We start from the raw sequence: 243,793 nt of genomic DNA, 5'->3' as shown, positions 1-243,793 counted from the left end.
TATTCCTAAATTAACATAAGTGGTTAAGTTAATTAAGTGTTAACATGTGTTTGTCGGAGCAGGATTTTTTGGCGCCATTTTGTTGGCGCCTCCGTTTTGGCGCCACCTTTTTGGCACCGGATTTTTTGGCGCCCATATATATTTTGGCGATTCCAAATTTATTTTTTTTAACACCATTAATAATTTGATATCACGAAATCAGTTATTAACGATAGAAAACATTCACAAAAAAAAATGCACACACACATTGCCCACGCACACACACACGAACACGCACATTGCATTCGGCGCATCCTCATGACTTTTATTTTTCAGCACCAAAATTTCAATGGGCGCCCAAAAAATCAACGCGAAAAAAATCGGCGCTAAAAAGTCGCGTACTGTGGGTTTGTTTGCTTAAGGGAGGATATTTGATAGGGAACAATAGTTATAGAAAAAAGAACCTATAAGTGATGAGTGTTTGATAAGGGGGCGGGAGGGGAAGGGCAGGGAGTATGTTGTCTTATCTTGACCACCATGATTTTTTGTTGATGTCTATACTATGAAGATCAGTGTTTGGATGGTTTTTGAGACTGAGTCGAAAGTTTTCGTTTAAGGAAGCTATGTAATCATAGATGGGATTTATGTTTAGAGTTTCATGAATGGTGAAGATACGAGTTTTGTAAGGGAAGTTTCCGATAATTCTTAGGAATTTGTTTTGGGTAGTTTGTCGTTGTGTTAAGTGTGTGTGTGCTGCATTATGCCAGATTGGGCAGCTATAGGAAATGGTCGGTCTGATGAGCGCTTTGTATAAGGTGAATTTTAATTTTACACTAAGAGAGTTAGTTTTGAATAGCCAGTATCATCTGGGTAGCAGTCTTTTAGCGTTGGCGTTTAGTTTGCTGATATTTTGGTTCCATAATAGTTCGGAATCTATCGATACACCTAAGTATTTAACGCAATGCTTTGGAGTAATTGCTTTTCTCCTAATTTTTATCGTGGTTTTTGGGGGTTTACCACGTGCGAATATCGTCGCTTCCGTCTTAGTTTCATTAACAGTAATTTTCCATTTATTTAGTTCATTTATGATTATGGATGAAGCATTTCCTAGTCGGGACACTGCCTCATTCAACGAAATACTGGAGGTGTATATAGCTAGATCATCCGCAAAGCCTGCTCTGTTTACGTTTTTGGGGCAGACCTCAAAAACAGATGTAATATAAATGTTGAAAAGAGTGGGCGATAATATTGAGCCCTGTGGAACTCCAGCGACGATTTTCAAGGGTAAGGATAAGGTTGAGTCCACCCTTACCTGGATGTATCTATCTTGTAAGAAGGACTGTATAAGTTTACAAAGGAATTTTGGTAACTTTAGGGTAATGAGCTTTTGGACCAGTCCACATGGCTATACCGAATCAAAAGCTTTTTCACTGTTCAGAAATAGAGTCACCGAGAATTCTTTAGCATCACCTGCCTTTGTAATAAAATTAGTAAAACTTGCGAGTTGATGAGTGGTGGAGTGGAAAGCCCTGAAACCAAACTGCTCTTTTAGTAGGATTTTTAATTGGTGGATAGATTTGGTTAGCCTAAGATGATTTTTTCAAGGATTTTTCCAAGATTTGGAAGGAGGCTGACTGGTCTATAACTTACTGGTTGGAAGGCAGTTTTACCCGGCTTGAGACTGCGAATGACCACAGTTTTTTTCCACTTTTCAGGGAAATATTGTAGGAGAAGGCAGGACTTTATGATTTTAGTAAGGAAAACTACGGCTTTTTTAGAGATATTTTTGATAACTATATTAGGTATTTCATCGATGCCAGGGGCTGATTTGGTTTTCAATTTCCTTATTATATTGTATACTTCCTTGGGCTTACACAGGGATCCGATAGGGGTATCAATTTTGTTGGCATAGAGATTTTTGTTTATGGTAGAATTTATTTGTTGCTCAGAGGAAGGATTTTCTCTTTCTGAGGCGATTTGGTGAATATTTGCATAATGGGAGTAAAGTGTACCTGCCTTTTCGGCATTGTCACTGATTATTTTGTTATTTATGATGAAGTTAGGTATTTTTTGTTTCGGGGTATCATTAAAGCTTTTTGCAATTTTACAGATGGAGTGATCTTTAGGAGATATGTATGCAAGTTTATTGTCCCATTCATTTTGTTTCCATTCTAGAATTTTAATGTGGACTTCCTTAGCTAATTTGTTGAACCAGGACTTCAGCAAGGAGTTATCGTTGTTTTTTTGCCAGTAATTTCTGAGCTTGTTTTTGGTTTAATTAATTTCCTTAAGTAATCTGGTAGGGGAGTATGTGTTAAGAAGGTAGGGAAAGTTGGGGTGTTTGATTTGTATGCCTCTATGATTTTTTTGATAAATAAATTAATGTTTTGATCCGTAAGTTCTGTCGAAACACAGGAAGGGTTTGAGGTATCTAATGCGTTGTCTAGTTGTTCCCTGAAGTTATTCCAGTGCGATTTTTTGAAATTATATCTTTTTACAGGACTCACGACAGCGGTCCTTCCATAAATTGAGAAGAATAAGGGCATGTGGTCTGATAGAGATTCGTGGAGAACTTGAAAATTTGAAATCAATTGGTGGTTGTTTGTTAGAAGGAAATCAATAGTAGATGGGGACTTTGAGTTAGCAGGATAGTGAGTCGGTTCATTTGGAGCAAAAAGAAATAGGTTTGAGGCTGAGGACAGCTTTAAAAAGATTTTGCCGGAAGTATTAGGAACAACGGAAGTCCAACCATTATCTTTAGCATTGAAGTCTCCCGCTGCTATAGTAGAGCAGCCTGGTTTGAGTAAGTTTTTTAATAGTTCGGCGTCTAGTGTTGTATCAGGAGGGTTGTAAATTGAATATAAGGGAATGGGTTTATTGTTAATGAAAATTTCTATTCCCACGTAGTCCGTGTTGGAGTTGATGTTGTGGGGGAGAGTATTGTGCTTAATTGAAGAGTGAATAGCTATAACCACGCCACCACCTAACTTGTGTGATCTATCCTCTCTGATAAATGTGAAGTTTGGTAAATGAAGTTTTTTAACATTAGGATTTAATTTTGTTTCCGAAAAGAGAATAATTTTAGCTTTTTGCTCAGTAATTAAGAGTGATAACTCGGATAGCTTCGATTTCAGTGAATTTATGTTCATTGCCATAATATTAATTGAATTTAACAGCGCCATGTTACAGATTTTCGTCGAAAATGTCTGAGTAAGAGGCTATTATCGTGAGGCGATCAATAGGCGATTTAGTGGATTTTAAGGTTTTTATCATTTCTCTCAGTTTGTCGATCAATTGGAATATGTTTAGTTGCAATAATGCGTCCATAAGGGTACTATCATTGTCTATACACATTTCTAGGTTACTTAAGTCTTTGGTGGCTGAAGGGAGAAGAGGTACCTGGTGATTGTTGTGGCTCCTCAAGATTCGGTGAGGCTGGAAGTTTTGCTGCTGATGAGCCAGATGACAGTTAGTTTGTGAGTCCAGCATGGCTTCGTATGGTGTGGAGAGAGATGTTTCGGTCTGATTGAGATGGTGGGCGGTACTTGGTGGAACTACATTCGTCAGAACGTTTGGTGGAGGTTGGTTGGAGACGACGTGTGCGTAAGGTCGCAATGGAGTAGTTGGGCCGAGGAGTGTGTGCTTGGGTGTTTGAGAAGGCGCAGCAGGGTATGCTCCTCTATTACTTTTCCTCATGGTGGAGATTTCGGTGAATTTTACCCTGGCCAGACATTTTCTGTAACTGGCCACATGTTTTTCACCACAGTTGGTGCATTTGATGGTCTCGTTCGTGCAGCTTTTTGCATCATGTCCATCACCACATTTAACGCACTTTGGGCTACGGCTGCAGTGTGAGCTCGCGTGTCCAAATGCCTGGCATTTGAAGCACTGCGTTGGTTGACCATTTGATTTGAATTTTTCAACTGAGAAGGTATGTCATTGTATTGTCTTAACTTTGGCAAAGCTGGCGAGAGTTGTTTCAGGGCTCACTGTGACTGAGACGATTGGTAATTTTGTGTCCGAGGCTTGTTCTTTAACCTTCTTGATGAATTTTCTCACTGAGATCACTTCAGTGCCTTGCGATTTAAGTTCGTTCTTGATGTCTTCCTCTAAGAATGAGGTTGGCAGTCCTTTTATAATGAACTTCTTAAGTCTATCCTGTTTATATCCCTAGGTAGAACTTAAAATTAGATTCTGAGAAAAGTTTGACAATCTTAGCGTGGTCAGCCTTTGACTTGAGGTTTATAGATGAGCACAATCCCTGGTATTTAATTTTGAATTCTTTGTTGGTAACATTGCACTTAATTAGTATGATTAGCTCAGTTACCTCAATGATGATCGGTGGTGCATGTTCCTCCAGGATCAAATTAGAGTTGGAAGCTTCGTTGTCGTTCATTTCAGGAACACTTGGTGAGGCAGATGGAGTGGGCTGTGATCCAGCCGATTTGTCTCATTTCTTATCCGATTTTAGTGGACTCATGTTGATTTTCCGTTTGTTGGAGCTCAAAAGGGTTTCGTTTGTTGGAGGGCACAGCCTCCGGTATAGCTAATTCACTGATTAGATTGCCGTAAGTGGAAATGTTATCCAAAAACACTGGATAAATATAGGTTAGAGTGACGCTGAAGCGCAACTAAGAGGCACGTTCGTACCTCAGCAGCGCTCAACAGAGAACGCGCGCCAAGATATCAATTGAAGAATTTTATCTAGCTCTTGGTACATGCTTAACTGATTGGCCAGGTGAAAATATTTCTCTCAGAACCGGGAAGAATAGATCTTTTAAATGAATTTTTGTAAACCTAAAAACGACATATTATGGCTGAAAAACCATAAAGAAACCTTTCAAAGGCGAGAAAACTATATCTCCATTCTCAACTTGTCCCCATGGCAGCGGGACTATACTAAAGTCAGCAGAAATTTTAACATCGAGTATAACCCGAAGTCTACCCCCTCCCTTCTTCGCGCATGCGTAATTTCAGGATATTACTGCGTTACCCACATGAAGGGAGAAGGGAGGGGAGACTTCGGGTTATACCCGATGTTTAAACTTATGCTGACTTTAGAATACTACTGAGGCGTTACCGGCTTGGCCGATATGCAGATACTCCAGTCGTTCTCGTGGCGCCCCGTTTCCGCTGGGGTGAAATCACGTCGATAACGTGGAGTGCCTGGCGTCATTCAAACCCCTAGAACTGAGCCTCTACTTCAGTCTATCCTCTTTGATTTGAATGATGCAAACATGATTATTGCCTATACAAAAAAGGTGAGGGAAATGAGTCGATTTATATTATATTGTTTGTGGATGATCTATTAATATGCAGTAGATATTGGTCAAAAATAAAAGAAGTAAAATCAAGTTTGTCAAAAAGATTTAGTATGAAGGACTTGGGAAAGGTGACAAGTTACATTGGAATTGATATTAATTATGATTACGATAATAATGTGTTGACCTTAAGTCAAGAGCAATATATCGAGTCACTGGCGAGAAAATATAATTTAGAAAATGCAAAACATTACCAGACCCCTATGGAAATAAATCTTAAACTACAACCAGCAGATGAAATTAAAGAGTTTGTGAAGTATCAAGCCATTATCGGTGAACCGTTATATGTCAGTACAGGTACCAGACCAGATATTGCATTTAGTACTAATTATTTAAGCAGAATTCAAAATTGTTATAAAACACACTTCAAATCCGCCTTAAGAGTCTTGAAATATTTAACGAAGAATTTAAAACTAATCTTCAAAAGATCAGGATACTTTGAAATACTTGATTGTATAGTAGATTCTGATTGGGCAGGTGATATAGTTGATCATAAATCAACTACTGGATATTTAATAAGAATGTATGGAAATTTTATCTATTGGAAATCACGAAAACAACAATCTGTCACCAAATCCTCTGCTTTCACTCAAATTAATTGAATGAATTACTTTCTCTGGTAATTGAAATAAATCACATAACACAGTTTTTAGTTCGACAAATGCTCACATATATTTTAAAACACTTCAGGTAAAATAACACCTTTAATCTCTTAAACTATGGAATTGAGGGACTGGCTGTCCTGTGGGATACTAACTCGAAAAAGGGGTGTGAAAATTATATCTATGTGTCGATTGACACGGTAAGGACAATACTGAAGATGTCTTCCCTTCCAATCCTCCTCGTTTCGTCTTGGTGTCCGAAGTTTTCTTGAGGGAAATTGGAAGGGGTCTTCAATCTGCTGCTTATTGGCTGTCCCTTTTTTTTGAAGGGTCAGTCCGCGAGGACTGAGCCCCCTTTTTTTATAATGCACATGGCACCACTTCAGACGACAACGAGAGAGTTTTTTGGGGTCATTCCAGTTTTATTAGCGGAAAAGGGTCATAAATCAAGAATTGTCTAGAATTCTAAGATTTCTAGACAGGGAAAGGGCATAAATTAGAGGATTATTGCAGAAAGGTAAATGTTGTGCGTGTTCAATTTGAGTTCCCCCAAATTCTCTCTCGCTGGCGCGTGAAATGCCCCCACGTGCACGAAACCTTTACAGCCATGACTACATGAAATATTATTAAAATATTAATGTTGCTTATGTGCTAAATTAAAATCATTAAATTATGTTAAAAGATAAGCCAAACGATCATCTGGTCGTAACATACTCCCGCCGTTGAACACTGGGGTTCAACCGACTTATGCATCAACATCAATTGGCAATGGAGCCAGTTTGCGTACATTTCTTTTTAAATTACCATTATCTGTTTTCACAGTTACAACTCTGATTACATTAGCGTCTCCCGGATGTGTTTCGACAATTCTTCCCAATTTCCATCGCAGACTTGGAAGATTGTCATCTCTCAGAAGGACGAGTGATCCTGGCTTCAACTGGTGATCCCCCTTTGTCCATTTATTTTGAACATGTAAATAGTTTAAATATTCGTGATGCCATCTTTTCCACAAATCTTGTCGAATCTTTTGAACAAGAGCCCAGTTCGGAAGTCGGTTGGAAAGAGTGGTGGTCAGATCTCGTTCAGGTATAGTAGTGAGAGGTCGTCCCATAATTAGGTCCCCAGGGGTCAGTGGTCGTAAATCGTTTCGATCAGATGAACAAGGAGCTAAGGGTCTGGAATTTAAAATTGCTTCTATTTCAATAATTAAAGTATTAAATTCTTCAAAAGTAAATAAATGATTCCCTGTGATTTGAGTTAAATGATATTTGAATGATTTTACGGCCGCTTCCCAGAGTCCACCGAAATTGGGACTTAAGGGCGGCGAAAAGTGCCAATCAATACCTTGGTCTCCCAAGTATTGACTGACTTGATCGTGGAAATTCTGCTGATGGAGTTCTTTAATTATTTGTTTCAACTCTCGATTTGCACCCACAAAGTTTGTCCCGTTATCAGAATAAATATGTCTTGGTCTCCCTCTGCGTGAGACAAAACGTCTAAGTGCTCCGATGAATCCAATGCTGGTCAAATCGCTCACCAATTCCAGATGAACAGCCTTTGAGGCCATACAAACGAAAATTGCTACGTAAGCCTTCACCTGTTTTCTGTTTTGATGTTTTCTTTCCTTGATGGTCATCGGTCCAGCATAATCCACTCCTACATGTTGGAATACTCCTGATGGACTACTTGTCACTCTTGATGTTGGAAGATTTCCCATTGTGTAATTGACCTGGATTGGTCTGGCCCTGTTGCATTCAACGCATCGCCAAATTATTTTCCGAATCTGTGCTTTCCCACCCAAAGGCCAGTATCGTTGTCTCAAGGCATATAACGTAGTTTGGGTTCCGGAATGGAGATGAGACAAGTGATGTTCTCTGATGATGAGGTCAGTAACATGGTTATGTTGAGGTAATATGATTGGGTGTTTCTGATCATATAATATATTCACGTGCTGTAGTCTTCCTCCCACTCGCCACAATCCTTAATCGTCGATGAATGCGTTTAATTGAGACATGTATTTTTGCTTGGTTTTCTTGAGATCAGACGGCCTTTGCTTCAAGTCGTTGGGAAGGGAAAGTACTTGAGCCATCTTTATCATTTTCAATCTAGCCTCATTCCGCTCGTCAACAGAGAGTGGCCCCTTGGGAGTGTTGGTCTTTTTGCGACATGATTTCATGAACCGTAGACAGAGGGCAATAATTCTTTCAGCCTTATGAATGCAGGAGAATTTATTGAGGATGCCCTCATCGATGGTGATGTTGAGGCAGGTTTTAAATTCTTCTTCGGTCCCTGGAAAAATATCTAAGTTCTTCGGCCATTCTTCTTCTGGACCGTTCAACCACGTGGGTCCTACCTGCCACAGCGCATTGTTAGTGAAGTCTGCAGGTAGCTGACCTCGGGAGAGTGCGTCTGCTGGGTTATCGGCTGACCCAATGTGCCTCCATTCACAATTTTTGGTCCCCTTCTGGATATCGGTGACTCTGTTAGCCACGAAGGTTTGTAACAGGTGTGGTGATTTACTGATCCAGTGTAGGGTAATCATTGAGTCTGACCATAGAACGACTCGTGAAGGATCGAACCTTATGGCCTTCTGCACTGAATTGTATAGCTCCACGAGTGTTAGAGCCGCACAAAGGTCCAGCCTTGGTATACTGATAGTTTTCAGTGGAGCCACTCGAGATCTCGAACAAAGTAGTTGCGTTTTAATTTGGCCATGCACATTGGTTGACCTAACATAAAGGCAGGCTCCGTAAGCAATACTGCTAGCGTCGGCGAATCCATGAATCTCTAAATTGCTCATATCATGTATTACTACGTGACGTTTGAAATGTATATTATTTAGAAGAGGTAGTTGTTGGTAATACTTGACCCATTGCGTGTAAATATTTGTGGGTACCGATTCATCCCATTCTATACCTGCTGCCCAGAGTTGCTGCATCACGTGTTTCGCAGTTAAGGTGGTTGGGCCTAGTAAACCTAGTGGATCAAATATGGATGCAATGTCGGAGAGTATTTCTCTCTTTGTGACTGGTTTTTTCTCGCTTGAAATCTTGTGGGAATAGTTAATGGTGTCGGTTTCTGAATTCCAAAATACTCCAAGAGTTTTCAGAGTTTTGTTGTCATTGATGAACAATTTCTGATTAATTGATTCCTTCGGTAGATGTCTGAGCAGCTCAGGATCATTAGATGCCCACTGACGGATATTAAGACCGCCTCGTTTTAAGCATTCAATGAGTTCTCTTTGGATTGATTGAGCGTCGGCTAAAGAATCGAAACCAGTCAAAAGGTCATCTACGTACATGTCTCGCAACAAGATTCGAGCAGCTTGTGGATACTGTTCTTCGTGATCTCGTGCGAGCTGATGCAGACTTCGGATGGCTAAAAATGGAGCTGCAGATAGCCCAAAGGTAACGGTATTCAACTGAAATCTGGTTATTTTATCGGTTTCGTCACGCCATAAAATTTGTTGATATTTTCGATCTTCTTCTCGTACCCAAAATTGACGGTACATTTTCTCGATGTCGCCGGTTAATACATATTTATGAAATCGAAATCTGAGTACGAGAGAAAAAAGATCGTCTTGAATTGTTGGACCAATCATCAATGCCTCGTTGAGTGAGACTCCAGATGACGTTTTCGCAGAGCCATCGAAAACAACTCGTAATTAGTTGTAATACTGGTCTCTTTTATGACTGCGTGATGGGGCAGAAAAAGGCCCTCAGGATTTTCTTCTGACGCTTTCGTCATGTGTCCTAATGTTATGTACTCATTGATTACCTCTTCATAAGCTCGCCGAATACTAGGATTCTTTTTGAATTTGTTTTCTAGGCTATTTAGTCTTTTTTGCGCAATCTCTATGGACTGACCCAGTTTGACCTTTTTTTCATTGAATGGCAGAGCTACAATATATTTCCCTGACTGGTCTCTACTCACGTATTTTCGAAAATGCTCTTCTGCTGCGATCTCTTCTGGGGATGGATATGTCCTTTTTGGGCCTTCCTCTATCTCCCAGAATTTCGACAGCATGTTGTGAAGCTGTACGTGGTGGACCTGTCGGGGAATTTCTTCATTGCATGCACTGCTATCGCCTCCAATCACCCAACCTAATTGAGTCTTTTGTAAATATAAATTCGACCTACCCTGATTGTGCATTTTAATCTGTCCAATACATAATAGTGACAGCGTTGGACCGGATCCAAGAAGGATATCAATTGGTGCAGGTTTATAAAATTCAGGATCTGACAACTTTATATTTTTTGGTATCTCTATTAGGTTTTTCGGAATCGGTCTGACCGGGACGAATTGTGAAATTGAAGGGATCGTTAAACAATCGAATTTGCCCTGATATTTACCGTCCCGAGATTGTACAGAAATCTTCAATTTCCACTTTGTGTAAGTAGTAAGTCCATTGAGCGTACCTACCGGAATGGAGCATCTTTCCCTTGGAATGTTTAATTTCTCAGCAAAGCTGTTGGTGATGAAGTTTGATGTTGAGCCTGTATCCAGAAGTATTCGTCCTGCAACTGGGCTGCGACGATTGTTAGATACATTGGCCACGGCTGTAAGCAGAATCTGATTGCTGGGATGAGCTCCAATGAGAGTTATCTGTTGATCCATTCCGGTGGTTAGTTGTCAATTTTCATTATTTTTTAGATTCTCGCTGGTACCGTCAGAGTGATCGACATGGATCAGTGTGTTGTGGTTTCCGTCACAGAGTAGACGTCCTCGTTTTATGTTGCAATCAGTCGTTTTGTGGTTATTGCGAAGGCAATTTTTGCAGAAACCTCCTGTCTCCACTGTACTCACCCGGGCAACGATTTTCATACATTTAAATGTATTGCATTTGTATAAGGGATGAAGTCTCTCATCACATAACGTGCACTTTTTATCACTGTTGGCGAAGAATGCTTGAGCGTGATTCCTCTTGAATGGTTTTTTAGCTTCATGAGATTTTAATTCTTCGATTTTGTTATTTTGTGATGATGTTCCGGTGCTACGATTGGTCAAACGTGTTGCTCGTTGTGAAAGAAATTTCAATAATTTCTTGGATTTTGGATAAACACCTTGAACGAGTTTTTCGTCCCATGCTTCGGCTGTAGTTCTGTGCAATTTCATTTCTTTCTTTCTGTAGTTCTGTGCAATTTCATCTCTCAATTGGTAGTATCAACCAATTGAGAGATTCCAGATGCTGTTTCTTTATCTTGTGCGGGTAACGCCAAAAGCAATTTTAAGTGCCTTCCAATTAGGATACGCACATCGGAATAGGTATCAATCAAGAGGTTCCAAGCACGGTCATAGTTGTCTGTGGAGATGCTCATCATTTTGATTTTCTCATAGGCTGCTCCGGTTAATGATGAACGAAGATACGACATTTTATCCACCTTGCTTATGTCTTCACGATTGTGTATGAGCGCTTCGAATTCAGCTTTAAAACACAACCAATTTTCGAATTCTCCATTGAATTTTGGTGGTTTAGCATCAGGAAGTTTAACCTTACGCATTTTTATCTTGTTTTCTTCACTGCTTGCTTCCGAGATGTTTGAACGATCATTTTTGGCAGTGGCTACCTGAGACTCGTACTCTGCAACATTGAGGTTGAAATCACTCTCGAGATTATACTTCAAATCGGCTGGATGATGATCATTGTCAGGGTCAAGTTCTTCGAGTCTTTTTATTGTTTCTTCGATTTCTGCGTATTTTTCTTTGTATTTAGTAATGCGTTCTTCTAATTTCCCGTCCAAGGGATCGCGATTCTTGTATAATTTGAGGAACGAGTGTACCGATGTAGTCTGACCTTTGAAGGCTTGGATTTTTCTCAAAATGCCTTCAATTTCTTTTCCTGTTGCACTTGCCATTGTAAGGCTTTTTCACTTCACTTCACAAATTATTGAGGAGTGTTCACTTGATAATTAATTGTTCGCCGTCTATCCGGCTCGAAGGACCATATGTTTTCACTCAAATTAATTGAATGAATTACTTTCTCTGGTAATTGAAATAAATCACATAACACAGTTTTTAGTTCTACAAATGCTCACATATATTTTAAAACACTTCAGGTAAAATAACACCTTTAATCTCTTAAACTATGGAATTGAGGGACTGGCTGTCCTGTGGGATACTAACTCGAAAAAGGGGTGTGAAAATTATATCTATGTGTCGATTGACACGGTAAGGACAATACTGAAGATGTCTTCCCTTCCAATCCTCCTCGTTTCGTCTTGGTGTCCGAAGTTTTCTTGAGGGAAATTGGAAGGGGTCTTCAATCTGCTGCTTATTGGCTGTCCCTTTTTTCGAAGGGTCAGTCCGCGAGGACTGAGCCCCCTTTTTTTATAATGCACGTGGCACCACTTCAGACGACAACGAGAGAGTTTTTTGGGGTCATTCCAGTTTTATTAGCGGAAAAGGGTCATAAATCAAGAATTGTCTAGAATTCTAAGATTTCTAGACAGGGAAAGGGCATAAATTAGAGGATTATTGCAGAAAGGTAAATGTTGTGCGTGTTCAATTTGAGTTCCCCCAAATTCTCTCTCGCTGGCGCGTGAAATGCCCCACGTGCACGAAACCTTTACAGCCATGACTACATGAAATATTATTAAAATATTAATGTTGCTTATGTGCTAAATTAAAATTATTAAATTATGTTAAAGATAAGCCAAACGATCATCTGGTCGTAACATCCTCCACAGCTGCAGAATATACTGCATTCTCGGAATCTCTGACTGAACTTAAATTTGTTAAAGGACTAATTGATGAAATGTTTAAAATCAAAATTGCAAAGGCTATTAAAATACATGAGGACAATTCCGCTGCAGTGTCAATTGCACAATGTAGTAATTTATCAAAGAAATCAAAACACATTGAGATACAATACCACCACGTTCATGATAGTATGAAAAAGGGAGTAATAGATGTAGTAAAGATTGATACTGAAAATAATTTAGCTGACATTCTCACTAAACCATTGAGCAAAGATCGATTCGAAAAATTAAGAACACTAACCAATATTAAATCATAATAATAAAAATGACAAACAAAAATAAAATTAAGGGAAGGTACAAATGTAAAGAGGCGTGTTGAGAATGAGACATGAGTGAGGTTACATGTGTACTCTTCTTTATGGGCGCGCATGGGAGATCACGTGGACTACAGGGAAGTTAGTTGTACGCTTGTACGGGTCTATGTTCTCTGAGTAGAGTAGTAATAGTGATAGCGTTATATGTGAATAATTTTGGTTACAATAAACAGTTATACACAAATCGTTCCCGGCCTAGCTTTCGTTATTTAACAGTTACTAAGATTAGGATGGATGTGGAATAGAAAACTCAGAGAAGGATAGAATATGACTAGCCAGTGGAAAATATTAATTTACATTGGACAATGGTTGAGGTACTATGATCTTTAAAATCTTATTGGAGGCCACGTGCCACCAAAGTCTAATAACCATAACTGGTTCACTATAAATGTTGATTATAAAGTAGTATAAGGAGATATCGTCTTTATACACACTAAGGCATTGGTCGCTTGTCGCTGGTCATCTTTCACCGATTGCCATTAATAATTCACGTTCCAAAGACATACCTTCATTAATTTCCATTGCATTTTTATTATAAGCAATACACAGAATATAATTAAAAGTGTTCTTCTAACCACAGTTATTACGAAGATTGCTTTTATACTACCCTAATATGCGGTCATTTGAATAGCCAGCAATCAGCCGGTGATATGCCATCAATATTGGGGCATATCGGTGCGGTTGAACGACACGAGTTTACACTCCAATGATCGGCGAATGATTGGCCGGTTATCGGTGTCAACTGTTGACTGACTTGATGCCCACTTCGGCTCAATGAGTGGCTGTTCATCAATTTTTTGATCTATTTTTTTCCTTGTCTAAACTTTGTTTGATTTTTTGTATAATTTCATTTCATGAACATATGTCGTTTTGGAGAGCCTGTAAAAGATGCCTGTTGCAGAAATAAAGTGGAAAGTCATATGTTGAGGACATCCTTTAAAAATATGGAAACAGACTGGAAGTTTTCTCTTCGACACATAGGACATATGTTTTCATTTCTGGAATCAAATTACTACCAATCCATAAGGAACCATACTACCATTAAAATTGGTGGAACTGAAGGAAAAAATCATTAAGTACGCGTAAAGGATCGGTCATATCACCTCTGTCAGATCGTGTCGGTTTATCTGATTAAATTGCCTATTGAAAAGGCTATCGGACTGCATTATCGCTGCTTATTTCTTCCATTTGCCTTTTTATGCGAAAAAAAATTTGAAAATTTTCTAAAGCCTTTAATTCCTGAGCTTAAACAGTCATTCATTTTTTTTTCGCAGCAGATGTTCGAATGTTTTTCTAAGTTTGAGTGAAATGCTAATGAAATGTATACACAGAGATACTAAAATCACGGGGTTAATTCATTATAATAACATTCCCACCAGGAGTTCACAATGAACAATCTTCTGCAGAATCATGGAGCCAAATTTATCTGTAAGGTTCCGGATGGCCTGCCAGAATTGTGCACAGATATTTCTCGCGAGGTAGGTTGAAATCGTCAAACGTTCTGTATTCTTCATAAATAAATACCATAAAAACGTCCACTTTCCCCAGGTTCTTCGCAATCAACCGTTCCACACATACAACTTTATTGCAGAATACGTAGAGGATTTAGGATTAACTAGAGAAAATGCAAAAATAGCAGTGAAATTTGTTGACCACATTATGACTGAAATCCAGGATATTGTTAATCATCTCAATCGTTGTGGATTAGATTTGAACAGAACTGATGGTATTAGGCCAGTCCATCCACCGCCATCGCGTATTGAAAAACTTATCACAAAAACTTGACTAATTCCTTACAATATGGGTTAGTGATTTTGATAACCTTTTATTTTTTGGCACTAATTCCGTAGAAGATTTGACAGGACAATGAAATTGATTCACATTTTTACTGTACAAACATCAAGGAGAACCTAGAATATTAAAAGATTTTATATTATATTTGTATAATATTAGAATGGATTAACTGCTTATATTCATTTCGACTTGACTATACTGACCCAAATTCAAATTACTATGAGAATTAAAATCTATATACATATGTGTAATGATTAATGTGATATTTGATTTGACGATTCAGAATTTGTATATTTGAATTTTGTTCACTATTTAGAAAATTCAAGTTTATATTATTAATCGAGGACTACTAACTTGTACCTACTTACGATTGATGAATGTGATGATGTTCGATAACTATTCTCTCGGAACTAAAACAGTAACACACTAAATACTAAAGTGTGAATTTCCTAATTTATGTCCCATGGAGACTATAGTCTAAAACCGAATCAAATACAGTGGTAAAATCTGACAAAACTTTTTTCATTATATTTTCTATGGCTTTGGAGTGAATACCTTTTGAGAGACAAATTCTCAGGACATAATGGTGTCTCATGTTCCAAAAGCCTTTCTTCAACATTATAAAAAAAGCACGTATTGTAAATTCATGGCTCTTGGGAACTATCTATAATGAGTATGCTTAATATATCGTGAAACAAGGGTCTATCAGAATCAGCAGTTGTGAAAATTGGGCGATCGGTACAGATAAGACACGTTGACTTCTATGTGAAATCGACAATTCATATTTACGAAACTAACCTTTTAAGTTTCTCGTGTTCGGAATTCACTCTCCGGGACCACTCCAAGCTCGACCCCCGATACCTCCTCAGCAGGGAATGTTTTGAAGCTAATTCTCATTCATACCTCTAACCAGGACAGGGTTACCTACAGAAGATGAACAGGTTTCTGCTCCAAGACCCCCGTCTGCGACAACGGAGATAGATCGGTCCCATTCATACTCCAAGTCGTGGTCGAGGTGCCCATTTGGGTAATTGTCACGATGGCCATTTAGACCGATATACACTTCAGCCACATGTACTTTCTATGCATAAAATTCTGCGAACGCGGCAAAAGGCTTCCGAGATCACAGAGGAAATTCTCTTTCTCGAGAAATGATTGATATGCTTCCTGTTAATACACCTTATTTAGTCCCTTTTCACTATTCTACAATTTATTATAAAGACTATTGCTATTACCATTATTACTGTTATGCCCCAAAATGCCATAACATTTCAGTTTCGTAATCCGGAGAATACGAGGACACGAAAGTGGCATTTATTATTCGGAATGCAAAACATATGAAGAACGAAAAATAAAAGACAATGAATGTATGTGGTGTAACGTGGTATTTTACCACGTTACTGGTTCTCGACCGTGTCGCGATTCTGGAGATTTCCACCAGACGGGAAGTCACCTTCAGTGGCGAGAGTTTTGAGCAGAGAGGAAGAATATGTCTGATTTATTTTATTTGTGTTATTTTTTTAAATCAAATCACGCGCCACCGCGTTCCTGCTGAGGACGTCATCAAGGATCCTGGGGAAGCCGAAAGATGTCATTAGTCTTCGTGATAATTTGGATGATAACTGAGCGTTTGATTTGGCCGACATTGGAGCCACCATCCAGGAATCATGTACCCGGCAGTGACGCAGTTTTGTCGTGCACGTGGCTATTACCGATCATCAGATATTCATTCGATGTTGATGTGAGAGAATTATTTCTCTCAGACAACGGAGGACGGAGGGTGTATTTAGAGTTAATAAGGATGCGTTTATGGTGTGTTAACCTGGATCAACTACGATTGATTAACCGATTTAAGCATCGCTGAAATTAATAGCGCATGCGTTATGATTAATTGTTCTGTTGCGCATGTCTGGTTGAGTGGGATTGGTGAATGATGACGTTGTCACCTCCGCCATTACCTAATATCACCGCGTTACCGGTCTGTTGCGAATTGTCACGTGTCTATGGAAATCACTTCCTGTTTGGTGGAGATCGAGGGCGGACTTGCTGTCAATTTTTGCTGTGCAAAGGACGCCAGAAATTTATCGGAGGACGCCATTTCACCTGATTATTTATTCTGAGGCTGTGGAGCATTTTGGACGGATTTGAGGAAGTTGTGGAGGTTTCGGGTGAGCGTGGTGGCCATTTCTTTTATGTTTTGAAGAATTTGTTAAGGACTGTGTGCAGAGATTCTATTTTTTTCGTGTTGGTGTTACGTACACCTGTGTCCTGTGGACCATTGGTCGGATTGTTCTGTGAGTAAATCTCTGGCCACTTCTTTCAGTGATTTTGATTCTCTCTCTCTCGTTCTGCTGATTGTTTTAAATTTAGGTTGTATAAAGATTTGTTAGCTAGCTTTCTATGAGTCGTCTTGCGACTTTTGTTCGATAATTTGTGTCGCAGACTCATTAGTTTCTCGCCATTGAATTTGATCTCGATTTTCATAGTTTCAAGGTCTCGTGACCTCCGGATTATTCTGTCTCGGGTTTGGTATTTATTTCCTGTATTTTTGTTTGTTCGGGGTCACGCAGACTTATCGATTTTCGCGTTACCGTTCCGAGTCACTGGATTATTTTGACAAAATTATAACCATTCAATTCTGATTAATTTCTCTGACTATTCCGACAGCAATTGAGTTTCGTAACTCCGTTGTTTGATTTAATTTATTACTTTCTGTTGACAAGAGCAACTTGCGCCTTGGAACGCAGTTGTTCATTAAGTATTTATTTCTGACTCCGTTGACTGTTGTACCCTTATTATCTGTTTTTCCTTTTTGGTTGGTTGACTTCAGAAAGTCTGTGCTCAGTTCTTAACTGGACAACAGTGATGTTATTTTACAAATTAAACTCGTGTTTTGTAACGCTTGGTCGATTTTAGGGGATTTATTTATCTATTCTTTTCTTATTGTATCGATATTATTTATTTTATTAAACATTGTTCTCCCCGACAATTCTGATAATTTCGTTACCCTTTTCGAAATCCCAGTTGCATCCCCTTCTAGCTTCCGATCACCTGACTCTCTACGAAACGAGCTACTGGAGTTATTGAAGCTGAGAGCGGAGAAGGGTTTTGCTTACGATAGTCATTCCGTTTTTAATGACCTGGCGCCTGACTGATTTTTATGATTTTTTTATTTTGGGGTGTTATGGTGCCAGAGGGCGGTCTAATGGACGAAGGGTCTCGTGAACCTTCGAAAATTAGGTCACAGTGGATAAATCCACGTATATTCAAGTTATGTAGATAACTGGGGCGCTGCGTCAGCGCTTTACGCCTCGAAACTGGCCTCCAGCGCGTCACCGTGCACGGTGTAATACGAATCCACGGGACAATAAATACTCGTAGATTCGTGTTCTCTGGGCCTGTGATCCGAATACTTTCCATTAACAATTACCCCTTTTGTATTTATACTCGCCTGATACTTTTTGTCTCAGAGCGAGTCTGTCATTATCAACGATTGATTAAATCAATGATTGATTAAAGATATTTGTTCCTATTCTCTATCCGCGTGTGTTAGTCCCGAAATTCGAACCCAACCGCTCGGGCCCATTACATTATTATTATTATTATTATTATTATAAATGCTGTTCTTGTTATTATTGTTATGATTATTATACCGCGGTTCCGTCTAAACTTGAAGAGTACTTCCTCTGAAGCTTGCGTGGATGAACGTCCGCTCAAAACAGTGGCTCGAAATGAACTGTGCCCTAAGTCATCTGCGTTCCTCCGTGAGTCCCAAAAAATTCCCCTTAACCTCCCCGCCATTGCCAACAGCACCACTCAACCCTAATGGCCATCTCTTAATTTTCAGGAATTCCCAAAACTCGATGGGCGTGCGTCAGGCAAGGGTCCAATATTTTCTCCTGCTCTCAATAAAACAATAAAACGATCTGGCGCCTCAGCCTTCAGAAATTATTCAATCCTAAATAAGACTCCTAACATTTTCCGATACTACAATATCAAAGTATAGATTTTCATGTATTCCAACAGCAAAAATGAAGGAACTGGGAAAAATTAATTCCTTCGGATCTACAAAAATATTCAAGCTGTCGCTTGATTGCATAAGATTTATGACTCCGGGATTGATTAAGCCTTAGCGCTCCGTTGGCTCCGCTACGGAGCCAACCGTCATTTGTTCCGTAACTCCGTGGGCTCCGCTGCGGAGCCCAATGTTTTTCACATGTTAATGTGCCGGAGTTGCCGGTAGGCAGTGGTACAAAAACGTGCGGAGCGTTAAGGGTTCAGACCAAGCCGATCAAGCTGCAACAACTATTCAAGTAGTGAATACATTCAAGTAGCGACGAACTTGACTTTGATCCATCGTGGAATACTAGTTCGCTAGTTAGAACATGGAGTTTCAGTACATTGATGGAGATTTCATCATTTCTATCCCATTAACGGTATACCTGTCCAGTGGATTTTTAAAAGGTGCAGTGGTCAAGGGGTTAAAAAAAGGCGATTCTTAGAAATCTGCAACAACTGCAACTTTGAGCGGTCCCTACTTCACAGCCGTTGTTGAAATTATTCCAGAGATGTAATACTTCCTTATGCCTTTGTATTTATATACCGCCTAGTGTTGTTTGATCTAGAATGAGATATCGATATATTGTGTTATATCAAATTATCTGATTTCAGATTAATATGGTAATGTATTGCCGTAACATTCATTGATGGACACAATAGATCGGTACTTTATGTGGCTATTCATTCATATATTATAAGCTGCAATGAAATTAGAGAGCATATGGTTCAAAAATATTGTGTAACATCCGTCGAAAATACACATTTTAAACATTTGTCCCGTTATCAACATTTAGAAATCGTGTTTCCTACGTTAGATTATTGGTCTTAAGATTTATAATAGTCAGCTGCATACGAGTGTACTATATACACGAAGTCACCTTGTGGAATTTATCTCGTTATCAAAACCTAGGAATCATGCTCTCCAGGTTGCATTGTTTACTCTGGGATACATAAGGACCTACTGCATATGAGCAAACTAACTAATCATTTTTCCGTTGAAATATCAGAGGAAATTCGTTGGCAGACTGTGGACTCGAATAGGGTCCTTATCACGTTAAATATACATCCATCCACGCTCTATATTTTCTTTTGGTTCCTTGATAATAAGTTTCGCCTAAAATAAATGGGAAGATTCAGTTTCTTTTCTTCCCAAGCTCTTGGTAGAATTTACCTTGTAACAGGAAGCGATAACAACCTTCTTGATAAAATTCCTTTATTTTAGTTTCTTTTACAATGTTCTATTTGGTATTTAAAATTGTGGAAGGAGAAAATGGGACCTCCCGAAACAATTCTCATTGGTACAATGGGGTAGGAAAAGTCCGCCCACATTTTCAATGTCTGATGTGGAGGGATTGGAGTTAACCCTGAAGCATCGAGACTAGAGTAGGAAGTAATACAAATCGGGTTCCAAGGTTGGTAACGATTGGGCCCGTAATTTTCTTTATATCTAAGGGCACGCCCTCAGAGCGAAGTTATAAAACCACATCCCCGTGTTTTCCCTCCTCAGCTAAGTAAGAGCAATTAAGCATAGTTAAACCCAGTCGAGGTCAGTTTTGTATTCCGTGGCAAGTCCACATTTATCCCTTAACTCCTCAAGAAATAACTGAAATTTGAGTATTAAACAATTATCAGTGTGGTAAATTCTTGTGTGTGTGTGAAAATCTTTTTGTACACTGTCTTTAAGTGACAGTTTTATACTTCAACATCCAGCGTTAAATCCGAACAACTGTAACGGATTTCAACCAAACCTGTAAGTGAAAAACCTTTGATTTCTTCAAATATAGACTCTCTAGAGTCATTTTGTTAACAACATTTTGTTTTGCGTTTTTATTATATTTTCCACATTTCTCCTACGGTTCTTACCAAGAACCTCGATAAAAATTTCCTCCCTTTAAACTCTCTTTTTGGGATTTAAATTCTTGTTCAAATATATTCTCTTGTTCCCTCTCTATTAACTTGAAGTGACTCTTCAAGTACTTACAAGTTATTAGGAGGAAGAGTTACGTCATTGATTCGAGTCATTGTTTCCCTGGTATTTTTGACGTAACAATTGGACACTCTGAGAATTCCAAACGTTAAGTTCCAAACTATAATAAAAAAAGCACGACTGTTTCATGGGGCAAAGTCTACATCGCGAAAATCTATCTCGATCGTCCCACTAAGTGCTACGCTCTAATGGTAAAGGCCTTTAAATACAGTGTCAGTGAGAGGTGATCTGCAGAAAGATGATTGTCGATGGAAAAACCCCTATACCGCGAAGAGAAGGCGAAACGAGAGGGATACCAAGAGGGTGGGATGGATTCAAACAGTTGCGAAAGAGATTAGAGAAAGTATTTGCCAGTTTAGAGAGTTCACTGCACTTAACTTTTGATGAGATGTCTGGATGATTTGATCGACAGATGCACTCCGAAATATGAAGGTTAAAATGATGCATTTGGCCAAGTGGTAGTTAATTTTCGAACATGTGCATAAGTAGAGAAACATGGTTGGAAATAATGAAGATCCTTTATTGATGGGGGGGGGGGGACCGAGCATTGTCAGCTGGCTCACTTTTTTAATTTTGTCAACTGGCCACAACAGTGAAATGTAGATAATATGTCGTGGTTTATCAGACATGAATGGGTCGATGTCAAGGGCCTACGTATTTTCATCAATCAACAAATTCCATAGCGGTGGGGCATGTTCTAAACCTGATGCATTACTATCCGTGAAAGAGGTAGCCAACATATGTCCGATTATGAAGTTCTCAATCGTCATTCTATTGGAAGTGGTGGAAGGCACATAAGGGAACGAAACGGAGAGCTGAGCAAGCGCTGATTGATATCGAAACAGCGTTAAAGGGACTTTGCCAGGTGAAGCACTGATTGAGTTGGCAAATTTGCCATTAATGTAAACATCATCATTTGCCCGTTTAATTGAGGTGAAGAAATGAAACCAATGCCATTTGATTGACCATGTAACAGGTCTATAGAAATTCGCTAACGTCAGCCTCAAAACTTGGCAACCGAAAATTATTAACAAAGCGAAGCCAGTATGACGAAATTGATGTCACGTCATCACTGGCCAATTAGGAGGACCAGCCCTTACTTTCGTTAACGGAGCGGCACGTGAATGGCCAGAACGAGATTAACGTTTTTCAATACGCTGCATACTTGTTGAACGTAGTCGTGTCGGATAATCGATATTCACGTGCAAGGAACCCTTCATACGGATAATATATCATTGCGGTGATTAACATCTTTGTTAAGTAATAGTTGTCGTAGTTAATGTACCTTTCGAGCACTCTATGTAGCATCGTGTCATAAATTGTATGGAAAACATACGTTTTGACAATTTAAACGCTGTAAATAAGTATCTACTGTCGTGCACCACGCCAGGAGAGGCAGTCTCGAGGAAACGTTGTATGTAGTACTCTGTCCTCGTTCTGCTCTCTCTCTCTCTCTCCTTCTTTCTTTTTGGCATTTACTGGGTCTCCAAAGTCGAGTCCATCCCCATATCTCAAGTTTCGTGTTTTTCCATAAAATATTTATTCATCTATGCAAGTTCTCGTAATTCATAAAGTGACCGGCGCCGGGCAATTGCATTTGCATCAATTGGTCATCTTGAGCCCCGACAGGTCCTGACCCAAGCCGCGTCGGGTGGGATCTTTTATTAAACCAACGAATTGACATATGAATAGACAAGGTTAAAAACAGATTCTGTCTGAAGCATTAAGGTCTTCATAAATGACAGGAATTTCTTTTATTTATCACAATTAGGAGAACGTTTCACTCGCCCAAGTAACACTCATGACACTGATGATGTAGGGATGTTTCATTCCTTCCCTCGATAGACGAGATGGAACAGTCAAGAAAAAAAAAAGATTTTTATCATCCCGTATTCAATAACTTAGAAAGAGCATAGCTAACTCCCACTCGTCTTATAAAATTTCAATAGCCAATAAAAGGATTTCCTCAATATTTCCCAACCTGGTGCCATGGAGCATGCCCGAAGACCAGATGTGTAAATTTGTCCCAAATTTTAAGTGGTGTCATCTTGTATATTTTCCAGTTCAAAACTTTTCTTTTCAAGATCCCGCAAGTCATTTTACGTCATTATCCCTTGCAGCTGCCTTTCTTCTACTATGAAGACGTGCAGGTCTAGCAAAGCGGTTCAGTTAGAATTTCAGTATCTTCCCGACAACAGTAGAGGCAATTTCTAAGTTTTTGAGTCAGTTATACTCAGGAAAATACAAGACCCAACTTTTGTAAACAAGACCACCCTTTGATAAGTAATAAAAAATAATAGTGAACTACATATATTGTGTGTACAGAAATTAAAGCCATCAGTGAGAATTCATAGACAATTGCATTAATTGTGTATTGCAAAAGAAAGGTGAAAGTGAATTTAGTCATATATTCATCCGAGTGAAATCAATTTTATTAGCTCGGAAGTGTCCACGATCAATACGTGATTACGGGCACAATAAGGGACACACCCCTCACTGCCGATTGTTGCGGTTAGCCAACTTCCTCGTGCTGCTCCTGTCATATAACCATCCTCCTACTAACGTTTGACTCTTGCCCAAGGAACTCTCATGACACTTGTGATGTGAGATCTAATTGCTAGTGACCCTTTCGAGGCCTGAGCATCTCCTTTTTGATGCACATGAAGTTTCACTCGCTCTCTTTCTCAAGTTATCCTGGTGACGCTTGATCGATCAACGTTATGCTTTTCGGAAACCTTTCATAACGTATTAATCTACTCTACTTACATGACATCAAGTACTTAGACCATTACCCACTGCCATGGGAGGGGGGAGGATTGGGAAAAATTCATACTGTCGGCTAATTCAGATCGCTGAAGGACACTTAGCAACCATGAGGGCGTCGGGCCACAAGTGACTGACCCAGGCATGGCTCCCGCGGGGCACCTCCGGGTGGTGGTCCTTGGTTTTAGCCTGACACCCAGCATGTGGAAGACGGGTAAGGGTATTTGGGATTAAAAGAAATAGAGAAGACGAAGAGGAAGAAAAGAGACCAGGAGACTCTAATTCCCATTCATATCTCCAACCGGGCCAGGGGTACCCGCAGAAGATTACCGGGTTCCTGCCGCAAGACTCTCGCCTCCGACTACGAGAGCTGGTTGGTCTCATTCATTCATTCTCTCATCGTCGTCACCGTTTCTGATTTCCGCGTACGCATCGACGCATTTCAGCCACATACACTCGCTGCAAAAATCCGCGAACCCGGCAAATAACTCCCTCGACGACACTAGCGCTGGTGCCGCCTTGCACCATGGGAAATTCCCGATTATATCCGGGATGCACTCCCGCTGTAGGGCATATATCGGGCAGTCCATCACCAAATGCTGGACTATGTCTTCAGTCTGCTCGCCCTCGCAGTTGCCTGACTGGGCAAAGCGCCGGTCTTGAAAATAGGACCGGAATTGCCTATGTCCTATCAAGACCTGCGAGATCCAGTGGTGCACTCGACCCACTTAGCGTCCAGGCCTGCCGCAGTATCGGGGAAGAACGCAAAGCCGTTCCTCCCGGTTGTATCCCGCTCAAACCTACTCTTCCAGAGATTTCGGATCTCTGCCGTTATATACTCAATGGCCTCGAGCGGGCGTCCATTGTTATCAACGCGAGGATTCGCGGGGTCAATGTCTACTGTACCTATTCTAACCGGAATGCCTTTCTGGGCTTGGTAGCGCGCTGCTCTTTCCCTCAATAAAAGGTCCACAGGAAGAACTCCCGTCGCTGCGCAGAGTCCTTCGTGTGAAGCCGTCCTATACGAGCCATTCACTATGAGCAGCGCGCTCTTCTGTGCGGTACGGAGCTTCCTCCAATCGTATGGTGTGCGCCGGTCCACCCACCTTTGAGCTGCATACGGCACGACAGCCTAACAACGGTTTCAACGCCGCGGTATCGGAATCTCCAATGTTTGCGGATTAGGACCGATAGCCAATTGAAGAGTACCCTACCGTTGCGCGATATATAATACGTACAGGTCCGGACCCGCATGTTCCTAATAAAATATACCCCGAAGTACCTCACGCTCTCCCTGAACTGAATCTTTGGCCCGGTGATCTTAATTTTGGGTGGGTAGCTCTCTAATGCCGGAATTACGCAACAGGGTCGCGTTCGCGCCCTATCCCACCTAAACTGCGCCAGCGGCGCTCTCTTCTGCAAATTGCATGACAGGACAATTGCCTCTGTCTTGCTCTTTGACAGTTCGAGCTTCGCTGATGCGCACCACGAAGAGATGTGGTCGACGACAGCTTGGCCTATCCACTGTAACTCCCGGCGCGAGTCGGCCGATACGGCTGCGATAAGATTATCCACGTACGCGAGGTCGATTTCGCCAAAGTTCTGCTTGATGTTCTGGAGGAGGGCATCGAACATGAGATCCCAGCAGGCAGGGCCGAGAACTGATCCTTGCAGACAGCCCCGAGTGGCTGGCTTGGAAACCTGTTCGTCGCTCCAGGCGATCTTGACGGTCCGATTGTCAAAGTAGCTCTGGAGCACTTTAAAGACATTCTTGAGGCAGTCTCGATCCGCCAATGATTGGAAGACTAAGGGCCACCACACGTTGTCAAAGGCTCCCGAGATATCCAATAGGAGTTCGGTGAGATACCTCTTGTCGTTACCGCGCTTTACCAATTCACGCAACTCTACTATCCCGTCTTCCGTGGAGCGTCCAGGCAAAAAGCCGCATTGACGTCCTGATATCTTGTCCTCGGTAAGGAATTTCGCTGAGCAGTATCCTATTAGCCGCAAAAAAACGATTTTTGAACAAAAAAACTTATAGAATCGTTTGTACTTCGTTAGCAGGTGATTGTACCTTCGTTTTTAACGTTTAAGAGTTGATTATTCTTCTTTAATTCATTAATCAAGATAATGCGTGAATTTAGCCGACGAAATTTGGAAAAATCAATTATTTTGATTTTTTTTTCATTCGATTCTAAATCGTTTGTACAATCCGCCTCTATAATTATTATCGTTTAAGAGTCCATATTTTTTTATGAATCATATATTTTTCTCAATACCATTTGACATAGGCTGCCCCCCCCTGTACTATATTAGCCGACAAAGGTCAGAAAAATACAGTATCACAATATTCTCTTCCTGTCATCACTAAGAAATCGTTTGTAGAATCTAAATCTAATTCATTTATTGTTTAAGAGTAGATATTTTTCTTATATTGTAGCGCATGTGCTCATCCGCATGCGCACTCGTCCGTCAGAATAATATTCTTTAATTAATTAATAGCCCATAAATGATGATTGATAGACTAATGACAATGGACTATATATGACCTACAAACAATTTTCAACCCAATGACGAGGTTACTTTTCACCTTCAATCGAAAAATAAAAAATGGGGTGCTAACTTTTGCTTGAAAAAGTTTTTAATTAATAAAAAAATAGATATTGACTATCAAAGCAAATTGATCGAATATCAATGGTCTTCCATGATAAGTCCAATGTACTGTCCAGCGTTTCGTTTTGGACTGACTCAACTGACAATTTCTTCAGGAGCAACGACCATAAACCCGCTTTATTTTGACGCTTTTTATTTTGTTTCAGTTTATTGTACCAATTATGATGGGACCAAGCATTGTCTTTCTCTTTTTCAAGATCTTTCCACATCTTATGTGAGTAGATCGGAATCTCTCCTGATCGGAAATAAATTTCGTACTTCATCAGAATCGCGAGTGCTTCTTCATCGGAAATTTTACACGTTGGTGGCATTTTTATTGTTTTAATGTTAACTTGTTGCACAGTATTTGAGACACAGTGAAAATACTTTTTAGAATAGTCTTTATTACCACAAGGAAGACACGTCTTAGGTAGAGGACCGTTGTCCAGAGACTGAAAACTATATCAAAGGGAAAACGCTATCAGGGAATAGAAAAACAGTTTTATGACGCAAAATGAACGCGGTCCATTGTTGAAATTTCAGCACATGTTTAGGATTAAACCGTCTCGAAAGCCGAGTTTGTTTCAAGTAGGAGATATCAAGACAAGTATTGTGAAAAAGAAAAATAATAGGGAACTTGCATGATTTTTTATTATTTTTTTACATAGTCAATGGTAACAATTAATTATCGATTTTCAAAAAATGTGATTTTCAAATGTTCCAAAAGCTCTCATGACGTCATCGGCGGGTTCTATACTTCCTCATGTGCCGCCATCCACCGGATCACACACTCCTACCGTCGGTATATAAAATTGAACGTATAATTACATTTTTAGTATTTTTAGCAATGAGCTATTTAATCCTGAACTGCTATTTATTTATATTTAATAAGATAAGCTCTGCTGTATGTTGACACCGGCTGACGTTTAGAAAAACATCAGTGCTGTCATCTAGCGACTGCGATAAGAACCCGGAGTCACGAGCGTTAAAACGGGGTTCAAAATTATGCAATTTTCGATTGATTGTTAAAAAAAAACTGCAATGAATTAGAATGCATTTTTCATTGGAGAGTATTGCATAGACGTTAAACTATTTACTAATACATTTATTTCTCAAATCTGGGCCGCATGCACGTTCCCTTGAAAGGTTTTTTTGAAATGAGGAGAAAATTCGCTCTTAAACGATAAAAAACTGATATATACATTCTACAAACGATTTGCCATTAATAGTAAGAAGAAAATCGAGATACTCTATTTTTCTAACCTTTCTCAGCTAATATAGTTCAAGGGGCGAGGGGGAGCCTATGTCAAATGGTATTGATAAAAATATATGATTCATAAAAAAATATGGACTCTTAAACGATAATAATTATAGAGGCGGATTGTACAAACGATTTACAATCGAATGAAAAAAAAAAACTCAAAATAATTGATTTTTCAAAATTTCGTCGGCTAACTTCACGCATTATTTTGATTAATGAATTAAAGAAGAATAATCAACTCTTAAACGTTAAAAGCGAAGGTACAATCACCTGCTAACGAAGTACAAACGATTCTATAAGTTTTTTTGTTCAAAAATCGTTTTTTTGCGGCTAATAGGATACTGCTATTTCGCTGTCAGGATCCCGTGAAGGACCTTCTCGCAGAATTTTCCGACAACCGACAAGAGGCAAATCGGGCGGTACGATTTAGGGTCGGATACATCCTCGTGAACTGCTTTGAGGAGTGCACGAAGGGCGCCAACTTTCCAAACTGTGCGGAAAATGCCATCCGTAAGGCAGGCGTTGAAAATTCTAGTGAAGATGTTAGGCATCTTCATTACGGCGGTTTTCAAGACCCTAACTTCTACTAAATCGCATCCTGGGGCTTTGTCATACTCAAGGGTATTTACGAAACCCTTATGTTGATTGTCCGTCACGTCTGGTGCGTCACCTGTCTGAACCCTTAGGTTCCTCGCGCGTTCGCGGATGTCTGTCTGTTCGGGTGTGTCTTCGTTGGGGTCATCGTCGGGTACGCGTGTGACCAACAGTACCTCAGCAGTCTGATGCATTGTGAGTGTCGTGGTATTCGCGGTTCTAAGTGTGTTGACTACCGTGCCTACACGCAATTTATCCGCCGCGTATTTATAATAAAAGCCCCAGGGATTCGCGTTGCTTTCTGTTGTAATGGATCCCCTCCAGCTATTTTCGTTGCACGTCCTAAGTAGCCTAGTATAGGACCGTAGGACTGCCCGATACCTGTTCTGCTTAATTCTACGCGTGTCAGGGTTAGTCCCCCTTCGGGAGCCGTTTCGGACACGACTGACCAACTTGCGTTTGCTGGTCAGCTCCTCGGTCCACCACGGATTCGCGCGACGGTAATGTTTCCTGTGCTGCATAAAATCTTAGCAGGCTTCGGTGAGTAGGTCACCCAGTACTTCTGCCATTCTCTCAACATCCGCTGGAAGATCCAGTGGGCATAGAATAGCTCCTCGTAGCCTCCAGATACGCCTTCAACAGAGCCCCCGTGATACCAGGGTTCCTGTATAAGGCATACATCTGTGTGCTCCACCACAACACTGCGACTCAGCAGGGCATTCGCAGACTTACAGTGATGAAAGTTAATCTGGGGAGATGGGACTATCGGTGAGACTAAGCCGTCTCCCCGCAACGCGTCCTCTGCTCCTCCGTGCCTCGCCAGCCGGGCCATTGGAGTGCCTTTAGGCAGGGTCACCTGTTGACCCCCTACCTGCCCCTGGCGAGACGAATCCGGCAGGGTCCAGTGGAGGGCCCCTTGAGACACCGTCCCGGTTCCCGCCGAGCCCCCCCTTACCAGAAGAGGCCTTGCCCTGCGTCCCCTTGCGCGTCCGCGCTGCGGAGGCCGCGCGACGGCAAGGGAGTCCCTCTGTAAGAGTGAGCAGTCTGGAGGCCTCCCTCCGGACCGTCTGTTTTGGTTGGCGCTCCCTTCCCCTTCTTCTTTTCTGCTGCGGCCCTTGACCCACTTTGGTCAGGGCCTGCGTTCCCGGGGTGCCGATGGGCCCGAAGTGCTCCTCTTCCCGCTCTCCGCTGGATCTCGTAGAAAGGAGTCCGGCCGAGGCAATAGAAGGGGGCCTTTTCCAAACCCTTCAGGACCTCCAGGGACTTCGGGTCCACTCCCAACTCAGCTCCCCGTCTCCGCTTCTGCTGTCCCAGACACTCCACTTCCCAGCGGTGAAGATCTGCTTCTCCTTTCCTAGTCTCTCCAGGGCCACTACTGCTGCCACGTGTGTCCCCGAAAAAAAGGCGTCACCCTGGTCAACCTAGGGAGCGCTTCCTTATTCAATAGGATACGTGAGGCGCCTAGCCTGGCGGGCCCTACTCTTCTCCGCGCTCGTCCAACCTTTCCTCCTCCTCCCTTGGATGGGGTCAGCGACGGCGAGCCCTACCATGGTTGGCTCCTCCTCCACTTCCATGATCGCTTGTTCCCCGTCTGGGGGCCCAGCGTCGACCATCTCCTCTCTTACGCTTAATGCCTCTGCCGTTCCCTCAGGGAGAGCACCGTCACCGGCGTTAAAATTTACATTAATATTGGGCTTCATAAATGTCCCATGAGTCTCCTACGAAACAAAGGTCCACCCCCGCAGAGCCTGAATACGGGGTAAGTATAAATACAATGGAGTGCTGCCTCATTCTCCAAGGGGATTGTCAGAGGCACTGTTCCCCAGTGCCATTCAGCCCTCGGCACAATAACTTCTACCTTGGCTTGGAGAGTCTGGTCCGCGGCGATGGGTTGGGTTTTCTTGACGGGTCCTTACTCCCATAGGTCGTCCTTATAGCTATCGCTAGCCTGGTTCCGAAGTGGGCCCCAGGATCCAAGATTTATGTGCGGTTACACAGCCTCCTGTCTCCGTCCCCGTGGTACCATTCATTCTCTGGCGTTTCCCTTATTCGCCACCTGGGGACGCACTGAGTCGATGACTCACCCGTCCCCCTCGTCTCGTATATAGAGCGCGTTAGGGGTGAGATTTAGTAGCTGACAGGTCGTATTTTCCACAACACAAGAGAATTATGGATTCTGATCAGGATTTCTAATTAAAAACGTAAGTGCTGATGATGGCAATGGCAAATGAACGATGAACGATGAAATGAATGAATGATGATGTGTGAATGAAATAATGAATAATTAACAATCTGTTAAAGACAAAGGAAAACTTGATTAATTGTGTTTGTGAATGCAGAAAATATTCTGCAGTTGCGATATTTGCATTTCGATTCAATTGTAATATGGCACCGCCATGATACCCCTTCCCTGTCATATTCGAGGGGGACCGAGCGTAATAGAAAAATACAATTTTTCTGCACAACAATTCGACGGAATTCAACGACGACAGTAATCGGAGCAGTCTCGTTTGAGCCTTTGAAGTGAACAGACATGATTGTACACAGAGAAGTTTGGATGAATAGTATACCGGTTTATTGGTACTTAAGCCAGGAGTCTTTACTCCAGCTAGAACATTTATCAACGGGGCAAGCGAACGCAGTTCATCCCTGGTTAAAAAAAAACAAGCCAAAACCCTCGCGAGGGTTCAAGTGGCGTAATCCGTGAATTCTTGGAGGCAACAATTCTACGGCGGATAACATGGCCCACACCACCGAGGTACTAAAATGCCCAAAGTTGCAGAAAAGCTCAGACATACTCTGGTATTACAAACACCGAACGAACAAAAGACGACGCAATTGCTATGGATTATTTACCGGAATCTCAAATCGAAGCCTACATGATGATGTACAGGAATCTCCGATCTAAGACTACATGTGTGCCTTAAAAGGCATATTAGTAGATGAAAAGAAAATGCGTTATATCTCAAGAATTTTCAACAATAGAGTGTGTTGCAATTCACAAAGCAGACAACAAGTCACAGATTTACTCAACACTTGCGATACAATTGAAATCAAAGTGAAAGTTATTCGCATCAGACCACCTGTTTCCGAAAGTCAAAAAATTAGTATCTGTAATGCCAGGCCGGAAATTTTTAATGACGTCTTAGAAGAGGACCTAATTAAGGCATCAATACGACGAACTTCCATGATGACTGAACTAAGAGCCAGCTCCTCTGATTCAATTTTGTCACACAGCAGTAGCTTTCGAAGACTATGATGTATTGAACCAAATGATGTTGGAAACGTTCCGAATGTGGTCCCCATTAAATATGAAGGATCGCAATATTACGTTTACTCTTCCTCACAGAAAATTTCATGCTTCCTCTGCCATGGAGAGGGACATTGCGAAAAATTGTTAGAAGCAGGTAGTAATTAATGGAAAAAAAAACACGATCGATGAAGCAATAATAGATTTGGAGAAAAAATTACCGGTTCCGCCCCCTTTGATATTAACTATCGTCGATGAAAATACTAGTCCTGAAAGCGGAATAAGCACCCAGTCTTTCCCTGTACCACAAACACGTATTGGTAAACAAACTCAAAAAGTCAACCCAGAAAAAGAAAAAGGTAGACAAACAATAAAACAATACGCTGTGACCTTGGCCATGAGGAATTGGTTAACAATTGATTCCTCTCTGCCGAGTTACCAATAATTTACGAGTTTTTTCCCTTCACTATTGTAATTTCGTAAATGAAGGCCTGCAAAACAAGTTATCTTTTATAGGGACAAAAAATAATAGATATTAGTTTAGATTTTTAATTATAAGTCATCATTCAATTCGGATCCGTTTCCTTTTACAATTCCCCTTTTTTAACAATAATTTCAGGCCTTGTTTCAATCATTTCGAGGGAGGGCGGGTAAGGCCAACCGCCTCTGCGACAAACGTTGCATTTTATATAAAATAAAAAGAGGGAGATTCTTATTTTATATGTTAAAATATCAGAGAAGAAGTTAGGGGAATTAATCAAGGGGAGTTAATTATGAATAAAAGGCTTACCGTTGGTGGGAGGTTATATTCTGGGGTATTCGGGGTTAATGTTTTTGAATAGCGATTTGGGGCGGGAAGAGAATAAAAAGGGGGCTCTCACAGTATCAGGGGGAATTCTCCAACGTTCGGATGATCCCACGGGGTATTATAGGATGATGAGGGTATAATGGCCGATGTCTGCAGCTCCCTCCACCAATTTTCTCCTCTTGGTTTCTTCTGCTCTTTTCTCGACTTCCTCTTATCTCCTTCTTCTTCCTCTCTTCCTCAATTTCCTCTTCTTAACTTTTCGCTCTCTCAGGTCCACTTCTTAACTTTCCGTTAGCACTGTTCTCTTGGCTTGTATTTTCACTTAAATCATCTATTTTATTTGCACTTCAACTTTGACGTCCTCAATGGCTGTCCCAATGCGATGTGTCGTCAGACGCACTCGTCACCACGTCCTCTGGGATCCTCTTGATGGAGGGGGGATCCATGACCCAGTAATCGAATGGCGGGCTGCACGTGGGCTCGTCTCTTCTTGATATCCGGGAGGGGGGTAACAATATCGCACTGTGAGTGCTGGTGTGAAGGGTTAGGGGGGAGGCGGAGGAATCTACCTGCTAATGTAGGCGCCAACGGCAGCAAAAGAAAACCTAATTTGCCGTACAGTGGCATATTTTTAGGGGGTGGGGGAAGGGCGAAAAATCTCTGCCTCGTCTCAATCCTTAGTCAACCGATCAATTAGGAGCAGACAGAAAGACTCATCGCTCATCGTTGTAACAGGAGATATGATTTTCCCTTCGCATCGGAGAAATTTTTATACCCTCGGAAATCCCATCAAGCTGCCGTAGGCTAAGTTTCCGTAATATCTAGATAACCCATCCTTATGTCGAACACCGGGGAATCTAGTCATCACCAAGGGCGCATGCGCCGAATTATTGACCCATTACTACGAAACAGGTTACTCAGCAACGTTCATATCACTCTTGTCCCGCTGGTACATACGTGCGCTATTAGTTATTAATTGTGTCTCTGAGATTATTCATTTTATTGTCTTGTGTTTAAAGTAGACATGAAAAAACGCCCCCCACCTCAACGACAAGTGATCGATGAATTTCGGACACTTCCGGAGTTCATCGGGTCACTGGTCATCCGCCTCTGTAACGAACTTGGGACCCCCCCCAAGTTAGTTACTCACCGTATACACAACGTATCAGTCAACTTTTGGATCTTTTCGCTTCCTTCAACGACTCTCAACGTTATTTTTGCAACTCAACTATCAACGAATTCACACGGGTTAATTTCAACGAATTTTGTACAATTTTGTATAGTATTTTACAACTGGTGACGAATAAATCGCGAAGGCTTTACAACCCATTGCTTTGTGTCTTCACCTCACCCTCACTTCACCTATGCCAATTTTCCGACGCCCGACCACCCACAAATCAATGTTCCTCAACTAAACATTGGTCCTTCGAGCCGGATGGTGCGCGAAAAAACAGTGAAAATTGTGAAAGTGTAGTGAAAATTCAACGAAAAACTCAAAAGGACGCCAAGTCCTATAGTAAAATCAACGACCCGTGGAATATTCTAGAACATTCCAACGATAATCCCAACAACATTCCAACGACAAACCCAACGTGAGAACAATAAGAATTTATTGCCCTCGACCCTTTGTATTGACTTTGTTTACATTCCATCGGGTCTCAAATTTCTCTGACCGCGCGTGTGACCATTCGGGAGTGCTCGGCCCACTTCGCTCAACGTCGTCAGTAGTTCCCAACTTATTGGGACTGTACTCAACGAGTGAGGTCGCACTCAACTCAACGCCAACTCAACGGTCGATAGTACTCAACGGTCGGTAAAGTAGTTATATCAGTTACCAACATGGCAGATGATGGAGAGTACGAGTCAACTGAACATATTGAAGTCAACGTCGAGGTCAACCCGGTACCTCCAATCATCATCAACGCTCCAGAAACGCAAGCTTCAAAATCACAGGAGCATGAAGACTGGGCAAATGCTGTGGAAACTCTTCCTCTAATCAACCCCTCAACAATTAAAACGAGGAAATCAGAAATTGATTCGATGCCATCAACCATAAGCACACCAACGCAGCTCTCAACAGGAACAAACAACCAATTAGAGTTTCTACAGGACAGAATTAGAGAATTCAGCGCAATCAACGAAGAACTGAGTGAATTAAGAGCCTCAGATACAACGCTGGAAGAACTCAACGGCCAAGAGGAGTATTTAAAGGACGCCTGGATCGAATTTGCTGATCGATCGGAGGCACTGATTGCAACACTACCTGCAGATCACAGTTATATGACGGGAAAAGTATTTCTCAAAACAGGAGAATTGAAACGTCAGACGCTGAAGAGGATTTGGAAACTCAAAGGGCAAATATCAACTAAGGAGAAATTATCTGCTGGGAGAACAACCAATAGTCAACCAATAGATTTTCTCAATGGAAAGAATTTTCTGATCTTTTCCAGAATCTGGTTGGAAGAAAGCCAGACGTGTCGCCTGCGGAAAAGCTGGTGAGGCTGAAGGAGGCTCTTAAGGGACCTCCAGCTGAGCTCATCTCATCCTTTACTGCTACGGACGTCAACTACGAGAAGGCATGGGACAAACTTCAACGACATTACGAAAATCCACGTCTCATCGCCGGACACTTATTCAATAGGGTGCTCAACTTGCGACCAATGGCTAAGGGAGATGCCAAGGCTATAATCGACAACGCTCATATTGCTCGTGAGACGGTGGATCAGCTGATAAGCACCGCCGGGATTCCCAAAGAAGATTTGGGCGAGCAATTTGTATTTCACTTGCTCAAACGTTCCATGGAGGCTGACACACGCACCACATGGGAACAGAAGTTGGGAACGTCAACAAATTTCGTACCTCTGCAGGAGCTCGTCAACTTCCTGGAGTCAACAGCAAGAGGCATGACTCCAGATGATCAACACGACTCAACGATCCCTCAACGGCCTAAAGAAAAACCTCAACGTGGAAAATCACCAACTAGAGCACGTGCTTATCATGCCGCCGAAGCAACAATTCAACGAAAGGAACCTCAGCATATTACGCCTGCTGATTGCTGTGGGTACTGTAAAGCCAAGCACTTCATTGGAAAGTGTCCAGTATTCCTCAACCTCCCAACGCAGAAAAAACTGGAGCTTCTCTCAACAACACGGCTATGCTACAACTGCTTCGGTACACACCTGGTGTCAAAATGCAAGTGCACTAAATCTTGCATGAAATGTCACCACAGGCATCACACGTTGTTGCACATGGATCCAACAGACAGAGAGAGACCATCGACATCAACAATCAACAGCGGTCCAGAGCAACAATCAACGAGGGAGGAATCAGGTTTGAGTGTTTGATTTATTATAATTTTCATTCATCACTCAGATCATTGATCCTCACTCGTTCTCAACAGGTCGTTCAACATCAACTCAATCAACTAAATCCAAGGAGAATTCAACAGATTCAACGGCTAACAAGAGGATTTACGCCCCCCTGAGTCAAGTCGAAGAATCGACTCAACGGAATTCGAGCAACGTAGAGGACACTAAGTTCTCTCAAAAATCAACGGATCAACGATTAGTGCTCTTGGCTACGGCTAAAGCCAGGGCATTCTCCAAAAGCGGATTCTACACCATCGCAAGAATCCTCATCGACCAAGGCTCAGAGCTTTCATTTATTTCGGAAAGCCTGGTTCATCAACTTCAACTACAACGACGACATTCAACGATCGAACTCATCGGAATTGGTGGAAAACACGCATGTTCAACGAGAGGGATTGTGGCAATCACGCTCCAATCAACGAAACAGCCATTTCAACAAGTTGAGATCAACGCCTACATCCTACAAAAGCTAAGTTCACGGTTACCGGCGTTCTCATGCTCATCTGCATCAATCGGATCACTGCAGCAGCTTCAACTGGCAGATGAGAACTACTCAACACCTGGACCTATCAACGTAATTATCGGAGCTGACAACTACGGGAAAATCATCGGCAACGGGATTAAAAAATCCAACGATGATCAATTAGTTGGCCAACTAACAACATTCGGATGGATAATATCGGGTCCACTATGCAACACAAAGTATTCAACGAGGACTTCCTTATCCGCGGTAAGGGGATCTTCAAACGAACAATTAACGGAGCTTCTACAAAGATTTTGGGTCCAGGAAGAACCACCAATCTCAACAAATGCAACCAACGAGCTCACACCAGACGAATTAGAGTGTGAAGAACACTTTCAACGCACGCATCAACGAGACAAGTCTGGGCGCTACATTGTGCGATTGCCACTTCGCACATCAACAGCAGCGCTCGGAGAATCGAAAAGTAAAGCGCTTCGTCAACTCCAGTCGGTGAAACGAAGATTAAGCGCTAATCCTGACTACAGCAAACTCTACTATGACTTTATCAACGAATACGAAGCACAGTATACAACAAACATCAGAACCAGCAACAAATTACTACCTGCCACATCATGGGGTTCTGAGAGAAGATTCACTAACTACGAAGCTTCGAGTAGTCTTCAACGGCTCCAACAATACATCAACGGGTATCTCACTCAACGACATCCTCCACGCGGGCGGAAAGCTCCAAGTGGATGCAATGGATGTACTCACATGGTTAAGACGACATCGAATCGTCTTCGGCACCGACATCGTGAAGATGTTTCGACAAATCAACGTACACCATGACGATTGGAATCTTCAACGCATTCTTTGGATAGACAAAAATCAACAACTTGTGACATATCAACTAACAACGGTCACATATGGACAGAAATGTTCTCCATGGCTCTCTTTGAGAGTTCTTCAACAACTCGTCAACGATGAAGGTCAACGATTTCCTGCAGCAGTGCTACCGCTAACTAAAGGCCGTTATGTCGACGATATTTACGGTGGAGCGGACTCTGAGGAAGAATTCAAAGAAATAGTAACGCAACTCCAACAAATCTGCCAGGCAGGCGGATTTCCACTTCAAAAGTGGACCAGCAATCACCCAGAGATACTCAATCAACTCAACTTGTCAACGGGACCGGCAGGTACAGTGCAATTCGAGGAAGCAGTCATCAAAACGCTCGGATTGTGCTGGCATCCAGCAACAGATTTATTCCAATATAAATCGAGAACATTCAACTCAACGAGCTTCACCAAGAGGGTACTGCTATCGGAAATAGCTCAAATTTTCGATCCTCTTGGATTCATCGCACCAGTCATTGTTCGAGGAAAAATACTCATCCAAGAACTATGGCTGCTTAAACTTAATTGGGATGACCAACTTCCACTCGACTACGTTCGAAGATGGAAAGAGTTCAGGGAGGAACTCACGCAACTAAATCAACTTTCCATCCCAAGATGGCTAAATCTATCGCCAACTATCATCAACGTACAAATATATGGATTTGCCGACGCATCAACAGCTGCCATAGGAGCAGTCGTTTATCTACGAGTTCAACGAGTCAACGAAACACCAACAATCAGCTTGGTGTGTGCAAAAACAAGAGTTGCACCACTGAAAAAGCTGACGATTCCACGCCTAGAGCTAACCGCGGCCCTTCTGCTAACAAAAATTGTGAGCTGGGCACAACAAACATTGGAAGTCAACGCAGAAACATACCTCTGGTCTGATTCGTCTGTAGCTTTGGCATGGATCAACAGCCATCCATCGAGATGGAAGGAATTCGTTTACAATAGAGTAACGAAAATCCAAGAAGCGCTACCAACAGCCGTATGGAGACATGTTGGTGGGATTTACAACCCTGCTGACTGCGCTTCACGTGGCATCTCACCGAGCCAACTCAACGAACATCACCTTTGGTGGAAAGGTCCTGACTGGCTAGCAAAACCGCCGTCAGCCTGGCCACAAAATACAACCAGTTCTCCAACGGAGGTGTCTCTTGAAGAGAGACCAGCAACAGCTCACCCAGTAGCTGCTGAACCTAGGCAGCATCCACTGGCAGAGTTCCTCAACAGATATTCTACTTTATCCAAAGTATTACAAGTCACCGCAACGATGAATAGAGCCATACAACGCCTTCAAGACCATTCCTGCATACTGGAGTAGACTATGCAGGGCCATTTCCAATCTTGAAGTGGAGACCAACAAGATGACAACTAGAGACTACCATCAACAGAGAATTCATCATGCTTGATGAATGCGGGCGGGATGTTTAAAGTAGACATGAAAAAACGCCCCCCACCTCAACGACAAGTGATCGATGAATTTCGCACACTTCCGGAGTTCATCGGGTCACTGGTCATCCACCTCTGTAACGAACTTGGGACCCCCCCCCCAAGTTAGTTACTCACCGTATACCCAACGTATCAGTCAACTTTTGGATCTTTTCGCTTCCTTCAACGACTCTCAACGTTATTTTTGCAACTCAACTATCAACGAATTCACACGGGTAAATTTCAACGAATTTTGTACAATTTTGTATAGTATTTTACAACTGGTGACGAATAAATCGCGAAGGCTTTACAACCCATTGCTTTGTGTCTTCACCTCACCCTCACTTCACCTATTCCAATTTTCCGACGCCCGACCACCCACAAATCAACGTTCCTCAACTAAACATCTTGTATTAATCTTTTGTAATATTGTGTGGAAAGAGTCATTTTCGAGGAGTATTGGGTGAAATATAAGTACCGTGAATTGTCGACATTAAAAGGAAGTGGTTAATTCTTGTATTATTCCCACCTCATTTCCTCTTTTCTCTCTTGACCGACTTAACCTTTCTCTGGGTCTTCCAACCTCCACTCTCCGAGATTGCTGGGAAAACGTTGTTAATTCTCGTTAAATTACCTGGCCCCCAATTAATCAATGTTATTGTAACTATTTGCTGTTCCTTAAGAGGAATGCCTTGGAGCCCTGACAGCTCTTGATTCAAGCCGCGTCAGGTGAGTCTCATCGTAAAGAAAGACTCATCGCTCGTAAAGAAAGACCTCAAAAATGTTCTTTGAAATGGCAGGTCTATAAGGCGAATCAAAGAAAAAATTCCTAAACTTTTAGAAGAAGCCGACATTTTCATTTGTCTAAAAATTCGCATGGAGTCTTTGACAGTTGCTGCATGTGAATTTGAATATCCCGAATTTCTCGTGTATAGGAAAAATAGGAACTCGTTAGGAGGCGGAATAGCCATCCTGATCAGACAATACTTAGCATACATGCAAAATCAAACTTTAGAAATTTCAGGTAACAGAATAGAAATGTGTGCCTTGCAATTGACGAATATCCAGGCCAGTCTTCCCCTATTTGTATGCTGTCGACTACGAGGTTTCACGCTCTAGCAAACAAGCTGGGACGAGCTAATATCGAACATGCACAACTATAATAATTTTTTGTTGATGGGAGATTTTAATGCCCATCCCACGATCTGCAATTACCGTCAAACTTCTACCAATGGAGCTAGATTTTATAAAGCCATAGAAGCTGGAGGCCTTTACATAGACAATACTGATACTCACTCACATCTGGACGTTCGTACTCTATTTCGTTCAAACATTGATCTTATCATTTCCAATCTAGAAATATCAGAAAAAATAAACTATAAAATAGGAGACAAGCTAATGGAATTTGACCATTTCCCCGTGCATATTAATGTACAGTTGGAAAAGCACCACTATAAGAAAAAAACATTCAAGTTAGGAAAGGGAGGGAATCCCTTACAGTATATAACTTGAATGCACCGTTACACCGCGGGATCTAATAAAAAACTACCTTTTTATTGTTTTGATCGTGAGTATGCAGAGAGAATGAGCCAGTCGAATCAAGGTTGTGCAAAAATTTGAAAAGGGATTTATTTAATTGTCTTTTGGGGAAATTCGACTCTAATAGTTATTTTGTCTACGTTTTCGCGTTTTGCGTTTATTAAGGTTAATTAAGGGTTAGAGAACTTAATTGTGTTTAATGATTTATGTTTAATTAAGTTTTGCGGATATCTGACGCGCCTCGCGGTTTTCTTTTTTGGTGTATTTAGGCTATGGGGTTCGGAGAAAATTATCGCGTTTTTAGGGCAAAATATTATCATCGAGCGACGTGATTTATTGTATTTGAAACCCTTTTTTGTCATCGTGGAAATGCGTAGGTGTAGTTGTGATACCGCCGCTCAAATAGTGGATTTACGGGATACGATAGGTCTGTTTTAGGTTTTGGGTGGAAGGTCACGCGATCAATTACGACCGTTGCTCTCGCGTGAATTGCCAAAGGTTGAATTACGTGTAAGATATCATTAATATCAAGTCGATCAAAATATTGTATAATCGCAAGAATATTATTTTGTTTTTCACTATTCGTTTACGTTTCTCCTAACCCCGGGGATCCCGAAAATACGATCGCGAACAGTGAAAATCGAGTCATGCGAAGATTTCAACTGTTCGCGCCGAAATCCGACATTACTGGCTGTAGGCTAAAACGGCGTTATCATAGCGCATGAAGCGCTACGTTCCCGTCTGTTGCCGTGCGGCAAGCCATCACTTAGCAACAGTGTCTGCGCATGCTTCGACAGGACAAACACGTGCTGCTTCAGTATGAATTAGATTAAGTGTTATAATAGTGAAGAATCGTAATCTATCGCGGGAGTTAAAATCGAGAGGTCACCGAGGGATCAACTGATTATGCGGACACTCCGTTGAGGACCCATCGAAGACGAATTCCAACGGTTCTCGAAATACAGTTAATACTGTCTCTAAGTGCGTATACGCCACAACCGTGTATTTCCCATTGTGTAATAATGGTCACGAAAAATTAGAATAACTAGCCCTGAATTCTCATCTCAGGGTAATAATTATTGTTTGCTTTCATTTATGGAGATTATTCTCTGTGCGGTAGAGCTTAAATAACGCCAAAACTATGCATTTTTGCCTTTTGTGGTTTTACGCCTTTTATTGTTTGGGAATTATTAGCCTTCCCATGTCATGCTAGGGTTACGTAATACTCGTGGCCTTGAGGATATTATATATTTCGTGCGTTTGGATTCCGAATTTGCAAATTTAGAAAATATTTTGCGCTAGTCGCCTACCTATTTGGTTTTGCGTATATCGCCGTCTCGACTTTTTCGAGTTTCGTGCCTTTGGGCTTTTGGTTTATTTTATATACCAAAAATAAGTTTTATTACGGATTATCCGTGTATTCCAAACTAATTTGGAATTATCTGCAAATTTCGCCTTTTTACCTGTATTCCTATGGAATATTGTGTCTGCGTTTATCGCCTAGGGATTTATTCCATTTTTGTGCCTTTAGCCATTGCGACTACAAAGTGTAGTCGCAATGGCTAAAGGCACAAACGTACCGTTTAGTTCAAGTTTCCTACGTTTATATTTAAGTTCCAATTTTGGTTCGTTGTCGTGAGTCATCCGTTTCGATGACGTTTGTCGGTTTGTTGTTTCCGTCGAGAAAAAGAACAACTGGCGCCCTTCCGAGCATTCGTTCCGTTTTCGGACTATCAAGGGAAAAGGGCGGGTTAACTGGTCCATTTTTATGTTTGTAAAAATCTACCACGTTACATTACCATCAAAACGGACTGGGATGAATTTGAAAAATTTCTTCAACAAAAATATGAATAATTTCTAAATACAGAGTACGACAAGAAGTACCCAGCTCAAAAATACCTAACATTCGGTGAGACTTTTTGTTAATTAATTGAGGTTCCGGGGGATGAATTGGGCCGGATGGGATGGTGGGTGAGGAAGTTCCGGGGAGGTTAATAATTATGCACTGGTTGTTGGTTGATGAGCCGGGTTTATTTAAAAACGTAATACACAATTATGCACTCCGGTGATTAAAACTTCTTTGGTATAAATGGACTGTAATTTCCCGATATATAAATTCCCGATTCTAACGCCGTTGGTTATCCCGTGAATTGCCGATAATTCCCCGTTGGAATCCCCAAAACGTGACGACGTGTCTTGACCGGTTGATATTTGATGGTGTACTGACCACTGTAACGATCCCGAGATCGATCGTGACCTCTCGTTACAGTGGTCAGAGGTGATTGGTCGTGGTCACCCTGGCGATTGACCGCGAGATTTTGAACACTATTAGAGACGGCATCACTCAGGTCACCCGTAGGAAGTTACGACGGAGCAAGAATGAGAAAAAAAGGAATACACACGTCAATAATCATGAGACGCGAAATGAAATCGAAAAAAAGGAAAACCGCTAAAAAATCCTATAGCTTGGTGGGATGCGCAGTGTAACAAAACTAAACGACTAAGGAGAGGAGCTTCCGAAAAATGGAATTACACGTACAATCTGTGCGATCTTATTGAATATCAAAAACTAGTGGCTGTTACTAAAAAATTATTCCAGAAAAAAAGGACTCTATTTCATTCCTAGACTGACTAGAGAGCAGAACTAACATGAACTACATCTGGAATAAATGCCGAATTTTCAATAATACATGAGTAAAAATAGGGAATAACAATACATCTGAAAATGGCCAGTGGGTCGACAAAATTGAAGCAGCGTTGAACCACGGATCCCGATTGGATGCCTCCTTCTGGAGAAAATGTATTTTTATCAGAAAGCTTCTACTACACAGAACTCAATGTTGCCGTAGAGTCAAGTAATCAGGAAAGCTCTCCAGGTGGTGATCGAATCGATTACTAGGTGCTGAAAAAACTATCCGGCAAAAATAGATTAATATTATTAGACATCTTTAACGAGCTCTATGCCATTGGAGATTTTTCTGAGGAATGGACATAATACTTTACCCACTTCATACCCAAACAAGATAGTGTCAGTGAGACCCATTTCATTGTCATCTTGTGGCTGTAAATTGCTTGAAACGATGATTCAAAACAGACTCGATTGATGGATGGAGCATAAAAGAATTCTACAAAATACATAGACAAGTTTCCGAAAAAATGTATCATGTCTGAAAAACCTAACAAATATTACCCTAAAAATTAGTCAAGGCTTATCTGCTGTAACGTGGTAGAGTTTTCTCATCTAAAAATTCACCAGTTAACCCGCCCTTTTCCCTTGACGTTCTAAAAACAGAACAAATGCTCTGAAGGGCGCCAGTTGTTTTTTTGTCTCGACGGAAAACAACAAACCGAAAACCTAACCAAAGCGGATAATTCACGACGACGGACTAAAAACTCTAACTAAAACGTAAACTCTATAACTTAAAACTAAAGGGTCAAGGGAAAGGTGGTAGTTGCTCACGCTGCTCAGGATGTAGGTTGAGGAGAGAGGGGTGGTTCGGGGTATGCTGGTCATAGGGTTATTAATTCAATAAATTCAAAACCCAACACATTCTTAATATTTCTCTATGAAACTATATTCTTCAGTTTCCGACAATAATAACTCAAAATACACATTTCTACAATATTCCAAATCTTGGTAATAATAACGCAAGTATAATCCCAATTTTAATAAGAAACGCAAAACTAAATACCTCAATAATTTTTATGAGAGAGAGATAGATCCTATAAATTATTCATTATTCTATTTATTTTAAAGAACGTAGGCGTATCGTACGCAGAGAGAGACCCAAACTGCTTTTATCCGTTTACTCTAATTCATTAATCATAAAAAAAAAACCGCATAAAATAACTAAAGAAATATAATGATCCTAACGTTGGGTTAAATACTATTCATTTACCCGAAAATACTCTAACAGTCTATAATTCCGAACTCATTACTGATACTCGATACATTCTATAAATTCGAATTACAAATTTCAAGGCGTCATAAAGGCAATTAATAACGAAAAATTCTAATGCAATATAATTTATAAAACATACGGGCTCCGAGAGCATAACACATTGCAGCTAAAACGACGGACGCGGGATATACACTTGCCCGCATAACTCTGCGTACAGCGCTAAAAAATTCGAAAACTTAACTTTAAACGCGAATTTCTCACGAACTAGGATATGTATTCAGAAACTTTTGAATTTGTTTTATATAAAAAATATATATATATTGCATAAACATACCTTTTTAGAACCATAATACATACATCTCCATTTTAACGGGAATTATTCGTCGACATCATGAAAATTCATGCACGCAAAACTCTGCGTACAGCAGCACAAGAATAGCAATTTGCGACTACCGTTAGTTTAGCTTTTTTCTCAGTCACTTGTGCGACTTTAGAATAACTATTTTATTGTGTTTCAAGTGATTGCAGAAGTAAGATCATTTTAAAACAGCCATGGAAAAAAAAGGCAAGGAAATTGGCACTGATGAAAGAAGAATTATCGTAAAACTACATGTTGAGGGCAAAACATTAAGGGAAATTGGAAAAATAGTAGGCCGAACTCATTCATCGGTACATAAGGTGGTAACTAATTACATTTCAACTGGATCCATCTTATCAAAACCACGTGCTGGTCGTCCAACTCTTTTAACAAACCGCGAAAACAAGCGTGTCGTACAACTAGTTCAGCAAAATCCAAGGATGACTGCTCATCAACTGAAATTAGAGGTGGAGCAAAGGTATTCGAAAGTTGTTTCTGACGATACAATCCGTAGAATTTAAAAAAAAGCTGGATATGATAGCCGAGTAGCCCGTAAGAAGCCATATATTTCGGAGATAAATAGGCAGAAGCGCATGGATTTTGCAAATGAATACGTTTCAAAACCCCCAGAATTTTGGAATAGTATTATTTTTACGGATGAGAGCAAGTTTTGCATCTTTGGGATAAAAGGTAAGAAACTGGTATGGAGAAAGACGGAAAAGGCGTATGAAAAAGAGAATATGGTACCAAGTGTAAAACATGCTATAAGGAAATAGCCAACGGTGTTGGAAAACTTACATTTATTGACTCCATAATGGACCAGAGACTATATATACAAATTTTGAAAGATAATCTTCTGCAAAGTGTTCGGCAACTGGGGATGGAACAAGATTTTCGGTTCCAACAAGATAATGACCCCAAACATACCGCGCAAAATGTCAAGCTCTGGCTTTTGTACAATGTAAAAAACCAGTTGCGAATGCCTCCTCAATCTCCGGACCTAAATCCCATTGAACATTTGTGAGACTTGTTTGAGCGTAGAATCCGAAAACACGCCATAACATCAAAAAAAATGCTTAAGGATATTATAATGCAGGAATGGGGAAAAATTGCGCCAGAAGATACAGCGAAACTTGTGGATTCAATGCCCAGGCGTCTTATTGAAGTACTAAAGAGAAAAGGATATCCCACTAGATATTAGAGAGTCGTAGGACATTAATTTCTTTAAAAATACCTTTCTGTACGCAGACTTTTGCAGTTGCTTTTTTTGATATGGTTTTCAAAAAAAATGAATTTAAACTATAATTATCTGAATAAAATAAAATTTATATTTTTATTTACTTACTGAAATCAATAAATAATGAATTGAAATCAAGCTTGGTTAGATACGTGTCAAATTTCCTGAGAAATTTGCGTTTAAAGTTAGTTTTTCGAATTTTTTAGCGCTGTACGCAGAGTTATGCATGCAAGTGTACACTATACGGAGGCGCGACTTTGGCGAGAGAAAAAACGCGGGAGATTCTCGCGAAGGCGCGTAACGTGGATGAACTTAAATTCGTACGGAAAACGACGAATCGTTTGACACTTTTTGTCAGCGAAGTGTAGTCGCAAGGGCCTAAGGCACAAAAATAGAATAAATCCATAGGCGATGGCGCAAACACGATATTCCAGAAGAATATTGATAAAAGGCAATAATTTGCAGGTAATTCCAAATTAATTTGGAATATACGGATAATCCGTAATGAAACTTATTTTTTGGAATATAAATAGACCAAAAGACAAAGGCACAAAAACTCGGAAATTCGGGAAGGCAGTAAACGCAAAATCGAATATATAGGCGACTAGCGCAAACTATTTCATCCATACGTGAATACTCAACCCAAATTCACAAAAAATGCGTAACATCCTCAAGGTCACGAGTATTGCGTAACCCTGGCATGGCATGGGGGTTAATAATTCCCAAGCAATAAGAAAAGCGTAAAAACGCAAAAGGCGTAAATGCATGAGTTAGGCTCTACCGCACAGAGCAAAATGTCAATAAACGAAACGAAACGCAAAATATTACCCTGAGATAAAAATCCAGGGTGAATTATTCTAATATCTAATAATCATTATGAACAATGAAAAAGACTCACAATTACGGCGTACATGCCCCCTGAGACAGTCTTAACTGTATTTCGAGAGGAATGTGGACTCGGCCTCGATGGGTCCTCAATGGTGTCCTGATGATCGGAAGTTCGCTTGATGACGACTCGATCACAACTCTTCAATTAATTATCACTATTCACTATTAAACTAATAACTTTAGATTCGCCCAGAAGCAACACGCGATTGTCCTGTCGAAGTCTGCGCAGCTACTATTGCTAGGGGGGGGGCTCCGTTTGTACTTGTTCAACTGTACAAATGATCAACTGTACAAAGAATTTTCAAACGGTTCAAACCGCAAACAAAAAGCTAAGCTGAACATGTGGCGCTGGGTCCACATGTACAGCCTAGCTTCTTCTTTCAACAGTTGAATCCCTGCACAGTGGTGCTCTCACCGTTTGAAAATTCTCTGTACAGTTGATCATTTGTACAGTTGAACAAGTACAAACGGAGCCCCCCCTTGCTAGGTGACGGTTTAGCGCATGGCGACATGCGCTAAACCGTACACCTAGCAAGGGGGGGCACAAGGGGGGTACAAGCGCTATGGTAACGCAGATTTGGCCTACGGCCGGTAATAACCGATTTCGGCGCGAACATTTGAAGTTCCGCAAGACTCACTTTTTATCTCCGCGACCGTATTCTCGGGATCTCCGGGGTTAGGAGAAACGTAACTAAATAACTAAGAAAAAAAATAATATTTTCGCGATTCATATACTATTTCGATCGCCCAAATATTAACTATAACTTAAACGTAAATCGACCATTGGCAATTCACGCGAAAGCAACGGTCTTAGTTGGTCGCGTGACCTTCCACCCAATTCCTAAAACAAACCCATCCTACCCCGTAAATCCACTTATTTGAGCGGCAGTATCTCAACTGCACCTACACGTTTCCGCGAAAACAAAAGAAGAGTCTCAAATAAACAAAATCACATAGCTCGGTAATGTTTCGACCCAAAACGCGATAATGTTCCTTGAATCCAATAACCTAATTAAGCCAAAATTATAAAACCCCGAGGCGCGTCCAATACCCGCAAAACTTAATAAATATAAATTCTCCATCCTGTTGGATCTTCTAATTCTCAAAAAAAAACGTAAAACTTAGTCAAAACTAATACTCTTATTACTTTCGGAACCGACCTAAACTTAAAACGTAAAAATATAGATAACTATTATTAATATCGGATTCCCCAAAAAATAGTTAATTAAATCTTTCTCTCTAAATGTTCCCAAACTCCGACTCGGTCGGTCTCTCTGCTAACTCACAAAAAATTAGTGTTTTTCCCAGACCTTAAAGGGATTTCTTCAGAATTCCTTACACTGCACAGCAAGATACACTGGCGGCATTTTGAGATGTAAAAGACGCTTCTGACAATGTGAACTGTGACATATTACTAAAAAAACTAACTCGCTTGAGGTGTCCACCTAATCTACTTCGATCCATTAGATTCATTATGAATCATTCGAAAATGTACGTATCGCAATTACAAGAAATGAGGTACTTGTCCCAAGGAGTCCCACAAGGAGGGATATTGACCCCGCTTCTGTAGTCAATTTATGTGTTAGATATATGCAGAAATGCTCCTCGACATGTAATCATTTCTCAGTTTGCTGATGACACGGCTGTCTACTTTCGAGGTCACAATATAAATCAGAGTTTCATCAAACTTGAGGACGCCCTCGAAGCACTCAACGAAAACTTAGATGGCATAGGCCTTGAACTATGCCCTGAAAAAACAAAGGTAATTCATTTTACTTATAAGAGGACCGTAAAAACTGGAGGCACAAAAAAACTTTACTAGACTCTCTCTCTTTCTCTCCTTCTACTCACAAATCCACCGATTTTTGGGACGTCGCAGGGTTTTGTTGTCCTGGCGGAGCGTCGCTCGAACGGATGTCCTCAAATGTTCGTTACAAGTATATTGATTTTCTAGATCCATGTAGAGAAAGCAAATAAAATAAATAAAATAAATTCAATAAACTGGAGTTGACTTTTATTGCCGCTAGACGGTCCTCATTGGCCCAGAAGTTTAATCAGCTTTCTGGCCATTTTACACTCTGCTCTAGGCAGCCGTCTAGTCAATGGTATCGACTATCTGCGCCCTACGCGCGAATTCCTAGCGCCCCTTGATACCGTCCCTATCAACATGTATATCGGTGCATGCGGACAGGAAAACCTCCCATCTAACTTTCGCTTTCCGCCGCATCTTATGCATAGGTGAAGAGCATGGAAGAGGCTGGCTGCCCATCTTCGTCTGCATGACCACCTCGGCGGTTCATCTCGAGGTCGTGTCGGACTATTCGGCTGACGGATTCATCGCGGCGTACATGCGCTTCTCAAGTCGGCGTGAGACCGCTCACTCCTTGTTCAGCGACTGCGGTACCACCTTCATCGGCGCGGACATGGTACTCAGGAAACTCTTCTCAGCAGGGTCATCTCAGTCTCGACAGCTCGCTCAGCTCCTCATCAACGATGGGACCCAATGGACAAATGAGAGGCGGCGGTAAATTCGGTGAAGTTCCATCTCACCCGGACAATCGGCGAGGATCTGTTCACCTTCGAGGAGCTCACCACGTTATTCGCCCAAGTTGAGGCAGTTCTCAACTCACGGCGACCTGGAACCGCTCACGGACGATCCTGACGACTGCTCAGCCTTGACCCCAGGACACTTCGTCATCGGTCAGGCTCCCACGACTCTTCCAGAACCATCGCTGGAGAATCTCAACGTCTCGAGACTCTCCCGATAACAGCTCATTCAGCAGAAACTCCAAGGGTTCTGGAAGAAATGGTCCACGGGATACCTCCAACGTCTTCAGGCGATATCCAAGTGGTGCCATCCGACTCATGACATGAAGGTCGGCTCCTTGGTCCTACTCACGGAGGAGAGGTTCCTTCCATCGAAGTGGCCTCTCGCCCGAGTGACCACTCTACACCCTGGCAAGGATGGGCTTACGCGAGTAGTCACGCTCCGGACCGCTCAGGCAACGTTAACGCGCCCCATCGCGAAGCTCCTGCTCTTGCTAGTAACAACATCGGGGACCTAGGACCACGTCGACTCTACGGCTCGTCAGCCCCTTGGCTCTTCACCTGGACTTCGTCAACCCTGATGGATTTACGACCCGGATTGAACGGTGACGTTTACCGTGGAGATGGAGACAACCGGACCGGACGGGATTTACGACCCCGAACGTCTCGGATGTTTCCAGGCTTGGCCAGCAGATCAAGGATGGGCTCTTCGGACAGCTACAGGGTGATAAACTCAACGTGCACTCCGCGAACGTTTTGATCCCTTTGCTTGTCGTTACAGCTCATGAAGGTTCTCGACAGCAACTCCTGAGTTGCTGACCGCCGGGGAGAATGTTGGAATTTCTGCCTTTCGGCAGGTGTGCACTCACACACTTACATACCGCTCACCGTTAGACAACCATGAAAACAAATCGATCGTCACCTTGGGACTAATTCGTATACCTTTGGTTTCAGAGCACCACTTCCTGGACACAGCTCGCTATTAGCCTGCATAGGATAATAGCCCCACCAAAGATCACGTGGCATTGGAATTCGGAGCAATTCCATCGATCGGGCTAATCGTTCGGTCATTCGTTTTCGGGGAGTGTAAATTGCAACACGTATTTCCAGTATACCGTTCAGCTGTGCATTCGAACTTTCTGGAACATTCGACCCGCTCATTACCAGTTTTTTCGGTATTGCTCATATCGGGCCAGTTAATTATTCTCGACCGCTCAACTATTGTCTATTGTCCGCAGAACCGCTCAGTTGCTTTCTTATAACCATGTTTGAGTGACGAGTTTTTTGTGACAAAATGAAAAGTGACCTGTGGTGACAGGTGATGAATGTATTTTTTTCTGGACCTGCTCGCCCCCCCGCACGATCCCCACCATTCCAGGTCCCCCATTAAACAATGCATTTAGCTAAGATAAGCACTTAATTTTAATTTTTATAATATACTAAATTGAAACAAATTATCGTTTTTTCTTTATTTTTTCTGCTAATACGCACAATGACTCTGGCGCTTATTCAAATCTACATACTATCAAGTGGGACTGAGCTTGCTGCTATCAGCGCTACCTAGGATGTGACGGTATCTGGGGAGCTATCGGACAGTAGTTTCAAGGAGCTGAATATGTGTGAGGAGGAAAAAAAAGGAAGAATGCGCAACCTCTGCGAGACGTGACATCGGCCAAAGAACTTGGAGATCACCATAAGGGAGTGTTGGACGCGGTGAAGCGTGAGTGAGGCTTTTCGGTGGATTGTTCACGGTCGTCGCCGGTCGACTTACGAGCACGTGGCTAATCAGCCACAGGTGAGTGTTTGGGACCGGTGGGTAAGAGGTAGTGGTTTAGAAATAATTATTTTCTCATTTCAGTGCCGTAAGGGAACGTAATTAATTTCTAGTGTGTGGGTTCTTGTGTATAGAGTTATCATGCCGTCGCCCTGGGCAAGGGGCGGCGGAGAGGGGTTCGCCAAAACAGTGGTGTCGGACGGCACAGTTTTTGGGACCATTTCATTTAGTTTTCGAGGTTAGAAAACTCGCTGAAGGCATTCCATGGGCGAATTCGGTCAGTCGAGTATCGGGACTAAGTGAGGACAGTCGAGCCCGGTGAGTGATTGGTGTCGGTCGAGTGTAGGGCGATGAACCGGTAAGAAGATCACGATTCGTGAGTGGGATCCACAGGGAACCACCACGACCCCTTGAGTAATTTTTTATCAATTACTGTTGGTTTTATAGCCCTGGTCCTTAGGGAAGCTTCCTAGTCCAATGTTTGAATTATGGTATCAACAAATAGAGGGTGCTCGGCAGGTTAAGGTAGCTGGTGAACAGGCATGTTTTGGGGGTGATTCTGAGCAGAAAAGTCCTTTTCCACTTTTCGCTCGGACGCACCCCCGCAGAGATATGGGGGTGCAAAGAACGGCCAATGGGGCGCGAGCATTGCGCGGCTCTCCGTCCGTGTGCCGCGGGTCAGTAGTGTGCGTGCTTCTCCTTCTCCTCGGGCGGACGTTCCATTCCGCTAGTGAGTGAGAGTGAGAGAGAGAGAGGGGAAAGATATTTCAAGACAATGCTTTCGGGGGGGGGGGCTGGGGTGATTACAAACCGTTTATTATTTACATTAGTATTATTTATTAAAATACAAGATTCTGAAAACCGCGGGCGTCCCCCTTGGCATTCCGGGGATAATTGTTTAAATGTTAATTATCTTATGATGCAGTAGGGCTACACTATTTTGTCAAGAGAGCTTTTTTATTGTAAATTTAATTTACAACAAGAAAGGTCTGTTTGAAACGTGAAGGTTTAGCGCCAAATCGTAATTAGGTCCCCCGGTCAGGCCAAAAGGTCAGCAGCGACACCTCGGGTCACTAGACCCCCGAGCTGACCCCGGAAGTACGAAAACTCACCCCAGTCTATCGTAGATCCTCATCGAGAGCGGTAACGCTAATCAACCTTAGAAAATCTCCCTTCGTGATCGAGTACATCACCGAGTACATCGACAAGTACATCTCCTTCAGAGATAAACGGCATATTTAGCTAAGTTTATAAGTTATTCAACAGTGATTATTAATTGTGATTCGGACATTCATTGAACTATTATTTTGTACATCACCGGTTCAATTATGAAAATCAGTGTAAAACCCTCGACTTTGGTGGCACGTGGCCCCAATAAACTTTTATAGAAACCTCAACATTTAATAGACTTTTTCCACCCGGTTCATCCTCAATCATTGGATCCTTCACCTCAATTTCCTCCCACATCCACCCTAAACTCAGCAACTCCCCAAACATTGGTCCAAAGAGGATAGACCAAAGTAGAGGCTCAGTTCTGGGGGTTTGACTGACGCCAGTTTCTCCACGTTACCGACACGATTTCACCCCCGAGGAGACGGGGCGCCACGAGTCCTACTGGGGTATCTGCATATCGGCCAAGCGTGGGGGGCTCCGTTGGTACTTGTTCAACTGTACAAATGATCAACTGTACACAGAATTCTCAAACGGTGAGAGCACCGTTTGAAAATTCTAAAATTCTAAAAAGCTAGGCTGTACATGTGGCGCTGGGTCCACATGTACAGCCTAGCTTTTTCTCTCGACAGTTGAATCCCTACACAGTGGTGCTCTCACCGTCTGAAAATTCTGTGTACAGTTGATCATTTGTACAGTTGAACAAGTACGAACGGAACCCCCCCGCTTGGCCGATATGCAGATACCCCAGTAGGACTCGTGGCGCCCCGTCTCCTCGGGGGTGAAATCGTGTCGGTAACGTGGAGAAACTGGCGTCAGTCAAACCCCCAGAACTGAGCCTCTACTTTGGTCTATCCTCTTTGCATTGGTCCTTCGAGCCGGATCGTGGGTGTGAAATTTTAAGTGAAGTGCGCGTGTGAAAAATTAGACGCCTCGTGTTCTAGAAGATTCGAGGGTCACACGAGTGGCAACAAGGACTCCAACGTAGGATAAACAACGAGGGATTAGCCGTCGAGCACTTTTACCTTACAAACAAAGGACAAGGTCAGTGGTAGATCAACACACAAATTCCTCAAGTGTTCGGAACTAATCGGGAGTGTTCGAGTGCCTTCGCGGAGACCCAATACTTGGGCCACGCAGCTCCAGCAACAGGTGGCGATCGTAGCGCTGTCGATAACAAACCGACGTCAGATTGTCAACGGTCGGTAACCACAGACACTTATCAACGGATCGGTAAGGCAGGCCTTCAACATGAGCGACATCAATGAACCCACTGACAGCCCAACCATCTCACCAAAGGATACTCAACAAGAGTCGTGCTCATGGGCAGATGCGACTGAGGAGATTAAATTGGCAGGACCACATGACTCTCTCAATGTGGAAGTCACCATGAGAGAGATACCTGTCCCCACAGGATCAATTAAGACCAGACAATCAGACGTCGGAGCAGCCAACCAGGAAATCACAGCATCTCAACGCAGCAAAATAAGGATGCTTAAATCAAAGGCTCACATCATTAGAGAAGTGGTCTGAGAAGTAGTCTGAGTGGGCAGAGCTCAATAAAATTAACGATCAACTAATAGATTCTTTGCCAGAAGAGCACGAGTACCATGAGAGCTAGGAATACGATGAAGCATCCCGCTTTAAACGAGGCTGCTTAACTTTAATGTGTCAAATCAGAGGCCAAATTATCAACGTTCGGGATGCATCCAGAGCTCAAGATTCAACGTACGCCCATCAACTAGGGACTCTGAAAATCAAGCCTTTTGACGGGAAGAAAGAGGAGTGGAGGGAATTTAGCGAGTCTTTCCTGACGATGGTAGGAAATGACGACACCATTCCCCCCGTCAAAAAACTCATGTGGCTAAAGACCTTCTTGAAAGGACTACCAGCAGAGCTCTTAGCTACCTTTAACACTCAACCAGCGAGCTACGAGAAAGCGTGGCAATAACTAGTCAGGAGATACGAGGATCCAAGGTTAGTGGCTCAGACATTGTTTAACAAAGTGTTAGATTTGCAGCACATCAGCAAGGCCACCGCAGAAAGCCTCGGATCCAGAGCCTCAGCAGTGGTCGAGACCCTCGACCAACTGAAGGATGTTCCAGGATTAGAAGCAGAGAACATCACCGAGCAATTCTTCGCCCACATTCTGAGACGATCACTGGATGTGGACACTCTCAAGCAGTGGGAAGTTAAACTGGGAACTTCCAAGGACTTTCCTAGTCTACAAGAGTTTGTAGACTTCCTCGAGGCTTATGGGAGAGCCCTCAACGCAGGGGCTAGCCTCAAGGATCATCAGGAGAGCGGTCCAGCAACTAAGAAGCTCATCAACAACATCAAGAGTGGATAGACGACGACTCAACAACCAGAGAGCCACTCAACGGAGAAATTGCTCCCCAAGACGAACTGTGCATACTGTAATGGCAGGCACTTTATCGCATTGTGTCCCCTGTTCAAGACGCTCATCCCAGTGAAGAGGAATGAGTTCGTCGTCAACAAGGAATTGTGCTTCAGGTGTTTGGGTCCTCATCGTAAGCCGAAGTGCAAATCAACGAAGACGTGCCACGAGTGTAACAGAGACCATCACATACTCATCCACAAAGGCAGCTCATGGACAACGGCGCCAGCGGTTGGAGCTGGAGTCAGATCAACGGAGACAAATGATGAGAGACCAAAGCCAGGCACCTCAACCAGTGAGTGAATGATTTAATATACTAAACAGAATCATTCACTCTCTCATTGGTCCTCTACATTCACAGGACTCAGTACATCATCAGCATCATCAGAGATCAGCACTCAGAGGATCAATGAGAGGTCAACAGAAATCTACACAGTACATCATCCAGAAGAAGATCAGCAAGCGGTATTACTCGCCACCGCTAGACTCAGAGCACATTCACCTAGAGGATTCATGGTGAAAGCAAGAGCGCTAATTGATCAAGGACCAGAGCTATCCTTCATCACTGATCAATTAGCACAGCAACTGCAACTCAAGAGAAGGCCATCATCAACAGAATTAGTAGCAATTGGCGGAATCAATTCAGGTATCACTCAGGGTGTAGTGAGTGTCATTCTTCAATCAATTCAGGGGCAGAGGCACATCACAATCAGCGCCCACGTACTGAAGAAATTGACGACTACATTGCCATCATTCTCATGTACACTAGCAGACATCGGCTCACTAGAGAATCTTCAACTAGCCGATCCTCAATATCTCAGACCTGGACCGATCGACATCATCATAGGAGCAGATTATTATGGGCGGATCATCGAGAGTCAAATCATCAAGTCTAGACGAACAGCAGTAGTTGGTCAACGCACAGCATTTGGTTGGATATTATCTGGGCCAGTCAAATGCACAAGTTGTTCAACGAAGATTTTTTTATCGGCCGTAAAGGAATCCACCAATGAACAACTATTAGAGCTTCATGTACGTACGGGTAACTTACGCAGAGTTTGACAGACCAATCGCCAAACTCTGTCTTCTACCAAAAGACCTACTACCAGCAGAAGAACCTCCAGAGGAACAACAAGGGGACCTCCAGGAATCACAGGACAGAGAGCTAAGTATCATGTTGCTTAATTATTCAAATTACTTGACAAATGAGACGTCTCTCACCCTGCCCTTCCCCTTACAGACAACAAACAACCATCAACAAAGAAGAAGTCACAGCTCGAAGGAATTTACGCCTCCCTCAAGCAATTAGCAGTCCAACAGCAGAAACAACAACACCCAGCACTACAACTAGATGACATCCAACAACTCCCAGAGGATCAGCTGACTTCGAATAATTCAACATTCCTTACGTTGAATTGCCCCCGGGATGTTTGAAACGTAAAGATTTAGCGCCATATTGTAATTAAGTCCCCGGTCAGGCCAAAAGGTCAGCAGCGACACCTCGGGTCTCTAGACCCCCAAGCTGACCTCGGAAGTACGACAAATCCACCCAGTCTATCGTAGATCCTCATCGAGAGCGGTAACGTTAATCAACCTTCAGAAAATCTCCACTTTTGATACTAAGTGGTCACATCACCAAGTACATCTCCTTCAGAGATAAACGGCCTAATTAGCCACATCTAGTTATTCAACAGTGCTTATTAATTGTGTGTTAAACATTTATCTAAATATCATTTGTATATCAACGGTTTTAGGTGTGAAATTCAGTGTAAACCCTCGACTTTGGTGGCACATGACCCCAATAAACTTTTAGAGAAAATTCAACATTTAGTGACTTTTTCCACCCGGTTCAATGCTAAAGGATCCTCCACCTCAAATTCCACCTACATCCACCCTAAATTAGACAATCCCCAAACAAGATCTCTTGACAAAATAGTGTAGGCCTACTGCATCATGAGATAATTAATATTTAAACAATTATCTCCAGAATGTCAAGGGGGATGCCCGCGGTTTTCAGAATCTTGTATTTTCCTATTTATTAAAGGAGAAGCACATAAATTAAGTTAGCTACGTAAGACATTGGCTAACTTCATGCGTAAGACTTTTTCCTTATTGGTCGTTCGAGTTCATAGTGGACGAGATCGCCAGCGCGCCGAATTTGAATTTATTCCGAAGTAGAACATGTAATATTTTCGATGGTGACTTAAACAATCAATTAGTAGAATTTATGGAATTGTTCATGTTGCCCGAAAATGAGGTAGTTTCGTTTCATCGTTATGATAAGTCACCATCGAAAATATTACATGTTATACTTCGAAATAAATTCAAATTCGGCGCGCGAAGCGCACTGGCGGTCTCGTAATAAATAATACTGATGTAAATAATAATCGGTTTTTAATCACCCCAGCGCCCCCCTCGCCACTCCTCCGAAAGGATTCTCTTGAAATATCTTTCGCCCTCTCTCTCTCTCACTCTCACTCACTAGCGGAATGGAACGTCCGCCCGAGGAGAAGAGCAAGCACGCACACTGCTTACCGGCGGCACACAGACGGAGAGCCGCGCAATGCTCGCGCCCCATTGGCCGTTCTTTGCACCCCCATATCTCTGCAGGGGTGCGTCCGAGCGAAAGTGGAAAAGGACTTTTCTGCTCAGAATCACCCCCAAAACATGCCTGTTCACCAGCTACCTTAACCTGCCGAGCACCCTGTATATTTGCTTTGTCATCTACATTAGGAATGCCATTTTCAGACGAAGTTTTGTGTTGTGTAAGGAATTCTGAAGGAATCCCTTTGAGGTCTAGGCTAACCTTAATTTTTGTGAGTAAAAAAAAGAGAGAGAGAGAGAGACTAACCGATTCAAAATTAGGAATAAGGAATTTAATGAAATTAATTATTTTTAGGGAATCCGATATACAGGGTGTCCCAGAATTGCACGTCCAAACTTTAAACTTAACTTGGGGGTGAAATTCTGGATCGAAAAGTCTTGAGCGACTTTTTGATTAGACGCACCCTCTTCAACTTATTCGGGGTTGAAGTTGGACGAATCAGGGGCGTGGGATAACCGGTCGCACGATGGTGAGGAACACGTTCGAGTGTGGTGGTGTCCCCACCATACGGTACTACTCCCCTGCGGCGGCAAAAAGATATGACTGGCGGCGGCGGGTAAGAGAAAGGGGAGGGAATTGAAAAAAATTAACACCCGCCGCTGCATAAAAATTATTTACTCCTCCCGTAATTAATGCCAAGGCATGAAACCAAGGGCATTCGATGGAGGAATAAATCATCAGCGATTGATCATTGTTTTTATCCTTCGCTGAAAGAGAAAATGAAAATCGCTGAAAGAGAAAACGAAAACAGTCGCAATCGTCTAGACGATTGCGACTGTTTTCTCCGCGACTGTTCGATGAGATTCTATTTCGGTTTTTTGATGGGGGGGGGGGGGCGAAGCCTCCGGCTCGCCTCGACTTCGACTTGTCTCGCCTCGTGCTGCAAACTTCACACTTCTCACAATCCTCGACCTATCGTCCTCATGCCATAATCTACTATTATGTAGCGGGCGGGTGTTCATTTTTTTAATTTCCCTCCCCTTCCTCTTACCCACCGGCGCCAGTCATCTCTTTCTGCCGCCGCAGGGGAGTAGTACCGTATGGTGGGGACACCACCGCACTCGCATGTTTTTCTCATCGTCATGCGAGCGGTTATCCCACGCCCCTGATTCGTCCAACTTCAACCCTGAATAAGTTGAAGAGGGTGCGTCTGATCAAAAAGTCGCTCAGGACTTTTCGATCCAGAATTTCACCCCCAACTTAAGTTTAAAGTTTGGACGTGCAATTCTGGGACACCCTGTATATATTTTTGCGCTTTGAGTTGATTAGATTTTGGAAAACATTAGTTATGTGAACTTAGGTTGCGTTTTCGAGAATTAAAATTAGGAATTATGCTTATTAAATTTTGCGGATAATTGACGCGCCTCGCGGTTTTACGATTTTGGCTATTGGGTTCAAGGAGAATTATTACTTTTTTTTTTGGCCAAAATATTACCGAGCCACGTCATTTATTTGAATTGAAACCCTTCTTTTGTCTTCGCGAGAATGTGTAGGAGCAGTTGAAACACTGCCCCTCAAATAGTGGATTTACGGGGTAGGATGGGTTTTGTGTTGAGTTTTAGGGTGGAAGGTCACGCGAGCAATCACGACCGTTGATCTCGCGTGAATTGCCAAAGGTCGTTTACGTTTAAGTTAAAAATTAGGGCGATAGAAAAATAAAGTAAAATCGCGAAAATATTATTTTGGTTTAGTTATTTAGTTACGTTTCTCCTAACTCCGGAAATCCCGTGAATACGACCGCGGAGATAAAATTGAAGTTACGCGGACATTCAAACTTTCGCGCCGAGACCTGTCAGGCCAACTCTGCGTTGCCATAACGCCTGGAGCGCTACGCTCCCGTCGGTCGCCATGCGCCGACCTGTCGCGTAGCAACAGTTTCTACGCAGACGTCGCCGACATAACTACGTGTTGCATCAGCGTAAATTAAATTAATAGTTACAATAGTGAAGAAAGGTATTCATAGAGGAAATCGAAATCGAGAAGTCACCGAGTGAACAACTAATCATCAGGACACTCCGTTGAGGACCCTTCGAGGACGAATTTCAACTGTTCTCAGAAATACAGTGGATACTGTTTGAGGGTGTGTGTAACCCGTAACCGTGAGTTTTTCCATTGTCTAATAATGGTAATTAAAGATTAGAATAACTAGTCCTGAATTCTCATCTCAGGGTAATAGTCATTGTTCTGGTTAATTTATTGAGATTATTGCTTTGTGCGGTAGAGCCTAAATAACGCCAAAATCATGCAGTTACGTCTTTTTACTTTTAACGTTTTCCTATTGCTTAGCAATTGCAAGCCATGCCAGAGTGACGCAATACTCGTGACCTTGATGATGTCACGTATGTTTTGGGAATTTGGGAGAATATTCACGTATCAAGGAAATACTTTGCGCTAGTCGCCTATATATTTAATTTTACGTTACTGCCTTCTTGAAATTTCGAGTTCTTTTGTACATTTGTGGCTTTTGGTTTATTTATATTCCAAAATTTAAAACTTATGAAGGATTATCCGTATAATCCAAATAAATCGGAATTATTTGCGAATTATCGCCTTTTATCGATATTATTCTGGAATGTTGTATCTGCGTTTATCGCCTACGGGTTTATTCTATTTTTTTGTGTGCCTTAGGCCATTGCGGTTACACACCGCTGTCAAAAGTGTCAAAGAATTTGTTGTCATTTCCGTATGAATTTCAATTTGTTTATGTTACGCGCCTCCGCGAGAATCTCCCGCGTATTTTCTCTCGCCAAGGTCGCGCCTCCATATAGAGTATATCCCGCGTCCGTCGTTTTAGCTGTTACGTATTAAGCTCTCGGAGCCCGTATGTTTTATGGCTTTTTTTACGTTATTAATTGCGTTTATGACGCTTCAGAATTTATTTAATGTATCAATTAATTATGGGTTAAGAATTATGGACTGTAAGATGAATTTTCGGGAACATTAATATTATTTAGCCCGACATTAAGACTCGTATATTTTCTTTTGTTTTTTTGATGAATTTATTGTATTACATTAGATAGTGTTATATCCAGCGGAGAATAAAGACGACACAGGTTGATAAATATTTGGGGCGGTTTATTAGTTACAAAGAGTATTACGATGTGACACGTCAGAGCTCCGAAGAGAGACACAAAAGACTAATGTTATATCCAAAAGACAGTCGTGATTCTCCCGAAGTTCAGATCATAGACAAATGAATAAGTCTTCGAAGGGGGATACGTAACACTACTCCCCTCCGCAAAAAGATTGCCGCCCCGGCAATCACACCAGGGACTATTTGAGGTATTACAACCCTAGGATTTGTTGCTTTAATTTATGACAAACTGAAAAATTTAAGCGTTGCAAGATCTCACATAGGGAGGGCCCCAGTCTGTTCTTTAGCTAAAACCTCCCAGAAATCAACGCTAAAGAACAGCCGATTAATATTTGTTTGATTCTATACAATCATAATTTATCGAAAGTGTTTGTTACAATTTTCAATGGGTTATGTTGAGCAAGAGGAATAAAGTGTTCTTAATTGACTTATTCATTAAGGGTGTGAATGTCAGTATTTGACTCGAACTTTCATTGTTCATTTTCTGAAACAGCAGAATGGTTCACTTGAAAATTTCCGTTATGGGTACAGTATCTGAAAACAACTCAACACAGAGATTTCCTCAAATTAGAAAAGAGAAGAAAAACATTTAAATGAGAATGTCATTCAATGAAAATAACAAGCAACTACTTTTTCAAATTACTTGTCTGCAGACAACTACTAGCAACTAGTTTAAAAGCAACTACCAAAAATTCAAACTTCACAAGATTGCAGTTTTTCGAAAGCTTTCGAAATTATTACATGCATTATGCAAAAATAAGCGTATATAATTCATTTTGACACATACACACATTCATTCATCCTGAAATAACTCAAAGGTGATAGAGTAAAGTGAAACAGGTAAAAATAAATAATCAGGCCAGTCTGCTTCAACAGACACAAGTAATCAGGCCCGTCTGCTACAACAGACACAAGTAATGGGGCCCGTCTGCTACAACAGACACAAGTAATGAGGCCCGTCTGCTACAACAGACACAAGTAATGAGGTCCGTCTGCTACAACAGACACAAGTAATGGGGCCCGTCTGCTACAACAGACACAAGTAATGAGGCCCGTCTGCTACAACAGACACAAGTAATGAGGCCCGTCTGCTACAACAGACATAAGTAATCAGGCCAGTCTGCTACAACAGACACAAGTAATGAGGCCCGTCTGCTACAACAGACACAAGTAATGAGGCCCGTCTGCTACAACAGACATAAGTAATCAGGCCAGTCTGCTACAACAGACACAAGTAATCAGGCCCGTCTGCTACAACAGACACAAGTAATGGGGCCCGTCTGCTACAACAGACACAAGTAGTGAGGCCCGTCTGCTACAACAGACATAAGTGATGGGGCCCGTCTGCTACAACAGACATAAGTGATGGGGCCCGTCTGCTACAACAGACATAAGTGATGGGGCCCGTCTGCTACAACAGACATAAGTGATGGGGCCCGTCTGCTACAACAGACATAAGTGATGGGGCCCGTCTGCTACAACAGACATAAGTGATGAGGCCCGTCTGCTACAACAGACATAAGTAATCAGGCCAGTCTGCTACAACAGACACAAGTGATGGGGCCAGTCTGCTACAACAGACACAAGTGATGGGGCCCGTCTGCTACAACAGACATAAGTGATGGGGCCCGTCTGCTACAACAGACATAAGTGATGGGGCACTGAAGGATAATAATCATTCTAGATCATCATGTTCCACTGGCCACAGACGGTTGACATGTACTATTTTGAATTTTCCTTTAGGGAATTTCTGAATTTGATACACAACATCATTTAGTTTGGATCGGATCACATATGTTTTCTCCCAACTTTTTTGAATTTTTGGACATCGACCTTTGACTCTCTTGGGGGCAAAGAGCCAAACTCTCTGACCAGGTGTAAAGTATATCATGTGAGCTTTTAAATCGAATTTAGATTTCATTTTGTCGCTTTTGATTTTCCAATTTTCTCTGACTTGATTATGGGTGTTCACCAATTGCTCTTGCAACTGATCTATGTAATCAGGTAAATTTCCGAGATTGTTAGAGTTATTGAATGATGGGTTACCATGAAGCAAATCTAGAGGAAGTCGCAATTCTCTACCGAATATTAACTTTGCTGGAGTGAATTGGGTGGTTTGATGCTTGGAGGAACGATATGCGAGAAGGAATAATGGAAGCCACTTGTCCCATGAATTCTGATTGTCATTGATAAATTTAGCGAGGTAGTTAAGGATAGTTCTGTTTAAACGCTCAACCATACCATTGGATTGTGGATGCAATGGGGTGGTACGCGTTTTATGAATACCTAATAGCTTCATAAGTGAGGAGAAAATTCCGGATTCAAAATCTCTTCCTTGATCGGAGTGGATTTCTAGAGGTATTCCAAAACGTGAAACAACATGGACTACCAAAGCTTCAGCGATAGTAGCTGCCCGATGATTTGGAAGCGGGATTGCTTCAGGCCAACGAGAAAAATAGTCAGTGACTACAAGGACGAACCGATTGTTACTAATAGTTCTTGGTAAAGGACCTAAAATGTCAACTGCTATTCTCTCAAAAGGAAAGCCGACATTATAAAGCTGTAATTCCCCTCTGGCTCGTTGTGCTGGGCCATCTCGACTGAAACAAACAGAACATCTGCGGCACCAATTCTCAACATCAATTTTACAAGAAGTACAATAGAAACGTTTCCGAATATTATCTAGCATTTTGTTGACTTTGAAATGGCCACCAAGGGGAGAAGAGTGTGCGGTCTTGAGTATTTCTTTTCTCGAAGAATTAGGAACAATAATTTGAAGAGTAATTTTGGATTTGTCGTTGGATTCCCATCGACGGTAGAGAGTATCACCTATCAATTCGAGAGAATCCCAATAGAGGAGGTAGAGCTTCACATCTGAGCCAAGGTGAGAGATTTCATGTCAGTCAGGACGTTGATTCCGTTTTTTTTTGAATCGATCACCATGCGGAGGATTGGATCTTGAGCCTGTTGTTCTTTCATTTCCTCAAGGAGATCAAAAACTTTGTCGCGGTAATGGAATGGGACTCTGCGATGATTTTGTTTGATTGGATTCGAGTTCCCAGAGTCAATTACGTGTTTAGCTCCTGGATATCTCCCTAAGTCAGTAGAACTGGAGGAAAAGCGCTTTTGATAAGTTAGAAGAAAGCTTTTGAATACTCTCTGTTCTTTCGGATTTAATAACTCACATGAATTTTCAAATAGTTGAAGCAAAAATTTATGAATATTTGGGGAAAATCCAGAGATTCCTTTCGAAATCGTTCGTTTGATAAAAAACAGTTTTCTTAGGGTTATCAATGTCAAATTTTCTCTTAACAATCGACTGGAAGTCTTGTAAGAGGCCAGATTTGTAGAGAAAATCTAAGCCAAGAATACAATCTTCTTTTATAATTGCGAAGCCCGCGTTAAGTACAATAGAAAAATTTCCGATGGAAATTTCAATTTCTTTGATAGCTTGATAAGGGAAATGTTCGCTAGAAACAGTGATAATACTGATCCTTCTGGTAGAGTTTGTTAGACCAGTCAGATTGTTGTTCAAAAGTTTAGGGTTAATTAATGTAATGTCACTAGCTGTGTCAATTGTCATAAAGCAAGAATGATCATTAATTTTTCCTTTCAATTCCAAAGCAAGAATTGGATCTTGAGTTTCATTTTTCACCTGAAAACATCTAGAAATATTGAAATTTGGTTGAGTTAATTCGTCAATGAAGCAAATTTTGTCTTGCTTGATTGAGTCTAAATTATTGATGTGAGGAAAAGGATTAGCGTTAGCATGTGCAGCATCATTACAATTAGCAAAAGCAAAAGAGTGAGAAGAGAAATAATTTAGAATGTTATCTGTTGTATTCCTCGGAGGAGGGTATGGTGGCACTTGGTTCCCTGGAGGGTACTGGGATTGACCAGGGGTAAACTGGGGAGGACCAGGAGGAATCGGCGCTTCCGTTCCATGTTGAAGAGTCATGTCTAGGACTGCTGGAACTGATTGTGACGTGTTTGGTTCCCTCGAAGTACCCGGTTGCAGAGCCGACGAAAACATTGTAGGGCATTGAAGTATCACTGCAGGTTGAACTACATTTGAAAGTGGACTTGCATTAATTCCTGGAATGTTTGGATGAGGGAGTTCCCCAGAAAGATGTTGTTCAGGATTGACAGGAACAGTTTGATTGTTATCGGCTGTAAAATTTCCTGGGATCTCTGGAGTAGGGTTCTGGTGGACATCGAGAACGATAGGAATTGCCTGATTTCCTGGTATACAGTTTTGAAAGGTTCCATGGATATTATGAGTCATTGCGACAAGTTCGGCGTTCTTCCTCTCTCTCTTGTCGAATAACTTCTCTGATACTATTTACAGCGTCCCGTAATTGATTTTGGAATTCATTGCGAAGTTGATTGCCCAAATCTTCAATTTCTCGACAAGTCGGATTATGGTGGAGTATTTCGTCATCCAGTGGTGAATGAGGGTGATAGGGGGGGAACCAAAGGAGCATGACGCTCTTCCAAGGTGGCTCGTCTCCGCCTTCCTCTCCCCGACATAATTATTTAAATGAAGTGACTCACCAATAAAGGAGAAAAATAATTTTCCACCGCTTGACGTCACATTTAATAATTCCAAAAATTTGTTAACAGAAATCCAAAAGTAAATAGTCCAATTAATAGTGCCGGAAGGATAGAGCGATTTTAAAAGATTAATTTTTTTCTGACAGTTGTACACTTCACTCCCTTTTTTTTTTAGGCTCGTAGGTTTTAATTAAAACCACTTCTGACACCAATGTTATATCCAGCGGAGAATAAAGACGACACAGGTTGATAAATATTTGGGGCGGTTTATTAGTTACAAAGAGTATTACGATGTGACACGTCAGAGCTCCGAAGAGAGACACAAAAGACTAATGTTATATCCAAAAGACAGTCGTGATTCTCCCGAAGTTCAGATCATAGACAAATGAATAAGTCTTCGAAGGGGGATACGTAACAATAGATTAAAGTTTGGATCTCTCTCTCTCTCTCTCTCACACAAAAATATAGGGATTATGTTTACATTTTAATTGAGATTTGCCATATTAGATAAAATGGTATTTTTGTTATTATGAACGGAAACTGAAAAATATAGTTCCGTAGAGAAATATTAAATATGTGTTGAGTTTTGAATTTATAGAATTGAACGACCAGTGACCAGCACACCCCGAACCACCCCTCTCTCCACAACCTACATCCTGAGCAGCGTGAGCAAATACCACCTTTCCCTTGACCTTTTAGTTTTAAGTTATTAAGTTTACGTTATAGTTAGAATTTTTAGTTCGTTGTCGTGAGTTATCCGCTTCGATTATGTTTCTCGGTTTGTTGTTCCCGTCGAGACAAAGAACAACTGGCGCCCTTCAGAGCATTTGTTCCGTTTTTGGACTGTCAAGGGAAAAGGGCGGATTAACTAGTCCATTTTTATGTTAGTAAAAATCCACCACGTTATAGTTGTAAATTCATCTTCAAATTTTCTTTAAAAATGTTATCGTTGGCATTTTTAAAGTCTCGGCTTTTTCTTCTGCTTATCGTATGATCGATCGTAATCATTCCAAGGCTAAATTCGATCATTGCATGATCCGTTATTTTTGGGTTGTGTATTACACTAGCATTGACCTCAGTATTATACTAAATAATAGATCAATTGTCGTTGCACTATTTACATCAATTCTCGTTGGCTCCTTTATCAATTGCTTCATTCCCAGTCCTGCGAGGACATTGTTCAATTTTCTCGAATAATATCGATCGGTGTTTAAATCGATATTAAAATCCCCAACACAAATACAATTTTGCTGTCTCTCAACAGATTCACAAATGTCTTCTATATAGGTAATAAAATATGGGTCACTCGCACTTGAGGAGTGATATGTCACTATTAGTACTCGATTAAATATGTCACTTACAATTTTTATTCCAATGGACCAACAATTACTTTTAATCTTACTATTCACAATTTTCACAAGTTTGATTTTGGTTTTTATATATAACACAACTCCTCGTGTTGTTCTCTTTTCTGAGTTACATCTGATAATAGCATATACTGGTATTGAAATTTCATCATCCTCTATTTCATCAGTAACTCTAACCTCACTAAAAGCCAAAATTGCTGGCTTCTTCTCTTTTATTATTAATTGGTCAATCTCGTCTTTATTTTCGATTAAACTACGGACATTCATATAAATTATCAACAGTTGTCTATTTCTATGAAAATAATGTTTTTTTACTTTATGATTGAGTTCATTTGTCTGTGTTTCTCTAAAAAAAATTTGTACGATGGGCAGTTTTTATCCTTACCGGAGTGCTGCATGTGATTCAGTGAGATTCAAACCGTTTTTATCGTTCTTACATGTTAGACATTTTAAGTTATCATTAGTACAGCCTTGAGTTGAGTGACGATCAGCGCATTTTCCACAAATTTCATTTTTTCTATAATGTTTAGTGTTTATTTTATTATGAGTTTCCGGGATGATTTGGGCCGGATGGGATGGTGGGTGAGGAAGTTCCGGGAAAGGCGAATAATTGGCACGTGGTGTGATAATGTTCCGATTTATTGGTTAAAATAAATATACACTGTGTGCACTCCGTGATGGTAAAAAACTATTCGCCTTTTCTAATTAATAGTGGACTGTAATTCCGCCGTGTTTAATTTGCCGATCTAACCCCGTTGGTTATCCGTTGGTAGCCAAAATTCCCCGGTGGAATTACCCGTAAGACACACCGTATGTCCTGTCCGAATGATAGATGATGGCGTACTGACCATCGTAACGATCCCGAATTCGATCGTGACCTCTCGTTACGATGGTCAAGGGTGATTGGCCGAGGTCGTCCGGTTGGTCATCCTGAATTGACCGCGGGATTTTGAACATACCGCCCGCCCTGCGTCACCCCCCTGGGTGACGATGTAGACTGTCCGTTTAATTTTGACCTTCCAGTAGGTCGCCGTTGATTGGTAGTGGTACCAATCGATGGATTGCCCGCTGCGTTTCCTTGTTGCCCTTCCAAAGTGTGACAACCCTGGTCAAGTTGTCCCGTCCCGGGTGGATCCTGATGACTCGAGCCAGGGGCCATCTGGTTGGCGGTTCCTGCTCATTTGATATGAGAACCAACGTCCCAATTTTAATGTCGTCCGTTGGTTTCCTCCACCGATAGATTTGTTGATATCGATGCACGCACTCGCGTGCCCAATGGTCCCAGAAGTTCTGCACCTTCTGCGTGATAAGTTGCCACCTGTTTAGCCGATCCGTGTTGATGTGTTCCAGACTTGGTTCTGGAATCGCTGTCAGCGATCCGCCGATGATGAAGTGCCCTGGTGTCAATGCCGTGGTGTCTTGCGGGTCGTTATTTATCGGGCAGAGTGGCCGCGAGTTCAGGATGGCTTCAACCTGAGTCAGAAGAGTCGTAAATTCCTCGTACGTCAGAGTTGAAGTTCCTATCACTCTCCGTAGGTGATGTTTCGTGGATTTAACCGCGGCCTCCCACTTGCCTCCCATGTGTGGCGAGTAGGGCGGGTTAAATCTCCATTCCGTTCCGTTTGTTGCTAGCCAGTTCCTGATGGTTGCCGATTCGCTAGATGCCTGGTGGATGATTTGCCGTAATTCCTTTTCTGCCCCGATGAAGTTTAATCCCCTGTCACTGGTCAGGGTCGCGCAAATTCCCCGTCTTGCCGTAAATCGCTTGTACGCTGCGATGAATCCGTCCGCCGTGAGGTCTGTGACCAGTTCCAAATGTGTGGCGGATGTGGCGAAGCAGACAAATAAGCAAATGTACGCCTTGTACATCGTTTTGCCTGCCCCGGAGCCTCTCCACCTCAGGATGTTGATTGGGCCGGCGAAGTCTACTCCTGAGTGAAGGAAGACTCGTGATGGTGTCACTCGTCGCGATGGCAGCTGTCCCATCAGCTGTTGAGCTCGCACAGCTCGATGACGTGCGCAGATGACGCACTTTAATATGTGTGAGCGTACTGGTGCCCGTCCTCCGATGATCCAGTACCTCTGCCGGATGTGTGCCAACGTGAGTTGCGTTCCCCCGTGGAAGCTCCTCTGATGAGCTTCCGCAATGATAAGTGATGAGAGCGGTGAGTGACGTGGGAGAATAATTGGATTCTTCTCCTCCGGGTCCAATGTTGAATTCCGAAGACGTCCGCCCATGCGCATGACGTCGTTCTCCAGGTATGGCGTCAGCGTCGCCATACGATGCTTGGCTGCCAGTGATCTTCCAGCCTTCAATGTGGTGATTTCCCGTCCGAAGTATCGCTGTTGGGTGTACTTAACCCAGAACAGTCTTCCGTCCTCTATTTCCGTAGTTCCGAGTTGTGGAGAATCCGGTGTTGGTTGTCCCTTGAATTTGTTTATTGCTCGATTCACCCAGGCTGTGATTCGAGCTAGCTTGTTCCATGACGAAATCCGATTGATCAGTGCATCTTCGTCGACAATGTGCACTGGGTATGAGCTGATGGTGGGTGGTTTCGCCTCCATTGCCACCACTGATGCTAATTCCGAGGTTGATGCTAATTCCGTTGATGCTGCTACCCATTGTTCTGGTGGTTGGACAAGCCATGATGGTCCAGTCCACCAGAGATGATGCTCCCGCAATTCCGTTGGTGATATTCCTCTTGATGCGCAGTCCGCTGGATTCTCCTTGCCGTTGATGTGATTCCATTTGGCAGTAGGCAGGGTTTCTTGGATCTTGAGAACCCTGTTCTGCACAAAGTCCTTCCACCGTGATGGATCTCCGTTGATCCATGCGATGGCTACTGATGAGTCGCTCCATGAGTAGAGCTCCGCATCGTCAAGTTCCAGAGCTCGCTGTACATAGGCCATTAGATTTGTGACCATGACAGCTGCCGTGAGCTCCAGCCGTGGAATGGTCATCTTCTTGAGGGGAGCCACCTTGGTTTTGGCACAAACCAAGTTGACGTTGACTCCCGATGATGCTGACCAGGATCGAAGATAGACCGATGCACCCATTGCCAGGGTCGATGCGTCCGCAAATCCGTGAAGTTGTATTTTCTTTCCCGATGAAAGATGTAGCCATCGTGGTATTGATAGGCTGCTCAGCCGTTGAAGTTCCTCCCTGAAACTTCTCCACCGTTTAGTGTGTGGCATTGGTATTTGCTCGTCCCAGTCGAGCTTGAGCAGCCACAATTCTTGTATAAATATCTTTGCCGTGATGGTGACCGGTGCTATTAGTCCCAAAGGATCATAAATTTGCGTAATCTCGGACAGGATTACGCGTTTGGTGATGGTGTCTCCGCTGAAGTTTCTTGCCTTGAAGTGAAAAGTGTCTGTCTGAGGCTGCCAGCAGAGGCCCAGCACTTTCACTGATGATTCCCCGAATTCGATAGTTGGAGCTGATTCCGCCGATATTCCGAGTTGTCCGAGTGTCCGTGGCGCGTTGCTGCACCATTTCTGCAATGGCATGCCGCCCGCCATGCAGAGTCCGATTAGATCCTTGATTATTTTTTCCAATTCCTCTTCGGTTTCTGCACCTCCGTAGATATCGTCAACGTATCGCCCCCGTGCGAACGTTGGTAAAGCCAAAGGAAATCGATGAGCTTCATCGATTGCCAGCTGCTTCAGCACCCGAAGAGACAGCCATGGTGCACAGCTGGTCCCGTAAGTGACCGTTGTTAACCGATATTCGATGATCTGGCCGTCGTCGTCCTTCCAGAAGATTCGTTGATAGTCCCAATCATCCTGATGGACGCGAATCTGGCGGAACATTTTCTCGATGTCCGCTCCGAAGACTAATCGATGCCGACGAAGCCAGATGAGGACGTCAGAGCACTCCGTTTGAAGTTTTGGTCCTGAATGAAGGATATCATTCAGTGACACTCCCGTAGAGCTTCGATGTGAAGCGTCGAATACGACCCTTAGTTTGGTCGTCGTGCTATCCGGTCTCAGCACTCCGTGATGAGGCAAGTAGTATGCCAACCGTGTCTCTGACGTCGATGGTGCCCGTTGCATGTGATCCAAGGCCTCATACTCCTTAATGAATTTCCGGTATAGTGTATGAGCCTGTGGATCTGCCGCCAATCGCCTGTTGAGCTTCTGTAAGCGAATCCGAGCCGTCGATGCTGTATCCCCTAGGACGGCAGGCGATGATTTAAACGGTAGACGTACTGTATACCGTCCCGTTGCGTCTCTTCTATGAGTTTCCACAAAATGCTGCTCGCATTCTGCATCAGCCTTACTCATCACCGTTGATGGGTTGTCCGGTATTTCTTCCTGCGTCCAGAACTTCTTTAAGCAGTCCAATAATTGTTGGTTGATGGTCCGTGTGGTCACCCTCAGTGACCGCTTCTTAGCGCAGCCTGTACAGCAGACTGGCCCCGACACTACCCAGCCAAAAGATGTCTGCTGGGCTATGAGACCTGTTCCGTTGTATCTCATAATTCCGTCCGTGATAATTTTTCCGTAGTAATCAGCTCCGATGATTATGTCGATAGCCCCAGGTTGCATGAATGTCCGATCCGCCAAATTGAGTTCCCAAAGTTCCTGGGGAGTCCGTGTGTCACAGGCAAATGGTGGGATCTTTGCCGTGAGCTTGCTCATGATGTGAGCCTCCAAGTTGAGCAACGCAGTAGAATTGTGTCTCGGTTGTAAGTCGAATGACACAACCCCACGCGTGCTTCCCGAGGAAGTCTCTCCGATGCCGACAATTGATAGTGATGAGGACCTCCTTTTCAATTGTAGTTGATTGACCAAGCGCTCAGATACCAATGACACTTCTGAGCCTTGGTCGATGAGGATCCTTGCTGGTCTTGAATATCCGTTGTGATTCAGGGCAATAACCCTTGCCGTTGCCAGGACGACCAGTTGATTTCCCTGCTGACAGCTCTGTTGAGCTTCCAGTACGTTGCGCGTGTCCACCTGATTGACCGACTGCGGTTCCGATTGATATTGATCCCCGTGGTGATTGTCCGGTTGCTTCTCCGAGTGTGGTTCCTCTTCACGAGGCATGGCTTCTTCATGGGATTTCTGTCCGAATTGATTTTCCGCCGAATGTTGATGATCACCCGAATATTGCTGTTTTTCCGGTAGATTTTCCGAGTGGTGGTACACTTCCGAGTTATAAGATTCCCCGAGATGAATCTGAGAGGTCGTCGACCTCTTCCCCGATGGTGATGCGCCGTGTTGTTGGTCCTGGCGTGATGCTGGTCCCGGTTGTTCGTTGACAGGAACCGCCTTGATGCTCGCTCCGGTTCCGGTTCCCGTGATGTTTCCTGTCAACGTACACAGCGGTTAAGGTAGCCGATATTTATTATAGTGTATAATAAAGAGCTACTTAACCGCTCGTGCTAGGCTCCGAAGATGTGCTGGCCTTTGTTGAGTTTTCCGGCGTATCGTGCCTCCTCTCGTGGATGAGAGTGTGATGCAACCCGTTGCAATGGCGACACCTCCTGGTGCTCTTGCATTTTGTTGCCCGATGAGGTCCCAAGCAGTTGTAACACAGTCCCTCGTCTACGAGGAACTGCCTCTTTTGAACGGCATTCATGCCGAAGAACTTGGCACACTCCGGTCCAATCCAGTGTGGCCCTCCGCAGGCCACACATGCCGTCCTTTTGTTCGAGGTTCCCTTAACCTCTGATGATGGTCCCGATGATGTTCCGTGATGGACCTTTGCTGACTGTTTCGGCCGTTCCGATGTCAGCTTTTCCCCTTCCCTCTCGATATTTTCCCAGGCCCTTGCTCGGGCCCTGAGAAACTCGAGGAAGGTCTCCAGCTGCGGGGGATCTGTGGAGTCTCCCAGCTTCAGCTCCCAGTCCTGGCTGGAGTTCCGATCAAGAGACCTCCTAATTAGGTGACAGATCATTATGTCCCACCATTCTGTCGGTGCCCCGAGGTTCTTGAGAGCCGTGAGCGATTCCGTAACCGCGTCGATTACTTGAAGGAGACTCTTCGACGATAGCTCCTTCACGTCCTTTAATTTCAACAGCCGATTTAGATGAGCTGCCATTATCAGCCGTGGGTTCTCGTACCGGGCTACGAGCTTCTTCCAGGTTGTCTCATAGTGGGCAGCTCCCGTCCCGATGTTGGTGATGAGCTCTGCCGCCGATCCCTTTAGCGCCTTCCTTAGCCGTATCATCTTGTCCATATCCGAATAGCCGGCCTGGCTGTGGACAAGTGATACGTAGGCGTCGTGGAAGTTTCTCCACTCCGAGTAGGTGCCGTGGAACTCCGGCACCTGTAATCGTTCCAAATGGCTGGTTGAGGATCCCTGTTGAGTTCCCGATCCGCGTTGTGGGAGACTAGCCGCTCTACGGCCTAGCTCGTCCATCGCCTTCCTATAAATTCTGTCCGCCTGGGCGAACATATCTTCGGCGAAGTAAGGGTGGTCCATTACTTCTTCGCCTGATTCCTCAATCAGCTTCTCGTGGTAGGCCGAGAATTTGGACCACGTGTCCCCTACCACGATCCGATTTGATTGGAGCTCATCATAGCGAAGGGCTCCTGCCTCTTCGCTCCGCAGCCTTTCCGTGATCTCCCGTAGAGATCTCATCCGAGTTAGTTGGATCCGGATCCGGTTTTCCACACTACTGGGCCAAGGTGTGATAGACCTCCTAGTCTTGGTAACCGGCTCCGATACCAGTTCCTTGGAGGAGGCCTCCTCCGATGCGTTGCCGGGAATTTCCGTTGTGGGATCCTCCGAAATTCCCATCGATGCGAGAATCCGGTCATTCTCTTCCATCATCGTGGTCCATAGTTCGGAGGGATCTCGTTCCATTGTTACTGATGAAGGTCCCTTTAAATTGTAATTTAAATTTAATAAATTTGGACCCAACTAACTGTGTATCCCTTATTTGATGATTGTCGCATGCGTTGACACGGGATGTATAAGCGCTGATGGTTGACTTACCGATTGGTTGGTAAGTATTTACCGACTGTTGTTAGTAACCGCCGATGTGTTACCGACCGCTCGTCGATCGATAACGCGCTCGATGCCGAGTTGAGCGCCCGATGTGTTCGACCTTGATACCTCTCGGGTAATCCGATGTAAACAAAGCCCGTTGCTATTGTCCCGTGCGTAATCCCTTGAGGAATTTGGCCGATGTCCTCGCCGAGTCCGTGGGTTCTATGAAGTGGGCCCCGTAGATTACCGCGTGGCCGGCGTCCTTTATCCGACGTAGAATTCCCACGATGAGTTTTCCGATGCACTTCACACACTTCACTCCCGAATCCGGCTCGAAGGACCAATGTTTATTTTATTATGAGTTTCCGGGATGATTTGGGCCGGATGGGATGGTGGGTGAGGAAGTTCCGGGAAAGGCGAATAATTGGCACGTGGTGTGATAATGTTCCGATTTATTGGTTAAAATAAATATACACTGTGTGCACTCCGTGATGGTAAAAAACTATTCGCCTTTTCTAATTAATAGTGGACTGTAATTCCGCCGTGTTTAATTTGCCGATCTAACCCCGTTGGTTATCCGTTGGTAGCCAAAATTCCCCGGTGGAATTACCCGTAAGACACACCGTATGTCCTGTCCGAATGATAGATGATGGCGTACTGACCATCGTAACGATCCCGAATTCGATCGTGACCTCTCGTTACGATGGTCAAGGGTGATTGGCCGAGGTCGTCCGGTTGGTCATCCTGAATTGACCGCGGGATTTTGAACATTTAGCAATATGGAAAAAACCCCAGCATCCAAAACAGCGTGTAATTTTTATATAATCAAGAGCTTGGCACTTATTCCATCCAATATATAAGATACCTGTACTGAGTATTTTCTGGTGTGATCATTCATTGACTTCTATAATGATTGACATATTATTGTACTTTTCTAGGCCATTTACTCAATAACTTGATGTCATTCGGAATATCAAGGCAATCCAGCTTATTTTGTTTTAGAATAATCTGGACCAATTCCTCGTTGGATTTTTCTTGATGACATAAATCAATATTTATCATTTTTACTTTCAAATTGCAACTTTTCCAAACAACAACAGAATAATCAGTTCCCTAGCCTGCTTCTAACGGATCTGTTATCTGTTATCTATCTTCTTCGTTACTACATCCTACGACACCTTTCCCATTGTCAGATTTCTTCATAGAGCATTCCCGAATATTCAATTAAGTTACATCGATTTTCTTTTTTGTAACTTTCTCGATTACGTTCACATCAGATGAGTTTTTCGATTTCATTACAATAACGGGTTCACGGGCTTGTCTAGTTGTTGATCTTACGTCCTTTGATAATGTTGACGCATAGGTATCAGTCATAAACTCACTTGATGATTTATCACATGGATGGTTGATACGATTTTGCACTGTAGTTGTTCCCTCTTTTTGTTGCATTCTAAGGCATGTTCTAATGATGGCTTTCAAGATACTAACCTAAGTTGATGTCACGAGATTTCAATCATTTTTCCAAACCAGGAGAAGTAAACTTCTAGTATCTTGTTATGCCCCAAAATGCCATAACATTTCACTTTCGTAATCCGGAGAATACGAGGACACGAAAGTGGCACGTATTATTCGGAATGCAAAACATATGAAGAAAGGAAAATAAAAGGTAATGAATATATGTGGATAAATCCACGTATATTCAACTTATGTAGATAACTGGGGCGCAGCGTCAGCGCTTTACGCCTCGAACTGGCCTCTAGCGCGGCACCGTGCGATGTAATACGAATCCACGAGACAATAAATACTCGAGGACTCGTATTCTCTGGGCCAGTTATCCGAATACCATTCATAAGGAGTTACTTCTTTTGTACTTATACTCGCCTGATACTCTGTGTCTCAGAGCGAGTCTTTAATTGTTAATAAATTTGGGAAATAACCAATAAAGATAGTTAATCAATTGAAGATATCTGCTCCTATCCTCTATCCGCGAGTGTGAACCCCGGAACCCGAACCCAACCGCTCGGGTCCATTACAATCTACTCTACCAGATTGAGTTACGTATCACACGACTCGTGTCATAAAAAAAGACTCCAGACAATATCACACCTTATTTGAATTTACTTTGCTCTAGAAACAAAAGATAAATGTCCTGCGAGTGTCTTGGCCATCGTATTTTGTCAATGGTCAAATCATCAACATGTATCCACTCACTCTTGTGACCTTTCAAAACACCACTATAATGGTCTTTCCCTTGGACTTCATCATGTAAAACAGCTCTATTGACGTAGTACGACTTCTTACAAACTGTCGGGTAGAAAACTATTTTTCCACACGAGCAGTAAAAGGGCGAAACGTCAATGCGAATAATTAATTAACACAACACTGATATTAAAAGTAAACTATATTCTTCTCAATATAGAGATGTACAAATTAATAGAAAATGAATAGAATAGGAACGCGCAAGTAGAAAAAATGGCTGGGTCCACGGTGAAATCGTAGTCGGAACTGACTGTGTGGAAGGTAAGGAGTTTTGAAAAAGGAAATTCTGCAAGGGGTGGGAATGAATAAAAGGAGACGTGATTGGTCACTTGCAGATTGGAAAGGCCATTTTATTGGAGGAATTTTCTCGGAGGAAAATGAAGATAGGAAGTACTTAGAGTATGCGGGGAATGAGGCCCAAAGGGTCCGAGGGTCAGGAGAGGCGTCATAAATGGCAGACTGAGGAAAGTTGGTGTGAGGATTGACCCAGCCATAAAGGCATCCAAGGCATAAATACAAGAAAGTGGAAAAATAGTAAAATGTATATATTTGGTCACCAAATGTGAACCATAAAAGCAAATCTTAATTTAGCCTGTCTTCACCTTTATGGCTAGACTGATAAAGGTGTTGGGGGCGAATGTGGGAATTTGGAAAAAGGAGAGGACAGAGAATTTTTAATGGGGGACAGACCCAAAAGGGGAATTCCCTAAGGCTGTAAGATTAGCCTATTTTCATTTTGCACACATTCGCGTCGGAACACAAACATTAAGTGTAGTTGTTGGACTGGCTTTCAGCTTCCATTTGCTAGTCTTCTGTCTAAACTTCTTACTATTGAATGAAAAAATATTCAATTTGATAATCAATACTTCATTTGTACTAGTAATCTTCGTTTTTCGCCAAATTTCTGTAATTTTACCATAATTATCACAATATTCAAGGATGTCATGCCATTTCGCCAACGATTTTTCCATTAATTCATTTAAAGATACAGGTTCCTTCACGCCATGCAAACATAAACTTATCACCACATGAGTCTCTTTATACCTTTTCGTATAATCACATACTTTACATCGATTGAGATGCGTCACTGCGTGTTGCATATACTTCTGAAATTGGGTTATTTTTGGACGTAGATTCTCCAGGAATATCATTGGATCCTCCTCTGAATTCTCCGAATTCTGACGAAATTGACTACCAGCTAATCCTATGATGGTAACAGCACACAATGCTTTCGACCCGTCTTTATATTCTCGATGAAGTTCATTCATCACTGCACGTTCATCATCAGGTGTCAGTAACAATGCTTGTCATAATATTGAGGAGTGAAATATGCATTGCCTGATTGCATTTGCGTAAGTAGACCCGCCACTATAATTGCATAGGCCGCGAACAGATGGAATACTACTCCACGTTGTTTTCGGGAGTTGTGTTTCGTCTATGGATCCACTTTCGAAAGCCGCTTGGATATCACATACCTCGTGACATTCGTACCGTGACATTCGTACAAATTCAGGTCTTTATTGCGTTCTAAGTCTATTATATTCATCAATCGCTGAGATCGATGCCTTGGCAGAAGATGGATCAAAGTTGATCCATCTTCTGCCAAGCAACGTCAGTTTGACCACAAGGAAATATTGTTTGTCCTATATCCATGATAGCATTGCGTAAATTCAAACCCTGGCTTTTATGCATTGTAATTCCATAGCTCAGACAAATTGGAAACTGTCGTCTCGAAATAAATGCTCCGTTCATGATTTCAAATTTCACCTCTCAACGTTCAATTGCATATTCTTGCCCAGATTCCAATTTTATGGTGATAGAGTTGATGTATTCTTTTGCTTTCACAATGGATTGGGTGATAGATGTTACAGCACCAATTGTTCCATCGACTAAACCGATGGTCACATCAATGTTTCGTCTTAATATGATTCGGGCTCCAATTTTGATAGTTATGATTTTCGCTAATCCAGCAGATGAACGGTCATCCTCTTCTGCCTTGTCCATAATTTTCATTGCTTTCTTCCTCAGAAAGTCGACCGTCGCGAGTTCCGTCTGAACTCTATCTCTTCTGTATGAATTTCTTCCAACATTATGGTATTCAAACATTCGCATTGTTAACCTGTTGCTCGTAAACACACCGCGTCTGGTGGCAAATTTCCTCTGTACAGAGCTAGAAGATGGATGTGATTTGAAGTTTTTGATGAGCTGATGTCAAGTTTCTGCGTTTCCAATAATGCGACGTCTTCAGCTGTCATACTACCAACCCTCAAACGTAATAAAAGATTTCCGTAGACTTCATCTTTTTGCTGACGCATATTAATTGTCAGTTCGTCATAGCTGAAAAAATCGACCCAAAGATTGACGCTACACATAAATCCTAACCGTTTTTCGACTTCATTTAATGGGATTTTCATATATGGTGGATCTTGACGAACAGGGGGTAGTATACACTGTGACGTATTTCGGGAGGTTCACGGAACCCTCCGTCCGTCCGCCCGCCCTCTGGCACCTTAACACCTCAGAACCAAATCAACAACCATAGGTTGGGCGCCAGGTCATTATGCGGAATGACCACCGTTAAAATCCTTCTCCCTTAGGCAGCCTCGGATTCCTCCCGGCGCTCAGTGCGGAGAGTTTTAAACCACCGAAACTGGAAAAGGGGATGCGACTGGGGTTGCTCGGAACAATAAATAAATAAAAGAAAACACAGAAACACACTCGAGAAATTTGCGGGGGGCACAATGTTTAATAATCAGTCATCAGTAGTCTCGATACAAAAAAAAACAGTCATCGGTCAATTGAAAATAAAATCCCCTTAGATCAGACACCGGAGATCGTGACTCGAGTCAAGATTATAACACAAAACAACCAGAAACTATAATTCGGGACAAGTGGGCTAGCAAACCCACTTGCCGTTCATCAAATATTAAATTAGAAATAGTCGAAATGCTGACCATCAGCGTGTCGGAATTTAGATAACAATTGGTCGAGACGGCCGTAGCCCAAATCTGTCTTAAATACCTGATGACTTGAATAATCGGGTATGGTAGATATTAAAACTCCCAGGCCAAGGAATGTGATTACAAGGAGCGAAATGACCCAAAACATTAGCGAGGTCACGCGACCTTCACATTCCTTAGCCGACCCCCATGGCTCGAGATAAATTAACTTTACACACACTGTCGATATGTCACATCGATTAAAACTCCCAAAATCACAATCTTATAACAAATACGAATGTTCTCTTTTTTTTTGTGAAGAAAGAAAATATAACACCGGAGAGAGAGATGTTCGAGCTTAACACTGATCGGAGTGGAGAGAGATGCGGTGAGGGAATACTCACTGAAAGTCCTTCAGGACTCGGACGTACGGGACGTCCCCAAAATAAATTGATTCCCAACGAATCTCTGCCCACGAGAGATCCCCCAAAAAAATATAATATCAAATCTTAAAACGATAAATGCCTGAGGTAATGATGAGACGCCACCACGCTCAATCAACGGTCCGGGACTCCAGAAAGTTCCCTCACAATCAGAACGAAATAACTCACGTGCCTACACACAGGCCCACCAAACGGGAAGTGATCGTACGGCACATATATATTTTTTTTTATTTTTTAACCAAGTTTTTATTCGTAATACAACAGTTATTATTTACAATATTTACAAACCTTAAAAACTAGTATAAAAAAAAATGGTTTCTTTTATAATAAAAAAAAGATATATAAACTTTGGCCTGTAGAGACTCTCTAGCTTATTTCGTAACGGTAATACTCTATGGTATTTATATAAAATAATCAGAAACAGGGTATATCCTATGGTGAGGTTTATACAATATATAATGTATCAAGTAAGTTGTTTTATAATAAAGTGCTTAAAAAAAAAAAAAAAAGGTATGTATATAAAGATTGCCTGGGTGTATAAAAAAAAAAGCACAACAGTATTTGCAATTTGATTAGAGTTAAACGAACGAGATTTTTTTCTTTTTTTTTCCCTTTCCTTATCAATAAACAAAAATAAAAAATAAAAAAAAAAAAAAATCACTAATTGTGAATACAATTCTTTTGGTTCACTTAAGTATGTATGAATCATTGATCATGAGTCATTGTTGCGATGAATTATTGAGCTGATATATATGTTAATCCGACTCTAACTTAAAAAGAAAGAATTTTAAGGAGGACGATAATTGTGACGGTGAAATCGATTTCGACGTCTATCTTTATTTTTATTTTTATTCAATTGTTTGAAGAGTTCTTCGCGAATTTTCAATTCCCTCATGTGCCTGTCGCCCGGGTTCAGCCACCAAAATTGCTTATTTATTCTAGAGAAATCTTCAAAATCCACTTTTGGGATGTCTCTCGAATATACAAATTCTTTATTTTCAAAATCGTCTATGGGGATTTTTTTGTTATTTTTATGTCTGCTAATGTGGAATAAGACTGGTCTGTTCAGTTCGTCCTGAAACAAACCAATTCTATCATAATACGTGAAGTATTGGGGTTTTATACACCCACAGCGAGCTCTTCCCACAGCCTCGTCTGCTGGGAACTCCGCAAGTGCATTAATAGTTTCGTTTTTGATGATTTTAAGTTTATTATAGTAATTTCGACTTAATCTGAGAATAAAATTATCGATTCTTGGAATTTCAGCTCTGCTGTAGAGAATTTTATTACTGACATTATGATAGTAATTAGAATGTTCGGAGCGATGTAAAAAAAGAGAAGTTCTCAGACTTTTCCTTTCAAAAACTCGTAATCGTTCGATCTGATGAGCGCCCATATTCCAAAGAATCTCAGAACCGTATGTCAAAAGGGGTCTGATGAGTAACAAATAGCATATTACTCTGGCCTTTTTATTAATAAATTTATTGTGAAATAGAAATCCCAGAGACTTGAATCTACTCCGAGCTTTTTCTATTTGGATATCAAAATGCTTGGAACCACGGATTAGGTAATCCAAATGGATTACCAAGTATTTAACTGTATTATTGTAAGGAACAATAGACTCTACGCCCGTGGACTGCTCTACGATTTTTATCTCATATTGTTTAATGCTTGCAATTTGTTTTTTAGACATATTTTTGTGCAGATTTCGAAACAGGATTGTCTCACTTTTGGAAGGGTTAACCTTAAGGTTCCATGTAGAGTATAATTTACATACTTTATCAATTAGATTATTTAATTTACGTGAGATAACATTTGCGTCACGACCAGCGGCGTAGACAATCCTGTCATCCGCATATGCAATCGAGTAAGTCTCGTTGCCAGAATTCAGATCAAAGGAATCGATCATGTTAGCCGTAAAGATGGAAAATAAACAGGGAGAGTTGATTGTTCCTTGCTGTAAGCCCTCTGTTATTTTGAAGATTGAGCTCAACGAGTTATTATGATTTATCACTCTAAATTCTTTACCATGGATCATATCCCAGACTGTTCGAATGAGATGTAAGGGAAATTTTTTCTTGATAAGGATAAAAATAAGGCCGTTCAGCCAAACACTGTCAAAAGCCTTTTCGAGATCCAGGAGGACAGCACCAACCATTTTATTCTCAAATAAATGATTGTTTAAGTCTGTAAGTAATTTATTAACTGCATGTAGTGTTGAATGTTGATTCCTGAAACCATATTGATTGTTTGGGATCAGGTTATTTTTATTTACGTGAGACATCATCGAGTTGTTGATGACTGCTTCAAATATCTTACTAAGTGCGGGAGTCATACTGATCGGTCGGTAACTAGCGGGGTCGGTGTGACTTTTCCCTTTTTTGTGAATAGGGATAACAATGGCAGTTTTCCAAATTTTGGGGTAATAATAATTATTCTAAGCGTTGTCCATTATTATAGTTAGGTGTGTTATCATTATTTGGGGTAAATGTTTAATAATTATCGGAGGGATTCTGTCTATTCCACTCGAGATTTTGTTCGGAAGATATTTGAGGATTAATTTAACTGTTGATTCATCGGTAAAATATTTTTCTGCATCCGTTACGTTACTGGGCTTCGTAGCTATATTTTGGTTGTTGAAAGTGGTGAAGGTAACTCCATTTTTCAAATCTGAATTTAAATTAGTGCGAAATTCTTGAATTTTAAAATCGATCAAAGTTTTAAGGCGGGAACCTTCATTAAGATAACGGGGTGAATTAACTCGTTGATAATGTGCTCCCATTATGTTAATCAAGTCAGTATCATTGTTAATGATGAATTCGTTATTTAGAATCGGGATATTGTCAGTGTTACAGTTGGTTTCATGAATTAGTGAGTCATTATTTGAATCAATTCTGAGTTCTTTAATTTCTTGTTTTAATTTGGGTCTAAAAATGTTATTGATAGTTGGCATGAATTTTTTTGAGTCTCTGAAGTCAATCTTTTTATAAATGTTTTGCCAGTATTTTTCAACTGCGGATGAGAAAGCCGATTTTAGCTTTTTTTTACATGCAGTTAGTAAATCGTGGACTCGTAAGGTTTGTGTGCAGTTCCTTCCTGGATCTGATTTTATACATCTGTGATATAATGTTAAAAGCTTCGACTTCAATTTTTGTAATTTTAGAATTTTTTTATTAGAATATTTGTATATGTTGCCCCAGGGAGTTCCTTTGGGGACTTGGGAATCAATGGATGTGACGATAAAATTAGTGAATTCTTGAATATATTCGTCGATTTCAGCGTTAGATAAGTTACGATTGTTTGGGATGATTATGGGATAATTATTTTTGAGATATTCAGAGAAAGTATTCCAGTTTGTATTTTTGTAAAGGTGAAATTGTTTCTCATTAGAATTTGATAAATTAATACTCATCGAGTGATTCAACTCGATTTGAATTGCTAAGGCTTTATGGTCGCTATCATAGCTGAACGTGGGAATTTTGTTATTTGTTAGATTTTTGATATAGAGTCTGGTATCGATTAGAGCGAGGTCAAGAAACGATTGCGCCTGAATATAAGTAAAACCATTCGGGGAAATGAGATTTAACTTCAACTCATGCTCCCGTGCGAGTTCCCAGTTCCGGAGCTGTCGGCCTCTGTAATTATTATAAAAATCCCCGTAGGCATGGTGTCTTGCATTAAGATCTCCCATAATTATGTAATAATTGTTTAAGTCTCAGAGTCTGAGTTCCTCAAATAAGAAGTTCAGTTCTCTCAGAAAGACGTCTTTCCTATTTATAGCGTTCGTGGCATAAACACTGACGACAAACAGCGATTTGGAATTTGAAGTTTCTATTTTTATAATAGAATATTCTAAAATGAGATTATCCCTTGAATTTGGGTAATTTATTATTTTGAAATTAATATCTTTGCGGATAATTATCGCCGAACCTCCTGAAAACTTTGAATTAGATCTGTCACTTCTGATCATGGTATAATTGTCAAATCTAACCTTATGCTTAATGTTTAGTTTGGTTTCACCAATTAAAGCGATATCGACATTGTTGTTATCAATGAAAGTCTGCAGAAAGAAACGTCTTTGTTGTGAGACGATAGAGTTGACATTTATGGAAATAATATTTAATCCATTTATGAGTATCGGATTATCTATATTGTCAAGATGTGACTGATGATTATTGATTCTCGACGCCATTTAGATTGAGGTGTTTTAGGATTTTATCAATATTTTGTTTATTTGCCTTGACCTGATCAGAGATGGGTTTCAAGGACGCAGTTATTGCTGCAATAATATCATTCTTCATGGGGTCTGCCCATTTTGGAATGATCTCTGTATCAGTATTATTATCTTCGTTAATATTATGATTGTTGTGATTGGGCTGTCGGAGATTGATTTGAGAGGGTGCTCTCTGATTTCTATTAACTTGAGATGTTTTTGTATTCTTTGGTTTGGTCATATCGGCGAATGAAATACCGGGGGTGACTTTGTTGCTGTACGCTTTGATTTTATCAATTCTGTTCTGATCTGAAGTTTTTTTATTAGAGTTGACAATTTTCAAAGCTTCTTTGAAATAAATGCAGCCCCTGTAATTCGCAGGGTGTCCTGATTGACCACAGTTGGCGCATTTCAAAAGTTCTATGGGAGAATCTTTGTTCAAATGACATTTACCCGGCTCATGATTGCCGCTACATTTAACAAATCGGTAAGGAAGAGCGCAACTTCCCGCCGCGTGAGTCAGCTTCTGGCATCGTTTACATTGGAAAATTTTGGTTTTACGCAAAGGTTCCCATTTGATTTTTTGAAAGAGGAATTTTTTAATCTTAGTGATTTCAGCTATGTTGGAGTTACTTGATAATTGGACTAAGTAACCGAAGTGGTTTGATTTCCTGTTGAAAATTAATTTGCTCGCTTTTAATATTTCAACGTTTTCTATTTTCAATTTTTTTAATTCGTCAAAGATTTCTTCGTCAGAGTAATCACCGTATAAGTCCTTCATAACTATAGATTTTAATTTATCTGGTTTAGGGGTGTAAGTGTAAAATTCAATTTGTTTGTTTTTCAGTAATTCTTTAAAAATATTGAAAGATAATATGTCGCTTGGGAAAATTGAGACATAGCTAGAATCTTTTGCTTGTTTTAGACTGAATTTGTTTTCAACTTCACCGGTCGATGAAACGGTCGATGAAACCAGTAGCTCGGCGATTTCCTTCAGTGTCTTCCCTGTGGTGTGGAGAGGGGGAGGCCTTTGGGCAGTTGTTTTCTGCGATTTGAATTGCTGGCGCTGTGATGGACTGGGGAGAATTACCTCTTCTGTCTCACTTTCGCTGTTCTCGATGTCGATCAGATTGTCGTAAATATTATTGTCCTCGATTTGTTTTGGGACCTCGAAAATGCTTTTGTTTCGGCGCTTTGGTGAGGTTTTCTTCTTTTTCGGAGAGATCCATTGGCTTTTCTCCGTAATTTCAGGTATTTTCTCATGATTATCCGGAGAGTTCTGAGAAATAATGGAGCTGGTGGTTCCCACTTTTTTTGGGTATAGGGGAGTGTTTGGTCTTGTAGATGCAGTTGAAGCTCGTGTACCTGGTATGCCGTATAGTGACTTCAACTCTTTAATATCCTTGGTGATCATCTTATCTAGCAGATCAGTTGTAATATTTGGTTTTTTGACCTTGCTGGCTTTAACTGGAGCATCGGAAGTACCATCAGAAGCTTTCCTTTTGCTCAGGGTTGTCGTTTTAATATATCCACGACCTCTGCCACGGTTTTGACTCATTGTGACAGTGTCGATTAGGTGAATATGGAGTGGAAAATTCACTAAGTCGTTTATTGACTTGAAACTGGTTCACTTGATGTTAGAACAACGCACTTCGTGACCGATGCACTTGGGGAAACGAAGTAGACATTCCCGCCACATCAGTGGGGGATATTAATGGTTTTTGGGCTGTATTAAGACCGATAAACTTTTCGAAGCTGTTTAAGTGACAAGCATCCGCTCTCGGTCACTGCTCAAGGCAGTCTGTAGTCTCATGCTCTACCGACATCGTACGGCACACGTACCGTACGCAACAGGTCCCTCACGCCGGTGATAAGGGACAGGAAGGGGTAGTGGCATCATCATCCGCCAATCTAAAATTTCCAGGACTGCGCGACAGGTGCCCTGCGTCGCCTCGCATGCGCCCGTGGTGCGTAAGGCATGCGCCATTAGCCCGGCACGCATGCGCCCTTTGCTCCTGGCCATAACCCGGTGGCTAGTGCCGGGCGATCTTTCCGGAACATTCTGCCACATCCGGTGTCCTCTCCTCGGAGAGACTTTCCCCTTCTCCTCTGATACCGCCATCTCGGCCAACTGGACGCTCCCCACCATGGATCCTGGCTATCTATCCTGAAGAGCCTGAGGACATCTCTCGGCTAGTCCTTGGATCTGACGCCGATGCTCTCTGGGTCAAACAGGATCCCTCGTCGGAGCGTAGCGGTGCGGATATCGGGTTGCTCGCCAGGCACCGAGAAAAAAAATAACATCTCCCCCTATAATATAATTCTTCTCTCTCCGGACTCTCGCCACTGGAGGTGACTTCCCGTCTGGTGGAAGTCTTCAGAAACCCGCGAAACGGTCGAGGACCCGTGACGTCTCAAAAATACCACGTCACAACACCAGTAAAAGATCCGTGATCATCGCTTAGCTTTCTACTTCGTTTTATGTTTCTCAACTGATCTCCCTGTTGCAAGAACCATATTGTTTTGTACTCACTGGAAAGCTTATTAAATGAGCTTCAAATTGACTTCTGACTCATCCAATTCTGATCATTTTTCATTCACTTCCGACAGTTTTAAGCGAAAAATGAATTTGTATAGTTTAAGCGAGAAATTGATTTTAATTGGATTTTTGGGTGCCCCAAATTAGACTAGACCAGGGTATATATATATCATTGTTAAGGACATTTATCACTCTTCACAATGGCATGTAATAAATCCCTTCTCGAAGAAATTTCATGAAGTTATTGGACGTTATTTCCATTTTTCTCGTTATGTCACACTCGAAAAATAGATTTTTTTGGCATTTATCGACCCTTTAAACTTGACCAACGGGGATTTGTCTTATGTCGATCGATAGATTTCATCGAGGTCTTCAAATTGATACCTTATAGTATCCACTCCATGCACGAGATGAATCGCTATGAGCTATAATGTGCTGATTTTAGCATGTCACGTTTTGAAAATTTCCAGGTTTTTCTTCCAAAACAACAAGATTTGATGGGTTTAGGCTTCAATATGTAGGAATATTTCATATTCTACTCGGAATGCATTACATTAACTTGAAATTGACACCTGAGTTATTTGATTCTGGCAAATTATCATCGACTTATGAGCATTTTTATCCAAAATTGAATTTTAAGATATTTATTCAAAAATTCAGATTGGTTTGGATTTTTCTATCACTAATTGTTCATTGAATGGAACCATTCATGTTTCATTGTGAAGGGTATTTAATATGCTTCAAAATGGTGTATGGTAATTTGCAATAGATTAGTTTTTGGTTAAGTTATTAAAGATTTTTTCCAGTTTTTTCGTTATGTCATTCTCAAACAATTAAACTTTTTGCCATTTTTGGGTACTTTAAACTTGACCAACGAGGACATGTCATGTGTCAATTTGTAGGTCACATCGAGATCTTTAAATTGATACCCCATATTACCCATTCTATGCCCAGATCAATTGCCATGAGCGATTATGCGCTGATTTTAGCCTGTCACGTTTTGAAAATTTTCAGGTCTTTCTTAACAAACAATGAGATTTGATGAGTGTAGGCTCGAATATGTAGAAATATTTCATGCTTCAGTCAAAATATAGGAAATTACCACAAAATTGACACCTGAAGTATTTGATTCTAACGCTTTTTCAGCAACTTATGACCGTTTTTGGCCAACATTGCAGGATCTGATGTTTTTGTTATTTGAAAATTTGAAAAAAATCCAGTTGAGTTTGAGTTTTCTACAACTACTGTCAATTTAATAAAAAAACCATATATATCATTTTGTCGGCTATATCAAAAGCCGCTGTAGCTGCTTGCGCCATGTGTATGCGCAAAAACGTCAGCGCACAGCTACGGCTTTATATACATTTAGTTTTCAACGATATCGCGCATTTTTTTTTATATTTCTCTTATATTCCCGGAAACAAAATTATGGAGTATAGATTTTGAAATTCTCTTTCCATTTTTAACCCAAAAACGCTGAAATCTTCATTTTCCTTTGTAAAAAAAATATATTATGCAAGACCACGCCCCTTTTCGAAGATTGTTCTAAAAAAAAATCAACCCGGACATTTCTTTATTATGTTGTCCCCCCTAACATTCCGTCGTCCGGGAATTCGGTTGGTAATAGTTCTTGGCTGTGGATTCAGAGATTATAGGGGAGATTGCCAATGCCTATGTAAAGCGTGCCAAGAAAGGGGGGGGGGCTCCATTTGTACTTGTTCAACTGTACAAATGACCAACTGTACAGAGAATTTTCAAACGGTGAGAGCACCACTGTGCAGGGATTCAACTGTCGAAACAAAAAGCTAAGCTGTACATGTGGCGCTGGGTCCACATCATCAACAATCATCAACGAAACGTGAAAAAGCTAATGAGAGGCAGAGAGAGTTTCGAAAACGCAAGTTGAACAAAGTTACTACCGAACAGAACGTTGAAGTTAACCAGAATGCAAGTAGCGTGGAAAATAGAAAAATAAAATCGATTAGAAACCAAAGAGTTTACCGGATGAGAAGAAAATACTGCTTTAAGGTGAATGAGGGAAGCTTTAATCATGGGGTGATGGAAAATTATCTTGGGGCGATGAATGTATTACGTCGACATTGTGATGCTAAGCATTTCGCCGGTGAACGTGTATCTACCAAAGAAAAGGATTCATTCAATGATTGCTGTAGTCATGGTTGCGCAATAGCGACGTCGTTCGCGGATTATCCGGTAGAAATTCGCGAACTATTCAATATCCAAAGTGGTAATTCACAGAATTTTCGCATATAATACCACAAGAGCTCCAAAATTATCGGATATTTCCCGATAGGTTCGTTGCAAACAAATGAACGTGTCAAGTTTTCCAGAATGATTTTTTGACTGGAAAACTTGACAAGCTTATTTGTTTGTAGGGAACCTTGAGGGAAATATCAGATAATTTCGAAGTTCCAGTGGTATTCGGGGGATTATTTTTTGCATCCAAATCTTGGCCGATAGAATTGCACCATGAGATATAATTTTCAACGAATTGCTATTTAATCTGTTGTGATATCCAAAACCCATTATCAATAACTTCTCCCGCATTCCCCATAAATACTAACCGCCAGGAAATACATTCCTCAAATAATAAACACCACGTCAACCAAAAATCGGTTTCGCCATTTCGGCAAGTGCATTCACCCCAACAAAAAGTATGACACATACCAGAGCATTGAACTCCACCGCGGAAATCATGCACTGTCAAAACTGCTGACTGCCAAAACCGCTGACTTGACAGGTCGATCCCCTCTAAGAATTGGTAGTGGGAAAACCACGCCATAATTTCCACCAATTAGAAATCAATTCGTGTAACCACCACGAACCGATCCGCTCCCCAAAATCAAAAATCGAAACCAGTCTAGAAGCAACCGTCGGAGCGATAGTTTGACTTGGTGGAAATTACTTTCCGGAATCGATCTGTCATTTTCGGGCCTCCCATACTATAATTCGCAACAGAGTCGATATAGTGCGCGGTAACCTATGGGATCATAGTAAATAGCTAAACGGTCGGAAGTATACAGGGATACTGCATCCTTCAATCGAAAGTAGGAGTGTTTCTTACATTTTAAGAGGACTAATTAATCAGTTTCCGTGGTTGTGGACATTCTCAAAAACTTATCCAAAAACATTGTGCATTAATTATAAGCGAGTGGGTGAACGTGGGATGAATAAGAAGTATTCATGATAGGATCAGAGGCCATTCTGATTCTGGTGAAGAAAGACGATTGTGTCACCGAAGGATCCACACATCGCCAATACATAAGGGATAGTATACATTTACACATTTGAACTGTGAGTCTCATAAAAATAATTATATTCTTCTTCAATTCCAAATTAATTGGCTAATCAACTCTCTAAGAACCTATTCGGGGATAAATATTTTACCGTTAATACTTTCTTGTCAAATAAAATTTACATAAAATTCTAGATAAAAATAAATTATTGTTAATTGTAATTCAAAAAGGTTCGTAATAGAGAATATCATTTTTGAGAATAAAATCTACTCGGAATCATTTGATTATTCCTAATTCCTTTATTCCCCTTTTCATTTAGATTAACAACATAATTAAGGTAAGAGCGAAAAAACTAAACCTAGCGTCGTCCAAACAAAATCTCAAATATAAAAATACTTAGCTTCATTCCATATTTTCAATTTAGCTATTCCATATTTTTATATCAAAATTTCTAGTTCTTGTTTTCCGCAAATAACCCAATTACATAACAGTTGTCCTCCGACGCTGACAACGTCTCCGGACATAACACTGTCAGATACAATTGAGGGTTACTTCATCATTTGTTTTTTTTTATATAGGCAACATGCAAAATTTCCAATGAAATTTCCAAGAATTTCCGCTGAAATACCGTGTTGGCTATACAAAATAACGTCGAATGGTGCAATCCTATTGGCCAAGATTTGGATGGGAAAAATAATCGAAAAAATATTAGAAGTTATAATAATGCTTTATCATTTGCTTCGTTCAATGCCAATTTGATTAATTTTGAAGGGACAAGGCCAGGTCCTTATTGCTTTATGGTTCAAGGACAAACATATTAGAAATGATAGTATACCAAAATATGAGCAGTTATTCATGCTAGATGCTGATACGGCGAATGACTACAGAATGTCTGCTATGAAGGATTTAGACATGTCTGTATTAGACATACTTGATGGAGTTATGCGTCGCGACAACAGATTTGTGCACGCGTATTATATGATGAGGGAAGTAATAGAGATGGAAGAACAGAAATGTGATGAATTCAGGATGGATATGCCTGAAATCAAAATCATTTTCAACAGTAGGAAAAAAAGTATGGATAAACATCGATACAACCCCCAAAGAACAAATGAAGTAGGTGCAGTATTGACCACTACTGCAGATGGAGAAATCCCTGAATCTTATGTAACTATTGTAGGTAGAGAAGATAAAAGCCTAAAATCAGTTAGTAGTTTGCACAAATCTATTGAACCATGGAATTATCCATTATTTTATCCTTCTGGATTAGGAGGATATGATAGTGAAGGTACACGTTACAATTCAGATAAACGAATTTCACGATTAGCCTACAAGAAAGATATGATTGCAATTAGAAACAGCTTCAATCCTATTTTACATGCTCGGAAACTATTTCAACAATCGATAGTGGATAATTACATCAAGGTAGAAAGGGATCGTACAACTTATATAAAAAATAATCAAAAGAAACTCAGATGTGAAACATATCAGGGTCTGATAGATCATTTAGAGAGAATCGGCGGGGAAAATAATATGAGAGTAGGTAAAATTGTGATATTACCATCAACGTTCATAGGTTCACCTCGAAATATGGCGCAAAACTACCAGGACGCCATGGCCATTGTAAGGAAATACGGTAAACCTGATTTCTTTATCACTATGACATGCAATCCTCGATGGGGAGAAATAGTAGAGAATCATGACCCTGGAGAACAACCCTGCGACAGACCAGATATGGTTGCACGAGTTTTCGATCTGAAAAAACATTATTTGTTAGATCTGGTGCTAATTGAAGAGATATTTGGACCAGTTCTAGCGTATGTTTACGTTATAGAATTCCAAAAGCGTGGATTGCCACATGTCCACATGTTAGTCAATTTGGGTAGAAATTATAGATTGACAACGCCAAGTATAGTAGATTAATTCATTAGTGCAGAAATTCCTGACAGGGATGGACAACCACATTTATATAACATAGTGATGAAGAATATGATTCATGGCCCTTATGGTGATTGGTGTTTGGTAGATAATAAATGTTCCAAACATTTTCCAAAAGCATTTCAGGAAAGAACAACTCTGGATGACAATGGTTATCCCTGTTATAGAAGAAGGGCGACAGATGAATATCATGAAAAACAAGATGGGGATGTAGTAGACAACAGATTTGTTGTACCTTACTGTGCACAAATTTCATTACAACTGAATTGTCATTGCAATGTAGAAGTTGTATCTAATATTAGAGCTGTGAAATATTTTTACAATATACAGAAGTCACATGATGCAGCAAATGTTCTGATAGGAAATGCGAACACAAATCAGACAATTGAACATGATGAAGTAAAACAGCATATTGAAAGCCGTTATATGGGTCCTGTTGAAGCAGCTTGGCGACTCTTGCAGAAAAAACTGCACAATAAAAGTCATGCTATTATACGTTTGCCCATACATCTTCCCAATCAACAGAGTATAACAATTAATCCTGGGGGAAAAGACTGTGATTTGGAAGGTGTTTTGGAACAGCAGAATATGTTATTGGATTATTTTGCATTGAACACAAGAGATGCGAATCCCCGTAATTATTTATACATGGACATTCCCGAGCACTATACATTCGATAAAAAAAAAAAGTAATCATCAAATGATTGGTCGGAAGCTCAGGAAATCCAATTTCAAAACCATTGGAAGAATGTATTCTATCAATCCATCTCAAATAGAATGATTCCATCTGCGACTTTTATTATGTAATGTCAAAGAAGGTCGAAGTTTCAATGATTTGAGAACTGTCAATGGGAAATTATTGTCAACTTTGACAGAGGCCTGTTTGGAGAGGGGGCTGATACAAGATGACCATGAATGGCGAAGAGCAATAGAAGAAGGAGAGGTGTGGATGATGCCTTAAGCATTGAGACAATTATTTGCTTGTATTTTAATCCATTGTCAACCGTTGTATCCAGAAAAATTGTGGGATGAATTTAAAGTCTCTCTGTCGGAAGAGATGAGAAAGAACATGACGCCTGCTGTTGCAGAAAACCGTGCTTTAATTGAAATTGCAAGAATATTACAAGGAGAGGATAAAGACCTTTCCAGTTACAACACCATGCCTGAGATCTTCGATACAACTGAACAGGATGAAGAAATTGACCTTCAAAGTATTCTGGCAAGAGGGCATGAACAATATGAAAAGTTGAATGAAGAGCAGAAAAATATCATGGATGGAATATTAACAAATATTAGAACCATAGAGGGAGAAGAACGTTGTGCATGCTTTTATATCAATGGACCAGGAGGATCGGGAAAAACTTTTATTTATGATACACTATGGCACTTGATAACAGGGGAAGGAAAGAAAGTGAAGACAATGACATTCACTGGAATTGCAGCAACATTATTGCCAGAAGGAAAAACTGTTCATAAAACGGTCGGCTTACGCGTACCGCTTTATCAAGATTCCACGTCAAGTATAAAATTAAATTCGAAAAAAGCTACACAACTGAAAGAAACCGACGTTTTCATATGGGATAAAGCGCCGATGTCTCCAAAATATTGTTTGAGTGTGATTGATCGGTTATTAAAAGATATAATGGATAATGATATCGTTTTTGGGGGGAAAATGGTTATCATGGGAGGAGATTTTCATCAGCTACTTCCAGTACTCGAAGGGGGAACACGTGGTGAAACCGTGAGTCTGTCGATAAAATATAGTCCTCTGTGGAACTCCTTCAAGAAGTTCACATTGAGAGAAAATATAAGAGCATTATCAACGGAAAAAGAATTATCTAATTATTTAATTGAAATGGGAAATGGAACTTTGAATGATGAAAATGATCAAATAGACCTGCCAACAGAATGCCTAGCAGAAAGCAATGAAGATATTGTTTTGGAAACGTACGGAGAGCTCTAGAAACAGAAAAGATATAAAGCTGCTTCAAAATTCACAATTCTGTCGGCACGGAATGAAGACGTCGATGAAATCAATCAACGAGTAGTAGACCTATTAGATATTGATACAGAGAGAATGTATACGAGCGTAGATAGTACAGAGAACTGCAATGAAGGTAATGAAGAAATTAATCAACATCTTTTGCCGGAATATTTGAATACGTTGATGCCTAAATCACTCCTGCCTCAACAATTACGATTGAGAAAATTTAGTATTGTGATGCTGATTCGAAATTTGAATATCCAACAGGGTCTTTGCAATGGAACGCGATTATTGATATTGGGAATGAAGAATAACGTATTGAAATGTGAAATACTGACAGGAGACAAAAAAAATGAAATTGTATTCATTCACAGAATTATTTTCATTTGTGAAAATGAGTATCCCTTTGCTTTCACACGAAGACAATTCCCAATCAAATTGGTTTTTGCTATGACCATTGATAAACCTCCAGGTCAAACATTTGATCGTATCGCTATAGATTTGAGGAAGAAAGTCTTCATTCAGGGACAATTATATGTAGCTATGTCTGGGGTACGATCATGGGCAACTCTGAAAATTTATCTAAACGAGCATGCAGAGGATTCAATTGTTGACAATCCAGTCTTCAAAGAATTATATAACGATTAAGGCCTCACTAGTGTACTGTAACCTTGGCCGGGGAATTAAATATATCAATTCCCGGTGAAGATACGATGTTGAGGGAATAAACGGGTAATTTATGAATTAAATAATTTACTGGGGGAGCGACCTGAAATGATAAAGGGGGGAGGTGAATAATTACTCGGGTGGGATCAGATAGCTAAATCTTATATATAAAATTCTCGTGTCACAGTGTTAGGTTCGATACTCCTCCGAAACGGCTTGACCGATTTTGATGAAATTTTTTGTGCTTATCCGGTATCTATGAGAATCGGCCAACATCTATTTTTCATCCCCCTAAATGTTAGGGGTAGTCCACCCCTAAATTTTTTTTTTCTATTTTTTAGACAAAATTTTTAATTTATATTTTTTTATGATACAATATACAAAAATACGTACAACCCTCAATTTTCACCTTTCTACGATCAACCCTTATTTTTTAATAGCCATTTTAGTAGTTTAATCATTTTTCCTCTCCGGTCGATAACTGATCAATCGTCATTTAATTAGTTATATCCCCGCCAGATGTCTACAGGTGTCACTTCTGAACAGGGTTGGGTAAATCGGTGGGATCTAGGGTTTTTTTCTTTATACGTATAATACGCGTAAATTATGAAAAAAATGTATGAAATGTATATTACGGTTTATTACATTCGACCGGATTCTGAATGCACGTATTTTACGTAAAATACGTTAAAAAAGTATAAAATGTAAAAAATATCTAAATGGTTGTGGAGGTCGAATGTCATGAGGGTGATAAGTAAATGGGTAAATTTCATGAGATTCACTAGGGAGTTATTAAATGTTACTAGAGGCGAGCATTAAAAGAATCACAACAATGTACGCCACTATTTTTCCATTCAATTTTTGACGCCCGAATGCGCCATTCTCCCACAAATTGTGGAGTCGTCGTCCACCTTTTTTCATCATTCAATTGGATGGATGAATTGACTACAACGAAATGATGTTCTAACTAAATTACAGGACATGGTTTCTTTAATCGGCATTCACATGTCTGAGGGGGAAATGAACGACTGATTTGGGGGTTATGATGTCTCGCCGGGTTACTAGGTTCAGGCATGGCGCTTAACAGTGTGCGGAACGGGGAAATGCAATACCTAACATGTCGCGAAAAATATGAAATTGACTTTTCATCGAATATTTTAACTCTCATCAGTGCAAAAACATATCAATTCCATGCGACACGGCGTGACGCATAATACGTATTTTACGTTGCTGTATGAAGTGTATATTACGTTTTATACGTTTGAAAAAGGTGACGTAAAATACATGGTATAATACGTATAAAATACTATGGATTTTACGTAACGTATTTTACATGCCCAACCCTGCTTCTGACCCAGTAAACAGCACGGAGTAGGGATTTTTTGTCTACACTAGAAATTACTAGGAAATTCTTTATATGGCAAAACAACGTTTGCCGGGTCAGCTAGTACCATATATATTTTAATAAATGATTGGATGTTTAAAGGTAACAGTTCTCATAATATAATTCCAGGCCTTTTCTTAAAAATTAATCAAGGGTGGGGGGTAAGGCCAGCCAGCGTGCGACACACCGGTAAATAATAATACTCAGGAAAAGAATATAAAGAAAAGAAACAAAAGAAAGGGGGGAAGTTAAATAATCGAAAAGAGGGGAGAAGTTACGGGAACGATTGAAAAATCACTTAAAAAATAGGGGGATTATCATTGCACTTAACAATATTCCTGCACAATTAAACTGATAATTATTACATTTAGAGGCTCACCGTTGGGGGGGGGGGAAATATCATTACAGGGGTTTCGGGGATATTTGTTGGGGCGGGAAAGGTACTGAAGGGTACTCACTGGAATAACGGCTACTCCAATCCTCCCAAGAAAACACGGGGAACTCCTCCGGCAATTGCTCCACCAGAACCGTTCCTCCCTGGTCGTCACTCCCGGGTCCTCCTCCGCAATCAACTCTCCAAAATCGCTCCAACGATCTCCTCAAATTTTCTCCTCAGAATATTCTCCAAGTATTTTCCAGACACAGTCTCTTCCGCACGGGGCAGCTGTATATCGAGTGATGGCTTCTCCATCCTCGTTGTTCTTCTTCCCCGATTATTGGTGATAATCGGGGTCAATCGGGGACACTCGTTATCGGGTGTCTTCGTCCTAGTTGTTCGTTGTTCCGGGATTTCGTTCTCTTCCGGGGTCACGTGGTGAGTGACGTCTGGGGGGGGGGGGTTTCTTCTCTTCTGCAGCGATGGTGTTTCGGCAGGCGTGAGTGTGTAGGGAGGGGGGGGGGGGCAAGGGGAAGGAATGTTTTGGGAGTGGGAACCAACGATGACAGGTTTGATAACCTCGTCTATTCCTTTGCTTATGCTACTTAGATCTAATAAAAGTTATTATTAGGGGGCAGGGGGGGCTAACAAAAAAGGGCCCCGTTACAGTACACATATGGATATGAACCGATGAAAATTTGATCCACTCCCATAATATAATGATAAGAATGGAACAAAATGAATGTATTGGTTTCTGCAGTTGATTGTTGTTATACAAATTTCGGTTGTCTTTGAAGGTAATATATTTAGTGGTTGCTGTAGAAAATAGGTAAATATCTTTTGATATAAAGAAATAGGATCTGTTATTAAATTTATTTATTTTTTGGTTGAATTGTTTGAGATAGATGCAGTTGTAGTCTAAAATGTTACAGAAAAGCGAAGATGGATGTATTGGTTAAAGACCCTTTGAATTTATATTCCTCTTTATTTCTATTACTCTGTATTTCAGTTGAAAATGATCAAAGTTGATCTCCTATAATCACATCATACGAGAAATTTGTTGCGATATGAACACTTTTATTATTACTGAGAGAACATAACCTCTCTCCGGGTGTCTACCTTACCGACTGTGCGATAGTTTTTCTCATAACCTACAACTTCATATATCCTTTTTCTGTCTGTAATTTAAAATCACTCAAACAATATATTACTAATAGTAATCCGAGTACGTTTCTTTCATCCTGGAACCCTGCAAATAAACAACAGGTTATGGGCCCAGGGAAAAGCCTCTAAGATAATCAAATAGAAAGAGTTTTGGGATTTCTTCATGAAAATCCAGTGAAAAGTAAAGAAACGTAAGAGTCTACATTTGAGGTTAGCCGGCCGTGTGCGACAGTGCGAAAGTACCCAGAATGGAAGACGAACGAGGTGATAAGCTAAAATATATAAAACTGCGAGGAGCAGAGAATTGGGCAGTTTGGAAATTCCAACTGCGAATTCACCTCATGGCAATAGAAGCCTACGGAATTATTACGGGGGATGACACAGCCCCAGAAGCCCCAGGAACCGAGGCTAATTCAACAACTATTGCTAGCTATCATACCGCGTTGAAGCAGTGGCAAAAGCTTGAGGGTAAAGCTCAAAAATTGATCGTCAGCTGCCTGACAGAGGAAACAATGCTGCACATAATGAACTGCACCTCAGCGAGGGACATGTGGACCACCCTCGATGGAATTTATGCCAGTAAGACTGAAGCAGCTGTCCACATGCTACACCAGAAGTGGTTTATGTTGAGCAAGGACCCCAAGGACACCATCGCTGACCATATCTCCAAAGTGCAGGACATCGCTCATCGACTCAAGGCTCTGGGTGAGACAGTTTCAGACAATATGATTATTACAAAAATTCTATTGACACTGCCACCCACCCTTAACCATTTCTGCACAGCCTGGGAGTCAACCACGTCAACAGATCGAACCTTGGCGAACCTGTCAGCAAGACTGATCGCAGAGGAAATGAGACAGACACACCAAGAGTCTCAGGTGAATTCCATTGGGCTGATAAGTAACACTGAGGTTGCCAAAGGAGGAGCACTGGCAGCAAACAATGACAAAGGCACTGACAAGAAGAAACATCGGGGCAAGAGAGACTCAGGTCGATCGAAACGATCTGGAAAATGTAACTACTGCCGTGCAGAAGGACACTGGGAATTCGAGTGTCGAGAAAAACTCAAGGACCTGTCAAAACGGTACGCAGAAGACAATAAAAGGTCCAAGGCTCATGGTGGAGCACTACTGACCCATGTGCTGTCAACGATACCAACATCGGAGAGTTCTGGCAAGAACTGGTATCTTGATTCAGCAGCCTCGAGTCACATGTCACCGAGAAGGGACTGGTTCATTGACATGGAGACTCTGAAACGACCAGAGAGAATTGTCATCGGAAATGGTGAAGTAATCGAGGGAGTTGGTCGAGGCACGATCAACATCCTGGCTCACAATGGATCAGAGTGGGCACCTAAGCACATACAAAGCGTGCTATACGTGCCAAAGCTGAAATTCAACCTATTCTCAACAGCAGCAGCAGCAGACAGGGGCCTCGTGCATGGGGCAACGAGACAACATGCTTGGTTCGAGAAGGATGGGGAAAAGGTGGCCATTGGAGAACGTGAGGGCATGTCGTGGAAAATGAAGTTTAAGGTAGTACTCCCACAAATAGCCATGACAGCACAGAACGAACACAGCAAAGAGCAAGCCCTGCTAACATCCCTCAAGATCTGGCACGAGAGACTGGCTCACCAAAACTATCAGCACGTCAGCAAGCTTCTCAAGGAAAAGGGCATAAAGACAGTGGGAGTCAAGGAATTCTGCCAACCCTGTGCAGAAGGGAAAATTCACCGCTTATCTCACGTAACCAGTGGGAATCGAGCGACGAGAGTAGGCGAAATAATACATGCTGATGTCTGTGGAAAGGTGGAAACGAAATCCCTGGGAAAGGCCGAGTATTTTCTCCTGCTCAAGGACGATTTCTCTCACTACAGAGCAGTATACTTCATGTCTGCTAAGAGTGAGGTACCTCAGCACTTCAGACATTTTCTGGTGAGAATGGAGAAAGAAACAGGAAAGACCGTGAACATACTGCGAACTGACAATGGACTGGAGTTCATGAATAAAAACATGAAGAGCATCACAGATGAAAATGGGATCAAGCATCAGAAATCAGTCGCCTACGTCCCAGAACAAAATGGGAAGATTGAGAGAGAAAACAGGACCGTTGTCGAGGCAGCGAGAACCATGATGGCGGCCACAAAGCTCCCAAAATACCTCTGGGCAGAGGCAGTTAACGCAGCAGTCTTTATCATCAACAGGACAGGCACCAGCAGCCAACCGGGGAGCACCCCGTACGAACTGTGGCATAATAGGGAGCCTGATCTAAAGATATTCCGAAAATTCGGCAGTGAAGTCTTCGTACACATTCCCAAGCAAAAGAGGCGTGGGAAGTTTGGGTCCAGAGCATCCAAGGGAGTTCTGGTGGGCTACGATGAGGACATGAAGGGCTACAGGATCTGGATGCTGGAAACGAGACAAGTTGAGGTACACTGCCACGTCATATTTAATGAGGACAAACCCATAGAGCCAGGCCTTGGGAAACCAATTAGTTGGGGATGGCCAGGGGACGATAGTTCTGAGGACAGTGATGCCACTGAGGACACTGAGGAAGCTGAAGAGCATAAGGAGCATCCACCAAGTGAGGATGAGTCAGACACTTCAGATGAATTTGTAGAGGTGCATGACAACACTCGATACTCCATCCTGCAGGAATTACAGAGATACGAAGTCATTCCAGATGAAGGGCAGAGCCCAGGAGCAAGCAACGAGGCTAGGAGAAATCTCCTCATCGAGTGCCCAATTCCTGCTGAGGACCAGATCCCGGAGGATCTGGGACAGTCTACATCCGACCACCTGCTGATGGCCTTGATGACTCAACATGAAGAACCACTGACCTACCAAGATGTTCAACAAAGCCCTGAAGGAAACAATTGGAAGGAGGCCATGCGAGAGGAAATCGACGCCCTAGACAAGAATGCCACCTGGACTCTGGTAAACAAACCCAAAGGAGCCAACATCCTCAGAAATCGATGGGTTTACAAGCTGAAATACACCCCAGATGGCTCAGTAGACAGGTACAAAGCCAGACTGGTAGTGAAAGGGTGTCAGCAGAAACCAGGACTTGATTTCGGTGAAACGTACAGTCCCGTAGCAAGGATGGGATCTATGAGGATGTGCCTGGCACTCATGGCAGCGACGAATATGCACGCAAGGCAGTTCGACGTGAGGACAGCGTTCCTCTATGGGAGCCTCAAGGAAGATGTCTACATGCAGCAACCTGAAGGGTTTGCTGATGGAACAAACCGAGTCTGCAAACTGCAACGAAGTCTCTATGGGCTGAAGCAGGCCCCCAGGTGCTGGAATGAAAAATTTAGCGACTGTCTCAGCAAATTCGACCTTAAGGCCACAAAGACTGACCCTTGTGTATTCACCAGTAGCAGCAAGGATTTAATTCTGGCTATTCATGTAGATGATGGGCTGGTTATTGCTCGTGATCCAGATAAAATCGATAAACTGATGAAAAATCTCAGAAAAGAGCTGGAGATCAAGGTGGATTCCCTAAACATGTTCCTGGGCATCCAATTCGACAGGATGAAGGATGGAGGGATCCTGGCACATCAGAAACTCTACATCAAAAAGCTGTTTGAGAGGTTCCAGGTCGGAAACGCAAACCCAGTCTCTATACCAGCAGATAACCATCAGGATTTGAGCCAATTTGTGGCTGAAAAGGGACAGGGTGAGCCAATTAATGCGCCCTACAGAGAGGCAGTTGGCAGCCTGCTGTTTCTGGCACTCATGACGAGACCCGACATCAGTCACGCCGTAAATATGGTGAGTCAATATTGTGAAAATCCTCAAAAGACGCACTGGAATGCCGTAAAACGAATTTTGAAGTACCTCAAGGGCACAGCTGGACATGGACTGAAAATAGCAGGCAGCGGAGATGCAACCCAGATCACAGCCTTCAGTGATGCTGATTATGCTGGAGAAAGCAAAACTAGGAGATCAACAACAGGCTTTCTTGTGAAGCTGGGAAATACCCCTGTTATCTGGGGCTCTAGGAAGCAAAAGGCGATCGTGCTGTCCACGACAGAAGCTGAGTTCACAGCAGCCTGTGACACCACAGTTGAAATAGTCTGGTGCAGGAAACTGCTGATGGAGTTATTGGAGACCGAAGTCAAGCAGTCATTACTACGTATTGACAACCAAGCTGCAATCTGTTGGATTAAAAACGGACTCTACGACTCCAGAGCCAAGCACGTGGACGTCAAGCTGAAGTATATCTGCGAAAGATATCGAGAGGGGTTATTGAATGTCAAATACATCAAGACTGAGGACCAGGAGGCAGACATCTTCACCAAACCATTGCCAAGGGAAAAATTTATCGCACTCCGAGAGAGGATACCAGTCTGTACGAGGGCGTAAATGAAGAAAAGTGTTAGTGGGACTGTTGCGATATGAACACTTTTATTATTACTGAGAGAACATAACCTCTCTCCGGGTGTCTACCTTACCGACTGTGTGATAGTTTTTCTCATAACCTACAACTTCATATATCCTTTTTCTGTCTGTAATTTAAAATCACTCAAACAATATATTACTAATAGTAATCCGAGTACGTTTCTTTCATCCTGGAACCCTGCAAATAAACAACAAAATTGATATACATAAATACCAGAATTAATAAATACAATATTAACATAGTTTAATTCACACCAATTCTAAACCAAATTGTAAAAAAACAAAAATCAAAAGATGAGTTCATTTTCAGATGCAAACGTCTTTTTTTCAGTTCCTTCGGACGAGGTCTGACAGTTCTTCTTCCTCTTTTAAATTGTTTGTAATGAAAAAAAAAGAAGGAAGTAGATATCAAAAGACAATTCGAGGAGAGCAGAGAAAACCAGAAAAATGGAAGACAAGATAGTTTATCGTGCTCAGATCGTCGATACAGATCATAATTTTGAGGAGGAAATCTGGTTTTGGAGTCGTTTGCCGAATGGGAATAATCGCTTGGTTTGTGAGCGGAGGATTATGGATAGAGAGAGACCTGTGAACAGAAATATTGCATTGCAAATGCATCGAATAGAATAGGAAATGGTTCTCATGACAATGCCGCGAAAAAAACAAAAAGAAACAGGTAAATGAAACAATAAATTGGTCAATTATGGAAAATTGGTGGACTGTAAATCTAAATGATATAAAACTCTGAAAATGATTTAAATGCATAAAAAAAAGTTTAATGTCACTCTTCAAAAGAAGTTATAGAAAAAGACAAGAATGATTTTTGATTGAAATCATATGAAAATAGCAATTGAAAATTTTGGATACTTATTCTTGCATATAATTTTGTAATTTTCAGACGAAAGGGGAGAGTTGGCGTACGCAGACGAAGATCCAAGCGAATAATCATGAGAACAAAATATTATTAGTCTTCTACGACAGATGGGAATTCTGAATTGCAAACGACATACTGAAAGGGTCAAAGGGTTGGAAAAAAAAATCAAATGTATAATTAAAAATAAGAAATAAAGAATTATGAAAATGAAAGATTGATGAGATGTCATTGATTGGAATAACAATTTAGTAAATCAATAACTTGGGTAACGAAATATCAAGAAGATCGATAAGTAATTGTACCAGCGGGAGGAGTTATAAAAATTCAAATTCCATGGAGATTTGAGAGGATATCCTTTGCAAAGTTATTGTTGGATTTATTTAGGTCAGTTGATGAAAAAACAATGATAATTTTGGTGTACATTAAACCCAATTAACATTCAGAATCCATAACTGTAGAAAATGTGATGAAAAATTGAATTGGGTTGAATCCAGAATTCATCTCATTTCTAGCTGTGCGTGTTGACAATAATCTTAGATTTTTGCTAGACAAGAAAATTAATGAAAGCTCAAGCGGAGTCTCGAGTCGGCAGTCAGACGGGACAGACGTGTTTTGTTGATGCTCCGGCTCTCTACCCCGTCTGCGCCAGTCAACAGACCTCTAATCAACAAACGTCCTCGTTAGTCGACACATTATCCACACAAAACTAAAATCCAGCTCGGCCTTGTATACCAGTGTTTTAAGTGCATTTAACAATTATTTAGTAACTTTATCATGCCTTCAGTGAAGTCCAACCTGGATGACATTGCTAAAGCCTTGGCAGATCTGAAAGGGGATGTCAAAGACATCAAAAGTAATCAAGCAGTGATGATTGCAGAAGTGAGAACGTTGAAAAAAGACCAGAAAGCTCTGGAGTCCGATCAATCGACAACGAATAAACGCTCAAAAGCCAACGCTTCGAAACTGGCTAAACTCGAACGAGATAATCGTGCTTGCAACATTATCCTGTACAAAGTGCCTGAAAATAGTGAGAACAAGTCAAACTGTCTTGAGTTAGCGACTGGAATAATCAATAATGCCGGGGTCAATGTACCCGAGGTATGCATTGTGTCAGCGTTTCGTCTCGGCAAACCCTTCCAAAACATATGCAGGCCTATTCTTGTGAAGCTACTGGCTCCACGCTGGAAAAAAGAATGTTTCAAATGTACAGATAAACTGAGAGAATTGAATTTTGCCATTGATAATGACTTAACCATGGATGAAAGACAATTCAACAAATAACTGTTAAAAATTCGGTTTGAGTTGAGGAAAATGGGCACACAAACGAAAATCAAGAGCAATGAACTTTTAATCGGCGAAAAATCCGCGAGTGCCAAACAGCTAGCCTCTCTTCTGGAAGATTGTGATGACCCTGAAATACGTCAATATATACAAATTGTCACGAGAGGAACAGACACTGTGTCTGCTGGTTCACCATCTGATCCTAGCACACCAACACATGCAAACTCTAGCGTAGTATCTTCGCCCATTATAAACAAAGCAAAGCTCGCTAAGGCAAAACCCTCACGTAGAGGTAAACCAGCCTCTATGTCAACCTCTCTCACTCAACAGACGTCACGGAGCCAACAAAACTGGGTGATTCCTCGCACTCGTAGCACTGTAAATTCATCGAAATCAGGGTCTCTGCGGAAATAGCAACGAAAAGAGAGGGGAATTGAATCAGAGCTCATGTACTCTCTACAGCAGGAGCCTGGTCCTTCGCACACACAGGTGAACGTGAACACTGATATCCGCATTATTGCCTGGAATATTCATGGATTCAAAAACAATATTTGGGAGCTGCCTCCACACATAAAAAACTCAGATATACTGGGTCTCAGCGAAACCTGGCTGAAAACTCCGCTGAACCATCCGCCTGCTTGGCTGTCCGATTATCAACTTATCTACCATCTTGCGAGAGAAAACAACAAAATGGGTCACCCCTCCGGAAGACTTCTCCTGGCGCTGAACAAAAACTATTATAAGTATCAAATCTTGTACAACGAATTTGAAATTCTTGCGGTGGAAGTAATCAGTCCTAATCTTGTATTTAATGTCCTTTTATGCTATTTCTCCCACGAAAATAAAATTGAAACGTCCGTGTCATCCCTGAAAAGTGCCTTGGAGCTTGCACAATCACGGAGTCCTCTCTCTCCCTCTTTTATCATGGTTGATCTGAATTCTAGGGACGACAATTCTAACTGCCTCGAGAGGAGTTTGTTTACCGAAGCAGACGATATTCCTCACGACCGTGATATGTTAGATCAGACTCAGGATACGAGAGGTAGGAGGCTATTCGAATTTACAATAGAATCCAATCTGATCATTGTAAATGGGAGATTCCCAGGGGACATGCCGGGTAATTTCATTTATCATAGGAAAAATAAAAATAAGAAAGAAAAGTTATCCCTCAGTACGATCGATTATGGTTTATGTAATGGTTTTTTTCTCAATGTTATCAAAGGCTTTCAAGTAATGGACTTCCCGACTCGCTCAGACCATTTCCCGATTATGCTACAATTAAATACGATATAGCTACATATAGATACGATAAATACAAGTGGAATGCCTCCTTGAAACACAGCTACTTCGAGCAAATATTATATAGCCCGGGCTTAAACCATTTTGAGACGGCAGACGTTGATGAATTGAATCAAAACCTAATAGCCTCTGTAAAAAACGTCGCAAAAGAGATCGATATGTGTAAAAATGGCCGATCGAATGAAGTAAAATTCAAAAAACCTTACTGACTAGGTGGGCTGAGAAGAATAAGAAAATCCCGGGATTCCAAAATGGGTTCAGGAAGGAGAGAGGTTGTCTTAACAATATATTTGTTCTTACTTCCTTAAGCCAGATCCACCTGAACCACCCTGGTACGAAAGTTTTTGCTGTATTAATTGATTTTCAACGAGCTTTTGATTCGGTGTCTCATGACCTATTATGGAATAAGCTCAGGGAAACTGGCCTAAGTAATAAATTTACCAACATTTGTAAAAGCCTCTACGAACGCGCTAAACTTTCTGTTCGTACCAAATTCGGGCTTTCCCGGCCAGTTGACGTTACGGAAGGCGTTCTTCAAGGAGAGATCCTTAGTCCCCTCCTTTTCTCCCTCTTCATTGCCGACTTTGAGCAGTATATGCGAGATAATAACACCCGAGGTCTCTCAATCGACCACAAAAACGAAGTTATCTGCGTTGCCTATGCAGATGACCTGGTTATTTTCGCTGACAACCCCCGGGACTTGAGAAAAAAGATAAGAATCACATCTTCTTATCAGTGGCGTAGCTAAGTAACCAAGGGCCCCGGGGCAAATTAAAAAATGGGGCCCCCTGCTATGTAAACTGATTAGGTTTTATCAAATAAAAATATGAAATATACAAATACTTTAAATATCCTAAGCTACTTAAGCTCTTTTTTGTGCACTGCAGGGCAGGTAATAAAAATATTAAACAGTAACAACATAAATTACAATTAATACTTGGTGTAGGTTTGGCTAATAAAACGAAATAGAGAAGATTCAAGGGTTTATTACATAAACCCTTATATTGGTCGGGCATACCAATTGACTAAATAACAATTATATTTACAATTTTTTCCTAGCTTTAGTTTTCGAAAAAGTATCAATGACTTCGTTCAAATCCAGGCTTGATGCGGTTTTGTTTTGAATTGCTATTAGTGATAAATGTCGGAGTCGAGTTTGGCCCATATTATTTCTTAAATAATTTTTTATTATTTTTAATTTGCTAAATGACCTTTCAGCTGCTGCAGAAGTGACAGGAATTGTAAAAAATAATAACAGTGCTGTAAATACTTCCGTTAGGTCACATTCTAGCACTCCATATTTGCTCATTATTTCCTTACATAATTGGTGAACAGTCCATGCTTGAGTTAGTTTAGGTAAAACTAGGTGGTGAATATTAATAAATTGAAGTGAAAAACTAGGGCCTATTATATCTGAATATTTTCTTTGGAATTCGTCACACTTTTGTAATAAAGTTGCTTCATCAACATGTGATAAAAATGTTGGTGTTAGAAAATCGAATATATGACAGACTGCACTCATACTAATAAAACGTGTATCTAATTGAGATATTATTGTGTCTAGTACATTATTGAAAATCTCAATTTTAAATATTTTTTCTCGGTTTGGAAATCGGTGATCAGCAGCTAATTCATCAAAATGTTTTTTAACTTTTCTTTGCCTTTTTTCTTGAAAATGGGTAACAATACCATATTTTCTTGCAGTTTCACTGGCTTTGCACTTGAATAATTCGAAATCATTCCTATAAATTTGCAACTTTGCTTTGATCTCTGCTAAAACTTTACTCGCCTCGCCCAAATTGATGTCGCATTTTTGTAAAGTTTTGGATGCATAATTGATGTCGTTCAATACACTGTGCATGAATTCGCAAAGCAACACGACCTCGAAATTTAGCATTTTCGTTTTAATACTCTCTGCTTCACTACGCTCATCTTTATTAGGACTCTTTAGAACTATTTCTGTTAATGCTTTGATAATATCAAAATAACGAAGTTCTATTGCAGATATCGTATTGACCCTACTGCACCATCTAGTCGGATTTAGTTTTTTTAGAGTGGTCCCCGATTCGCCAGTGAATTTTGACAGTAGATCCCAACGTTTGATGCTGTTTCCGAAAAAGTTATACAAATCTTGCAATGTTGCGAAAAAAATCTGTATTTCCACACAACTGCTAACGGCATCATTTATGACCAAATTTCAATTATGAGTGGCACAATGTACGTACTCTGCGTTAGGCTGAATATCCTTGATATGTTTTTGTACACCATTATACACACCACTCATCACACTGGCTCCATCATAGCCTTGCCCCACACATTTTTTTAAATCAATATTTTTGTCGATAAATACTGTTTTCACTTGGTTGACTAAATCTACTGCGCCATGTTTGATGGCTGCATAAAAGCCTAGAAACACTTCCTTTGCTTCTATATCAATTGGCTGTCCATTTTCCGATCTGGTTATTACTGCATACCTCACAACAATGCTTAGCTGATCTACCTTCGATATGTCCTGTGTCGTATCGATTATGATGGCAAAAAACGGTGACGCTCTAATTGGTTCTAGTAGATGGGTTTCGAGTTTGGTCCCTAAGCTTTCAATCATTTCATTTTGAATTGTTGCACTCAGATATCTTGTAGATCCTAAAAACATAAAAAAACACAATTTCAAAAAAGTCCTGATATTAAACAGTTACTAATTATAAACAAAATAAAAAGATAAAAAAAACTTAGAAATAATTATTATTACCTTTGGGCATATCCAAAACTTGCCGCAAAATGTGATCATATCGGGCGACAAGCTCTACAAAGGACAGATAATTTCCGTGGTATCCTTCCTGACTTAAGTCTTCTTGATGTCCTCTCAAAGCCAAATAACTCTTTGCTAGGGTAAGTATGATATCGAATAACCTTTGAAGAACCATTTTCCAAAATGAAGCTTCTTTGCGAATTTCATTTTCAAGTTCCTTGTCTATAGTATTAGTATCGTTTTTTTTCCACAATTCATACACAGCACATGCTTCCGAATGGCTACTCGAACAACTGTGTTGTTTAATTCTTTCTGCTAAATGCTTCCAATCTCGAATTCCCACACACCAAACATTATTCCTCTGTGAAGCAAATAACCAGCAGGGTTGACAATAGGCAGCGTCTAGTGTTTTGGAATAACATAACCAAAAACGATTAACTGGCCCATATTTAGAACACGAAACGTAGTACGATTTTGAAAAACACCTATTGTTCTGGTTGATGTCTGTTGGAAAAGGTCCTGAAGGCTGTAAAGGCCCGATATCAAGAATTTGACGTTTTTCGTTATCACTTAATATTTTGTTCGTGAAGTTTCCCAAGTCATAAGAAGATTTGTCGTACACATTTTCGAAAAATGTAGAGGTCTGTGGTTCCTCCAAACCCTCCGCTCTTATGTGTGTCATGCAAACATCATCCAGGTTCACATGATCGGCGGCGGAGGTATCTCCAACTGCAATAATTGTCGAATCTTCTTCAGTAGGCTTCTCCACCAACACTGCAGTTACCACATTATTTGAGTCACTATCAATAGAAATATTTTGGCCAGATGTACTTGCAGAAGGCTGACTAAAAAACTTGTCAATTTTGGGCAATTTTTGTTTACTTTCTTCTTTTTCTTGACGTTGTTTACGTTTAAATGCACCACTGGGTTTCTTCTTTTCATCCATAATTTTAGTTTTCTAATTTATTTAAACAATACAATATTCGATTGTGCTGGAGTAGGTAGGTACTCACTGGTCACTGACGACGTTAAAAGTAAAATAAAAGGAAAGAGAAACATAATGATACGCTACAAGTGTCGTTGAAGAATCCCCGGAAAAACAATTATCACCGTTAGTGTTACCACATTTAACGGTGGAGACCATGAACGATCTCCTGGCCGCTGACTTGAATTAATGTACCTACTGCAGGTTACTTGCATTTTTTCACGATATTTCGCATTATACAATGAGCTGTAGCCGAAATCTATAGATTTGACATGATTTATTGACTTGACGGACATCAATATGAGTGGTAAAATCAAATAAAATTGAACCACTATATTGACCAGTACAAAAAAGTTTATTGACATTAGCTTACTTACTCCTGATACAGCATTAATTTTTTAACCGTTCTCGAAAAAAAAATCTTAACTCGAATTCACAATAAAACGCACATCGATGGGGGGGGCTCCGTTTGTACTTTTTCAATTGTACAAATGATGAACAGTAGAGAGAATTTTCAAACGTTGAGAGCCCCGGTGTGCAGGGATCCAACTGTCGAGACAAAAAGGTAAGCTGTACATGGGCGCTGGGTCCACATGTACAGCCACATTTTTGTCTCGACAGTTGGATCCCTGCACACCGGGGCTCTCAACGTTTGAAAATTCTCTCTACTGTTCATCATTTGTACAATTGAAAAAGTACAAACGGAGCCCCCCCACATCGATGAATAATAAAACGCACATATCACTCTCTGTCAAATTGACAACACTGCCAACCTACAGAAAGAATTTAGAGGAATTCCCTAGGCAAAACTTTTGAATTTCTCCCAACTGAGTTGTCATGATTGAAGTGGGGTTGCAACCTGTCATATTTATTTTGAAAATGGGAGAAATTTCCAAATGTTCAGTTCGATCGAGATTTCTGGTAAGGATTCGAGGGCCCCCTGAGCTTGAGGGCCCCGGGGCACTGCCCCGCCTAGCCCCTAGGTAGCTACGCCACTGCTTCTTATTTCAAACATCACTGCTTAAAAATGAATAAATCAAAATTGAAAATATTAATTATGCATAAGGGTAGAACTCCGAAGAACTTGAAATTCACTTGTAAGGGTGAGACCCTAGAGATTGTTGATGAGTTCTGCTATTTGGGCTGTATTTTTTACAAATCTGGCCTTTTTACTCCACAACTGAATAAAGCCAAGGCTGCTACACATGCTGCTATTAGATCAATTCTCAACATTCTGTATCGGCCTCGCTCTGATTCGTGGTCCACGTAAGAACATTTCTTCGCAGCGTTTGCTTCAAGTGTTCTTTTTTACAGAGCGGAAGCACGGGGCCTAAGACATCTAGACGAAATAAATAAATTGCAAACCTTCTATTATAGAAAACTCCTGAACTTGCCGAAACACTTCCCCGACTATGCGATACGTCTCGAAGTTGGGGCCACCCCAACCGAGTACGAGGTCATCAAGAGAAGTCTCAACTGGCTATCTAAGTTAATCAAAATGGATGATAACAGGCTACCTAAAATTTGTTTCCATGAACTTCTGTTTCTCTCTTCTCAACCGAACGTCAAAAGTAAATACAACTGGTGTGCTCAATTGAATGATAAAATCAAACTGTACTTCCCCTCAGGGCTCTCAAGCCTCTGCAAAGAGGGCATACTACGTGATAATAATGCAAATATTCCAGATGGCTGCAAAACTCATCTGCGAGATCTCGACAATCAGAGACTTGTCAAGTCCTCCCTCGCAGTATTTCCTCACGTAGAATTACACCCTGAACGACAACCGTATCTTAGCTTGAACCTTCCTATAAGAATAGGAAGATCTCCATTGAATATTTCAATCCTGAAAAAGAAAGAAACGTGTTGAGCTCTGTAAAAGGAGAAATATGAGACAGGCAGAAAATTGTTGGATCCAAAAAATACTTTTTTCAGGAATTTCTTTCGCAATTCATTTCTCTTCAATTTCTTGGAGGGTCCGGCAGCATCAGTTTTATCTCTGGCAACAATAAGTGGCTTACATACCAGTAAGTCCTTGAGTGACGCCACTTGATCATCGACCAAAGTGATACAAACAGGTCCTTGGACGCAAAAAAAGAACGAGCTAACTGGAAACATAAGAAATAGTAAAAATTATCAGTAGAATGTGATGATGGGAAAGTAGAATGTAATAGAACGGCACAAAATTATTTTGTTAAGAAAAATTACAAGTTCTGATGACGGATCCGACGCATTGAACATGTTGCCCTTTGGAAAATTCACAAACATAATCAAGAGGATACTCAGATATTTTTACATCCATGAAGAATTTGTCAGCTGCGATGGAACCGAAGCAAGTATTGGTGCTGTCAGTCTGTTTCGCAATCACAGTCCACGGAGTTTTAACAAAACCTTTGACAGCTGGGAAAAAAAAGAACGAAATAAGCATACGAAAAATTGAGATTGGTCACACGAAATAATGAGAAATATCTAGGAATATCAGGGCTACTGATAGATATTTCCAATAACGAGAAGGCAGATCAAGGCATTGGTTGATGTATAGAGCTTATTTTACTGAGTTTTACTGATTTTTTTTTTTTGGAAGAAAAAACAAGAGTAATTTTTTAATTGAAATTGGAGAAAAAACTGTAGTTTTTTAGATTGAGAATTGGCAAAAAAATTATATCATTGAAATTCCATCTAAGTTCTATGGATAATGATAGAACTGAGTGATATATGAATTGGATGCAACTGAAGATAGAGGGATACCAAAGAAATAAACATACCAACAATTTTCTTATACTTTGAAAGTCCAATTAAAGGAACAACTTCAGGAGCGATATTGGACTGAGAAGGTGGAAGAGTTTTCAATTTGCCCAAATCATTAATGACTGTATTTGACTGGATGACCAATTCAAACGGAGTAGTTCCTGAGTTGAAGCGACCCGAGACTTGCTTGGGAAAGGCACGATCGATGTAAGCGACCTGAAAAAGAAGAAAAATGTAAATAAATTAAAAATGATGACGGTTGAAACTATAAGTGAAACATATAGAATAATGACAAGGGAAATATAAGCTTGATGATTGAATTAAAAATGAAAATGAAGAAAAAATTAAAAGAGAACAAATTAACAAGAAAAAATGATGTCCCTGAATCAATCTGAATGGGGTGAATTGAATAATTAATATTGACGATGAATGGAAAATGACAGGATAAGGAGCAGACAGAATGAGATAACAATAACTCACGTGTTGAATGAACAGTTTATCCAAAAACTCGTCAATTGTGTCACCCCACATTACACATTGGACTACTTCGCCATCATTATTATGCACAAAAAAAGTGCATACAGCCTTAAAAGTACCATTTTTGCAGGTGACAATCTCAGATGCCTTCACGAGATGAACGACCCCAATAATCTCACAGAAGAGAAAAAGAAAATGGAAAAAAGAGAATGAAGGAACAAAAGGATTAAACGAAGTGATAACACTTACACTAATTTTGTAGTGAATGGAGAAATGCTCTGCAAATAGTCGGAAGACGTCAGAAGTTCGGAATCCAAAAAGAGATTGGAATCGGCTGGAGTCTCGTCGACTTGAGCATCTGCAGGGCGATTAATTTGAATCTCTGTATTGGGAACCGCAATATCTACTCCTGGCAGTGAGTTGGAGCAGGAGGGGGTGGAGAGATCGGACATGATTGAATTATCAGTGTGGTAATAGAAGATTATCAATTAAATGTAATTGAATTGTAGACTCAATTGGATTGCTGTGAGCAAAGTGTATCGTCTTTAACGTCGATAAATGACAGATGAAAAAGAAGAAAGTCTAGAGCTGATTGATTTATTTTTAAAAATAATACATGTGGAACAAAAAAAAAACAATATGGAGACTATTGGAACACTTTACTGTATGATATCGACTATCGTTTCAGCAAAGAACGAACAAAAAATTGAGTCAAAATATTCGGATGGAAAATGCGAAAGAATATAATAAAGACGAAAAAAACCGAGCATTTGAATAATATCTTGACAAAATTGATACTTGAGTAAATGTATAGCAAAGGATTATTGGACTTACTTTATATTATCATAATAAATAAAAAACTTACCCGATAGTTCAAAATTTTGTAGTAATGGAACTTGTGATCACCTAGAATTTCTGCATAAATTACTGCGCAACGAAAGACATGAGTACATGAGAATTTTGTATTGTGATAAAACGATAATTCGGTATCGATCACAAGCTGGTCTACGCGAAATTTAGAGATAGATTTCTGTTAGTGGATAGTTGACAAAATAAAGGAAATAGTTAAATAAAGAAACATGAATTGAAGGATAAAATATCGGTACCAAAACCATGCAAACTAGCTATCGCGCGCGAAGCGCGCGTTCCGCCTAGTTTTAGAAAATTCCCGGCACCCTAGAAAAATCGGAAATCGTCTCGAGAATCCAATGGCGCCGGCCAAATGGCCCTAGCTATTATATTTCCAAAGATATGGAAGAAAAACGGTGTAATTCCATATCCGGGCCCTTTTTGCTCTAGGAGCCATAGGAGCCGAGAAAATCGCGATAAACCAAGAAATTCGATTTTAGAATATTCCCGGACCCCTAGAACAATCGGAAATCGTCTTGAGAATCCAATGGCGCCGGCCAAATTGCCTTAGCTATTATATTTTCAAAAATATGGAAGAAAAACGGTGTAATTTCATATCCGAGCCCTTTTTGCTCTAGGAGCCATAGGAGCCGAGAAAACCGCGATAAACTAAAAAATCGATTTTAAAATAAGTAGTAAGTGGGCACGATTGGCGAATTTATTCCAGGAATCGTCCCCCTTCCCCCCTTTTTCCAGACGTGACCGAACGCGTTTTCCCCATTGTCCTTTGAGGAGGACGTCGCCGCTCTAGGGCCCCCTGGGGTGAGGGTCCCCAAAAAATGTCATTGTTCGACAGAAAGTGGGTGGTGGGCGGGTGGCGAAGGAATGCGAGCAGGTCCCAAAACACTTAAAACCATCCCATTGTTATGCAATGGAATGTCGTTCGCGTGTTAAGGGAAACTGGCCCATTATTTTTTTTTAGATGCAGGATTGCGCAATGCCCTGGCATGAATGGCGCAGTAAATGGATGTTTTTTTTTTACAGGTTTTTAGGGCAATAAATTTTCTCTTTCTATGGAAGACCGTTGGAAAAATTCTCAACGATGTCTCCTTTTTTTTTGACTTAGTTTTTCTCTCTCTTTCTTTTATTGCATGTTGTTTCCTTTCAAAAGGTTTTTTTTATTTAAAGATCAAAAATGTATTTTGCCTTCCGTCTTTTTTTTTATACCTGAAAAGATGTTGAGGGTTTTTTCATAAATAATTCAACACAGGGTTTAAATTTTATCTTTTTTATATTTCATAAAAATCGTAGGATACATTTTACAAATCATATGTGTATGGTTTTTTCAATATGAGGGCATTCTGTAAGCCCCTCCCGCGAATTTATCCAAATAATTAAAACAATTATGGAATAATTCTCCAAATAATTGGTACAAATATCCAAGATTTTCGTGGGGTATTGAACGTCGAAGATCATCGCGAGCCATGAGATAAATTTCCTCGAAATTTACGCGTATGCGATGATAAAGATCCTCCGTGGCAGGCATTCTATTGTATTCCATATAATTCATAGCAACGCCTGCAATTGATCGTACTATCGATTCCTTATATTCCTTGAGAGGCAATGTCTCCAAGAAATCCAGCCACTGATTAATCCATGCAGCCTTGGTTTTCAATGTAATGATGCTCTGCCTCATCATCATTATGGGAGTCTGATTTTCATCATCATTACGAACAAAGGTCACGCAGGGGTTTTCAAAACTACGGTGGAATTTCACGTTTATGGTCCCAAATTCCTTTGCAGATACATTGTGGTTGATCTTTGGGTGAAACTTTTCAGGGTCAAAGTAGTCGGTTACGGCATCCAAATCGTTGAAAAAAAGGGTCCATTCTTCTCGTGTCATTGACAATATGGCGCGTTTTGGGCGTACGCCCATAAATTGCACAACCGGGACGAATTGACCGAAACACGTAACTTTTAAGCCGACACGAATTTGTTTTGTCTCTGATCTATTCAAAGATATAACTTGAGACAATACCACATGCTGTTCAGCATCACTGAATCCCTTTTGTTTGGTACTTTCCATGTTGAAAAAATGAATGGATGAAATCGGGACGACTGAATAAAATCCACCGCGAGCACCCGCGTTTTATAGCGCTACGTATGAGAGTGGAGGGGACAGAATCCCCACTAAGCACATGACAGACCTATAACCGTCAAACATTATCCCCCACCGCAGGGAGTTCTGCGGCGGCGGCGTCACACATGCGCCCCACTTTCGCGGTTTTTATATGTTGCGCGGTACCCCCACTCTTACCATGGAACCTTCCTATACCGATTTTTTTTTGTTAAATCGAGTGACGCGTTTGTTGTCATTCGTTAAAAGACATTGCAATAGTAAAAATGTCTAAAAACTTTGAAAGTTACCCTTTAGAGTCCCTTAAAAAATATCTCGCGGATCGCAAATCGTATGAGGGACGACAAAAGCCTCAATTTCGCCAGAAAAGAGTACGCGTATGTGTTGATAAATATACAGATGATGATTACCTAGAGAGTGAAGATAGTGATGACATGTGTATTCCAGCAAAAGCGCGGAAAATCGCGATAGGGTCAGGATTGGAATGCGAAGTGGAAGATTTCCTTGTTGATCCTTCTTGCGTATGTAAATATAAATTTCTCAGTGAAATATGGAATAAAATCCATATCAGATATCGCAGGGATAAATTACACTCTCAAGATGAGGGCATAGACATGTGTACGACTTTTAAAGTATGTTACAATGAAGAACCTGCAGAATCTAATAAAGAAATCGAATCGAATTTTCAAATGAGATATAATCCTCCATCCTTGAGAAGCATTGCAATCGCGAATTTATTAAATGAAAGGAAATATGCGAAAAATGCAAAAACTTTGGCCGTGGTTACCAAAGCAATTGTGCATAATAGTGATGTTTTATTATATAAAATGTCGAAGTCAAATGGTTTTTTCAACTGCATAGAACACACAAGATTATGCAAAGCAGGCGTGGGGGAAAAACTCTATTGGTACCACTTTTTTAGGGTGTGTGAGGAAGAGTATTATCAGCCTGCGGGGGAGGAGACATTGGTCCACAAGAAAGGAAATGGACCAGTCATTGACCTTTCCTTTCAATAGCCAACAAATGCAAAACAAGTGGGGGGCAACAAAAAGGAAAACTCGAGCACCCTTCCTCATCAGCTATTCAAAGCACCTCCCACCAAAGCCAAATTTTCAAAAAGTGTGGAAAACTTAGCCCCTCCTCTAAACTAGGGATGCATCAAGGACCCCAGTGAGATCATTTTACTGCATTTGCGTTTTTTACGTCAAAATGACATCAAGTCAAGTGAACTCATCTCCAAAATCCAGTTATCAATCAGGTTATCAGCCTGGAACTTTTAAACCTAAAAAATCTAAATATTGTGGAAACAACGCCAATAAAAATGGAATTAAGATAATTAGTGATCGTGTAGTGAAATATAACAGTGATGAGAAAAAATCAATTGAAAAAATAGTGAAAAAAGTGAAACTCCAACGACATGAGATTTCCAAGACAGGTCCTGTCATAAATATTGACTCTGACCTTCAAATGGTTGAAAAGAAGGCGAAAAACTCAACCAGACGATTGGGCCATAAATCACCCGGTAGCACTCAACGTGACTCTAAAATCCTGAAAGTCAATAATAAAAAAAAAAGTGAAATCGTGCAAGTGAGTATAGAGGAAAAAAAGTTGTGGATTAATATGCTAGAAAAAAAACCTTGATGTGTTCAATCAAGTGAATTATATTGATAAGAAAAAGGATCTGAAAAAAATACAGGCTGCCGAAAAACGTTTAAAACTCGCGGAAAAAAAGAAGGCCGACTTTATCGCCCGCGAAAAACGTCGCGAACTAGCTAAGGAAAAACAAAGACAATTTAGAGCTCGCGAATCAGAAAAAAATCGATCCAAGGACCACACATCGAAGGATATCATCCCTGAGACCATGATGGAATTGGATTCATCGATCGAGATCATTCCCAGCACTCCATCAGTCATCAATTTAATCCTGGAACGCGAGGGTGAAGATGCTCAGCATGGATCATTTGTAACGAGATTTTCTCGTTACGGGTTGAAATCCCCTTAAAGAGATATCTCAATGAATAATCATATGAGAGGAGACATCTAACAGTGGTTGAATAAACCCGAGATGAAAGAATAGAGAACCACGAACCAATGAAAGACATAGAGGCGTACGGTTGGGTGAAACCGTGCACTCGATAGTCTGGAGGACGTTACTAGACTTTCGCCGTAGTAGAGCTCGCCCAGCTGTGTTTAGGGGAAAATGGCCCGACGTACTGGGATTCCAGATGGGCGACTCTATAGGCCATGTCGGGGTAGCCTAGGGTAAAATGTAGTACCAGTGTTTAAAGTCTGGTCCCTCCGTGATCCCGTCGAGTTGATAGGTGGGATAGGGTAACGGAATGACCTATCGCCGCTGAGATATTCAGACTAGGAGGCAACCGCCCTAGGAGATCTCGAGTCAGTCGAGAACGGACGCTCGAAGTGAGAGTATGTAAAATACACCCCTTCCCCTCCTTATTTTCCTATAATTATTTCATATTGATGTATTTTTTCTTTTTTGTTGCAGGCCGGAGCTCGCTGGGAGGGAGGTGTCGGCCCGGACACCCCGAGAGCGCGGTGGATCCGCGCTCTGAGGCGCGAGGCGCGTGGCCTGGAAGCCGAGGGCGAGCAGGTGCTCGCACATGCACCCCCTGTCGCCCTTGTAGCACCTGCTCGCCCTGTACGACGTGGAGGATGCCTGGGCGCTCAGGGTCCTCTTCGGGGACGAGCCCACCCAGCCCGACCTGATCCAGGAGAATTGGGACTTGGAGCAGTGGGACTGAGGCCACTCCCCCCCCCCTTTCCATTTAATTTTAAGTTGAAAAAATAAATAAAAAAAAATTATAATATAGAATTAAGGTTTTTTTAAAATAAAATTTTTTAAAACAAATATTTTCTTCTTCATTTAATTCCCTTAGTTTTAAATTACAACAGAGACTTAGGGAAAACAAATGAAAAAAAAAAATTTGTTCATTCAATTTCAATATTAAAAAATTTGTATTTTAGTTGTAAGTTTTTTTTAAATAAATAAATTTTTAAATAAATTTTTGGATTCCTTTGTCCGTTTTGTATTATCCCTTCCCTTAGTTTTAAGTTTAAAATAAGAATCAAAAAAAGAGAAAAAAAAGAAAAAAATATATAAATTAGAAATAATGTAATTTACTTCTAAGTTTTTTAATAAATAATTTTCTAAAAATAAATATTTGTGTTCCTTTTTTTTTTAATGTTTAGTTCTTTTTTTTTTTAATTATTATTATATAAGAATTGGGCGGGGAAAAATTTAACGGAAGACTTTTTAATTTTTATTTATTTATTTATTTATTTTTCTTTCTATAACATATATTTTTCTTACAGCTAATTTTCATTTTCGCGGGCCGCGGGTTTTTGAAACTTCGTATTTCAATTCGAAATACGAACGGCTAAAAACCCGTCTGTCAAAACTGACGGTGGCGCCCCCGGAGAATCGGTAACCTCTCCCAGAAACGTAGATTCCCAGAATTCTACAGTGTCGGTAAAAACGTAGGGCCGCCTCCTGACACCAGGAGGCTCTGCGCAAATGTAAACACTGTAGGGCCCATTTTTAAAATAATGAATATCTAGTGAACAAATAAACTTAAAAATATGGAATTTGGTTATTTATCATCTACTAACGATTCCCTATCCAATGATAATAACTATTCGAGGCTACAATAAAATATTAATCGAGTGGCGGGATAGCCCATACTCATTAAATTGTTTATTTAATTATTAAATAATGAAAGCCTACAAACGTTTTTAGTGCATAACAATATTATACAAAACTACTGCAATCAATCTAAATTGATAAAATACTTAATTTAAAAAAAAACAGTGCGCGCCAACTAGCAGCGGTTAAATCGCGGTTTTTTGAAACCATAGGGCAGAGTCGCAAAACCATTAAGCCGCCGTTTTGGGCCTGTCGCACGTACGATCTTACTCTCAGGTTTCGTGATGACGTCATGATACACTGTCCGCCGAATACCATGATAGTCGATCTGGTAGGGATCTGCTTTGTCGACAACGAGCGCGCGAATCGAGTCGTAATGAATTTGTTTACGCGATTCATAATACAGTCTAACCCCTTTTATTTTACTAACTTCCGCGATACTGCCGTCCGGTTTTTTTACGCGATAAGTGTAAAATTTAGGCCCCCCAGAGACAAAAGAAGTAATGAAACTTCCTTCTCCGTAGCCCTCTACTTCGTCGGTCAAATCCCCTAGAAAATTCCCTAGCGGTAATTCATTTGATCCATCGCTAACGTAAATGACCGAATCTGTATCATAATATAAAACACGTTCTTGTTGTTTTTCTAGATAAGAATATAACTTTAGACGCGCGTGAGCGGTTGTATAAGCCGCAATAACGACATTAGCCTTAGTGGACATTTCCGCGGCTTCGTTTAAATGTTTCCAGGACATGAAGAGAGTGTCGTTATCGACAGGAACACGTCCTGTTACTTCAATTTCAGGATTAAACATTATATTTGCAAATTCCTCATGTGTTCGAATAATAGCTTTTTTTGTCAAGTTCTCCCTCTCCCCAAATTTACCCCAGAGACAGTTTGAACAAAGTTTTGCTACTGCTCTTAATCCGGCATTCTTTTGAATCTTTTATCTTTGTCAAGTTTTATACCTTCTCGCGCCTCATATTCAGCAATATATCTATTCTTTGATTCATCATCTACACACTCAGCAGGCCAATCCGAAGCCTCTTGTTTTATTTTCAAAAAAGTGTTAATGTATCCGGCAAATAATCCGCCTGTTCGCGTCACAGGATTATAACGCGTAGTTCTCTTATACTCCCAAAGCTCACTGATTTCTAATATTTTATACCCCATTTCTACGGCTTTACGAAGTTCTGGAGCGACCCAAGTTCCCAAAAATTCGCGATCAGCGGGATCATCATGGGGGCAATTGTCTTGTACAAGATCATCGCAGCATGATCGACAGAGAGGGAACAGTAACTTTCCATGGGCTTTTACTGGTAAAACAGGGTGAAATAATTGACGAGGGGGTAAAACGCGACAATTTACAAGACCTTCTATCCGCGAAATATTGTTATTTGGACATATAAGCTGGCAATCACGCCCCACATGGACAGTGGGATGTCCAATCGGGAAAATCCCTGTGTTTAAAACGTATGGGTATAACGAACAAACGTCAACATAGCGAATTTTTTCATTATCTTTTACATCATAATGTGTTACGGTATTTCCTGTTCGTCCCGCAAAAAATGCATCGCGTGGATCCAGGGCTATAAACATCTGCTGATCAACGTTTTCTACAAAATTCGCCAACGCACGACCTGTCTTTTTTTCACGAATAAAATCGCAATTCCCACATTTTAACGACTTCATAACCCGAGTGTCGCAATTCCCGTGTAATCGCCCCTGTTCTCTCATATCGACTCTCTAGTGTATCCTTGTGACTTAACTCTTCATCTCTATTGAATTTGAAACACCGTGGGCATCCGTGCCAATAACATCCGTGGAACTGATATGCATATTTCTTATTATTATTCGCGGTATCCTCCCAAAAACCATCTAGACGCAGGCCTGATGATGTTCTGTGCTCACGAGTTTGTCCGGCATGTATTATTCGATGATTCTCGCAATGTTCGCGCCACAAGAGCCATTCAATTGCGATTTTCGACTGCGCTTTCCCTAACCGATATCCTCCCTGCGGTATAATGCCTATCTGCTTGTCTTTTAAGAAATTTGTTTGAAAAATACGCATGCATGTAGAAGTAATCGTTACACACTTTGTAAAACGACAGACATTTCCAGCATTCATAATCAGTTTTCGAAATTCAATACAGGCTCGTCTCAAAATTGTAACATCAAGTCTGCAATAATGAAGAATTTCTTTACGAAAATCAAATTCATAATTTTCTTTGACGCGGTCATTATACCACGATAAGAATTTTTCACGATCTTGTACACCCATAGTGTCAGCACCGTAATATTTTCTATCAGGTATAGGCCCTACGTAGTTTTGATTGTCTTTTGTATTGAAAAAATGTGGAAAATAGCCTTTCGCTATATTCCCCAATCCAAAAGCTTTAGGCAAACTTGCAAGAGCCATGTGAAAATAATTTAACCTATCTATAAATTTATTATCCCCAAAATCCATCAAGATAATGTTTGATCCGTTAATTATTGCTTTAATTTGGCTGTTAATGCGTTTCATGACGTCTCTCAAAACGAATTGTGAATCATAGCCTTTAGCGTTATGTGCAATGCAAACTACTTTTTTGTACGTCTTACCCATCGACGTGATGTAATCAACAAATCCTCGCACAGGATCCTCACCATCGAAAACATTTTCCCGATGTTTACAAACGCCACATGGATTTCCTTGATTATCGTTGGCGTTCACAATCTCATCGTCGTTCATATCTGCACAACGATCACACACAGTTTGTGGAACACAAAGATTAGGAACGTGTACGTTAACGTCAGAAGTTCCTTGCAGAAGCTCATCCTGTCTGGTTTCAAAGTCGTAGAAAAAAAACGCCACGCGTTTCAAAGTCAATTTTTTCTTGCTCTTTAAGGTGGGCATATAGCAGAGATGAGAAATATCTTCGTCCTTTTGACATACGTTGCAATAATATTTATGACATACATGATTCTGAGTTTTGCGATGATCAATTTTCGTATTACATTGTCCACACAATTTTATGTAGCCACAGACGGTGGAGTTATTTCCGCTGAAAGATCCTGGCTTCTTATGTTGATCGAAGCACAATTGACCGTGAAATTCTCGATTACAATCGTCACACACTATTTTATCAACAATCGTAGAGTCGCACGGAGGATTCTTCAAACACCTATCACAAGTCTTATCACAAACATGTCGTTGCGTAGTGTAAGGTTTGTTACAATGCTCGCAATAATACTTCACGCCAAAGAATGAAGGTAAATTTTGGATTGGCTCGTAGTGGTTCTCTTCTGGATAATACACAATCGGTAAGGTATATAGGACGGCCATCTTTCTGCTAATCAATTCAGGTGTACCATCGTAGAGTATAGGGCGATCTTTTCCGTTTCTCATGAGGGAATAAACCTTGATAACGCATCCTTCTTCAGCCAAGTATCGCTGATATTGAGCAACTTCCTGTAGACCACAGCCCTCGTCAGGAGCAATGACTCCTGCCCTTTGAGTTAGTCTTTTGGCCTCCTCACGTTGCATTCTTCCCCTGCATTGCCGGATGGCCTGCCATACCTCGTGGATCTTGCCCTTATCCGCTCTGGTTTTCAATTTTTCTGCATGTGCTTTGGCCACAACAAGTGATCGGGCTAGGCACAAGCTATCTTCATTCGAAATATGAAGGATACATTTTCTACTAAGCCCTCTTTTCATGTCGTTTTCAAGAAAACCTTGACCTACCGGGGCTTCAGCCACGTGAAGTTTGATCCAAAACGTATCGGCACATCCGAAACCGTTTGCGCTCTGCGCGATAGAGCTGACAAGATTCCATAGATCTTGAAACTCATATCCTTTGATCGCACGTGGACTTATCCAGGCATTGTCACTTTGCATATTTGCAAAATTGAATGTAAGGCACATTCGATTCATACTACGTCCTCCAGCCTCAATAATTTTATTATAGACATCACGAAAAGCTTCTTCAACCCAGTCGGCAGGGTCACGACTTTCAGGTAAAGGGTTGATTGCAAACTCCATCACATGTGTGTCGAGTTTGAAACGTGGAAGTCTCTGACGTGATCGTCGTATTGTCCTTAAGGCCGGCAATAGATTTTCAATCTCTTCTTCGCGGCCATTTTGCTGATCTGAAATCGAGTTTAGTATTTTTCAATAAAAAAATATGCCTAAAATTTTTTCTCGGTATTATAAACGGTATGAAGCCGGATACTTACCATTCAGTTGATCTAGTAAATCTAGATTAAACTCTTCAATAGCTTCCAAAGCCTTAGGGTCACTCACCACATTTTCATCACCACCACATTGAATATCAAAGAGCTCAGAATTGAAATTTTCGAATAAATCTCCATCAAAATTATTTTCAATGGCAAAATCACGGAATAACTCAAGATCAAAATTATTTATCCAATCAAAATCTCTCTGTGGAGGTGTAGTATTTTCTTCGGAATGATCACTGGGCCCCGCTAAATCGTTTGGGTCCGACATTGTGAATGTCCATTAGACGACTGCAGCTAGTGCGAGAAAATTCGGTCTATATTGGGAAAAGTCAGGGATTTTACTATTAGCGCCACAGGGGGGCTACTGCACTTCTTCACCTTTTTTACCTGCCCCCGCCTACGCGCCTTGTCCTTGCCCTAGCCATAGGCAAGCCCACTTGACCCCAATACAGGTGCATTACGTCACGCCCCCTCTAGCTTTTTCAAATCCCTATTTTCAGATATCGTAAAATTGTATAAAATCATGAGATTTTAGGCATAATTAATCAGAAGGCAATATGGACACGAGGTGGAAACATCCCTTTACTGCAATGATTTGTGGTCCCACGGGTTGTGGAAAAACATTTTTTGTTAAAAGTTTTTTGAAGGAAATTAAGCAAATGTGCGATACACAAATTGAAAAAGTGATCTTTTATTACGCTGAGTGGCAGAACGGATATTCAGATTATGATAATACTTTTGTCGAATTTCGTGAAGGCCTACCAAGATCTGGAGATTTTGATGATAATAAGCCAAAATTGGTTGTCGTGGACGATTTGATGAGGGAATCCTCGAATGGTGCAATAGTTGATTTATTTACAAAAGGAAGTCATCATAAAAATCTCAGTGTAATGTTTCTATCTCAAAATTTATTCCACCAAGGAAAAGGACAGAGAGATATTTCATTGAATACAAATTACATCGTCGTATTTAAAAATCCCAGAGATCGTGCACAAATTGCCCATTTGGCTCGCCAAATATATCCAGAAGATCCAAAATTTCTGCAAGAAACTTATTTTAATGCAACTTCGGCAGCTCATGGCTATTTGTTGTTAGGTTTGAAACAATCGACTCCTGAAAACTGGAGGTTTCGTACCAATGTAATCCCCAGTGATCCCCATCATTATGTTTTGTAACGTGTTATTTTTTTTTTGAAATTTTGGTTCGACCGTTCAACGGTGGAATTATGTCGTCCAGGCGGGAAGTCACCAGGCGGGAAGTCACCAGGCGGGACGAGAGTATCCGGTGATGTTTTTTATTTATTAATTTTTGGACTTTTTGTTGTATTCCCGCCCCCCCCCCGTCGACATCCCGTCGCCGTCCACCGTTGGAGAGGAGTTGGTGGCTCGGGAGACCTTTTGGGAGGATAGAGGCCGGGAGGACGGCGCTTGCAGTGGGCCCCGGAGATTGAAATTGGGGCGAAGTTGCCGCGCTTCTGTCTTGGGACAGCCGTTGGGAGGATGTGGCCAGCTGACGGGTGTAACGTTCTGGACTCTACCGTGGTAGTGGGGGGTCTCAGAACGGAAGAGGGGTCAAGCGACCATCTTTGGGACTCCTGGAATGGGGCGAGAGGTCCCGGAATTACGGGCAAGTTCTCGGGAAAATCCCTCAGGATGTGTGTGAGTCGCTAGCTGCCTGGAGCGATGGGATATGCAGGTCCCTTGCATCTCATGGAGAACGGATTTGGATTCTCCGTCGGTCAGGGTTAGAGGTCCGAGTTGAGGGACCCAATTAGGATATCGGTTGCTACCGATGAAGAGAACCGACCAATAGGGAGCCGGCTAAGATTGATAACGACTCGTCATCTGTGGGAAAGCACGGGGACGGAGCACTTCCAGTTTGGACGACCGTGAGTATGGCAGGAAAATTGTGTGTCTGTCATCGCGTCTAAATTGTGGAAGCTGAAAGGCCACGCGGATCATTGGACGGCTAATCCTCCCCTGGTTATCCTGGAGCTTCGGAGTTGAGCGGAGAAGACGGTGAGCGTGGAAAGTGCTCGTATTTTTTTTTTACTGGTGATTCGTGTTCACCCAATTTTGGATTTTTAACTTTGAATTCTTGGGACGCTTTGCATCAGGCATTGTGAGGCCGTTAGTGAAGGAGTGCAATTCGCCGTGGGCTTCTCCCCGGCTCGGTGGAGAGTTTGAGATTTAGCCAACCGCGGCATTTATATTAATTTTGTCATTAACTTAAATTATTTTGTCCAAGTGTTAATGTTAATTATTGACCCTAGTGGGACTACGGAACTCTCGTTTCGGCTGGTATTTAGCTGCGTTTCTCTCATGTCGGGCATTTAAAAATTGTCGGGAATTTATGATATCTATCAGTCGGGGAATTGGTATAATACATTACCGCGGGAAGTGGATTTGTCGCATGCAACGACGCTCGAGCGGATTTGTGTTTCGTTGCGTAAGGACCATTGAAGGTCACGGCTGTGTGTTTGTCCCTCGAGACAATTCCATTTATCGCCGGATGATCCCCAAATTCCTTACTCGGTCTTGAATGTTATTGTGTATCAGTGAGCCCGAATTTCTCAGTCTGTTTGTAATGTATTTCGGTGTTCGATTGTACAGTCTATGACTATTCTTTTTAATTGGTGTGACTGATATTGATTTTATTTTGGACGTCGGTGAGGCGACTGCGACTGTTCAATTTCATATTGGGGTTGACGAATATTTTGATTTGTGTGACAAATATTTATTTTATTTTGGACATCGCTGAGGCGATTGCGACCGTTAGATTTTATCGTGTATTGACTGAACAATTGTAAGCGGGGAGCTGATCAATTGTAAATATGGATCGAGGTTATTAATTTATTTGTGATAGTTTGTGGTACGATCAAGTATGTCGACGAGTGAATAATGAGAGAAAGGATTTGATGATTTAATTAAAGAAGTGATGCATCCTGAAGAGTGCGTGGTTATTCCGAATCCGAGTCCCGTCCATTCAGACAGATTTTTGCGGAACAGTATCTTGGGGACCTAGCCGCCTCCGCGGTGTTATTACTGAGTTGTCGGGGGGCTGTTCCAAAGTTTTGGGAAGCTTTGACTTTCGTGGGTTTTTGTGCGTTTTGGGTTAGAAAACGTACTGGCGCTCAACTTCGTGGATTGTTGGTGGTCGCCGAGGGCTCCGTGTTCTTGCACCCCACCCCCCGCAAGGGGTGCGAAAATACGTCTAAGTTTATATTCCGCGGAAGGATCGCAATATAAAAGGAGGAGGGGCATGACGGACTGTACCAGTCGTTCATGTGTGATGGCAACGAGAAGTCGTTCTGAAAGCGGCTCTGTTCGCAAGTCGCTGGGAGAAAAGAATACAGCCTTATTACACGCTCTCATCTACGCACCACCCAGGGTACGACGAGTAATAATACAACACGCTAATAAAGATTTAATTCGCTGCATTTGCGAGTGTGCTTTAAATTTGTTACACGGAAATATTCCTTTGAAAAATTGCGAGAAATCAAAACTGTGCAAATATAAAAAACTACTGAGAAAACTAGCCGATAAAAAACAAAGTTTAAGTAGCAAGAAAAAAATCATTAATCATAAAGGTGGTTCAATTTTACCGATGCCATTGGGTGCTCTGATAAGCGTACTTATCTCAGCCATTGTATAAGGATGGAACATGCACGTAAAATGATTCTTGTACCAGAGGACAGTGTGGAGCGTCTAAAAAAAAAAAATTCCTCACATGTTGATGCTCACCATGTTTTAACTGAATTGGCTAAAGAAATTCAGCCATCAGCCCAAACTCCAGGCACTGTTACAAGTAGATTAGATACCCAGCTATTGGAAATTTTAAATTCGAAAAGCCCTAGAGACGATCATGAAAAATGGAAGCTGTATAACGACGTTCTGAGGCGATATTTGTTTTATACAGAACAGAGTACAACGCCGGTGTTGGAAACGGAGGCCCCCGTCGAAACTGAAACCACTGAACGATATGATCCAAAAGCTATTGTTGCTACTGTACCTAAAGTATATCAGCGAAAAGCCGCTGGTATACTAGAATACATTGACGCCATTGATACTGCTAACAGACTCAAATGGAATTCACAAGGACAAGTGACTTTGGATGGACAGACATTTCCTGGTGTTAATATTGTGGATCTCATACAAGATGTTGTCAGAGCACGGAAAACATATTCAGCTATAGGATGGGAACATTTTGCCATTTATCTCCAAAGCCTGAACACCCCCCGGGAGTTTCTGGGTAATCCCAAGTTTCATCAGCCTCCACCAGCATTGCCAGACATTAGGAATCGAAGAGAACCTGAAATTTCAGAGGACGAGAGTTCTGTAGACGAAGGTAGAAGAAGGAAAAGCTATAGATCACGCACTCCTCCTGTACATCGCCCCCGTAAAAACTCGAAAAAACCACGGCTTAGTTCTCCCTACTCTGCGAAAACCGACAAAGTTACATCATGGCTTCCGTTTTGAACAATGAAAAACTCTCAAGGACATATTTTAACCTTCCAGAGCCTGAGGCATACACAGGGGCTCGAAATATTGTGTCAAAACATAAGAAAGAAATACCTGAAAGTGAAATAAAAAATTGGCTTAATGCTCAGAACACTTATACTCTTCATAAACCCATTAAGCGTAAATTTCCACGTCTTCATTATACAGTAACCAACATTGATGATGTGTGGGAGACAGACCTAGTTGATTTGAGATCATTAAAAATATATAATGATGGGATTTCATATTTGCTTGTAGTTATTGATGTCTTGAGTAAGTTTGCCTGGGTAGAACCATTGAAAGACAAATCAGCATCACAGGTTCTTGAAGCTTTCAAGCGTATAATGGATACGAATGGAGGTCGCGTTCCTGTTTCTATACAAACGGACAAGGGAAAAGAATTTATGGCCAGCAGTGTCCAAAAATTTCTGTCTGATAAGAAAATCAAATTTCGTGTTGCACGTAATCCCGACATAAAAGCTGCAGTTGTGGAGCGCTTCAATCGGACATTGAAGGGACGTATGTGGCGCTACCTTACACATAGTCGAACATATAAGTATACAGATGTTTTGAAACAAATTGTCGAGTCTTACAACAACGCGCGACATTCTTCAATAAAGATGGCGCCTGCGGCTGTGACGATGGATAATGCACCATACGTATGGCGTAATATACAAAGTCGATTCAAGACGGAGAAACCACGTAAAGAATCCTTTAAATATAAAGTCGGCGACTATGTACGCATCAGTCAAACGAAAGGCATCTTTGAGAAAGGATATGAAACTAATTGCAGTAAAGAAATATTCAAAATAACGCAAGCTGTTTTCAAGCAATCATTGCCGATATACGAGTTGATGGATTTCGCTGACGAACCAATTGAGGGATTTTTCTACGAACCAGAATTGGTGCTTGTCAATAAACCAACGGACAAGGACGAGTTCATAGTCGAACGTGTCATACGCTCTAAGGGAAAAGGAAAAAATAAGCAGATTCTTGTTCATTGGGAGGGATATCTTGATAAGTTTGATTCTTGGATACCTGCTGCAGAACTGCATGCAATTGGGAAAAAATGAAGAGAAACGAATTTTATATGGTGCTCCCCAGCAACAGCAGCATGAGCTATCATCCTGATAATACAGCCTCGAAATTCACAACCGTGCTTCCAAAACAAGTTGAACTGGAAGGAGAATGGGTAGTGGGTCTGAGTGAAATACAATTTCCTTGCAATTTTTTACATATACGTGATCGAAAAGATGCGTCAATCAATTTCGTTAGTAATGCAATCTCCAATAAGAGTAAGGTAAACGCACTACAAACATTTTTTCTACCTACTGCAGTTTTCAAAGATATAACAGATTTAGTGGGGTTCATGAATACTTTTCCGCCTTTGAGTGCTCATATCCGATTTGAATATTTGACTCAACAAGGTTTTGTGAAAATTGTAAAACACTGCAACACCAGAAACTGCACTAGCACAGTTCAGGCAATAGACTTTTCCGATAAAGTAGCCGATATGTTGGGGTTTGAGAGAGGTGTACACAACCTCACAAGCGCCAGGCCCCATTGTGAAGGATCTTTACCAGCAAGTTTGGCCAGAGGCTTGCCTGCGAATTTGTTCATCTACAGCGATATTTGTGTACCCTCCGTAACAGGTGACGTGCAGTCATCTCTGTTACGAGTGGTACCATTCAGCGTTTCTACGTATACCTATGGGTCCATACACTGTACTACGTTTTCCACTCCTCATTATATTCCATTGATGAGGAAATAGATATAAGATGCAATCAGGGTGATATGATTCCATTCGAGTATGGTCCTTTGAACGTGACACTTCATTTCAAGAGGATTTATTCACTAAAAAATGAGTCCCTACATTACATATTACGCAAACCAAGCTGGCGGAGGAACAGTGGATCGATATAGTGATTTTGGAAGGGTATTCGTTGGAAGTCCTTATCAAAGAGGTCATGGAATTGGTGCTTTCCTTGTAGGTCTTTTTCGGCGCATTCTGCCCTATCTGGGAAGCGCAGCCAGAGCTGTCGGTAAAGAAGCTCTCAATGCGGGTATTAACGTTGTTGGGGATGTAGTGACAAATGGCAAGCCTTTAAAGGTGGCGCTGTAAGACCGATTAGCCGAGTCTGGATTGAAATTGAAAAGGAGGGCCCAGGACAAAATTGGGACCATGATGCGTGGTTCGGGATATAAGAGGAAGCGTAAACGCCTCGCCTCTCATAAGCTCACTGGCCGCGGATCTGCCAAGACATCCAAAACTCCGAAGAATAAAAAGAAGAGACCCGTTGCAAACAAAAAAAGCAAGAAAGTGAAAAAAGTAACGAGACATAAATCAAAGCGGAAGACTCGTGATTTGTACGATATTTTCAACTAATTATCATGTCGTTTCTACATTCGCACTCTTCTGAGTGTGTGAAGTCGGAGCTGGACCTATTTACCACACCACCTACCCAAACAAGTATTGAAAATTCTCAATTTGTTTATTACAATCCTGTATCTACGCTGTCGGACGATGCCCCAATTGAATTCATCGTACCAGGCCATGGAGAAGAATATATTGATTTGGCACATACCATGATCAAAGTTCGCGCCAGAATCCTGAAACCCGATCGCTCTGCTGTACTCGAGGACTCTGTTGGTCCTGTGAATAATTTTTTACATTCAATGTTTAACCAAGTGGATGTGTATTTCAACCAAAAGGTTGTTACGCCTCCAAATAATCTGTACGCATATAGAGCATACATTGAAACATTGCTAAACTATGGAACAGATGCCAAGTCCTCCCATCTTGGAATGTCTCTTTGGGCTACGGATAGTTATGGTGCAATGGATTCTACTGCTGTAGCGGTGGGTGATGCGAGAAACAACAATGGGCTAGTCTCACGTCAGGCCTTTACTAAAGGTGGAAAAGCATTTGATCTACTGGGACATTTACATTGTGACGTGTTCAATCAAGATAAGTTTTTCATGAATGGTGTAGAGCTACGCGTTCGTCTTATCCGTGCAAAGGACGACTTTTGCCTTATGGACGATAGTGCCCTGAATTATAAGCTGCGTATAGTAGAAGCCTCCTTGATTGTTCGTCGTGTCAAACTAAGCCCTGGAATTTTGATAGCTCATGCTAAAAAGCTTGCAAAGACAACTGCGAAATATCCTTTGACACGGGTTGAGGTCAAATCTTTTGTTCTCCATAAAGGGATTATGGGAGAGACAATAGACAATGCGATTTTGGGACAGCTGCCTAAAAGAATCATACTGGGATTTGTTGAGAATGCCAGTATCAACGGCTCGAGGAAAAAGAATCCCTTCAACTTTCAAAATTTTGGGATAAACTTTTTATGACTGTGTAATGGACCCGAGCGGTTGGGTTCGGGTTTCGGGGTTCACACTCGCGGATAGAGGATAGGAGCAGATATCTTCAATTGATTAACTATCTTTATTGGTTATTTCCCAGATTTATTAACAATCAAAGACTCGCTCTGAGACACAGAGTATCAGGCGAGTATAAGTACAAAGGAGGTAACTCCTTATGAATGGTATTCGGATAACTGGCCCAGAGAATACGAGTCCCCGAGTATTTATTGTCTCGTGGATTCGTATTACATCGCACGGTGACGTGCTAGAGGCCAGTTCGAGGCGTAAAGCGCTGACGCTGCGCCCCAGTTATCTACATAAGTTGAATATACGTGGATTGATCCACATATATTCATTACCTTTTATTTTCCTTTCTTCATATGTTTTGCATTCCGAATAATACGTGCCACTTTCGTGTCCTCGTATTCTCCGGATTACGAAACTGAAATGTTATGGCATCTTGGGGCATAACATCCCTCCCCGCCGGGGAAGAAAATTATTACTGATGATAATTTTCTTCTCTAACCCTATCTCATCAATAATTATAAAAACATTCCTTTTTCCTCCGTGGAGGTAAAGAGATGTTCTCTGGAAAAGTAGAAATCCTAAGAATATCCACGATCATCACTTCTGGGGCATGAAACAGTGAAAGGTTAGACAGTTGAACAAGACTGTACAGCCTTATCTATGAACAATTTCGCGGAAAAGAGCCCAAAAACCTATTCTATATTTAATTTGTAAAATCCGTCGGCTAGAGATTTTTCCTCGATAAAATCAATATTAAAGAAGTTATAGCCAATCAAAAGTCTGGGTCGATCAAAATTCGTCCAAAACTTCACCGCCCCTTCAAGAAGGTGAAACCGCATTTAAAAAGAAGGAAACATGGCTAAACCTGAGAATTAATGTCAATACGTATTTACCAGTAAATCTTTCAACTTCCTTCGCTTCTCTAACACACGCAGGCTAGGGTTTCCGGCACCAGCAGTACAGAGATACTCCTAGTACAAGGGCAAGAACCACCATGACCACTGAAAATATTGATGATGGGTGGAGTAGAAATTCCTGATAGTCGAATTTCTTTTGAAGCTTCCCTAGATCTTCCTTTCCGGTCTCTAGCTGCACATGAAGGTCCTCCAATTCCTTCAGGTTCCCTATGACGTTTGTGAGTCGAATGTCGCTCACGTTATGGTCCTGCTGCTGTAGTTGCGTAATGGTGTCATTACTTAGTGTCAAGTTCAGTCTAGGCTGAATATGGTTCTCCCAGGTTGTTTCCTTTGACTTTCGGCCACGGATAGTGAAATCAGGAGCGATAACCTCACAGAAATCTTCTATCCGCATTATTCCTGAACCTTGAAGGGTGTCTCGAATTTCCCCCTCTCCGCAAGCTATGGCAATTGCTTCAGGTTCCGGTGCCACGTAGAACCATGCGTTAGTCTTCCGCATTTTGATAAGCGTGAGACCTTGTAGCCGCAGATGTCTCGTGCTACACGTTTCCGGTATCTTATCTGGGCTCAGGTACATTCGCACCTCACAAGGGCTAGTGACTCTCATTTTTTGAATCGGCAAAGAGTCGGTGCATAAGTATTGTCCCCGAACTCTCTTGCAGCAATTCAATTGCCCCTCGGTCATTGGCACGTACTGATGTGTTGCGCCATGTACGACCAGAAGCGCATTTGATGCCTCCAAGTACGAGTGATACCCGTTCGTTGTCCGCACAGGAATGCTATGCATCAGCATAACGTCGAATGCTTGGAAATCCACCAGGGGTATTCCTATTACCGTGATGATTTTCATGCCAACTGCGGATACACTAACAGTTGATACCTCTTGCAGTTCATGTACCCCTGCTACCTCCAACTCAAAGGGGAAACTTAAACCCTTCGGTAATTTGGCTTTCCTGAGAAGGTCGACCAATCCCTCTTCCGTGAACACTCCTGTGTCAAATATTAGCCCCTTGGAGTCGGTCAGCAGTTTTTTTAATCTCGCAGCATCCCGCATCACCCCAGTGTAGATGACCTCGACCACCAAAAAATGCTCATCTACGAGTTGCCGGTGTGCCATCTGCGTATCCTCATCCCTTATCTGTTTGATAGACCTCAACAAGATGTTTTCGTTCTTCTGGATCATCTGTTCCGTTTGAGCGAGATGAAGAAGCGTAGAGTTAACAATCTGCAACTGCTTCCCAGAACTAACCAGTGTCCCTTGAACTCCAGCCTCCAGACGTGAAATCCTCTCGCGTATTTCCCGTTCATCTTCAGCATCCATAGTCCCGAAAAGTGACTTGGCTACCGTGCCCAGACCATTTATAAGACCTCGACGGCCCTTCCTCCTCTCATTTAACCCAAACAACGCCGTGATGACGCTTCTCGTTTCCTCGAAATCGACAATCCATTGATCCACGAGGTGATGGAAGTTGGAACCCCATGGTCCAGCCCTGAAGCACAGTTGCTTCGTATAATTCAGATGTTCCTGCAGTTGATCAGCTCTCGCCAGCCATGATGCACCATCCGTGCTTGCAGCAACCGTCCAAACGTAGTTGCTCAAATGCAATCTCCCAATTGGCTCAAAATAAATTCCCGGGGTGTGGACGAATCTCTCAATCACATGTCCCTCCCCCCAAACTTCCGCGATGCTCCCCAGCATTAGCCACATGACAATAAAAATTAGCGCGTCGCTTGATTTGTCAATCAGGAAGTGCGTTGAACTTTTCAATTTTACCTGACGTGGACGATGTCGCCAACCCGATGGCCGCCATGCTTGATGACGAAGCACCCTTGAATATAAAAGTGACTGCCGCCCCGTTTGGGCCACAGTCTTCCAAAAAGTTAACAGTGAAGAAGTTAACATTCCAAGAACCAATAACATGAACGCCGGAAAGTGCTTTAAGTGCGGTCGATTTGGACACACTGTCTCCGACTGCTTCCAGCATCTCTCCATCCATGTGGACCGGATAAGATCTTCACCATCCTGTACTCGAGGTCGGCTGTGCTCGAATCGCTCCTCGAGGAACCATCCATACCTGCGGCACTCCATGGACGACTTCGTATTCGAATATCTGGTGAGTACTAATACCTCCTTTACTTTCTTACCACCCTGTTTCTTACTGCCATTCGAAGTCTCTATTTTCCCTAATTCCTTGCTATTTTTGGAATGTTTTAGCGCCATCGATACCCCTACCATCCCGGGTACTTGAATTTGGAATTCAAGGCGAAGATGAGGGACTGGAGGGTTCGTAGTAAGAAAGATCTCAATGCCCTTTGGGATCTCCCCGTACGCTCCGACATCGAGGCTGGCGTAGAGGACGTTTTCAACCTCCGAAGACTCTTCGGCGAAACTCCAGCTCCACAACCATGCCACGTGCCCCAGTTCCTGGACGATAGCGAAAGGACGTGCGACATCTGTGCCTCCTATCTGTGGGATTATCCAGGCTACTATTATATTGATGATACTGTGATAGAGCGTCCCTCCAACGTATCTGTAACCGCTTTTAACAATAAATGGTTTAATTAAACAAACTATATGTATCTGCAGTTCTAGTCCTTTCCTGAAAATCTCCTTATCACCCGGGCAAGAAAATTCCAGAAATTCACAGGGTAGGTTAATCCGAGGCAGCGGTCCATATAGTCATGCTTCTATAAAGGGTCGAAGCCGATTTACGTGGACTCTCTGCGTTTTTTGTTTGGTTCCCGACCTGATGGTGTAGTTAACCTCACCATTCCTCTCGATAATCTCGTATGGGCCTATCCAGGGCTGAGTTAACTTCTTTGATCTTCCACGTCGTAGGACATCATTTTTCAGTAGTACCTTATCTCCGATTTTCAAATCCATAGGTACAGCGTCCTTGTCGTATTGGACTTTGCTCCTGATTTTCCCTTCATCGAGGGCCTCCCTTGCCTCCTGGTGCGCCGCGCGCAATCGTTCACGAAGCTCCTGGGCAAAATCATCATAGCAATACGTCAAACGGGGTGGCTGTTTGACGGCCGTCGGTAACTCGGCGCGTCTCCCAAAAATCAGCTCAAATGGCGTCATTTTCGTAGCCGTGTGGGAAGTGGTGTTATACGCAAACATTGCGTATGGTAGCCACGTATCCCAATCCGTTTGATCCTCCAGGATGAAGCTCCTCAGGTATTCTGCCAGAGTGCGGTGTGACCTCTCGACAATACCATTAGTCTGCGGATGATACGCCGTGGTTTGGATCTTCTTAATTCTTAGAAGCTTACAAACATTTCTAAATATCTCCCCTACAAAATTTGGTCCTTGATCCGTGAGCAATCTCTGTGGTGTACCATATTCACAGATGATTTTTTCGGCGAACGCACGCCCGATCGTATTGGCCTCTTGGTCCGGGATGGGTATGGCCTTGCTGAATTTAGTTAATCCATCCTGAAACGTCAAGATATACTTATTCCCAGCATCCGTAATAGGTAATGGACCGACTATGTCCATCGCACATTGTTCGAATGCTGTTTCAGGGCTCTCCCCGATAATCATGGGGACCTTTGTGGCTTTTCCCAACTTGCTGAGTTGGCATTCCTCACAATTCCCCACATGGTTTTGAACATCCGACTTAATCCCCTTCCAGTAATATTTTTGCTTTAATTTGGCGTACATACGTTTTACACCCGGATGACCAGCAATCGGCGTATTATGATACTCTCGTAGTATTTCCGGAATGTCGTCGTCAGCAGGTGTAATGACCCCGCCGTCAGCGTTCGAGTCCATCGCACCTGTGTTCGCTCTTATCTGCGCTCGGGTTACCACGTTTATCCGACTTAACGCGTCAGCGTTGGTATTTAATTTACCAGGCTTGTGTACCACCTCGTATTCATACTCCTCTAATTTAATCCGCCAATGTACGAGTCTTGACCCCGGGTCCTTTACGTTAAATATCCACTTCAAGGGCCTATGGTCGGTCACTATAGTGAACTTACGCCCATATAGATAAGGACGGAAGTGACGAGCTCCCCATACAATAGCCAAGAGCTCCTTCTCTATGGTACTGTAGTTCTGCCCTGCCTTATTTAAGGTCCTGCTGGCATAGGCGATTGGTAAATCCTTGCCAATTTCCCCTTGCGATAACACAGCACCTATGGCCTTGTTTGACGCATCGGTGGTGAGCAGAAACGGATTCCCGAAATCGGGATACTGCAACACCGGAGCTGTTGTCAGAGCCCTTTTTAGGGTGTCAAAGGCGCTCTGCTCTCTTTCCCCCCAAGTCCAAGTTATGTCCTTTTTCAACAATTCAGACAAGGGCTTAGCAATTTTTGAGAAGTCTCTGATGAACTTCCGATAATACCCCGCTAATCCTAGGAAGGACATAATTTCCTTCTCGTGCTGTGGTACCGGAAATTTCACTACCGCCTCTATTTTACTAGGATCCGCTTTGATTCCATTCTTGGTAATGATGTGTCCTAGATACACAACCTCCTTCCTCAAGAAATTGTACTTATCAGGTTGAAGTCTCAGGTTCGCTTCCTTCAAGCACTGCAGTACCTCCCTCAGCCTTTTATTATGCTCCTGTAGATCCGGTCCAAAAATCACGATGTCATCCAGATAGACGAAACACCGAATTCCCTGTACTCCAGCCAGGACAGAATTCATGAGCCTTTGGAAAGTTGCAGGCCTGCCCTTAACCCCGAAAGGCAATCTACAGAACTCGTAGTGCCCATACGGTGTGGAAAAGGCAGTTTTACACCTATCCTCTTCCCTTACAGGAATCTGATGAAATCCCGAGGCCAAATCCAGAGTTGAGAAATATTTGGCATTTCCCAATCGATCCAGTATATCGGATATATTGGGCAATGGAAATGAATCACCAACCGTGACTTCATTCAAGCGTCGGAAATCTACCACAACGCGGAATTTGACCTTCCCTGACGCATCCATTTTTTTAGGAACCACAAGCAAAGGCGCATTCCACTGGCTTTTGCTTGGACGCACGATTCCATTCTGCAACATCTCCTTGACCTGGTGATCCACCTCCTCCATCTGTGATTCTGGTAACCGATGAGGCCTGACATTAATAGGCGCTGTCCCCGGTTTCAATGGAATCTCATGCTTCAGATGATCTGTAGCTCCAGGAGGATCTCCTGGTAGCTGTACGATGGAGTTGTATTCCTCCAAGATTTCCAGAACGGAATATTCCTCCTCCTGATTTAGGTGCTCAATCCTCAGATTCTCTCGCAATAATTTGATGCGGTCTTTCACCTCGCCCCTCTCGGCATCTCTCAGCATCATAATTATTTCCCCCGACGGCAGCGATTCCAGTTTAACCGTCGGTGGATTGATGAACACATCGTTGTCGTTCGTATTCACCACACAAACGAGTACTTGACCCTTTACTGCCTTCGTGAGACACTCCCCCATGAAGACGCCCTTCGCCAGTTGGTTTTTCCGGACGATACCAGTTCCGCTGCTTCGTGTGGGTACTGTTAGTAATACCTCACTTCTAGCCCCGATTTTCGTGGGTGCTTGATCCTGGAACAGCTCGAACGGATGTCCATTGATCACCAACGCCTTCCCATGGACTGTTTCCACCTTCAACGTAGGTGAAGACAGAAAATCTTCGCCTAAAATCCCCCCAAGGCAAGGAAAATTCGCAGGAACGACCTGAAACGTATGTCCCAGACATCTATTACCAATTTCCAACCGAAGAATAACCTCACCCAGGGTGGCGACGTCATGATTTGAAATCCCCCTCAAGATTCGGCTTCTCGGGGAAATTTCAACCCCTTTCGTCAGCTTGTCCACCCTCACTAAGGAAATCTTCGCTCCGGAATCTGCCAAGAACATGGTTGGTAGCTCCAGCTCCAGCGCAGTGAGTAAAATCTGTGATTTTATTTCCCCCTGCAGTGCTGGCTTTATCATCGTTGCTTTATTTCCCTGGAAACTCCCCCCTTGCCGTGTAGGTTTACCATCATAACTTGATAGGCTCCGACAGGCATAATTTTCCCCTCATCAGACTTATCAACCCTCCTTTTTGGATCTAGGTTACTGCTGTCGGTACCCGAATTATTATTTCGCTTACCTGCAAAATGAGACTTCACGAGCTCCGCAGGAATTCTCTGCGAGTCAGATATTCCCAATTTCTTCTTTAACTTACGGCAATCAGCGGCCTCATGACCTGCATACCGGCAATGTTTACACACAGCGCCGAATGCGTTGACGCTGCGTCGCTCTGACGCAACCGGCAACGATTTGCGTTGACGTGCCTGCGGATTGCGACAATCTTTTGCAATATGACCTGATTGTCCGCACCTGAAGCAATTCCCAGTGGATTGCCGGGCCATAGAAACTCTATTCCCGCCACTGGAGTTCCTTTGAGGCACCTCAAAATGCTTCCCTTTCTGAGGGCCAGAGATGGTTTTCTCCAATTCTACGGCTCCTGCACAGGACTCGTGGAGTGTTTTGAAATTATGGGCTCGCACCAAAATCTGCAACTGCCCTCGCAATCCCTGTTCGAACATAAGTTTAGCCAGAGACATTAGAATGGTTTTAGCGGCTACCTTTTCTACCTCCGTGAAACCAACGTGTAGACTCAGTAAGCCATTCAATAAATCAAGGGTGGCTTCCTCCGTGCGTGCGACATATTTAGAAACACTTTCATTCTCCTTTTGCTGTATTCTGCTAAATTCTGCTTGAAGTCCGACGAGACTTTTCGCTTTCCCGAAAAGTGATCGCAATTCCTCCTCCAGCTGTTGAAATGAGGTGATCGTTCGATACTTCAATTGTTTCAAAGCAGTACCTTCAAGTTTACTTCCCAGAATACCTTTTAGGAGCGAATCCTGATATTCCGGATATATCAATTCCCTAGCGGAAGTCACTGATTTCAGAAACCCATCTAGTTTATCCGAATCCTGCCCAGCAAAACAACGTACCATTTGAAGTGCCCCCTTCAGATCAAGGTATGCACTCCCCGGTGCTCGGTTATTCTGCATGTTTTGGTCTGCCCAGGCCTCCGCCAAAAGATCTCTAACTTCATTTTTCTCCTTTTCAGCTTCCTCTCGACGCTGCCGCTCAGAATCCAGGAGGCGTTGCATTTCCCCCTGTTGTGCTTGCCTCTCTATCTCCATTTCGGCCATTCTTTCGCGCAACTCTGCTACTGAGTCCCGTAGCTCGTCAGTTCGCCGAAGTGGTCGTACCCCCTCGGGAGGTTGGTCCGCCCCATGGCGTTCGCCCCTAGGAACGAAACCCCCCGCCGCTAATGTTCCTGTACGGTAAAACACGTTACTGGGTGTGGAGTACTCGTGTCTGGGCGTCACATCCCTTGCCCCGTCTTCCTGGATCTCATCCAAATCCTCAAACGGATTTCCAGGTACATTCGGAGGATTTTGGAGAGAGGATCGCTGGTTTCCTCCTCCAACCCCTCGTGTGCTATTAGCCAGCTGCTCCCCGGGTAATTCCTCGGGTAGATCGTCTTCTTCCCGATGGACGTCAACCCTGACCTGTTGTGCATTACCACTAGCCAACAAGCTCTGATGCAAAGATCGGCTATATCTCCGTTGCACATTAACATTCCCGTTAATATTCCCATCAGAATTAAACAGATGTCTTCTTACCCCTTGCCCTGAAATGGAGTAAGACTCGAAATCCGATTCCGATCGTCGACTACCATTTGCTCCAGTAGTTGACATAATCGATTATTTATTTCTTGGCCAAAAATGAAATAATCCCACTTGCGTAGCTACTTATCACGATACTAGCCCCTCTTGACCGGGTAGTTTCCTGATTCCACTAGCCTCTGGTACGATAAAGTACTAAGGTAGGCTTTCCTGGTTCACCCCAATGGTAACCACTATGATTCCTGATAACAGGTTCCCAAAAAATCTTCGTCTGATTTACCTTAACGGCAATCTTCTCCCTCCTTCGATGTGAAGGTCTGCTGCAGCTGCTGGCCAGTCTACCCCTAGGTAGTCCAAACTCCAATATTCGATTCTTCTTCTATCACTGTGTGACAAGACAGTGGTTGATCAGGCCTCCGTCTTCCCCAAAAGATACGCTGCCACCAAAAATGTAATGGACCCGAGCGGTTGGGTTCGGGTTTCGGGGTTCACACTCGCGGATAGAGGATAGGAGCAGATATCTTCAATTGATTAACTATCTTTATTGGTTATTTCCCAGATTTATTAACAATCAAAGACTCGCTCTGAGACACAGAGTATCAGGCGAGTATAAGTACAAAGGAGGTAACTCCTTATGAATGGTATTCGGATAACTGGCCCAGAGAATACGAGTCCCCGAGTATTTATTGTCTCGTGGATTCGTATTACATCGCACGGTGACGTGCTAGAGGCCAGTTCGAGGCGTAAAGCGCTGACGCTGCGCCCCAGTTATCTACATAAGTTGAATATACGTGGATTGATCCACATATATTCATTACCTTTTATTTTCCTTTCTTCATATGTTTTGCATTCCGAATAATACGTGCCACTTTCGTGTCCTCGTATTCTCCGGATTACGAAACTGAAATGTTATGGCATCTTGGGGCATAACAACTGAATGTCGATGGACGTCAAGTACCTACAAAACCTCTGCAGCCAAGTTTCACCTCTGACGTCTGCCTAGATGTGGAAGCATTCAACACACTATTTGCTGGTACTGGAATACATTTCAGTGACCATGGAAATAGCATATCTCGTGCGTCCTATTCCGATGGATTTTGTTTGTTCGCGTTCGATCTGACCCCTGATTTATCTGCAAGTTCCGCTGGCCATTGGAATCTGGTGAAAAGTGGAAGTATTCGCATTGAAGTTCGCTTCAATAAAGCAACAGAGCAGAATATAAATTGTTTGTTGTATGCCGGATATGACGATTTGCTAGAAATTGATTCCACAAGACAGGTTATTGTCGACTACAGTGCATGAAGATGGAAGACTAGTTAATGGACGCGCAGCATAAGATTGCATTAGTTGCATCCAGGCTGCTCAACGAGACCCCTGCTAATTTCCCGGCTTCCCGTCGTTCTATGAATACGTTTGAGCTCCTGGAAGTATTACCGCATACAGATGCATGCATTGGAGGTGTCTACCCTGCCGACCGTGTCCCCTGGACATGGCCCCGACCCTGTGCTATCATCATCAACACCGACAACCACAATCAGGTAGGAAGCCACTGGGTTGCCGTTTACCTCGGTTCAAATAGGCGAGGAATCTATTTCGACAGCTTCGGAATGCCACCCTTCGATACACGAATCTCTCAGCGCATTAAGCGAAATTGCAATGTTTATGAATGGAGCCAGAAAAGACTCCAAGATATATCGTCTGATGTTTGTGGGCAGTACTGCATTGTTGTGCTTCACTGGTTGTTCAATGATCGGTCTTTACAGTCCTTTCATAAACTATTTACTTCCGACACAAAACGTAACGATCGCATTGTTATGAAAATGTTCAATAAAATTATTGAAAAACACAATTGTAATCGTAGAAATTTAAGTAAGCCTTTTCAGAACTTGTCTGGTAAAGGTAGTTTGCATTGCAACCAACGGTCTTTAAAAAATATATTCCGTTTGCATTAATTTAATAATAATAATAATAATAATAATAATTTGGATTACTACTATTTTTTAAATACCTAATATTATGTACCACCCCTCATACAAGTATAATTTCTGAATAAATGATTCATATACTCGATAATTATGTATTATATATTTATTTCATTTTCCACATATATACCCACATTACCCACGCCACCCACTTCCCCCCCTTTGAACCACGTAACCCTTACCACCCGCCCCCCCTTAAATCACGTGACCCTTACCCTCACCCTTTTGAATCACGTGACTCTTACCACCCACCCACCACCCACTTCCTGTGGAACAAAGACATTTTTTGGGGACGCTCACCCCAGGGGGCCCCAGAGCGGCGACGTCCTCCTCAAAGGACAATGGGGACAACGTGTTCGGACACGTCTGGAAAAAAGGGGGGAAGGGGGGGAATTCTCGGAATAAATTCGCCAATCGTCTTACGAATCCAATAGCGCTGGCCAAAGTGCCCCAGGCATTATATTTCCAAAGATATGGAAGAAAAACGGTGTGATACCATATCCGAGCCCTTTTTGCTCTAGGAGCCATAGGAGCCGAGAAAAACGCGAAAAACGAAAGTATCGACTGTAGAATATTCCCGGACCCCTAGAAAAATCGGAAATCATCTCACGAATCCAATAGCGCTGGCCAAAGTGCCACAGGTATTATATTTCCAAAGATATGGAAGAAAAACTGTGTGATACCATATCCGAGCCCTTTTTGCTCTAGGAGCCATAGGAGCCGAGAAAAACGCGAAAAACGAAAAAATCGACTTTCGAAAATTCCCGGACCCCTAGAAAAATCGGAGATTGTCTCACTAATCCAATGGCGCCAGCCAAAATGTCCTGGCTTTGATATTTCCAAAAATATGGGCGAAAAACGGTATGATCCCAAATCCGGGCCCGTTTCGCGCTAGGAGGCCCAGGAGCCGAGAAAAACGGGAAAAACGAAAAAATCGACTTTAGAAAATCCCCGGACCCCCGGAAAAATCGGAAATCGCTTCACGAATCCAATGGCGCCTGCCAAATTGTCCTAGTTATGATATTTCGAAAGATATGGAGGAAAAACGGTCTGATGCCAAATGCGGGCCCTTTTCGCCCTAGGAGGCCCAGGAGCCGAGAAAAACGTGAAAAACTGAAAAAATCGATTTTAGAAAATCCCCGGACCCCCAGAAAAATCGGAAATCGTCTCACGAATCTAATAGCGCCAGCCAAATTGTCCTAGTTATGATATTTCCAAAGATATGGAGGAAAAAGGGTCTGATCCCAAATCCGGGCCCTTTTCGCTCTAGGAGCCATAGGAGCCGAGAAAAACGCGAAAAACGAAAAAATCGACTGTAGAATATTCCCGGACCCCTAGCAAAATCGGAAATCGTCTCACGAATCCAATGGCGCCAGCCAAATTGTCCGAGCTATGATATTTACAAAGATATGGAAGAAAAACGGTGTGATCCCATATTCGGGCCCTTTTTGCTCTAGGAGCCATAGGAGCTGAGAAAAACGAAAAAATCGACTTTAGGAAATTCGCGGACCCCTGGAAAAATCGGAAATCGTCTCACGGATCCAATGGCGCCAGCCAAATTGTCCTAGCTATGATATTTCCAAAGATATGGAGGAAAAACGGTCTGATGCCAAATGCGGGCCCTTTTCGCCCTAGGAGGCCCAGGAGCCGAGAAAAACGTGAAAAACTGAAAAAATCGATTTTAGAAAATCCCCGGAACCCCAGAAAAATCGGAAATCGTCTCACGAATCTAATAGCACCAGCCAAATTGTCCTAGTTATGATATTTCCAAAGATATGGAGGAAAAACGGTCTGATCCCAAATCCGGGCCCTTTTCGCTCTAGGAGCCATAGGAGCCGAGAAAAACGCGAAAAACGAAAAAACCGACTGTAGAATATTCCCGGACCCCTAGCAAAATCGGAAATCGTCTCACGAATCCAATGGTGCCAGCCAAATTGTCCGAGCTATGATATTTACAAAGATATGGAAGAAAAACGGTGTGATCCCATATTCGGGCCCTTTTTGCTCTAGGAGCCATAGGAGCTGAGAAAAACGAAAAAATCGACTTTAGGAAATTCGCGGACCCCTGGAAAAATCGGAAATCGTCTCACGGATCCAATGGCGCCAGCCAAATTGTCCTAGCTATGATATTTCCAAAGATATGAAGGAAAAACGGTCTGATGCCAAATCCGGGCCCTTTTCGCCCTAGGAGGCCCAGGAGCCAAGAAAAACGCGAAAAACGAAAAAATCGACTTTAGAAAATTCCCGGACCCCTAGAAAAATTGGAAATCATCTCACGAATCCAATAGCGCTGGCCAAAGTGCCACAGGTATTATATTTCCAAAGATATGGAAGAAAAACGGTGTGATACCATATCCGAGCCCTTTTTGCTCTAGGAGGCCCAGGAGCCAAGAAAAACGCGAAAAAAGGAAAAATCGACTGTAGAATATTCCCGGACCACTAGAAATATTGGAAATCGTCTCACGAATCCAATGGCGCCAGCCAAATTGTCCTAGCTATGATATTTCCAAAGATATGGGCGAAAAACGGTATGATCCCAAATCCGGGCCCGTTTCGCGCTAGGAGGCCCAGGAGCCGAGAAAAACGGGAAAAACGAAAAAATCGACTTTAGAAAATCCCCGGACCCCCGGAAAAATCGGAAATCGCCTCACGAATCCAATGGCGCCTGCCAAATTGTCCTAGTTATGATATTTCGAAAGATATGGAGGAAAAACGGTCTGATGCCAAATCCGGGCCCTTTTCCCCCTAGGAGGCCCAGGAGCCAAGAAAAACGCGAAAAACGAAAAAATCGACTGTAGAATATTCCCGGACCCCTAGAAAAATTGGAAATCATCTCACGAATCCAATAGCGCTGGCCAAAGTGCCACAGATATTATATTTCCAAAGATGTGGAAGAAAAACTGTGTGATACCATATCCGAGCATTTTTTGCTCTAGGAGCCATAGGAGCCGAGAAAAACACGAAAACCGAAAAAATCGACTGTAGAATATTTCCGGACCACTAGAAAAATCGGAGATCGTCTCACGAATCCAATGACGCCAGCCAAATTGTCCTAGCTATGCTATTCACAAAGATATGGAGGAAAAACGGTCTGATGCCAAATGCGGGCCCTTTTCGCTCTAGGAGGCCCAGGTGCCGAGAAAAGCGCGAAAAACGAAAAAATCGACTTTAGAAAATTCCCGGACCCCTAGAAAAATCGGAAATCCTCTCACGAATCCAATGGCGCCAGCCAAACTGTCCTAGATATTATATTTACAAAGATATGGAAGAAAAACGGTGTGATCCCATATTCGGGCCCTTTCTGCTCTAGGAGCCATAGGAGCCGAGAAAAATGCGAAAAACGAAAAAATCGACTTTAGAAAATTCCCGGATCCCTAGAAAAATCGGAAATCGTCTCACGAATCCAATGGCGCCAGCCAAATTGTCCTAGCTATGATATTTCCAAAGATATGGGCGAAAAACGGTATGATGCCAAATCCGGGCCCGTTTCGCGCTAGGAGGCCCAGGAGCCGAGAAAGACGCGAAAAACGAAAAAATCGACTTTAGAAAATTCCCGGACCCCTAGCAAAATCGGAAATCGTCTCACGAATCCAATGGCGCCAGCCAAATTGTCCTAGCTATGATATTTCGAAAGATATGGAGGAAAAACGGTCTGATGCCAAATCCGGGCCCTTTTCCCCCTAGGAGGCCCAGGAGCCGAGAAAAACGCGAAAAACGAAAAAATCGACTTTAGAAAATTCCCGGACCCCTAGAATAATCGGAAATCGTCTCACGAATCCAATGGCGCCAGCCAAATTGTCCTAGCTATGATATTTACAAAGATATGGAAGAAAAACGGTGTGATCCCATATCCGGGCCCTTTTGGCCCTAGGAGCCATGGAGCCGAGAAAAACGCGAAAAATGAAAAAATCGACTTTAGAAAATTCCCGGACCACTAGAAATATCGGAAATCGTCTCACGAATCCAATGGCACCAGCCAAATTGTCCTAGCTATGATATTTCCAAAGATATGGAGGAAAAACGGTCTGATGCCAAATCCGGGCCCTTTTCCCCCTAGGAGGCCCAGGAGCCGAGAAAAACGCGAAAAACGAAAAAATCGACTTTAGAAAATTCCCGGACCCCTAGAATAATCGGAAATCGTCTCACGAATCCAATGGCGCCAGCCAAATTGTCCTAGCTATGATATTTACAAAGATATGGAAGAAAAACGGTGTGATCCCATATCCGGGCCCTTTTGGCCCTAGGAGCCATGGAGCCGAGAAAAACGCGAAAAATGCAAAAATCGACTGTAGAATATTCCCGGACCACTAGAAATATCGGAAATCGTCTCACGAATCCAATGGCACCAGCCAAATTGTCCTAGCTATGATATTTCCAAAGATATGGAGGAAAAACGGTCTGATCCCAAATCCGGGCCCTTTTCGCTCTAGGAGGCCCAGGAGCCGAGAAAAACGCGAAAAAGCGAGCAATTCGACTTTAGAATATTCCCGGATCCCTAGAAAAATCGGAAATCGTCTCACGAATCCAATGGCACCAGCCAAATTGTCCTAGCTATGATATTTCCAAAGATATGGGCGAAAAACGGTATGATGCCAAATCCGGGCCCGTTTCGCGCTAGGAGGCCCAGGAGCCGAGAAAGACGCGAAAAACGAAAAAATCGACTTTAGAAAATTCCCGGACCCCTAGCAAAATCGGAAATCGTCTCACGAATCCAATGGCGCCAGCCAAATTGTCCTAGCTATGATATTTCGAAAGATATGGAGGAAAAACGGTCTGATGCCAAATCCGGGCCCTTTTCCCCCTAGGAGGCCCAGGAGCCGAGAAAAACGCGAAAAACGAAAAAATCGACTTTAGAAAATTCCCGGACCCCTAGAATAATCGGAAATCGTCTCACGAATCCAATGGCGCCAGCCAAATTGTCCTAGCTATGATATTTACAAAGATATGGAAGAAAAACGGTGTGATCCCATATCCGGGCCCTTTTGGCCCTAGGAGCCATGGAGCCGAGAAAAACGCGAAAAATGAAAAAATCGACTTTAGAAAATTCCCGGACCACTAGAAATATCGGAAATCGTCTCACGAATCCAATGGCACCAGCCAAATTGTCCTAGCTATGATATTTCCAAAGATATGGAGGAAAAACGGTCTGATGCCAAATCCGGGCCCTTTTCCCCCTAGGAGGCCCAGGAGCCGAGAAAAACGCGAAAAACGAAAAAATCGACTTTAGAAAATTCCCGGACCCCTAGAATAATCGGAAATCGTCTCACGAATCCAATGGCGCCAGCCAAATTGTCCTAGCTATGATATTTACAAAGATATGGAAGAAAAACGGTGTGATCCCATATCCGGGCCCTTTTGGCCCTAGGAGCCATGGAGCCGAGAAAAACGCGAAAAATGCAAAAATCGACTGTAGAATATTCCCGGACCACTAGAAATATCGGAAATCGTCTCACGAATCCAATGGCACCAGCCAAATTGTCCTAGCTATGATATTTCCAAAGATATGGAGGAAAAACGGTCTGATCCCAAATCCGGGCCCTTTTCGCTCTAGGAGGCCCAGGAGCCGAGAAAAACGCGAAAAAGCGAGCAATTCGACTTTAGAATATTCCCGGATCCCTAGAAAAATCGGAAATCGTCTCACGAATCCAATGGCACCAGCCAAATTGTCCTAGCTATGATATTTCCAAAGATATGGGCGAAAAACGGTATGATGCCAAATCCGGGCCCGTTTCGCGCTAGGAGGCCCAGGAGCCGAGAAAGACGCGAAAAACGAAAAAATCGACTTTAGAAAATTCCCGGACCCCTAGCAAAATCGGAAATCGTCTCACGAATCCAATGGCGCCAGCCAAATTGTCCTAGCTATGATATTTCGAAAGATATGGAGGAAAAACGGTCTGATGCCAAATCCGGGCCCTTTTCCCCCTAGGAGGCCCAGGAGCCGAGAAAAACGCGAAAAACGAAAAAATCGACTTTAGAAAATTCCCGGACCCCTAGAATAATCGGAAATCGTCTCACGAATCCAATGGCGCCAGCCAAATTGTCCTAGCTATGATATTTACAAAGATATGGAAGAAAAACGGTGTGATCCCATATCCGGGCCCTTTTGGCCCTAGGAGCCATGGAGCCGAGAAAAACGCGAAAAATGAAAAAATCGACTTTAGAAAATTCCCGGACCACTAGAAATATCGGAAATCGTCTCACGAATCCAATGGCACCAGCCAAATTGTCCTAGCTATGATATTTCCAAAGATATGGAGGAAAAACGGTCTGATGCCAAATCCGGGCCCTTTTCCCCCTAGGAGGCCCAGGAGCCGAGAAAAACGCGAAAAACGAAAAAATCGACTTTAGAAAATTCCCGGACCCCTAGAATAATCGGAAATCGTCTCACGAATCCAATGGCGCCAGCCAAATTGTCCTAGCTATGATATTTACAAAGATATGGAAGAAAAACGGTGTGATCCCATATCCGGGCCCTTTTGGCCCTAGGAGCCATGGAGCCGAGAAAAACGCGAAAAATGCAAAAATCGACTGTAGAATATTCCCGGACCACTAGAAATATCGGAAATCGTCTCACGAATCCAATGGCACCAGCCAAATTGTCCTAGCTATGATATTTCCAAAGATATGGAGGAAAAACGGTCTGATCCCAAATCCGGGCCCTTTTCGCTCTAGGAGGCCCAGGAGCCGAGAAAAACGCGAAAAAGCGAGCAATTCGACTTTAGAATATTCCTGGACCCCTAGAAATATCGGAAATCGTCTCACGAATCCAATGGCACCAGCCAAATTGTCCTAGCTATGATATTTCCAAAGATATGGAGGAAAAACGGTCTGATCCCAAATCCGGGCCCTTTTCGCTCTAGGAGGCCCAGGAGCCGAGAAAAACGCGAAAAAGCGAGCAATTCGACTTTAGAATATTCCTGGACCCCTAGAAATATCGGAAATCGTCTCACGAATCCAATGGCGCCAGCCAAACTGTCCTAGCTATTATATTTACAAAGATATGGAAGAAAAACGGTGTGATCCCATATTCGGGCCCTTTTTGCTCTAGGTGCCATAGGAGCCAAGAAAAACGCGAAAAACGAAAAAATCGACTTTAGAAAATTCCCGGACCCCTAGAAAAATCGGAAATCGTCTCACGAATCCAATGGCGCCAGCCAAATCGTCCTAGCTATTATATTTACAAAGATATGGAAGAAAAACGGTGTGATCCCATATTCGGGCCCTTTTTGCTCTAGGTGCCATAGGAGCCAAGAAAAACGCGAAAAACGAAAAAATCGACTTTAGAAAATTCCCGGACCCTTAGAAAAATCGGAAATCGTCTCACGAATCTAATGGCGCCCGCCAAATTGTCCTAGTTATGATATTTCCAAAGATATGGAGGAAAAACGGTCTGATCCCAAATCCAGGCCCTTTTCGCTCTAGGAGGCCCAGGAGCCGAGAAAAACGCGAAAAACGAAAAAATCGACTTTAGAAAATTCCCGGACCCCTAGAAAAATCGGAAATCGTCTCACGAATCCAATGGCGCCAGCCAAACTGTCCTAGCTATTATATTTACAAAGATATGGAAGAAAAACGGTGTGATCCCATATTCGGGCCCTTTCTGCTCTAGGAGCCATAGGAGCCGAGAAAAATGCGAAAAACGAAAAAATCGACTTTAGAAAATTCCCGGATCCCTAGAAATATCGGAAATCGTCTCACGAATCCAATGGCGCCAGCCAAACTGTCCTAGCTATTATATTTACAAAGATATGGAAGAAAAACGGTGTGATCCCATATTCGGGCCCTTTTTGCTCTAGGTGCCATAGGAGCCAAGAAAAACGCGAAAAACGAAAAAATCGACTTTAGAAAATTCCCGGACCCCTAGAAAAATCGGAAATCGTCTCACGAATCCAATGGCGCCAGCCAAATCGTCCTAGCTATGATATTTCCAAAGATATGGGCGAAAAACGGTATGATCCCAAATCCGGGCCCTTTTCGCTCTAGGAGGCCCAGGAGCCGAGAAAAACGCGAAAAACGAAAAAATCGACTTTAGAGAAGTCCCGGACCCCTAGAAAAATCGCAAATCGTCTCACGATTCCAATGGCGCCAGCCAAATTGTCCTAGCTATGATATTTACAAAGATATGGAAGAAAAACGGTATGATCCCAAAGCCGGGCCCGTTTCGCGCTAGGAGGCCCAGGAGCCGAGAAAAACGGGAAAAACGAAAAAATCGACTTTAGAAAATCCCCGGACCCCTAGAATAATCGGAAATCGTCTCACGAATCCAATGGCGCCAGCCAAATTGTCCTAGCTATGATATTTACAAAGATATGGAAGAAAAACGGTGTGATCCCATATCCGGGCCCTTTTGGCCCTAGGAGCCATGGAGCCGAGAAAAACGCGAAAAATGCAAAAATCGACTGTAGAATATTCCCGGACCACTAGAAATATCGGAAATCGTCTCACGAATCCAATGGCACCAGCCAAATTGTCCTAGCTATGATATTTCCAAAGATATGGAGGAAAAACGGTCTGATCCCAAATCCGGGCCCTTTTCGCTCTAGGAGGCCCAGGAGCCGAGAAAAACGCGAAAAAGCGAGCAATTCGACTTTAGAATATTCCTGGATCCCTAGAAATATCGGAAATCGTCTCACGAATCCAATGGCGCCAGCCAAACTGTCCTAGCTATTATATTTACAAAGATATGGAAGAAAAACGGTGTGATCCCATATTCGGGCCCTTTTTGCTCTAGGTGCCATAGGAGCCAAGAAAAACGCGAAAAACGAAAAAATCGACTTTAGAAAATTCCCGGACCCCTAGAAAAATCGGAAATCGTCTCACGAATCCAATGGCGCCAGCCAAATCGTCCTAGCTATTATATTTACAAAGATATGGAAGAAAAACGGTGTGATCCCATATTCGGGCCCTTTTTGCTCTAGGTGCCATAGGAGCCAAGAAAAACGCGAAAAACGAAAAAATCGACTTTAGAAAATTCCCGGACCCTTAGAAAAATCGGAAATCGTCTCACGAATCTAATGGCGCCCGCCAAATTGTCCTAGTTATGATATTTCCAAAGATATGGAGGAAAAACGGTCTGATCCCAAATCCGGGCCCTTTTCGCTCTAGGAGGCCCAGGAGCCGAGAAAAACGCGAAAAACGAAAAAATCGACTTTAGAAAATTCCCGGACCCCTAGAAAAATCGGAAATCGTCTCACGAATCCAATGGCGCCAGCCAAACTGTCCTAGCTATTATATTTACAAAGATATGGAAGAAAAACGGTGTGATCCCATATTCGGGCCCTTTCTGCTCTAGGAGCCATAGGAGCCGAGAAAAATGCGAAAAACGAAAAAATCGACTTTAGAAAATTCCCGGATCCCTAGAAATATCGGAAATCGTCTCACGAATCCAATGGCACCAGCCAAATTGTCCTAGCTATGATATTTCCAAAGATATGGGCGAAAAACGGTATGATGCCAAATCCGGGCCCGTTTCGCGCTAGGAGGCCCAGGAGCCGAGAAAGACGCGAAAAACGAAAAAATCGACTTTAGAAAATTCCCGGACCCCTAGCAAAATCGGAAATCGTCTCACGAATCCAATGGCGCCAGCCAAATTGTCCTAGCTATGATATTTCGAAAGATATGGAGGAAAAACGGTCTGATGCCAAATCCGGGCCCTTTTCCCCCTAGGAGGCCCAGGAGCCGAGAAAAACGCGAAAAACGAAAAAATCGACTTTAGAAAATTCCCGGACCCCTAGAATAATCGGAAATCGTCTCACGAATCCAATGGCGCCAGCCAAATTGTCCTAGCTATGATATTTACAAAGATATGGAAGAAAAACGGTGTGATCCCATATCCGGGCCCTTTTGGCCCTAGGAGCCATGGAGCCGAGAAAAACGCGAAAAATGAAAAAATCGACTTTAGAAAATTCCCGGACCACTAGAAATATCGGAAATCGTCTCACGAATCCAATGGCACCAGCCAAATTGTCCTAGCTATGATATTTCCAAAGATATGGAGGAAAAACGGTCTGATGCCAAATCCGGGCCCTTTTCCCCCTAGGAGGCCCAGGAGCCGAGAAAAACGCGAAAAACGAAAAAATCGACTTTAGAAAATTCCCGGACCCCTAGAATAATCGGAAATCGTCTCACGAATCCAATGGCGCCAGCCAAATTGTCCTAGCTATGATATTTACAAAGATATGGAAGAAAAACGGTGTGATCCCATATCCGGGCCCTTTTGGCCCTAGGAGCCATGGAGCCGAGAAAAACGCGAAAAATGCAAAAATCGACTGTAGAATATTCCCGGACCACTAGAAATATCGGAAATCGTCTCACGAATCCAATGGCACCAGCCAAATTGTCCTAGCTATGATATTTCCAAAGATATGGAGGAAAAACGGTCTGATCCCAAATCCGGGCCCTTTTCGCTCTAGGAGGCCCAGGAGCCGAGAAAAACGCGAAAAAGCGAGCAATTCGACTTTAGAATATTCCCGGATCCCTAGAAAAATCGGAAATCGTCTCACGAATCCAATGGCACCAGCCAAATTGTCCTAGCTATGATATTTCCAAAGATATGGGCGAAAAACGGTATGATGCCAAATCCGGGCCCGTTTCGCGCTAGGAGGCCCAGGAGCCGAGAAAGACGCGAAAAACGAAAAAATCGACTTTAGAAAATTCCCGGACCCCTAGCAAAATCGGAAATCGTCTCACGAATCCAATGGCGCCAGCCAAATTGTCCTAGCTATGATATTTCGAAAGATATGGAGGAAAAACGGTCTGATGCCAAATCCGGGCCCTTTTCCCCCTAGGAGGCCCAGGAGCCGAGAAAAACGCGAAAAACGAAAAAATCGACTTTAGAAAATTCCCGGACCCCTAGAATAATCGGAAATCGTCTCACGAATCCAATGGCGCCAGCCAAATTGTCCTAGCTATGATATTTACAAAGATATGGAAGAAAAACGGTGTGATCCCATATCCGGGCCCTTTTGGCCCTAGGAGCCATGGAGCCGAGAAAAACGCGAAAAATGAAAAAATCGACTTTAGAAAATTCCCGGACCACTAGAAATATCGGAAATCGTCTCACGAATCCAATGGCACCAGCCAAATTGTCCTAGCTATGATATTTCCAAAGATATGGAGGAAAAACGGTCTGATGCCAAATCCGGGCCCTTTTCCCCCTAGGAGGCCCAGGAGCCGAGAAAAACGCGAAAAACGAAAAAATCGACTTTAGAAAATTCCCGGACCCCTAGAATAATCGGAAATCGTCTCACGAATCCAATGGCGCCAGCCAAATTGTCCTAGCTATGATATTTACAAAGATATGGAAGAAAAACGGTGTGATCCCATATCCGGGCCCTTTTGGCCCTAGGAGCCATGGAGCCGAGAAAAACGCGAAAAATGCAAAAATCGACTGTAGAATATTCCCGGACCACTAGAAATATCGGAAATCGTCTCACGAATCCAATGGCACCAGCCAAATTGTCCTAGCTATGATATTTCCAAAGATATGGAGGAAAAACGGTCTGATCCCAAATCCGGGCCCTTTTCGCTCTAGGAGGCCCAGGAGCCGAGAAAAACGCGAAAAAGCGAGCAATTCGACTTTAGAATATTCCTGGACCCCTAGAAATATCGGAAATCGTCTCACGAATCCAATGGCACCAGCCAAATTGTCCTAGCTATGATATTTCCAAAGATATGGAGGAAAAACGGTCTGATCCCAAATCCGGGCCCTTTTCGCTCTAGGAGGCCCAGGAGCCGAGAAAAACGCGAAAAAGCGAGCAATTCGACTTTAGAATATTCCTGGACCCCTAGAAATATCGGAAATCGTCTCACGAATCCAATGGCGCCAGCCAAACTGTCCTAGCTATTATATTTACAAAGATATGGAAGAAAAACGGTGTGATCCCATATTCGGGCCCTTTTTGCTCTAGGTGCCATAGGAGCCAAGAAAAACGCGAAAAACGAAAAAATCGACTTTAGAAAATTCCCGGACCCCTAGAAAAATCGGAAATCGTCTCACGAATCCAATGGCGCCAGCCAAATCGTCCTAGCTATTATATTTACAAAGATATGGAAGAAAAACGGTGTGATCCCATATTCGGGCCCTTTTTGCTCTAGGTGCCATAGGAGCCAAGAAAAACGCGAAAAACGAAAAAATCGACTTTAGAAAATTCCCGGACCCTTAGAAAAATCGGAAATCGTCTCACGAATCTAATGGCGCCCGCCAAATTGTCCTAGTTATGATATTTCCAAAGATATGGAGGAAAAACGGTCTGATCCCAAATCCAGGCCCTTTTCGCTCTAGGAGGCCCAGGAGCCGAGAAAAACGCGAAAAACGAAAAAATCGACTTTAGAAAATTCCCGGACCCCTAGAAAAATCGGAAATCGTCTCACGAATCCAATGGCGCCAGCCAAACTGTCCTAGCTATTATATTTACAAAGATATGGAAGAAAAACGGTGTGATCCCATATTCGGGCCCTTTCTGCTCTAGGAGCCATAGGAGCCGAGAAAAATGCGAAAAACGAAAAAATCGACTTTAGAAAATTCCCGGATCCCTAGAAATATCGGAAATCGTCTCACGAATCCAATGGCGCCAGCCAAACTGTCCTAGCTATTATATTTACAAAGATATGGAAGAAAAACGGTGTGATCCCATATTCGGGCCCTTTTTGCTCTAGGTGCCATAGGAGCCAAGAAAAACGCGAAAAACGAAAAAATCGACTTTAGAAAATTCCCGGACCCCTAGAAAAATCGGAAATCGTCTCACGAATCCAATGGCGCCAGCCAAATCGTCCTAGCTATGATATTTCCAAAGATATGGGCGAAAAACGGTATGATCCCAAATCCGGGCCCTTTTCGCTCTAGGAGGCCCAGGAGCCGAGAAAAACGCGAAAAACGAAAAAATCGACTTTAGAGAAGTCCCGGACCCCTAGAAAAATCGCAAATCGTCTCACGATTCCAATGGCGCCAGCCAAATTGTCCTAGCTATGATATTTACAAAGATATGGAAGAAAAACGGTATGATCCCAAAGCCGGGCCCGTTTCGCGCTAGGAGGCCCAGGAGCCGAGAAAAACGGGAAAAACGAAAAAATCGACTTTAGAAAATCCCCGGACCCCTAGAATAATCGGAAATCGTCTCACGAATCCAATGGCGCCAGCCAAATTGTCCTAGCTATGATATTTACAAAGATATGGAAGAAAAACGGTGTGATCCCATATCCGGGCCCTTTTGGCCCTAGGAGCCATGGAGCCGAGAAAAACGCGAAAAATGCAAAAATCGACTGTAGAATATTCCCGGACCACTAGAAATATCGGAAATCGTCTCACGAATCCAATGGCACCAGCCAAATTGTCCTAGCTATGATATTTCCAAAGATATGGAGGAAAAACGGTCTGATCCCAAATCCGGGCCCTTTTCGCTCTAGGAGGCCCAGGAGCCGAGAAAAACGCGAAAAAGCGAGCAATTCGACTTTAGAATATTCCTGGATCCCTAGAAATATCGGAAATCGTCTCACGAATCCAATGGCGCCAGCCAAACTGTCCTAGCTATTATATTTACAAAGATATGGAAGAAAAACGGTGTGATCCCATATTCGGGCCCTTTTTGCTCTAGGTGCCATAGGAGCCAAGAAAAACGCGAAAAACGAAAAAATCGACTTTAGAAAATTCCCGGACCCCTAGAAAAATCGGAAATCGTCTCACGAATCCAATGGCGCCAGCCAAATCGTCCTAGCTATTATATTTACAAAGATATGGAAGAAAAACGGTGTGATCCCATATTCGGGCCCTTTTTGCTCTAGGTGCCATAGGAGCCAAGAAAAACGCGAAAAACGAAAAAATCGACTTTAGAAAATTCCCGGACCCTTAGAAAAATCGGAAATCGTCTCACGAATCTAATGGCGCCCGCCAAATTGTCCTAGTTATGATATTTCCAAAGATATGGAGGAAAAACGGTCTGATCCCAAATCCGGGCCCTTTTCGCTCTAGGAGGCCCAGGAGCCGAGAAAAACGCGAAAAACGAAAAAATCGACTTTAGAAAATTCCCGGACCCCTAGAAAAATCGGAAATCGTCTCACGAATCCAATGGCGCCAGCCAAACTGTCCTAGCTATTATATTTACAAAGATATGGAAGAAAAACGGTGTGATCCCATATTCGGGCCCTTTCTGCTCTAGGAGCCATAGGAGCCGAGAAAAATGCGAAAAACGAAAAAATCGACTTTAGAAAATTCCCGGATCCCTAGAAATATCGGAAATCGTCTCACGAATCCAATGGCGCCAGCCAAACTGTCCTAGCTATTATATTTACAAAGATATGGAAGAAAAACGGTGTGATCCCATATTCGGGCCCTTTTTGCTCTAGGTGCCATAGGAGCCAAGAAAAACGCGAAAAACGAAAAAATCGACTTTAGAAAATTCCCGGACCCCTAGAAAAATCGGAAATCGTCTCACGAATCCAATGGCGCCAGCCAAATCGTCCTAGCTATGATATTTCCAAAGATATGGGCGAAAAACGGTATGATCCCAAATCCGGGCCCTTTTCGCTCTAGGAGGCCCAGGAGCCGAGAAAAACGCGAAAAACGAAAAAATCGACTTTAGAGAAGTCCCGGACCCCTAGAAAAATCGCAAATCGTCTCACGATTCCAATGGCGCCAGCCAAATTGTCCTAGCTATGATATTTACAAAGATATGGAAGAAAAACGGTATGATCCCAAAGCCGGGCCCGTTTCGCGCTAGGAGGCCCAGGAGCCGAGAAAAACGGGAAAAACGAAAAAATCGACTTTAGAAAATCCCCGGACCCCCGGAAAAATCGGAAATCGCCTCACGAATCCAATGCCGCCTGCCAAATTGTCCTAGTTATGATATTTCGAAAGATATGGAGGAAAAACGGTCTGATGCCAAATCCGGGCCCTTTTGGCCCTAGGAGCCATAGGAGCCGAGAAAAACGCGAAAAACGAAAAAATTTAGTTTAGAAAATTCCCGGACACCTAGAAAAATCGGAAATCGTCTCACGAATCTAATGGCGCCAGCCAAATTGTCCTAGTTATGATATTTCCAAAGATATGGAGGAAAAACGGTCTGATCCCAAATCCGGGCCCTTTTCGCTCTAGGAGGCCCAGGAGCCGAGAAAAACGCGAAAAACGAAAAACTCGACTTTAGAAAATTCCCGGATCCCTAGAAAAATCGGAAATCGTCTCACGAATCCAATGGCGCCAGCCAAATTGTCCTAGCTATTATATTTCCAAAGATATGGAAGAAAAACGGTGTGATCCCATATCCGGGCCCTTTTGGCCCTAGGAGCCATAGGAGCCGAGAAAAACGCGAAAAACGAAAAAATCGACTTTCGAAAATTCCCGGACCCCTAGAAAAATCGGGAATCGTCTCACGAATCCAATGGCGCCAGCCAAATCGTCCTAGCTATGATATATCCAAAGATATGGAGGAAAAACGGTCTGATGCCAAATCCGGGCCCTTTTCGCCCTAGGAGGCCCAGGTGCCGAGAAAAACGCGAAAAACTGAAAAAATCGATTTTAGAAAATCCCCGGACCCCCAGAAAAATCGGAAATCGTCTCACGAATCCACTGGCGCCAGCCAAATCGTCCTAGCTATGATATTTCCAAAGATATGGAGGAAAAACGGTGTCATCCCATATTCGGGCCCTTTTTGCTCTAGGAGCCATAGGAGCTGAGAAAAACGAAAAAATCGACTTTAGGAAATTCCCGTACCCCTAGAAAAATCGGAAATCGTCTCACGAATCCAATGGCGCCAGCCAAATTGTCCTAGCTATTATATTTCCAAAGATATGGAAGAAAAACGGTGTGATACAATATCCGAGCCCTTTATGCTCTAGGAGGACATAGGAGCCGAGAAAAACGCGAAAAACGAAAAAATCGACTGTAGAATATTCCCGGACCACTAGACATATCGCAAATTGTCTCGCCAATCCAATGGCGCCAGCCAAATTGTCCTAGCTATGATATTTCCAAAGATATGGAGGAAAAACGGTCTGATCCCAAATCCCAAACCCTTTTCGCCCTAGGAGGCCCAGGAGCCGAGAAAAACGCGAAAAACGAAAAAATCGACTGTAGAATATTCCCGGACCACTAGACCTATCGGAAATTGTCTCGCCAATCCAATGGCGCCAGCCAAATTGTCCTAGCTATGATATTTCCAAAGATATGGAGGAAAAACGGTGTGATCCCATATCCGGGCCCTTTTGGCCCTAGGAGCCATAGGAGCCGAGAAAAACGCGAAAAACGAAAAAATCGACTTTAGAAAATTCCCGGACCCCTAGAAAAATCGGGAATCGTCTCACGAATCCAATGGCGCCAGCCAAATCGTCTTAGCTATGATATTTCCAAAGATATGGAGGAAAAACGGTCTGATGCCAAATCCGGGCCCTTTTCGCTCTAGGAGGCCCAGGAGCCGAGAAAAACGCGAAAAACTGAAAAAATCGACTTTAGAAAATTCCCGGACCCCTAGCCAAATCGGAAATCGTCTCACGAATCCAATGGCGCCAGCCAAATTGTCCTAGCAATGACATTTCCAAAGATATGGAGGAAAAACGGTCTGATCCCAAATCCGGGCCCTTTTCGCCCTAGGAGGCCCAGGAGCCGAGAAAAACGCGAAAAACGAAAAAATCGACTTTAGGAAATTCCCGGACACCTAGAAAAATCGGGAATCGTCTCACGAATCCAATGGCGCCAGCCAAATTGTCCTAGCTATGATATTTGCAAAGATATGGGCGAAAAACGGTATGATCCCAAATCCGGGCCCGTTTCGCGCTAGGAGGCCCAGGAGCCGAGAAAAAGGCGAAAAACGAAAAAATCGACTTTAGAAAATTCCCGGACCCCTAGCAAAATCGGAAATCGTCGCACGAATCCAATGGCGCCAGCCAAATTGTCCTAGCTATGATATTTACAAAGATATGGAAGAAAAACGGTGTGATCCCATATCCGGGCCCTTTTGGCCCTAGGAGCCATAGGAGCCGAGAAAAACGCGAAAAACGAAAAAATCTACTTTAGAAAATTCCCGGACCCCTAGAAAAATCGGAAATCGTCTCACGAATCTGGTGGCGCCAGCCAAATTGTCCTAGTTATGATATTTCCAAAGATATGGAGGAAAAACGGTCTGATCCCAAATCCGGGCCCTTTTCGCTCTAGGAGGCCCAGGAGCCGAGAAAAACGCGAAAAACGAAAAAATCGACTTTAGAAAATTCCCGGACCCCCAGAAAAATCGGAAATCGTCTCACGAATCCAATGGCGCCAGCCAAATCGTCCTAGCTATGATATTTACAAAGATATGGAAGAAAAACGGTGTGATCCCAAATCCGGGCCCTTTTCGCCCTAGGAGGCTCAGGAGCCGAGAAAAACGCGAAAAACGAAAAAATCGACTTTAGAAAATTCCCGGATACCTAGAAAAATCGGAAATCGTCTCACGAATCCAATGGCGCCAGCCAAATCGTTCTAGCTATGATATTTCCAAAGATATGGAGGAAAAACGGTCTGATGCCAAATCCGGGCCCGTTTCGCGCTAGGAGGCCCAGGAGCCGAGAAAAACGCGAAAAACGAGAAAATCGACTTTAGAAAATTCCCGGATCCCTAGAAAAATCGGAAATCGTCTCACGAATCTAATGGCGCCAGCCAAATTGTCCTAGTTATGATATTTCCAAAGATATGGAGGAAAAACCGTCTGATCCCATATCCGGGCCCTTTTTGCTCTAGGCGCCATCGGAGCCGAGAAAAACGCGAAAAATGAAAAAATCGACTTTAGAAAATTCCCGGACCCCTAGCAAAATCGGAAATCGTCTCACGAATCCAATGGCGCCAGCCAAATTGTCCTAGCTATGATATTTCCAAAGATATGGAGGAAAAACGGTCTGATCCCAAATCCGGGCCCTTTTCGCCCTAGGAGGCCCAGGAGCCGAGAAAAACGCGAAAAACGAAAAAATCGACTGTAGAATATTCCCGGACCACTAGACATATCGGAAATTGTCTCGCCAATCCAATGGCGCCAGCCAAATTGTCCTAGTTATGATATTTCCAAAGATATGGAGGAAAAACGGTCTGATCCCAAATCCGGGCCCTTTTCGCTCTAGGAGGCCCAGGAGCCGAGAAAAACCCGAAAAACGAAAAAATCGACTTTAGAAAATTCCCGGACCCCTAGAAAAATCGGGAATCGTCTCACGAATCCAATGGCGCCAGCCAAATCGTCCTAGCTATGATATTTCCAAAGATATGGGGGAAAAACGGTCTGATGCCAAATCCGGGCCCTTTTCGCTCTAGGAGGCCCAGGAGCCGAGAAAAACGCGAAAAACTGAAAAAATCGATTTTAGAAAATCCCCGGACCCCCAGAAAAATCGGAAATCGTCTCACGAATCTAATGGCGCCAACCAAACTGTCCTAGCTATGATATTTCCAAAGATATGGAGGAAAAACGGTCTGATGCCAAATCCGGGCCCTTTTCGCCCTAGGAGGCCCAGGAGCCGAGAAAAACGCGAAAAACTGAAAAAATCGATTTTAGAAAATCCCCAGACCCCCAGAAAAATCGGAAATCGTCTCACGAATCCAATGGCGCCAGCCAAATCGTCCTAGCTATGATATTTCCAAAGATATGGAGGAAAAACGGTCTGATGCCAAATCCGGGCCCTTATCGCTCTAGGAGGCTCAGGAGCCGAGAAAAACGCGAAAAACGAAAAAATTTAGTTTAGAAAATTCCCGGACCCCTAGAAAAATCGGAAATCGTCTCACGAATCTAATGGCGCCAGCCAAATTGTCCTAGCTATGATATTTACAAAGATATGGAAGAAAAACGGTGTGATCCAGTATCCGGGCCCTTTTGGCCCTAGGAGCCATAGGAGCCGAGAAAAACGCGAAAAACGAAAAAATTTAGTTTAGAAAATTCCCGGACCCCTAGAAAAATCGGAAATCGTCTCACGAATCTAATGGCGCCAGCCAAATTGTCCTAGTTATGATATTTCCAAAGATATGGAGGAAAAACGGTCTGATCCCAAATCCGGGCCCTTTTCGCTCTAGGAGGCCCAGGAGCCGAGAAAAACGCGAAAAACGAAAAACTCGACTTTAGAAAATTCCCGGACCCCTAGAAAAATCGGAAATCGTCTCACGAATCTAATGGCGCCAGCCAAATTGTCCTAGCTATGATATTTACAAAGATATGGAAGAAAAACGGTGTGATCCAGTATCCGGGCCCTTTTGGCCCTAGGAGCCATAGGAGCCGAGAAAAACGCGAAAAACGAAAAAATTTAGTTTAGAAAATTCCCGGACCCCTAGAAAAATCGGGAATCGTCTCACGAATCCAATGGCGCCAGCCAAATCGTCCTTGCTATGATATTTCCAAAGATATGGAGGAAAAACGGTCTGATGCCAAATCCGGGCCCTTTTCGCCCTAGGAGGCCCAGGAGCCGAGAAAAACGCGAAAAACTGAAAAAATCGATTTTAGAAAATCCCCGGACCCCCAGAAAAATCGGAAATCGTCTCACGAATCCACTGGCGCCAGCCAAATCGTCCTAGCTATGATATTTCCAAAGATATGGAGGAAAAACGGTGTGATCCCATATTCGGGCTCTTTTCGCCCTAGGAGGCCCAGGAGCCGAGAAAAACGCGAAAAATGAAAAAATCGACTTTAGAAAATTCCCGGACCCCTAGCCAAATCGGAAATCGTCTCACGAATCCAATGGCGCCAGCCTAATTGTCCTAGCTATGATATTTCCAAAGATATGGAGGAAAAACGGTCTGATCCCAAATCCGGGCCCTTTTCGCCCTAGGAGGCCCAGGAGCCGAGAAAAACGCGAAAAACGAAAAAATCGACTTTAGGAAATTCCCGGACCCCTAGAAAAATCGGGAATCGTCTCACGAATCCAATGGCGCCAGCCAAATTGTCCTAGCTATGATATTTGCAAAGATATGGGCGAAAAACGGTATGATCCCAAATCCGGGCCCGTTTCGCGCTAGGAGGCCCAGGAGCCGAGAAAAACGCGAAAAACGAAAAAATCGACTTTAGAAAATTCCCGGACCCCTAGCAAAATCGGAAATCGTCGCACGAATCCAATGGCGCCAGCCAAATTGTCCTAGCTATGATATTTCCAAAGATATGGGCGAAAAACGGTATGATCCCAAATCCGGGCCCGTTTCACGCTAGGAGGCCCAGGAGCCGAGAAAAACGCGAAAAACGAAAAAATCGACTTTAGAAAATTCCCGGACCCCTAGCAAAATCGGAAATCGTCTCACGAACCCAATGGCGCCAGCCAAATTGTCCTAGCTATGATATTTACAAAGATATGGAAGAAAAACGGTGTGATCCCATATTCGGGCTCTTTTTGCTCTAGGAGCCATAGGAGCTGCGAAAAACGAAAAAATCGACTTTAGGAAATTCCCGTACCCCTAGAAAAATCGGAAATCGTCTCACGAATCCAATGGCGCCAGCCAAATTGTCCTAGCTATTATATTTCCAAAGATATGGAAGAAAAACGGTGTGATACAATATCCGAGCCCTTTATGCTCTAGGAGGACATAGGAGCCGAGAAAAACGCGAAAAACGAAAAAATCGACTGTAGAACATTCCCGGACCACTAGAAATATCGGAAATTGTCTCGCCAATCCAATGGCACCTGCCAAATTGCACTAGCTATTATATTTCCAAAGATATGGAGGAAAAACGGTCTGATCCCAAATCCGGGCCCTTATCGCTCTAGGAGGCCCAGGAGCCGAGAAAAACGCGAAAAACGAAAAAATCGACTGTAGAATATTCCCGGACCACTAGACATATCGGAAATTGTCTCGCCAATCCAATGGCGCCAGCCAAATTGTCCTAGTTATGATATTTCCAAAGATATGGAGGAAAAACGGTCTGATCCCAAATCCGGGCCCTTTTCGCTCTAGGAGGCCCAGGAGCCGAGAAAAACCCGAAAAACGAAAAAATCGACTTTAGAAAATTCCCGGACCCCTAGAAAAATCGGGAATCGTCTCACGAATCCAATGGCGCCAGCCAAATCGTCCTAGCTATGATATTTCCAAAGATATGGGGGAAAAACGGTCTGATGCCAAATCCGGGCCCTTTTCGCTCTAGGAGGCCCAGGAGCCGAGAAAAACGCGAAAAACTGAAAAAATCGATTTTAGAAAATCCCCGGACCCCCAGAAAAATCGGAAATCGTCTCACGAATCTAATGGCGCCAACCAAACTGTCCTAGCTATGATATTTCCAAAGATATGGAGGAAAAACGGTCTGATGCCAAATCCGGGCCCTTTTCGCCCTAGGAGGCCCAGGAGCCGAGAAAAACGCGAAAAACTGAAAAAATCGATTTTAGAAAATCCCCAGACCCCCAGAAAAATCGGAAATCGTCTCACGAATCCAATGGCGCCAGCCAAATCGTCCTAGCTATGATATTTCCAAAGATATGGAGGAAAAACGGTCTGATGCCAAATCCGGGCCCTTATCGCTCTAGGAGGCTCAGGAGCCGAGAAAAACGCGAAAAACGAAAAAATTTAGTTTAGAAAATTCCCGGACCCCTAGAAAAATCGGAAATCGTCTCACGAATCTAATGGCGCCAGCCAAATTGTCCTAGCTATGATATTTACAAAGATATGGAAGAAAAACGGTGTGATCCAGTATCCGGGCCCTTTTGGCCCTAGGAGCCATAGGAGCCGAGAAAAACGCGAAAAACGAAAAAATTTAGTTTAGAAAATTCCCGGACCCCTAGAAAAATCGGAAATCGTCTCACGAATCTAATGGCGCCAGCCAAATTGTCCTAGTTATGATATTTCCAAAGATATGGAGGAAAAACGGTCTGATCCCAAATCCGGGCCCTTTTCGCTCTAGGAGGCCCAGGAGCCGAGAAAAACGCGAAAAACGAAAAACTCGACTTTAGAAAATTCCCGGATCCCTAGAAAAATCGGAAATCGTCTCACGAATCCAATGGCGCCAGCCAAATTGTCCTAGCTATTATATTTCCAAAGATATGGAAGAAAAACGGTCTGATGCCAAATCCGGGCCCTTTTCGCCCTAGGAGGCCCAGGAGCCGAGAAAAACGCGAAAAACTGAAAAAATCGATTTTAGAAAATCCCCGGACCCCCAGAAAAATCGGAAATCGTCTGACGAATCCACTGGCGCCAGCCAAATCGTCCTAGCTATGATATTTCCAAAGATATGGAGGAAAAACGGTGTCATCCCATATTCGGGCCCTTTTTGCTCTAGGAGCCATAGGAGCTGAGAAAAACGAAAAAATCGACTTTAGGAAATTCCCGTACCCCTAGAAAAATCGGAAATCGTCTCACGAATCCAATGGCGCCAGCCAAATTGTCCTAGCTATTATATTTCCAAAGATATGGAAGAAAAACGGTGTGATACAATATCCGAGCCCTTTATGCTCTAGGAGGACATAGGAGCCGAGAAAAACGCGAAAAAGGAAAAAATCGACTGTAGAACATTCCCGGACCACTAGAAATATCGGAAATTGTCTCGCCAATCCAATGGCGCCTGCCAAATTGCACTAGCTATTATATTTCCAAAGATATGGAGGAAAAACGGTCTGATCCCAAATCCGGGCCCTTTTCGCCCTAGGAGGCCCAGGAGCCGAGAAAAACGCGAAAAACGAAAAAATCGACTGTAGAATATTCCCGGACCACTAGACATATCGCAAATTGTCTCGCCAATCCAATGGCGCCAGCCAAATTGTCCTAGCTATGATATTTCCAAAGATATGGAGGAAAAACGGTGTGATCCCATATCCGGGCCCTTTTGGCCCTAGGAGCCATAGGAGCCGAGAAAAACGCGAAAAACGAAAAAATCGACTTTAGAAAATTCCCGGACCCCTAGAAAAATCGGAAATCGTCTCACGAATCTAATGGCGCCAGCCAAATTGTCCTAGTTATGCTATTTCCAAAGATATGGAGGAAAAACGGTCTGATCCCAAATGCGGGCCCTTTTCGCTCTAGGAGGCCCAGGAGCCGAGAAAAACCCGAAAAACGAAAAAATCGACTTTAGAAAATTCCCGGACCCCTAGAAAAATCGGGAATCGTCTCACGAATCCAATGGCGCCAGCCAAATCGTCCTAGCTATGATATTTCCAAAGATATGGAGGAAAAACGGTCTGATGCCAAATCCGGGCCCTTTTCGCTCTAGGAGGCCCAGGAGCCGAGAAAAACGCGAAAAACTGAAAAAATCGATTTTAGAAAATCCCCGGACCCCCAGAAAAATCGGAAATCGTCTCACGAATCTAATGGCGCCAGCCAAATTGTCCTAGTTATGATATTTCCAAAGATATGGAGGAAAAACGGTCTGATGCCAAATCCGGGCCCTTTTCGCCCTAGGAGGCCCAGGAGCCGAGAAAAACGCGAAAAACTGAAAAAATCGATTTTAGAAAATCCCCAGACCCCCAGAAAAATCGGAAATCGTCTCACGAATCCAATGGCGCCAGCCAAATCGTCCTAGCTATGATATTTCCAAAGATAAGGAGGAAAAACGGTCTGATGACAAATCCGGGCCCTTATCGCTCTAGGAGGCTCAGGAGCCGAGAAAAACGCGAAAAACTGAAAAAATCGATTTTAGAAAATCCCCAGACCCCCAGAAAATCCGGAAATCGTCTCACGAATCCAATGGCGCCAGCCAAATCGTCCTAGCTATGATATTTCCAAAGATATGGAGGAAAAACGGTCTGATGCCAAATCCGGGCCCTTATCGCTCTAGGAGGCTCAGGAGCCGAGAAAAACGCGAAAAACGAAAAAATTTAGTTTAGAAAATTCCCGGACCCCTAGAAAAATCGGAAATCGTCTCACGAATCTAATGGCGCCAGCCAAATTGTCCTAGCTATGATATTTACAAAGATATGGAAGAAAAACGGTGTGATCCAGTATCCGGGCCCTTTTGGCCCTAGGAGCCATAGGAGCCGAGAAAAACGCGAAAAATGAAAAAATCGACTTTAGAAAATTCCCGGACCCCTAGCAAAATCGGAAATCGTCTCACGAATCCAATGGCGCCAGCCAAATTGTCCTAGCTATGATATTTCCAAAGATATGGAGGAAAAACGGTCTGATCCCAAATCCGGGCCCTTTTCGCCCTAGGAGGCCCAGGAGCCGAGAAAAACGCGAAAAACGAAAAAATCGACTGTAGAATATTCCCGGACCACTAGACATATCGGAAATCGTCTCGCCAATCCAATGGCGCCAGCCAAATTGTCCTAGTTATGATATTTCCAAAGATATGGAGGAAAAACGGTCTGATCCCAAATCCGGGCCCTTTTCGCTCTAGGAGGCCCAGGAGCCGAGAAAAACCCGAAAAACGAAAAAATCGACTTTAGAAAATTCCCGGACCCCTAGAAAAATCGGGAATCGTCTCACGAATCCAATGGCGCCAGCCAAATCGTTCTAGCTATGATATTTCCAAAGATATGGAGGAAAAACGGTCTGATGCCAAATCCGGGCCCGTTTCGCGCTAGGAGGCCCAGGAGCCGAGAAAAACGCGAAAAACGAGAAAATCGACTTTAGAAAATTCCCGGATCCCTAGAAAAATCGGAAATCGTCTCACGAATCTAATGGCGCCAGCCAAATTGTCCTAGTTATGATATTTCCAAAGATATGGAGGAAAAACCGTCTGATCCCATATCCGGGCCCTTTTTGCTCTAGGCGCCATCGGAGCCGAGAAAAACGCGAAAAATGAAAAAATCGACTTTAGAAAATTCCCGGACCCCTAGCAAAATCGGAAATCGTCTCACGAATCCAATGGCGCCAGCCAAATTGTCCTAGCTATGATATTTCCAAAGATATGGAGGAAAAACGGTCTGATGCCAAATCCGGGCCCTTTTCGCCCTAGGAGGCCCAGGAGCCGAGAAAAACGCGAAAAACTGAAAAAATCGATTTTAGAAAATCCCCGGACCCCCAGAAAAATCGGAAATCGTCTCACGAATCCACTGGCGCCAGCCAAATCGTCCTAGCTATGATATTTCCAAAGATATGGAGGAAAAACGGTGTCATCCCATATTCGGGCCCTTTTTGCTCTAGGAGCCATAGGAGCTGAGAAAAACGAAAAAATCGACTTTAGGAAATTCCCGTACCCCTAGAAAAATCGGAAATCGTCTCACGAATCCAATGGCGCCAGCCAAATTGTCCTAGCTATTATATTTCCAAAGATATGGAAGAAAAACGGTGTGATACAATATCCGAGCCCTTTATGCTCTAGGAGGACATAGGAGCTGAGAAAAACGCGAAAAACGAAAAAATCGACTGTAGAACATTCCCGGACCACTAGAAATATCGGAAATTGTCTCGCCAATCCAATGGCGCCTGCCAAATTGCACTAGCTATTATATTTCCAAAGATATGGAGGAAAAACGGTCTGATCCCAAATCCGGGCCCTTTTCGCCCTAGGAGGCCCAGGAGCCGAGAAAAACGCGAAAAACGAAAAAATCGACTGTAGAATATTCCCGGACCACTAGACATATCGCAAATTGTCTCGCCAATCCAATGGCGCCAGCCAAATTGTCCTAGCTATGATATTTCCAAAGATATGGAGGAAAAACGGTGTGATCCCATATCCGGGCCCTTTTGGCCCTAGGAGCCATAGGAGCCGAGAAAAACGCGAAAAACGAAAAAATCGACTTTAGAAAATTCCCGGACCCCTAGAAAAATCGGAAATCGTCTCACGAATCTAATGGCGCCAGCCAAATTGTCCTAGTTATGATATTTCCAAAGATATGGAGGAAAAACGGTCTGATCCCAAATCCGGGCCCTTTTCGCTCTAGGAGGCCCAGGAGCCGAGAAAAACCCGAAAAACGAAAAAATCGACTTTAGAAAATTCCCGGACCCCTAGAAAAATCGGGAATCGTCTCACGAATCCAATGGCGCCAGCCAAATCGTCCTAGCTATGATATTTCCAAAGATATGGAGGAAAAACGGTCTGATGCCAAATCCGGGCCCTTTTCGCTCTAGGAGGCCCAGGAGCCGAGAAAAACGCGAAAAACTGAAAAAATCGATTTTAGAGAATCCCCGGACCCCCAGAAAAATCGGAAATCGTCTCACGAATCTAATGGCGCCAGCCAAATTGTCCTAGTTATGATATTTCCAAAGATATGGAGGAAAAACGGTCTGATGCCAAATCCGGGCCCTTTTCGCCCTAGGAGGCCCAGGAGCCGAGAAAAACGCGAAAAACTGAAAAAATCGATTTTAGAAAATCCCCAGACCCCCAGAAAATCGGAAATCGTCTCACGAATCCAATGGCGCCAGCCAAATCGTCCTAGCTATGATATTTCCAAAGATATGGAGGAAAAACGGTCTGATGCCAAATCCGGGCCCTTATCGCTCTAGGAGGCTCAGGAGCCGAGAAAAACGCGAAAAACTGAAAAAATCGATTTTAGAAAATCCCCAGACCCCCAGAAAAATCTGAAATCGTCTCACGAATCCAATGGCGCCAGCCAAATCGTCCTAGCTATGATATTTCCAAAGATATGGAGGAAAAACGGTCTGATGCCAAATCCGGGCCCTTATCGCTCTAGGAGGCTCAGGAGCCGAGAAAAACGCGAAAAACGAAAAAATTTAGTTTAGAAAATTCCCGGACCCCTAGAAAAATCGGAAATCGTCTCACGAATCTAATGGCGCCAGCCAAATTGTCCTAGCTATGATATTTACAAAGATATGGAAGAAAAACGGTGTGATCCAGTATCCGGGCCCTTTTGGCCCTAGGAGCCATAGGAGCCGAGAAAAACGCGAAAAACGAAAAAATTTAGTTTAGAAAATTCCCGGACCCCTAGAAAAATCGGGAATCGTCTCACGAATCCAATGGCGCCAGCCAAATCGTCCTTGCTATGATATTTCCAAAGATATGGAGGAAAAACGGTCTGATGCCAAATCCGGGCCCTTTTCGCCCTAGGAGGCCCAGGAGCCGAGAAAAACGCGAAAAACTGAAAAAATCGATTTTAGAAAATCCCCGGACCCCCAGAAAAATCGGAAATCGTCTCACGAATCCACTGGCGCCAGCCAAATCGTCCTAGCTATGATATTTCCAAAGATATGGAGGAAAAACGGTGTGATCCCATATTCGGGCTCTTTTTGCTCTAGGAGCCATAGGAGCTGAGAAAAACGAAAAAATCGACTTTAGGAAATTCCCGGACCCCTAGAAAAATCGGAAATCGTCTCACGAATCCAATGGCGCCAGCCAAATTGTCCTAGCTATTATATTTCCAAAGATATGGAAGAAAAACGGTGTGATACAATATCCGAGCCCTTTATGCTCTAGGAGGACATAGGAGCCGAGAAAAACGCGAAAAACGAAAAAATCGACTGTAGAACATTCCCGGACCACTAGAAATATCGGAAATTGTCTCGCCAATCCAATGGCGCCTGCCAAATTGCACTAGCTATTATATTTCCAAAGATATGGAGGAAAAACGGTGTGATACCATATCCGAGCCCTTTTTGCTCTAGGAGCCATAGGAGCCGAGAAAAACGCGAAAAATGGAAAAATCGACTGTAGAATATTCCCGGACCACTAGAAATATCGGAAATCGTCTCACGAATCCAATGGCGCCAGCCAAATTGGCCTAGCTATGATATTTCCAAAGATATGGGCGAAAAACGGTATGATCCCAAATCCGGTCCCGTTTCGCGCTAGGAGGCCCAGGAGCCGAGAAAAACGCGAAAAATGAAAAAATCGACTTTAGAAAATTCCCGGACCCCTAGCAAAATCGGAAATCGTCTCACGAATCCAATGGCGCCAGCCAAATTGTCCTAGCTATGATATTTCCAAAGATATGGAGGAAAAACGGTCTGATCCCAAATCCGGGCCCTTTTCGCCCTAGGAGGCCCAGGAGCCGAGAAAAACGCGAAAAACGAAAAAATCGACTTTAGGAAATTCCCGGACCCCTAGAAAAATCGGAAATCGTCTCACGAATCCAATGGCGCCAGCCAAATTGTCCTAGCTATTATATTTCCAAAGATATTGAAGAAAAACGGTGTGATACAATATCCGAGCCCTTTTCGCTCTAGAAGGCCCAGGAGCCGAGAAAAACGCGAAAAACGAAAAACTCGACTTTAGAAAATTCCCGGACCCCTAGAAAAATCGAGAATCGTCTCACGAATCCAATGGCGCCAGCCAAATTGTCCTAGCTATTATATTTCCAAAGATATGGAAGAAAAACGGTGTTATCCCATATCCGGGCCCTTTTGGCCCTAGGAGCCATAGGAGCCGAGAAAAACGCGAAAAACGAAAAAATCGACTTTCGAAAATTCCCGGACCCCTAGAAAAATCGGGAATCGTCTCACGAATCCAATGGCGCCAGCCAAATCGTCCTAGCTATGATATTTCCAAAGATATGGAGGAAAAACGGTCTGATGCCAAATCCGGGCCCTTTTCGCCCTAGGAGGCCCAGGAGCCGAGAAAAACGCGAAAAACTGAAAAAATCGATTTTAGAAAATCCCCGGACCCCCAGAAAAATCGGAAATCGTCTCACGAATCCACTGGCGCCAGCCAAATCGTCCTAGCTATGATATTTCCAAAGATATGGAGGAAAAACGGTGTGATCCCATATTCGGGCCCTTTTTGCTCTAGGAGCCATAGGAGCTGAGAAAAACGAAAAAATCGACTTTAGAAAATTCCCGGACCCCTAGAAAAATCGGAAATCGTCTCACGAATCCAATGGCGCCAGCCAAATTGTCCTAGCTATTATATTTCCAAAGATATAAAAGAAAAACGGTGTGATACAATATCCGAGCCCTTTATGCTCTAGGAGGACATAGGAGCCGAGAAAAACGCGAAAAACGAAAAAATCGACTGTAGAACATTCCCGGACCACTAGAAATATCGGAAATTGTCTCGCCAATCCAATGGCGCCTGCCAAATTGCACTAGCTATTATATTTCCAAAGATATGGAGGAAAAACGGTGTGATACCATATCCGAGCCCTTTTTGCTCTAGGAGCCATAGGAGCCGAGAAAAACGCGAAAAACGAAAAAATCGACTTTCGAAAATTCCCGGACCCCTAGAAAAATCGGGAATCGTCTCACGAATCCACTGGCGCCAGCCAAATCGTTCTAGCTATGATATTTCCAAAGATATGGAGGAAAAACGGTGTGATCCCATATTCGGGCCCTTTTTGCTCTAGGAGCTATAGGAGCTGAGAAAAACGAAAAAATCGACTTTAGGAAATTCCCGGACCCCTAGAAAAATCGGAAATCGTCTCACGAATCCAATGGCGCCAGCCAAATTGTCCTAGTTATGATATTTCCAAAGATATGGAGGAAAAACCGTCTGATCCCATATCCGGGCCCTTTTTGCTCTAGGCGCCATAGGAGCCGAGAAAAACGCGAAAAACGAAAAAATCGACTGTAGAATATTTCCGGACCCCAAGAAAAATTGGAAATCATCTCACGAATCCAATAGCGCTGGCCAAAGTGCTACAGGTATTATATTTCCAAAGATATGGAAGAAAAACGGTGTGATCCCATATCCGGGCCCTTTTTGCTCTAGGCGCCATCGGAGCCGAGAAAAACGCGAAAAATGGAAAAATCGACTGTAGAATATTCCCGGACCACTAGACATATCGGAAATTGTCTCGCCAATCCAATGGCGCCAGCCAAATTGTCCTAGCTATGATATTTCCAAAGATATGGAGGAAAAACCGTCTGATCCCATATCCGGGCCCTTTTTGCTCTAGGCGCCATAGGAGCCGAGAAAAACGCGAAAAACGAAAAAATCGACTTTCGAAAATCCCGGACCCCTAGAAAAATCGGGAATCGTCTCACGAATCCAATGGCGCCAGCCAAATCGTCCTAGCTATGATATTTCCAAAGATATGGAGGAAAAACGGTCTGATGCCAAATCCGGGCCCTTTTCGCCCTAGGAGGCCCAGGAGCCGAGAAAAACGCGAAAAACTGAAAAAATCGATTTTAGAAAATCCCCGGACCCCCAGAAAAATCGGAAATCGTCTCACGAATCCACTGGCGCCAGCCAAATCGTCCTAGCTATGATATTTCCAAAGATATGGAGGAAAAACGGTGTGATCCCATATTCGTGCCCTTTTTGCTCTAGGAGCCATAGGAGCTGAGAAAAACGAAAAAATCGACTTTAGAAAATTCCCGGACCCCTAGAAAAATCGGAAATCGTGTCACGAATCCAATGGCGCCAGCCAAATCGTCCTAGCTATGATATTTCCAAAGATATGGAGGAAAAACGGTCTGATGCCAAATCCGGGCCCTTATCGCTCTAGGAGGCTCAGGAGCCGAGAAAAACGCGAAAAACGAAAAAATTTAGTTTAGAAAATTCCCGGACCCCTAGAAAAATCGGAAATCGTCTCACGAATCTAATGGCGCCAGCCAAATTGTCCTAGCTATGATATTTACAAAGATATGGAAGAAAAACGGTGTGATCCAGTATCCGGGCCCTTTTCGCCCTAGGAGGCCCAGGAGCCGAGAAAAACGCGAAAAACTGAAAAAATCGATTTTAGAAAATCCCCGGACCCCCAGAAAAATCGGAAATCGTCTCACGAATCCAATGGCGCCAGCCAAATCGTCCTAGCTATGATATTTCCAAAGATATGGAGGAAAAACGGTCTGATGCCAAATCCGGGCCCTTATCGCTCTAGGAGGCTCAGGAGCCGAGAAAAACGCGAAAAACGAAAAAATCGACTTTAGAAAATTCCCGGATCCCTAGAAAAATCGGAAATCGTCTCACGAATCCAATGGCGCCAGCCAAATTGTCCTAGCTATGATATTTCCAAAGATATGGGCGAAAAACCGTATGATCCCAAATCCGGGCCCGTTTCGCGCTAGGAGGCCCAGGAGCCGAGAAAAACGCGAAAAACGAAAAAATCGACTTTAGAAAATTCCCGGACCCCTAGCAAAATCGGAAATCGTCTCACGAATCCAACGGCGCCAGCCAAATTGTCCTAGCTATTATATTTAAAAAGATATGGAAGAAAAACGGTGTGATCCCATATTCGGACCCTTTTTGCTCTAGGAGCCATAGGAGCTGACAAAAACGAAAAAATCGACTTTAGGAAATTCCCGGACCTCTAGAAAAATCGGAAATCGTCTCACGAATCCAATGGCGCCCGCCAAATTGTCCTAGCTATTATATTTCCAAAGATATGGAAGAAAAACGGTGTGATAGAATATCCGAGCCCTTTTTGCTCTAGGAGGACATAGGAGCCGAGAAAAACGCGAAAAACGAAAAAATCGACTGTAGAACATTCCCGGACCACTAGAAATATCGGAAATTGTCTCGCCAATCCAATGGCGCCTGCCAAATTGCACTAGCTATTATATTTCCAAAGATATGGAGGAAAAACGGTGTGATACCATATCCGAGCCCTTTTTGCTCTAGGAGCCATAGGAGCCGAGAAAAACGCGAAAAATGGAAAAATCGACTGTAGAATATTCCCGGACCACTAGAAATATCGGAAATCGTCTCACGAATCCAATGGCGCCAGCCAAATTGTCCTAGCTATGATATTTCCAAAGATATGGGCGAAAAACGGTATGATCCCAAATCCGGGCCCGTTTCGCGCTAGGAGGCCCAGGAGCCGAGAAAAACGCGAAAAATGAAAAAATCGACTTTAGAAAATTCCCGGACCCCTAGCAAAATCGGAAATCGTCTCACGAATCCAATGGCGCCAGCCAAATTGTCCTAGCTATGATATTTCCAAAGATATGGAGGAAAAACGGTCTGATCCCAAATCCGGGCCCTTTTCGCCCTAGGAGGCCCAGGAGCCGAGAAAAACGCGAAAAACGAAAAAATCGACTTTAGGAAATTCCCGGACCCCTAGAAAAATCGGAAATCGTCTCACGAATCCAATGGCGCCAGCCAAATTGTCCTAGCTATTATATTTCCAAAGATATTGAAGAAAAACGGTGTGATACAATATCCGAGCCCTTTTCGCTCTAGAAGGCCCAGGAGCCGAGAAAAACGCGAAAAACGAAAAACTCGACTTTAGAAAATTCCCGGACCCCTAGAAAAATCGAGAATCGTCTCACGAATCCAATGGCGCCAGCCAAATTGTCCTAGCTATTATATTTCCAAAGATATGGAAGAAAAACGGTGTTATCCCATATCCGGGCCCTTTTGGCCCTAGGAGCCATAGGAGCCGAGAAAAACGCGAAAAACGAAAAAATCGACTTTCGAAAATTCCCGGACCCCTAGAAAAATCGGGAATCGTCTCACGAATCCAATGGCGCCAGCCAAATCGTCCTAGCTATGATATTTCCAAAGATATGGAGGAAAAACGGTCTGATGCCAAATCCGGGCCCTTTTCGCCCTAGGAGGCCCAGGAGCCGAGAAAAACGCGAAAAACTGAAAAAATCGATTTTAGAAAATCCCCGGACCTCCAGAAAAATCGGAAATCGTCTCACGAATCCACTGGCGCCAGCCAAATCGTCCTAGCTATGATATTTCCAAAGATATGGAGGAAAAACGGTGTGATCCCATATTCGGGCCCTTTTTGCTCTAGGAGCCATAGGAGCTGAGAAAAACGAAAAAATCGACTTTAGAAAATTCCCGGACCCCTAGAAAAATCGGAAATCGTCTCACGAATCCAATGGCGCCAGCCAAATTGTCCTAGCTATTATATTTCCAAAGATATAAAAGAAAAACGGTGTGATACAATATCCGAGCCCTTTATGCTCTAGGAGGACATAGGAGCCGAGAAAAACGCGAAAAACGAAAAAATCGACTGTAGAACATTCCCGGACCACTAGAAATATCGGAAATTGTCTCGCCAATCCAATGGCGCCTGCCAAATTGCACTAGCTATTATATTTCCAAAGATATGGAGGAAAAACGGTGTGATACCATATCCGAGCCCTTTTTGCTCTAGGAGCCATAGGAGCCGAGAAAAACGCGAAAAACGAAAAAATCGACTTTCGAAAATTCCCGGACCCCTAGAAAAATCGGGAATCGTCTCACGAATCCACTGGCGCCAGCCAAATCGTTCTAGCTATGATATTTCCAAAGATATGGAGGAAAAACGGTGTGATCCCATATTCGGGCCCTTTTTGCTCTAGGAGCTATAGGAGCTGAGAAAAACGAAAAAATCGACTTTAGGAAATTCCCGGACCCCTAGAAAAATCGGAAATCGTCTCACGAATCCAATGGCGCCAGCCAAATTGTCCTAGTTATGATATTTCCAAAGATATGGAGGAAAAACCGTCTGATCCCATATCCGGGCCCTTTTTGCTCTAGGCGCCATAGGAGCCGAGAAAAACGCGAAAAACGAAAAAATCGACTGTAGAATATTTCCGGACCCCAAGAAAAATTGGAAATCATCTCACGAATCCAATAGCGCTGGCCAAAGTGCTACAGGTATTATATTTCCAAAGATATGGAAGAAAAACGGTGTGATCCCATATCCGGGCCCTTTTTGCTCTAGGCGCCATCGGAGCCGAGAAAAACGCGAAAAATGGAAAAATCGACTGTAGAATATTCCCGGACCACTAGACATATCGGAAATTGTCTCGCCAATCCAATGGCGCCAGCCAAATTGTCCTAGCTATGATATTTCCAAAGATATGGAGGAAAAACCGTCTGATCCCATATCCGGGCCCTTTTTGCTCTAGGCGCCATAGGAGCCGAGAAAAACGCGAAAAACGAAAAAATCGACTTTCGAAAATCCCGGACCCCTAGAAAAATCGGGAATCGTCTCACGAATCCAATGGCGCCAGCCAAATCGTCCTAGCTATGATATTTCCAAAGATATGGAGGAAAAACGGTCTGATGCCAAATCCGGGCCCTTTTCGCCCTAGGAGGCCCAGGAGCCGAGAAAAACGCGAAAAACTGAAAAAATCGATTTTAGAAAATCCCCGGACCCCCAGAAAAATCGGAAATCGTCTCACGAATCCACTGGCGCCAGCCAAATCGTCCTAGCTATGATATTTCCAAAGATATGGAGGAAAAACGGTGTGATCCCATATTCGTGCCCTTTTTGCTCTAGGAGCCATAGGAGCTGAGAAAAACGAAAAAATCGACTTTAGAAAATTCCCGGACCCCTAGAAAAATCGGAAATCGTGTCACGAATCCAATGGCGCCAGCCAAATCGTCCTAGCTATGATATTTCCAAAGATATGGAGGAAAAACGGTCTGATGCCAAATGCGGGCCCTTATCGCTCTAGGAGGCTCAGGAGCCGAGAAAAACGCGAAAAACGAAAAAATTTAGTTTAGAAAATTCCCGGACCCCTAGAAAAATCGGAAATCGTCTCACGAATCTAATGGCGCCAGCCAAATTGTCCTAGCTATGATATTTACAAAGATATGGAAGAAAAACGGTGTGATCCAGTATCCGGGCCCTTTTCGCCCTAGGAGGCCCAGGAGCCGAGAAAAACGCGAAAAACTGAAAAAATCGATTTTAGAAAATCCCCGGACCCCCAGAAAAATCCGAAATCGTCTCACGAATCCAATGGCGCCAGCCAAATCGTCCTAGCTATGATATTTCCAAAGATATGGAGGAAAAACGGTCTGATGCCAAATCCGGGCCCTTATCGCTCTAGGAGGCTCAGGAGCCGAGAAAAACGCGAAAAACGAAAAAATCGACTTTAGAAAATTCCCGGATCCCTAGAAAAATCGGAAATCGTCTCACGAATCCAATGGCGCCAGCCAAATTGTCCTAGCTATGATATTTCCAAAGATATGGGCGAAAAACGGTATGATCCCAAATCCGGGCCCGTTTCGCGCTAGGAGGCCCAGGAGCCGAGAAAAACGCGAAAAACGAAAAAATCGACTTTAGAAAATTCCCGGACCCCTAGCAAAATCGGAAATCGTCTCACGAATCCAACGGCGCCAGCCAAATTGTCCTAGCTATTATATTTAAAAAGATATGGAAGAAAAACGGTGTGATCCCATATTCGGACCCTTTTTGCTCTAGGAGCCATAGGAGCTGACAAAAACGAAAAAATCGACTTTAGGAAATTCCCGGACCTCTAGAAAAATCGGAAATCGTCTCACGAATCCAATGGCGCCCGCCAAATTGTCCTAGCTATTATATTTCCAAAGATATGGAAGAAAAACGGTGTGATAGAATATCCGAGCCCTTTTTGCTCTAGGAGGACATAGGAGCCGAGAAAAACGCGAAAAACGAAAAAATCGACTGTAGAACATTCCCGGACCACTAGAAATATCGGAAATTGTCTCGCCAATCCAATGGCGCCTGCCAAATTGCACTAGCTATTATATTTCCAAAGATATGGAGGAAAAACGCTGTGTTCCCATATCCAGGCCCTTTTTGCTCGAGGAGCCATAGGAGCCGAGAAAACCGCGAAAAAGCGAGCAATTCGACTTTAGAATATTCCTGGACCCCTAGAAATATCGGAAATCGTCTCACGAATCCAATGGCGCCTGCCAAATTGTCCTAGCTATGATATTGACAAAGATATGGAAGAAAAACGGTGTCATCCCATATCCGGGCCCTTTTGGCCCTAGGAGCCATAGGAGCCGAGAAAAACGCGAAAAACGAAAAAATCGACTTTAGAAAATTCCCGCACCCCTAGAAAAATCGGAAATCGTCTCACGAATCTAATGGCGCCAGCCAAAACGTCCTAGCTATGATATTTCCAAAGATATGGAGGAAAAACGGTCTGATGCCAAATCCGGGCCCTTTTCGCTCTAGGAGGCCCAGGAGCCGAGAAAAACGCGAAAAACTGAAAAAATCGATTTTAGAAAATCCCCGGACCCCCTGAAAAATCGGAAATCGTCTCACGAATCTAATGGCGCCAACCAAATTGTCCTAGCTATGATATTTCCAAAGATATGGAGGAAAAACGGTCTGATGCCAAATCCGGGCCCTTTTCGCCCTAGGAGGCCCAGGAGCCGAGAAAAACGCGAAAAACTGAAAAAATCTATTTTAGAAATTCCCCGGACCCCAGAAAAATCGGAAAGCGTCTCACGAATCCAATGGCGCCAGCCAAATCGTCCTAGCTATGATATTTCCAAAGATATGGAGGAAAAACGGTCTGATGCCAAATCCGGGCCCTTATCGCTCTAGGAGGCTCAGGAGCCGAGAAAAACGCGAAAAACGAAAAAATTTAGTTTAGAAAATTCCCGGACCCCTAGAAAAATCGGAAATCGTCTCACGAATCTAATGGCGCCAGCCAAATTGTCCTAGCTATGATATTTCCAAAGATATGGAGGAAAAACGGTCTGATGCCAAATCCGGGCCCTTTTCGCCCTAGGAGGCCCAGGAGCCGAGAAAAACGCGAAAAACTGAAAAAATCGATTTTAGAAAATCCCCGGACCCCCAGAAAAATCGGAAATCGTCTCACGAATCCACTGGCGCCAGCCAAATCGTCCTAGCTATGATATTTCCAAAGATATGGAGGAAAAACGGTGTGATCCCATATTCGGGCTCTTTTTGCTCTAGGAGCCATAGGAGCTGAGAAAAACGAAAAAATCGACTTTAGGAAATTCCCGGACCCCTAGAAAAATCGGAAATCGTCTCACGAATCCAATGGCGCCAGCCAAATTGTCCTAGCTATTATATTTCCAAAGATATGGAAGAAAAACGGTGTGATACAATATCCGAGCCCTTTATGCTCTAGGAGGACATAGGAGCCGAGAAAAACGCGAAAAACGAAAAAATCGACTTTAGAAAATTCCCGGATCCCTAGAAAAATCGGAAATCGCCTCACGAATCCAATGGCGCCTGCCAAATTGCACTAGCTATAATATTTCCAAAGATACGGAGGAAAAACGGTGTGATACCATATCCGAGCCCTTTTTGCTCTAGGAGCCATAGGAGCCGAGAAAAACGCGAAAAATGGAAACATCGACTGTAGAATATTCCCGGACCACTAGAAATATCGGAAATCGTCTCACGAATCCAATGGCGCCAGCCAAATTGTCCTAGCTATGATATTTCCAAAGATATGGGCGAAAAACGGTATGATCCCAAATCCGGGCCCGTTTCGCGCTAGGAGGCCCAGGAGCCGAGAAAAACGCGAAAAATGAAAAAATCGACTTTAGAAAATTCCCGGACCCCTAGCAAAATCGGAAATCGTCTCACGAATCCAATGGCGCCAGCCAAATTGTCCTAGCTATGATATTTCCAAAGATATGGAGGAAAAACGGTCTGATCCCAAATCCGGGCCCTTTTCGCCCTAGGAGGCCCAGGAGCCGAGAAAAACGCGAAAAACGAAAAAATCGACTTTAGGAAATTCCCGGACCCCTAGAAAAATCGGAAATCGTCTCACGAATCCAATGGCGCCAGCCAAATTGTCCTAGCTATTATATTTCCAAAGATATTGAAGAAAAACGGTGTGATACAATATCCGAGCCCTTTTCGCTCTAGAAGGCCCAGGAGCCGAGAAAAACGCGAAAAACGAAAAACTCGACTTTAGAAAATTCCCGGACCCCTAGAAAAATCGAGAATCGTCTCACGAATCCAATGGCGCCAGCCAAATTGTCCTAGCTATTATATTTCCAAAGATATGGAAGAAAAACGGTGTGATCCCATATCCGGGCCCTTTTGGCCCTAGGAGCCATAGGAGCCGAGAAAAACGCGAAAAACGAAAAAATCGACTTTAGGAAATTCCCGGACCCCTAGAAAAATCGGAAATCGTCTCACGAATCCAATGGCGCCAGCCAAATCGTCCTAGCTATGATATTTCCAAAGATATGGAGGAAAAACGGTCTGATGCCAAATCCGGGCCCTTTTCGCCCTAGGAGGCCCAGGAGCCGAGAAAAACGCGAAAAACTGAAAAAATCGATGTTAGAAAATCCCCGGACCCCCAGAAAAATCGGAAATCGTCTCACGAATCCACTGGCGCCAGCCAAATCGTCCTAGCTATGATATTTCCAAAGATATGGAGGAAAAACGGTGTGATCCCATATTCGGGCCCTTTTTGCTCTAGGAGCCATAGGAGCTGAGAAAAACGAAAAAATCGACTTTAGAAAATTCCCGGACCCCTAGAAAAATCGGAAATCGTCTCACGAATCCAATGGCGCCAGCCAAATTGTCCTAGCTATTATATTTCCAAAGATATAAAAGAAAAACGGTGTGATACAATATCCGAGCCCTTTATGCTCTAGGAGGACATAGGAGCCGAGAAAAACGCGAAAAACGAAAAAATCGACTGTAGAACATTCCCGGACCACTAGAAATATCGGAAATTGTCTCGCCAATCCAATGGCGCCTGCCAAATTGCACTAGCTATTATATTTCCAAAGATATGGAGGAAAAACGGTGTGATACCATATCCGAGCCCTTTTTGCTCTAGGAGCCATAGGAGCCGAGAAAAACGCGAAAAATGGAAAAATCGACTGTAGAATATTCCCGGACCACTAGAAATATCGGAAATCGTCTCACGAATCCAATGGCGCCAGCCAAATTGGCCTAGCTATGATATTTCCAAAGATATGGGCGAAAAACGGTATGATCCCAAATCCGGTCCCGTTTCGCGCTAGGAGGCCCAGGAGCCGAGAAAAACGCGAAAAATGAAAAAATCGACTTTAGAAAATTCCCGGACCCCTAGCAAAATCGGAAATCGTCTCACGAATCCAATGGCGCCAGCCAAATTGTCCTAGCTATGATATTTCCAAAGATATGGAAGAAAAACGGTGTGATCCCATATCCGGGCCCTAGGAGCCATAGGAGCCGAGAAAAACGCGAAAAACGAAAAAATCGACTGTAGAACATTCCCGGACCACTAGAAATATCGGAAATTGTCTCGCCAATCCAATGGCGCCAGCCAAATTGTCCTAGCTATTATATTTCCAAAGATATGGAAGAAAAACGGTGTGATACAATATCCGAGCCCTTTATGCTCTAGGAGGACATAGGAGCCGAGAAAAACGCGAAAAACGAAAAAATCGACTTTAGAAAATTCCCGGATCCCTAGAAAAATCGGAAATCGCCTCACGAATCCAATGGCGCCTGCCAAATTGCACTAGCTATAATATTTCCAAAGATACGGAGGAAAAACGGTGTGATACCATATCCGAGCCCTTTTTGCTCTAGGAGCCATAGGAGCCGAGAAAAACGCGAAAAATGGAAACATCGACTGTAGAATATTCCCGGACCACTAGAAATATCGGAAATCGTCTCACGAATCCAATGGCGCCAGCCAAATTGTCCTAGCTATGATATTTCCAAAGATATGGGCGAAAAACGGTATGATCCCAAATCCGGGCCCGTTTCGCGCTAGGAGGCCCAGGAGCCGAGAAAAACGCGAAAAATGAAAAAATCGACTTTAGAAAATTCCCGGACCCCTAGCAAAATCGGAAATCGTCTCACGAATCCAATGGCGCCAGCCAAATTGTCCTAGCTATGATATTTCCAAAGATATGGAGGAAAAACGGTCTGATCCCAAATCCGGGCCCTTTTCGCCCTAGGAGGCCCAGGAGCCGAGAAAAACGCGAAAAACGAAAAAATCGACTTTAGGAAATTCCCGGACCCCTAGAAAAATCGGAAATCGTCTCACGAATCCAATGGCGCCAGCCAAATTGTCCTAGCTATTATATTTCCAAAGATATTGAAGAAAAACGGTGTGATACAATATCCGAGCCCTTTTCGCTCTAGAAGGCCCAGGAGCCGAGAAAAACGCGAAAAACGAAAAACTCGACTTTAGAAAATTCCCGGACCCCTAGAAAAATCGAGAATCGTCTCACGAATCCAATGGCGCCAGCCAAATTGTCCTAGCTATTATATTTCCAAAGATATGGAAGAAAAACGGTGTGATCCCATATCCGGGCCCTTTTGGCCCTAGGAGCCATAGGAGCCGAGAAAAACGCGAAAAACGAAAAAATCGACTTTAGGAAATTCCCGGACCCCTAGAAAAATCGGAAATCGTCTCACGAATCCAATGGCGCCAGCCAAATCGTCCTAGCTATGATATTTCCAAAGATATGGAGGAAAAACGGTCTGATGCCAAATCCGGGCCCTTTTCGCCCTAGGAGGCCCAGGAGCCGAGAAAAACGCGAAAAACTGAAAAAATCGATTTTAGAAAATCCCCGGACCCCCAGAAAAATCGGAAATCGTCTCACGAATCCACTGGCGCCAGCCAAATTGTCCTAGCTATTATATTTCCAAAGATATAAAAGAAAAACGGTGTGATACAATATCCGAGCCCTTTATGCTCTAGGAGGACATAGGAGCCGAGAAAAACGCGAAAAACGAAAAAATCGACTGTAGAACATTCCCGGACCACTAGAAATATCGGAAATTGTCTCGCCAATCCAATGGCGCCTGCCAAATTGCACTAGCTATTATATTTCCAAAGATATGGAGGAAAAACGGTGTGATACCATATCCGAGCCCTTTTTGCTCTAGGAGCCATAGGAGCCGAGAAAAACGCGAAAAACGAAAAAATCGACTTTCGAAAATTCCCGGACCCCTAGAAAAATCGGGAATCGTCTCACGAATCCACTGGCGCCAGCCAAATCGTTCTAGCTATGATATTTCCAAAGATATGGAGGAAAAACGGTGTGATCCCATATTCGGGCCCTTTTTGCTCTAGGAGCTATAGGAGCTGAGAAAAACGAAAAAATCGACTTTAGGAAATTCCCGGACCCCTAGAAAAATCGGAAATCGTCTCACGAATCCAATGGCGCCAGCCAAATTGTCCTAGTTATGATATTTCCAAAGATATGGAGGAAAAACCGTCTGATCCCATATCCGGGCCCTTTTTGCTCTAGGCGCCATAGGAGCCGAGAAAAACGCGAAAAACGAAAAAATCGACTGTAGAATATTTCCGGACCCCAAGAAAAATTGGAAATCATCTCACGAATCCAATAGCGCTGGCCAAAGTGCTACAGGTATTATATTTCCAAAGATATGGAAGAAAAACGGTGTGATCCCATATCCGGGCCCTTTTTGCTCTAGGCGCCATCGGAGCCGAGAAAAACGCGAAAAATGGAAAAATCGACTGTAGAATATTCCCGGACCACTAGACATATCGGAAATTGTCTCGCCAATCCAATGGCGCCAGCCAAATTGTCCTAGCTATGATATTTCCAAAGATATGGAGGAAAAACCGTCTGATCCCATATCCGGGCCCTTTTTGCTCTAGGCGCCATAGGAGCCGAGAAAAACGCGAAAAACGAAAAAATCGACTTTCGAAAATTCCCGGACCCCTAGAAAAATCGGCAATCGTCTCACGAATCCAATGGCGCCAGCCAAATCGTCCTAGCTATGATATTTCCAAAGATATGGAGGAAAAACGGTCTGATGCCAAATCCGGGCCCTTTTCGCCCTAGGAGGCCCAGGAGCCGAGAAAAACGCGAAAAACTGAAAAAATCGATTTTAGAAAATCCCCGGACCCCCAGAAAAATCGGAAATCGTCTCACGAATCCACTGGCGCCAGCCAAATCGTCCTAGCTATGATATTTCCAAAGATATGGAGGAAAAACGGTGTGATCCCATATTCGTGCCCTTTTTGCTCTAGGAGCCATAGGAGCTGAGAAAAACGAAAAAATCGACTTTAGAAAATTCCCGGACCCCTAGAAAAATCGGAAATCGTGTCACGAATCCAATGGCGCCAGCCAAATCGTCCTAGCTATGATATTTCCAAAGATATGGAGGAAAAACGGTCTGATGCCAAATCCGGGCCCTTATCGCTCTAGGAGGCTCAGGAGCCGAGAAAAACGCGAAAAACGAAAAAATTTAGTTTAGAAAATTCCCGGACCCCTAGAAAAATCGGAAATCGTCTCACGAATCTAATGGCGCCAGCCAAATTGTCCTAGCTATGATATTTACAAAGATATGGAAGAAAAACGGTGTGATCCAGTATCCGGGCCCTTTTCGCCCTAGGAGGCCCAGGAGCCGAGAAAAACGCGAAAAACTGAAAAAATCGATTTTAGAAAATTCCCGGATCCCTAGAAAAATCGGAAATCGTCTCACGAATCCAATGGCGCCAGCCAAATTGTCCTAGCTATGATATTTCCAAAGATATGGGCGAAAAACGGTATGATCCCAAATCCGGGCCCGTTTCGCGCTAGGAGGCCCAGGAGCCGAGAAAAACGCGAAAAACGAAAAAATCGACTTTAGAAAATTCCCGGACCCCTAGCAAAATCGGAAATCGTCTCACGAATCCAATGGCGCCAGCCAAATTGTCCTAGCTATTATATTTAAAAAGATATGGAAGAAAAACGGTGTGATCCCATATTCGGACCCTTTTTGCTCTAGGAGCCATAGGAGCTGACAAAAACGAAAAAATCGACTTTAGGAAATTCCCGGACCTCTAGAAAAATCGGAAATCGTCTCACGAATCCAATGGCGCCCGCCAAATTGTCCTAGCTATTATATTTCCAAAGATATGGAAGAAAAACGGTGTGATAGAATATCCGAGCCCTTTTTGCTCTAGGAGGACATAGGAGCCGAGAAAAACGCGAAAAACGAAAAAATCGACTGTAGAACATTCCCGGACCACTAGAAATATCGGAAATTGTCTCGCCAATCCAATGGCGCCTGCCAAATTGCACTAGCTATTATATTTCCAAAGATATGGAGGAAAAACGGTGTGTTCCCATATCCAGGCCCTTTTTGCTCGAGGAGCCATAGGAGCCGAGAAAACCGCGAAAAAGCGAGCAATTCGACTTTAGAATATTCCTGGACCCCTAGAAATATCGGAAATCGTCTCACGAATCCAATGGCGCCTGCCAAATTGTCCTAGCTATGATATTGACAAAGATATGGAAGAAAAACGGTGTCATCCCATATCCGGGCCCTTTTGGCCCTAGGAGCCATAGGAGCCGAGAAAAACGCGAAAAACGAAAAAATCGACTTTAGAAAATTCCCGGACCCCTAGAAAAATCGGAAATCGTCTCACGAATCTAATGGCGCCAGCCAAAACGTCCTAGCTATGATATTTCCAAAGATATGGAGGAAAAACGGTCTGATGCCAAATCCGGGCCCTTTTCGCTCTAGGAGGCCCAGGAGCCGAGAAAAACGCGAAAAACTGAAAAAATCGATTTTAGAAAATCGCCGGACCCCCTGAAAAATCGGAAATCGTCTCACGAATCTAATGGCGCCAACCAAATTGTCCTAGCTATGATATTTCCAAAGATATGGAGGAAAAACGGTCTGATGCCAAATCCGGGCCCTTTTCGCCCTAGGAGGCCCAGGAGCCGAGAAAAACGCGAAAAACTGAAAAAATCTATTTTAGAAATTCCCCGGACCCCAGAAAAATCGGAAAGCGTCTCACGAATCCAATGGCGCCAGCCAAATCGTCCTAGCTATGATATTTCCAAAGATATGGAGGAAAAACGGTCTGATGCCAAATCCGGGCCCTTATCGCTCTAGGAGGCTCAGGAGCCGAGAAAAACGCGAAAAACGAAAAAATTTAGTTTAGAAAATTCCCGGACCCCTAGAAAAATCGGAAATCGTCTCACGAATCTAATGGCGCCAGCCAAATTGTCCTAGCTATGATATTTACAAAGATATGGACGAAAAACGGTCTGATGCCAAATCCGGGCCCTTTTCGCCCTAGGAGGCCCAGGAGCCGAGAAAAACGCGAAAAACTGAAAAAATCGATTTTAGAAAATCCCCGGACCCCCAGAAAAATCGGAAATCGTCTCACGAATCCACTGGCGCCCGCCAAATCGTCCTATCTATGATATTTCCAAAGATATGGAGGAAAAACGGTCTGATGCCAAATCCGGGCCCTTATCGCTCTAGGAGGCCCAGGAGCCGAGAAAAACGCGAAAAATGAAAAAATCGACTTAAGGAAATTCCCGGACCTCTAGAAAAATCGGAAATCGTCTCACGAATCCAATGGCGCCCGCCAAATTGTCCTAGCTATTATATTTCCAAAGATATGGAAGAAAAACGGTGTGATAGAATATCCGAGCCCTTTTTGCTCTAGGAGGACATAGGAGCCGAGAAAAACGCGAAAAACGAAAAAATCGACTGTAGAACATTCCCGGACCACTAGAAATATCGGAAATTGTCTCGCCAATCCGATGGCGCCTGCCAAATTGCACTAGCTATTATATTTCCAAAGATATGGAGGAAAAACGGTGTGTTCCCATATCCAGGCCCTTTTTGCTCGAGGAGCCATAGGAGCCGAGAAAACCGCGAAAAAGGGAGCAATTCGACTTTAGAATATTCCTGGACCCCTAGAAATATCGGAAATCGTCTCACGAATCCAATGGCGCCAGCCAAATCGTCCTAGCTATGATATTTCCAAAGATATGGAGGAAAAACGGTCTGATCCCATATCCGGGCCCTTTTTGCTCTAGGAGGCCCAGGAACCGAGAAAAACGCGAAAAACGAAAAACTCGACTTTAGAAAATTCCCGGACCCCTAGAAAAATCGGAAATCGTCTCACGAATCCAATGGCGCCAGCCAAATTGTCCTAGCTATGATATTTACAAAGATATTTAAGAAAAACGGTGTGATCCCATATCCGGGCCCTTTTGGCCCTAGGAGCCATAGGAGCCGAGAAAAACGCGAAAAACGAAAAAATCGACTTTAGAAAATTCCCGGACCCCTAGAAAAATCGGAAATCGTCTCACGAATCCAATGGCGCCATCCAAATTGTCCTAGCTATTAAATTTCCAAAGATATGGAAGAAAAACTGTGTGATACAATATCCGAGCCCTTTTTGCTCTAGGAGGACATAGGAGCCGAGAAAAACGCGAAAAACGAAAAAATCGACTGTAGAACATTCCCGGACCACTAGAAATATCGGAAATTGTCTCGCCAATCCAATGGCGCCTGCCAAATTGCACTAGCTATTATATTTCCAAAGATATGGAGGAAAAACGGTGTGTTCCCATATCCAGGCCCTTTTTGCTCGAGGAGCCATAGGAGTTGAGAAAACCGCGAAAAAGCGAGCAATTCGACTTTAGAATATTCCTGGACCCCTAGAAATATCGGAAATCGTCTCACGAATCCAATGGCACCTGCCAAATTGTCCTAGCTATGATATTGACAAAGATATGGAAGAAAAACGGTGTCATCCCATATCCGGGCCCTTTTGGCCCTAGGAGCCATAGGAGCCGAGAAAAACGCGAAAAACGAAAAAATCGACTTTAGAAAATTCCCGGACTCCCAGAAAAATCGGAAATCGTCTCACGAATCCAATGGCGCCAGCCAAATTTTCCTAGCAGTGATATTTACAAAGATATGGAAGAAAAACGGTGTGATCCCATATCCGGGCCCTTTTGGCCCTAGGAGCCATAGGAGCCGAGAAAAACGCGAAAAACGAAAAACTCGACTTTAGAAAATTCCCGGACCCCTAGAAAAATCGGAAATCGTCTCACGAATCTAATGGCGCCAGCCAAATTGTCCTAGTTATGATATATCCAAAAATATGGAGGAAAAACCGTCTGATCCCATATCCCGGCCCTTTTTGCTCTAGGCGCCATAGGAGCCGAGAAAAACGCGAAAAACGAAAAAATCGACTGTAGAATATTCCCGGACCCCTAGAAAAATTGGAAATCATCTCACGAATCCAATAGCGCTGGCCAAATTGTCCTAGTTATGATATTTCCAAAGATATGGAGGAAAAACGGTCTGATGCCAAATCCGGGCCCTTTTCGCCCTAGGAGGCCCAGGAGCCGAGAAAAACGCGAAAAACTGAAAAAATCGATTTTAGAAAATCCCCGGACCCCGAGAAAAATCGGAAATCGTCTCACGAATCCAATGGCGCCAGCCAAATTGTCCTAGCTATGATATTTCCAAAGATATGGGCGAAAAACGGTATGATCCCAAATCCGGGCCCGTTTCGCGCTAGGAGGCCCAGGAGCCGAGAAAAACGCGAAAAACGAAAAAATCGACTTTAGAAAATCCCCGGACCCCGAGAAAAATCGGAAATCGTCTCACGAATCCAATGGCGCCAGCCAAATTGTCCTAGCTATGATATTTCCAAAGATATGGGCGAAAAACGGTATGATCCCAAATCCGGGCCCGTTTCGCGCTAGGAGGCCCAGGAGCCGAGAAAAACGCGAAAAACGAAAAAATCGACTTTAGAAAATTCCCGGATCCCTAGAAAAATCGGAAATCGTCTCACGAATCCAATGGCGCCAGCCAAATTGTCCTAGTTATGATATTTCCAAAGATATGGAGGAAAAACGGTCTGATCCCATATCCCGGCCCTTTTTGCTCTAGGAGGCCCAGGAACCGAGAAAAACGCGAAAAACGAAAAACTCGATTTTAGAAAATTCCCGGACCCCCAGAAAAATCGGAAATCGTCTCATGAATCCAATGGCGCCAGCCAAATTGTCCTAGCTATGATATTTACAAAGATATGGAAGAAAAACGGTGTGATCCCATATCCGGGCCCTTTTGGCCCTAGGAGCCATAGGAGCCGAGAAAAACGCGAAAAACGAAAAACTCGACTTTAGAAAATTCCCGGACCCCTAGAAAAATCGGAAATCGTCTCACGAATCCAATGGCGCCAGCCAAATCGTCCTAGCTATGATATTTCCAAAGATATGGAGGAAAAACGGTCTGATGCCAAATCCGGGCCCTTTTCGCTCTAGGAGGCCCAGGAGCCGAGAAAAACGCGAAAAACGAAAAAATCGACTTTATAAAATTCCCGAATCCCTAGAAAAATCGGAAATCGTCTCACGAATCCAATGGCGCCAGCCAAATTGTCCTAGCTATTATATTTACAAAGATATGGAAGAAAAACGGTGTGACCCCATATTCGGACCCTTTTTGCTCTAGGAGCCATAGGAGCTGACAAAAACGAAAAAATCGACTTTAGGAAATTCCCGGACCCCTAGAAAAATCGGAAATCGTCTCACGAATCCAATGGCGCCATCCAAATTGTCCTAGCTATTAAATTTCCAAAGATATGGAAGAAAAACTGTGTGATACAATATCCGAGCCCTTTTTGCTCTAGGAGGACATAGGAGCCGAGAAAAACGCGAAAAACGAAAAAATCGACTGTAGAACATTCCCGGACCACTAGAAATATCGGAAATTGTCTCGCCAATCCAATGGCGCCTGCCAAATTGCACTAGCTATTATATTTGCAAAGATATGGAGGAAAAACGGTGTGTTCCCATATCCAGGCCCTTTTTGCTCGAGGAGCCATAGGAGCCGAGAAAACCGCGAAAAAGCGAGCAATTCGACTTTAGAATATTCCTGGACCCCTAGAAATATCGGAAATCGTCTCACGAATCCAATGGCGCCTGCCAAATTGTCCTAGCTATGATATTGACAAAGATATGGAAGAAAAACGGTGTCATCCCATATCCGGGCCCTTTTGGCCCTAGGAGCCATAGGAGCCGAGAAAAACGCGAAAAACGAAAAAATCGACTTTAGAAAATTCCCGGACTCCCAGAAAAATCGGAAATCGTCTCACGAATCCAATGGCGCCAGCCAAATTTTCCTAGCAGTGATATTTACAAAGATATGGAAGAAAAACGGTGTGATCCCATATCCGGGCCCTTTTGGCCCTAGGAGCCATAGGAGCCGAGAAAAACGCGAAAAACGAAAAACTCGACTTTAGAAAATTCCCGGACCCCTAGAAAAATCGGAAATCGTCTCACGAATCTAATGGCGCCAGCCAAATTGTCCTAGTTATGATATATCCAAAAATATGGAGGAAAAACCGTCTGATCCCATATCCGGGCCCTTTTTGCTCTAGGCGCCATAGGAGCCGAGAAAAACGCGAAAAACGAAAAAATCGACTGTAGAATATTCCCGGACCCCTAGAAAAATTGGAAATCATCTCACGAATCCAATAGCGCTGGCCAAAGTGCTACAGGTATTATATTTCCAAAGATATGGAACAAAAACGGTGTGATCCCATATCCGGGCCCTTTTGGCCCTAGGAGCCATAGGAGCCGAGAAAAACGCGAAAAACGTAAAAATCGACTGTAGAATATTCCCGGACCACTAGACATATCGGAAATTGTCTCGCCAATCGAATGGCGCCAGCCAAATTGTCCTAGCTATGATATTTCCAAAGATATGGAGGAAAAACGGTCTGATGCCAAATCCGGGCCCTTTTCGCCCTAGGAGGCCCAGGAGCCGAGAAAAACGCGAAAAACTGAAAAAATCGATTTTAGAAAATCCCCGGACCCCCAGAAAAATCGGAAATCGTCTCACGAATCTAATGGCGCCAGCCAAATTGTCCTAGTTATGATATTTCCAAAGATATGGAGGAAAAACGGTCTGATGCCAAATCCGGGCCCGTTTCGCCCTAGGAGGCCCAGGAGCCGAGAAAAACGCGAAAAACTGAAAAAATCGATTTTAGAAAATCCCCGGACCCCGAGAAAAATCGGAAATCGTCTCACGAATCCAATAGCGCCAGCCAAATTGTCCTAGCTATGATATTTACAAAGATATGGAAGAAAAACGGTGTGATCCCATATCCGGGCCCTTTTGGCCCTAGGAGCCATAGGAGCCGAGAAAAACGCGAAAAACGAAAAAATCGACTTTAGAAAATTCCCGGACCCCTAGAAAAATCGGAAATCGTCTCACGAATCTAATGGCGCCAGCCAAATTGTCCTAGTTATGATACTTCCAAAGATATGGAGGAAAAACGGTCTGATCCCATATCCCGGCCCTTTTTGCTCTAGGAGGCCCAGGAACCGAGAAAAACGCGAAAAACGAAAAACTCGATTTTAGAAAATTCCCGGACCCCCAGAAAAATCGGAAATCGTCTCATGAATCCAATGGCGCCAGCCAAATTGTCCTAGCTATGATATTTACAAAGATATGGAAGAAAAACGGTGTGATCCCATATCCGGGCCCTTTTGGCCCTAGGAGCCATAGGAGCCGAGAAAAACGCGAAAAACGAAAAACTCGACTTTAGAAAATTCCCGGACCCCTAGAAAAATCGGAAATCGTCTCACGAATCCAATGGCGCCAGCCAAATCGTCCTAGCTATGATATTTCCAAAGATATGGAGGAAAAACGGTCTGATGCCAAATCCGGGCCCTTTTCGCTCTAGGAGGCCCAGGAGCCGAGAAAAACGCGAAAAACTGAAAAAATCGATTTTAGAAAATTCCCGGACCCCTAGAAAAATCGGAAATCGTCTCACGAATCTAATGGCGCCAGCCAAATTGTCCTAGTTATGATATTTCCAAAGATATGGAGGAAAAACGGTCTGATCCCATATCCGGGCCCTTTTTGCTCTAGGAGGCCCAGGAACCGAGAAAAACGCGAAAAACGAAAAACTCGACTTTAGAAAATTCCCGGACCCCTAGAAAAATCGGAAATCGTCTCACGAATCCAATGGCGCCAGCCAAATTGTCCTAGCTATGATATTTACAAAGATATTTAAGAAAAACGGTGTGATCCCATATCCGGGCCCTTTTGGCCCTAGGAGCCATAGGAGCCGAGAAAAACGCGAAAAACGAAAAAATCGACTTTAGAAAATTCCCGGACCCCTAGAAAAATCGGAAATCGTCTCACGAATCTAATGGCGCCAGCCAAATTGTCCTAGTTTTGATATTTCCAAAGATATGGAGGAAAAACGGTCTTATCCCATATCCGGGCCCTTTTTGCTCTAGGAGGCCCAGGAACCGAGAAAAACGCGAAAAACGAAAAACTCGATTTTAGAAAATTCCCGGACCCCCAGAAAAATCGGAAATCGTCTCATGAATCCAATGGCGCCAGCCAAATTGTCCTAGCTATGATATTTACAAAGATATGGAAGAAAAACGGTGTGATCCCATATCCGGGCCCTTTTGGCCCTAGGAGCCATAGGAGCCGAGAAAAACGCGAAAAACGAAAAACTCGACTTTAGAAAATCCCCGGACCCCCAGAAAAATCGGAAATCGTCTCACGAATCCAATGGCGCCAGCCAAATCGTCCTAGCTATGATATTTCCAAAGATATGGAGGAAAAACGGTCTGATGCCAAATCCGGGCCCTGATCGCTCTAGGAGGCTCAGGAGCCGAGAAAAACGCGAAAAACGAAAAAATCGACTTTAGAAAATTCCCGGATCTCTAGAAAAATCGGAAATCGTCTCACGAATCCAATGGCGCCAGCCAAATCGTCCTAGCTATGATATTTCCAAAGATATGGAGGAAAAACGGTCTGATCCCATATCCGGGCCCTTTTTGCTCTAGGAGGCCCAGGAACCGAGAAAAACGCGAAAAACGAAAAACTCGACTTTAGAAAATTCCCGGACCCCTAGAAAAATCGGAAATCGTCTCACGAATCCAATGGCGCCAGCCAAATTGTCCTAGCTATGATATTTACAAAGATATTTAAGAAAAACGGTGTGATCCCATATCCGGGCCCTTTTGGCCCTAGGAGCCATAGGAGCCGAGAAAAACGCGAAAAACGAAAAAATCGACTTTAGAAAATTCCCGGACCCCTAGAAAAATCGGAAATCGTCTCACGAATCTAATGGCGCCAGCCAAATTGTCCTAGTTATGATATTTCCAAAGATATGGAGGAAAAACGGTCTGATCCCATATCCCGGCCCTTTTTGCTCTAGGAGGCCCAGGAACCGAGAAAAACGCGAAAAACGAAAAACTCGATTTTAGAAAATTCCCGGACCCCCAGAAAAATCGGAAATCGTCTCATGAATCCAATGGCGCCAGCCAAATTGTCCTAGCTATGATATTTACAAAGATATGGAAGAAAAACGGTGTGATCCCATATCCGGGCCCTTTTGGCCCTAGGAGCCATAGGAGCCGAGAAAAACGCGAAAAACGAAAAACTCGACTTTAGAAAATTCCCGGACCCCCAGAAAAATCGGAAATCGTCTCATGAATCCAATGGCGCCAGCCAAATTGTCCTAGCTATGATATTTACAAAGATATGGAAGAAAAACGGTGTGATCCCATATCCGGGCCCTTTTGGCCCTAGGAGCCATAGGAGCCGAGAAAAACGCGAAAAACGAAAAACTCGACTTTAGAAAATTCCCCGACCCCTAGAAAAATCGGAAATCGTCTCACGAATCCAATGGCGCCAGCCAAATCGTCCTAGCTATGATATTTCCAAAGATATGGAGGAAAAACGGTCTGATGCCAAATCCGGGCCCTTTTCGCTCTAGGAGGCCCAGGAGCCGAGAAAAACGCGAAAAACTGAAAAAATCGATTTTAGAAAATTCCCGGACCCCTAGAAAAATCGGAAATCGTCTCACGAATCTAATGGCGCCAGCCAAATTGTCCTAGTTATGATATTTCCAAAGATATGGAGGAAAAACGGTCTGATCCCATATCCGGGCCCTTTTTGCTCTAGGAGGCCCAGGAACCGAGAAAAACGCGAAAAACGAAAAACTCGACTTTAGAAAATTCCCGGACCCCTAGAAAAATCGGAAATCGTCTCACGAATCCAATGGTGCCAGCCAAATTGTCCTAGCTATGATATTTACAAAGATATTTAAGAAAAACGGTGTGATCCCATATCCGGGCCCTTTTGGCCCTAGGAGCCATAGGAGCCGAGAAAAACGCGAAAAACGAAAAAATCGACTTTAGAAAATTCCCGGACCCCTAGAAAAATCGGAAATCGTCTCACGAATCTAATGGCGCCAGCCAAATTGTCCTAGTTATGATATTTCCAAAGATATGGAGGAAAAACGGTCTTATCCCATATCCGGGCCCTTTTTGCTCTAGGAGCCATAGGAGCCGAGAAAAACGCGAAAAATGGAAAAATCGACTGTAGAATATTCCTGGACCACTAGAAAAATCGGAAATCGTCTCACGAATCCAATGGCGCCAGCCAAATTGTCCTAGCTATGATATTTCCAAAGATATGGAGGAAAAACGGTCTGATGCCAAATCCGGGCCCTTTTCGCCCTAGGAGGCCCAGGAGCCGAGAAAAACGCGAAAAACTGAAAAAAATCGATTTTAGAAAATCCCCGGACCCCCAGAAAAATCGGAAATCGTCTCACGAATCCAATGGCGCCAGCCAAATCGTCCTAGCTATGATATTTCCAAAGATATGGAGGAAAAACGGTCTGATGCCAAATCCGGGCCCTGATCGCTCTAGGAGGCTCAGGAGCCGAGAAAAACGCGAAAAACGAAAAAATCGACTTTAGAAAATTCCCGGACTCCCAGAAAAATCGGAAATCGTCTCACGAATCCAATGGCGCCAGCCAAATTTTCCTAGCAGTGATATTTACAAAGATATGGAAGAAAAACGGTGTGATCCCATATCCGGGCCCTTTTGGCCCTAGGAGCCATAGGAGCCGAGACAAACGCGAAAAACGAAAAACTCGACTTTAGAAAATTCCCGGACTTCCAGAAAAATCGGAAATCGTCTCACGAATCCAATGGCGCCAGCCAAATTTTCCTAGCAGTGATATTTACAAAGATATGGAAGAAAAACGGTGTGATCCCATATCCGGGCCCTTTTGGCCCTAGGAGCCATAGGAGCCGAGAAAAACGCGAAAAACGAAAAACTCGACTTTAGAAAATTCCCGGACCCCTAGAAAAATCGGAAATCGTCTCACGAATCCAATGGCGCCATCCAAATTGTCCTAGCTATTAAATTTCCAAAGATATGGAAGAAAAACTGTGTGATACAATATCCGAGCCCTTTTTGCTCTAGGAGGACATAGGAGCCGAGAAAAACGCGAAAAACGAAAAAATCGACTGTAGAACATTCCCGGACCACTAGAAATATCGGAAATTGTCTCGCCAATCCAATGGCGCCTGCCAAATTGCACTAGCTATTATATTTCCAAAGATATGGAGGAAAAACGGTGTGTTCCCATATCCAGGCCCTTTTTGCTCGAGGAGCCATAGGAGTTGAGAAAACCGCGAAAAAGCGAGCAATTCGACTTTAGAATATTCCTGGACCCCTAGGAATATCGGAAATCGTCTCACGAATCCAATGGCGCCTGCCAAATTGTCCTAGCTATGATATTGACAAAGATATGGAAGAAAAACGGTGTCATCCCATATCCGGGCCCTTTTGGCCCTAGGAGCCATAGGAGCCGAGAAAAACGCGAAAAACGAAAAAATCGACTTTAGAAAATTCCCGGACTCCCAGAAAAATCGGAAATCGTCTCACGAATCCAATGGCGCCAGCCAAATTTTCCTAGCAGTGATATTTACAAAGATATGGAAGCAAAACGGTGTGATCCCATATCCGGGCCCTTTTGGCCCTAGGAGCCATAGGAGCCGAGAAAAACGCGAAAAACGAAAAACTCGACTTTAGAAAATTCCCGGACCCCTAGAAAAATCGGAAATCTTCTCACGAATCTAATGGCGCCAGCCAAATTGTCCTAGTTATGATATATCCAAAAATATGGAGGAAAAACCGTCTGATCCCATATCCCGGCCCTTTTTGCTCTAGGCGCCATAGGAGCCGAGAAAAACGCGAAAAACGAAAAAATCGACTGTAGAATATTCCCGGACCCCTAGAAAAATTGGAAATCATCTCACGAATCCAATAGCGCTGGCCAAAGTGCTACAGGTATTATATTTCCAAAGATATGGAACAAAAACGGTGTGATCCCATATCCGGGCCCTTTTGGCCCTAGGAGCCATAGGAGCCGAGAAAAACGCGAAAAACGAAAAAATCGACTGTAGAATATTCCCGGACCACTAGACATATCGGAAATTGTCTCGCCAATCCAATGGCGCCAGCCAAATTGTCCTAGCTATGATATTTCCAAAGATATGGAGGAAAAACGGTCTGATCCCTAATCCGGGCCCTTTTCGCTCTAGGAGGCCCAGGAGCCGAGAAAAACGCGAAAAACGAAAAAATCGACTTTAGAAAATTCCCGGACCCCTAGAACAATCGGGAATCGTCTCACGAATCCAATGGCGCCAGCCAAATCGTCCTAGCTTTGATATTTCCAAAGATATGGAGGAAAAACGGTCTGATGCCAAATCCGGGCCCTTTTCGCTCTAGGAGGCCCAGGAGCTGAGAAAAAGGCGAAAAACTGAAAAAATCGATTTTAGAAAATCCCCGGACCCCCAGAAAAATCGGAAATCGTCTCACGAATCTAATGGCGCCAGCCAAATTGTCCTAGTTATGATATTTCCAAAGATATGGAGGAAAAACGGTCTGATGCCAAATCCGGGCCCTTTTCGCCCTAGGAGGCCCAGGAGCCGAGAAAAACGCGAAAAACTGAAAAAATCGATTTTAGAAAATCCCCGGACCCCCAGAAAAATCGGAAATCGTCTCACGAATCCAATAGCGCCAGCCAAATCGTCCTAGCTATGATATTTCCAAAGATATGGAGGAAAAACGGTCTGATGCCAAATCCGGGCCCTTTTTGCTCTAGGAGCCATAGGAGCCGAGAAAAACGCGAAAAATGGAAAAATCGACTGTAGAATATTCCTGGACCACTAGAAAAATCGGAAATCGTCTCACGAATCCAATGGCGCCAGCCAAATCGTCCTAGCTATGATATTTCCAAAGATATGGAGGAAAAACGGTCTGATCCCATATCCGGGCCCTTTTTGCTCTAGGAGGCCCAGGAACCGAGAAAAACGCGAAAAACGAAAAACTCGACTTTAGAAAATTCCCGGACCCCTAGAAAAATCGGAAATCGTCTCACGAATCCAATGGCGCCAGCCAAATTGTCCTAGCTATGATATTTACAAAGATATTTAAGAAAAACGGTGTGATCCCATATCCGGGCCCTTTTGGCCCTAGGAGCCATAGGAGCCGAGAAAAACGCGAAAAACGAAAAAATCGACTTTAGAAAATTCCCGGACCCCTAGAAAAATCGGAAATCGTCTCACGAATCTAATGGCGCCAGCCAAATTGTCCTAGTTATGATATTTCCAAAGATATGGAGGAAAAACGGTCTTATCCCATATCCGGGCCCTTTTTGCTCTAGGAGCCATAGGAGCCGAGAAAAACGCGAAAAATGGAAAAATCGACTGTAGAATATTCCTGGACCACTAGAAAAATCGGAAATCGTCTCACGAATCCAATGGCGCCAGCCAAATTGTCCTAGCTATGATATTTCCAAAGATATGGAGGAAAAACGGTCTGATGCCAAATCCGGGCCCTTATCGCTCTAGGAGCCATAGGAGCCGAGACAAACGCGAAAAACGAAAAAATCGACTGTAGAATATTCCCGGACCCCTAGAAAAATTGGAAATCATCTCACGAATCCAATAGCGCTGGCCAAAGTGCTACAGGTATTATATTTCCAAAGATATGGAACAAAAACGGTGTGATCCCATATCCGGGCCCTTTTGGCCCTAGGAGCCATAGGAGCCGAGAAAAACGCGAAAAACGTAAAAATCGACTGTAGAATATTCCCGGACCACTAGACATATCGGAAATTGTCTCGCCAATCGAATGGCGCCAGCCAAATTGTCCTAGCTATGATATTTCCAAAGATATGGAGGAAAAACGGTCTGATGCCAAATCCGGGCCCTTTTCGCCCTAGGAGGCCCAGGAGCCGAGAAAAACGCGAAAAACTGAAAAAATCGATTTTAGAAAATCCCCGGACCCCCAGAAAAATCGGAAATCGTCTCACGAATCTAATGGCGCCAGCCAAATTGTCCTAGTTATGATATTTCCAAAGATATGGAGGAAAAACGGTCTGATGCCAAATCCGGGCCCTTTTCGCCCTAGGAGGCCCAGGAGCCGAGAAAAACGCGAAAAACTGAAAAAATCGATTTTAGAAAATCCCCGGACCCCCAGAAAAATCGGAAATCGTCTCACGAATCCAATAGCGCCAGCCAAATCGTCCTAGCTATGATATTTCCAAAGATATGGAGGAAAAACGGTCTGATGCCAAATCCGGGCCCTTTTTGCTCTAGGAGCCATAGGAGCCGAGAAAAACGCGAAAAATGGAAAAATCGACTGTAGAATATTCCTGGACCACTAGAAAAATCGGAAATCGTCTCACGAATCCAATGGCGCCAGCCAAATCGTCCTAGCTATGATATTTCCAAAGATATGGAGGAAAAACGGTCTGATCCCATATCCGGGCCCTTTTTGCTCTAGGAGGCCCAGGAACCGAGAAAAACGCGAAAAACGAAAAACTCGACTTTAGAAAATTCCCGGACCCCTAGAAAAATCGGAAATCGTCTCACGAATCCAATGGCGCCAGCCAAATTGTCCTAGCTATGATATTTACAAAGATATTTAAGAAAAACGGTGTGATCCCATATCCGGGCCCTTTTGGCCCTAGGAGCCATAGGAGCCGAGAAAAACGCGAAAAACGAAAAAATCGACTTTAGAAAATTCCCGGACCCCTAGAAAAATCGGAAATCGTCTCACGAATCTAATGGCGCCAGCCAAATTGTCCTAGTTATGATATTTCCAAAGATATGGAGGAAAAACGGTCTTATCCCATATCCGGGCCCTTTTTGCTCTAGGAGCCATAGGAGCCGAGAAAAACGCGAAAAATGGAAAAATCGACTGTAGAATATTCCTGGACCACTAGAAAAATCGGAAATCGTCTCACGAATCCAATGGCGCCAGCCAAATTGTCCTAGCTATGATATTTCCAAAGATATGGAGGAAAAACGGTCTGATGCCAAATCCGGGCCCTTATCGCTCTAGGAGCCATAGGAGCCGAGACAAACGCGAAAAACGAAAAAATCGACTGTAGAATATTCCCGGACCCCTAGAAAAATTGGAAATCATCTCACGAATCCAATAGCGCTGGCCAAAGTGCTACAGGTATTATATTTCCAAAGATATGGAACAAAAACGGTGTGATCCCATATCCGGGCCCTTTTGGCCCTAGGAGCCATAGGAGCCGAGAAAAACGCGAAAAACGTAAAAATCGACTGTAGAATATTCCCGGACCACTAGACATATCGGAAATTGTCTCGCCAATCGAATGGCGCCAGCCAAATTGTCCTAGCTATGATATTTCCAAAGATATGGAGGAAAAACGGTCTGATGCCAAATCCGGGCCCTTTTCGCCCTAGGAGGCCCAGGAGCCGAGAAAAACGCGAAAAACTGAAAAAATCGATTTTAGAAAATCCCCGGACCCCCAGAAAAATCGGAAATCGTCTCACGAATCTAATGGCGCCAGCCAAATTGTCCTAGTTATGATATTTCCAAAGATATGGAGGAAAAACGGTCTGATGCCAAATCCGGGCCCTTTTCGCCCTAGGAGGACCAGGAGCCGAGAAAAACGCGAAAAACTGAAAAAATCGATTTTAGAAAATCCCCGGACCCCGAGAAAAATCGGAAATCGTCTCACGAATCCAATGGCGCCAGCCAAATTGTCCTAGCTATGATATTTCCAAAGATATGGGCGAAAAACGGTATGATCCCAAATCCGGGCCCGTTTCGCGCTAGGAGGCCCAGGAGCCGAGAAAAACGCGAAAAACGAAAAAATCGACTTTAGAAAATTCCCGGATCCCTAGAAAAATCGGAAATCGTCTCACGAATCCAATGGCGCCAGCCAAATTGTCCTAGCTATGATATTTACAAAGATATGGAAGAAAAACGGTGTGATCCCATATCCGGGCCCTTTTGGCCCTAGGAGCCATAGGAGCCGAGAAAAACGCGAAAAACGAAAAAATCGACTTTAGAAAATTCCCGGACCCCTAGAAAAATCGGAAATCGTCTCACGAATCTAATGGCGCCAGCCAAATTGTCCTAGTTATGATATTTCCAAAGATATGGAGGAAAAACGGTCTGATCCCATATCCCGGCCCTTTTTGCTCTAGGAGGCCCAGGAACCGAGAAAAACGCGAAAAACGAAAAACTCGATTTTAGAAAATTCCCGGACCCCCAGAAAAATCGGAAATCGTTTCATGAATCCAATGGCGCCAGCCAAATTGTCCTAGCTATGATATTTACAAAGATATGGAAGAAAAACGGTGTGATCCCATATCCGGGCCCTTTTGGCCCTAGGAGCCATAGGAGCCGAGAAAAACGCGAAAAACGAAAAACTCGACTTTAGAAAATTCCCGGACCCCTAGAAAAATCGGAAATCGTCTCACGAATCCAATGGCGCCAGCCAAATCGTCCTAGCTATGATATTTCCAAAGATATGGAGGAAAAACGGTCTGATGCCAAATCCGGGCCCTTTTCGCTCTAGGAGGCCCAGGAGCCGAGAAAAACGCGAAAAACTGAAAAAATCGATTTTAGAAAATTCCCGGACCCCTAGAAAAATCGGAAATTGTCTCACGAATCTAATGGCGCCAGCCAAATTGTCCTAGTTATGATATTTCCAAAGATATGGAGGAAAAACGGTCTGATCCCATATCCGGGCCCTTTTTGCTCTAGGAGGCCCAGGAACCGAGAAAAACGCGAAAAACGAAAAACTCGACTTTAGAAAATTCCCGGACCCCTAGAAAAATCGGAAATCGTCTCACGAATCCAATGGCGCCAGCCAAATTGTCCTAGCTATGATATTTACAAAGATATTTAAGAAAAACGGTGTGATCCCATATCCGGGCCCTTTTGGCCCTAGGAGCCATAGGAGCCGAGAAAAACGCGAAAAACGAAAAAATCGACTTTAGAAAATTCCCGGACCCCTAGAAAAATCGGAAATCGTCTCACAAATCTAATGGCGCCAGCCAAATTGTCCTAGTTATGATATTTCCAAAGATATGGAGGAAAAACGGTCTTATCCCATATCCGGGCCCTTTTTGCTCTAGGAGCCATAGGAGCCGAGAAAAACGCGAAAAATGGAAAAATCGACTGTAGAATATTCCTGGACCACTAGAAAAATCGGAAATCGTCTCACGAATCCAATGGCGCCAGCCAAATTGTCCTAGCTATGATATTTCCAAAGATATGGAGGAAAAACGGTCTGATGCCAAATCCGGGCCCTTTTCGCCCTAGGAGGCCCAGGAGCCGAGAAAAACGCGAAAAACTGAAAAAAATCGATTTTAGAAAATCCCCGGACCCCCAGAAAAATCGGAAATCGTCTCACGAATCCAATGGCGCCAGCCAAATCGTCCTAGCTATGATATTTCCAAAGATATGGAGGAAAAACGGTCTGATGCCAAATCCGGGCCCTTATCGCTCTAGGAGGCTCAGGAGCCGAGAAAAACGCGAAAAACGAAAAAATCGACTTTAGAAAATTCCCGGATCCCTAGAAAAATCGGAAATCGTCTCACGAATCCAATGGCGCCAGCCAAATCGTCCTAGCTATGATATTTCTAAAGATATGGAGGAAAAACGGTCTGATGCCAAATCCGGGCCCTTTTCGCTCTAGGAGGCCCAGGAGCCGAGAAAAACGCGAAAAACTGAAAAAATCGATTTTAGAAAATCCCCGGACCGCCAGAAAAATCGGAAATCGTCTCACGAATCCAATGGCGCCAGCCAAATTGTCCTAGCTATGATATTTACAAAGATATTTAAGAAAAACGGTGTGATCCCATATCCGGGCCCTTTTGGCCCTAGGAGCCATAGGAGCCGAGAAAAACGCGAAAAACGAAAAAATCGACTTTAGAAAATTCCCGGACCCCTAGAAAAATCGGAAATCGTCTCACGAATCTAATGGCGCCAGCCAAATTGTCCTAGTTATGATATTTCCAAAGATATGGAGGAAAAACGGTCTTATCCCATATCCGGGCCCTTTTTGCTCTAGGAGCCATAGGAGCCGAGAAAAACGCGAAAAATGGAAAAATCGACTGTAGAATATTCCTGGACCACTAGAAAAATCGGAAATCGTCTCACGAATCCAATGGCGCCAGCCAAATTGTCCTAGCTATGATATTTCCAAAGATATGGAGGAAAAACGGTCTGATGCCAAATCCGGGCCCTTATCGCTCTAGGAGCCATAGGAGCCGAGACAAACGCGAAAAACGAAAAAATCGACTTTAGAAAATTCCCGGACCCCCAGAAAAATCGGAAATCGTCTCACGAATCCAATGGCGCCAGCCAAATTTTCCTAGCAGTGATATTTACAAAGATATGGAAGAAAAACGGTGTGATCCCATATCCGGGCCCTTTTGGCCCTAGGAGCCATAGGAGCCGAGAAAAACGCGAAAAACGAAAAACTCGACTTTAGAAAATTCCCGGACCCCTAGAAAAATCGGAAATCGTCTCACGAATCTAATGGCGCCAGCCAAATTGTCCTAGTTATGATATTTCCAAAGATATGGAGGAAAAACGGTGTGATCCCATATCCGGGCCCTTTTGGCCCTAGGAGCCATAGGAGCCGAGAAAAACGCGAAAAACGAAAAACTCGACTTTAGAAAACTCCCGGACCCCTAGAAAAATCGGAAATCGTCTCACGAATCCAATGGCGCCATCCAAATTGTCCTAGCTATTAAATTTCCAAAGATATGGAAGAAAAACTGTGTGATACAATATCCGAGCCCTTTTTGCTCTAGGAGGACATAGGAGCCGAGAAAAACGCGAAAAACGAAAAAATCGACTGTAGAACATTCCCGGACCACTAGAAATATCGGAAATTGTCTCGCCAATCCAATGGCGCCTGCCAAATTGCACTAGCTATTATATTTCCAAAGATATGGAGGAAAAACGGTGTGTTCCCATATCCAGGCCCTTTTTGCTCGAGGAGCCATAGGAGTTGAGAAAACCGCGAAAAAGCGAGCAATTCGACTTTAGAATATTCCTGGACCCCTAGAAATATCGGAAATCGTCTCACGAATCCAATGGCGCCTGCCAAATTGTCCTAGCTATGATATTGACAAAGATATGGAAGAAAAACGGTGTCATCCCATATCCGGGCCCTTTTGGCCCTAGGAGCCATAGGAGCCGAGAAAAACGCGAAAAACGAAAAAATCGACTTTAGAAAATTCCCGGACTCCCAGAAAAATCGGAAATCGTCTCACGAATCCAATGGCTCCAGCCAAATTTTCCTAGCAGTGATATTTACAAAGATATGGAAGAAAAACGGTGTGATCCCATATCCGGGCCCTTTTGGCCCTAGGAGCCATAGGAGCCGAGAAAAACGCGAAAAACGAAAAACTCGACTTTAGAAAATTCCCGGACCCCTAGAAAAATCGGAAATCGTCTCACGAATCTAATGGCGCCAGCCAAATTGTCCTAGTTATGATATATCCAAAAATATGGAGGAAAAACCGTCTGATCCCATATCCGGGCCCTTTTTGCTCTAGGCGCCATAGGAGCCGAGAAAAACGCGAAAAACGAAAAAATCGACTGTAGAATATTCCCGGACCCCTAGAAAAATCTGAAATCATCTCACGAATCCAATAGCGCTGGCCAAAGTGCTACAGGTATTATATTTCCAAAGATATGGAACAAAAACGGTGTGATCCCATATCCGGGCCCTTTTGGCCCTAGGAGCCATAGGAGCCGAGAAAAACGCGAAAAACGTAAAAATCGACTGTAGAATATTCCCGGACCACTAGACATATCGGAAATTGTCTCGCCAATCGAATGGCGCCAGCCAAATTGTCCTAGTTATGATATTTCCAAAGATATGGAGGAAAAACGGTCTGATGCCAAATCCGGGCCCTTTTCGCCCTAGGAGACCCAGGAGCCGAGAAAAACGCGAAAAACTGAAAAAATCGATTTTAGAAAATCCCCGGACCCCGAGAAAAATCGGAAATCGTCTCACGAATCCAATGGCGCCAGCCAAATTGTCCTAGCTATGATATTTCCAAAGATATGGGCGAAAAACGGTATGATCCCAAATCCGGGCCCGTTTCGCGCTAGGAGGCCCAGGAGCCGAGAAAAACGCGAAAAACGAAAAAATCGACTTTATAAAATTCCCGAATCCCTAGAAAAATCGGAAATCGTCTCACGAATCCAATGGCGCCAGCCAAATTGTCCTAGCTATTATATTTACAAAGATATGGAAGAAAAACGGTGTGACCCCATATTCGGACCCTTTTTGCTCTAGGAGCCATAGGAGCTGACAAAAACGAAAAAATCGACTTTAGGAAATTCCCGGACCCCTAGAAAAATCGGAAATCGTCTCACGAATCCAATGGCGCCATCCAAATTGTCCTAGCTATTAAATTTCCAAAGATATGGAAGAAAAACTGTGTGATACAATATCCGAGCCCTTTTTGCTCTAGGAGGACATAGGAGCCGAGAAAAACGCGAAAAACGAAAAAATCGACTGTAGAACATTCCCGGACCACTAGAAATATCGGAAATTGTCTCGCCAATCCAATGGCGCCTGCCAAATTGCACTAGCTATTATATTTCCAAAGATATGGAGGAAAAACGGTGTGTTCCCATATCCAGGCCCTTTTTGCTCGAGGAGCCATAGGAGCCGAGAAAACCGCGAAAAAGCGAGCAATTCGACTTTAGAATATTCCTGGACCCCTAGAAATATCGGAAATCGTCTCACGAATCCAATGGCGCCTGCCAAATTGTCCTAGCTATGATATTGACAAAGATATGGAAGAAAAACGGTGTCATCCCATATCCGGGCCCTTTTGGCCCTAGGAGCCATAGGAGCCGAGAAAAACGCGAAAAACGAAAAAATCGACTTTAGAAAATTCCCGGACTCCCTGAAAAATCGGAAATCGTCTCACGAATCCAATGGCGCCAGCCAAATTTTCCTAGCAGTGATATTTACAAAGATATGGAAGAAAAACGGTGTGATCCCATATCCGGGCCCTTTTGGCCCTAGGAGCCATAGGAGCCGAGAAAAACGCGAAAAACGAAAAACTCGACTTTAGAAAATTCCCGGACCCCTAGAAAAATCGGCAATCGTCTCACGAATCCAATGGCGCCAGCCAAATTGTCCTAGCTATGATATTTACAAAGATATTTAAGAAAAACGGTGTGATCCCATATCCGGGCCGTTTGGCCCTAGGAGCCATAGGAGCCGAGAAAAACGCGAAAAACGAAAAAATCGACTTTAGAAAATTCCCGGACCCCTAGAAAAATCGGAAATCGTCTCACGAATCTAATGGCGCCAGCCAAATTGTCCTAGTTATGATATTTCCAAAGATATGGAGGAAAAACGGTCTTATCCCATATCCGGGCCCTTTTTGCTCTAGGAGCCATAGGAGCCGAGAAAAACGCGAAAAATGGAAAAATCGACTGTAGAATATTCCTGGACCACTAGAAAAATCGGAAATCGTCTCACGAATCCAATGGCGCCAGCCAAATTGTCCTAGCTATGATATTTCCAAAGATATGGAGGAAAAACGGTCTGATGCCAAATCCGGGCCCTTATCGCTCTAGGAGCCATAGGAGCCGAGACAAACGCGAAAAACGAAAAAATCGACTTTAGAAAATTCCCGGACCCCCAGAAAAATCGGAAATCGTCTCACGAATCCAATGGCGCCAGCCAAATTTTCCTAGCAGTGATATTTACAAAGATATGGAAGAAAAACGGTGTGATCCCATATCCGGGCCCTTTTGGCCCTAGGAGCCATAGGAGCCGAGAAAAACGCGAAAAACGAAAAACTCGACTTTAGAAAATTCCCGGACCCCTAGAAAAATCGGAAATCGTCTCACGAATCTAATGGCGCCAGCCAAATTGTCCTAGTTATGATATTTCCAAAGATATGGAGGAAAAACGGTCTGATGCCAAATCCGGGCCCTTTTCGCCCTAGGAGACCCAGGAGCCGAGAAAAACGCGAAAAACTGAAAAAATCGATTTTAGAAAATCCCCGGACCCCGAGAAAAATCGGAAATCGTCTCACGAATCCAATGGCGCCAGCCAAATTGTCCTAGCTATGATATTTCCAAAGATATGGGCGAAAAACGGTATGATCCCAAATCCGGGCCCGTTTCGCGCTAGGAGGCCCAGGAGCCGAGAAAAACGCGAAAAACGAAAAAATCGACTTTATAAAATTCCCGAATCCCTAGAAAAATCGGAAATCGTCTCACGAATCCAATGGCGCCAGCCAAATTGTCCTAGCTATTATATTTACAAAGATATGGAAGAAAAACGGTGTGACCCCATATTCGGACCCTTTTTGCTCTAGGAGCCATAGGAGCTGACAAAAACGAAAAAATCGACTTTAGGAAATTCCCGGACCCCTAGAAAAATCGGAAATCGTCTCACGAATCCAATGGCGCCATCCAAATTGTCCTAGCTATTAAATTTCCAAAGATATGGAAGAAAAACTGTGTGATACAATATCCGAGCCCTTTTTGCTCTAGGAGGACATAGGAGCCGAGAAAAACGCGAAAAACGAAAAAATCGACTGTAGAACATTCCCGGACCACTAGAAATATCGGAAATTGTCTCGCCAATCCAATGGCGCCTGCCAAATTGCACTAGCTATTATATTTCCAAAGATATGGAGGAAAAACGGTGTGTTCCCATATCCAGGCCCTTTTTGCTCGAGGAGCCATAGGAGCCGAGAAAACCGCGAAAAAGCGAGCAATTCGACTTTAGAATATTCCTGGACCCCTAGAAATATCGGAAATCGTCTCACGAATCCAATGGCGCCTGCCAAATTGTCCTAGCTATGATATTGACAAAGATATGGAAGAAAAACGGTGTCATCCCATATCCGGGCCCTTTTGGCCCTAGGAGCCATAGGAGCCGAGAAAAACGCGAAAAACGAAAAAATCGACTTTAGAAAATTCCCGGACTCCCTGAAAAATCGGAAATCGTCTCACGAATCCAATGGCGCCAGCCAAATTTTCCTAGCAGTGATATTTACAAAGATATGGAAGAAAAACGGTGTGATCCCATATCCGGGCCCTTTTGGCCCTAGGAGCCATAGGAGCCGAGAAAAACGCGAAAAACGAAAAACTCGACTTTAGAAAATTCCCGGACCCCTAGAAAAATCGGAAATCGTCTCACGAATCTAATGGCGCCAGCCAAATTGTCCTAGTTATGATATTTCCAAAGATATGGAGGAAAAACGGTCTTATCCCATATCCGGGCCCTTTTTGCTCTAGGAGCCATAGGAGCCGAGAAAAACGCGAAAAATGGAAAAATCGACTGTAGAATATTCCTGGACCACTAGAAAAATCGGAAATCGTCTCACGAATCCAATGGCGCCAGCCAAATTGTCCTAGCTATGATATTTCCAAAGATATGGAGGAAAAACGGTCTGATGCCAAATCCGGGCCCTTATCGCTCTAGGAGCCATAGGAGCCGAGACAAACGCGAAAAACGAAAAAATCGACTTTAGAAAATTCCCGGACCCCCAGAAAAATCGGAAATCGTCTCACGAATCCAATGGCGCCAGCCAAATTTTCCTAGCAGTGATATTTACAAAGATATGGAAGAAAAACGGTGTGATCCCATATCCGGGCCCTTTTGGCCCTAGGAGCCATAGGAGCCGAGAAAAACGCGAAAAACGAAAAACTCGACTTTAGAAAATTCCCGGACCCCTAGAAAAATCGGAAATCGTCTCACGAATCTAATGGCGCCAGCCAAATTGTCCTAGTTATGATATTTCCAAAGATATGGAGGAAAAACGGTCTGATGCCAAATCCGGGCCCTTTTCGCCCTAGGAGGCCCAGGAGCCGAGAAAAACGCGAAAAACTGAAAAAATCGATTTTAGAAAATCCCCGGACCCCGAGAAAAATCGGAAATCGTCTCACGAATCCAATGGCGCCAGCCAAATTGTCCTAGCTATGATATTTCCAAAGATATGGGCGAAAAACGGTATGATCCCAAATCCGGGCCCGTTTCGCGCTAGGAGGCCCAGGAGCCGAGAAAAACGCGAAAAACGAAAAAATCGACTTTAGAAAATTCCCGGATCCCTAGAAAAATCGGAAATCGTCTCACGAATCCAATGGCGCCAGCCAAATTGTCCTAGCTATGATATTTACAAAGATATGGAAGAAAAACGGTGTGATCCCATATCCGGGCCGTTTTGGCCCTAGGAGCCATAGGAGCCGAGAAAAACGCGAAAAACGAAAAAATCGACTTTAGAAAATTCCCGGACCCCTAGAAAAATCGGAAATCGTCTCACGAATCTAATGGCGCCAGCCAAATTGTCCTAGTTATGATATTTACAAAGATATGGAAGAAAAACGGTGTGATCCCATATCCGGGCCCTTTTGGCCCTAGGAGCCATAGGAGCCGAGAAAAACGCGAAAAACGAAAAACTCGACTTTAGAAAATTCCCGGACCCCTAGAAAAATCGGAAATCGTCTCACGAATCCAATGGCGCCAGCCAAATCGTCCTAGCTATGATATTTCCAAAGATATGGAGGAAAAACGGTCTGATGCCAAATCCGGGCCCTTTTCGCTCTAGGAGGCCCAGGAGCCGAGAAAAACGCGAAAAACGAAAAAATCGACTTTATAAAATTCCCGAATCCCTAGAAAAATCGGAAATCGTCTCACGAATCCAATGGCGCCAGCCAAATTGTCCTAGCTATTATATTTACAAAGATATGGAAGAAAAACGGTGTGACCCCATATTCGGACCCTTTTTGCTCTAGGAGCCATAGGAGCTGACAAAAACGAAAAAATCGACTTTAGGAAATTCCCGGACCCCTAGAAAAATCGGAAATCGTCTCACGAATCCAATGGCGCCATCCAAATTGTCCTAGCTATTAAATTTCCAAAGATATGGAAGAAAAACTGTGTGATACAATATCCGAGCCCTTTTTGCACTAGGAGGACATAGGAGCCGAGAAAAACGCGAAAAACGAAAAAATCGACTGTAGAACATTCCCGGACCACTAGAAATATCGGAAATTGTCTCGCCAATCCAATGGCGCCTGCCAAATTGCACTAGCTATTATATTTCCAAAGATATGGAGGAAAAACGGTGTGTTCCCATATCCAGGCCCTTTTTGCTCGAGGAGCCATAGGAGCCGAGAAAACCGCGAAAAAGCGAGCAATTCGACTTTAGAATATTCCTGGACCCCTAGAAATATCGGAAATCGTCTCACGAATCCAATGGCGCCTGCCAAATTGTCCTAGCTATGATATTGACAAAGATATGGAAGAAAAACGGTGTCATCCCATATCCGGGCCCTTTTGGCCCTAGGAGCCATAGGAGCCGAGAAAAACGCGAAAAACGAAAAAATCGACTTTAGAAAATTCCCGGACTCCCTGAAAAATCGGAAATCGTCTCACGAATCCAATGGCGCCAGCCAAATTTTCCTAGCAGTGATATTTACAAAGATATGGAAGAAAAACGGTGTGATCCCATATCCGGGCCCTTTTGGCCCTAGGAGCCATAGGAGCCGAGAAAAACGCGAAAAACGAAAAACTCGACTTTAGAAAATTCCCGGACCCCTAGAAAAATCGGAAATCGTCTCACGAATCTAATGGCGCCAGCCAAATTGTCCTAGTTATGATATATCCAAAAATATGGAGGAAACACCGTCTGATCCCATATCCGGGCCCTTTTTGCTCTAGGCGCCATAGGAGCCGAGAAAAACGCGAAAAACGAAAAAATCGACTGTAGAATATTCCCGGACCCCTAGAAAAATTGGAAATCATCTCACGAATCCAATAGCGCTGGCCAAAGTGCTACAGGTATTATATTTCCGAAGATATGGAACAAAAACGGTGTGATCCCATATCCGGGCCCTTTTGGCCCTAGGAGCCATAGGAGCCGAGAAAAACGCGAAAAACGTAAAAATCGACTGTAGAATATTCCCGGACCACTAGACATATCGGAAATTGTCTCGCCAATCGAATGGCGCCAGCCAAATTGTCCTAGCTATGATATTTCCAAAGATATGGAGGAAAAACGGTCTGATGCCAAATCCGGGCCCTTTTCGCCCTAGGAGGCCCAGGAGCCGAGAAAAACGCGAAAAACTGAAAAAATCGATTTTAGAAAATCCCCGGACCCCCAGAAAAATCGGAAATCGTCTCACGAATCTAATGGCGCCAGCCAAATTGTCCTAGTTATGATATTTCCAAAGATATGGAGGAAAAACGGTCTGATGCCAAATCCGGGCCCTTTTCGCCCTAGGAGGCCCAGGAGCCGAGAAAAACGCGAAAAACTGAAAAAATCGATTTTAGAAAATCCCCGGACCCCGAGAAAAATCGGAAATCGTCTCACGAATCCAATGGCGCCAGCCAAATCGTCCTAGCTATGATATTTCCAAAGATATGGAGGAAAAACGGTCTGATGCCAAATCCGGGCCCTTATCGCTCTAGGAGGCTCAGGAGCCGAGAAAAACGCGAAAAACGAAAAAATCGACTTTAGAAAATTCCCGGATCCCTAGAAAAATCGGAAATCGTCTCACGAATCCAATGGCGCCAGCCAAATCGTCCTAGCTATGATATTTCCAAAAATATGGAGGAAAAACGGTCTGGTGCCAAATCCGGGCCCTTTTCGCTCTAGGAGGCCCAGGAGCCGAGAAAAACGCGAAAAACTGAAAAAATCGATTTTAGAAAATTCCCGGACCCCCAGAAAAATCGGAAATCGTCTCATGAATCCAATGGCGCCAGCCAAATTGTCCTAGCTATGATATTTACAAAGATATGGAAGAAAAACGGTGTGATCCCATATCCGGGCCCTTTTGGCCCTAGGAGCCATAGGAGCCGAGAAAAACGCGAAAAACGAAAAAATCGACTTTAGAAAATTCCCGGACCCCCAGAAAAATCGGAAATCGTCTCATGAATCCAATGGCGCCAGCCAAATTGTCCTAGCTATGATATTTACAAAGATATGGAAGAAAAACGGTGTGATCCCATATCCGGGCCCTTTTGGCCCTAGGAGCCATAGGAGCCGAGAAAAACGCGAAAAACGAAAAAATCGACTGTAGAATATTCCCGGACCACTAGACATATCGGAAATTGTCTCGCCAATCCAATGGCGCCAGCCAAATTGTCCTAGCTATGATATTTCCAAAGATATGGAGGAAAAACGGTCTGATGCCAAATCAGGGCCCTTTTCGCCCTAGGAGGCCCAGGAGCCGAGAAAAACGCGAAAAACTGAAAAAATCGATTTTAGAAAATCCCCGGACCCCGAGAAAAATCGGAAATCGTCTCACGAATCCAATGGCGCCAGCCAAATCGTCCTAGCTATGATATTTCCAAAGATATGGAGGAAAAACGGTCTGATGCCAAATCCGGGCCCTTATCGCTCTAGGAGGCTCAGGAGCCGAGAAAAACGCGAAAAACGAAAAAATCGACTTTAGAAAATTCCCGGATCCCTAGAAAAATCGGAAATCGTCTCACGAATCCAATGGCGCCAGCCAAATCGTCCTAGCTATGATATTTCCAAAGATATGGAGGAAAAACGGTCTGGTGCCAAATCCGGGCCCTTTTCGCTCTAGGAGGCCCAGGAGCCGAGAAAAACGCGAAAAACTGAAAAAATCGATTTTAGAAAATTCCCGGACCCCCAGAAAAATCGGAAATCGTCTCATGAATCCAATGGCGCCAGCCAAATTGTCCTAGCTATGATATTTACAAAGATATGGAAGAAAAACGGTGTGATCCCATATCCGGGCCCTTTTGGCCCTAGGAGCCATAGGAGCCGAGAAAAACGCGAAAAACGAAAAAATCGACTTTAGAAAATTCCCGGATCCCCAGAAAAATCGGAAATCGTCTCATGAATCCAATGGCGCCAGCCAAATTGTCCTAGCTATGATATTTACAAAGATATGGAAGAAAAACGGTGTGATCCCATATCCGGGCCCTTTTGGCCCTAGGAGCCATAGGAGCCGAGAAAAACGCGAAAAACGAAAAAATCGACTGTAGAATATTCCCGGACCACTAGACATATCGGAAATTGTCTCGCCAATCCAATGGCGCCAGCCAAATTGTCCTAGCTATGATATTTCCAAAGATATGGAGGAAAAACGGTCTGATGCCAAATCAGGGCCCTTTTCGCCCTAGGAGGCCCAGGAGCCGAGAAAAACGCGAAAAACTGAAAAAATCGATTTTAGAAAATCCCCGGACCCCTAGAAAAATCGGAAATCGTCTCACGAATCCAATGGCGCCAGCCAAATCGTTCTAGCTATGATATTTCCAAAGATATGGAGGAAAAACGGTCTGATGCCAAATCCGGGCCCTTTTCGCTCTAGGAGGCCCAGGAGCCGAGAAAAACGCGAAAAACGAAAAAATCGACTTTATAAAATTCCCGAATCCCTAGAAAAATCGGAAATCGTCTCACGAATCCACGGCGCCAGCCAAATTGTCCTAGCTATTATATTTACAAAGATATGGAAGAAAAACGGTGTGACCCCATATTCGGACCCTTTTTGCTCTAGGAGCCATAGGAGCTGACAAAAACGAAAAAATCGACTTTAGGAAATTCCCGAACCCCTAGAAAAATCGGAAATCGTCTCACGAATCCAATGGCGCCATCCAAATTGTCCTAGCTATTAAATTTCCAAAGATATGGAAGAAAAACTGTGTGATACAATATCCGAGCCTTTTTTGCTCTAGGAGGACATAGGAGCCGAGAAAAACGCGAAAAACGAAAAAATCGACTGTAGAACATTCCCGGACCACTAGAAATATCGGAAATTGTCTCGCCAATCCAATGGCGCCTGCCAAATTGCACTAGCTATTATATTTCCAAAGATATGGAGGAAAAACGGTGTGTTCCCATATCCAGGCCCTTTTTGCTCGAGGAGCCATAGGAGCCGAGAAAACCGCGAAAAAGCGAGCAATTCGACTTTAGAATATTCCTGGACCCCTAGAAATATCGGAAATCGTCTCACGAATCCAATGGCGCCTGCCAAATTGTCCTAGCTATGATATTGACAAAGATATGGAAGAAAAACGGTGTCATCCCATATCCGGGCCCTTTTGGCCCTAGGAGCCATAGGAGCCGAGAAAAACGCGAAAAATGGAAAAATCGACTGTAGAATATTCCCGGACCACTAGAAATATCGGAAATCGTCTCACGAATCCAATGGCGCCAGCCAAATTGGCCTAGCTATGATATTTCCAAAGATATGGGCGAAAAACGGTATGATCCCAAATCCGGTCCCGTTTCGCGCTAGGAGGCCCAGGAGCCGAGAAAAACGCGAAAAATGAAAAAATCGACTTTAGAAAATTCCCGGACCCCTAGCAAAATCGGAAATCGTCTCACGAATCCAATGGCGCCAGCCAAATTGTCCTAGCTATGATATTTCCAAAGATATGGAAGAAAAACGGTGTGATCCCATATCCGGGCCCTAGGAGCCATAGGAGCCGAGAAAAACGCGAAAAACGAAAAAATCGACTGTAGAACATTCCCGGACCACTAGAAATATCGGAAATTGTCTCGCCAATCCAATGGCGCCTGCCAAATTGCACTAGCTATTATATTTCCAAAGATATGGAGGAAAAACGGTCTGATGCCAAATCAGGGCCCTTTTCGCCCTAGGAGGCCCAGGAGCCGAGAAAAACGCGAAAAACTGAAAAAATCGATTTTAGAAAATCCCCGGACCCCGAGAAAAATCGGAAATCGTCTCACGAATCCAATGGCGCCAGCCAAATCGTCCTAGCTATGATATTTCCAAAGATATGGAGGAAAAACGGTCTGATGCCAAATCCGGGCCCTTATCGCTCTAGGAGGCTCAGGAGCCGAGAAAAACGCGAAAAACGAAAAAATCGACTTTAGAAAATTCCCGGATCCCTAGAAAAATCGGAAATCGTCTCACGAATCCAATGGCGCCAGCCAAATCGTCCTAGCTATGATATTTCCAAAGATATGGAGGAAAAACGGTCTGGTGCCAAATCCGGGCCCTTTTCGCTCTAGGAGGCCCAGGAGCCGAGAAAAACGCGAAAAACTGAAAAAATCGATTTTAGAAAATTCCCGGACCCCCAGAAAAATCGGAAATCGTCTCATGAATCCAATGGCGCCAGCCAAATTGTCCTAGCTATGATATTTACAAAGATATGGAAGAAAAACGGTGTGATCCCATATCCGGGCCCTTTTGGCCCTAGGAGCCATAGGAGCCGAGAAAAACGCGAAAAACGAAAAAATCGACTTTAGAAAATTCCCGGATCCCCAGAAAAATCGGAAATCGTCTCATGAATCCAATGGCGCCAGCCAAATTGTCCTAGCTATGATATTTACAAAGATATGGAAGAAAAACGGTGTGATCCCATATCCGGGCCCTTTTGGCCCTAGGAGCCATAGGAGCCGAGAAAAACGCGAAAAACGAAAAAATCGACTGTAGAATATTCCCGGACCACTAGACATATCGGAAATTGTCTCGCCAATCGAATGGCGCCAGCCAAATTGTCCTAGCTATGATATTTCCAAAGATATGGAGGAAAAACGGTCTGATCCCTAATCCGGGCCCTTTTCGCTCTAGGAGGCCCAGGAGCCGAGAAAAAGGCGAAAAACTGAAAAAATCGATTTTAGAAAATCCCCGGACCCCTAGAAAAATCGGAAATCGTCTCACGAATCCAATGGCGCCAGCCAAATCGTTCTAGCTATGATATTTCCAAAGATATGGAGGAAAAACGGTCTGATGCCAAATCCGGGCCCTTTTCGCTCTAGGAGGCCCAGGAGCCGAGAAAAACGCGAAAAACGAAAAAATCGACTTTATAAAATTCCCGAATCCCTAGAAAAATCGGAAATCGTCTCACGAATCCAATGGCGCCAGCCAAATTGTCCTAGCTATTATATTTACAAAGATATGGAAGAAAAACGGTGTGACCCCATATTCGGACCCTTTTTGCTCTAGGAGCCATAGGAGCTGACAAAAACGAAAAAATCGACTTTAGGAAATTCCCGGACCCCTAGAAAAATCGGAAATCGTCTCACGAATCCAATGGCGCCATCCAAATTGTCCTAGCTATTAAATTTCCAAAGATATGGAAGAAAAACTGTGTGATACAATATCCGAGCCCTTTTTGCTCTAGGAGGACATAGGAGCCGAGAAAAACGCGAAAAACGAAAAAATCGACTGTAGAACATTCCCGGAGCACTAGAAATATCGGAAATTGTCTCGCCAATCCAATGGCGCCTGCCAAATTGCACTAGCTATTATATTTCCAAAGATATGGAGGAAAAACGGTGTGTTCCCATATCCAGGCCCTTTTTGCTCGAGGAGCCATAGGAGCCGAGAAAACCGCGAAAAAGCGAGCAATTCGACTTTAGAATATTCCTGGACCCCTAGAAATATCGGAAATCGTCTCACGAATCCAATGGCGCCTGCCAAATTGTCCTAGCTATGATATTGACAAATATATGGAAGAAAAACGGTGTCATCCCATATCCGGGCCCTTTTGGCCCTAGGAGCCATAGGAGCCGAGAAAAACGCGAAAAACGAAAAAATCGACTTTAGAAAATTCCCGGACTCCCAGAAAAATCGGAAATCGTCTCACGAATCCAATGGCGCCAGCCAAATTTTCCTAGCAGTGATATTTACAAAGATATGGAAGAAAAACGGTGTGATCCCATATCCGGGCCCTTTTGGCCCTAGGAGCCATAGGAGCCGAGAAAAACGCGAAAAACGAAAAACTCGACTTTAGAAAATTCCCGGACCCCTAGAAAAATCGGAAATCGTCTCACGAATCTAATGGCGCCAGCCAAATTGTCCTAGTTATGATAATCCAAAAATATGGAGGAAAAACCGTCTGATCCCATATCCGGGCCCTTTTTGCTCTAGGCGCCATAGGAGCCTTCAAAAACGCGAAAAACGAAAAAATCGACTGTAGAATATTCCCGGACCCCTAGAATAATTGGAAATCATCTCACGAATCCAATAGCGCTGGCCAAAGTGCTACAGGTATTATATTTCCGAAGATATGGAACAAAAACGGTGTGATCCCATATCCGGGCCCTTTTGGCCCTAGGAGCCATAGAAGCCGAGAAAAACGCGAAAAACGTAAAAATCGACTGTAGAATATTCCCGGACCACTAGACATATCGGAAATTGTCTCGCCAATCGAATGGCGCCAGCCAAATTGTCCTAGCTATGATATTTCCAAAGATATGGAGGAAAAACGGTCTGATGCCAAATCCGGGCCCTTTTCGCCCTAGGAGGCCCAGGAGCCGAGAAAACCGCGAAAAAGCGAGCAATTCGACTTTAGAATATTCCTGGACCCCTAGAAATATCGGAAATCGTCTCACGAATCCAATGGCGCCAGCCAAATTTTCCTAGCAGTGATGTTTACAAAGATATGGAAGAAAAACGGTGTGATCCCATATCCGGGCCCTTTTGGCCCTAGGAGCCATAGGAGCCGAGAAAAACGCGAAAAACGAAAAACTCGACTTTAGAAAATTCCCGGACCCCTAGAAAAATCGGAAATCGTCTCACGAATCTAATGGCGCCAGCCAAATTGTCCTAGTTATGATATATCCAAAAATATGGAGGAAAAACCGTCTGATCCCATATCCGGGCCCTTTTTGCTCTAGGCGCCATAGGAGCCGAGAAAAACGCGAAAAACGAAAAAATCGACTGTAGAATATTCCCGGACCCCTAGAAAAATTGGAAATCATCTCACGAATCCAATAGCGCTGGCCAAAGTGCTACAGGTATTATATTTCCAAAGATATGGAACAAAAACGGTGTGATCCCATATCCGGGCCCTTTTGGCCCTAGGAGCCATAGGAGCCGAGAAAAACGCGAAAAACGTAAAAATCGACTGTAGAATATTCCCGGACCACTAGACATATCGGAAATTGTCTCGCCAATGGAATGGCGCCAGCCAAATTGTCCTAGCTATGATATTTCCAAAGATATGGAGGAAAAACGGTCTGATCCCTAATCCGGGCCCTTTTCGCTCTAGGAGGCCCAGGAGCCGAGAAAAACGCGAAAAACGAAAAAATCGACTTTAGAAAATTCCCGGACCCCTAGAACAATCGGGAATCGTCTCACGAATCCAATGGCGCCAGCCAAATCGTCCTAGCTTTGATATTTCCAAAGATATGGAGGAAAAACGGTCTGATGCCAAATCCGGGCCCTTTTCGCTCTAGGAGGCCCAGGAGCCGAGAAAAAGGCGAAAAACTGAAAAAATCGATTTTAGAAAATTCCCGGACCCCCAGAAAAATCGGAAATCGTCTCACGAATCTAATGGCGCCAGCCAAATTGTCCTAGTTATGATATTTCCAAAGATATGGAGGAAAAACGGTCTGATGCCAAATCCGGGCCCTTTTCGCCCTAGGAGGCCCAGGAGCCGAGAAAAACGCGAAAAACTGAAAAAATCGATTTTAGAAAATCCCCGGACCCCCAGAAAAATCGGAAATCGTCTCACGAATCCAATAGCGCCAGCCAAATCGTCCTAGCTATGATATTTCCAAAGATATGGAGGAAAAACGGTCTGATGCCAAATCCGGGCCCTTATCGCTCTAGGAGGCTCAGGAGCCGAGAAAAACGCGAAAAACGAAAAAATCGACTTTAGAAAATTCCCGGATCCCTAGAAAAATCGGAAATCGTCTCACGAATCCAATGGCGCCAGCCAAATCGTCCTAGCTATGATATTTCCAAAGATATGGAGGAAAAACGGTCTGGTGCCAAATCCGGGCCCTTTTCGCTCTAGGAGGCCCAGGAGCCGAGAAAAACGCGAAAAACTGAAAAAATCGATTTTAGAAAATTCCCGAACCCCCAGAAAAATCGGAAATCGTCTCATGAATCCAATGGCGCCAGCCAAATTGTCCTAGCTATGATATTTACAAAGATATGGAAGAAAAACGGTGTGATCCCATATCCGGGCCCTTTTGGCCCTAGGAGCCATAGGAGCCGAGAAAAACGCGAAAAAAGAAAAAATCGACTTTAGAAAATTCCCGGACCCCCAGAAAAATCGGAAATCGTCTCATGAATCCAATGGCGCCAGCCCAATTGTCCTAGCTATGATATTTACAAAGATATGGAAGAAAAACGGTGTGATCCCATATCCGGGCCCTTTTGGCCCTAGGAGCCATAGGAGCCGAGAAACACGCGAAAAACGAAAAAATCGACTGTAGAATATTCCCGGACCACTAGACATATCGGAAATTGTCTCGCCAATCCAATGGCGCCAGCCAAATTGTCCTAGCTATGATATTTCCAAAGATATGGAGGAAAAACGGTCTGATGCCAAATCCGGGCCCTTTTCGCCCTAGGAGGCCCAGGAGCCGAGAAAAACGCGAAAAACTGAAAAAATCGATTTTAGAAAATCCCCGGACCCCTAGAAAAATCGGAAATCGTCTCACGAATCCAATGGCGCCAGCCAAATCGTTCTAGCTATGATATTTCCAAAGATATGGAGGAAAAACGGTCTGATGCCAAATCCGGGCCCTTTTCGCTCTAGGAGGCCCAGGAGCCGAGAAAAACGCGAAAAACGAAAAAATCGACTTTATAAAATTCCCGAATCCCTAGAAAAATCGGAAATCGTCTCACGAATCCAATGGCGCCAGCCAAATTGTCCTAGCTATTATATTTACAAAGATATGGAAGAAAAACGGTGTGACCCCATATTCGGACCCTTTTTGCTCTAGGAGCCATAGGAGCTGACAAAAACGAAAAAATCGACTTTAGGAAATTCCCGGACCCCTAGAAAAATCGGAAATCGTCTCACGAATCCAATGGCGCCATCCAAATTGTCCTAGCTATTAAATTTCCAAAGATATGGAAGAAAAACTGTGTGATACAATATCCGAGCCCTTTTTGCTCTAGGAGGACATAGGAGCCGAGAAAAACGCAAAAAACGAAAAAATCGACTGTAGAACATTCCCGGACCACTAGAAATATCGGAAATTGTCTCGACAATCCAATGGCGCCTGCCAAATTGCACTAGCTATTATATTTCCAAAGATATGGAGGAAAAACGGTGTGTTCCCATATCCAGGCCCTTTTTGCTCGAGGAGCCATAGGAGCCGAGAAAACCGCGAAAAAGCGAGCAATTCGACTTTAGAATATTCCTGGACCCCTAGAAATATCGGAAATCGTCTCACGAATCCAATGGCGCCTGCCAAATTGTCCTAGCTATGATATTGACAAAGATATGGAAGAAAAACGGTGTCATCCCATATCCGGGCCCTTTTGGCCCTAGGAGCCATAGGAGCCGAGAAAAACGCGAAAAACGAAAAAATCGACTTTAGAAAATTCCCGGACTCCCAGAAAAATCGGAAATCGTCTCACGAATCCAATGGCGCCAGCCAAATTTTCCTAGCAGTGATATTTACAAAGATATGGAAGAAAAACGGTGTGATCCCATATCCGGGCCCTTTTGGCCCTAGGAGCCATAGGAGCCGAGAAAAACGCGAAAAACGAAAAACTCGACTTTAGAAAATTCCCGGACCCCTAGAAAAATCGGAAATCGTCTCACGAATCTAATGGCGCCAGCCAAATTGTCCTAGTTATGATATATCCAAAAATATGGAGGAAAAACCGTCTGATCCCATATCCGGGCCCTTTTTGCTCTAGGCGCCATAGGAGCCGAGAAAAACGCGAAAAACGAAAAAATCGACTGTAGAATATTCCCGGACCCCTAGAAAAATTGGAAATCATCTCACGAATCCAATAGCGCTGGCCAAAGTGCTACAGGTATTATATTTCCGAAGATATGGAACAAAAACGGTGTGATCCCATATCCGGGCCCTTTTGGCCCTAGGAGCCATAGGAGCCGAGAAAAACGCGAAAAACGTAAAAATCGACTGTAGAATATTCCCGGACCACTAGACATATCGGAAATTGTCTCGCCAATCGAATGGCGCCAGCCAAATTGTCCTAGCTATGATATTTCCAAAGATATGGAGGAAAAACGGTCTGATGCCAAATCCGGGCCCTTTTCGCCCTAGGAGGCCCAGGAGCCGAGAAAAACGCGAAAAACTGAAAAAATCGATTTTAGAAAATCCCCGGACCCCTAGAAAAATCGGAAATCGTCTCACGAATCCAATGGCGCCAGCCAAATCGTTCTAGCTATGATATTTCCAAAGATATGGAGGAAAAACGGTCTGATGCCAAATCCGGGCCCTTTTCGCTCTAGGAGGCCCAGGAGCCGAGAAAAACGCGAAAAACGAAAAAATCGACTTTATAAAATTCCCGAATCCCTAGAAAAATCGGAAATCGTCTCACGAATCCAATGGCGCCAGCCAAATTGTCCTAGCTATTATATTTACAAAGATATGGAAGAAAAACGGTGTGACCCCATATTCGGACCCTTTTTGCTCTAGGAGCCATAGGAGCTGACAAAAACGAAAAAATCGACTTTAGGAAATTCCCGGACCCCTAGAAAAATCGGAAATCGTCTCACGAATCCAATGGCGCCATCCAAATTGTCCTAGCTATTAAATTTCCAAAGATATGGAAGAAAAACTGTGTGATACAATATCCGAGCCCTTTTTGCTCTAGGAGGACATAGGAGCCGAGAAAAACGCAAAAAACGAAAAAATCGACTGTAGAACATTCCCGGACCACTAGAAATATCGGAAATTGTCTCGCCAATCCAATGGCGCCTGCCAAATTGCACTAGCTATTATATTTCCAAAGATATGGAGGAAAAACGGTGTGTTCCCATATCCAGGCCCTTTTTGCTCGAGGAGCCATAGGAGCCGAGAAAACCGCGAAAAAGCGAGCAATTCGACTTTAGAATATTCCTGGACCCCTAGAAATATCGGAAATCGTCTCACGAATCCAATGGCGCCTGCCAAATTGTCCTAGCTATGATATTGACAAAGATATGGAAGAAAAACGGTGTCATCCCATATCCGGGCCCTTTTGGCCCTAGGAGCCATAGGAGCCGAGAAAAACGCGAAAAACGAAAAAATCGACTTTAGAAAATTCCCGGACTCCCAGAAAAATCGGAAATCGTCTCACGAATCCAATGGCGCCAGCCAAATTTTCCTAGCAGTGATATTTACAAAGATATGGAAGAAAAACGGTGTGATCCCATATCCGGGCCCTTTTGGCCCTAGGAGCCATAGGAGCCGAGAAAAACGCGAAAAACGAAAAACTCGACTTTAGAAAATTCCCGGGCCCCTAGAAAAATCGGAAATCGTCTCACGAATCTAATGGCGCCAGCCAAATTGTCCTAGTTATGATATATCCAAAAATATGGAGGAAAAACCGTCTGATCCCATATCCGGGCCCTTTTTGCTCTAGGCGCCATAGGAGCCGAGAAAAACGCGAAAAACGAAAAAATCGACTGTAGAATATTCCCGGACCCCTAGAAAAATTGGAAATCATCTCACGAATCCAATAGCGCTGGCCAAAGTGCTACAGGTATTATATTTCCGAAGATATGGAACAAAAACGGTGTGATCCCATATCCGGGCCCTTTTGGCCCTAGGAGCCATAGGAGCCGAGAAAAACGCGAAAAACGTAAAAATCGACTGTAGAATATTCCCGGACCACTAGACATATCGGAAATTGTCTCGCCAATCGAATGGCGCCAGCCAAATTGTCCTAGCTATGATATTTCCAAAGATATGGAGGAAAAACGGTCTGATGCCAAATCCGGGCCCTTTTCGCCCTAGGAGGCCCAGGAGCCGAGAAAAACGCGAAAAACTGAAAAAATCGATTTTAGAAAATCCCCGGACCCCTAGAAAAATCGGAAATCGTCTCACGAATCCAATGGCGCCAGCCAAATCGTTCTAGCTATGATATTTCCAAAGATATGGAGGAAAAACGGTCTGATGCCAAATCCGGGCCCTTTTCGCTCTAGGAGGCCCAGGAGCCGAGAAAAACGCGAAAAACGAAAAAATCGACTTTATAAAATTCCCGAATCCCTAGAAAACTCGGAAATCGTCTCACGAATCCAATGGCGCCAGCCAAATTGTCCTAGCTATTATATTTACAAAGATATGGAAGAAAAACGGTGTGACCCCATATTCGGACCCTTTTTGCTCTAGGAGCCATAGGAGCTGACAAAAACGAAAAAATCGACTTTAGGAAATTCCCGGACCCCTAGAAAAATCGGAAATCGTCTCACGAATCCAATGGCGCCATCCAAATTGTCCTAGCTATTAAATTTCCAAAGATATGGAAGAAAAACTGTGTGATACAATATCCGAGCCCTTTTTGCTCTAGGAGGACATAGGAGCCGAGAAAAACGCGAAAAACGAAAAAATCGACTGTAGAACATTCCCGGACCACTAGAAATATCGGAAATTGTCTCGCCAATCCAATGGCGCCTGCCAAATTGCACTAGCTATTATATTTCCAAAGATATGGAGGAAAAACGGTGTGTTCCCATATCCAGGCCCTTTTTGCTCGAGGAGCCATAGGAGCCGAGAAAACCGCGAAAAAGCGAGCAATTCGACTTTAGAATATTCCTGGACCCCTAGAAATATCGGAAATCGTCTCACGAATCCAATGGCGCCTGCCAAATTGTCCTAGCTATGATATTGACAAAGATATGGAAGAAAAACGGTGTCATCCCATATCCGGGCCCTTTTGGCCCTAGGAGCCATAGGAGCCGAGAAAAACGCGAAAAACGAAAAAATCGACTTTAGAAAATTCCCGGACTCCCAGAAAAATCGGAAATCGTCTCACGAATCCAATGGCGCCAGCCAAATTTTCCTAGCAGTGATATTTACAAAGATATGGAAGAAAAACGGTGTGATCCCATATCCGGGCCCTTTTGGCCCTAGGAGCCATAGGAGCCGAGAAAAACGCGAAAAACGAAAAACTCGACTTTAGAAAATTCCCGGACCCCTAGAAAAATCGGAAATCGTCTCACGAATCTAATGGCGCCAGCCAAATTGTCCTAGTTATGATATATCCAAAAATATGGAGGAAAAACCGTCTGATCCCATATCCGGGCCCTTTTTGCTCTAGGCGCCATAGGAGCCGAGAAAAACGCGAAAAACGAAAAAATCGACTGTAGAATATTCCCGGACCCCTAGAAAAATTGGAAATCATCTCACGAATCCAATAGCGCTGGCCAAAGTGCTACAGGTATTATATTTCCGAAGATATGGAACAAAAACGGTGTGATCCCATATCCGGGCCCTTTTGGCCCTAGGAGCCATAGGAGCCGAGAAAAACGCGAAAAACGTAAAAATCGACTGTAGAATATTCCCGGACCACTAGACATATCGGAAATTGTCTCGCCAATCGAATGGCGCCAGCCAAATTGTCCTAGCTATGATATTTCCAAAGATATGGAGGAAAAACGGTCTGATGCCAAATCCGGGCCCTTTTCGGCCTAGGAGGCCCAGGAGCCGAGAAAAACGCGAAAAACTGAAAAAATCGATTTTAGAAAATCCCCGGACCCCCAGAAAAATCGGAAATCGTCTCACGAATCTAATGGCGCCAGCCAAATTGTCCTAGTTATGATATTTCCAAAGATATGGAGGAAAAACGGTCTGATGCCAAATCCGGGCCCTTTTCGCCCTAGAAGGCCCAGGAGCCGAGAAAAACGCGAAAAACTGAAAAAATCGATTTTAGAAAATCCCCGGACCCCGAGAAAAATCGGAAATCGTCTCACGAATCCAATGGCGCCAGCCAAATCGTCCTAGCTATGATATTTCCAAAGATATGGAGGAAAAACGGTCTGATGCCAAATCCGGGCCCTTATCGCTCTAGGAGGCTCAGGAGCCGAGAAAAACGCGAAAAACGAAAAAATCGACTTTAGAAAATTCCCGGATCCCTAGAAAAATCGGAAATCGTCTCACGAATCCAATGGCGCCAGCCAAATCGTCCTAGCTATGATATTTCCAAAGATATGGAGGAAAAACGGTCTGGTGCCAAATCCGGGCCCTTTTCGCTCTAGGAGGCCCAGGAGCCCAGAAAAACGCGAAAAACTGAAAAAATCGATTTTAGAAAATTCCCGGACCCCCAGAAAAATCGGAAATCGTCTCATGAATCCAATGGCGCCAGCCAAATTGTCCTAGCTATGATATTTACAAAGATATGGAAGAAAAACGGTGTGATCCCATATCCGGGCCCTTTTGGCCCTAGGAACCATAGGAGCCGAGAAAAACGCGAAAAACGAAAAAATCGACTTTAGAAAATTCCCGGACCCCCAGAAAAATCGGAAATCGTCTCATGAATCCAATGGCGCCAGCCAAATTGTCCTAGCTATGATATTTACAAAGATATGGAAGAAAAACGGTGTGATCCCATATCCGGGCCCTTTTGGCCCTAGGAGCCATAGGAGCCGAGAAAAACGCGAAAAACGAAAAAATCGACTGTAGAATATTCCCGGACCACTAGACATATCGGAAATTGTCTCGCCAATCCAATGGCGCCAACCAAATTGTCCTAGCTATGATATTTCCAAAGATATGGAGGAAAAACGGTCTGATGCCAAATCCGGGCCCTTTTCGCCCTAGGAGGCCCAGGAGCCGAGAAAAACGCGAAAAACTGAAAAAATCGATTTTAGAAAATCCCCGGACCCCTAGAAAAATCGGAAATCGTCTCACGAATCCAATGGCGCCAGCCAAATCGTTCTAGCTATGATATTTCCAAAGATATGGAGGAAAAACGGTCTGATGCCAAATCCGGGCCCTTTTCGCTCTAGGAGGCCCAGGAGCCGAGAAAAACGCGAAAAACGAAAAAATCGACTTTATAAAATTCCCGAATCCCTAGAAAAATCGGAAATCGTCTCACGAATCCAATGGCGCCAGCCAAATTGTCCTAGCTATTATATTTACAAAGATATGGAAGAAAAACGGTGTGACCCCATATTCGGACCCTTTTTGCTCTAGGAGCCATAGGAGCTGACAAAAACGAAAAAATCGACTTTAGGAAATTCCCGAACCCCTAGAAAAATCGGAAATCGTCTCACGAATCCAATGGCGCCATCCAAATTGTCCTAGCTATTAAATTTCCAAAGATATGGAAGAAAAACTGTGTGATACAATATCCGAGCCCTTTTTGCTCTAGGAGGACATAGGAGCCGAGAAAAACGCGAAAAACGAAAAAATCGACTGTAGAACATTCCCGGACCACTAGAAATATCGGAAATTGTCTCGCCAATCCAATGGCGCCTGCCAAATTGCACTAGCTATTATATTTCCAAAGATATGGAGGCAAAACGGTGTGTTCCCATATCCAGGCCCTTTTTGCTCGAGGAGCCATAGGAGCCGAGAAAACCGCGAAAAAGCGAGCAATTCGACTTTAGAATATTCCTGGACCCCTAGAAATATCGGAAATCGTCTCACGAATCCAATGGCGCCTGCCAAATTGTCCTAGCTATGATATTGACAAAGATATGGAAGAAAAACGGTGTCATCCCATATCCGGGCCCTTTTGGCTCTAGGAGCCATAGGAGCCGAGAAAAACGCGAAAAACGAAAAAATCGACTTTAGAAAATTCCCGGACTCCCAGAAAAATCGGAAATCGTCTCACGAATCCAATGGCGCCAGCCAAATTTTCCTAGCAGTGATATTTACAAAGATATGGAAGAAAAACGGTGTGATCCCATATCCGGGCCCTTTTGGCCCTAGGAGCCATAGGAGCCGAGAAAAACGCGAAAAACGAAAAACTCGACTTTAGAAAATTCCCGGACCCCTAGAAAAATCGGAAATCGTCTCACGAATCTAATGGCGCCAGCCAAATTGTCCTAGTTATGATATATCCAAAAATATGGAGGAAAAACCGTCTGATCCCATATCCGGGCCCTTTTTGCTCTAGGCGCCATAGGAGCCGAGAAAAACGCGAAAAACGAAAAAATCGACTGTAGAATATTCCCGGACCCCTAGAAAAATTGGAAATCATCTCACGAATCCAATAGCGCTGGCCAAAGTGCTACAGGTATTATATTTCCGAAGATATGGAACAAAAACGGTGTGATCCCATATCCGGGCCCTTTTGGCCCTAGGAGCCATAGGAGCCGAGAAAAACGCGAAAAACGTAAAAATCGACTGTAGAATATTCCCGGACCACTAGACATATCGGAAATTGTCTCGCCAATCGAATGGCGCCAGCCAAATTGTCCTAGCTATGATATTTCCAAAGATATGGAGGAAAAACGGTCTGATGCCAAATCCGGGCCCTTTTCGCCCTAGGAGGCCCAGGAGCCGAGAAAAACGCGAAAAACTGAAAAAATCGATTTTAGAAAATCCCCGGACCTCAGAAAAATCGGAAATCGTCTCACGAATCTAATGGCGCCAGCCAAATTGTCCTAGTTATGATATTTCCAAAGATATGGAGGAAAAACGGTCTGATGCCAAATCCGGGCCCTTTTCGCCCTAGGAGGCCCAGGAGCCGAGAAAAACGCGAAAAACTGAAAAAATCGATTTTAGAAAATCCCCGGACCCCGAGAAAAATCGGAAATCGTCTCACGAATCCAATGGCGCCAGCCAAATCGTCCTAGCTATGATATTTCCAAAGATATGGAGGAAAAACGGTCTGATGCCAAATCCGGGCCCTTATCGCTCTAGGAGGCCCAGGAGCCGAGAAAAACGCGAAAAACTGAAAAAATCGATTTTAGAAAATTCCCGGACCCCCAGAAAAATCGGAAATCGTCTCATGAATCCAATGGCGCCAGCCAAATTGTCCTAGCTATGATATTTACAAAGATATGGAAGAAAAACGGTGTGATCCCATATCCGGGCCCTTTTGGCCCTAGGAGCCATAGGAGCCGAGAAAAACGCGAAAAACGAAAAAATCGACTTTAGAAAATTCCCGAACCCCCAGAAAAATCGGAAATCGTCTCATGAATCCAATGGCGCCAGCCAAATTGTCCTAGCTATGATATTTACAAAGATATGGAAGAAAAACGGTGTGATCCCATATCCGGGCCCTTTTGGCCCTAGGAGCCATAGGAGCCGAGAAAAACGCGAAAAACGAAAAAATCGACTGTAGAATATTCCCGGACCACTAGACATATCGGAAATTGTCTCGCCAATCCAATGGCGCCAGCCAAATTGTCCTAGCTATGATATTTCCAAAGATATGGAACAAAAACGGTGTGATCCCATATCCGGGCCCTTTTGGCCCTAGGAGCCATAGGAGCCGAGAAAAACGCGAAAAACGTAAAAATCGACTGTAGAATATTCCCGGACCACTAGACATATCGGAAATTGTCTCGCCAATCGAATGGCGCCAGCCAAATTGTCCTAGCTATGATATTTCCAAAGATATGGAGGAAAAACGGTCTGATGCCAAATCCGGGCCCTTTTCGCCCTAGGAGGCCCAGGAGCCGAGAAAAACGCGAAAAACTGAAAAAATCGATTTTAGAAAATCCCCGGACCCCTAGAAAAATCGGAAATCGTCTCACGAATCCAATGGCGCCAGCCAAATCGTTCTAGCTATGATATTTCCAAAGATATGGAGGAAAAACGGTCTGATGCCAAATCCGGGCCCTTTTCGCTCTAGGAGGCCCAGGAGCCGAGAAAAACGCGAAAAACGAAAAAATCGACTTTATAAAATTCCCGAATCCCTAGAAAAATCGGAAATCGTCTCACGAATCCAATGGCGCCAGCCAAATTGTCCTAGCTATTATATTTACAAAGATATGGAAGAAAAACGGTGTGACCCCATATTCGGACCCTTTTTGCTCTAGGAGCCATAGGAGCTGACAAAAACGAAAAAATCGACTTTAGGAAATTCCCGGACCCCTAGAAAAATCGGAAATCGTCTCACGAATCCAATGGCGCCATCCAAATTGTCCTAGCTATTAAATTTCCAAAGATATGGAAGAAAAACTGTGTGATACAATATCCGAGCCCTTTTTGCTCTAGGAGGACATAGGAGCCGAGAAAAACGCAAAAAACGAAAAAATCGACTGTAGAACATTCCCGGACCACTAGAAATATCGGAAATTGTCTCGCCAATCCAATGGCGCCTGCCAAATTGCACTAGCTATTATATTTCCAAAGATATGGAGGAAAAACGGTGTGTTCCCATATCCAGGCCCTTTTTGCTCGAGGAGCCATAGGAGCCGAGAAAACCGCGAAAAAGCGAGCAATTCGACTTTAGAATATTCCTGGACCCCTAGAAATATCGGAAATCGTCTCACGAATCCAATGGCGCCTGCCAAATTGTCCTAGCTATGATATTGACAAAGATATGGAAGAAAAACGGTGTCATCCCATATCCGGGCCCTTTTGGCCCTAGGAGCCATAGGAGCCGAGAAAAACGCGAAAAACGAAAAAATCGACTTTAGAAAATTCCCGGACTCCCAGAAAAATCGGAAATCGTCTCACGAATCCAATGGCGCCAGCCAAATTTTCCTAGCAGTGATATTTACAAAGATATGGAAGAAAAACGGTGTGATCCCATATCCGGGCCCTTTTGGCCCTAGGAGCCATAGGAGCCGAGAAAAACGCGAAAAACGAAAAACTCGACTTTAGAAAATTCCCGGACCCCTAGAAAAATCGGAAATCGTCTCACGAATCTAATGGCGCCAGCCAAATTGTCCTAGTTATGATATATCCAAAAATATGGAGGAAAAACCGTCTGATCCCATATCCGGGCGCTTTTTGCTCTAGGCGCCATAGGAGCCGAGAAAAACGCGAAAAACGAAAAAATCGACTGTAGAATATTCCCGGACCCCTAGAAAAATTGGAAATCATCTCACGAATCCAATAGCGCTGGCCAAAGTGCTACAGGTATTATATTTCCGAAGATATGGAACAAAAACGGTGTGATCCCATATCCGGGCCCTTTTGGCCCTAGGAGCCATAGGAGCCGAGAAAAACGCGAAAAACGTAAAAATCGACTGTAGAATATTCCCGGACCACTAGACATATCGGAAATTGTCTCGCCAATCGAATGGCGCCAGCCAAATTGTCCTAGCTATGATATTTCCAAAGATATGGAGGAAAAACGGTCTGATGCCAAATCCGGGCCCTTTTCGCCCTAGGAGGCCCAGGAGCCGAGAAAAACGCGAAAAACTGAAAAAATCGATTTTAGAAAATCCCCGGACCCCTAGAAAAATCGGAAATCGTCTCACGAATCCAATGGCGCCAGCCAAATCGTTCTAGCTATGATATTTCCAAAGATATGGAGGAAAAACGGTCTGATGCCAAATCCGGGCCCTTTTCGCTCTAGGAGGCCCAGGAGCCGAGAAAAACGCGAAAAACGAAAAAATCGACTTTATAAAATTCCCGAATCCCTAGAAAAATCGGAAATCGTCTCACGAATCCAATGGCGCCAGCCAAATTGTCCTAGCTATTATATTTACAAAGATATGGAAGAAAAACGGTGTGACCCCATATTCGGACCCTTTTTGCTCTAGGAGCCATAGGAGCTGACAAAAACGAAAAAATCGACTTTAGGAAATTCCCGGACCCCTAGAAAAATCGGAAATCGTCTCACGAATCCAATGGCGCCATCCAAATTGTCCTAGCTATTAAATTTCCAAAGATATGGAAGAAAAACTGTGTGATACAATATCCGAGCCCTTTTTGCTCTAGGAGGACATAGGAGCCGAGAAAAACGCGAAAAACGAAAAAATCGACTGTAGAACATTCCCGGACCACTAGAAATATCGGAAATTGTCTCGCCAATCCAATGGCGCCTGCCAAATTGCACTAGCTATTATATTTCCAAAGATATGGAGGAAAAACGGTGTGTTCCCATATCCAGGCCCTTTTTGCTCGAGGAGCCATAGGAGCCGAGAAAACCGCGAAAAAGCGAGCAATTCGACTTTAGAATATTCCTGGACCCCTAGAAATATCGGAAATCGTCTCACGAATCCAATGGCGCCTGCCAAATTGTCCTAGCTATGATATTGACAAAGATATGGAAGAAAAACGGTGTCATCCCATATCCGGGCCCTTTTGGCCCTAGGAGCCATAGGAGCCGAGAAAAACGCGAAAAACGAAAAAATCGACTTTAGAAAATTCCCGGACTCCCAGAAAAATCGGAAATCGTCTCACGAATCCAATGGCGCCAGCCAAATTTTCCTAGCAGTGATATTTACAAAGATATGGAAGAAAAACGGTGTGATCCCATATCCGGGCCCTTTTGGCCCTAGGAGCCATAGGAGCCGAGAAAAACGCGAAAAACGAAAAACTCGACTTTAGAAAATTCCCGGACCCCTAGAAAAATCGGAAATCGTCTCACGAATCTAATGGCGCCAGCCAAATTGTCCTAGTTATGATATATCCAAAAATATGGAGGAAAAACCGTCTGATCCCATATCCGGGCCCTTTTTGCTCTAGGCGCCATAGGAGCCGAGAAAAACGCGAAAAACGTAAAAATCGACTGTAGAATATTCCCGGACCACTAGACATATCGGAAATTGTCTCGCCAATCGAATGGCGCCAGCCAAATTGTCCTAGCTATGATATTTCCAAAGATATGGAGGAAAAACGGTCTGATGCCAAATCCGGGCCCTTTTCGCCCTAGGAGGCCCAGGAGCCGAGAAAAACGCGAAAAACTGAAAAAATCGATTTTAGAAAATCCCCGGACCCCGAGAAAAATCGGAAATCGTCTCACGAATCCAATGGCGCCAGCCAAATCGTCCTAGCTATGATATTTCCAAAGATATGGAGGAAAAACGGTCTGATGCCAAATCCGGGCCCTTATCGCTCTAGGAGGCTCAGGAGCCGAGAAAAACGCGAAAAACGAAAAAATCGACTTTAGAAAATTCCCGGATCCCTAGAAAAATCGGAAATCGTCTCACGAATCCAATGGCGCCAGCCAAATCGTCCTAGCTATGATATTTCCAAAGATATGGAGGAAAAACGGTCTGGTGCCAAATCCGGGCCCTTTTCGCTCTAGGAGGCCCAGGAGCCCAGAAAAACGCGAAAAACTGAAAAAATCGATTTTAGAAAATTCCCGGACCCCCAGAAAAATCGGAAATCGTCTCATGAATCCAATGGCGCCAGCCAAATTGTCCTAGCTATGATATTTACAAAGATATGGAAGAAAAACGGTGTGATCCCATATCCGGGCCCTTTTGGCCCTAGGAACCATAGGAGCCGAGAAAAACGCGAAAAACGAAAAAATCGACTTTAGAAAATTCCCGGACCCCCAGAAAAATCGGAAATCGTCTCATGAATCCAATGGCGCCTGCCAAATTGCACTAGCTATTATATTTCCAAAGATATGGAGGAAAAACGGTGTGTTCCCATATCCAGGCCCTTTTTGCTCGAGGAGCCATAGGAGCCGAGAAAACCGCGAAAAAGCGAGCAATTCGACTTTAGAATATTCCTGGACCCCTAGAAATATCGGAAATCGTCTCACGAATCCAATGGCGCCTGCCAAATTGTCCTAGCTATGATATTGACAAAGATATGGAAGAAAAACGGTGTCATCCCATATCCGGGCCCTTTTGGCCCTAGGAGCCATAGGAGCCGAGAAAAACGCGAAAAACGAAAAAATCGACTTTAGAAAATTCCCGGACTCCCAGAAAAATCGGAAATCGTCTCACGAATCCAATGGCGCCAGCCAAATTTTCCTAGCAGTGATATTTACAAAGATATGGAAGAAAAACGGTGTGATCCCATATCCGGGCCCTTTTGGCCCTAGGAGCCATAGGAGCCGAGAAAAACGCGAAAAACGAAAAACTCGACTTTAGAAAATTCCCGGACCCCTAGAAAAATCGGAAATCGTCTCACGAATCTAATGGCGCCAGCCAAATTGTCCTAGTTATGATATATCCAAAAATATGGAGGAAAAACCGTCTGATCCCATATCCGGGCCCTTTTTGCTCTAGGCGCCATAGGAGCCGAGAAAAACGCGAAAAACGAAAAAATCGACTGTAGAATATTCCCGGACCCCTAGAAAAATTGGAAATCATCTCACGAATCCAATAGCGCTGGCCAAAGTGCTACAGGTATTATATTTCCGAAGATATGGAACAAAAACGGTGTGATCCCATATCCGGGCCCTTTTGGCCCTAGGAGCCATAGGAGCCGAGAAAAACGCGAAAAACGTAAAAATCGACTGTAGAATATTCCCGGACCACTAGACATATCGGAAATTGTCTCGCCAATCGAATGGCGCCAGCCAAATTGTCCTAGCTATGATATTTCCAAAGATATGGAGGAAAAACGGTCTGATGCCAAATCCGGGCCCTTTTCGCCCTAGGAGGCCCAGGAGCCGAGAAAAACGCGAAAAACTGAAAAAATCGATTTTAGAAAATCCCCGGACCCCTAGAAAAATCGGAAATCGTCTCACGAATCCAATGGCGCCAGCCAAATCGTTCTAGCTATGATATTTCCAAAGATATGGAGGAAAAACGGTCTGATGCCAAATCCGGGCCCTTTTCGCTCTAGGAGGCCCAGGAGCCGAGAAAAACGCGAAAAACGAAAAAATCGACTTTATAAAATTCCCGAATCCCTAGAAAAATCGGAAATCGTCTCACGAATCCAATGGCGCCAGCCAAATTGTCCTAGCTATTATATTTACAAAGATATGGAAGAAAAACGGTGTGACCCCATATTCGGACCCTTTTTGCTCTAGGAGCCATAGGAGCTGACAAAAACGAAAAAATCGACTTTAGGAAATTCCCGGACCCCTAGAAAAATCGGAAATCGTCTCACGAATCCAATGGCGCCATCCAAATTGTCCTAGCTATTAAATTTCCAAAGATATGGAAGAAAAACTGTGTGATACAATATCCGAGCCCTTTTTGCTCTAGGAGGACATAGGAGCCGAGAAAAACGCGAAAAACGAAAAAATCGACTGTAGAACATTCCCGGACCACTAGAAATATCGGAAATTGTCTCGCCAATCCAATGGCGCCTGCCAAATTGCACTAGCTATTATATTTCCAAAGATATGGAGGAAAAACGGTGTGTTCCCATATCCAGGCCCTTTTTGCTCGAGGAGCCATAGGAGCCGAGAAAACCGCGAAAAAGCGAGCAATTCGACTTTAGAATATTCCTGGACCCCTAGAAATATCGGCAATCGTCTCACGAATCCAATGGCGCCTGCCAAATTGTCCTAGCTATGATATTGACAAAGATATGGAAGAAAAACGGTGTCATCCCATATCCGGGCCCTTTTGGCCCTAGGAGCCATAGGAGCCGAGAAAAACGCGAAAAACGAAAAAATCGACTTTAGAAAATTCCCGGACTCCCAGAAAAATCGGAAATCGTCTCACGAATCCAATGGCGCCAGCCAAATTTTCCTAGCAGTGATATTTACAAAGATATGGAAGAAAAACGGTGTGATCCCATATCCGGGCCCTTTTGGCCCTAGGAGCCATAGGAGCCGAGAAAAACGCGAAAAACGAAAAACTCGACTTTAGAAAATTCCCGGACCCCTAGAAAAATCGGAAATCGTCTCACGAATCTAATGGCGCCAGCCAAATTGTCCTAGTTATGATATATCCAAAAATATGGAGGAAAAACCGTCTGATCCCATATCCGGGCCCTTTTTGCTCTAGGCGCCATAGGAGCCGAGAAAAACGCGAAAAACGAAAAAATCGACTGTAGAATATTCCCGGACCCCTAGAAAAATTGGAAATCATCTCACGAATCCAATAGCGCTGGCCAAAGTGCTACAGGTATTATATTTCCGAAGATATGGAACAAAAACGGTGTGATCCCATATCCGGGCCCTTTTGGCCCTAGGAGCCATAGGAGCCGAGAAAAACGCGAAAAACGTAAAAATCGACTGTAGAATATTCCCGGACCACTAGACATATCGGAAATTGTCTCGCCAATCGAATGGCGCCAGCCAAATTGTCCTAGCTATGATATTTCCAAAGATATGGAGGAAAAACGGTCTGATGCCAAATCCGGGCCCTTTTCGCCCTAGGAGGCCCAGGAGCCGAGAAAAACGCGAAAAACTGAAAAAATCGATTTTAGAAAATCCCCGGACCCCCAGAAAAATCGGAAATCGTCTCACGAATCTAATGGCGCCAGCCAAATTGTCCTAGTTATGATATTTCCAAAGATATGGAGGAAAAACGGTCTGATGCCAAATCCGGGCCCTTTTCGCCCTAGAAGGCCCAGGAGCCGAGAAAAACGCGAAAAACTGAAAAAATCGATTTTAGAAAATCCCCGGACCCCGAGAAAAATCGGAAATCGTCTCACGAATCCAATGGCGCCAGCCAAATCGTCCTAGCTATGATATTTCCAAAGATATGGAGGAAAAACGGTCTGATGCCAAATCCGGGCCCTTATCGCTCTAGGAGGCTCAGGAGCCGAGAAAAACGCGAAAAACGAAAAAATCGACTTTAGAAAATTCCCGGATCCCTAGAAAAATCGGAAATCGTCTCACGAATCCAATGGCGCCAGCCAAATCGTCCTAGCTATGATATTTCCAAAGATATGGAGGAAAAACGGTCTGGTGCCAAATCCGGGCCCTTTTCGCTCTAGGAGGCCCAGGAGCCCAGAAAAACGCGAAAAACTGAAAAAATCGATTTTAGAAAATTCCCGGACCCCCAGAAAAATCGGAAATCGTCTCATGAATCCAATGGCGCCAGCCAAATTGTCCTAGCTATGATATTTACAAAGATATGGAAGAAAAACGGTGTGATCCCATATCCGGGCCCTTTTGGCCCTAGGAACCATAGGAGCCGAGAAAAACGCGAAAAACGAAAAAATCGACTTTAGAAAATTCCCGGACCCCCAGAAAAATCGGAAATCGTCTCATGAATCCAATGGCGCCAGCCAAATTGTCCTAGCTATGATATTTACAAAGATATGGAAGAAAAACGGTGTGATCCCATATCCGGGCCCTTTTGGCCCTAGGAGCCATAGGAGCCGAGAAAAACGCGAAAAACGAAAAAATCGACTTTAGAAAATTCCCGGACCCCCAGAAAAATCGGAAATCGTCTCATGAATCCAATGGCGCCAGCCAAATTGTCCTAGCTATGATATTTACAAAGATATGGAAGAAAAACGGTGTGATCCCATATCCGGGCCCTTTTGGCCCTAGGAGCCATAGGAGCCGAGAAAAACGCGAAAAACGAAAAAATCGACTGTAGAATATTCCCGGACCACTAGACATATCGGAAATTGTCTCGCCAATCCAATGGCGCCAGCCAAATTGTCCTAGCTATGATATTTCCAAAGATATGGAGGAAAAACGGTCTGATGCCAAATCCGGGCCCTTTTCGCTCTAGGAGGCCCAGGAGCCGAGAAAAACGCGAAAAACGAAAAAATCGACTTTATAAAATTCCCGAATCCCTAGAAAAATCGGAAATCGTCTCACGAATCCAATGGCGCCAGCCAAATTTTCCTAGCTATTATATTTACAAAGATATGGAAGAAAAACGGTGTGACCCCATATTCGGACCCTTTTTGCTCTAGGAGCCATAGGAGCTGACAAAAACGAAAAAATCGACTTTAGGAAATTCCCGGACCCCTAGAAAAATCGGAAATCGTCTCACGAATCCAATGGCGCCATCCAAATTGTCCTAGCTATTAAATTTCCAAAGATATGGAAGAAAAACTGTGTGATACAATATCCGAGCCCTTTTTGCTCTAGGAGGACATAGGAGCCGAGAAAAACGCGAAAAACGAAAAAATCGACTGTAGAACATTCCCGGACCACTAGAAATATCGGAAATTGTCTCGCCAATCCAATGGCGCCTGCCAAATTGCACTAGCTATTATATTTCCAAAGATATGGAGGAAAAACGGTGTGTTCCCATATCCAGGCCCTTTTTGCTCGAGGAGCCATAGGAGCCGAGAAAACCGCGAAAAAGCGAGCAATTCGACTTTAGAATATTCCTGGACCCCTAGAAATATCGGAAATCGTCTCACGAATCCAATGGCGCCAGCCAAATTTTCCTAGCAGTGATATTTACAAAGATATGGAAGAAAAACGGTGTGATCCCATATCCGGGCCCTTTTGGCCCTAGGAGCCATAGGAGCCGAGAAAAACGCGAAAAACGAAAAACTCGACTTTAGAAAATTCCCGGACCCCTAGAAAAATCGGAAATCGTCTCACGAATCTAATGGCGCCAGCCAAATTGTCCTAGTTATGATATATCCAAAAATATGGAGGAAAAACCGTCTGATCCCATATCCGGGCCCTTTTTGCTCTAGGCGCCATAGGAGCCGAGAAAAACGCGAAAAACGAAAAAATCGACTGTAGAATATTCCCGGACCCCTAGAAAAATTGGAAATCATCTCACGAATCCAATAGCGCTGGCCAAAGTGCTACAGGTATTATATTTCCAAAGATATGGAACAAAAACGGTGTGATCCCATATCCGGGCCCTTTTGGCCCTAGGAGCCATAGGAGCCGAGAAAAACGCGAAAAACGTAAAAATCGACTGTAGAATATTCCCGGACCACTAGACATATCGGAAATTGTCTCGCCAATGGAATGGCGCCAGCCAAATTGTCCTAGCTATGATATTTCCAAAGATATGGAGGAAAAACGGTCTGATCCCTAATCCGGGCCCTTTTCGCTCTAGGAGGCCCAGGAGCCGAGAAAAACGCGAAAAACGAAAAAATCGACTTTAGAAAATTCCCGGACCCCTAGAACAATCGGGAATCGTCTCACGAATCCAATGGCGCCAGCCAAATCGTCCTAGCTTTGATATTTCCAAAGATATGGAGGAAAAACGGTCTGATGCCAAATCCGGGCCCTTTTCGCTCTAGGAGGCCCAGGAGCCGAGAAAAAGGCGAAAAAGTGAAAAAATCGATTTTAGAAAATTCCCGGACCCCCAGAAAAATCGGAAATCGTCTCACGAATCTAATGGCGCCAGCCAAATTGTCCTAGTTATGATATTTCCAAAGATATGGAGGAAAAACGGTCTGATGCCAAATCCGGGCCCTTTTCGCCCTAGGAGGCCCAGGAGCCGAGAAAAACGCGAAAAACTGAAAAAATCGATTTTAGAAAATCCCCGGACCCCCAGAAAAATCGGAAATCGTCTCACGAATCCAATAGCGCCAGCCAAATCGTCCTAGCTATGATATTTCCAAAGATATGGAGGAAAAACGGTCTGATGCCAAATCCGGGCCCTTATCGCTCTAGGAGGCTCAGGAGCCGAGAAAAACGCGAAAAACGAAAAAATCGACTTTAGAAAATTCCCGGATCCCAAGAAAAATCGGAAATCGTCTCACGAATCCAATGGCGCCAGCCAAATCGTCCTAGCTATGATATTTCCAAAGATATGGAGGAAAAACGGTCTGGTGCCAAATCCGGGCCCTTTTCGCTCTAGGAGGCCCAGGAGCCGAGAAAAACGCGAAAAACTGAAAAAATCGATTTTAGAAAATTCCCGGACCCCCAGAAAAATCGGAAATCGTCTCATGAATAGAATGGCGCCAGCCAAATTGTCCTAGCTATGATATTTACAAAGATATGGAAGAAAAACGGTGTGATCCCATATCCGGGCCCTTTTGGCCCTAGGAGCCATAGGAGCCGAGAAAAACGCGAAAAAAGAAAAAATCGACTTTAGAAAATTCCCGGACCCCCAGAAAAATCGGAAATCGTCTCATGAATCCAATGGCGCCAGCCCAATTGTCCTAGCTATGATATTTACAAAGATATGGAAGAAAAACGGTGTGATCCCATATCCGGGCCCTTTTGGCCCTAGGAGCCATAGGAGCCGAGAAACACGCGAAAAACGAAAAAATCGACTGTAGAATATTCCCGGACCACTAGACATATCGGAAATTGTCTCGCCAATCCAATGGCGCCAGCCAAATTGTCCTAGCTATGATATTTCCAAAGATATGGAGGAAAAACGGTCTGATGCCAAATCCGGGCCCTTTTCGCCCTAGGAGGCCCAGGAGCCGAGAAAAACGCGAAAAACTGAAAAAATCGATTTTAGAAAATCCCCGGACCCCTAGAAAAATCGGAAATCGTCTCACGAATCCAATGGCGCCAGCCAAATCGTTCTAGCTATGATATTTCCAAAGATATGGAGGAAAAACGGTCTGATGCCAAATCCGGGCCCTTTTCGCTCTAGGAGGCCCAGGAGCCGAGAAAAACGCGAAAAACGAAAAAATCGACTTTATAAAATTCCCGAATCCCTAGAAAAATCGGAAATCGTCTCACGAATCCAATGGCGCCAGCCAAATTGTCCTAGCTATTATATTTACAAAGATATGGAAGAAAAACGGTGTGACCCCATATTCGGACCCTTTTTGCTCTAGGAGCCATAGGAGCTGACAAAAACGAAAAAATCGACTTTAGGAAATTCCCGGACCCCTAGAAAAATCGGAAATCGTCTCACGAATCCAATGGCGCCATCCAAATTGTCCTAGCTATTAAATTTCCAAAGATATGGAAGAAAAACTGTGTGATACAATATCCGAGCCCTTTTTGCTCTAGGAGGACATAGGAGCCGAGAAAAACGCAAAAAACGAAAAAATCGACTGTAGAACATTCCCGGACCACTAGAAATATCGGAAATTGTCTCGACAATCCAATGGCGCCTGCCAAATTGCACTAGCTATTATATTTCCAAAGATATGGAGGAAAAACGGTGTGTTCCCATATCCAGGCCCTTTTTGCTCGAGGAGCCATAGGAGCCGAGAAAACCGCGAAAAAGCGAGCAATTCGACTTTAGAATATTCCTGGACCCCTAGAAATATCGGAAATCGTCTCACGAATCCAATGGCGCCTGCCAAATTGTCCTAGCTATGATATTGACAAAGATATGGAAGAAAAACGGTGTCATCCCATATCCGGGCCCTTTTGGCCCTAGGAGCCATAGGAGCCGAGAAAAACGCGAAAAACGAAAAAATCGACTTTAGAAAATTCCCGGACTCCCAGAAAAATCGGAAATCGTCTCACGAATCCAATGGCGCCAGCCAAATTTTCCTAGCAGTGATATTTACAAAGATATGGAAGAAAAACGGTGTGATCCCATATCCGGGCCCTTTTGGCCCTAGGAGCCATAGGAGCCGAGAAAAACGCGAAAAACGAAAAACTCGACTTTAGAAAATTCCCGGACCCCTAGAAAAATCGGAAATCGTCTCACGAATCTAATGGCGCCAGCCAAATTGTCCTAGTTATGATATATCCAAAAATATGGAGGAAAAACCGTCTGATCCCATATCCGGGCCCTTTTTGCTCTAGGCGCCATAGGAGCCGAGAAAAACGCGAAAAACGAAAAAATCGACTGTAGAATATTCCCGGACCCCTAGAAAAATTGGAAATCATCTCACGAATCCAATAGCGCTGGCCAAAGTGCTACAGGTATTATATTTCCGAAGATATGGAACAAAAACGGTGTGATCCCATATCCGGGCCCTTTTGGCCCTAGGAGCCATAGGAGCCGAGAAAAACGCGAAAAACGTAAAAATCGACTGTAGAATATTCCCGGACCACTAGACATATCGGAAATTGTCTCGCCAATCGAATGGCGCCAGCCAAATTGTCCTAGCTATGATATTTCCAAAGATATGGAGGAAAAACGGTCTGATGCCAAATCCGGGCCCTTTTCGCCCTAGGAGGCCCAGGAGCCGAGAAAAACGCGAAAAACTGAAAAAATCGATTTTAGAAAATCCCCGGACCCCTAGAAAAATCGGAAATCGTCTCACGAATCCAATGGCGCCAGCCAAATCGTTCTAGCTATGATATTTCCAAAGATATGGAGGAAAAACGGTCTGATGCCAAATCCGGGCCCTTTTCGCTCTAGGAGGCCCAGGAGCCGAGAAAAACGCGAAAAACGAAAAAATCGACTTTATAAAATTCCCGAATCCCTAGAAAAATCGGAAATCGTCTCACGAATCCAATGGCGCCAGCCAAATTGTCCTAGCTATTATATTTACAAAGATATGGAAGAAAAACGGTGTGACCCCATATTCGGACCCTTTTTGCTCTAGGAGCCATAGGAGCTGACAAAAACGAAAAAATCGACTTTAGGAAATTCCCGGACCCCTAGAAAAATCGGAAATCGTCTCACGAATCCAATGGCGCCATCCAAATTGTCCTAGCTATTAAATTTCCAAAGATATGGAAGAAAAACTGTGTGATACAATATCCGAGCCCTTTTTGCTCTAGGAGGACATAGGAGCCGAGAAAAACGCAAAAAACGAAAAAATCGACTGTAGAACATTCCCGGACCACTAGAAATATCGGAAATTGTCTCGCCAATCCAATGGCGCCTGCCAAATTGCACTAGCTATTATATTTCCAAAGATATGGAGGAAAAACGGTGTGTTCCCATATCCAGGCCCTTTTTGCTCGAGGAGCCATAGGAGCCGAGAAAACCGCGAAAAAGCGAGCAATTCGACTTTAGAATATTCCTGGACCCCTAGAAATATCGGAAATCGTCTCACGAATCCAATGGCGCCTGCCAAATTGTCCTAGCTATGATATTGACAAAGATATGGAAGAAAAACGGTGTCATCCCATATCCGGGCCCTTTTGGCCCTAGGAGCCATAGGAGCCGAGAAAAACGCGAAAAACGAAAAAATCGACTTTAGAAAATTCCCGGACTCCCAGAAAAATCGGAAATCGTCTCACGAATCCAATGGCGCCAGCCAAATTTTCCTAGCAGTGATATTTACAAAGATATGGAAGAAAAACGGTGTGATCCCATATCCGGGCCCTTTTGGCCCTAGGAGCCATAGGAGCCGAGAAAAACGCGAAAAACGAAAAACTCGACTTTAGAAAATTCCCGGGCCCCTAGAAAAATCGGAAATCGTCTCACGAATCTAATGGCGCCAGCCAAATTGTCCTAGTTATGATATATCCAAAAATATGGAGGAAAAACCGTCTGATCCCATATCCGGGCCCTTTTTGCTCTAGGCGCCATAGGAGCCGAGAAAAACGCGAAAAACGAAAAAATCGACTGTAGAATATTCCCGGACCCCTAGAAAAATTGGAAATCATCTCACGAATCCAATAGCGCTGGCCAAAGTGCTACAGGTATTATATTTCCGAAGATATGGAACAAAAACGGTGTGATCCCATATCCGGGCCCTTTTGGCCCTAGGAGCCATAGGAGCCGAGAAAAACGCGAAAAACGTAAAAATCGACTGTAGAATATTCCCGGACCACTAGACATATCGGAAATTGTCTCGCCAATCGAATGGCGCCAGCCAAATTGTCCTAGCTATGATATTTCCAAAGATATGGAGGAAAAACGGTCTGATGCCAAATCCGGGCCCTTTTCGCCCTAGGAGGCCCAGGAGCCGAGAAAAACGCGAAAAACTGAAAAAATCGATTTTAGAAAATCCCCGGACCCCTTGAAAAATCGGAAATCGTCTCACGAATCCAATGGCGCCAGCCAAATCGTTCTAGCTATGATATTTCCAAAGATATGGAGGAAAAACGGTCTGATGCCAAATCCGGGCCCTTTTCGCTCTAGGAGGCCCAGGAGCCGAGAAAAACGCGAAAAACGAAAAAATCGACTTTATAAAATTCCCGAATCCCTAGAAAAATCGGAAATCGTCTCACGAATCCAATGGCGCCAGCCAAATTATCCTAGCTATTATATTTACAAAGATATGGAAGAAAAACGGTGTGACCCCATATTCGGACCCTTTTTGCTCTAGGAGCCATAGGAGCTGACAAAAACGAAAAAATCGACTTTAGGAAATTCCCGGACCCCTAGAAAAATCGGAAATCGTCTCACGAATCCAATGGCGCCATCCAAATTGTCCTAGCTATTAAATTTCCAAAGATATGGAAGAAAAACTGTGTGATACAATATCCGAGCCCTTTTTGCTCTAGGAGGACATAGGAGCCGAGAAAAACGCGAAAAACGAAAAAATCGACTGTAGAACATTCCCGGACCACTAGAAATATCGGAAATTGTCTCGCCAATCCAATGGCGCCTGCCAAATTGCACTAGCTATTATATTTCCAAAGATATGGAGGAAAAACGGTGTGTTCCCATATCCAGGTCCTTTTTGCTCGAGGAGCCATAGGAGCCGAGAAAACCGCGAAAAAGCGAGCAATTCGACTTTAGAATATTCCTGGACCCCTAGAAATATCGGAAATCGTCTCACGAATCCAATGGCGCCTGCCAAATTGTCCTAGCTATGATATTGACAAAGATATGGAAGAAAAACGGTGTCATCCCATATCCGGGCCCTTTTGGCCCTAGGAGCCATAGGAGCCGAGAAAAACGCGAAAAACGAAAAAATCGACTTTAGAAAATTCCCGGACTCCCAGAAAAATCGGAAATCGTCTCACGAATCCAATGGCGCCAGCCAAATTTTCCTAGCAGTGATATTTACAAAGATATGGAAGAAAAACGGTGTGATCCCATATCCGAGCCCTTTTGGCCCTAGGAGCCATAGGAGCCGAGAAAAACGCGAAAAACGAAAAACTCGACTTTAGAAAATTCCCGGACCCCTAGAAAAATCGGAAATCGTCTCACGAATCTAATGGCGCCAGCCAAATTGTCCTAGTTATGATATATCCAAAAATATGGAGGAAAAACCGTCTGATCCCATATCCGGGCCCTTTTTGCTCTAGGCGCCATAGGAGCCGAGAAAAACGCGAAAAACGAAAAAATCGACTGTAGAATATTCCGGGACCCCTAGAAAAATTGGAAATCATCTCACGAATCCAATAGCGCTGGCCAAAGTGCTACAGGTATTATATTTCCGAAGATATGGAACAAAAACGGTGTGATCCCATATCCGGGCCCTTTTGGCCCTAGGAGCCATAGGAGCCGAGAAAAACGCGAAAAACGTAAAAATCGACTGTAGAATATTCCCGGACCACTAGACATATCGGAAATTGTCTCGCCAATCGAATGGCGCCAGCCAAATTGTCCTAGCTATGATATTTCCAAAGATATGGAGGAAAAACGGTCTGATGCCAAATCCGGGCCCTTTTCGGCCTAGGAGGCCCAGGAGCCGAGAAAAACGCGAAAAACTGAAAAAATCGATTTTAGAAAATCCCCGGACCCCCAGAAAAATCGGAAATCGTCTCACGAATCTAATGGCGCCAGCCAAATTGTCCTAGTTATGATATTTCCAAAGATATGGAGGAAAAACGGTCTGATGCCAAATCCGGGCCCTTTTCGCCCTAGAAGGCCCAGGAGCCGAGAAAAACGCGAAAAACTGAAAAAATCGATTTTAGAAAATCCCCGGACCCCGAGAAAAATCGGAAATCGTCTCACGAATCCAATGGCGCCAGCCAAATCGTCCTAGCTATGATATTTCCAAAGATATGGAGGAAAAACGGTCTGATGCCAAATCCGGGCCCTTATCGCTCTAGGAGGCTCAGGAGCCGAGAAAAACGCGAAAAACGAAAAAATCGACTTTAGAAAATTCCCGGATCCCTAGAAAAATCGGAAATCGTCTCACGAATCCAATGGCGCCAGCCAAATCGTCCTAGCTATGATATTTCCAAAGATATGGAGGAAAAACGGTCTGGTGCCAAATCCGGGCCCTTTTCGCTCTAGGAGGCCCAGGAGCCCAGAAAAACGCGAAAAACTGAAAAAATCGATTTTAGAAAATTCCCGGACCCCCAGAAAAATCGGAAATCGTCTCATGAATCCAATGGCGCCAGCCAAATTGTCCTAGCTATGATATTTACAAAGATATGGAAGAAAAACGGTGTGATCCCATATCCGGGCCCTTTTGGCCCTAGGAACCATAGGAGCCGAGAAAAACGCGAAAAACGAAAAAATCGACTTTAGAAAATTCCCGGACCCCCAGAAAAATCGGAAATCGTCTCATGAATCCAATGGCGCCAGCCAAATTGTCCTAGCTATGATATTTACAAAGATATGGAAGAAAAACGGTGTGATCCCATATCCGGGCCCTTTTGGCCCTAGGAGCCATAGGAGCCGAGAAAAACGCGAAAAACGAAAAAATCGACTGTAGAATATTCCCGGACCACTAGACATATCGGAAATTGTCTCGCCAATCCAATGGCGCCAACCAAATTGTCCTAGCTATGATATTTCCAAAGATATGGAGGAAAAACGGTCTGATGCCAAATCCGGGCCCTTTTCGCCCTAGGAGGCCCAGGAGCCGAGAAAAACGCGAAAAACTGAAAAAATCGATTTTAGAAAATCCCCGGACCCCTAGAAAAATCGGAAATCGTCTCACGAATCCAATGGCGCCAGCCAAATCGTTCTAGCTATGATATTTCCAAAGATATGGAGGAAAAACGGTCTGATGCCAAATCCGGGCCCTTTTCGCTCTAGGAGGCCCAGGAGCCGAGAAAAACGCGAAAAACGAAAAAATCGACTTTATAAAATTCCCGAATCCCTAGAAAAATCGGAAATCGTCTCACGAATCCAATGGCGCCAGCCAAATTGTCCTAGCTATTATATTTACAAAGATATGGAAGAAAAACGGTGTGACCCCATATTCGGACCCTTTTTGCTCTAGGAGCCATAGGAGCTGACAAAAACGAAAAAATCGACTTTAGGAAATTCCCGAACCCCTAGAAAAATCGGAAATCGTCTCACGAATCCAATGGCGCCATCCAAATTGTCCTAGCTATTAAATTTCCAAAGATATGGAAGAAAAACTGTGTGATACAATATCCGAGCCCTTTTTGCTCTAGGAGGACATAGGAGCCGAGAAAAACGCGAAAAACGAAAAAATCGACTGTAGAACATTCCCGGACCACTAGAAATATCGGAAATTGTCTCGCCAATCCAATGGCGCCTGCCAAATTGCACTAGCTATTATATTTCCAAAGATATGGAGGAAAAACGGTGTGTTCCCATATCCAGGCCCTTTTTGCTCGAGGAGCCATAGGAGCCGAGAAAACCGCGAAAAAGCGAGCAATTCGACTTTAGAATATTCCTGGACCCCTAGAAATATCGGAAATCGTCTCACGAATCCAATGGCGCCTGCCAAATTGTCCTAGCTATGATATTGACAAAGATATGGAAGAAAAACGGTGTCATCCCATATCCGGGCCCTTTTGGCTCTAGGAGCCATAGGAGCCGAGAAAAACGCGAAAAACGAAAAAATCGACTTTAGAAAATTCCCGGACTCCCAGAAAAATCGGAAATCGTCTCACGAATCCAATGGCGCCAGCCAAATTTTCCTAGCAGTGATATTTACAAAGATATGGAAGAAAAACGGTGTGATCCCATATCCGGGCCCTTTTGGCCCTAGGAGCCATAGGAGCCGAGAAAAACGCGAAAAACGAAAAACTCGACTTTAGAAAATTCCCGGACCCCTAGAAAAATCGGAAATCGTCTCACGAATCTAATGGCGCCAGCCAAATTGTCCTAGTTATGATATATCCAAAAATATGGAGGAAAAACCGTCTGATCCCATATCCGGGCCCTTTTTGCTCTAGGCGCCATAGGAGCCGAGAAAAACGCGAAAAACGAAAAAATCGACTGTAGAATATTCCCGGACCCCTAGAAAAATTGGAAATCATCTCACGAATCCAATAGCGCTGGCCAAAGTGCTACAGGTATTATATTTCCGAAGATATGGAACAAAAACGGTGTGATCCCATATCCGGGCCCTTTTGGCCCTAGGAGCCATAGGAGCCGAGAAAAACGCGAAAAACGTAAAAATCGACTGTAGAATATTCCCGGACCACTAGACATATCGGAAATTGTCTCGCCAATCGAATGGCGCCAGCCAAATTGTCCTAGCTATGATATTTCCAAAGATATGGAGGAAAAACGGTCTGATGCCAAATCCGGGCCCTTTTCGCCCTAGGAGGCCCAGGAGCCGAGAAAAACGCGAAAAACTGAAAAAATCGATTTTAGAAAATCCCCGGACCTCAGAAAAATCGGAAATCGTCTCACGAATCTAATGGCGCCAGCCAAATTGTCCTAGTTATGATATTTCCAAAGATATGGAGGAAAAACGGTCTGATGCCAAATCCGGGCCCTTTTCGCCCTAGGAGGCCCAGGAGCCGAGAAAAACGCGAAAAACTGAAAAAATCGATTTTAGAAAATCCCCGGACCCCGAGAAAAATCGGAAATCGTCTCACGAATCCAATGGCGCCAGCCAAATCGTCCTAGCTATGATATTTCCAAAGATATGGAGGAAAAACGGTCTGATGCCAAATCCGGGCCCTTATCGCTCTAGGAGGCCCAGGAGCCGAGAAAAACGCGAAAAACTGAAAAAATCGATTTTAGAAAATTCCCGGACCCCCAGAAAAATCGGAAATCGTCTCATGAATCCAATGGCGCCAGCCAAATTGTCCTAGCTATGATATTTACAAAGATATGGAAGAAAAACGGTGTGATCCCATATCCGGGCCCTTTTGGCCCTAGGAGCCATAGGAGCCGAGAAAAACGCGAAAAACGAAAAAATCGACTTTAGAAAATTCCCGAACCCCCAGAAAAATCGGAAATCGTCTCATGAATCCAATGGCGCCAGCCAAATTGTCCTAGCTATGATATTTACAAAGATATGGAAGAAAAACGGTGTGATCCCATATCCGGGCCCTTTTGGCCCTAGGAGCCATAGGAGCCGAGAAAAACGCGAAAAACGAAAAAATCGACTGTAGAATATTCCCGGACCACTAGACATATCGGAAATTGTCTCGCCAATCCAATGGCGCCAGCCAAATTGTCCTAGCTATGATATTTCCAAAGATATGGAACAAAAACGGTGTGATCCCATATCCGGGCCCTTTTGGCCCTAGGAGCCATAGGAGCCGAGAAAAACGCGAAAAACGTAAAAATCGACTGTAGAATATTCCCGGACCACTAGACATATCGGAAATTGTCTCGCCAATCGAATGGCGCCAGCCAAATTGTCCTAGCTATGATATTTCCAAAGATATGGAGGAAAAAC

The 243,793-nt window shown here is 43.2% G+C and overlaps 10 protein-coding genes across 12 annotated transcripts; 5 read left to right on the top strand and 5 right to left on the bottom strand.

Moving 5' to 3' along the window:
* Positions 1 to 7,883: 7,883 nt before the first annotated feature.
* Positions 7,884 to 9,503, bottom strand: LOC135169799 (uncharacterized). Its single transcript, XM_064135098.1, has one exon. The coding sequence runs from the start codon at positions 9,501 to 9,503 to the stop codon at positions 7,884 to 7,886; it is 1,620 nt and encodes a 539-aa protein (XP_063991168.1).
* A 1,549-nt stretch (positions 9,504 to 11,052) lies between these two features.
* Positions 11,053 to 11,757, bottom strand: LOC135169798 (uncharacterized). Its single transcript, XM_064135096.1, has one exon. The coding sequence runs from the start codon at positions 11,755 to 11,757 to the stop codon at positions 11,053 to 11,055; it is 705 nt and encodes a 234-aa protein (XP_063991166.1).
* Positions 11,758 to 13,071: 1,314 nt separating this feature from the next.
* Positions 13,072 to 15,782, top strand: LOC135169497 (uncharacterized). Its single transcript, XM_064134548.1, has 3 exons — positions 13,072 to 13,288; positions 14,354 to 14,452; positions 14,523 to 15,782. The coding sequence occupies exons 1-3, from the start codon at positions 13,280 to 13,282 to the stop codon at positions 14,757 to 14,759; spliced, it is 345 nt and encodes a 114-aa protein (XP_063990618.1). The 5' UTR covers positions 13,072 to 13,279; the 3' UTR covers positions 14,760 to 15,782.
* Positions 15,783 to 33,981: 18,199 nt separating this feature from the next.
* Positions 33,982 to 36,972, top strand: LOC135169797 (uncharacterized). Its single transcript, XM_064135095.1, has 3 exons — positions 33,982 to 34,434; positions 34,593 to 35,472; positions 35,543 to 36,972. Exons 1-3 carry the CDS (start codon positions 33,982 to 33,984, stop codon positions 36,820 to 36,822), a joined length of 2,613 nt encoding a protein of 870 aa, XP_063991165.1. The 3' UTR covers positions 36,823 to 36,972.
* LOC135169796 (uncharacterized) lies at positions 36,910 to 38,279 on the top strand. The gene is made up of 3 exons (XM_064135094.1): positions 36,910 to 36,934; positions 36,984 to 38,119; positions 38,169 to 38,279. The coding sequence occupies exons 1-3, from the start codon at positions 36,910 to 36,912 to the stop codon at positions 38,277 to 38,279; spliced, it is 1,272 nt and encodes a 423-aa protein (XP_063991164.1).
* Positions 38,280 to 58,605: 20,326 nt separating this feature from the next.
* On the top strand, positions 58,606 to 132,889 carry LOC135169869 (uncharacterized). Of its 3 annotated transcripts, none has more exons than XR_010300260.1 (3): positions 58,606 to 58,796; positions 100,571 to 100,915; positions 101,138 to 101,329. XR_010300260.1 is itself a non-coding variant. In XM_064135258.1 (3 exons), exons 2-3 carry the CDS (start codon positions 132,243 to 132,245, stop codon positions 132,887 to 132,889), a joined length of 546 nt encoding a protein of 181 aa, XP_063991328.1. In that variant the 5' UTR covers positions 58,606 to 58,796; positions 132,071 to 132,242. The 3 variants fall into 3 exon arrangements, 1 of the variants encoding a protein (XP_063991328.1); XR_010300259.1 differs by having other exon boundaries at positions 100,550 to 100,915; XM_064135258.1 differs by lacking the exons at positions 100,571 to 100,915; positions 101,138 to 101,329 and adding exons at positions 132,071 to 132,437; positions 132,539 to 132,889.
* Positions 58,832 to 116,444, top strand: LOC135169795 (uncharacterized). Its single transcript, XM_064135093.1, has 2 exons — positions 58,832 to 58,841; positions 116,142 to 116,444. Exons 1-2 carry the CDS (start codon positions 58,839 to 58,841, stop codon positions 116,442 to 116,444), a joined length of 306 nt encoding a protein of 101 aa, XP_063991163.1. The 5' UTR covers positions 58,832 to 58,838.
* On the bottom strand, positions 65,026 to 72,354 carry LOC135169868 (uncharacterized). Its single transcript, XM_064135257.1, has 2 exons — positions 71,114 to 72,354; positions 65,026 to 71,046 (listed from the first exon to the last, which is right to left on the bottom strand). Exons 1-2 carry the CDS (start codon positions 72,321 to 72,323, stop codon positions 66,737 to 66,739), a joined length of 5,520 nt encoding a protein of 1,839 aa, XP_063991327.1. The 5' UTR covers positions 72,324 to 72,354; the 3' UTR covers positions 65,026 to 66,736.
* LOC135169412 (zinc finger MYM-type protein 1-like) lies at positions 104,550 to 107,626 on the bottom strand. Its single transcript, XM_064134378.1, has 2 exons — positions 106,443 to 107,626; positions 104,550 to 106,336 (listed from the first exon to the last, which is right to left on the bottom strand). The coding sequence occupies exons 1-2, from the start codon at positions 107,386 to 107,388 to the stop codon at positions 105,891 to 105,893; spliced, it is 1,392 nt and encodes a 463-aa protein (XP_063990448.1). The 5' UTR covers positions 107,389 to 107,626; the 3' UTR covers positions 104,550 to 105,890.
* On the bottom strand, positions 108,147 to 111,101 carry LOC135169591 (uncharacterized). The gene is made up of 7 exons (XM_064134718.1): positions 111,064 to 111,101; positions 110,899 to 111,007; positions 110,653 to 110,796; positions 110,190 to 110,388; positions 109,633 to 109,824; positions 109,351 to 109,532; positions 108,147 to 109,270 (listed from the first exon to the last, which is right to left on the bottom strand). The coding sequence occupies exons 1-7, from the start codon at positions 111,099 to 111,101 to the stop codon at positions 109,265 to 109,267; spliced, it is 870 nt and encodes a 289-aa protein (XP_063990788.1). The 3' UTR covers positions 108,147 to 109,264.
* Positions 132,890 to 243,793: the final 110,904 nt, after the last annotated feature.

Source organism: Diachasmimorpha longicaudata, chromosome 15 (assembly GCF_034640455.1).
Source record: "Diachasmimorpha longicaudata isolate KC_UGA_2023 chromosome 15, iyDiaLong2, whole genome shotgun sequence".
NCBI classification, from domain to species: domain Eukaryota; kingdom Metazoa; phylum Arthropoda; class Insecta; order Hymenoptera; family Braconidae; genus Diachasmimorpha; species Diachasmimorpha longicaudata.
This window is presented reverse-complemented; position numbering and strand designations above follow the sequence as displayed.

Bases quoted from the DNA above. Each gene is read 5' to 3' on its own strand.
- LOC135169497 (XM_064134548.1), top strand. The intron at 14,453-14,522 runs GTAGGTTGAAAT...CACTTTCCCCAG, and splicing joins GCACAGATATTTCTCGCGAG to GTTCTTCGCAATCAACCGTT.
- LOC135169868 (XM_064135257.1), bottom strand. From the start codon at position 72,323: ATGAGATCTCTACGGGAGATCACGGAAAGGCTGCGGAGCGAAGAGGCA. The intron at 71,047-71,113 runs GTTAAGTAGCTC...GTACGTTGACAG, and splicing joins TTCGGAGCCTAGCACGAGCG to GAAACATCACGGGAACCGGA.
- LOC135169869 (XM_064135258.1), top strand. From the start codon at position 132,243: ATGAACGCCGGAAAGTGCTTTAAGTGCGGTCGATTTGGACACACTGTC. The intron at 132,438-132,538 runs GTGAGTACTAAT...GGAATGTTTTAG, and splicing joins ACTTCGTATTCGAATATCTG to CGCCATCGATACCCCTACCA.
- LOC135169799 (XM_064135098.1), bottom strand. From the start codon at position 9,503: ATGATTGGTCCAACAATTCAAGACGATCTTTTTTCTCTCGTACTCAGA.
- LOC135169796 (XM_064135094.1), top strand. From the start codon at position 36,910: ATGTTCTCCATGGCTCTCTTTGAGA. The intron at 36,935-36,983 runs GTTCTTCAACAA...TTCCTGCAGCAG, and splicing joins CTCCATGGCTCTCTTTGAGA to TGCTACCGCTAACTAAAGGC. The intron at 38,120-38,168 runs GTATTACAAGTC...AACGCCTTCAAG, and splicing joins GATATTCTACTTTATCCAAA to ACCATTCCTGCATACTGGAG.
- LOC135169798 (XM_064135096.1), bottom strand. From the start codon at position 11,757: ATGGCAAGTGCAACAGGAAAAGAAATTGAAGGCATTTTGAGAAAAATC.
- LOC135169797 (XM_064135095.1), top strand. From the start codon at position 33,982: ATGGCAGATGATGGAGAGTACGAGTCAACTGAACATATTGAAGTCAAC. The intron at 34,435-34,592 runs GTATTTCTCAAA...GATCTTTTCCAG, and splicing joins ACAGTTATATGACGGGAAAA to AATCTGGTTGGAAGAAAGCC. The intron at 35,473-35,542 runs GTTTGAGTGTTT...CGTTCTCAACAG, and splicing joins ATCAACGAGGGAGGAATCAG to GTCGTTCAACATCAACTCAA.
- LOC135169412 (XM_064134378.1), bottom strand. From the start codon at position 107,388: ATGGATGAAAAGAAGAAACCCAGTGGTGCATTTAAACGTAAACAACGT. The intron at 106,337-106,442 runs GTAATAATAATT...TTATGTTTTTAG, and splicing joins AGTTTTGGATATGCCCAAAG to GATCTACAAGATATCTGAGT.
- LOC135169591 (XM_064134718.1), bottom strand. From the start codon at position 111,101: ATGTCCGATCTCTCCACCCCCTCCTGCTCCAACTCACT. The intron at 111,008-111,063 runs GCCAGGAGTAGA...ATCGCCCTGCAG, and splicing joins CCCTCCTGCTCCAACTCACT to ATGCTCAAGTCGACGAGACT. The intron at 109,533-109,632 runs GTAATTTTTCTT...TTATGTTTCCAG, and splicing joins CGGATCCGTCATCAGAACTT to TTAGCTCGTTCTTTTTTTGC.